Genomic DNA, 225,976 nt, shown 5'->3' with positions numbered 1-225,976 from the left:
TACTAGAACGTTTGGTTGCTGTAACTAACCTCATGCAACGCGTTACAGATAGTGAGTGCGTGAGTGAGTTAATATTTAAAGTCACAGCGGCATTGTTTCAGCCATATCGTGACTTGAGCAAGTTATGCATTTATAGCGCAGGCAGACCCAGGGTAACTATGCCCAATGAAGACTGGTACTCATCTCCGGAATCGATTCCTAGCATTGACGTCATCAGCGACGAATGCATGGAACGTCGTGTTTGACAGCGACCACATCCTCCAGTCAACCGACGTGAACAAAGAAGAATGGTGACGTATCCCACGTGACGTCATCAGACGATTGACTCTTTCTGTGCGCCGGAGAAGTTTTGCATTTCTTGTAGCAGTTGGTGGTCATACACGCTATTAATGTGACGTGCCATTGAACCTAAGCCATTTTTGATGTGTGTGTCCTTTGTCCATCACGTTCGAAACTTGTTTTTACTATACCACCTCAATCAGGGCAACTGTCATGCCAATATCGGATGCGATATGTCTGTCATTACAAATGTTGTTTTCGTCGAGAGTTTGATCTTTTCAATACATTTTACTCCATGCACCTGACCCGTGAAGATCTGAAGAATAGGTCTTCAGTAACCCATGCTTGTCTTGAAAGGCGACTCTGCTTGTCGTAAGAGGCAACTAACGGGATCGGGTGATCAGGCTCGCTGACCTAGTTGATGCATGTCATCGTAGCCCATCTGCGTAGATCGATGCTCATGATGTCAATCACTGGATTGTCTGGTCAAGACTGGATTTTTTTTTTACAAACTGTCGTCATGTAGCTGGAATAGTGCTGAGTGCGGCGTTTAACAAACAAACAAACAAACAAACAAACAAACAAACTTCATGCACCTGTAATAAAATTTAACTGCACACTAATCCTACGATCACGAAGAGACGGGGACGCCAAATATCGCCAGTACAAATTTTGCCCATGCGGGGATTCGAACCAGGGTCTTCTGCGTGAAGATTGAACACGCAGCCGACAGAGCTACCCAACCGCCTTTACTCTGTACACACATAAATTATACTGATGGAAATGAATAAGGTAACACTTAGGTTTAGACACTAGAAAATGATCATGGGTTCCCAGCCTTCAAGTCTCCCAAATACGCGTTGGAAACAATGCACACAAACACATCTCAACATTTGATTCTGACGTGTTGAATTTGTTTGCGCGCTATTTTAAAGGTACTGATAGTAGAGCTTATTTCTCTATTATTTATCATTGTTCCCTTACTCGTCTCCATCAGTATATATCGCATGCATAGTAAACATACTGATACATTATAAACTTACCAAAGAGGTGTATTTCTCTCAAAGCCTCACATAGCACCGACTGGGATCCTCTGTATTCTCAAACGCCTTGAAGTAAGTCAATTTTCGATTCAACCTTTTTGTGTTTTTAACATCCGAATTTGCCTTAAAAACATCTTGTCGCTGGGGTAAGTACCGCCTTCGAGTAAATTCATCTTTACAAGGAGGGGATATGTGGTTTAATAAATAGATGAAGACTTCTGTGTTCTTTACCTCGTCATCACGCTAAAAATTGGTTTCATACAGTTGAGTTGGATTAGAATCGCCCCAAATTTCCTTTTCCCCAAGATTGTTAACTTCATCGACAGTAATAGGTTGCGAGGTCTCTTTATTGTTTCCTGAGGTAAGGGTGTTAACTGACTATAAAAATTGCAGTTTCTACCCTTGCTGAATTAAAGCTGGAATTTCTGGTCTCGATCGTAGCGCCACCAGTGGCTATAACGAGTTGTTTGTTGGTTTGTTTAACGCCGCACTCCAGCTATATTCCAGCTATATGACGGCGGTCTGTAAATAATCGAGTCTGGACCAGACAATCCAGTGATTGATATCATGAACATCGATCCACCCAATTGGGATCGATGACATACATCAAGCAAGACCACCCGATCCCGTTAGTCGCCTCTTACGACAAGCATAGTCGCCTTTTATGGCAAACATGGGTTGCTGAAGACCTATTCTACCTCGGATCTTCACGGGTCTACGAGTTATGTACCTTCGATGTCCATCCTATTGACCAATCAGATTCCACCTCTCATATCCCTTGCATTTGCTTCAAACAAAATGGAGGTACCAGTCAATATACCCAATCTATATTGTGATAAAATGGGTCTTACTTCGCTAAGTGCATCAGATCAGGTGAGCATCTTCATTAAAAACATGAAACGACTTGGGAAATATCTGTTGACGCCGAGTTTGCGGCACGTATGCTTTCCAAATCCTACAATCGACCGAAATCTGCACGGCAGTTAACATCATGTCGATTTCGTTACGTGATTTTGATTTGACCATGCACAGACTCGTTCTCCCGCCAAAATATAACTCTATAATTCCAGCCAGGTTCGGCAAGGGTGGAAACTGGACTTTTATAGTCAGTAACTCCCTTGTATCGTTTCAGACTTTGACTCAATATCTATTATATCATTTCCAGCTTCACAAACTCTGTCGATAAACTTACTCTGAGTTCGTAAACAATTCGTAGATGCATGTCAATAGAGGTGAACGATACTACTTTTCGCCATTGTGTGACGTATCTATATTCAGAGGTTCAGGTCAATTTGTCAAAAATTAAGCGAATGGCATCTGAAGTTTACACAAACAATATGTGAAATGCTGGACTTCCTTATTGATAACATCCATGTACAATTTGGGGGTAAGACATTTAGGCAAGACGTTGGCCTCTCCATGGGCACCGATTGCGCTGTTTCTTTATGTACTAATATATGAATCAGGATTGCTGCTCGGAATAGCAAAGTCAAAACAAGGTAGTTTGGTCCAGAAGTTTGACTTAAGCTTCGGGTATGTTAATCATATGATATCGTTCAATAACCATTAAATAGTCCATTCCCTTCCACTGATTTACGGGGCGGTCGGGTAGCCTAGTGGTTAAAGCGTTCGCTCGTCACGCCGAAGACCCGGGTTCGATTCCCGACATGGGTACAATGTGTGAAGTCCATTTCTGGTGTCCTCCGCCGTGACATTGCTGGAATATTGCTAAAAGCGGCGTAAAACCATACTCACTCACTCTACTGATTTACCCACCTGAAATAGAAATAAAAGAGACCAGCGAGAGCATTTAATCTGTTTCATACTTAGATCTAATCATAAAGAGTGACAAAACACACTGTATGACAAGAGGGATGACTTCAACTTTCCAATAGTCAACTTCCCCCTTATATTCCTGCAGCTTGGTGTCTACATTTCACAACTTTTTAGGAACAGTCGAGATGCTCTGTCTTCCAAGATTTCAGAGAGCGTCAACACCTCTTGCTCAGAAGTTGTTTGATCAAGGTTACAACATTCAAGGCCTGAGTAAATCTTCCAAAAAGTTTTATGGAAGACATGTGGAGGACATTTCCAAATTTGACGCATCAGTGACACTATTGATGTCCAATCCAATTCCCTATTTTGACTTGTACCACAATAATGTTCCCGTGTCATTTTCAGGTGAACAGTTGACTTGCCCTTGCATGTGTTTGTGACGGGTGCCACCGGTGGGCCAGGATACGCTCACCTTTATCACCTGGTATCATCACCTTTTGATAAATATTCATAAACACTTGCTCATGATATGGTCAGAATCGTACAATCAACTCTTTTTTCGCAGATATTTCTGATGAATATGAAAAGGGTTTGTCGTTTATATTTCGTAAACTCAACAAACATAAAAAAATCACGAATATACATAAACAGCCTCAGTTATCAGATGCATACACTTTTTTCTTCTTCGACAACATTGTTTAGGTTGCCAAATAAATACCAAAGGGCACACCTAAACTTCAATGCCCTGTGTCACACTTGAGACAAATCAGCTACATGTCTAGCCCTGTACTGGAACCAATCATGTGTTTGCTGTTGCTCAGCCCTAGTGGCAGAACAGTCTCATTTTCATGACTGCATTTGCACATGTGTTAACTGCACAGTGCATTAATCAAATGTTATTGGCCCAGGCAAGAAACTTCATTGGACACAGTCATATATATAAGTATTTCAGTGAAATCTTGTCAATTTCAGTTGTTTTTTACAATAAGTACATTAAGTTGTCAAAATAATATGCTGTCTGTGATTTTGTGTTTGTCTGATGTTTAATGTTGCATTCAGCAATATTCCAGCTTTAAGGTGGCGGTCTGGACCAGCCAATCCAGTGATTGACACCATAAGCATCGATATACGCATTTGGGATACGATGAGATGCATCAACCAAGTCAGCGAGCCTGACCTCCCGATCCCGTTAGTCGCCTCATACGACAAGCATGGGTTACTGATGACCAATTCTTTCCTGTATCTTCACGAGGAATGTTCTGTGTGAGGGCATGTCATGCAGCTGATGGACACGACCTGAAAATAATTGTACCCCGCATTGTGCATATATGTAGAAACCGGTGCATGATAGGGTAAAGAGAGAATTTACGGTATATTTGAAACTTTCTCTCGCTAATTCCAACAAGCTTGTTGATCCATATGCCACACACATACGACGCTGCTGTGGTGTATGGTAAACGAGAATATCAAAGCTTCAGAATGTTGTGAATAACATATTCCGAAATAGACAAATTGCCTCGTTAAGTTGACAGCTGCATATATAGTAGTCTGTGAAACTAGCGGTGGTCAATAATCGACTTATTCAAATATCTGATATGTGTCTTTACAATTACAAAACTCCCTGGGTACTCCGTCTGTCTGTTAGCTGACCTTTGGAAGTATTGAAAGACGAGAGATGTATCTGTTTGATGTGTAGTTCTTCATACCGTCACATACATACACCTACTAACACATTCTAAACCAAAAACAATCTAAATCAAGATGACACAATATTTGATGTCGAAACTAACGAAAAAATACAAGCCGATTGTTGGTTTGTATCTATCAATACTTCGTATGACCTACACCTTTTTCGATTTAAAAAGAATTGAGAATAAATTCAATTTTATATTTAATAGGACTTCGGACGGATGCCTCTCACTTGTGATACAACATAATATAATTAACGTCTAAACTATGTCTTCTTCAATAGAAATAGTTCTTGAAATGAAATCGGGTGTGCCAGTCTGGTGACACAGTCGTCACGCATTGGGTTAAATAACCCAGTAATGAAAGCGTTCAATTTTCACGCTAGAGACTCGTGTTCGATTCCGGAAATGGGTTATATGTGTATTATTGTTGGTGTCCCCTATCGTGATATGGCTGGAATATACTTGCGGGGGAAAACATTCTCATGCTCAGCTGACATTTGTTTACTCGGCCATCTCCGTTACCCACATAATACCCCGGGTTGCAATTGAACAGTGATGGGGCATGATTTCACTGTAAACCAACTGCACAACGCCCGATCTTTCGAGCATGACGGTCAATTTTAAGATTTTCTTTTAACATTACATTAATAGGCATTATGCATACAATTTGAACATTACCATAAGGGTTTCGATTCCCACCAGATCGTTTATAATAATAATTATGATAGTCATATGAACGAGTGAAACTGGAAGACCAAGTTCCAAAATGGATTCCCCCAATGCTGGCTACTGAGTAAGGAGCACATTGATCGAATGCTATCACACTTCCATCGGGAGGAATGTCTCAGAACCCCTGCCCTCACTTGATTGTCTGTCACAATTTAAAGGCAAGGCAGGATAAAGGTCTTTTTCTGTCCACAGAATCTACATTTCTTTTAGAAACTAGCAAATTATTTAGAAATATCAATGTGCTCATATGAATGAGAATTTAAGTCTGTTTTTCTTTTCAACACTAAGTCTTGCATGATTGCGTTTTATAACAGCACAAATGTGGAGATGTGGAGTTCGCGTGAACAAAGCCAAATCTTTTGACACAAACTGTTTAGTATAGGTAAAGGTAGTACATCATATGGTACTATAAGATGCTCATGCTAGTATATTTCGACATTTCGAGACGCTCGCTCTCACACTCATTCACTTAAACATTCACCAACACATTCACTCTCTAAAACACTTACCCACACATGATCTCATTTACTAAGATACTCACCCACACATTCACTCATTCACTAAAACACCCACCCACATATTCACTCTCACATTCACTCACGCTTTCACTCACTAAAACACTCACCCATACATTCACTCACACATTCACTAACTTAACACCCACACATTCATTCACACACTTTCTCACACATTCACTCTCACACTCAACCACACATTCACTCAGTAAAACACTCACCCACACATTCACTCACACATTCACTAACTTAACACCCACACATTCATTCACACACTTTCTCACACATTCACTCTCACACTCAACCACACATTCACTCTCTAAAACACTCACCCACACATTCACTCACTAAATCACTCACCCACACATTCACTCACACCCTCACTCACTCACCCACACATTCACTCACTAAAACACTCACCAACACATTCACCCACACACTCACTCACACGCTCGCTCACTCACTCACTCACTCACTCACTCACTAAAACACTCACTAAAACACTCATCCACTCACTCACTCACTAAAACACTCACTCACTAAAACACTCACCCACTCATTCACTCACTAAAACACTCACTAACACATTCACTAAAACACTCACTCACCCACTAAAACACTCTCTAAAACACTCACTAAAACACTCACCCACTCATTCACTCACTGTCTAAAACGCTCACACATTATCTCGCCGCTTAGGATTTTGCCTGTCATCTATCTCGTTCAACTCGAAAGAGACGTTTAGCGTTTAGCGTTATAACGACGTCGAACAACAAACATGTCAACACCCTTTTCTGTTGTTTGCTTTACATTTCTTTGCCAGTATTCTTCTGAATATCGGTCTCCATTCAACATTACACTACAAATGTAGATGGGTTTCACTTCATCAGGATATAACTTGAATTGTCTGGACATGCATACACATGGACTCCATAACCATGAGGAGTACCGCCAGTTGGAAGTAATAATCTGTCAATTACTTCATTATTTAAACACATTATTGTTTTTCGGATTTCAATCTTGTCTTGGTGCAAACCACGTCCAATAAAGTAAGTACTTCACGCTCAAGTCCCGCGAGATCTGGTCTCTCCGAGATGTGAATTACGATATGATTGACGAGTCATGTTAATATTAGTCGCCTTACCAGGCTCTGAGATGTTGCAAAGAGATAAAGATGGGAAAGGCTGCGCCTGTCATCCACAAGTCCGCCCTCTGAGGGTCCTATCAGCAGCATGAGCAAGATAGTAGGCCTTTGGGGCACTGGTTTTCTACGTCAAGAAATGCACATGGAGAATTTGACCTATGGATCAGGAATAGTTGTAAAACTTACATTATCTTCTCCTGTGTATTGTGAAAAGTGACGTAGTTAATCCCGAAACCACAGTTTCGGACAATGACTTTTGGAACGCTTACACATGAAAAGCAAGTTATAACTCCGTGCCCATAATTCGGGAATCCCGACCTTCGCTAATCCGGCCGCGTCTGCTAGGGAACGCCACCATCACTCCCTGCACTGTCACGTCACGTCTCTTCATCGTACACACATTTGCCAGCCTTTTGTGAGTAATATGTGGTGACAAATGGGTGATGACAGGTCGGAAGTGACAAATGGGTGATGACACGTCGGAGGTGACAAACTGGTGAAGACAGGTCAGAGGTGACAAATATGTGGTGACGAATGGGTGAAGACTGGTCGGAGGTGACACGTATGTGTTGACACATGGGTGATGACAGGCCGGAGGTGACAAATATGTGGTGGCAAATGGGTGATGACAGGTTGGAGGTGATAAATAATTGATGACAAATGGGTGATGACAGGTCGGAGATGTGAATATGTGGTGACAAATGGGTGATGACAGGTCGGAGGTGACAAATTGGTGATGACAGGTCGGAGGTGACAAACGGGTGAAGACAGGTCAGAGATGACAAATATGTGATGAAAAATGTGTGATGACAGGTCGGAGGTGACAAATATGTGGTGCCAAATGTGTGATGACAGGTCGGAGGTGACAAATATGTGGTGCCAAATGTGTGATGACAGGTAGGAGGGGACAAATATGTGGTGCCAAATGTGTGATGACAGGTCGGAGGTGACAAATATGTGATGGAAAATGGGTGATGACAGATCAGAGGTGACAAATTGGTGATGATAGGTCGGAGGTGACAAATATGTGGGGACAAAAAATTATGGGTGATGACAGGTCAGAGGTGACAAATGGGTGATGACAAGTGGGTAGTGACAAATAGGTTGTGAGGAGTGTGTAGTTTTAGTTTACCTGTCATTGGTACTAGATTGGGAAATATCGAGATTTGCAAACATGGACAAACAGTCCGGCCCCCGTTAATCCAGAAACCCGCCTTCCGGACAAGTCCCTTATTAACATCTACATATATACGAAGATCATTACTGATTCGTTAATAAGGACATTTGTTAACCCGGACTTTCACTGGAAACGATACCGTCCGCATTAACGGGTGTTTCCCTCTCTATAATCATGGGACTTCAGGTTGTTTAAGGGGAGCACGGGTGGCCCAGTCGTCTAAGGCGCCAGGATTCGCTGTGCAGAGTTGCGTCCCTTGGGAACCCTAGAAACCTATGATTGTTGGTTCGAATCCCGGTTCGCCCCGATTATGTTTCTAGGTTTGTCAGCATCATACCCGTGCTCGTGGGTTTCACCGAAGTGGTAAACGTCTGAGACCTGCATCACTTCGGGCTTTCCTCACACATTAAGCTGACACGCCGTGATATAACTGGAATACCGTTAAAAGCGGCGTTAAACCCAACTCACTCACTCACTCAGGTTGTTTAATATTTGTCGGGCTATCGCTTTACAAGCTTAAGGCATCTGGAATCAGTTAAAGAACGAAGAAAATAAAATTACAAAATGTGTGTTGGTGTTATACTGCAAGCATGTACTCGGAAAATGCCATTAATGAAAGCAAAAGAGTTGCCAGCGCACCCAAACAATTGATTTTAACGCTCTACAATGCTTTCCTTACTCATAAGTATTACTTGAGGTGAAACCTCCGAAGAAATAAAGACAGCAACATCTAAGACAATGCAGACTGCAATCATCAATTATTTGTAAGTGAATACATGTACATGCGTGGGTGCTTCTTAGAAGTCTGCTTGAAGCACTACACATTACTATATATAATGCATAAGTACTTTCTAGAAAAGCACCCAAAAGCTCACAGGCCCTTCTTCGCTTGGCTGTAATATTTCCTTCGTCAGTCAACTGGTATCTACAATATCCATGGGGCGCTGAGTCTCTGCCATCGTACAGCGCTGAATGCCTGCCATCGTAGGGCGCTGAATCCCTTGTATCATGGAGATAGGGCACCGAATGCCTGCCATCGTAGGGCGCTGACTCCTTGCCACCGTAGGGCTCTGAATCCCTGCTGTCATGGAGATAGGGCGACGAATGTCTGCATCGTAGGGCGCTGACTCCCTGCCACCGTAGGGCTCTGAATCCCTGCTGTCATGGAGATAGGGCGTCGAATGTCTGCATCGTAGGGCGCTAACTCCCTGCCATCGTAGGGCTCTGAATCCCTGCTATCATGGAGATAGGGCGTCGAATGTCAAAGGGCGCAGAATCCCTGCCATTAAAGAGCGTAGAATCCCTGCCATCAAAGGGCGCAGAATCCCTGTCATCAAAGAGCGTAGAATCCCTGTCATCGTAGGGCGCAGAATCCCTGTCATCGTAGGGCGCAGAATCCCTGTCATCAAAGGGCGCAGAATCCCTGTCATCGTAGGGCGCTGAATCCCCGCCATCAAAGGGCGCAGAATCCCTGTCATCGTAGCGCGCTGAATCCCTGTCATCAAAGGGCGCAGAATCCCTGCCAAAAGATTACTGATAAATTCATGATGGAAACTAGGTCTTTTTCAGTTTTGAAGCCATGTATGAGGATTTCAACTTCACCGTCCACTGAATCCCGAATACCATGTAGTCGTATTGTCCATCCGAGCCCCGAATGCTGTTTAACACAGATCTTAAAAGCATTGAGAAAAGGGTGAGAGTTGAAGTTACTGAAATTACTGAAAACATATCGAATTTTTTTTAAATAAATAAAATATAGTGAATGAAGGAATGTTTTACGTGCACCATCAATTTATTAGAAATGTTGAATCTGCGTACCAAATACCATTCTATTTGCGTGTCGGCTAACACACTGCCGAGTCCTGAATACCTTCCAAATGCACCTCCGAATCGCGCGTACAAAAAGGGATACGTTGCTGATGGCGGCTTAAAACAACACTCACTCAATCCTGCTAAACATACAAATAAGGGTTGATAACGAAATAAAAAAAACGAGGTGCCTCTATTCCGAAATGACGACATGTTTGTTTTTTGTTTCACTCATCAATATTCCTACCTGTAAATAACCGAGTCTGGACCAGACACATAAGTGATTGATATTATGAGCAATGATCCACGCATATGACGTCATCTATTATAATGGCGTCCTTGCATTCCAATTTGACGTCATTTAAGGCTCACACTTAGAAGGGGAGTGTTCCAAGCGTTAATGAGTATTTAACTTCAGTTCCAATACAAACTTGAAAAGAAACAATTCTCAGAAGTGTTTTGAATCCCACGACCGGACTCATTTTATGGTCTATATTTTTGCGCCCAATGTTGGTTCTGAGCTGGTTCATATTAAAGGGGCACTAGGCTCTGGCTTCTACCTGGCTTTCTAACCCTGCCGCTGGGGTTCATTAGCTGCAGTGTGCAGATTTGCTGGCCTAACGCAACTGAGCGTGACAAGAGACTGGGCTACTGTCTGTAAGGACAGCGGAAATATACTTTGAGGCAACACTGATCGGTTACCCGAGATCTATGAACATTGAGATATGACAGAGGGCACATGTTGATTAATTTCTACCTAAGCAAATAGACAAAAAGAACGGTGGAAGCTCATCGGATGCCGTTATTTGAAAATACCCCTGATGGTTATAGTTTGATAAGAACAGGTATCCATGGAGGGAAAGCATTTTCGGATTTCGGATTGCGCGGATGATAACATGACTGATGTTGATTTGGATCCCATTTCTGCGTTTCAAAGCTTGATATTTAATCGTGTAATAATGTCGTGTTAATACCGAGACCTATAATACAAAAATGATTTATTTGCGGATGTAAATGAAAGCCCAGTTTGCCATTGCATGATTATTCTATGCTTTGGGCTATCGGATGTAAACTGAACAGAGAATAAAGTCATCAGTGTCCCTAATTGCTGCTCCCTTGTCATTCGTCTTTCGTGGTTAGGGGCGGTCGGGTAGCCTAGTGGTTAAAGTGTTCGCTCGTCACGCCGAAGACCCGGGTTCGATTCCCGACATGGGTACAATGTGTGAAGCCCATTTCTGGTGTCCCCCGCCGTGATATTGCTGGAATATTGCTAAAAGCGGCGTAAAATTATATTCACTCACTCACTCACTCACTTTTGTGGTTATCTCCCACTAGTTACACGTCCCAGTTGTCACACCTGTATAGTCCCAGTTGTCACACCTGTATAGTCCCAGTTGTCACACCTCTGTATTCTCAGTGGTCACACCTCTATAGTCCCAGTTGTCACACCTGTATAGTCCCAGTTGTCACACCTCTAGAGTCCCAGTTGTCACACCTGTATAGTCCCAGTTGTCACACCTCTATAGTCGAAGTTGTCACACTTCTATAGTCCCAGTTGTTACACAGCCAGGGTAGGGACCAGGACGGGATTAATTAAGACAACACCTACCGAGTAATTGACAACACCTACCGAGTAATGGACCAGCCCTAACAAGAGTACAGTAAACTACGTTTATAACCAACACGCTTATAACGAACTGACGGATATAACGAACCTACTTTTTTGTCCCGACTATTTGCTGTCGTTATGCTGTTTATATGCTTATAACGAACTACGGTCATATCGAACTAAAATTAGTGGTCCCCTTGAGTTCGTTTTAACCGTAGTTTACTGTACATAGGATTACCACAGAGACCAAGGTATACATACTGATTGTCCAGCTGGAGTTTTAGCACAAATGTTATTATGAAATGTATTGATATGACTAAAAGGCAACTAATCTGTATTGAATGTATGATATGTCTATCTTACAATAATGCAGTGAACTACGTTTATAACGAACACGCTTATAACGAAATGACCGATATAAGGAACTTATTTTTTAGTCCCGACCATTTGTTGTATAAATGCTGTATGTATGCCTATAACGAACTACGATTATTACGAACTGAAATTAGTGGTCCCTTCGAGTTCGTTATAACCGTAGTTTACTGTATATATGAAACAAAAAGGAGTGTGCTAAATGGGACGGGTAACTAATGGGAGGACACCTGTTTCATGGTATAACCCTACACCTGTGTATTTGTCGTCATTCACCTGAAGGGGGCACGGGTGGCCCAGTCGTCTAAGGCGCCGCGATTCGCTGTGCAGAGTTGCGTCCCTTGGGAACCCCAGAAACCTATGATTGTGGGTTCGAATCCCGGTTGGCCCTGATTATGTTTCTAGGTTTGTCAGCACCATACCCGTGCTCGTGGGTTTCACCAAAGTGGTAAACGTCTGAGACCTGCATCACTTCGGGCTTTCCTCCCAGTTTAAGCTGACACGCCGTGATATTACTGGAATACTGTTAAAAGCGGCGTTAAACCAGACTCACTCACTCACTCACCCGATGCTCTGTTAACAGATTTAATGCAGGTAATTAATGGTAATTAGTGGTAGCACCTCTCATATTACCTGACAAAGGTTCCTATATGTTTTTTTTATGTGTGGGGTAATTATTCAAAATAAGATTTGGTTATAAATAGAGGTCTGATGTGGTGAATGGGTTCCACGTTATGTTATATACACGTGGCAGCGCAACAAGTAGCAGTAAAACTCATATTAGGTCACGAGTGTGAAAATTGTTAACGTATTCATCAGTTAAAGCAACATTGGCAAATGTGTCTTAATCGAATCGCTTTATAAAGAGATCACCCCCTTATGTTTCCAGTAGTTATTATAACGTCTTGACCAGGATTAAGGCTATCTTGACGCTAATACTTTAAATTATACTAACGCCAGTCGCAGCGCTAAGATCACTTTGTGAAACGGGTCCCTAGCTTTGAAATATGAACGATAAGAGCAGAGTCTTATGCTCCGTATATCTACGGTTGCTACAATTTCTAAGATCGTTATATCTAATTGCTTCTTATATTTACCTTACTTTCCCCCCATTAAAGCTGGTATTGCTAATTGGAACTGCCAGCTGTAATATAATTATTGACATGATCTTACAACATCTCGATACACGTTACAAAACAAAATAAATTCCAATAATTAATTTATTGTGGCCTAAGAATTTGCTTGTGCTTACAGTACTATTCCGGAAGGAAATATATGTAATATACAGATGGTCATAATCCGTATTATAATCAACTCTAATAATTCGGTTTCTAGTGAACGTTTTCTCATTCATCAAGCAATTAGAGTATAGTACAGCCCAAGGCATTCTCTCCCAAGTCGACTACCCTCATTTATACAGCTGCCCGTCTCCGGGACTCGCACAAACCAATTACATGGGCGTCATGGGAAAACAATGCAATATAGTAACCTCAGCTGATTGATATATTTTCTTAAATCGTATTCCGTTGGAAAGAATGACATCTAAATCTCGTTTCATGGATGTTGAATTAACCACAACCCCATTAGCCAGATGTCAGATAGTGCTTCCTCTTGTCACTGTTATAACCTTCTTCATTGAAACCATAACAGCAGCTTATATTCAACCTTATGTCCGCGTTCCTGCCTGTAAATAACCGAGTCTGGACCAGACACATAAGTGATTGATATTATGAGCAATGATCCACGCATGTGACGTCATCTATTATAATGGCGTCCTTGCATTCCAATTTGACGTCATTTAAGGCTCACACTTAGAAGGGGAGTGTTCCAAGCGTTAATGAGTATTTAACTTCAGTTCCAATACAAACTTGAAAAGAAACAATTCTCAGAAGTGTTTTGAATCCCACGACCGGACTCATTTTATGGTCTATATTTTTGCGCCCAATGTTGGTTCTGAGCTAGTTCATATTAAAGGGGCACTAGGCTCTGGCTTCTACCTGGCTTTCTAACCCTGCCGCTGGGGTTCATTAACTGCAGTGTGCAGATTTGCTGGCCTAACGCAATTGAGCGTGACAAGAGACTGGACTACTGTCTGTAAGGACAGCGGAAATATACTTTTAGGCAACACTGATCGGTTACTCGAGATCTACGAACATTGAGATATGACAGAGGGGACATGTTAATTTCTACCTAAGCAAATAGACAAAAAGAACGGCGGAATCTCATCGGATGCCGTTATTTGAAAATACCCCTGATGGTTATAGTTTGATAAGAACAGGTATCCATTGAGGGAAAGCATTTTCGGATTTCGGATTGCGCGGATGATAACATGACTGATGTTGATTTGGATCCCATTTCTGCGTTTCAGAGCTTGATATTTAATCGTGTAATTATGTCATGTTAATACCGAGACCTATAATACAAAAATGATTTATTTGCGGATGTAAATGAAAGCCCAGTTTGCCATTGCATGATTATTTCCATGCTTTGGGCTATCGGATGTAAACTGAACAGATAATAAAGTCATCAGTGTCCCTAATTGCTGCTCCCTTGTCATTCGTCTTTCGTGGTTAGGGGCGGTCGGGTAGCCTAGTGGTTAAAGCGTTCGGTCGTCACGCCGAAGATCCGGGTTCGATTCCCGACATGGGTACAATGTGTGAAGCCCATTTCTGGTGTCCCCCGCCGTGATATTGCGGGAATATTGCTAAAAGCGGCGTAAAATTATATTCACTCACTCACTCACTTTCGTGGTTATCTCCCATTAGTTACACGTCCCAGTTGTCACACCTCTATAGTCCCAGTTGTCACACCTCTATATTCCCAGTTGTCACACCTCTATAGTCCCAGTTGTCACACCTCTATACTCCCAGTTGTTACATCTCTATAGTCCCAGTTGTCACACCTCTATATTCCCAGTTGTCACACCTCTATAGTCCCAGTTGTCACACCTCTTTACCCCCAGTTGTTACACCTCTATATTCCCAGTTGTCACACCTCTATAGTCCCAGTTGTCACACCTCTTTACTCCCAGTTGTCACACCTCTATATTCCTAGTTGTCACACCTCTATATTCCCAGTTGTCACACCTCTATAATCCCAGTTGTTACACCTCTATAGTCCCAGTTGTTACACCTCTATAGTCCCAGTTGTCACACCTCTATAGTCCCAGTTGTCACACCTCTATAGTCCCAGTTGTCACACCTCTATATTCCCAGTTGTCACACCTCTATAGTCCCAGTTGTCACACCACTATATTCCCAGTTGTCACACCTCTATATTCCCAGTTGTCACACCTCTATAGTCCCAGTTGTCACACCTCTATAGTCCCAGTTGTCACACCTCTATATTCCCAATTGTCACACCTCTATAGTCCTAGTTGTCACACCTCTATAGTCCCAGTTGTCACACCTCTATAGTCCCTGTTGTCACACCTCTATATTCCCAGTTGTTACACCTCTATAGTCCCAGTTGTCACACCTCTATATTCCCAGTTGTCACACCTCTATATTCCCAGTTGTCACACCACTATATTCCCAGCTGTCACACCTATATATTCCCAGTTGTCACACCTCTATAGTCCCAGTTGTCACACCACTATATTCCCAGTTGTCACACCTCTATATTCCCAGTTGTCACACCTCTATATTCCCAGTTGTCACACCTCTATATTCCCAGTTGTCACACCTCTATATTCCCAGTTGTTACACCTCTATATTCCCAGTTGTCACACCTCTATATTCCCAGTTGTCACACCTCTATAGTCCCAGTTGTCACACCTCTATGTTTCCAGTTGTCACACCTCTATAGTCCCAGTTGTCACACCTCTATATTCCCAGTTGTCACACCTCTATATTCCCAGTTGTCACACCTCTATATTCCCAGTTGTCACACCTCTATAGTCCCAATTGTCACACCTCTATAGTCCCAGTTGTTACACCTCTATAGTCCCAGTTGTCACACCTCTATATTCCCAGTTGTCACACCTCTATAGTCCCAGTTGTCACACCTCTATAGTCTCAGTTGTCACACCTCTATAGTCCCAAATGTCACACCTCTATAGTCCCAGTTGTTACACCTCTATAGTCCCAGTTGTCACACCTCTATATTCCCAGTTGTTACACCTCTATAGTCCCAGTTGTTACACAGCCAGGGTAGGGGCCAGGACGGGATTAATTAAGACAACACCTACCGAGTAATTGACAACACCTACCGAGTAATGGACCAGCCCTAACAGGAGTACAGTAAACTACGTTTATAACCAACACGCTTATAACGAACTGACGGATATAACGAACCTACTTTTTTGTCCCGACTATTTGCTGTCGTTATGCTGTATATATGCTTATAACGAACTACGGTCATATCGAACTAAAATTAGTGGTCCCTTTGAGTTCGTTTTAACCGTAGTTTACTGTACATAGGATTACCACAGAGACCAAGGTATACATACTGATTGTCAAGCTGGAGTTTTAGCACAAATGTTATTATGAAATGTATTGATATGACTAAAAGGCAACTAATCTGTATTGAATGTATGATATGTCTATCTTACAAAAATGCAGTAAACTACGTTTATAACGAACACGCTTATAACGAACTGACCGATATAAGGAACTTATTTTTTAGTCCCGACCATTTGTTGTATAAATGCTGTATGTATGCCTATAACGAACTACGATTATTACGAACTGAAATTAGTGGTCCCTTCGAGTTCGTTATAACCGTAGTTTACTGTATATATGAAACAAAAAGGAGTGTGCTAAATGGGACGGGTAACTAATGGGAGGACACCTGTTTCATGGTATAACCCTACACCTGTGTATTTGTCGTCATTCACCTGAAGGGGGCACGGGTGGCCCAGTCGTCTAAGGCGCCGCGATTCGCTGTGCAGAGTTGCGTCCCTTGGGAACCCCAGAAACCTATGATTGTGGGTTCGAATCCCGGTTCGCCCTGATTATGTTTCTAGGTTTGTCAGCATCATACCCGTGCTCGTGGGTTTCACCGAAGTGGTAAACGTCTGAGACCTGCATCACTTCGGGCTTTCCTCCCAGTTTAAGCTGACACGCCGTGATATGACTGGAATACTGTTAAAAGCGGCGTTAAACCAGACTCACTCACTCACTCACTCATTCACCCGATGCTCTGTTAACAGATTTAATGCAGGTAATTAATGGTAATTAGTGGTAGCACCTCTCATATTACCTGACAAAAGTTCCTAAATGTTTTTTTATGTGTGGGGTAATTATTCAAAATAAGATTTGGTTATAAATAGAGGTCTGATGTGGTGAAGGGGTTCCACGTTATGTTATATGCACGTGGCAGCGCGGTTGCTACAATTTCTAAGATCGTTATATCTAATTGCTTCTTATATTTACCTTACTTTCCCCCCATTAAAGCTGGTATTGCTAATTGGAACTGCCAGCTGTAATATAATTATTGACATGATCTTACAACATCTTGATACACGTTACAAAACAAAATAAATTCCAATAATTAATTTATTGTGGCCTAGGAATTTGCTTGTGCTTACAGAACTAGTCCGTATGGAAATATATGTAATATACAGATGGTCATAATCCGTATTATAATCAACTCTAATAATTCGGTTTCTAGTGAACGTTTGCTCATTCATCAAGCAATTAGAGTATAGTACAGCCCAAGGCATTCTCTCCCAAGTCGACTACCCTCATTTATACAGCTGCCCGTCTCCGGGACTCGCACATACCAATTACATGGGCGTCATGGGAAAACAATGCAATATAGTAACCTCAGCTGATTGATATATTTTCTTAAATCGTATTTCGTTGGAAAGAATGACATCTAAATCTCGTTTCATGGATGTTGAATTAACCACAACCCCATTAGCCAGATGTCAGATAGTGCTTCCTCTTGTCACTGTTATAACCTTCTTCATTGAAACCATAACAGCAGCTTTTATTCAACCTTATGGCCGCGTTCCCCTTCTCCCAGAATGCCCCGGGGTGCAGTTATGACGTCACTGGTGCTCTAACTTTGTCTGCACAGATCCATTTAGAAATAAGTATTGTCTTACCTGTTTTTTTGTATTCAGTTGCATCCGATATATGTTTTAACAAACGTCCTATGGGAAACCCTAAATGCGTAAATACATATATAAGTATTACAAAACTTGAAACACCATTTCTTACGTCAATTAAGATCCTTACAGAGACACAGTGTCAAGCGTTGTGATGGAGCTCGGCCCGTGTTATCCAAGTACCTGAGGCTGTTTCTGAAAGTAAATTTATCAGATCGAACGCTGGAATTTTAGCGTTCTCTTTGAAAAAACATTACCCATCTTCATGAGGCAAGGGAGTTATCTGACTGTTCAGTTTCCAACCTTGCCGAACTGGGCTGCAATTATGGAGTTATATTTTGGCTGAACTAACGAATATATGCCTAGTCCAACCAAAATCGCGTGCCGAAATCGACATCCCGTTTGTAACAACGTTGATTTCAACGTACAGATTTCCGTCGATTGCAGGATTTGCAAAGAATGTGTACCGTCAATTGTGCGTCGACAGATAAATCTTTTCATGGTTTTTATCAAGGTGCTCACGTGATCTGATGTACTTCGCGATATTAGACCCCAATATTACAATATATATCTTGATCATCGATCAGATCGTTTTGACGGCGCCACCATTTTCTTTGAAGCAAATGCAAGTGATATGAGAGGTGGAATCTGATTGGTCAATAGGAGGGACATAGTGGTGGCGCTACGATCGAATCTAGAAATTCCAGCCTTGTTCGGCAAGGGTGGAAATTGGACTTTTATAGTTAACTCCCTTGCCTCGGGAAGATGACCATTACCTCGTAGAGAATTCCTTGAGATCATAACCTCTATGTGAATTCCGGGGAAGAAATTATAGGCCCCGAGTATTCTAAGTATCTTTTCCATTAGCGACAGACTATTCTTTCATTTAGCGATTCAAAACATATTCTTTTTGAACGAAAGTTTTGTCTCAAAACTACATTATTTTTGCAACACATCCAACTGGCCATGCGAACTATTCATTATAATGCGTAATACCTGGCACCATTTTTTAGGATTTTTTTTAAACATTATTTTTTCAAAAGAAAGAGAGAGAATTAACAAATGGCCAGCCCCTAAAGGCTAAAAGTATGCCGACTGATCACGTGTCCCCAAACCCCGATGGCGAGGAATATTCGCTCACCCAACTGAGGCCGGTTAATTAGATAAACCATATTAAGGAAGAAAAAGTAATAACGACCCCTTTTTAAGTAAGATATGACTTCCTAAAGGCATAGTTATAAGTTTGTAGCACCCTGGGCCAGTCGCTTACATAACTTTGTGAATTGACGTCACAATCTCCTCTCGAAGGAGTAACTCTTGCTCGTAGGTATAATTTGATTGGACAGCTATTTTTAGCACCGTGTCATTCAAATCGGATTCACGTGAAAGCAGCAAGATGTACACGACATAATCGAGGATGGAATTGGACATACCAGTGTCACAAAAGCATCTAGTTTGTGATTTTCCGTCCATTCCCGTCCTATGACGGATATTTGGACGATCAGATATCCATGCGTTCTATACCGGGTGATCAGGCATCCTTGTTCAAGGACGGCCTCCATGGTCTAGTGGATGGAGCGTCTGGCGGGACTGAACATACCAAAGTTTTGTAGTGAGTGAGTGAGTATGGTTTTACGCCGCTTTTAGCAATATTCCAGCAATATCACGGCGGGGGACACCAGAAATGGGCTTCACACATTGTACCCATGTCGGGAATCGAACCCGGGTCTTCGGCATGACGAGCTAACGCTTTAACCACTAGGCTACCCGACCGCCCCCCAATTTTTTGTAAAGCATTTCAAATGTAAATCACTTCAACGTATAAGATTTGTAGTTTGTGATTTAACGTTCCTTCCCAGCCTTAGACGGATATTTGTACGTTCAGAGAATATTCCATCCTCATTGGTTCTAACTCCTGTGCGGGCTCGAGAGCAGAAGGGTTTCCAGGTCTGTCTGCTCGTCTTAAGAGTAATATAATGTGGTGGTTGCATTGTGCGATCTTCCCCGACAGCGCCAATCTCTGCTCACGCTATCAACCACTAGTTATCCTGGATAAACTTCATGATTTTCAAGAATATATATGATACATCTTGAACGTTACTGGCTGTTGCGTGAAACATCCCATCCTCCGTGCATCAGTGCATCAGAGGCATGGGCAGTTGCAGTAACAGAGTTATCTGCCGCTAAATGCTATTTTGTCCTTTTTATATCCAGTGATAATCGTTTCTCTCAAAACAGTCATTTCTGACCCTTGGTGGAGCACAGTTCATATTCGCGTGTGTTACTTTCATTACACATAAGGGTCAACTTGCACAAAGCCATCTTAGTGCTACGACTATTGTAAGTCTATGTTATAGTATGGGAGTTACAATCATCTTAGCGCTAAAATCGCTTTGTGCAAGCGGGCCCTGGTAGATGTAAATACATAAATATGTGGGTTGATTTCTAACTCACCTGGTTCAAGGCCAAGATGACATTTATCATGGCCTGTTTGTCCTTCGTAAATAACGTTTTTGTTGAAACTACTGCACCGATTAAGCTGATATGTAATCAACTTTACATGCCAGTACCCGCCAATGATGACACCATGTACGTTCAAAAGGTTCTGGTCAGATGACTGCAATATTGAAAAAACAAACTGTCTTGGTCCATTAGTCCGCCATTTTTGTTCATCCTGTAATGAAATTGGATGTATGTACTTCGTAGTCGGACCCTCTGTTGTCGCAGGAGAGATTGTAGTACAGTAAACTACGGTTATAACGAACAGGCTTATAACGAACTGCCGATATAACGAACTTACTTTTTCGGTCCCGACTATTTGCTGTTGTTATACTCTATATATGCTTATAACGAACTACGGTTATAACGAACTAAAATTAGTAGTCCCTTTGAGTTCGTTATAACCGTACTTTACTGTAAGTGTATTTGTAGTAATTGTCACCGGCAGCAAATGTTGGAAGTGCTAGCAAACCGTCGTGGGGTGTCCTTGTCAGATATTAACGGTAGGCAGCTAGTAATTTAGAGTTATCCACCTTTGTGAAAGCATGAAAATGACAGGCTTGATAGTTTGAGAAGTTTCGAGATGGAAGCGTCAAGAGGACGTTTGGGGTCTTTAACGACTTGTATACTCAAAAGCAAAAGTATCTGTCATCATGTTTTTAGTTATCATTTGGGGAATTTATTAAAGATTGAAAAACCTTAAAACATCCTTTTACGGAATTTTATTGTAGTGGTGTTTAATCAGTCCGATGATTAGGTAGTAGACCCCATTGCCTTTCTACAGATCGGAATGGTTTTTTGTACCAACGTCGGCATAAATCTGTGTTTTGTTAACACTATCAACACGTTGAGCCACGTATTTCCATGATAACTACAAACAATTTTGGTTATCAATAAAGATAAACTACCGGCGAAAAGAAAGTATACTCCATGTTCAATGACTTCTAAAAATGAAACAAACATGAAATGGTTATTCAATAGTGATGTATTTGAAACGAGTATCATAGTTGTGTTTTGGACATTAAGTTTGCAATGTTTGAGCGACTGTATTTAGCCTAGTAACATTATGATGATGTCAGCGACTGTATTTAGCCTAGTAACATTATGATGATGTTTGTAATGTTTGGTCAAATCAAATTTTCAAGTATATACTTTCTTCTGCCCGGCTGTTTCAATGTTTAGAGGTACATTTGATGATACATGTATATCACTGTGATACTTCAGGCGGAAGAAACAAATATATAACTGGCAACAATCACTTTATTCCACAACAAAATATATTAGGAAGAATACAACATTCGTTATTTTTAGTTATACTACATAAAGAATCTGTTCGTGAACATGTTTATATATATTGAGCAAACCAGTGCAGATGGTGCGACGCCCGCATTAATTCATGTGTTGAAATAATCTGTTGTAATTGAATCATAGCCATGTATCGTGTGTGAATCATTATCAAGTACTCCCCATGGGTACTTGTTAAAATGATTGGAATATATCTTATATGTTTATCAAATATAGAGCAAGAATTCATGCCTCGAAATTCCGGTAAACTTAAGCCCCTAGCAAAGATTGTTTAAAGGCTGTCCCTAAGGACGTTAAACCCTCAGTTCTGTCATTACACACTTTAGTTTCCTCCGTGAGAAAGGGTTGTCCCTGGACCCTGCCCATATAGTTCTGAATCCAACAAACAGTCATTCACGCTGTGTAATATAACAATTCCAATATCATAGCGGTTTGGTTGCCTCGCTGTTTGTTTTGTCTCAAATAAACAAAATAATACCGTGCGTGAAGAGCTTCGAGTGTTAACATATTGTTGTCAAAGAATCAAGGCAGTTTCCAATATCGCCAACATTATCATTGGTATAAATTTGTACAGCTTATGGAATATGGCGATTTACAATCCCAGCAGATATTAACAACACCCCATTAACGTAAAATCTCCGTTTGTCGTGAAGTACTTCAGCGTTCCACAGCAGTTTAATTGGTTGAATTCACAATCGTTACGGAATAACGTTTACGGAAACGGAATTGGGGTCGGGGGATTTAGCGCAGAGTTTGTTCTTTGTAAACGGTATGAATCTCAATGGGACGATTGCAAACAGAACCAAATGAATTATGTTGCTGCATAAACAGAGTGGTGAAGATGCGCAAGGGCAAGGTGTCGAACAGGGAGCAGATTGCAAGTCGTCGTCTTGTTAAGCTAGGTCTAATAACACCTCCAACGGCCTGTTAAGGTTGATGAAACATTCACTTATTAAAAATGGTAATCTGTATTTTTGAAAAAAAATATCGGTGTAACTTTAACTGTTAAAGTTTACTAGCAACACAAGCGAAGGGCATTTGGGCATATGGCTTGGTAGAAAAGCACAATAATTACTACAAGATATGAGTTTTGTATCTGTCTCAATTTCTGCAAATAAAAAAACACAGGCCAGGACAACATTGCATTACAAGAACTAATGCCAATGTATTTGTCAGTACTAAAATGTGGACCATCTATTATTCATGCTCTGTTTGAGCGGCTGCAATACGGAACAGAATCGTCTCTGTTTATAACACAAACAATAGTGTTCACGTATATTGTCAGATCCGACCTCGTGAAAATATGTCGAACAATCCTTTACTTGAGGTTATCATTATCACAATAAAATTGAATTCAAAACCATCCATATTAATAATTTTGTTGACTTATCCCTTGCAACTGAACCGTAAGTTCACTGTCATCATTTCAAAACTATTTGAAAGTCATATTCCAACCAGTACATGTTTACACTCTGTTGCCCTTAAGCACGATATTTCGTTGGGAAGTGTTAGATTGTCACTAGAAGTCTTTTAAGACCGAACAAATTTGAATCCATGAATTTGCGTCTCTTTGCTCAACGTTTTCCTGCCACCAGGAGGCGTTGTCGAAGCCGAAGCGCCGCGGCGTGGTCTCTGCGTTGACCCTCCGCCGAAAGCATATTCGCCAAGGAAGATAATGCGCCATTTATAGACAGGCCTCGTTTCTGGTTCTGCGTTATAAATTTCCCGTCATTCATTGCTCGCTCTGCGTCAAATGAAGGCATCCCAGGTTGATTCCGCTTGATTTTTGCCCAGACACTTTGGGGAGCTATATACCGCCTTTCGTTCTTTGCCTTGCCAGGCAAGTTCGGGTACTGCCCGGAAGAGCCGAATGTTTCCTGTGTTTTTCCTATTCTGTTGAGGATCTTTGTCCACAGAGAGGTGCCAGAAGACCGGTTCTCCCTTTCGGCAATACGTCCTACATTTCCCTTGCCATCCTCGTCCAAAGCTTGTATCTCGTCTTCATACACCCCGTTCCCGGTCGGCCATTTTAGTTCTCCTGGAGAGAAATAGTTCTCTTCTGTTTTTGACTTGCTTTTCAATTCCTCCGCCGATATAAGATTCACGGACACACATGTATAGACTAGGAGAGCCAGGCACACATACAGGCGGGGCATGGCCGATCTGAAAACAAAAGGCTAGATTAGAATGGTCGTCATAGGGCGATATGCATAATGACTGATGATTATGCGTGGCCTCATCATTGAAAAGGGACTATATTCCACGGTGTGGTGCCCCTTTTAGGTTTAGACGTTGTAACTAGTATGACTGAGCTCAATCTTAAAAAAAGTACTAAAGGTAATAAAAAAAATGAAGCACCCATAAGGGTGGTTTGTAAGCACCACGACCTTTCTCGTGGGTGATCATCATGTGTGTTTTTGTTATCAAAGTCCACTTATTTGGTATTTTCATCAATATTACATGATTGTTTTCATTACTGTATCCAGACTATTAATCCTTCTGCAGCCGGGATAACCGACAGGTAGAGTGCTTCATGTGGCCCCGTAGCAAGCGAACATATCTGAACATGCCCCGAATGTGTTTGAAGAATAATAACATTGATTCGTTCATCTCAATTTCTGTATCGAATCTCGAATCTCAGCACAAAACAACACATACAAACATAGTTGGAACGTTGTTAAGTTTTATCCCTATGCGCTGTCATAATTTGCCTGATTATTTACCCATCTTTACAAAGATGCCATCAGTCGTGCGCCCGGCGACACATAACCTTTGAAGATTCCCTTCCGACGCATTCCTTAATAAACGCACGTCATTCGTATGGATTCCCCCGCTCGTGTTAATCTAATACTGAAATTAATTGTCACCAGACAGAGGCTACATGACTACCTGGCGTCCACTGGCATGGCTGAACTGGGTTGACAACATTTCTCATTTTGACTAAAGTCGGTTGAACTTTAAGCGAAATCAATGAAATGTCTTTGCTACTTCAGTTGCTGTTCCAGATACAAGAGAGACATTAGAGTTTTCAAATTCCAGCTATAAATTTAGAGTTTTGATAAGCGATAAAGTGTGGACATTTGCATTCTTTGCCTGACGATGAAAGACAGTATTTAAACCTTTCCAAAAAGATCCACTGAGAACCAACACTTTCAATCTGAATGTTTTCACAAATATTACTGTGTAATAAAAATGACAAAGCCCTTTCAAAGCAATCATAGCTCGTGGTAATCTGCAACATCACAGATACATCATAGCTACATCGTGGTAGTCAGCAATATAACAGCTACATCTTGGTAGTCGTTATAATCATAGCTACATCGTGGTAGTCAGCAATATAACAGCTACATCTTGGTAGTCGTTATAATCATAGCTAGATCGTGGTAGTCAGCAATATAACAGCTACATCTTGGTAGTCGTTATAATCAGAACTACATCGTGGTAGTCAGCAACATCAAAGATACATCATAGCTACATCGTGGTAGTCAGCAACATCACAGCTACATCTTGGTAGTCGTTAGAATCAGAACTACATCGTGGTAGTCAGCAACATCACAGATACATCATAGCTACATCGAGGTAGTCAGCAATATAATAGCTACATCTTGGTAGTCAGCAACATCAAAGATACATCATAGCTACATCGTGGTAGTCGGCAACATCACAGCTACATCTTGGTAGTCGGTATAATCAGAGCTACATCGTGGTGGTCAGTATAATCAGAAACTACAATGTGGTAGTCAGCAACATCACAGCTACATCGTGGTTGTCAGTATAATTAGAAGCTACATCGTGGTAGTCATCGTGGTAGTCAGCAACATCACAGCTACATCGTGGTAGTCAGTATAATTTAGAGCTACATCGTGGCAGTCAGTATAATCAGAGCTACATCGTGGTAGTCAGCAACATCACAGCTACATCGTGGTAGACAGCAACATCACAGCTACATCGTGGTAGACAGCAACATCACAGCTACATCGTGGTAGTCAGCAACATCACGGCTACATCGTGTTAGTCAGCAACATCACGGCTACATCGTGGTAGACAGCAACATCACTGCTACGTGGTAGGCAGTATACTTAGAGCTATATCGTGGTAGTCAGCATCATCACAGCTACATCGTGGTAGACAACACATCAAAGCTACATCGTGGTAGTCAGCAACATCACAGCTACATCTTGATACCCAGCAACATTACAGCTACATCGAGATAGTCAGCAACATCACAGCTACATCGTGGTAGTCAGCAACATCACATCTACATCGTGGTAGACAGCAACATCACATCTATATCGTGGTAGACAGCAACATCACAGCTACATCGTGGTAGACATCAACATCACGGCTACATCGTGGTAGACAGCAACATCACTGCTACGTGGTAGGCAGTATACTTAGAGCTATATCTTGGTAGTCAGCATCATCACAGCTACATCGTGGTAGACAGCAACACCACATCTATATCGTGGTAGACCGCAACATCACAGCTACATCGTGGTAGTCAGCAACATCACAGCTACATTGTGGTAGACAGCAACATCACAGCCTCATTGTGGTAGACAATATAATCAGAGCTACATCGTGGTAGACAGTATAATCATAGCTACATCGTGGTTGTCAGCAACATCACAGCTGCATTGTGGTAGACAGCAACATCGCGTTGCTTTGACCTTAGGGTTAAAGTTAGTGACTATTTCACACACGCAGAGAAGTATAAACTTTTAAAATCTGTTTGAACACCTATGCACGTGCGCATGAATGCCTGGGCACGTGCAAATTCTACTGAAAGACATGTGATTCACAGATATAAACAGCTGGTGTGTAATTATTGTTATTCTGCTTGGGCTCGGCACTAAGGGAGTGAGTAAAACAAGAACTGGTCGGCTCGGAGTCAGCATCCTGTGTCTGAGTGGTGTATCCATGTTAAACTGCATCATTGTATCTCAGTGGCCTAGTACTATATAAAGGGGCTAAGTCTGGATAACTACTTTGTGTGGACACACACAAATCCACGCATGCGCTCCAGGTAAGTGAAATATTCTTGAACGCAACGTCAAACCCCATAACGCCTCAGCCCGATCTCATTGACTTACCGTAACAGGCGACTAACGGGATCGGGTGGTTAGGTCTGGTTGATGTATGTCATCGTATCCCAATTGCGTAAATCGGTGTTCATGATGTCAATCACTAGATTGTCTGGTTCAGACTTGATTATTTACAGACAGCCATTATATAGCTGGAATATTGCTGAGCGCTGCGTTTACCATCAAACAACCACATTGGCTTACGCTATTGTAAAACGTTACAAGTGATGGGCGTGTAAACGAGTGTCAACATTTAAGCGTTTTCGACGAACGACAACAACTACTACTACTACCACCACTACTACTACCACTACTACTGCTGCTGCTACTACTACTATTGCTGCTGTTACTATTACTACAACTACTAATACTGCTGTTACTACTACTGCTGCTGCTGCTACAAATACTACTGCTGCTGCTGCTGCTTTTACTACAACTACTACTACTGCTGCTGTTACTACTACTGCTACCACTGCAACTGCTGCTACAACTACTACTGCTGCTGCTACTACTAGTACTGCTGCTACTACTACTACTACTGCTACTACTACTACTACTACGCTGCTATTACGACTACTACTACTACTGCTTCTACTTACTACTACTACTACTGCTGCTACTACTACTACTGCTACTACTACTACTACTACTACTGCTGCTGCTGCTACTACTACTACTACTACTATTACTGCTGCTACACTTTTAAATTGATTCAACCGCCACACCATTATTACTACAGCAGTCACCAGGACACCTCTCCTTTCTCCAAAATGGACAATCGCTGAAGCCCCTTTTGATGTCCAGCATATGATTCTAACTTATATAACTTCAATCAAGCCTTTCTCAGGCCTCTGCCCTACGGATTGTGTGACATCAGTGCTTGCTGGGTATGTATGGTCTCTGAAAAAGACTGTCCATGGGTATTGCGATACTCAAAAAACTCACCGCATTCAAACTGCATATTTTACATAACGTTATCATCATGCTAAAATTAACATTTTCAACCAATGAACCATTATGATGACGTCACGCTATTGTAACAGTTGATTCTGAGCCAGGAATGTACTGGCTTTTCTGAAAGTGCACTAAATCACGTAAGAATGACGCAGCCATAGGTCATTATGTCAAAATTATACAGAAATTATATATCAACCGTAACATGTTTTAATTCCGAGAAATCCCCCGAATCTTTAGATTCCGGAAGTAGAATCAACTCGCATCTAGTCGGTTCTCTCAAACTACTTCCGGAACCAACGGATTCGAGTGATTTCACAATTACAGACGAGTTCTAAAACGTGATTCCAGAAATGCATCTGTCTAACACACGGCCAACACGGCCAGTGTTGAGAAACTATGATTGCGGTAATCGATGACCGTTTGAATGGCGGTTTAGACTATAACTTTACAGGGCACCGTTCCTGGCCTGTTGGCGACGCACTCACAACCGCCCCCACGACAAACATCTCTACTCCAGTGTTTAGATCCAAAGGAAACAATCAACGGTTCCAATCAATCAGAAGTGCTGTTACATGTCAGATGTGGTGTCGCTCGGACGGCCAACAACAATAAGTGACACATCGAGGGTTATGTATCACAAAATGAGAAGATACCCGACGTTTTCTGATTGACTGAACTTTTTCTCCTTCGCTGTATCAAGAGAGCGAGAAAAGAGCGTTATTTGACGGTTGGAATTTTGCTTCCGGAATCATGGAGCATTGAGTGAAGGATCCTGGGTTTGAATGTGTCAAAGATAGAGTTATACGACGCGTATAACACTGTTCCTTTTTGCACTGACATTTCCGATTGTAACCTTCTTGGAATCGCTTCCAATTTGCTCTCAGTCAATCGGAACTGTCCCTAGCGTAAACCGTGATGGAGCGCACTGCAAATAAACCGATTTCAAATCATGAATTTGTGAGTTATGAAGTATGCTCAGATAACCGGCCCTCTTTCAATTCACAAGGAATAGTTTGAAAGAACATTTCCTCTGAGTAGAATCCTTCTGATAAAATTGACGTCGGATTGTAATCGTTATCGTTATGGTGGACTGATGAACAACTATCGTTATGCTGGACCAGTACACCACTATCGTTATGCTGGACCAGTACACCACTATCGTTATGCTGACCGGTACACCACTATCGTTATGTTGGACCGGTACACCACTATCGTTATGCTGGACTGGTACACCACTATCGTTATGTTGGACTGGTACACCGCTATCGTTATGCTGGACCGGTACACCACTATCGTTATGGTGGACAGGTACACCGCTATCGTTATGGTGGACCGGTACACTACTATCGTTATGCTGGACCAGTACACCGCTATCGTTATGCTGACCGGTACACCACTATCGTTATGGTGGACAGGTACACCGCTATCGTTATGCTGGACCGGTACACCACTATCGTTATGCTGGACCAGTACACCGCTATCGTTATGCTGACCGGTACACCACTATCGTTATGGTGGACAGGTACACCGCTATCACTATGCTGGACCCCGGTACACCACTATCGTTATGTTCGACTGGTACACCACTATCGTTATGTTCGACCGGTACACCGCTATCGTTATGCTGGACTGGTACACCACTATCGTTATGTTGGACTGGTACACCGCTATCGTTATGCTGGACCGGTACACCGCTATCGTTATGTTAGACTGGTACACCACTATCGTTATGTTGGACCGGTACACCGCTATCGTTATGTTAGACTGGTACACCGCTATCGTTATGTTAGACCGGTACACCACTATCGTTATGCTGGACTGGTACACCACTATCGTTATGTTGGACTGGGTCACCACTCATTATGTTGGACTGGTACACCACTATCGTTATGCTGGACCGGTACACCACTATCGTTATGCTGGACTGGTACACCACTATCGTTATGCTGGACCGGTACACCACTATCGTTATGTTGGACTGGTACACCACTATCGTTATGCTGGACCGGTACACCACTATCGTTATGCTGGACCGGTACACCACTATCGATATGCTGGACCGGTACATCACTATCGTTATCGACACATGGGGACGAGGATGTGTGATATCGTGCCCAAACGTCTTGGATCATTGCTCATTCCATCAGCAATTGGTTTGCTCGTCGCAGATTATGTATTTACAGACCACCGACATACGGCTGGAATATTTCTCATTACACAGAGACCTGTAAATAAGTGAAGCAGCAAACCAGTGAGCGATAGCATGAGACACGATCCATGCAGTCAGGGCAGGGTGACACGCCATCAGCAAAGTGACACAGAGTAACCACGTGATCACCTACCGGTACAAAAGCGTGTGTCGCAAGAGGCATGACGTGTGATGTGTTACTACGTGCATACAAGTCTCGGACACCTGTGGAACGAGAGAAACAGTTCGACTTATCTTGAGTTCGACTCATCCGACTCTACCTTATTACTGTCTGACCTGGCAGGGATCGAAGTATGAGTTCCGCGGATTTGACACATCCGATTTCGAAACAAAGGGGTCCGACATATTTGCGCCAAATCAGGCAGTGACCAAGTTAATTGTTAGAAAGTAAGACGATGACAGTCAATCAAGTAATGTTGTATGTCGGTAGCACTGAGCAATGGTAAACAACGCCTACTTTGATCTGTACTACCAGGTCACAATAAATAAAACAGACCATGGTCGCACCATCAGATACGAATTTTGTATTCATACGCCACCCTAATACCAGCGTTGAAGTTAGATAATGTGCAAAGTTTAAGTGATTAATAAATATTATACTATAGTCGTCCCCTTTAGATGCGGCATTATTACAATTCGTGATTTCTCTCGTTAGATACGTTTGGAAATACATTCATAATAAAACACGGTATCTTATATGATATATATATATTAAGTCATCTATATATTTCTGCCACGGTAAATGATGATACCTCAAAAGTAATTCGATTTCGATGTAGCCATTACTTATTGAATACCTCTGAATAATACATTCAAAACATCACGAGTTTAATTAAAAGATATCAAATCTACGACAATCAAACCACAGAAACTTATCTCCTGATAAACGTCTTTAAACTTAAACAGTTAAAATCAATAATTACTATTTTAGATACACATGGACGTAATGATTTAATGGTAATCGCCGTTCTGTAATTTCGTTTATCTTCAACACTGGTAGTTTAAGCTTGATATTTTTATGTCGCTTTCGTGATTCCAAAACCATCGTTTACGTCAAGGTGTAAATATATATATATATATATATATCACATATACAAAACACTTCTCATATACAGTCGAGGGATCAATTTGAAATTTCAAAACAAAATATGATAACAGTCTGAAACTGATTTGGTGCCGAATTTCCAAATTTCATCGCAAATAATCCATAACAATGTCAGTAATTCTTTGTCACACTCAATGTATTCAATTTCAATTGACTTTTTAAAGTAAAAATGCATGAAGACATTTACCAAATTGTTTGAAACCCGTATAATTATCACGTACCTGCTCTAAAACCAAACTCCGCAAAAGACCGAGTGCAAGAACGCAGCGCCACCTTCTGGCTGTCTGACATGCGCAGTGTCTAGCTGCAGGGGACGGTGTCGCGAGGCTCCAGAAGGTGATCTCAGCAGCCACGTCATATTTTTTTTAAGATTGACTCGTGCATTGTGTAGAGGTCTAAATATTTGTCCATCCGCAAACCATAACTTTAATATATATGTGAAAACAACTTTATGGTTTAGCCAGCTCTGTACCCCCGCCTTGTAAACTCCAATGTTATGTACTATTTATATCAGTTTTACAGTTAATGGTTAGCACATCTAGTGAGAGACAATACCTCACACACATGACATTATTTACAGCATCCAGAGTAGTCAAAGGCAACGCCGCTTTTAACATTATTTCAGTGTCAGCTTAATGTGGGAGAAAAGCCCGAAGTGATGCAGGTCTCAGACGTTTACCACTTCGGTGAAACCCACGAGCACGGGTATGGTGCTGACAAACCTAGAAACATAATTGGGGCGAACCGGGATTCGTACCCACAATCATAGGTTTCTGGCGTGCAACTCTGGGACGCAACTCTGGACAGCGAATCGCGGCGCCTTAGACGACTGGGCCAACCGTGCCCCCAGACAAAGGCAACAGATCATTGTCACTCTTTAATAGTATTGTGAAATGAACGATACTGCAGAAAGTCTGCTTTAGCGAAAGTCACATTAACCTTATGGTTCACCTACATAGAGTGATGCTACACGGTAACAGGAGCTACACCAGCTGGGTAAGTCTCGACCACACAATACAATGGTCAAAAGAATAAAGGTCAAACCGTGCCATCCGTGTACAAGGTCAAAGGGGTGTTGTTCCAATATGTAACCAAGATGTTCATTCACAGCATACAATTACAGTAAACTACGTTTATAACGAACACGCTTATAACGAACTACGGTTATAACGAACTAAAATTAGTGGTTCCTTTGAGTTCGTTATAACCGTAGTTTACTGTATATCATCCGATCCCCTACTTTAAACGTGATTTTCCAAATGACTAAGAAGTCTTCTGTCCTGAGTGAGTGAGTGTGTATGTTTTTACGCCGCTTTTAACAATACAACAGCAATTCAAAAAAAGTGCTTCAAATAATGTACATGCGGGGAATCGATCCCGGGCCTTCGCATGGCGAGCGAACGTTTTAACCACACCATCCAACATCAGGAAAGTCAAAGGGGAACGTCATAGTTTATCCGTGTGATGTCGCAATTAACGTGTATTTGTTGCAACAATACGGCATGGTGATAGGCACATGATGACGCTTATTGCGCCCCGGAGAACAGTCGACGCGTGCCTGCTGTGACAGACACGCATATGTTGGCATTGCTGGCAACAGCAGTAAAAGTAGACGTGTTACCATGCAGTGCTTCAAGGAAAGATGGGTGCGTGCAGAAGCACCATACCAGACGAAATACATGAAAACGCTATAAAATATAACTGAATGCTTTTAAACGTGACGAACTGAAATAGCACCATTAACATTAATGTTTAGGCAAATGCAAGATATTGAAAGCTATGGCTGTTTGTTAAGATGTGTGTTCTGGTATTAGTTTGTGTACATTTCATTAATTATAGAGAATGCACTTAAGGCATTTGGGCGTACCTATATCGTGGCAAAATCGACGCTTGGCCTTCGGTGTGACAGAAGAGAACAGAATGGAACAGAAGAGAACAGAAGAGAAGAGAAGAGAACAGAATAGAACAGAAGAGAACAGAAGAGAAGAGAAGAGAACAGAACAGAACAGAAGAGAAGAGATGAGAACAGAACAGAACAGAAGAGAAGAAAACAGAAGAGAACAGAAGAGAACAGAAGAGAACAGAAGAGAAGAGAAGAGAAGAGAACAGAACAGAACAGAACAGAACAGAACAGAACAGAACAGAACAGAACAGAACAGAACTTTAGTTACGCTCAGGCCGGGATCCTCGGCATATAAGGTACAAATTTGCAGACAGTAAATACATCAGATTGCAGGATGGTTTATATGGAAGATTTTACAGTTTTCATACTGACATTACAGAATGTACAGAGATTCTTTTTTTACAATTAAAAAGTTCTTTGAATTTAAACATATTTGGGTTTTTAGCATATGAAATTGGAACATATATTTTCCGTTCGGGTTTGAAAAAAGGACAAACAAAAATATAATGGAATTCATCACCAACGTCGCTCATGTCGCAGAGTTTTACACGTTCGTTCATTGACAGGGATGTTGTGCCACCGACCTAGTTCAATAGGGAAGTGGTGGCATGGGGTTCTAAACAGAAGGAATTTTACAGCCAACGAGAAAGGGATAACTAATAAATACTTTTCAAGGACGAGTTCAGTTTTAAATATGCGATATGTGATACCTTTAGAAGAACGGTTTAACTACAAAGCTACGCCACCGTTCTAGATCTTATATTTTCTGGTCGTAAATGTCTATTATCGATGTTTGCTAAATTAAGGGTCAATAACCCACTGACAGCACTGGACATAGGCAGCTTCACTTAATATCCTGGCTGGCACCAAATACAGTAAACTACGGTTATAACGAACTCAAAGGGACTACTAATTTTAGTTCGTTATAACCGTAGTTCGTTATAAGCATAATTACAGCAAAGCTACAGCAAATAGTCGGGACCAAAAAGTAAGTTCGTTATATCCGTCAGTTCGTTATATGCGTGTTCGTTTTAACCGTAGTCTACTGTACATCGCTTTTAATCTTGTCAAATGCAAATGGAGACAGGCATACTGTAGGCGTAGAGCTAGGTTACCTGCGATTACCTGCGGTTACCTGCGATTACCTGCGGTTACCTGCGCCGAATATAACATGACATGTGAAACTTCACGCTGCATGTTCGGTTCCAAGTTCTATACACTATAGTGTAAAATCTACACGTGACCAAGATTATCTCATAACTATGAAACTATCCCCAACATTAAATTGTCAAGATACATATCTCTGCTTGGTCCATTATTATCAAGTGCTTGATATTACAATACTGTAATGGTGAGGCTTATACTACCATTTAAGTTGAGTCTGCTTCTGCTTGGTCACACATATTTGCATTGATCCGTACGGTTTGCCTTGTCTTACACGGACGCCCCGTCATTATTTATTAAACAATGGCTCCAGGGCCGGGAGGGCTCCGATGGAGCCTCACTGAAGGAGCCTCGTTTACCCAGGAAATCTGTTGTTAGACCGTGTAGGTGATTCTAGATGCTCATTTGCAGCCTCGCCCCAGGGCCGAGAGCGCGAGGGTCACAAAAGGTGATTCTCCAGGCTACTGCAGCCCCGGGTCTTGACGGACCATTTACGTCATCATAACAAAAAATGGCAAATTTAAACTAGGGCTTTTAAAAAATATTACATTTCCTTGCTGTATTTTGTTTTTAATGTATTAACCTGAATTATTGCAATTATTCGTTATTAGATTTTTTTTTTATTAACTGAACATTTGTCTTCTAAGCTACATAATAATGAACTTCTTCTTGCGCAGTAGTCTAAGGCCACGAAAATCGCTGTACAGAGACGCGTCCCTTAGTCGTGCCAGAATCCAGTGTATCGTGGGTTCGAATTCGCCCAGACAACGACCCATACTTTATCAGCTGACACGTGTGATATAACTGAACATACTGTTGAAAGCGGCGTCAAAGCAGACTCACGCATACGTCTCTTTGCAGGGTCATGTACCGACGTCACAAACATTTAATATATTTATTTCTCGAAACTGAATATATGAAGCGTCAAGTACATTTGTTTTTATGTTTTTAATAATATTTCTTAATATCATTTTTTACCATCATGAGCGGATAACTATTTTTCTTGTCAAATGAAAACGCGCTAAAGCTAAACCAGTCGCCATCAAGTAACGGAGGTATGGCGATAACCAGTCGCTAGCCTGTAAGCTTTAAATCTTACTTATCTATCATTAGACAATAAATAGAGAAGCTCAGCCGAGTGTCTTTTGATATCAAATATACCAACACGAGTTGAAAAAGTGGAAATAAATAAAAAGTTTTTCTCACTCTCATCAATGAGTGTTGATATATTGATATCTAAAGACACTTTTCTGTATCATCCAACATCATTCTTCCAGCTTTTTCAGTTTGCAGACAGTAATAAACAGTGTCTTAAGTATAAAAAGTACTGCTGTAGCAGAGCCATTAGTGATGTCATTTGATTGAGACGTCATGGTAACCAATGACGTTACAATGGTCTGGTAAGCATTGTGATGCAATTTAATTGAAGCCAGTGGGAGCCAGTTTTGGATGATAATAAAAATTATAATATTGCGCTAATCTATACTTTTTTAACGACTGCAGCTCAGACAGTTATAAGTTGTACCAGGCGGTCTGTCGATGTCAATGCCTTGATACCCAGGTGTTTCAGTCCCACGCTTATGAAATATATTGTCTGTACTGATAAGGAAAAGAAAAGAAAACAACATTAACCTCATTTTTAACTACTGGTTGCAGATGCTACTTAAGGTTGATCAGTCTCGTAACTCGCCCCTTTAAACAAGTTTGTTGTAAGACAAAGAGGCTATTAACTTTGAAGAGTATTTTAAAATAGAATTGATCGCCAACAAATAGTGGAAGCCGTTAGTGTCTCGCATTGTGTTCATGTCCTCAAACTTTATATGTCCATGTCCAACTTGAAATTAATATTAGCCTAGGGCTGAACTGATACATTAATATTCGGGTTTGATACTATTTGGAAGATATTCAAGTTTTATCAGATGAAAGAATATGAAAATTTATGTGCAACAAGATCATAATTTCGATTTTTCGTTTTTTTTGCATCTGAAAATAATTATTTTGGGCGCACGTACGTCAGCACGATCACCACCCTGTCACCGCACGAACACAATTCTAGTCCTCAGTTTCCAACATATACCCCCTTTAAATTGTTTGATAGGCATTACTTAGAAGTTGACGGATGACAAGATAGACACAATTTTTTATGGATAACAACTTCTTTAATACTGTAAAAGGCGACGTTTCGGTATAGATCCTTATACCGTTGTCAAGCTTGACAACGGTATAAGGATCTATACCGAAACGTCGCCTTTTACAGTATTAAAGAAGTTGTTATCCATAAAAAATTGTGTCTATCTTATACCGCCTTTGCTATCGCTGGCGATACAAATCATCACTGAGTTTTAATTACCGATCACCTGACTGCCGATTGTAAAGAATTGATCCAAACTCAATGATTATGTTTATCGCAAGCTATGTGGATATTTCTTGAAAAGCGCACTTTGCATTTTTTGTCAATACCGTAGGTAATATTCCTTATCGCCGGAATGGCTTGTTTGCACTTTTTCAATTAGTATTAACACACATGCAGCTATCTCCATCAAATAATCATAGTGATTCTATTTTAAGTGGCGAGGCCTACAGCAGTGAATGCTTACAATCGTAAAAATCCTCCCCGTTTACTTACCAACAGTAATTATGTTATTACTTCTCTATTATTATCATGAGGATCTTATCTCCAAATGTTACTGTTATTAATGGACTTTTTTTTATTTACTTACTGTTGCTGGACATGTGTTATTATTGTTATACATTTACAATGAATTTTGATAGCGCACTTTCCAATTAATAACTGCTGAAATGCGCTTAGAACATGGTATACATGTATCTTATTATTAAGACGATCACTGGATCAGAGTGCGCTTGATGTTCATTCACAGCTCCAAGGGTACCATATATTTTGAAATCAATGAAAACAATAAAAATAAAACATATTCAATATAGTCATTTGCTTTTGTTATTTACCTCTATTTTAATGTAAGATGTGGAGAAAAGTCCATGTGGAAATTGTCTGTGCGTGTCTGTTCTGTGAGGAATTGTCCTGCGGGGAATTATCCATGTGGGAAATTGTCCTTCACTCGCGTGGCTGAAGTATCGCTGTTGGAATATTGTTAATAGCGGCATAAACCAAACTCCCTCACTCATTTATCAATGGTACCAGGACTGGTTAAAAATCGATCATTCAACTACCCCAAAACTCCAGAACACCCCTACCCCAGAACAGATGTAACCCAGGAACATGAGACTCGCATGTTTTGGTTGAACGTTTAGGGAAACCGGCTGCAGTGCTGACACTTATCCAATACTAACCTTTCCACGACGCAGAGAGTTGAAACCCGGCCTTGTACTGTCTTGCTACTTTAACTAATCACAATACAATGGTGTCACGGAACAGAAGTAAGTAATTACAATACAACCATGCCCCCGCTGACACTGACCCGCTGTTGTTTGATAAATGAAGAAGTAAATTGCTTGGGGAACCTTTGGGAAGCAACTTGGCATCGCCTCGTCCCGCTCCCCCATCCGCAGCCCCCCCCCCCCCCCCCCCCCCCCCAAATTGCACGAGACAAGCTAATGACAACGTCCAACGTCCGCCAGCCGGCTCCAGAAAGGTCACGTGACTTTACACCAGCTCGCACCAGTTTATAAGGTGTGTCACTGATTTAATTTGAACGTGGCTAGATGTTTCTTCCTTAACGATACTTTCGAAGCTGTTAAACTTAACCTAGTAATTCGAAAACATTGCGCTTGAGTGACACGTTTAGTTGCACCAAAGTCTTTGTTGACTATATAGCTGTCGTCACATTGCTGGAATATTGCATAATCGGTGTAAAACTCTAAGTAAAAAGACGTAAAGATGTCAGTCAAGAAAGCTTTGACTTTGTACTTCAATTTCATAAAAAATGAAATGATGCCATTTTATCTGTATTCATCTGTATATTTTTTTTCTTTTTCGTAAAGATATCAAGGAGTTACTGGTCCCCAGAAATCCATAATATATGAGATAACATCTTCAGAAAATCACGAAATCAAGTATCAGTTGTTGTAGCGTAATCTGTAATCTTTCCCTTAGCAACGGGTCATTATGAGCTGATGAGTGAATGTTTGTTTACACCAGCCTGCAGTCTGACATATAACAGCGATATCACGTCGACGTGTAAATAGTTGAGTCTGGGCCAGCAAACCAGTGAGTGATAGCATGAGACACGATCCATGCAGTTATGGCCAGCATCAGCCAAGTGACACAGTGATTATCACTCAGTAGGTTCCTGCGCCCAGCATGGGTTATGGTGGCCAACTCTGCCCCGAATGCCCTCTGCATTCAAGACAAGGGTGAAGAAAGAAACGCAATGTGTTTCACCATTACTATTGTGTTGTTGATTACATCTGAAGGCTTCAAAGTCCGGACAATTGTAATTGAAGCTGAAACGTCCAGATGAACGGGGATCGTGTCGAGCGATGAGATATGGCAAGGGATCACATGGGATGACAAGATGTGACAATGATAATAAAAGCCCCGAACACAGGTGATGTTATAAAGTCAAGGAACATGTCATTCTTCAGAAGACAAACAAACTAGATCTATGCTTTACAAGAAAATCTGGAAAAGCAAGGTTAATTCCGAAATACCCGCCGCTATGGTACCTATGAATCGTACAACTGCTACCTAATACACTACGACATCAGAGGGGAGATACTAACGGCTTGACTGTTACATGTCGAACTGGTCATACGACTAATCTCATTAATGTCATACCCAATAACGAAAACTGACAACCCGAAAATCTACTGCTTAAAAACAGCACCAATTTCTAGTTAACTGCGTCTTTGAGTCATTTTGATGTTTTTGTCGTGACGTTACTAGTCACTGGCAATTCAGATATAATTATACATATGCTGACTTCTTTAAGAGTATAATATTCTGGTGGTGGAGGGAATTTTGGTTGGAGAAGGGATACTTTTTCGGTAACTGTTCTGTCAAAGGAGGAGAAAAGCAATTTGTTTTTCGCGACACATTTTTTCGAGGAAGTCGAGAATGTCAAGTGGACACAATATTTTGGTTCCATTTTTTCTTGAATAATAAATTTTACAAAAACATCCCAGCAACAGGTTTGTCTTGCATGTAAGCATGTGTGGAGTTATGTCACAGTGGGTCTGCGTCATGTGAGAGGAAAGCCTGAAGTGATATGCAGGACTTAGACGTGTACCACATTGGTGAAACCAAGAGCACGGGTATTGTACTAACATAATCAAGGTGATCCGAGCTTGTCCAAAACGGCAACTGAAATGTATGTACAATCCTGGATAATTTACATCCTGTATTACCGATTCATAATCACTGATCCAAATAAGTACTGTAAACAGGGATTTTTTTGCGACCGTTTTATTATTGCGAGTTTTGCGAACGAGTCTCAATCGCAAAAAATAAAAACGCAAAAATAAGTATAAATAATACATACATACTTTATTCATTGCAACACGTCATCAAATGTTGAAATCATCAACCAGAACCACAAGTTACTCAATAAGTAAATCATTACAATGTGGGTCGGAGCGCTGTTGGTGTCGCCGGCACAAGTACTGTACCTTTGAATCTATGTACCCAGTGTTTTTTTATACAAATAAATAGACTATAGTCTCGTTGTGTCTCGGGTTAACACCCCCTTATAGTTAGGGTTAGCTATCTCAACTCATTTAGCGAATTTCCCATGAGGAAATCAAATCATGTGATTCAGTATTATTGGCGAGTTTTCGTCTCATGAGGACCGCGGGTTCAACCATGTCGTCCAGTGTACGATACTTGTCCAGAGTCAGCTGCTTGTAAAACACATTTGTGTGGGTAAATAATTTGTATATAATTGTTTTAACATTCCTGTAGCACTTCTGCCGACGACTAATCCACTGATCGAGCGTGTACGTCATTTATAGCAATGCCTCTGAGAAGGAATGATGAATTTTATGTCGGTAAGAAAGTGGAACGGTAGTGTTTGGTGCTGATGTCCTCGAGCTAATTAAATATTTGTGTATTCTTTCTTAACATAGCATCTCTTTGCGGGTGACGAGAAGAAATTGTGTTCTCGTTTTTGTTTCATTCCCGCCGAGATTCTATCAACTGAACACCAAGTGTTAATCTCGTACAGTCTCTTTCCCGGCAGGCAATCAATGCAGCGTTAAAGTGAATAGCCCTAAAAATATACCAGCAAGAATGGGCTGAACGTGTCATACTTCGAGCAATATTTCAGCAGCTTCTGCCTTTGGTGTTAACTCTACACTCCTCCTGACGTACCACCGAGCGTGTCCTTTCCATAAAGATTTCAAAGAGCGTCATACGACTCAAAAGTTGTTTCATCAGGGTGACAACATTCAAGGCAATAGTAAAAGTTTAAGTTACGCATCAGTGACAAAAATGATGTCCGATGCAATTCCCTACTGCAAGCATATCATGAACATTTTGATGTAGCTTGAACCAATGGCATTTACTTGTGGACATAAATCAAATAGTGCTTCAAACTCATGTTTAATCATAATGACTATGATTATGATGATAATTACCTTTATGCTTAATTATTGTTGGTGTATTTTCCGTCAAAAAGTACAGATTGTGATGATATATAGTGATGATGCCAGGATCCGCTGATCGCTCCGATTACGACCCTTGGTTTGTCAGCATCAACGTTGCCCTTTGGTGTGACCAACGTTTTAAACTTTACGATCTCCGGCAGTTTTAGCTTTCCACCCTGTTGACCACATAATTGAAAAAAATAAAAAAAACGGCGTCTCCACTCATCTTCTCGAGACAACTCGATTACGTCATCCAATCAATACGAATTACGTTGTTGCTGTTCAGTAAATTAGTAAATAACGTAGTCAATATTCTCAGACTGCGTACTCAGCAAAATTTCAGCACCATTACGACGGACTGTTTGATAGTCTGGGTCTGACAGACAGATGGAATCGTCAACGATCCACGGGGTACCAAACGCGATCTTCCATGTCACGCATTGTAACTATCAGGGGTCCGTTTTACAAAGCTATCGTTACGCTAAGGTGATAGTAACTCCCATACTTTAACATCGACTTACAACAATCGTTGTGCTTCAATCGATGTGTGGAACAGGGCCCTGGCTCCCATTAGTCTGCTCTTGAGACAAACTGGCGAGCATAATGTGCTCTTGATTCCAATATTGAACTAGCCGTGTACCCTTATCACACGCCAAATAAAAATAAATTTGGCAGAAATTCTGCAAAGTACACCTTGTAAGAAAATACTAGTCCACATGCTATTACCATGAAAGAAAAAAATAAACTCGTTTCACAACACTTTTTTGCGTATTGTTTGTAACGACGTTTCAGGCTACTGATGATTGCCTGTAGCATAGTTGAGATAATGCTGGGTAGGTAGGTTGATGCCTTGATCCCTGTGTCTGTGGATTTCTAGGTTTCTTGCCAGGACATATCGTGGTTGGGATTGTTGATGAGGAGTGCAGAGCGGACTAATTTTCATATCTGAGGTTGTTGTACTTTGACCTTGGTGGTTGTACGACACACACCCAGACACACCTAGACACACACACACACACCTAGACACACACATACCTAGACACACACACACAGACAGACACAGACAGACACACACACACAGACAGACACAGACAGACACACACACACACCCACCCACACACACACACCTACCTAGACACACACACACACACACACCTAGACACACAGACACACACACACACCTAGACACACACACACACACACCTACACACACACACACACACACACACCTAGACACACAGACACCTAGACACACACACAGACACACACACACCTAGACACACAGACACAGACACACACCTAGACACACAGACACAGACACACACACACCTAGACACACACACAGAGACACACCTAGACACACGCGCATTTCTTGTGTCCTCCCCCGTGATATTGCTGGAATATTTCTAAAAGCGGCGTAAAACCATACTCACTAATTCTTACCCTAAACTTCATGTTTTGTCTGGTGTGCCTTGTCCAGATTTGATATGAACCCATTCCACCCCAATCTCTATTGGAATATGTGAGGTCTTGCCAGCTACAACTACACATTTTTCATGTAGTGCAGCCACACGATAAGATGATGCCTGACTGGGACAGAATGGGTTTGATCCAACTCTGTTCCTCCTTTTCAACTTATGCATTCTAACACGACAACGTCGACTGACTCAGCCCACTGTGAAAGACATTAAACAGCTTCCTCTTATCATTTTGCCCGTTTTTGGTATAAGCTTTGAATATAATGATTTTAAAGTTGTGATCCCAATTCGTAAGAGGCGCTTACGATATTTTGGCCCTTATTTGAATAACTGACGAAGGGTTAATATTGTCAACAACAGAGAAGTCACCTTGGATTATGTGACTAACAGGTTGGCTTCAGTATGCTGAGTCTTGACGGCCACAAGTAGTGGAATTTACACCATAAGCTGCCAAGTCCCTGTTCTGCAACACGTTCCTGTATTTGAACAACTTCTGTGAAATGGTGTTCGTAGAGGAAAACAATTTTGTGGGACATTTTGGGAAAAGGATTCTTATCTGAGAGTGTTGCTTAAATTTCTGGCATCATTCCCTTGTTTGAAAAATGTGGCCTGTGTCTGATTAAGTGGAGTCTGTTTCTGGTTTGGCCAAACGTTTCAAAGCCATATCAATTACAATGCTCTCTAGTCGATCTTGTTGGCTCTTACTCCTTGTAAACCCATCCACCAGCAAATATTGTTGGAGTCGTTTGGTTTCCTTCAATGACACAGAGTATAGTCTTGTTCTTACTTTGTGCAGTCTCAATGGTTCCTGAAGGAGAGGCAAAGCATCCTCCAAATGAATGGTATCATTTGGTCTCCGTCCTTTCTGGAGACCATGGCTACGTCGACCTGTTTGGGATGCCGGAAACAGCCTTAAATTGACGTTGGTAGTTCGTTGGTTAACTTAGAAAGACTGCCAACGTCTTTTATTTTGCCATTGCTTCCATGTGGCATCGCTTTGAATCCAACGCTTTTTCTTGACATCCTGTACGGTCGACTGCATTTAAAGCTATTATATCTTGAAAGCATATAGAAATCCATTTTCGACCAGGATTCACTACTTCCACTCATTGACGTGACTATTACCTTCTTGCAGACATTGTGACGGTTATATATACATGAATGTCGCCCGATATCAGATTGTCTTCCTAATTCCTGTTAACCCCAGGTTTTCTTAAAAATCGGTCATTGTGATAACCATGTTGTACGAAATTTATGCGGAGGGATATGTCGGTATGTCGTTTACAGTGAAATCATATAGGTTAGGTGAAATGGGGTTTAACGTCGCGTCCAAGATTATTGCACTTATATAGCGACGTGCATGCACGTGTATGTGTGTGTATATGGCTGCTTGTACTAGTCCGGACTGATGCCAATTTATAGTGCTAGCTCACCGAGATACCATGCCGCAGTGTAACATGAATACCCCACTCAGACACAGTATACTGACTCCGAGCCGACCAGTCCTTGTTTTAGCCCCTTAATGCCGAGCGCCAGACAGAGTAACAACAAGTACCATCTTTTAACGTCTTATGGTATGACGCGGCCGGGGATCGAACCTCGGACCTTCCGCTCTTCGGACGGACGCTCTATTAGACCACGGAGGCGGTCTAGTGAAATCATATAACATCACACAACTTCACCGCTGCCCGAGGTATTATGGTAGCAACGAAATAAGCCGAGTGTCCCAGAATGACTCGATCCTCGCGGTTTTACTCACATAATATTATCTTGAAGGAATAATGTTGGCAAGGTAAACACAATTTACCACTTTCTGATAATACTGTAAAAGCGACGTTTCGGAATAGATCCTGATAACTTGTCAAGCAAAACTAAAGTTAGGATGAAATAACAGTACAGTAATGTCTTCCTTGTTCCTGCTTAAGTCTACAAAAATGGGATGAAAAAAGAAGCGGACAAGAATAAACAGTTATAACGGTAAAGTCTCAAGAAAACGTTTTATTTTCAATGTCTTCTGAATTCGTCAAGGGAAGTTGCTGACCGAAGTGCCATGGGGAGAATGTTTTTCAGTTGATTCTTTCACAGAATATTCTTTTGCACAGCAGCGACGGGTATTGATCAAACTAAATTAGCCGGGTAATGTATTTTCAATAATGTGTTTTGATGTTTTGTCAAAAAGAAAGCAAATGCCAGCTGCAATTTTCTGAGAAAGCCGTGTGTGAAATGCTGGGCCTCCTCATTGGTAACATCTATGTAGAAAAATGGGGGTAAGACATTTAGGGAAGACATAGGCGGTTCAACAGGCACCAACTGTGCGATAACAATCAAATAGCCATCCACTGATTTACCCACCTGAACTAGAAATAAAGGAGACCGCTTCATTTGTTTCATATTTAGATCTATGCATAAAGATTGAGAGTAACAAAACACTCTCCACAAAAGTGTAAGCAAGAGGGCTGACTTCCACTTCCAGCAGTCACATTTCCCTTTATGTCGAGCATTATTCCAGCAACTCCCGCTTTTAGGGCCTACATAACTGTTGAAGGAGAACCGGGCATGCTCTTTCTACGAAGATTTCAAAGAGCGTCATGCAAATCTTGCTAAAAAGTTGTTTGAGTGAGTGAGTGAGTGTGTGAGTTGGGATTAACGCCGCTTTTAACAGTATTCCAGTGTCACACGGCGTGTCAGCTTAATGTGGGAGGAAAGCCCGAAGTGATGCAGGTTTTAGACGTTCACCATTTCGATGGTGCTGACAAACCTAGAAACATAATCGAGGCGAACCGGGATTCGAACCCACAATCATAGGTTTCTGACGTGCCCAAGGGCCTCAACTCTGCACAGCGAATCGCGGCGCCTTAGACGACTGGGCCACCCGTGCCCCCAAAAGTTGTTTGATCAGGGTTACAACATTCAAGGTCTCCGTAAACCTTTAAATATGTTTTATAATTGACATTTGGGTGGCATTTCCAAATTTGACGCATCGAATTATTATATCCGATGCAAGTCCCTATTTTGACTTATACTATATGTTCCGATTAGTCAGGTGAACAATTGACTTGCCTTTGCATGTGTTTGTGACGGGTTCCGTCGGTGGGACAGTATACGCTCGCCTTTTCGCGAACACCGGGTATCATCACTATTTGATAGTGTTTCACAAACACATGCTCATGATACTGTTGAAATCGTACAATCGACTGTTCTTTCAGCGGAGATATATTGTTGCTATGGAATGGGTTTGTCGCTTTTCTTTAATTTACATTCTTGGACTAAAATGGCGCCGTAAAAATCATTCCATCATTTTTTTAACCGTTTCGTTCTACAATTTATGATCGAACGAATGTCTAGGTACATATTTTCCGTATACTCACTTATTCATGTGAGTGAGTGAGTGAGTGTGTGAGGTTATACTCCACCTTTAGCAATATTCCAGCAATATAACGGCGAGGTCACCAGAAATGGCATTCACACATTGGACCAATGTTGGGAATCGAACGCAGGCTTTCGGCGCATCTCGAACAAACGCTGTAACCATGAGGTTCCCCATCGCCGTTTGTCTCGTAGAATTATTCGAACTGTCATGAATTACATCATATTTCTGATCTGAATCGATTTCTGAACCGGGAAGTTTGTGGTATCTTCAACGAGCAATAGTGACGTTTTAATTTTTGTTTGAGAACGGCAGAAGAACAGTGTTCGTGTCAAGATCCCACCTCACAATCATGTCAGTTCAATGTTGATGCCTCAACATGTCAATAATGAAGTCCTCTCTTGCAGATTTACACGTGCAATAATCTCGACATATCTGACAAAACACACAAAATGTGGCATATCTTTATGGCTTGGTTTTTTCACCATCAATTTGAAAATGTCACTCACTATTCCCCAAGTGAGAAACCTGCGTCACCAGGGCAGGGCGTCCATCAGTGAGGTGGGAGGCAGATCAAAGAAGGATCAACATCCAGCTTGAGGACAGATATAACAAAAAATGAAACCTCGTTTGGATACCTGAAATCATCTGTCCGGAAAAAATGATCCCAGAAACCTCATTACTTAGAAGCCTCAACCTCAAAAGACCGCCTCCGTGGTCTAGTGGTAGTGCGTCCGCCCGCTCGGCATTAAGGGGCTAAAACAAGGACTGGTCGGCTCGGAGTCAGTATACTGTGTCTGAGTGGGGTAATTGTGTTAAACTGCGGCATGGTATCTCAGTGTGCTAGCACTATAAATCGGCATCAGTCCAAGCAGCCACACACACACATACACGTGCATGCACGTCGCTATATAAGTGCAATAATCTTGGACGCGACGTTAAAGCCCATTTCACCTCACCTCATCTCACCTCTAACCTCAACACACGGTTGATCCGAATCCCCTTATCTAGCTGGAAACCGTTTAGTCCGAATGCCCTTATCCAGGAAACCGTTATTTCGAATGCCCTTATCCAAGAAACCTGTTTACTTCGAACCTTCTTATTGCGGAAACCGTATTATTCAAAGCCCTTATATCTCGAAAAGTCCGTAAGTCTGGATCCGTTTATGTCGACTTTTTTTTACGTCGAACCGTTTCATTCAGGAAACTTTTTTGCTACAATCCTCCTATCGCGGAAACATTGTTAGTTCAAATTCTTTTATCTCGAAAACTCGTGTGTCCTAAGACACTGTCACTCTGAACCTTATTATTTCAGAACCCGAAACCTGGTTAGTCCGAATTCCCTTAATTCGGAAATTGAATTTGTCCAGATCCCCTATTTCCGGAATTCGTTACCCGGGACCCTTGTACTGATGGAACCCCTGATGTCTTGAAATGTTCATCATGGAATCATCGTTAACCCGGATACCCATGATTCAGAAATCTAGTTTGTCCCGACCTAGTATCCCGGAAATTTAGTGTCGACCCCTTTCCCCGGTAATTTAAGTGCTCTGGACAACCTTACACCAGCAACCACCAAAAGACTCGTTGATCGGGACTCCCTTAATGCGTTAGCCTGAATCCTGATAATGCGGACTATGTTGATGTAATATTATATCTATGGGACGGATTACGCTGCTTATAGATATACGCGTGTAGGGTCACGTGTATTTTGGAGCTAGACCAAGGTTATTGAGGGTTATATTTTATTGTGGTATGTTATTAGGTATTATGTTTTGTAGCTGTATCACGAGGGGTACATGTGGTTTTATGCGTTCCGCGTTGGGTTTATAAGAAGAGCCGGTGGTTTTATGCGTCTTGCGTTATGTTTATAACAGGAGCCGGTGTTTTATGCGTCCTGCGTTGGGTTTTTAACAAGAGCCGGTGGTTTTATGCGTCTTGCGTTGGGTTTATAACAAGAGCCGGTGGTTTTATGCGTCTTGCGTTAGGTTTATAACAAGAGCCGGTGGTTTTATGCGTCCTGCGTTAGGTTTATAACAAGAGCCGGTGGTTTTATGCGTCTTGCGTTGGGTTTATAACAAGAGCCGGTGTTTTACGCGTCCTGCGTTGGGTTTATAACAAGAGCCGGTGGTTTTATGCGTCTTGCGTTGGGTTTATAACAAGAGCCGGTGGTTTTATGCGTCTTGCGTTAGGTTTAAAAGAGCCGGTGGTTTTATGCGTCCTGCGTTAGGTTTACAAGAGCCGGTGGTTTTATGCGTCTTGCGTTATGTTTATAACAAGAGCCGGTGGTTTTATGCGTCCCGCGTTAAGTTTATAACAAGAGCCGGTGGTTTTATGCGTCCTGCGTTAGGTTTATAACAAGAGCCGATGGTTTTATGCGTCTTGCGTTGGGTTTATAACAAGAGCCGGTGGTTTTATGCGTCTTGCGTTAGGTTTATAACAAGAGCCGGTGGTTTTATGCGTCCTGCGTTGGGTTTATAACAAGAGCCGGTGGTTTTATGCGTCTTGCGTTAGGTTTATAACAAGAGCCGGTGGTTTTATGCGTCCTGCGTTGGGTTTATAACAAGAGCCGGTGGTTTTATGCGTCTTGCGTTAGGTTTATAACAAGAGCCGGTGGTTTTATGCGTCTTGCGTTAGGTTTATAACAAGAGCCGGTGGTTCTATGCGTCCTGCTTTGGGTTTTTAACAAGAGTCGGTGGTTTTATGCGTCTTGCGTTGGGTTTATAACAAGGGCCGGTGGTTTTATGCGTCTTGTGTTAGGTTTATAACAAGAGTCGGTGGTTTTATGCGTCCCGCGTTAAGTTTATAACAAGAGCCGGTGGTTTTATGCGTCCCGCGTTAGGTTTTATACTCATAAAACAACATGTACCCTCAGTGATACTGCTACAACGAATTAATCTTACCCACATGTTTAAATATGATATTGCAAAAGAAGTAAAACAAATTCACAATTGATAGAAAACAGCTGTTCGATTGAGCTGAGATTAACCTGTGCTTTATCATCATTAATATTCATCACTGGCAATAAAAGGTGATTAACAGACTTTGGTGTTGTCCGGTAAAACAAAATTATAAAATACTAAGCAAATATCCTCCGTGTTTATGCGAAAGAGTCACCTGATCATTTTGGGGCGGTCGGGTAGCCTAGTGGTTAAAGCCTTCGCTCGTCACGCCGAAGACCCGGGTTTGATTCCTGACATGGGTACATGTGTGAAGCCCATTTCTGTTATATTGCTGGAATATTGCTAATAGCGGCGTTAAGCCATAGTCACTCACTTTCTTGAAATAAGAAATACTGATTTATTTCTTGGCTTAATTGTCCTAAAACGTGATCTGGGATCGATATACATATTCAACACGCAACATCTTCCATGCCAGGGTATGCACAGAGATCACTGTCACCAGTAACAGCTGAGGTATAGTCTCATATGTCTGGCCATGTCCAGATGGGGTGGTTCTGTTTGCTGGGGCTTTTCAAGTCTTGTAGCCTGGCCACACGAAAAGACCAGTTGGATCACTCAGACCGTTCTGTCTAACAACGTTTCTTATTATTAATTACATTCAACTCTCGCCTACTATCTGGTACTTTCAATATCGTACGAAATTTGAGAACGAGCAATTGTCGATGAGGCAAACATCTTAAAAAACTGTTCGGATTTAGCTACTTTTCTTTGAACGCCTATGAAACGATACGGCTAAGATGAAAGGCAAGCCACGCCTTTGTGATCAAAGCACCTCCTGTTTGTCCTATCAATAGAAGCGTAGGCTCTGGCAGTGAACAGGTTTCAACACCAACCTACTGTAAATATGCTTTCCTTTAAATTGGAATCTTTTGTAGTGAAAATACCATCTTGTTGACTCACTTTGAAATCCAGTTGAGTTTCTTATGTACAATTATTTTTCTTTTATGATATTATCATCTTATATATCAGATTCAAGCGCGTGGCGCATAAAACTTGCGACAACGCGTCGATGTTTACATGATTTAAAAGATCACAGAAACCAAATTTTAATGAACTTCGAAAATGTGAAAGAATTGGTTAAAAGACGTTTCTGGTTATTGTTCTTGCAATTCTGGCATGATAATGTCCAGTGAAGTTTGTTCGATCATACCGAAATTATTTCCGCTGAATGATTATCCTATGTATAGAGAGGTTTCAATGTTGCTGTGAACCATCATGGAAGGGATGTTTGAAACAACGCCCAAGTATGCCAATATCTTTCTACTCTTCCTGGCAGGATACATTCGCCATTTCGTGAACATCTGGCCTCATCAGTATATGACAGTGATTGATAAACAAGCTTATGATTCAGTCGTTATCATACAATGGACTCAATGGACAATGGATTTCAGCAGATATTTCATATACAGTAAAGTACGTTTATAACGAACACGCTTATAACGAACTGACGGATATAACGAACCGATTTTTTTCTCCCGACTATTTGCAATAGTTATGCTGTATATATGGTTATAACGAACTACGGTTATAACAAACTAAAGTTAGTGGTCCCTTTGAGTTCGTTATAACCGTAGTTTATTGTAACTATTGATAGTGTTTTGTCTCGTATAGTTGGTCGCTACGACAGTAATGGTTTAGAGGGAGTGTACTCTGACCACCAGTCCCCATCGGCAGAGTTGGATACATACCCTGTAGACAGTATAATGATCAGATTAATACACGAGAACGTGTACACTACACAGTGGTCCAATATCACCCTGCCACAGTCTCTGTCCACGTGGTGCAACTGTAATATTACTGAGCGCGGCGTTAAATAACCCCGACCTACTCATTTGGCACATCGATAAGTGAAAGCTAAAATGCGAAACTGTTATACAATCAATTAAAGTTATGGAAATATCTTGATGAGATGAAGAAATGATTCACACTAATTCCGATTTTCATGAGCCTAAATTTTGAAACAAAGGGTCGAAATTATGCATGTGTTAAATATCTGTAGCACGATGAACTGCCAAAGTCTATAAAGAAACACGTGACCTGGTGGCGCCCCCTGACTCTAACCAGTGACATCTTGGACTCGGGGGACACCCCTGACTGCGACAGGGGGTTGAACAGGGCATCAAGGAGGGCCGACCAGGAGGGCAATGTCAAACATGTGTTTTCCATCAAGTTATTAATTTGTCACGAACGAAAACAGCATTTTCCAGAAAGCAATTGAAATAACCAGTTTGTGAACATCAGACGGCGTTATCTACAGGTACACATTCTGCAGAGTGGGATGGACAAAGTTTTGTACGATTGCACCCAGCCTTCAGATTAAGTGATAAAGGGAAGCCTTTGCTGCAAATCTGTTACATCATGTGATGTGTGGTAAAACGACAACTTGTTTTTTCAGCAATTTTGGTTCAGCTTCTTTGTTAAGCACTGACGCCTCTACAATTTTGAATAGTGTAAAACAGAAATAGACGGTTATCCGTAATTAATTATATCAGTTATTCACCTGTATATCTGCAAAGCCCGCAGGGATATTTTACTATTTTCACTGTACGGATCATGTACACCAGCCCCTTGGAGGCAGTGGTCAGTAGATGACGGTTTCCCACAAGCTCCTTCCCAGGGCGACACGCCTTCGTTTCCCTCACCGTATAACCGGTGCCACCAGTGCGCAAGCGGCCATTACAAGAAGCTTTAATCAAACCCCAAATGTGGTGACATTTATATCTTTGTGTATACTTGGGGAAATCCAGTATAGTGAATTGGGGAAAGGTTTACGACTAACTCCCAGATGAATTTAGTTTTTATGTTCAATCAGATTTATTCGAGATTTCAGACTAACGGAAAAGCACCCATCTTACCCCTTCTGCACAGCAAATTGCAGTGCCTTCGATGACTTGGCTACCCGTCCCCCGGGGATATAAAAGGAGAGATGAGGTGAAATGGCGCTTAACGTCGCCTTAAAAATTATTGTAGTTTTACAGTTACCTGCATGCAGATATGTCTTTGGAAACGAGTGAGTATGCCATTTCAACGTCGTCTTTCATCCCTATCACACCCGTGTCAGCCTGAAGGACACCATCGAGTGAGTGAGTGAGTTGGGTTTAACGCCGCTTTTAACATTATTCCAGTTATATCATGACGTGTCAGCTTAATGAGGAAAGCCCGAAGTGATGCAGGTCTCAGACGTTTACCACTTCGGTGAAACCTACGAGCACGGGTATGGTGCTGACAAACCTGGCAACATAATCGGGGCGAACCGGCGAACCCACAATCATAGGTTTCTGGCGTGCCAAAGGGACGCAACTCTGCACAGCGAAACCCCAAAGCTGAAAGCCCTATAGTAACTCGTTGCCCAAGTACGTCATAATGAAATTCCGTTGTACACACCAGTGTTACAACTGACAAGACTCCTGGAAAAATTAATAGTAGTATGATAAATAAATGTAGTTTTCCGCATGGGATAAGCAACGCTGGGAATGAGAACTTGAAAGCTACTTTTAATGTGGGAGGAAAGTCAGCAGGTTATCGGCGTGTCTTACTTTAATTGCAACCCAAGGTCACACACGCGACAAAGCGAGTTACAGGTCTCTGGATCACCTGTTTGAATGTCAATACCAGAGAGCAAATGTCAGTAAAGCCATACAACTACACATGGGTGGACATTAGAACATCACATGACCCGTATAGGTTTAGTCAAGTAAGAATTTATCGACCAATCATCGTCGGCAGTTTGCTTTGATGGAAGCTATAAAAATATAAGTAATGATAAATATTGATGATTGTCAGATCAAGATCCAAAAAACTGGAATTGTAAAAATGCGAAAAAATACCAGCAAATTAAGCATATAGTAATTTACCTTAACGATCATATAATTGCGTCAACAGACATTATAACATTATATTTAAAACAAAAATACGAAAGTATGGTCGATCCCTAATAATGCGTGCACAGTTGAACCCTGTTAATCCAGATATTACAGTTCCAATGTTAACCGTCTGTTTGAACAAGCTTATGGATAAACGAATCATGGGTACAAAGTAATGCCACTTCACTTTTAAAAGTAATCGTTCCTTTAAGGCGAGGTTTCCGTGCAGACGGGGTCTGGATTAACGAGGTTTACTGTGTATCTTTCTTTATCAAACAGGACCGCATTGTCAACTCTCACTAACAATTGAAGCTTTATGATGGCCACCATGAAACAAAATGATCTCAACGTTTGTATTACAAGCAATTATTTCAACTACGTGTACAAAATATAACCTTCCCATGGAGTACATAAAGCAAGTGGGTCTAAATCCCATTGTCTAATAAAACCTAGTCTAACCAACCCTATCCATCACTGATTCTCATTACACCCTCGGGGAACCGTATAACGAGATCTATTGCCAGACAATCAGGAACAAACACAAGAAACGTCTCGTGTTACAGAACCATTGATTTTTAGGCTGCGGTAACTGTAGAGCCTAATAAAGATACTGAAGAAAACATGTCTAGTTTAAAATTCACCGAAGAAAAATGTTGAATGAAATTTCGGATTGATATTTTAGGTATTAGTGAACATATCGAATTAAGGTGTAATGAGAGCTGAATCAGTATGTTTGATTTGGTTTCCAAAATAGAAAACAGACAGAGACGTGTACACATGTAATCGTATGTGTAATGTATCTTGTGGGAATCTGAGTATTTGTCAACTGATTCAGGAATGCTGTGCTCATTAGTGTACAAAGTTAAACTAATTCACTGAAGGTAACAAATCTCTTCCTCAAATCAATAACTATTCACTATTGGCTTTTTCTTGGTGGCGGTCCACCTTTTGAGACACTAACATGATTACATCTGCGTAATCTCATCACGTTCGATTTACGCGAGACTTTAGACGTTGTCGAAAGAAATGTGATGAGAGAATGAGAGAGCTGACATGTTTATGTGTTTGTGAGTGTCTGATTGCAAGTGGACTCTAGCTCATCACCTCGAACGCCAATATCCACTTATTCGTATTGACGATATACACAAAATTCGGCTCCAGATTAACATAGTACAGGAAGAGTACCTCTTGAAGCAATCAGCCCGAACGTTGTGAAAAGGCACCAATTGGAGCTACCGTCGCCTGGCGGAGGAATACAATGATCCGATGCTTGTAGCTAAGTGTTCGTGACATTCTTTCTGTTCAAATAATCTTGATAGACTATCATCCGATTTCAGAGGAGAAGACAATGACTCCACTAGCATCAACCCGTAAATGTTCCTGGTGTCGGGCTTCAGGACAAACACAGACACAAACAGACGCCTTCAGGATCACGGAAAAGAAGCTTACTACACACATGTTGTATATCTTTTATTATAAATGTAGAATTTAGATGGAAATATCTCTTTTAGTTCGTTAACCATGTTCAAATGACTTCACGCGGGGTTAATTACCGTTCGTTTTTTAAGTCTGACAAAGAGTTTTCTGAAAGTGAAATGTCAGTGCCATTCTGACGTTATCCTATATGACATCAAAGGCTAACTATGTTTTATAATCGGTCGAGGTAACTAGTTATGACAAGTCACGCATCTTGTGCTACGTTCATTTTGAATAATTTCATGTGCTGATGTTTATAAGCGAAAAACTGTTTAAGATTTGAATTTCTTTCCGATTTACGATTTCTTTTAATTCTTTTCAGACGTTGAGTTACGTCAAACCTTATCTCTAGTTAATCGTATTTGGGCGTGTTAAGCGTTACATGTGATCATGACGGAATGTGATGCTCGGATTTTAGTGAAGAATTATAAGGAAAAAACTTAATGTAAATGTTTTCGGTGTTTTTTTTCATCCCTTTCAATATTGTTTGCATGTCAAAATTCGACAAAGAAATCTGTATCGAATATTATATGCATTTTTCCGTGGTACAGGGAGTGAGTAAATGAATTTTGTTCAACGCCGCTATAGTTGTCCACATATATCCCATGGCCACATACGAATCGAATTCGCTTCTTTCAATTGTGATATGAAATGTGCTTCGACTTGTGTCAAATTTGAAATAATCTTTATTCCCTTGAGACTTACATTTTTTTTGTACCCCCGTCCATTCATGTATATTTTCCGGTTATTAACTTAACTATCTTACATACAGTCAGACCATCATTTTTTTACTCCCTCCTTTCTTCGTTGATAGAATGTAGTTCGCATTGTCCAACACCCTTGGGATTCCGGGTTATGATTAATCTATGGTTAACGAAATGGACTGGTGGTCCCCCCTTGCTGACTAGGTTGATTTCATGATGTCAATTACTGGATTGTCTTGTCCCCGACTCGATTATGTACAGATTGCCGTCATACAGGCGGAATATTTCTCAGAGCGGCTTTAAACAACAACCAAAGAGTATCCAATGTAATACAATCACAGTTGTAATAAATACGCAACAGTCAGCAATTATCGCCGTGTACAGTGTTCAGGAAGCAGGATAAACTTTACTTGTGTCCATTATGAGGATTTTACAAAGGACAACAAATATTGTTTTTCGCTGAAGTCAATAATACTCCAGGTATACATACCACAGTTGCCTGTAAATTATGGAATCTGTGACAAGCAAATCGGTTGTCGGGAGCGCTAAGATAAATGTACGCATCGTGATGGCCCGCACGCCTTTTCACACATAGTAATTCATAGATCCTCATTAAACATCTCAAATGGCAAACATGGGGTTGCAGTGGATGTTTTCAATTGGCGTTGGCAGATAATTACATGTTATCTTCTTCGGACTCCCAAGGGGGTTGGCTTTATACCAACCGAAGAGGTTGGCGTAATACCATGTTGATTCTCAAAAACTCCTTGGACTTGCTTGACTTTGTACAATCTTAGAGTGAGTGAGTATGCTTTTAGCAATATTCCAGCAATATCATGGCGGGGGACACTCGAAATGGGCTTCACACATTGTACCCATGTCGGGAATGGAACCCGGGTCTTCGGCGTGACGAGCGAACGCTTTAACAACCAGGCTACCCGACCGCCCCTGTACAATCTTAAAAAAGAACCAGGTTCAAATGTGTCAAAACATTTGATTTTTTTAACTTCGTCTACACTATCCCACATGACAAACGTAAAGAAAAAACTTCATTCCTTGACCCATAAGGGCTTTTGTTACAAAACTTGGTGACCATAGATATATTTACATATCTATCTTCAGAGGTTCAGGTCAATTTGGCAAAAGTGAAAGCAAATGTCATCTGAGGTTTACTGAGAAAACAATATGTGAAATGCTGGACTTCCTCATTGATAACATCTAGGTAACATTTGAGGGTAAGACATTTAGGAAGATAGGCATCCCCCATGCCACAGTTTAACATGAATACCCCACTCAGACACAGTATACTGACTCCGAGCCGACCAGTCCTTGTTTTAGCCCCTTAATGCCGAGCGCCAGACAGGGTAAGAACAAGTACCATCTTTGAACGTCTTTTGGTATTACGCGCCGGGGATCGAACCCCGGACCTTCCCCTCTCCGGGCGGACGCTCTACCACTAGACCACAGAGGCGGTACTTAAGCACTAACACACTCTGCATTAATAAGGATGTAATGTGGTACTATGAAGGTATCACCATTCAAATCTGCTTGTAACGGCAAACATTCGCCTAAATACCTTCATCGGGGACATCTGAAGTATCACATGGCTTTCGACCAAGAGGCATACGGTCCTTTAGGGGAAATGTAGCATTCAGCAGCAGTAATGAAATAGTCCTCAACTGATGAGAAATATGAGCTGCGCCACTTGAATGATAATCTTCCTTGTTACATGAACATCTTTGCTTTAGTATGACCATTCAAACCAACTAAACATGCTGTGTAATACATGTCACAGTTTTGTATCCAGATCATGTGTAGATTAGTCTGCTGAAATGCCTTTATTCAGGTATCTCGGCCATTTAGGAGTTTTTCTGCAAATCAAACGTACCATAGCTCGGAAACAGGAATCGTCTGAATGGGCATTACTGCAGTGTGCTGATTGTAACGCTTGGTGCATATTTATATAAGGGAGTTGTGTAACAAATTGTACTGTGAAACAATCTCTCACGACCACTTGTCACTGATCGCTGTGGTACACTATGGGATTATGGCCATTCAGAATTCTGAAATAAACAAAGCTTTTCTTACCAAATCTCCGAGTACTGATTCACGCTGCTTTCAGCAATAAAAATGAGTGAGTTAGTTAAGTTCAACCCGCATTAAATAGACATGAGTAGTCCAATTATTTCCCGACATGTCAGCTTTATGTGGGAGGAAAGCCCCAGCTGGTGCAGGTCTTAGACGTTTACCAATTTGGTGCAGCCCACGAGCACAGGTATGGTGCTCGCAAACCTAAAAATATAATCGGGGAAAATCGGGGTTCGAACCCACAATAGTAGGATTCTGGGGTGGCCAGGGGGCGCAACTCTGCTAAAGCGAATTACGGCGCCTTAGAGGGCTGGGCCACCCGTGTCCCCACAAAAAGTAGTACAATGTAAGTGTTTAGGGTATGAGCACGCGTTGTGTGAAATTAGCACTATGCAAATAAACTGCCGGACAAATCAAAGTATACACCCATGTTTGATGCTGGATAAAAATGAAACAACAAGAAATGGTAAAATTAAATGCATTTGATATCCTAATTGTGTTTTGGAGTGTGTACGTTCTTCTGTCCGGCTGTTTTTATATGATATATATTATTATCATCAGCCTTGAAGTCATGTCATGTAATGTTAGTTGAGCCTGTATGCACAGTAAACAGGTGAAACCCAATCCAACTGAGATGACACTTTGCTGGGTAAGGTTAGACCACATCTAGGTGATATTACCGAATCTGTGGATAAATTACCCCTCTCCCTCTTGACGGTTGTAGACAACAACCGTCAAGAGGGAGTCGGGTAATTATAACCGTCTCGCGTCCTCCAACAAATGTAGTTCAAGTCACAGGAACAGACGCTGCCCATTGCTTAACGTCAAGATCGATTACAAACAACACATTGTGACATTAAGGATGCTTTAGAGCCAAGTCTGACATTTCAAATGGCCGCCATTGATGGGCTAACTGTATATTCATACATTGGCTCTTCTGAAAAAAACCATTCGTTCACCTTTTGTCATGTTGGTTTCCATAGTTCAATAATTATGAGTAGACATCGGAATCTGATGGTTGAAATATCATACCACTAACCGTTTCTGGTATTGATATTTGCAAATAAAGGAACCACTTGTTGCGTGTGTTACTGGTTGGGAAATGCTTACCCTTTTCGCGGACACGTGGTGTCATCACTGGTTTTAAGTGATCCATTCTTATAATTTTCAACGCTCATTTGCCTCCTCCGCCCAATGGAGTTTATTTCTACGAATAATCGACACAGGTTATTCTCTGACGTTGAGGTTTTATATTTTGTGAGCTAGCGAATATTGGTTTTACGCAATTTTAGCACGATCAGAAAAACCCAAATAAAGCAGTCGCTGTCGTATGTGCAGGAGTAGACTTTGTACAAATATAGCGTATCAAAGTAATTATAACCCGTTTGTTATACGTAGAAAGATTAAGTGTTTGTTGTGTACGTTAATCCTTCTATAAGAAAGCGGATTAACCACAAAGCTTCGGGAACAGATACAAGTTTATGGAAAGAGTGTTTTGAGGCCTCGTGGTCTGTAATATTGATTCCTGCTACTCAAGCTACCATCAAACTTATCTTGACCTTTCGCATTTCTTTTCATATTTTCCTGACAGCTCGAGGCAAGCCTGAACGGGGGTGTTATAAGCACGATGACGTTAAACCGGAAATTGCCACACTCACACATGCTTACTTGATATGCTACAAGTTTTGACTTGGGTTAGTGCAGCGATGTATATATTTCTGAGACATCAAAAAGGTAATCGACGGAGGTTCACGACACAATGTGTCATGGCGGGGGCACGGACCGAAAAAGAATACACTGTCCAGAGACATATTTATCTCTCGCAAATGACATATAAATGATGTGGTGTTGCTTTGAACAAAGAAGACCGGACGGACCTTCCATACATCGCACTGTGAGTGAGTGAGTGAGCAAGCGAATCGGGTTTAACAGTATTCCAGTCATATCGCGGCGTGTCAGCTTAATGTGGGTGGAAAGCCCGAAGTGATGCAGGTTTCAGACGTTTACCACTTCGGTGAAACCCACGAGCACGTGTATTGTGCTGACAAACCTAGAAACATAATCGGGGCGAACCGGGATTCGAACCCACAATCATAGGTTTCTGGAGTGCCCAAGGGACGCAACTCTGCACAGCGAATCGCGACGCCTTAGATGAGTGGGCCACCCGTGCCCCCACATCGCACTGTGACTCGCAGACCTTTATTTCATTAGCGTTTAGTTCTACCCGATTAGGTACTGTACCCACTCATCTCACACTGCATCAATAAGGGGCGGTCGGGTAGCCTAGTGGTTAAAGCGTTCGCTCGTCACGCCGAAGACCCGGGTTCCTTTCCCGACATGGGTACAATGTGTGAAGCCCATTTTTGGTGTCCCCCGCCGTTGCTGGAATATTGCTAAAAGCGGCGTAAAGCCATACTCACCCACTGCATCTACCGGCATTTCTATCACATTCAGCGGACGCGCAGCGATATAACTACAATACTGTTAAGTTAAATCCAGCTAACTCACTCACTCCATCCCACTGGTCACCTCCGTTGGCTTGGAACTATCACATTACATAGCACAATATGTATATCAATGTAGATTGATATCAAATTGTTAACCACAAAGAACGCTTTTAGAATCTATTATCACGTTGTGAATAAAAGACCCGTGAAGATCCGGGGTAGAATAGATCTTCAGCAACCCATGCTTGCCGTAAAAGGTGAGTATGCTTGTCGTAAGAGGCGACTAACGGGATCGGGTGGTCAAGCTCGCTGACTTGGTTGAGGGATGTCATCGTATCTCAATTACGTGGATCGATGCTCATGATGTCAATCACTGGATTGTCTGGTCCAGATTCAATTATTTACAGATCGCCGTCATATAGCTGGGATATTGCTGAGTTAAACAACAAACAAACAAATAAACAATTGTAAATAAAAGCGAAAACCCTTCCATAATCTGTTCTATGAATGGACCGATTTTTAATGAAATCGCCTGTTTTCACTACTCCATCGTCCGAGATATTATGCAGGTAACGGAAAAAGCCGAAAGAATCCGAATGGTACGATACCGGAAGTTGTAAATTGCTAACATCTGTAAAACACGGATCTAAACATGTTAATCGTCAAATCCAAGCACCAATTGACGTTAAGTATAAGTTCCTTATACGGAGCATGACTTTTAAATGTCAGTTTTTTTGCTCCAGTAGTGGGATTACAGTTTATGTCTGTGCAGCAGAGTATTCGTCAAATCCTTTTTTGTTAGATGGAGAAGAGTTTTGAATAACCAAATTAGCGAGGAAAAGCTTAATCATTTTGTCCAACAGTCTATTTGATTATCTGTAGATGATACAGAATAACACGTTCCTCTATAACTAAAGGGGCGCTGCGGTCCACGTTTAAATGCTCATTTCAAACCTATGCCCAGACATTATACATAGAACCACGTACGAAATTGACATTGTCTTGTTGAAATTAAGGCAATCATTAAGTGCTTGTTTGGCATACGTTATTGGGGATAATGTTAGTAGACGAACAAAGTGGGTTTGTAGCGCTTGCATCTATCGTGCATGGACTGCGCCTAGACCCAATCCCATATCCCTTTAAGAAACCATCTTCGACATTGTGACATGTGACTTAACCATGGCATCGTGTAACGTCATGGATCGCCTTCACGTGCACGACCTAACGTGCACAGCAAAGGAGCGACGGGATAACGGAATGGTGACCGCCATTCGTTGTTGTTGTTGTTGTTTGTTGTTTAACGCCGCACTCAGCAATATTCAAGCTATATGACGGCTGTCTGTAAATGATCGAGTCTGGACCAGACAATCAGACGCGTTTGGGATACGATAGCGTGCATCAAAACAAGTCAGCGAGCCTGACCACCCGATCCCGTTAGTCACCTCTTACGACAAGTAGCGGTTGCTGTAGATCTTCACTGGTCTGACCGGTACCGCTATTCGATTTCCCAGACGTGTATGATGTGTGAAGCCCAATTCGGGCCCGTCGGATTATTGCAGGAATACTGCAACAACAAAAAATGCGTAAAACAATACTCATTCACCCCACTATTGCCCCAAAGTCTTAAAAACACTACTACTACTACTACTACTACTACTACTACTACTACTACTACTGCTGCTGCTGGTGCTGCTACTGCTGCTGCTACTACTACTACTACTACTACTACTACAGAACTACTACTACTACCACTACTACTGCCACTACTACTACTACTAACACTACTGCTGCTGATGCTACTGCTGCTGCTACTACTACTACTTCTACTACTACTACTACTACTACTACTTCTACTACTACTACTTCTACTACTACTACCACTACTACTACCACTACTACTACTACTAATACTACTGCTGCTACTGCTGCTGCTACTACTACTACTACTACTTCTACTACTACTACTACTACTACTAATACTACTGCTGCTGCTGCTGCTACTGCTGCTACTACTACTACTACTTCTACTACTACTACTACTACTACTGCTGCTGCTGCTACTACTACTACTACTACTACTGCTGCTGCTGCTGCTACAATTCATCTTGAAATGAAAACAGTAAACGTGCATTCTTTGACGACCGTACGACATTACAGATATAAGACTGATTATGTCGAGAACCGTTTTCCGTACATTAACGTCGTTGATGACAACTCGCGGCGATTTAGAAGGGGATAAAAGGACTCACAGATAGTGATTATAAGATTAAAGGAAGCAATGTAGACAGTAGAACCAGAAGAATGGGTATTGCGTCCACAATGTACGAGTGCCTGGCAGACAGAGCGTTCGTCACAGTCACACTGGATGGATGATTTTGAGACTCGAGTAATTGAGTGAATTGTCGTTTATGTGGTATAAGCAGAAATGGCAACGCCGCAGCGACGGAAATGTGGACACGAACATGAAATAAACCAATGTATCAGTGCACAGTGCCACAAGCCACTGATCAACCTGAGTGTTCAGGAAGCACGGGTTAACCTTAACGTGTGTCGTTATATTGACGAGGGTAAATTGTACCAAAAATAACTGAATACTGTTTTACGCCGCCGTAGCAATTTTAGGTGTCGCTTCCTCCGACCAAGGCAAATCATGCAGCTGGGAAAATGATATTTTCCCCCGACAGTGTGTCTAGCACTGTGTATGTAAATACAAAACAAAAATCGTTAATATTCTGATAAACTTGAATACAAAACACGGCATGAAGACACTCTGAAATTTCAAAGATGGTAAATTATATTTCGAAATACCAACTGCTAAATGTGAAATAATCTTTTATCTAACAGAACCGCAAGATACATAAGAGATTATTCTGAATCGATAATAATCACTTTGTCATATGTTTTCATTCTTAAAATAATGGATGTTCATTACGTAATTTCACTCAATGAAGAAACTTTAGAAATAGCCGTCGCTCATTATATGAAACAGTTTTTTTTGTCGAGACTCGCCTATTAACATGCATCTGTGGTATAACTGGACTATTGCTGAAAGTGGTACACAACAAATAAACAAACAGACAATCCCATGAGGATAACATTTCTTTCAAAGAATGCATTCCATTCATCCTGGAGATTTGTAGAAATCAATCAGTTCGCTGTATGTAACAGAAATTATTGCAGTCAGACTCGGGTATCGGTTCTGAAGTTTTGTTTTATGTTATTTCACGAATCATTATTCAAGTAATTAATGTTTTTATTGACTTTTTAACATTTTGTGTTTCTGTTTAAAAAAGAAAACTGTAATTGATTTTAAATGGGGAAGTGCGTGACGTTTTCTTAATCTCGTTTTGATGGAAACTTCAAAGGAATTAAAATCTATATAACCACGCTGCTTGTTCGAAATATTTACAAGAACATCAAACCAAACTTTGTGGTTAATGTTTATAGCCAGTCGCTACCACAGCACTGTGCATGGCTGGTTTATAGGCTGTTTTTTAATAATGAATTATGCAACAGGTTTGCCTAGGAACAGTAAAAGTGATTTTCAGATGAACAATACCACCCCCAATCCCACTAGCCAAAGCCGGAGTTTACCGAAGGTGACAAATTGCATGTCGAGGGTTGCCGGCGTTTGCCGATCATGGCACCTCTGATGTGTCGGGCACTTACCCTGTTTGTCGAACATGTCACCATTGAGCGTCAATCAGATAAATCAAAGAAGAGCTAATATCAGTAACAAATAGCAACGTAATGGCGCGAAGTGTATTCGATTCTGTTTCGCGGTATCTATTTCCAATCTATCCTGGAAGAAATGTGTTAATGCTGGTGAAGCGATTCCCGTGAGGGCGTTATGATACCCGGACCTGTCACCTTTCACTCGGGAGAAGCCACACCGACAACTTTCAAAATGGCGGATGCTTTTGGGGCAAAATGCGGTTTTCCTGAGAACTAATGCATGTCCTCTCAGACCAAGCCCCAGCCGCCACAACAAATCAGCATGATTTGCCACTTGTACCTTCAGGACAAACCCATCTAGGGTATACGTAACTATATTTTTTTGTGTGTGTAAAAATGTCTTATTTTGTAAATTATAGATAATTTGATGTGCGTGATTAATCTTGTTTTTCGAACCCAAAGGAAAGATGCATCATCCAATTACAATATTTAATTACTCAGGTGACAACTAGTATTACGCATTTCGCAAATAATGTCCTTTAGGCTGGTGCATGTATGGTGTGAAATGACATATTGTCTTCCAGGCCAACAGGACTAAGGTATAAAACAGCTGTCGTCTGTTTTGAATAGATTGCCAAACAAAGGGAATACACTCATATGATGGCGTTAGGGGAAGATGTAAAAACAACATACGTTGTTCAAAGGGTTAACCGATAATACGTTGAATGATTGCTCATTGTTATCTTTTTTGGAACCGTGGACGTTATGAAAATAGTTGTCACGTGGGCTTTCTCAGCCGACCTTTGAGATTTGACACCTTTGTGAAACGCCTGAAACAATCTAAGTGATCAGATGAGAAACGAACACGGGTAATAATATCCCTAAACGATATATATATTTTAAAATATTTGATTGTTTGATTTATTGTTCGAATAAGTTTCTTTGTACAGCCGCAGACGTGTGGGGTATTGTTCCTTTGTGTGGGTAATCATGGATACATTCTTCGAACAAGGAAGCTGCCTAAAATTTTACACATAAATTTGGTAGGTTGTAATTATGATATTTGCATTTTGTCTTCCTTCATTTTCTGTAGCATTGGACAGATTCATTCTTGATCCTCTACGTCTTGGTTGGGAAATTGTTTACTTTTCCTTTGTAAGCGTGTATATATTACAGCTAATTTGTAAAATGTGATTCTCTCAGGCAGTTTATAAAATGTGTAAATATTTCAGTCATTTTGACTTAAAAATCTGTCCATTTCTTTAACAGATTGACTAAAATTGATTAAGACGATCAAAAGGGCCTAGAAACATCACAGTAGATTATTATGTAGGATTAGAAGCGAAAGAATATAGAAATGTACTTTTCATTGTAACATGTTCAGTCTCTTGGTGATGATATTAAACATAAAAATGTCGTTGTCTTGTGTTCACCTATGGTATAGGTTACAGCGTTTAAGGTATGACACATCGTTGTCTTGTGTTCACTTATGGTATAGATTACCGCGTTTAAGGTATGAAACATCGTTGTCTTGTGTTCACTTATGGTATAGATTACCGCGTTTAAGGTATGAAACATCGTTGTCTTGTGTTCACTTATGGTATAGACTGCGGCGTTTAATGTATGAAACATCGTTGTCTTGTGTTCACTTATGGTATAGGTTACAGCGTTTAAAGTATGAAACATCGTTGTCTTGTGTTCACTTATGGTATAGATTACCGCGTTTAAGGTATGAAACATCGTTGTCTTGTGTTCACTTATGGTATAGACTGCGGCGTTTAATGTATGAAACATCGTTGTCTTGTGTTCACTTATGGTATAGATTACCGCGTTTGAGGTATGATACACGCTATCTTCCATTCATTTATGTATAGACTTTAAGTATGAAGACTGCCTCCATGGCCTAGTGGTAGAGCGTCATACCAAAAAGACGTTAAAAGATGGTACTCGTTGTTACCATGCCTGGCACTCAGCATTAAGGGGCTAAAACAAGGCCTGGTCAGCTCGGAGTCAGTATACTGTCACACACACATACCATACACACATACTATATAAGTGCAATACTCTTGAACGCGACGCTAAACCCCATTTCACCTCACCTTAAAGTATGAAAAATCGCTGTCATGTGTTCACATATTGTACATTTTATCACTTATTGTATAGACTGCTGCGTTGAAAGTGTGAAACACCGCTGTCTTCTGTTCATTTATTGTATATTGCCGCGTTTAAAGTATGCAACGTCACTGTTTTCTGTTTATTTAATAATACTTTAATTCAATGAATTAAATTTAATTTAATTTAATTCAATAATGGTCAGATAGCCAATTCCCTTCCACCGATTTAAACTCCTGAGCTAGAAATAGAAAAAAACCGGTGTAAAGGTCTCAGCTTTCTCATAGTGCATCCTTGCATATAAAAACCACGTCTCAATGATAAACTATGTCACAATTGATAGGGCACACGTTACATGCCAGTTTGTTGATATTTTGTACTTTTAAATAATTCAATTCTACTGATGTTCATTGTGACTAGTTTGGTTGTGTTGACACATTCATTTCATTCATATTCATGTCACCATTTTATATTTAGATATATGCATAAAGATTCAGAGTGACATACAGCACTCCACAAGATTTTATAACGAGACAGATCTCTTCAACTTCCCAATTGTCAGTTTCCCCCTATTTTGAGCAATATTCTAGCAGTTTCAGTCTTCAATGGCATTCTCTTTCCATGATTTCAAAGAGCTTCATCCAACTCTTGTTCAAAAGTTACTACATTCTAGGCTTTAGTAAAGATTTCTAAAAGTTGTATGGCCGACACATAGAGGACATTCGAAGCTTCAGTGACAAAAGTTGTGCCCGATGCAATTCCCCATTTTGACTTGTATCATTATACTTCAATTTGTTTTTCCCAAGAGCAACTGACTTGCCTTTGCATGTGTTTTTGAAGGGTGCCACCGGTGTGGCAGGATACACTTCCCTTTTCGCGGATACCTGGTTTCATCACTTTTCTGCTGATACTGTGATCAAAGAATACATGTTCGAAATCGTACAATGGGTTAAAAAACAGTCGACCATCGTTTACAGTCTTGTGTCAAAAGACACGAAAGGATATTTCGAGCCCAAACCTAATATTTATAGATAAGCTGATAAAGAGTTGAACTTTTTCGAAGGGACAAATAACAGTCATGCTTATCGATCATATGATATTTTTCAAAATCAAGAGACATTTCAAAAGTTTTGTGTGTCTGACATGGGTAGATTTTCAATTGATAATTAATTAATGCAGGCATTACCCGTCTTGTAATTCTCTATAAAACAAAATTCTCTATAGAACAGAAAAACTCCAACACATATAAATAGTTAATAAGTCAATATATAATTACAACTGCAAAATCCTACTTTCAATAACACACAGTAAGATGATGTCGGTTTCCAAATATGATTTGACAGATAGGTCTAGACGCGATGATGATCTCCGAACCCCCCCCCACCCCCCCCCCCCCTTCCGACATGATATGAACAATATGATACAACTGTCAAACGTAAAGTGAGAACCACGTGTAAAGTAGGACATGATATGTCCCACGAGGTCGCTGTGTACACACGTCATTTAGCATCCAGCAATATGTCTGTGGTGAATTTGAACCATGGGACTAGTATTATCACACAGTAGTTCCTTCTTATCGTTCAAGACAAAGTTTACGATTGTTCAAAGAGATATTCCTTTAAAAAATGAATATTGAATGTCACATATCAAATTTAAACATCTAAATATTTTTTTCTTATTCTTTTTCCTGATACAACAAAAATAATATCCTAATGGGCAATGTCGTGCTTCAACGTTGAAAGGACATCGACTTTTGGTTGGATTTGAAAGTTGTGATGATGTTAAAATGTCAACGTTGAATCCACATTTGATATCAAACAATGTCGTGCTTCAACGTTGAAAGGACATCGACTTTTGGTTGGATTTGAAAGTTGTGATGATGTTAAAATGTCAACGTTGAATCCACATCAGATATCAAACAATGTCGCGATTTAACGTTGAAAGGACATTGACTTTTGGTTTTGGTTGGATTTGAAAATTGAAAGGGCGGCGTTGAATCCACATCAGATATCAAACAATGTCGTCCTTCAACGTTGAAATGACAATGACTTTTGGTTGGATTTGAAAGTTGTGATGATGTTAAAATGTCAACGTTGAATCCACATCAGATATCAAACAATGTCGCGATTTAACGTTGAAAGGACATTGACTTTTGGTTTTGGTTGGATTTGAAAATTGAAAGGGCGGCGTTGAATCCACATCAGATATCAAACAATGTCGTCCTTCAACGTTGAAATGACATTGACTTTTGGTTGGATTTGGAAATTGAAAGGACGGCGTTGAATCCACATCAGATATGAATGTTAAATACCGGTGAGGTGTTGGTAGAATATTTGTTGCATTGGTGCTTTCAGCTCTATGTATAAAATATCGCAAGGCCAATGGTCAATCACTGTTGAAAAAAATGTTACATTTCAGTATATTTTCAATAGCGAAAGGCCAATGTTGAAACAGTTGATGCAACTACTAAATTCTCTGAAATGTGATCGTCGATGGCAATTTACAAATAGACATATTCCATAACAGATACAGGTCATTATCGCCAATCGGTCGTATGTAGTCATGGGTGATGGAGGAATATAGTGTACACCAAACGTTCAGTTCCGACGATGACGATAAATCGCTGATGATATCTGTTTTACGGATAGACTGCGACTTTGGTATTTCAGTTATGTAAAGACGTATCGGCTTAATGTGGAAGGGGAGCCTAAAGGTTTAGAAAACTTTTAGAAAACCCCAGAATACGGGATTCCATCCAATGATAATAAAATACTGACATGACCAATGGGTGCAACTCAGCACAGCGAATTTCGGCACATTAGACGAATGGGATACAAATGCGCCAGTTCACTTAGTGATAACGAACTAAACATAGGTTAGTGACCGGGACACTCAAGGGCACTCTCCTTTAAATCACATCTTAGTTCGCGCTACTGCTAAATAATGATCTGAGGACATCACATTTCGGGTCACATCACAACGACCTTCACCTGACCAATTAGAGCGTAGCTTACCAGATCGGGAAAGTGACAATCGAACGACAGACATTCCAATCATTTCTCTTTTTCAGTTTTCAAATTCTGAATCGAGAACAAAATGTGTTTCAAAGGGTAGTCTGGAATGGAAATCGCCAGTTTGAAAATAGTGCCCCGAAGCTTCAGACAGCTGCTTTCCGATTGGCTAATGTCGACTTCATGGCAGTCATTTCATTGGTCGGTCAAAGTTCGCGAAAGGTTGTTTTAACGTGACCTGTAATGAGATAATTTTGGTGTAGCGGTAGCGAGCAGTAAGATCTGATTTTAATGAGATTGCAACTCAGGATCTCTTCTTAGGCACGGCCTTGTCGTTTGTCGACAATGACAAAAGTAATATCATTTCACTTACTGAGGGCTCCTGGTTAAAGGAAAATGTACAATTTCAAAGTCAATTTCAAATTGTACAAAGTGTTTTTCCAGGAAAGTTAAAACTTTCGTCTTGGAAGTAGTTTGAAGTAATTCAAAAGCATTCAAAGAGACGAAAACGGAACGAACACTCTCGATTTTATGGACCAAATCTTTTGCCTGGCAATAACATTTCTAGTTATATTTGGAATAAGTAATTTTCAGAAAATTGAATGTGTTATCCTTAAATTTGCAGTTAAATAATTTTGAACGCGTAGCAAAATAACATTACATGGTACTTGAGCACTTCTTCTAAAAAAGGTTGGGAAAATGATTGATATATTCAAAATGTAAGTCCGATTGCGCGCATGTTCTTTGCGAAGATAAAACATTTTAAGAATGGCTCTGGCTCGGAATATGAATACCAAAGTGGATCAGATATGGAGATGCAAACCTCTCAACGAATCAACATAAAAAGTCACATCCACCAATATGTTACATTTGACATTTAAACTTATATAGGGCAAAGTGCTTTGGGCATAAAATAAAAATATATGTTAATTTGTCATCAAATCTCTTTATTTGCACGGTAGCCACAAAACATAAGTAGCCATAAAAGAAACCTGATAAGCATGTTTTAAGGATACAAGTTTAAAAAAACATAGTTTCGATTTACAAATTATTGACCTTTCATCTCGTAGTGTGGAAAACAGCTTTGGAGGGACCAGTTTTATTATGTTCACGAATCGCACCAGTTTCTGAAGGAAATCATATCAGTGCCTTTAGTTTGGTCAAAGCCATGAGTTCACTGGTCCTCGTATTGGTAGTTAATGCCATTTAGAGGAACTGGTCCTAAATAATTTACTTTTCTTTGAAGCTTTTGTCTTCAGTGGCACAGTTTCGGCAGACTGAGACGGTCTCATCCTTCACGAAATGACAGTAAATGCTTGCGTGCCGCGTGCTGCACGAGAATGTCTAAACTGTCACCTATCATTGTCGCCGACTTTAACTGTTTCACAGTAATGCAAGCTGTTGGGAAGAGGTTGGAACACATGTGCTTTTCCCCCTTAAAGAGAGCGCAAAAAAGATGGCCACTTCTGTGAAAATTGTGCGTGATTCTTTCAATGTGATTATGTCGCTTAAGAACTTTTTGATATGTATGCGCGTGACCATTGATGGTACTTTAATGGAACTTTAATATCAATTTTTCGCCAGTTCTGTACAACTTGATAATTGCACATTTCATGTTCAAAGAAATTGTCAATCTAGATATTCGCTCCTGACCAAGTCATTGAAAAAAGATTAACTTAAGGTGAAGTGATTGTCAAAATAAATAGTGAAATGAAATGTCATTTCAGCTAAAGATGTAATTTACTACTGACTTAATGTACGTTGCCATGGCTACAGAGTCGGGGATTAGTTGTTTCTTTTAGACTTGGAGTAAATCATTTGCCATGATGATAAACGGAGGTGGTGAAAATTGGGCGGATATTTCCATTGCAAGGGAATATTATAAGTTCATTTCCTCATTTTCAGATAACGATGTGTTACAAATTCTATTAAATGTGTACACATTTGTGCACCTGTTTCGTTTCTCAGACAAAATGTTCAAAAATCTTGCTTAAAAAACTTAATAAGTGATAAGAGTTTGTTTCTTGAATTGTGATATTTCGTTTTCTCGTTCCGCTAAAACAAAAATCTATCGAAATAACCTCTCAGGTTTGAGAGTGACAAATCTTGTTTCACTACTGGAAAGTTTGGACGTGTCGCCATAATGGGGGTTCCATAAGATCCTTTACGGCTCATACCAAGATGTCGTTAAAATGAAATCGTCACTATATTACTGATGGAACATGTTAGAATATGCCCATGGAGGTGGATTACCCTGAAATAACGCCGTTACATTCTTAAGCCCAGAATTTACTAAAGAAACAAATCAGTGTTATCATCGATCGAGAAGTGTTAAACGATACCATCCTTTTCCATGGTCATTTGCAGCGTACTTCTGCCGATAAAATCTAGCAGCACTGAGGTCATTACCTCTCGTTTAAGGTCCATGCTTAGTATGCGCTTCTTTCCGCGTAAACATCTTGTTGATGATTAAATTTTGATAATAGTTTTCTTTAAACTTTAAGGAAAAACTATGTGGTGTTTTATCTATTCTACAGAGCAGTCATCGTTGCCTAAACAGTTCGCACTGTGGTAAATACGAAATAAGTTAACAGTTTTTTTCGGAATAGATGAGGTTTTGCTCGAAAGCATGGCACTCGGGCCTGAGTGGAGCCGCTTGGGATAAAATCACAGCAGCAACTTATAAATCAAAAGATTCGTGGCGCTTATAAATTACTTGAAACTTTCATCGTCAAATACAGATAATGTACATCATGTGAGTGGGTTAATGTGAATAATGATGCCTAAATATTAATATCTGATGGCGTTCAATAAGCTAATGATCCAACCCACGCTCCATATTGAGAGCCCACGTGACCGTCACTCCTGAATGTACGTCTCGTGAGAGACCCAGCTACTGGTCGGCATCAAGCCGACACACACTGGATGATCAAATAATAAGGGGACTATACTAGAATTCTCAAGAATTCCGAGAAATGTTAGCGTAGAATTGACATCTATAGTTTTTACAGAGAAACCGAGTCGGCAATAGTTTGACCATACAACGACGACAGAAATCGAAAGTTACTTTTCTCGATCACTGCCAGTGAAAATTTCCTATATTTGCCGATGCTCCAAATTCCGTGATTCATTGCCCAGAAGGTTCCTCAGAGCACATCTCATCGGATATACTGTATAGAAAACCCATCTTAATTCAAAGTAGCAAGGCGTGAGATAATGACGGGTGTCGGGTTTAGATATGTTTTCGGCATCTTACCATTTGTTACCCACCTAAAACAATACAAGAAATACTTAAACGTGCATTCTTTCATTTTTAAGATTCATTCAATCGTGCAACCCAATCTGTCTTTCGCAGGAATTTCTTATGATTACGGAATTAATTTTGTCGCTTTTATTTGACAAGACCAGGTTTCTCGACATTGATCAAAACAGAAATCTTGTATAGAGGTATCTGTAAGTTAATCCTGGTATGTTAAACGTCCATTTGTATAATATATTTAACACATATCATTTACAGTAATCTTTTACTTATTATGGAGGAGAGGAACAATCCGGTACATAATATAAAAAACATGTCGTTATGTTGCTGATTTTTCACATAACGGTATCACCTGGCTCGAATAGTACCATATACTCTGCTGGGATGCTGCATCATAAATGTGACCAGATTGTTTGAACCTGTAACATCTGCATTGAAATGTGACCAGATTGTTTGAACCTGTAACATCTGCATCATAAATGTGACCGGATTGTTTGAACCTGTAACATCTGCATTGAAATGTGACCAGATTGTTTGAACCTGTAACATCTGCATCATAAATGTGACCGGATTGTTTGAACCTGTAACATCTGCATCATAAATGTGACCAGATTGTTTGAACCAGTAACTTCTGCATTGAAATGTAACCGGATTGTTTGAACCTGTAACATCTGCATCATAAATGTGACCAGATTGTTTGAACCTGTAAGATCTGCATCATAAATGTGACCGGATTGTTTGAGCCTGTAACATCTGCATTAAGATGTGACAAGACTGTTTGAACCAGTAACACCTGCATTAAAATGTGACCAGATTGTTTGAACCAGTATCATCTGCATTAAAATGTGACCAGATTGTTTGAACCTTTAACATCTGCATTAAAATGTGACCAGATTGTTTGAACCAGTAACTTCTGCATTGAAATGTGACCAGATGGTTTGAACCAGTAACACCTGCATTAAAATGTGACCAGATTGTTTGAACCAGTATCATCTGCATTAAAATGTGACCAGATTGTCTGAACAAGTAACTTCTGCATTAAAATGTGACCCGATTGTTTGAACCAGTAACATCTGCATTAAAATGTGACCAGATTGTTTGAACCAGTATCATCTGCATTAAAATGTGACCAGATTGTTTGAACCAGTAACTTCTGAATTGAAATGTGACCGGATTGTTTGAACCTGTAATATCTGCATCATAAATGTGACCGGATTGTTTGAACCAGTAACTTCTGCATTGAATAAGTCTTCAGCAACCAATGCTTGGCGTAAAAGGCGATTATACTTTAAGAGGCAACTAACGGGATCGGATAGTCAGGCTCGCTGACTTGTTGGTGCATGTCATCGTATCCCAATTGCGGGAATCGATGCTCATGATGTCAATCACTGCGTGGCGTTAAACAAACAAACAAACAAACGAACAAACAAACAAACTGGTTATCACTATGTGGTACTGGTAGAATATAAATGCCAATAGTGTTGTTTCCACATTTGGCCTCAAGAATCATTTTTTTAAATTATTTGAAAACTCAAGCATGACTCACGTAGCAGAGTTGCTTCCAGCCAAGAGTAAACCGGAAACTTACATGAAGTAAGTGGGTGTTGTGTGACCTGGCTTTAGTGTCTGTTTTAACGAAGACACATATATGTATGTAGTTTTTTCGAAGTTTTGATACCAATAGCTTGTTCATTTGAAACCTCATGCTAACGTTTGGTGTCAAATTTGTTTAAGATCAACCGAATTTACTTGGAAACTCTTTTGACTTGGAATTACAGTATCCCTAAGCCTGTGGGGACTTCCCAGTTCTAATTTCGGAAAAGCGACGGACACGATGGGGAAGTTACACGGTGTAATTGTGACTGATTGTGTATCATCGAGCCACGATGGCGTGGTTCGTTCCTCGCGCTGTCAACCACTGGTTTGTCAGACCCAGGCTCGATTATCTCTTAGCCGTTTATAACTGTAACATTACAAAGCTAAAGGTTTTCTGAAACACGGTCTCCTTCGTTGGTTATTCGGGGTTAGAATAGCTCCTTAGAACCAATACATGTGGTCCGATGAGACTTAATGGACCGGGTTGTAAATTTAATGACTGTAGGATGTTGCTCATAAATTCAGTCATTGGTATTGTCTTCTTCACTCTCGATTAAACACAGGCCTCCCATTTATATATATATATATATATATATATATATATATATATATATATATATATATATATATATATATATATATATATATATTACACACACACACACACACACACATATATATATATATAAGTTAAAGAACGTCCGATTTATCATATCATAGGGTTAGATTAGACCCGACATGCAAATGATCTTTATGTAAATAGGATCAGTGATATGTAAATAGGATCAGTGATATGTAAATAGGATCCCCTGTGATTTCTTTCAACTATTACACTGTAAATTTATTGTAGCTTCCTGTGTCCATTGTGTCATCTCTGTTGTTACATATATTTCTAATAACCTTTTCTTGTCGGAACAATGGCTCTAAAGATCTCTACGTTATTGTGCTGCCTGTAGTAACCGACGTTAAACAATTTCTTGTATCTTGTATCACCGATTGTGGCGTTAAAGGTTAATCAGTGGCTTGTGAGCCCTGTGCACGGATACATTAGTGTATATCATGTTGTTATCCACATTTCCGCCACTGCTTAAAACATAGTAGATTTATCGCCAACATCACGTTCTCTCTTTCTACACCACTCAACACACCTCCAGCAACTGACGCCACACAAGGTGTTCTTCTGCTACTGTACAATGTATATGTAAGCTCAGGATGTCCCCTATCAGCTGGCAGGTGTTTAATGCGTGCCCATATATGGCAAAATGACACCTGCCACTCAGTTCACGCACACATTTCATAGAAAGAAAATATCACTCTTAACAACAAAGGATTTTATCTTTCATCTTCAACGAACATATTTTCAGGCTAATGGTGGGCTTCAATTTACCACTTAAGCATGTTCTGTTCATTAACATGGTTTCCCCCGGTCCATTACATCGACGTATTTTGATGTTACATCTGGTACAACATGACGATGATGGAACGCAAATGTGTGAATAATGCAAAACTAATTCCTTGGCAATTGCTTGGTGAAACTGTTACAAAACGAATACCTTGTTTGTCGATATCTTATACATTCCCTAAAACACACATGCCATTGTTTGACCTAATCTCCTATGTTCATACCGAACACTAGCTTTTTCACTTCTTTTCCAAGAGACTTTGAAAATCGAAATAAAAGTTTTACACACTAATTTTTTAAGATATACGTTGCTTAATTTCAAATGTTTGATTTACGATGACGTCGTTCTTGTGATTCATCACTGAATTTCTGTTAATTGTAGATATTTGCACACTTTGCAGCTATGGCAGTCAATTGATGTTTCTCGGGCGCTTCAGTAGAGACTAACATAACAGTAAACATAACCAACTCATTTCAGTAAGAGATGACCCCATGGGTATAAGCATGCGTTTTAAAACATTATTTCTGTGTAAGGATACCCTTCAGTCCCTTGATTTTTCAACTTTCTTTCCCCACACATTACATGTTTTTATTCGTAGATATGAGGAATCGTATGGTTTTGTAAATCAGAGCGGAAATTAAACATTTCATCACATTTATCAGCTCACACTCTAAATTTGAAAAAAATGTTAACATAGTTGTCTTGTGTTTAGTTTGATTTTTTGTCAAGACGGACAACTAATTGCAACCCTCAACCAATTTCCGGAGTTTAATAATCTCACCTTCAAGACCCCAGCATCTGCGATATGTTTGATGTAAGGACCTTGTTTTAACTTAATCGATCAAGTAAAACGGAATTGGAGTACCGACAATTTTTCGGTGCTATGGGTTTAACATATCAAACAATTTGTTTAAATGCGAATCTCAATTTCCACTTTCGACAAAAATTGGATAAAACAAAATTACCTTTTCCCCGGTGAAAAACAGAGCAACACACGTGAGTATTCCTTGGGATCGAACTCGGGAATGTGGTAATTGTTGAAAGTTGCCCGATTAAGATGTTCAGCAAGTGTGTCCTCTCTCTTGCAAAGCCAGTCTGCGGTGTTCAATACTCGTCAGTCCCTGCAGCAACCGAGAGGACTTATTTACAAGTGCGCACAGTGGCCGTCAGTCCGATCTTCTCATTTCTTAATAATACCACTGTCAAACTTGCTCTTGTCGCCGACGCGCTGGTCATGTGACATGTGTAATCACGTGACGTGTCGCCGCATTCGCGCTTCCGGTAACGTCCACGGATGCCACCTCAAAGCTTCTTTGCATGAGGTAAAACCATCCTCAGTCAGTCAGTCTTTGCATCAGGCATGTTTGCCAGGATTTCAAAATGTCATTAACCGGGAACTTTAATGTATTTGATAGAAGGGGATTTGTACCGATTTATAATTGTTTAAGGTTGTTTGAGACAATGCTTACCCTTTTCGCGAACACCTTGTGTCATCACTGAGTGATTCACATACTTTTCACCGCTATTTTGCCTTTTACGCCCAACGGAATCTGTTTGGGCGGATAGTCAAGACTGTTTTTTTCTCTGCGTTTTATATAACATATGTTTTATATAAATATACTGATTAAAAAAGTATAGGATCGAGACATGAAGATGGTGTTACCAAGTTTTAGAACAAAGATAAGTATTGACGACAAACATCCTGACCCGTGTAGATTCGCGTTAGAATTTGTCCTCAGCAACCCATACTTGCCGTAAAAAGCGACTATGCTTGTCGTAAGAGGCGACTAACGGGATCGGGTGGTGAGGCTCGCTGACTTGGTTGATGCATGTCATCGTTTCCCAATTGCGTTGATCGATGCTCATGATGTCAGTCATTGGATTATCTGGTCCAGACTCGATTATTTACAGACCGCCGTCATATAATTGGAATATGGCTGAGTGCCTCGTTAAATCACAAAAAAAGACAAAAAGACAAGCATCCTATACAAAAACGTTTTGATGTCTGTAAAACTCAACACCTCACGCAGTGGTGCCACACACATGCGAAGGGTGTCATTCCCGATTTTGATACTCTCGGGAAGTTCGAATAATCTCAGTCAACCTTATTGATTCGTCTCATCATAGAGTGCTTCACTTGATTTCATTCATTGTTTTCGCTCGTCACACCGAAGACCCGGGTTCGATTCCCGACATGGGTACAATGTGTGAAGCCCATTTCTGGTGACCCCCGCCGTGATATTGCTGGAATATTGCTAAAAGCGGCGTAAAACCATACTCGCTCACTCATTCATTGTTTGTGTGTGAATTACCGATACACCGTCTCCAACCCGCAGAGCGTCTACGGGCTTTTGGCATTCTGGAAACCAATAGAAGTCAGCGTGCAGTGCCCAAAACGTTCATTGTTCTACAGTATGTGATGAGCAGACGACAGAACGGGCACCAGCAAACCGCAAAAAATGACGATCGAACCCATTCAGGGCGTCCAAGGTCAAAGACAAGTGTACAGAATCGATTGATCCGAAACAAGGCTCTACGAAATCGATCTCAATCGGAGAATCAAATAGCTGAAAACTTCCATCAGGCTTCCCTTGTGCTGACCCTCACAAATCGCCATATTGCCAACAGACGGATAATCGAGACTTGTCATCTTCTGGCCTTTACGTTTGACAGTTACACCACGATGGCCTGTGAAACGAGGGCACCCAACTCTCTTGGCATCCTCTTAATTTGTATTGGCATCCGGCTAGCCAAAACAGAGTTGGCACATTCGAAATCAGCCAGACTGTACTCACACCTCACTTCATTCGACGATTACGACAAGGATGTGTGCTGTGTGGCTGTGTTTGCTGTGGCGCCTCATCCATTCATCGGTTATCCTCGTCTGCTCTTCATGTCATTTCTAGGGGCTACGGATCAAATCCTTAGAACAGTCGGCCATTGTACGCAGTGGGATTCACAACGCACTTCCACATCTGACCCGTGAAGATCCGGGTTAGGAAAGGTCTTCACCAACCCATGCTTGCTGTAAAAGGCGACTATGCTTGTGGTAAGAGGCGACTAACGGGATCGGGTGTCCAGGCTCGCTACTTGGTTGATGCATGTCATCGTATCCCAATTGTGTGGATCGATGCTCATGAGGTCAATCTCTGGATTGTCTTGTTCAGACTAGATTATTTACATACCGCCGTCATATAGCTACAATATTGTTGGGTGCGGCTTTTAACAACAAGCAAATAAATAGTAGTATCGACTCGATCCGTGTCTAGGCTGACAGTGACCGTCTCCAGCAATCTACGAATTTACCTGAGTGTCTACTTGACGCATCTTTAATCACATTTAAATGATCGGCCAGTTGATCAATGATGACTAACACATGTAACCGCCACAAGTTCATTAACAACTTCGGAAATCTATCCCGTCACGTTTATCGTGTCGGCCATTTTGACGTCTTGTACTTGATGTAAATGTATTACGACGCTCTGTTATTGTGACTGACTTACTGAGGTAGTTCTTTAAAGACCTTTCTCATCTAATGGTGATATTATTTGAACACATGTATTGTGTAAGATATTTCTGAAGAACTCTCTTTTTGAGGAACTATTTTATTCCAGGAAGACCTATTCTAACCCGGGGACACGGGTGGCCCAGTCGTTTAAGGCGCCGCAATTCGCTGTGCAGAGTTGCGTCCCTTGGGCACGCCGGAAACCTATGATTGTGGGTTCGAATCCCGGTTCGCCCCGATTATGTTTCTAGGTTTGTCAGCACCATACCCGTGCTCGTGGGTTTCACCGAAGTGGTAAACGTCTAAAACCTGCATCACTTGGGGCTTTCCTCCCACATTAAGCTGACACGCCGCGATATGACTGGAATACTGTTAAAAGCGGCGTTAAAAACCCAACTCACTCACTCACTATTCTCACCCGGATCTTTACGAGTCGCTTATCGTAAGAGGCGATAACTTGTATCGGGTGGCCAGGGAACTTAGTTGATGATAGTTATCGTACTCCAATATTATCAACCACACCAACATTGCAGCTCTATCAGCAGGAACATAGACAAAGCCGTTGTCAGCTGGAACAACAACCCAACCGGTAGATTTCAATGGCACACAATACGAAACTAAAATATTGACTGGAAAAGGCAAATTCGTTTGGTAATATTGAAAGAACAAAAAGGACTTTTAACGGAGCACATATATGTGTATTGGGCAAAGGTGTTTCAGACTGATGATCTGCATGTGCGTGTAACGTGTTTAAAATATTTAAATATAGTATCTAGTAAATAAAAATGGAGCTCAGAACAATAGACTGTCTACCAGAACATGGAGAATAGATTAAAATTGAATCGATTGCTTCAGCTCTTAGACCAGAATTGAAGCATTGTCCTGGGCCCCATTTAGATTTTATTTTGTATTTTGTAGATATTTACAGAAGGTAATTTTATTTCTAGGCCTATATGTTGGTCTAATCCTGGAGCTGAGGCAATCTGGATTCCAATGTATTTTCTTCTTTAGAGTCTGGGATATAGACAGTCTGTCAAGGTATGTATGTTTGTGCGTGTATCTATTAGAGTGTGCCTTGGCCTGTCAGTATGAGTGTGCCTTCATTTGGTTTATTATTTTATATTTTATTCATTAATAAAAGCGACAAAACCCTTTCCATATCTAATAGAAATCTATGCATAAAGCAGAGTGGATTGTAGGATTCCGACTATATCATGAGCATGTGTTTATGAATCACTATCAAGTAGTAATGATACCAGGTGTTCGCGAAAATGTGAGCGTATCTTGCACCATCGGTGGCACCCGTCACAAACACATGCAAAAGCAAGTCAATTGTTCACCTGAGAAAATACGGGAACATATGGTACAAGTCAATATAGGGAATTGCATCGGACATCATTTTTGTTGCTGATGCATCAAATTTGGAAATGTCCTCCACATGTCTACAATAGAACGTTTTAAAAGCTTTACTAAGACCTTGAATGTTGTAACCTTGATCAAACAACTTCTGAGCAAGAGTCGTATGACTCTCTTTAAACTCTTGGTAGAAAGAGCATGCTCGATTGTATCTCAAAAGTTGTGAATGAGTGAGTGAGTAAGTTTGGTTTTACGCCGCTTTTAGCAATATTATAACAATATCACCAGAAATGGACTTCACACATTGTACCCATGTCGGGATTCGAACCCGGGTCTTCGGCGTGACGAGCCAACGCTTTAACTACTACCCGCCCTCCCCCAAAAGTTGTAAAACACCAAAGGCTGGAGCTGCTGAAAGCCATGTAAAATCCTTCATTCATCATGATCACAGTGTATCACTTTTAAGTGAGTGAGTGAGTGAGTGAGTGAGTGAGTGAGTGAGTGAGTGAGTGAATGAGTGAGTGAGTGAATGAGCGAGCGAGCGAGTTTGATTTAACGCTGCCTTGAACAGTATTTGATATGACGGCGCGTAAGTGATTCGGGTCTAAGTAATTCGGGTCTAGAAACAATATCAATGCGAATATGGAATTCGAACCCACGATCATCGGTTTCTGGTACGCCTGAGGGACGCGACTGTGGATAGCGAATTGCAGCGTCTTAAACGACAGGGGCACCCGTGTGACAGAAGTCATATATAATACTTGCATCAATATGTGTGTGCTGGAGACGATGATAATCCCCAGCGTGACAATAAAGGTATCGTGGGGTAGCCTACATTGAAAACGTGTTTTCGTAATGCCGCTAAAACTGGGTTCGAGTCCCCACGCTAACACAGTTGATCAATTCTATCCATCGTACCCACGCTAGACATTGCATACTGTTGGCGAGATCATTCAATCAGTAGTACTTCACGAAACTGTTATTATCTTGTCGCGTTGCAATGCCAAATGTCGTGGTCTGTGGGGCCTCTTCTACCCATCACAAGCAGGTGAGGTATCAGTATCGTGACTCTCATGAACATAGACGGGGAAGCACATGCACAATTTCCTCCTCATTCAGAGACGCAGAGGAGTGAATTTGATGGCATATTCATCACTGTACGACTTCAACAATTCTAAATTGTTTTACAGTGCCCACAGTGTCTCATTACAATGATGTCATATAACTGTAGTGTTATTTTCAATATTTCTTCGTGAAAATCGTTTTCTTGGATTATCGCAGTCCAGATTAACGGAACCAAGAATAACGTTGAACAGGTTATCGGGGCCCACACTAATAACGGAGTCCAGAGGAAGTGGGCCCCGAGGTCCAATCTAATTGGTTCTAAATTAACGGGGCCTAGATTAACGGCGTCCAGATCAACATGGTCCTGCGAGACGAGCCACCCCAAGAATATAGAACTGATGTTACAGCGTTCGTTAGGCCCTCCTGTATTATTTTTCACGAATGCACGAACGCACAAACACAACCAACTGCACATATGTCGAAAAGAAAAAGGCGGTTGCACGTGCGGTTTGAGATGTCGTTACAAAACTTGATATCCCTGGTGAACGAATCACTCTGAGATGCGCTATTACAACGGAAAAGTTCATGTTGATAGGAGCTTTCAGCTATTTGGCCGAAATTGTTCGTGGAAATTAGACCATAAAGAGGACTAGGTTTCTGGCACGGCAAAGGGACGCAACTCGGGATAGTGAATTGCTTTCGGCCCCCATCCTTCCCCTGTGAATGACATATTGTTTGTTTGTTGTTTAACGCAGCATTCAGGAATATTCCAGATATATGACGGAAGTCTGTAAATAATTGAGTCTAGACCAGACAATCCAGTGATTGCTATCATGAACATCGATCCACGCATTCGATGACATGCATCAATCAAGTCAGCGAGCCTGATCACCCGATCCCGTTAGTCGCCTCTTACGACAAGCATAGTCGCCTTTTACGGCAAGACCTTTTCTACTCCGGATCATCACGTGTCTGAATGACATGTGAGTGAATGTGAAGGTGTGGCAGACGGATGCTCCAGCTTCTTGATGACGCATTTATTTTTGCAAGTCACATGTGTTTTTCACAATTTAAAGAGATTAGAACTGTTGTTTTAACACATACATACATACATACACGTCTTAGAAGCAGATGCACTCGACTCCGTCATGAACTACGTCACACTTGATGGGGCACGCGTTACAAACCCATTTTGTTTTTCCATTTGCGAATTTGTGCTTCGACGTGAGGTACTTTTAGATAATTTCATCCTAAAAATATTCATCGTGTATAGTTGTTTTCTAACATGACTTTTTATAAACATGTCACCACCTCACCTTTTTCATAATTAGAATAACAAACTCTCCACAACACTGTATGACAAGACGGATCTCTTCAATTTTCCATGGGGCACGGGTGGCCCAGTCGTCTAAGGCGCTGTGCAGAGTTGCGTCCACCTATGATTGTGGGTTCGAATCCCGGTTCACCCCGATTATGTTTCTAGTTTTTTTAGCACCATACCTCTGCTCGTGGGTTTCACCGAAGTGGTAAACGTCTGAAACCTGCATTACTTCGGACTTTCCTCCCACATTAAACCGACACGCCGTGATATAACTGGAATACTGTTAAAAGCGGCGTTAAACCCAACTCACTCACTCACTCACTCACTCAAGTTTCCAATAATCAACTTTCCTTATCTGTGGGACAATATTCCAGTAGCTCCAGGATTGGGTGTCTTCATTTCACAACATGATGGGTACAATCGAAGATGATCATCCATGGAAGATTTGAAAGAGCCGCCGTACGACTGTTGCTCAAGGCCTTGCTGACTAGGTGACTAGTTGACATGCCTTTGCATTTGTTTGTGACGGTTGCAAGGATACACTCACATTTTCGATATCACTATTTGATAATGATTTCTGAACATATGCTCATGATATGGTCTGAGTCGTACAGTAGACTCTTCTTTGGTAGAGATTTCATATCATTATGGAAATGTTTTATGTCACTTTCTGTTCCATACTTTCATTCAGTCATCCACTCTATCATCAGACTTCCTTCCTTTAAGCTTTTCTCAAAGAAATATTCTGAATTATTGGGTTGCTGTTCGGTCAGCACTATTACAATTGAAGCATATTAGGGTGACCTATAGCTAGTCAAATTTAGACTAGACAAACCAATGGCGCACGATCTATGTCGTCGGGACATGATGACAAACAGTCAGTCCCGTACTGTAACGTGTCGATCCTCATTAGACGGCTCTGACGACAAGCACATGGTGCTGGGAACCGGCGTAAAAGTACTCCTAATCCGTAGAACAATTGTCGGGAATTGAGTATACTGAGTAAAGTCAACTGAGTATAGGATCAAGTTACTTGATTGATAAATGGTAGTGCGGTTTAACCAGACTGTGATTACCAGAGCGTCTCTCACGGCATAATTGTATGAGATGCCAGAAGCCGTCTGTTAAGAACAGAATACCCAAGAAAGCCCACGAGATCCGGTGATCAGCTTATTCGTCGTGATTTGAAGTTTACGAGCCGCCGACAGTTGGACATATACGATAGAATCAAATACTCGACCCGATTGTAAGATCTCATCGTTCACTAAAACAGTACAGATGTAGGTGATTTTAAAACAGTACATCGAAAATAGCAGTATAATAAATCAGTTTTATATGCTAAAACACAACTTTGTACACCACCATGTATGTGTATGAAGAGCCATGTCAGCAGTTGTCTTCAAATTGGCCGAAAACTGGTCAACTCGACATGTTTGTACTCACAACTGCTCGAGGAATGTACTTTTCAGTTAGTGATTTTGTGGATGATGGACATACATAGAATTACTTTTGATGTAAACTGACGTAGGAACGGTATCAAACTGAAATTTGGACACCTAGACGTGGCAGACCTCCTGTCACCACCACCCAGGAAACGTTGCATGCTTATCCTCCACCTGAGCAACGATATTATCCCTGTGACGTCATCAGCTAAGTCATCCCGTTAGTCGCTGGACTGATTCGACACAATATCAGAACGTTCAGACCACTACGAGACGTACCCCTGACAATACAAGTATGCTTATGTTGTATTTCTTCCAAGTAAGGACAAGTGATGCACATAAGTCAACAACTGTTTCAGTCATATCACAGCGGGACAAGTGGAGTCAATATTCTTGCCCATGGATACGAAACAGTGTCTTGCATGATATGGCATCTAAAATGGAAGATTTGAAATGATTATTTTTAGATAAGAGCATTAAATACATGTCAACTCCTCAGAGTGCACTATCTATTCAACGTTCGTAGTTAGGCTGAAAACTTTTCAGTCCCCCTCAAGGTTCGTTTTTTTTCCACAATCGTCAGATTCAGAGTGAGTGGGTGTTCAGTTGTTTTGAACAATACGTTGTTTCACAATATCAGTGCGTGCAAGCTCATCCAATCGAACGACAGAAAGGTCACACAGATTAGAGAATTTAATATAAACCTGTTAGCATGCGTCGTGCTTACACCAATATTCGTAATCGAGTCGATACTGATCAGCAGATCTTGTCACAGCTAAGGGCCAAACTTTTCAGAGCGAATTGGGGAGTTGTTGACCAAAGATGGTATATGGTAATTTTAATCTGTGAAGAGTCCCTTTGAACCAAAGCGATCCAATAATTGTGAACCTTTGTTCCTGTACCAAACTGAAAGTATACACTATTGTTTGTTGGTGACTGAAAATGAAACAAACAAGAAAAGATTATTCGATGGTAATGTATTGATAGGATATCACGTGCTTTGAAACTTCAGGTTGCAGTGTTTCACCGACTGCTTTCAGCCTGTAATTATTGGATAAAATCCAATTTCCAAGTGTGTACCTTATTTTGCCGGGTGTTTACTCTGCTATTAAAGCCATCGTTGATAATTTAACCTTTCGTTTTCTGGAACGATTATTATTTTACTTTGTATTATTCTTGAAAAAATATTATTCAGAAGCAAAACTAAGAAAGATTAGAAAATACCATTTAAAAGTTATGTGTCATTCGTTCGCGTACAAGGCAGGGCTTGACTCTGGCGCACTCCATTTTAATGCACTAAAAAGGTTTCACTTTTTAAATATCAGAGGAATTCCAAGCATATTGAGCCATTCCGATGGAAGTTATCCATGTGATTGACAAATCACGCCAAGTATTACTATGTAACAAACGACGAACAAGCATACACGACCTTTTCAGGAACAAACATTGTATACACTTATATTCCTACATGATATTTTACTTTGTATTATTCTTGAAAAAATATTATTCAGAAGCAAAACTAAGAAAGATTAGAAAATACCATTTATAAGTTATATGTCATTCGTTCGCGTACAGGAACAAACATTGTATACACTTATATTCCTACATGATATTCATGTCCTAAATGACACTGTCATAATCTGGAACATTACAGATACATTACACAATATTCTGGTTTCAGATCATCGTGTAGTGTGTCAATTAGCCAAGAACTCATTACGTTTTCTCCTCGGGGTAGAAGAACCACCTTCAATTGTTTCCTGTTCTGGAAGGATCCGCTGATGAATATAGCACTTATTATTACCAATTACACATGTGTTTCGGTACTTTAGGGCACTTCCCAATTTCCATGTAAATGAGCGTAAGAGGTTTTTCATTCTGTGAATGCATTTACTTGTGGTGCAATTAGAAAACCATCTCGTTTGATTTATTGAACACAAACAATTTACGATTTCTTCCGCGTTTGTTGTAACTGTATAACAGACACGGAAAATAATGAAAACTGTTATAGACAGAAGGATTACAAAAAACACTATTTGATATCTCCATTTTCGAGTAGGTTTTTCTCCAGATCCGTGCTTTGGAAGTTTAAGAATTGAAAAGCTATCAATTGTGTTACGGCAGTTACTGCTAGAATGTAAATAATCAACCAATTGCATGCAGGTTTCTGGTTTACGTATTTGTTTTTGGTTGAGATAAATATGATTAACTTTTTCTGTCCAAGAACTACACATGAATAATCTTTATACGCAAGGTTATACACGACTAGCCGGCAAGTCATCGATAACAAGCACAATGTTTCAAGGATTCAAAGTCCCCACATTGGTATTATGTGTGAAGCCCGTCTCTTGTGTCCCCTCCTGTGATATTGCTGGACTATTGCTAAAAACGGCGTAAAACCAACTCACTCACTCACCATTTAGGTGGAGCCAACCACCACGGGTATGATGACGAGAAACCAAGAATCATGATCAGAGCATATCCGGGATTGGAACTCCTGGTTTGTCTGGGGTATAGAAATGTGCACAGCCAATTGCGGCGGTTCATCTAATCTACAGAATGCAGATCCATTAATTCTATTCTATTCCACATATTCAAAATTAGTAAGAACAAACTTAGCTTCTCCTATCTAATATTTTAGTGTTTCTGAATTCATATACTTGTAATTGCAGTAAATCCAAAAAATTAACAAAAAAGGCCTCTTTTAATTCTCTAGCTATATATTTTCAAGCAAGGGAATCCTGATTAAAATTGTATATTTAATATGGCATAGGTGATCAGACGTTCGTGGGTGGGTCCCGGCGGTCTACCTTACCTACTCAAAGCTGCATCGTGCCACTGTTGTCACCAATATTTTTCAGGGGATTTCGACATTCCACCATCATCTGGGAATACATGCGTATGCTTTGCAGTGTAGTCGCTATTTTTAACCAACATATACCCACAGCCTGGACCCATGTACTGTTTAATCAATGAGCGCTGAGGGACCGACCATGTGATATTATACTGGGGGGTAGGGAGTGATGGTTTGAGATTAGATGTTTACTGCTACAGCTACAAAACCAGATATTTACTTTGAGCCTGCGTCTTAAAAGCAAAAATAATGTAATTCTTGTGGCAGGCATTTTTTCAACATACTGAAGCATAATTATTTTTTTCTAGAATTTTCAGGAACAATTTATTTCTTTCGATATATATAATGGTCGGTACCTTATATTAAATTGTACAAACGGCTATATTTTCTCGTGCTACATATGCTACAAGCTTGTAGCCATCAACTCTACGCATTACTTCAATATCAGACAACGATATGGATCGCAAACACGTCATGCGTGGAAAAAGGCTTTTTTTACTTTTGACGCGAATTGTACACGACCTCATTTAATTGCTTGACTTAAAATAGACATACGTCACTTCTATACCTCATTATTCACGAGTGGGGTGAGGTGAGGTGAGGTGAGGTGAGGTGAGGTGAGGTGAGGTGAGGAATGCCGAGCGCCAGACAGGGTAACAAGTACCATCTTTTAACGTCTTTTGGTATGACGCGGCCGGGGATCGAACCCCGGACCTCCCGCTCTCCACGGAGGCGGTCTTCACGAGTGGGGGAACGAAGAGTATGTATGCCAAACCGAGGAAACGATGTGTCATTGTTAGCCTGGACGTAGGTTTCAACCTACAGAAGAGATGGATTTCACTCAAATGATTTCAGTTTTAGTATTGATTTAAAGATGTAATGAATATGTTTTATATATTTCCAAGACGTCTTCAGGCCAAATTTTGTTTTGATTTACAGATCCCCCCCACCCCCCCACCCCCAAAAAAAAATTAATTTAAAACATTTTTACAAATTTCCTCTCGGAAATTCGTGTGGGCTTCTTGGCTTGGTTATCTTCAGATCTGCTGTTTTTACACCGCATTGCCTTAAGCCGCACACATGCAGTAGGATTTTACTTTGCTGTTGGAAATATAGGGCATAACAATCCTTTTCACAATACGAAAATGACCTTGACCAACGAGTCACCCTGGCTTACGCTACCCTGTCCGTGAACCCACCTGCTCCGATGGGTTTCTTCGAAGAGAAAGTTAATTGCTCTCTGATGTTCACAGAGATTTGTGTCTGAAATAACTGTTGACATTACCAAGGTGGTGTATGTGAGTGAGTAAATATTGGTTTATGTCGCAATATCACATTAGCGCAGGGGTGTCCACATTAAATGAATAAATGTTATAAATTCAATTATTTACGACGACTTGTACATTTGGTTATTTAAGGTTTATATTTGCACTCACCAAAAAGCATATTAGGGCTAACCTTGAAACGGGGCGTGTGGGTAGTGTTGTGGGTAAAGTGTTTGCTCGTCACGCTGAATGCTCGTGTTCAATTCCCCACTTAAACACAATCGCAGTTTTGGATTAATGGAACCTACGTTAGTGTAACGCCACACCAACAGAGGAACCGACTCGTAATTGTCAAACAAAGGATTACTCGCGTGACGTGAAGAAAAACAAACGAACAGACCGAAGTATTATTAAAACGGCTTTAAACTTTACTCACTCACTCACTCACTCGTTTCGTTACACTAGGAATGTTGACGCCAATAGGGGTATATTGTTTGACCACGTTCTATGTTGGTTTGTTGGTTTGATGTTTAACGCCACAATCAGCAATATTCCAGCTATATGACGGCGGTCTGTAAGTAATCGAGTCTGGACCAGACAATCCAGTGATTAATATCATGAGCATCGATCCACGCTATTAGGATCGATGTCATTCATCAACCAAATCAGAGAGCCTGATCACCCGATCCCGTTAGTCGCCTCTTACGACAAGCATAGTCGCCTTTTACGGCAAGCATTGGTTGCTGAAAACCTATTCTATCCCGGATCGTCACGGGTCGACCACGTTCAAGGATCTAGAGCGCTCAATGTCTTCTCAGTCTACATCTCCCATATTTCATTTGTGAGTTCATTCAACAAAAGTTATAGCTCTCGAAGGGACACGGGAGAGAATGGATCCCCAGCTTGTGCTGTTCGTAAGAGGCGACTTCATTCGGTCGGTAGTGCGGCTAGGTGACTTTGTTCATAGCATGCCATCCTACCCTAACAACACGAGAGTTGCTCAAACGCTGAACTATCTGGTCCGGACTCTATTAGATGCAGGTCTAGACACTGCTGTCCGCTGAGTGTGGCGTAAAATAACAAACAACCAGTCGTGTTATTAACTCATATTCGGAGATTTTATTAGATATGTTAAAACATTGTTCTCGGATGCGGATAAGTTGAATATACCACGCGAACGATTTTCTTCTTAGGGACATTGGTATTTGGTTCTGTGCGAAAAAAGTTTTAATAACAGTTCTTTGAATATCACTAGGCCGGTGTACTTGTCTGGTCTCTGTAATTAGTGTTATGTGCAAGTGTGACAATGTCTGTACGGAATTAGGCTAATCATTTACTGCCAGATCGAATCTAATAATAAACGTTTGTTAAAATGAGCATTGTCACTACCATTTTAAAGGGAGAAGAAACTTTCGGTTCTGATGTGAAAAACAATGAACGCTGAGGCAGGTTGAAAAGACGTCAGAACTTATTGAATACACTCGTTTTACGCCTCTTTTAGCAATTCTCCTCAATATCATTGCTCGTCACACCAACGGACGGAATCGAACCCGGTATGTGGTTGACGCTTCACAACTGCGCTATTCCACCTGTCCTTACGTCTACAGCACGACGTTACTGTTGCAACTATGTGGATTTTAGTAAGTTGGTACGTTGAGTGTAATGGCGCTTGCGTAACAGAAGATCAGTTTCCCCCAACCATGTTAGGTGAGGAGAGGTGAAATGGGGTTTAACGTCGCGTCCAAGATTATTGCACTTATAAAGCGACGTGCATGTACGTGTGTGTGTTTATGTGGCTGCTTGTACTAGTCCGGACTGAAGCCGATTTATAGTGCTAGCTCACTGAGATACCATGCCGCAGTTTAACATGAATACCCCACTCAGACACAGTTTACTGACTCCGAGCCGACCAGTCCTTGTTTTAGCCCCTTAATGCCGAGCGCCAGACAGGGTAACAACAAGTACCATCTTTTAACGTCTTTTGGTATGACGCGGCCGGGGATTGAACCCCGGACCTTCCGCTCTCCGGGCGGACGCCCCTACAATGTTAGAACAATGTGGAAGGAACGCCCAATGTCGAACAGGATGTAGGCGTTTACTTTACTTTGATAAACCGTGGGAACTGACAATAGGAGGATCATAATGGAAACGTTATCAGGATTCGAATACATAATCATTGGGCTCTAGGATCAAAATATACACTGTAAACAATGTGTTTGGATTGTAAACACAGACAAGACATGTTTAGATCTAAACATATTTAGGAATGTGTTTAAATCCTAAAAGGAATACACATTTGGTATGTATGTAGACATGTTGATGGTCTAAATCAAAGCGAAAACACCCTTTCCATATTCATAAGAAATATCATGAGCATGTGTCTGTGAATCACTTTGAGATACAGATGATACCAGGTGTTCGCGAAAAGGGTGAGCGTACCCTGAACTACTTGTGGCACCGTAAACAAACACACGCAAAGCCAAGTAAATTATTCGCATGAAAAAACACAGGAACATATGATACAAGTCAAAATAGGGAAACACGTGAGATGAGCTTTCGTCAGCCTAAACACCACCTAACCACAATATCCTTCTAATCTAAGCATATTTAGAATTGTAACATGTTTAAAAAATAAATATGTCATTATCCTAATAATCTAAACATATTGAAATAAAGTGCATATCATTATGCATTGAGTCAAATATGGATAAAATGCATAATTTTTTGAAATTAGATGTGCAAGTCAGTTTCACGGGCAATTGCATAACGCATATACCACCAGGACGTACAACGAACGTGGTACAATATCAACATAAAAATGTACAAATAAAACATTAAATTAATAGAAAATTGACATTCGTGAAGGCAACAGGGTCCATCGCACAGGTGGTAGAATGAAGGACTTCAAATGAAGAGTTTGCAGGTTGAAAGTGTTGTGTTCATAAATGTGTTGTTGCTGTATGACTATTAGTAGTCTCCCTTGCCTGAAACCGAAGCTGACAATGGAAGTATATCTGTTGACGACGAGAGACCTTAAACGTTTTTGAGTCACCCCTTCCCCTCTTCTGTATCCCCATTAAACGTTACAAACCCATAGAAAGCTCACCTTTTTAAAATTACATCCAATAAATTTCAAGTGGGTATTTCTTTCCCAAATTTAGACCCTAAACACGTTTATGTGTTAAAACACAATCCTAAACATGTTTAGACCGAAAAATGTCAAAATTATGGGACGTTTAGGTTTTTGTTTAGGCCCTGATCACTTTCAATTACAGTTCAAAGCGAGTTGTTTGATAGTCTTGTTTGTGCTTATTGTCAATGTGAAACGTAACTTTATTATTATCAAGTTATCCCTGTTTAGTATTCAGCATGCGATTGACAAACTGGGGATCTTCAACTGTTAGGGATTTAAAGCTAAATTGAATTGCAACATTTAGTTATGTGTGTGGCATTCCATTCCCATGTTGTTCAATCATTGTCAAATCTGTGATAACATTTTCCTAAATAAGAATTGATATGTTCGTTATCTTTTAAAGCCATTTTCATTCCCGTCACTAGAAAGCCACCCGACACTCTAAGGATAAAAAACCAAAGCTTAGTGGAATTGAAACGGCAGAGACAAGTCAGAAACAAACCAGTGATCCTCAAATCGTCACAGGACAATGAGCATCAGTCAAGGAAACACCGCCACACTCGAGTGCACAGGCAGCGAGACAACCAGATGAACATGTTTGGTTCTACCCAACCCCTTTAAAATCAGATCTTGGTTCTCGCTACCACTGAACAAAGATCTAAGGACATTCCATTAGGGGTCACGTCAGAACGACCTTCCATTAGACCAATCAGAGCGTCGCTTACCAGATCATGAAAGTGACAGTTGGAATGTGATTTCTAATCATGCAACTTTAATACGGGGTATTCCGAATGATAGTTACGGGCTTAACGACTGAATCCATACATTCTAGACCATCTATTAGCCATTCCAGAATGTTCTTTTGTTCAGGTTTCAAATTTTTAATTGGGAATTTGTTAAAATATGTTTCGAAGCGTAGTCACCAATTTAAAATTAGTGTCGTAAAGCACGAGAAAGCTGCCTTCTGAATGGCTAATGTCGACTTCTTGTCTGTCATTTCATTGGTCGGTCAAAGTTCGCGCAAGGTCGGTCTGACGTGACCCATAATGGGGTGTCCTAAGATCTTTGTTTAGCGGTAGAGAGAACTAAGATCTGATTTAACTGAGATTAGTTTCTACCGAGAGTTCCCGTCACATGTGTAAGAAACGTTTTAAAAACACCTTGGTTATTGGTTTCAGGTGTGAGCTGGTGGCGATGGAAATCTCATATAAATGCATAATGGCCTTTAGTGGTCTTTGAAGAAACGCGGTTTAAACATGACATTTACGCAAGTTTTCTAAACCAGACAAGACATGGCCGAGACTGTTACTATAAGTAACGGTGAAATGTCTCCACCTTCGGGGTAGACCTTATGTACACTACTGATCAAAACAAAGTCCACTCAAACACGACCTCGTTTCGGAAATGCACACTACTGCACAATGAACTGTAGTATACATGTGAAACAGTCCTTATTTGGACTTTATTGAAACATGTTTATATTCTAAACATTTTTAACCATGTTTAAAATCGAAACACGTTTAAACGTGTTTAAATTCTAAACATGTTTAGATTATGGGAAATTCAATGATAGCTCGTTTCATGAGTTTAGACCTAAATGCGTTTAGTTAGAACACACCAAATGAGTATTCCGTTTAAACACATTCCTAATTATGTTTAGATCTAAACATTTCTTGTATGTGTTTACATTCTAAACACTTTTTCACAGTGGCGGGATCCTTATGGAGACTAGATATATGGTTACAGTTGCAGAACCCTGTGTTTTATTAATAAAAAATTGTGCGCCTAAATATCATGTTTACATCAAGATCTTTCAACAATGTATATTGTGTGGCAGAAAATGCATTTCTTTAAAATTCCGAAGCATAATTATAGTTTTCAAACGTTTCCTGCAAGGATGGCGAAAAGATACATTTGACGTTACAGAACGTGACTGAGTAGTGCCCAAGGTGTAGCTGTGTTACTCAATATCTTCTTTTAGACGTGGACGGTGAGGTAGTCTAGTGGTTAAAGAGTTCGCTCGTCACACCGAAGGCCCGTGTTCGATTCCTAGCAAGGATACAATGTTTGATGGCCATTTCTTGTGTCCCCGACCCTAATATTGGTGGAATATTGCTAAAATCAATAAAACCATACCCACTCACTCACTCTTTTCGACGACGTTCGTCGGGCTTTCTGCCTCAAATATGCAGTCTTACATCACACTTAAATAAACTGTGCGAGTGATATTGCCTACCGGCCATGTTTGTGAAAGAAGAGCGTTCAAATAATATTTGCATTCGCTCTGATGTTATATGCCGCTTACAGATCGGAATGCTAAATTCTGAACTGTCATGGTAGAATTATCACTGGGAATGGACCTGGACAATTTGACAAGATGAAAGTGAATCGGTGATTTAATAAACACACATCCGTGTACCGCTGGGGTCCCTATCGGATATCGATGTGGCAGACCAGTGAGATAGCTTCATAAAGCTGTCTCGCTTATTGCCGTGTCCTACTCGCATCAGTCACAGCACTGATCTGTAGTTCAGCCTTCTAAAACAACATCTGCTTAGCAATCTAGATCCAGTTGCGGCATCATCGATGACTATGATGTGCAACAATTGTTAGTTTTCCAAAATAATTAATTTTGACCCACTGGATTCGAGATGAAGCAGAGGCCGAGCTTGGTGATCAAAGTATCGCCTAGTATTTAATGGATAATATGTGGCCTTGAGACTATATGTGGCCTTGAGGATATATGAAAGCATGGTGCTTGAAGGGTAAAGTAGTGGTCGAAGGATAGCCTAGTGGTTGAAAGGAAGCCATGTGGGAAAAAGATAGCCTAGTGTTTAAAGGATAGCCTAGTGGTTGAAAGGAAGCCATGTGGGTAAAGGATAGCCTAGTGTTTAAAGGATAGCCTAGTGGTTGAAGGGAAACCATGAGGGTAAAGGATAAACAAGTGTTTAAAGGATAGCCTAGTGTTTAACGGATATCCTAGTGGTTGAAAAGAAGCCATGTAGGTAAAGGGTAGCCTAGTGTATAAAGGATAGCCTAGTGGTTGAAGAGAAGCCATGTGGGTAAAGGATAGCCTAGTGTTTGAAGGATAGCCTAGTGGTTGAAGAGAAGCCATGTGGGTGAAGGATAGCCTAGTGTTTGAAGGGAAGCCATGCAGGTAAAGGATAACCAAGTGTTTAAAGAATAGCCTAGTGTTTAACTGATAGCCTAGTGGTTGAAAGGAAGCCATATGGGTAAAGGATAACCAAGTGTTTAAAGGGGAGCATAGTGTTTAAGGGGAGAACCTAGTGTTTAAAGGATAGCCTAGCAGTTGAAAGGAAACCATTTGGGTAAAGGATAACCAAGTGTTTAAAGGATAACCAAGTATTTAAAGGATATCCTAGTGGATAAAGGATAACCAAGGTGTTACAGGATAGCTTAGTGGATAAAGGATAACCAAGTGTTTTAAGGATATCCTAGTGGTTAAAGGATAACCAAGTGTTTAATGAATATCCCGGTGGATAAAGGATAACCAGGTGCTTACAGGATACTGAGGATGGCCTAGTGGATAAAGGATAACCAAGGGATAAAGGATATTCTAGTGGATAAGGGATTACCAAGTGCTAACATGATACTGAATGTTGTGGTTGAAGGGAAGTCTTGTGGTTAAAGGGAAATCTTGTTGCTTAAGGGGAATCGTGCGGTTAAAGGTAACCTAGTGGTTTAAGGATAGCTTTGTGGTTACCAGGAAAATCTTGTGACGAAATGGAAATTGTGTGGTTAAAGGGAAGCCTAGTGGTTAAAGGGAAACCCTTTGGTTAAAGGGAACTATTGTGTTGACAAGGTAGCCTAGTGGTTAAAGGGAAATACTTTGGTTAAAGGGAACTATTGTGTTGATAAGGTAGCCTAGTGGTTAAAGGGAAATCCTTTGGTTAAAGGGAACTATTGTGTTGACAAGGTAGCCTAGTGGTTAAAGGGAAATTTTGTGGTTAAAGGGAAACCTTGTGTTTACAGGGTGGCCTGGTGGTTAAAGGGAACCTTGTGGTCAAAGTGAAATCTTGGGTTTAAAGGTAACCTGGTGGTTCAAAGATAGCTAGTGGTCAGATTGTCATCCAGTTGTTTAAGCGCTTTGGGTTAGATTTTGATTTGTAAAGGGCATGTCCAAATTTGACGCAAGTGATGCAGGTCTTAGACGTTTACCATATTGGAGACACCCACGAGCACGGACTGATGGACCAAGAATAAAGCTTCGGGTGGGGGGAACCTGGAATTCAAACCCACGATCGTGGGGTCCCGTCAGGTCCCGGAGATGCAACTCTACATCGAACTGTCGCGGCTTTTACGACTCAGCACCCTACTCAAAGCGGGTTTAAACGCAATTAAATCACTATGTGTTCAGGAATAAATTTGCATCTACGTCCGAGGTATTAATATATTAATAGGTCATTGGGACTGGGAACCGGTAAAAAAAATCAACCGGCATAATAGTGAATAGCTGAAGTACGTTTTGACAGTACATCTTACTCGATTCCTGACCTTCGGAATGAACTAGTTTACTTGTAATCACAATAACATCCGTGAGAAAGTACAGACCATGATTGATTGTTTTTCTTCTGAAGTTCACTCTGATCTTGAAGATGAGACGAAGCCCATCACAAAAACCGAGTTTATTCTTAAAACAGGGACACATCTAAGTTCCTATGCGTTTTTATGCGCAAACCCATTGCCAAAGGTTTATTGTCGTACTCAAAACTGTGATGTTTTGCATAATGTCAGCTGCTGTTTGTAAAATAATTGATTCGCGTCTTCATGTAGTCCGTCCTTCGCGGCGAATCCTGCCGTCTGAAACACATTGAACACACGTGGAAAATACTGGAACCTCATATGTGGTGGCCGACGAGGTAAACAGGCTCCTTTTAGACATGGATTAATTTGCACTTCAATCAAAAAATTGTTTGCAATTAATGACAATGAATGTTCGTTCAAACCAACTACAGGTCCATTTCAATTTCCGGGGTGTATTGTTACGCTGATTTCAAAGAAACTAAATCTATTTATAAGGTCACTTAAGACAGCGTCCGTGGATTAAGAAGTGGTGCGCATTCCACCTTTTTCAGAGAATAACATTTGTACATAAGGAAGAGCAATTGGCAATCGGGCAAACAAAAAGTACGATTACAGCATCATACCATATAGTGAAAAAATGTTCAACAAAACTATACAATTACTAATCGAGAATTGTCAATTCACTGCACCCATCCTTTTCCAAAAATATGTATCCCCGCTTGCTGTGATATCCCTATTTATCATCCAAAACTGCCTCCCACAGGAGATATCGCTTGGATGACATCAAGCGATATCTACACTGTAGATATCGCTGCAATGAAATTACATCACAATGCTTTGCAGACCATTGTGACGTCACTGGTTACCATGGTGTCACAATCAAATGACATCACTAATTAATGGCTCTGCTACTGAAGCTGTTAGCAGTACTTTTTTCACTAAAGACACTGCTAATTACTGTCTACAAATTGAAAAAAGTTGGAAGAATGATGTTGGATGATAAATAAAATCTCACCCTCGTGTCTTTTGATATCAAATATATCAACACGAGTTGATAAAAGTGGCAAAAATCCTCGACAAGCCTCGGACTTTTTCCACTTTTATCAACTTGTGTTGATATATTTGATAATAAAAGACACTTGGGTGAGATGCTCTATATGTAGATGAAGGTTGAAATTATTTGATTCTTCACGAACACCTGGTGACATCGCTCATTTTCTGTGTTCCAATTCATAAAATGTTCACTACTATTTTGCCTTTTACGCCAAATGGAATCTGTTTCGTCAGATAATCGAGACGAAGAATCTTTGGCCTTGAGATTATGTATATATACGTATATATATATGTATATATATATATATATATATATAGGTATATATCGTATATATGCATATATCGTATATATATATATTATATTTCAACATTTTCCTGATCGACATAAGGGTGACAAAGTAGACACAGTTTGTGGATAACAACTTCTTTAATACTGTAAAGGCGACGTTTCGGTATAGATCCTTATCCTTATAAGACTGAATGAGGAACATTGTACAGAATATATATAGTAGGTGGAGGGTTCACAGTAACTACAATGTGAGGGTCGAAGGCAGTTAGCCTGTTGGTGGGATAAGTTAACCTGGTCATAAGCTATGTTAACCCTGTAGTGGGTTAGCTTCGTTCCAGTCCCTACACTGATGCAGTGTTTGAAACCCAGAGACCGGTGTCGATGCTTGTGTTAAGATATTCTCAGTGACCACGTAGTAAAGACTTTACAAACACCACTGAAGACGCGTATAGCTGCTGGTAGACATCCCATGCAAGAGATCAATACATGCCCCGTCTCAACCCCTCCAGACAGTTTTCACGCCCTTGAATACACGATTAATTTGCAGATTACCTGACATACCGATTCAAAGCATACGAGACGGGGGCGTGAGACAAAAGATTAAACACGGAACAGTAACGGAATTGCTTTAACTGCACATACAATAACCATATTGGCATTTGTAAACGCATTATTCTAAACTTCTAACAATAGGTTTTTAAAACATCAAAAAAGCATATTTGGAGACCTAGTAATAAAATAAATTTGTGTCTTTTAGAAATGAAGTTAATTTAGATGAAAAGCTTATTGACATATTCATTGATTATACTTCCTTAAGCTTATAAGAAAACGACGATAAAAACAGTTTTTTTCATAAGCACTCAAATTTGAGGTATTGTCCGACTCTATAAACAGATTTCGCCTCACGCGACAACAATTTAATTCGAGAAGTCGTGACGTGCTGGCGTACTTTCTTAATTACTCCGGGAATTGTGACACTAATTTTAACCCTTGTTTGTGGGCGGGTATCCGGAGAAATCGACATTCTGGTATCTTGCAAAATAATTATAATACAGGAATGTTATTTCAAAAACGTGGCAAGTGATTTGTAAATTGGGTATGCTAATGTTGCATATGAACCGAAAGGACTTTAAAAATAAAGCCTTTTTGATAATTGTAATCATACATGTGTAAAACATGCAGCAACATTATGTAAAAAGGTTAGGCTATTCAGTGGGGTTTGTGAGTTATTGTCTATAATAAAGTAAGTATACCAGGGTAAATCAGAATGTGGGATGTGTGAGTTATTGTCTATAATAAAGTCAGTATATCAGGGTAAATCGGATTGTGGGGTGTGCGAGTTATTGTCTATAATAAAGTAAGTATACCAAGGTAAATCGGATTGTGGGGTGTGCGAGTTATTGTCTATAATAAAGTAAGTATACCAGGGTAAATCGGAATGTGGGGTGAGTGAGTTATTGTCTATGATAAAGTAAGTATACCAGGGTAAATCGGAATGTGGGGTGAGTGAGTTATTGTCTATGATAAAGTAAGTATACCGGGGTAAATCGGAATGTGGGATGTGTGAGTTATTGTCTATAATAAAGTCAGTATATCAGGGTAAATCGGATTGTGGGGTGTGCGAGTTATTGTCTATAATAAAGTAAGTATACCAGGGTAAATCGGAATGTGGGGTGTGTGAGTTATTGTCTATAATAAAGTAAGTATACCAGGGTAAATCGGAATGTGGGGTGAGTGAGTTATTGTCTATAATAAAGTAAGTATACCAGGGTAAATCGGAATGTGGGGTGTGTGAGTTATTGTCTATAATAAAGTCAGTATATCAGGGTAAATCGGATTGTTGGGTGTGTGAGTTATTGTCTATAATATAGTAAGTATACCAAGGTAAATCGGAATGTGGGGTGTGTGAGTTATTGTCTATAATAAAGTAAGTATACCAGGGTAAATCGGAATGTGGGGTGAGTGAGTTATTGTCTATAATAAAGTAAGTATACCGGGGTAAATCGGAATGGGGGTGTGTGAGTTGTCTATGATAAAGTAAGTATACCAGGGTAAATCGGAATGGGGGTGTGTGAGTTGTCTATAATAAAGTAAGTATACCAGGGTAAATCGGAATGGGGGTGAGTGAGTTATTGTCTATGATAAAGTAAGTATACCGGGGTAAATCGGAATGGGTGTGTGTGAGTTGTCTATGATAAAGTAAGTATACCAGGGTAAATCGGAATGTGGGGTGTGTGAGTTATTGTCTATAATAAAGTAAGTATACCAGGGTAAATCGGATTGTTGGGTGTGTGAGTTATTGTCTATAATATAGTAAGTATACCAAGGTAAATCGGAATGTGGGGTGTGTGAGTTATTGTCTATAATAAAGTAAGTATACCAAGGTAAATCGGAATTGACTTATAGATAGTGCTTTGTGAAAAGTTTCTTTGTAACACGAGTTTGAGGATTGTTATCTCTTGGATTGTTGTTGTTGGTTTGTTGTTTGACGCCGCACTCAGCAATATTACAGCTATATGACAGCGGTATGTAAATAATCGAGTCTGGACCAGACAATCAAGTGACTGATATCATGAGCATCGATCCACGCAATTGGGATGGATGACATGCATCAACCAAGTCAGCGAGCCTGACCACCCGATGCCGTTAGTCGCCTTTTACGACAAGCATACTCACCTTTTACGGCAAGCATGGGTTACTGAAAACCAATTCTACCCCGGATCTTAACGGATCGTTATCTCTTGGAAGACATAACACGAAAGGGCATGGCACCGAAGGGAATACACAAAGATATGTAAAGGATGCTTGCCATTCAGGTTCAACTGTGCTGGATTAAAGCGATCAGCAGTAGCACAGGATATGATATAAGTTGGATCGAACTTAAAATGCCACGTTTGAAACTCAAACGGAGGATGTCCATCGCATATAGCTGACTTACTTTACAATTCAGCATATCACCGATACTTGTTTTGGGTTATCACTGTCCACCTTAACTGACGCATTTCACACGAGCAAGCTGCTCGGAAGGTTTGTTGTTTTGTTTGTTTTTTAACGCCGCACTCAGCAATATTCCAGCTATATGACGGCAATCTGTAAATAATCGAGTCTGGATCAGACAATCCAGTGATTGACAACACGAGAATCGATCCACGCAATTGGGATCGATGACATGCATCAACCAAGTCAGCGAGCCTGACCACCCGATCCCGTTAGTCGCCTTTTACGACAAGCATAGTGGCCCTTTACGGCAAGCATGGGTTGCTGAAGACCTGTTCTACCCCGGATCTTCATGGGGGGAGACCAGCATGGGTTGCTGAAGACCTAATCAACCCCGGATCTTCACGGGCCCGTTCGGAAGGTGGTACACAGAATGTTGACACCAGGTCAGAAGCTGAGACGACTGGACATATAGAGGGACAATAGGCAAGTTAGCGGTAGAATCCTGATAAAGTTGTGATGCGAACTGTAACCCAGTATGATCACTGTTTATCCAGAATAAAAACTTCTGAGGAGCAACCAGTGGAAACAGTTGGTCTCACGCTCAGCACTAAAGTACAAGCGAGTGGAGGCAATTGGCAAAATCATGGCTACGGTTTATAATCAATTTTGGGGATCGGGATAATCGTGATTGACCAGAACCGAGGTCAGACTCTCAGCGGACAATACTTTATCAGAGAACTACGCCGTTTGAAGGAAACTATCAGGGCAAATCTTTGAGGGAAGCTCCTTCCCGGTGTGAATCTGCATCAGGACGACGCACACGTCACAAGTGGCATAGGTAGCAGCGGGTGGGGAGACCAAGATGAAGAATCTGTAGGCTAGGGAAAACAAAGCTACAGCATCGCTTGGCAAAGTGTAAGGACGTCAAAGATGATTATATTAAAACAAATTCTGTGAACAATTCTGTCTCTGAACTTTTCAATTTACACTCGAATGTTCCAAAATAAGATATGCCATAAATGTCCCCCTCTGTTGCCCAAGTATCATGGTTGATCATAACATATTTCAAATGAAAAGGTCACAATCAAATATGTGTGTCTGGTACCATATTCTTTTACATGAATAAAATATGTTTAACTCAAATCTGCATTGACATTTCTGGAATGAGACGTTAAGTCCGTTCTGCTGACAGTGTCGGCGCTTCCTTGAAAACAATCTGCAGCTAACTGTCACGTATGAGATCGCAAAGAGCAATACATTCCACTAAAATGAAACTACAAAATATGGTCGGACTTATATGCTGTAAAAATAATTATTCATCCCGCTCCAATACATCTTATTTGCTTTCTTATTTTGTATGCTTTAATTACATCAACATGAAAATCAGCCAATCATAAGATACACGACATTCACTGCCGCCCCCAGTGAGCAACATCCGGTTGTATGAATGCATATTGGTTAATAGACTATGTCACTCACGCAAGAGCGTCCATTAGTTGACCCACGTGTTGATGAATTTGTCCCAATGTGAAGGGTGCTTACTTAATCTCCTCGCAGTTTGACTGTCAGGGAATCTTATAATCAAATAATCGAAAAGGAAATAATTGATGAAAGAGGCTGATATGGGAATAGGCATGCACTTTTATCAGGGGAGACGAATCAAAGTCCTCGAGGTCTAGGGGCCGGTCATTTTGTCTTGACGTTTTGGATTTTCGTCAAAGAAAAATATTTTTTCACACGTGCTCTTTTGCCAGTTGGGAGGGGACACGGGTGGCCCAGTCGTCTAAGGCGCCGCGATTCGCTGTGCAGAGTTGCGTCCCTTGGGCATGCCAGAAACCTATGATTGTGGGTTCGAATCCCGGTTCTCCCCGATTATGTTTCTAGTTTTGTCAGCACTATACCCGTGCTCGTGGGTTTCACCGAAGTGGTAAACGTCCGAGACCTGCATCAGTTCGGGCTTTCCTCCGACATGACACGCCGTGATATAACTGGAATACTGTTAAAAGCGGCGTTAAACCCAACTCACTCACTCACTTTGCCAGGTGGGAGGGACAACTCACAATCAATAACTAATCAACAGATTACTTTTCACGTGAAAATCAATAGTGTTACATATTCGTGAACATGATGCCTCGATGTGTTATTCGTGATAATTGGAAACAAAGCACCTAATCATCATGTTAATAATAAAACAAGACCGTGCATGCATTTATGAGTGAGTGAGTAGGTTGGGTTTAACGTCGCTTTAAACAATATTCCAGTTGTATCACTGCGTATCAGTTTAAAATGTAGGAAGAAAGCCCGAAGTGATGCAGATCTCAGACGTTTACCACTTTGGTGAAACCCACGAGCACAGGTATGGCGCTGACACGCCTAGAAATGTGAGTGGGCGAGTCGGGATTCGAACCCACACTTATAGCATGCCCAATGGACGCAAGTCTGCACAGAGGTGCCTTAGAAGACTGGGTTACCCGTAATCGTTTGGAATAACAAAACACTACCTACATTTGTCATGTATTCAACAAACCTGTTGTGTAAGAAATGTCCTATGTGTGAACAAACCACAGAGCTTCATAATATTTTCTGCAGACAATACATGAAATTGTGACCGTTAAGACTTAACTTGTGATGTATCATCAATACGTAGAATAGGCCTATAGATTGACACACCGATATCAACACGGTCCTTGGGCAAGGGTCTCTGACAGGTCACAACACAAAGGACGGAGTTGAGATGTCAAATGGTTGAACCAGGGCTTCGTTACACACAGCGATCAAAGCGTTAAGACGATTGTATCTCTACTCAACCACAAATGTTCCTGTGACACCAATATTTTAGTGTATTTTTCAAACAAGTAAAGTTTGGTTTTCAATATTGTAGTACATGTATAAATCAAGTCACAAAAACGCAACTGCTACAGAAAAACATGCATTCCATGCAAAAGTTGACTTTTATGCATGCCCCATGCATTTCACGACCCAAGAATGGGTATAAAAAGATATGTGTTAACGGGATTCCATATACATTGTTTAGCATCGTGCTGACAACAACCACTCAGAAAAAAAAATTACGCAACTATTCAACATTACGAAATGCCACGCCTGTCCGAAAATGAGCGTCTGAGAGCCATTGGTATGCTTGAAGCAGGATCGAGTCAAGATGATGATGCAAGACAATTTAACGTCCACAGAAACACCATTTGGTGTTTATGGCAACGTTGACAACAGACAAATGCAGTCAGAGACCATCCTCGGAGTGGCAGGCCACGCGTAGGCAATAATCGACAAGACAAGTGGATTCGAACAACACACCTACGAAATCGATTCCAGCCAGCAACAGTGACTGCAAGAAGCATCCCTGGCCTTCGACGAATATCTTCACAAACTGTACGTTGCCGCCTCGGATGTGCCCTTTTGACAGGAAACCACCGTCAAGCACAGCGTCTACGCTGGACGGCCATGCAGTGGGGACAAGTTCTATTCACTGACGAGTCTCCTTTTCACCTCAGCCATAGCGATGGACGGACGTCGAGGTGAACGTTACGTCAGTCATTGTGTCATGGATGAAGATCGGTTCCGGTCCGGCAGCGTTATGGTATGGGGTGGGATTACAGCAAGACAGAGGACCTGTTTCATAGTGGTAGAGGGAAATATCAATGGACAGTGCTACCGCGACGAGATCATTGGCCCAGGCATCACCTTTCAACATGACAACGCCCGGCCTCATATTGCTCGACTTGTTCAAGATTCTCTTCAACAAAACAACGTGAATGTCATCCCCTGGCCGGCTCGCTCCCCTGATCTCTCACCAACCGAGCACATGTGGGATGAGATGGATCGGCGCCTTCGACGTCAACCACGTGTTCCACAGACACTCCAGGAGCTTCGAAACATGCTCCGGCAGATATGGACAGATATCCCACAGGACTTTGTGCGACGCCTGGTCCATTCCATGAGACGAAGATGTGTTGCTTGCATCGCAACCAGAGGTGGACACACACGCTATTGATTTGTAAATTGATATTTTGGCATGTTCATGTTTTTTTAACTAAGAAATCAGGCATTTTCTGAAGTCAGTATGGCAAATTAAACAATTTGAACACTTACAGGAGTCTTTTGTCTGTTGCAAACCGAAATTGTTTCATATTTGGTAAAAAACATAACTTTGCATTAAATCTTATTCAATGTCAAAGGAAATTTGGTTGTTCAGTGTATATTCTTTGACCTACACTTACAAATATCGTAGCTTATTATTTAACAGACTTACGAGTGTCGCATCGCATTCTTTAACATATACTTACGAGAGTCGAAGCACAATCGTTAACATAGACTTACGAGCCCATGGTTTTACCAGGACAAGGCCATGGATGATTAATTCTCTGTTCCATGACAGGTCAGTATTACCCCTACGTTTATTACGAGCAGAACAAAATTGTGACTGGTTGGCTACAAATGCTGATATCCACAAAATGTGGATTAATGACAACAAGAAATGAGTTTCTATGAACTGCCGCCGACTTAAGCAGGGACATGTTTGGACATTTAATATGGAGTATGCCGAATGTCTTCCAAAGATACGCCACATTTTATGTTGATAATATTTTTCATTGTTATATTTAATAATGAATAGGCACACGCGATAGCAATTGTCCATAACCACAAAAAATGGTAATAATAATATTAATAATAATAATAATAATAATTCATCGTCATATTTAATAATAAATGGGCGCACGCTATAGCATTCGTCCATAACCACAAGAAATAATAATAATAATTCATCGTCATATTTAATAAGAAATAGTAACATGCAATATGATTCATAGCCACAAGAAATATTAATAGTTCATGGTCATTAAAATATAACCACTTGCAATATCAACAAATTGAACCTAACTTTCGATATATGAAATGCCATTTTCATATGCAATATTGATAAGTCATATGAAATATAAATAACATATAACCACATGAACATCTTATATTCCATACACAGGTATAAATCATTTATATCCATGTGTAATATCAGTAGTCTTTTGAAACAGGCAAAATGAGACATTCAAAATAACATGCGACATACATGATTAATGGACACGTGAAACATCAATAAAACATCCCAGAATGGCATATCAATAGCCCATGGCAACATGCAGCGGCATGAATCAACAGCCATATGAAATAACAATAATTCATAACCACATGCAATGCCAATTAATCGTAACCAAATTATTGGTTCATATTCGCGGAGTCGATACATTGCGACGTGCATGTCATTATCTCTTAACTATGTGCGCTATTTCTATATAAATAACTAATTGTCACAAGTAATCGGCTTGGGCACCTACAGTACTAACATCAGCACGCCGACACGATGATTTAATAATATACAAAATAATTGGGTTTACCTGACAATCGAGTTTCAGACTGATATTGCCACGCATATTTCTAAGCTTCAGTAGTATCGGAGAAGGCAAATTGTTCCTGGTATACATGTTCGGGGCGGTTTCGAGCATGGTAACAGCAAATGCACAACGGGGCACTTTCAGAAGAATGGTTATACATCTGAACATTACGAAATATGAAATAAGACCCCAGGGGTTATGACTTGTTGACGGTAGACTGAGCCGATGACTGATGGATCAAGACGTTCCCATCACGCCTCGATGCAGCTTTATCCAATTCGATCTAGAACAACATTTGTCTAACAGCTGCTTTGATTCTGTCGCGTATTTTACAATTAATCTTAACACGATCTGAAAGTAGACAAACAATTTTGTGATCCTCGGCGTTAGGGAATGTCATAAAAACCTTGCGGGAGGAGAATTGTCATAAATCGAATATGACAGATGAACGAAAAACAGATTTCTTCTCCAGGACGTAAAGACTTCCACGAATGGTGTGACTTTCTGAAACCCCTATTTATATTGTGTGTCGTCATTTGCATACGTCACATTACTTACAGTACGTAGGCGATATTGATCTTGGGCCATGCACCACACATACAGTACCCTTTTTGAGTAAATCAACTTACTACTCTCAGAAAATATATGTGGTCATGATGTCATTTTGTGACAACTCAAAATTATACACTCATGAAAGAAAGTATACACACTGAAGCACTATAACAACACATGTGGCGTCACCTTGGGCAAGTGACTTTGTTCGAAATGTACCTGTGTTCACCCAGCAGTGAATGGGTACCCGGTAGGATGAGAGGGCAATGTGGTTCTAGCGCCTAGTAACAGGCAGTTTGGGGTGAGTGCACAATGATCCAATGACCGGGGTAATAATAATAGCGCTTTGAGCATACCCCCAAGTGCAGTATAAATAGCCTATTATTATCATTATTATTATCATCATTATCATTATCATTATCATTATCATCATTATCATTATTATTTACAGATTAAAGTTAAAAGCATGCAGCGGGGAGGGTTTGGGTGATCCTGGCACAGGCAGACTGGTTAGGCTCAATATCAGCTCAGGGAACTTGCCCCCTCTACACGCAGCCCAGACAGAGAATGGTACTTATACCAGGAAGCGCTGCCTCGTCAATCCCACCCAAAACTTTTCGGAGAATTTGAAGACTCCCGAACACTGCAGCCTTTTGCATTACCCAGAGTGTCAGAAGGGCTGTATTCCTGGAAGTAAACCTGGGTACTTTCCCAATATCAGTCAACAGATTGGGAGGTACCAAACCTAAGGCACCGAGAACAATGGTGAGTCGGACAACTTGGTACCTGGGATGCAAGCGTGACACTTCGAAAGCGAGGTCCGCATATTTGCCATGTTTTTCCTGAATCTTGTCCATCACATTAGTGTCAAAAGGGACAGAAAATTCACTGATAAAAATGATTTCATTGGATTTATCAAAAAGGACAAGATCAGGTTTGTTGGCCTGGATACGTCTGAGGCTGTAAACGGGCCTATTCCAAAGAATTTTGTATTTATCATTTTCCATGACGCCCTCTACATATTCTGGGTCGTACCATGGATGGACCACTGCGTCAACACCACAAGCATGGCGAAGACGGTAATAAAATGATCGAGCTACACCATCATGTCGCTTAAGATACTGTGTTTGTGCCAAATCTGGGCATCCACTGACAATGTGTTGGACAGTCTCATTAAATTCATTGCTTAATCTAATTTCATATTTACTTTTTGATGCAGAATCACACATTGATGGTTTCGAGTGACTGGTGACTGGTCCTGAGCAACAAAGAGAAAGCCTTCTGTTTCACTTTTTAGGCCAGCCGACTTCATCCAAGCGAAGGACTCTGCGGGGTTGCTGATCCACACACTGCACATAAATAACATCGCCCAGAAAGCCTCTCCTTGAAAAACTGAGTCTGGGCCGACTTGATTTGGCACTTCGCTTGGTTGACACTCATTTCTGTACCGTCCAGCAGTACAGAACCATCAACATAATCAACGCTGACATTGAGATTATATCCAACATCCTTGGCTCGTATTAGAAAACTGTGGAATGCCTTGTTATCATCATGATAAATAATAATAATAATTATTATTATTGTTGTTATTATTATCATTGATGATGGCTAAAATGAAACAAGAGATGTTTTTTGATGGTGAAGTATTTGATACGGGTATCATGGTTGTGTTTTTGGACCTGGAGGTTGCTGTGTTTCGGCGACTGTTTTCAGCCCAGTGACGTTTTGAGGGTCAACTTTATTTTGCCTGGGAGTTTACTTGACGGCGGCCTGCTAATCGAGCCTGGACCAGACTATCAGTGTTTGATATCACAAGCAACGCCCGAAGCCGTCGGGTACTTTGCCACGCAATCAACCATCGAACCTGGCCATCCGATCCATTTGGTCTCCCCGTACGACAAGAACAGCTTATGAGGGAGTTATTGTAACTCGGAATCCCTTAATGGGTAATTCAAATTAGCGCATATACAGTATAAGGTCAAGGGCGGAAAACGCTGACTACTCCGGTCTGTGGATACTCGTTCACAGAAGAACCGGCCCCATGGATATTACAAGCCATGTAATCGAATTATGTAATTGCTAATGCGTTGTCTATCCTCTGTGCCAATCAATCACCTGCGTGAAGTTGTCAAGTCGGACTCTTAACAATGAAATTATCATGAATATATATATCCTCAGCACTTCAAACATATAAATATTAATATTTCCATGGATTTCAAATCAAATCAGTGCTAATTAGATCGATTATAGTTGTTCTACATCAAATTATAGCCATCACTATACATCACTGGGAGACAGTACCGAGAGCATTGGTAACTTGACGGCGCGGAGAAATCCCAATCGTCGTTACTGTTTGAATTTGATCGAAATTACAATATATGTGCGTGTAATTACATTAGAACATGAACGGTAATACCCTACTGTGATCAAACATTTCATTTATTCTGCTTTTCCACCGCAGTAGTCAAGTTGTGTATTCAGGGCAAACTGAGAGGCCACAGAACCATAAGTCAACATAATTACAACTTATATGTGTTTCTCCACCTGTGAAGATCAGGGGTCTTCAGCAACCCATGTTTGCCGTAAAAGGCGACTATGCTTGTCGTAAGACGCGACTAACAGGATCGGGTGGTCAGGCTCGCTGATTGGTTGATGCATGTCATCGATCCCAATTGCGTATATCGATGCTCATGATATTAATCACTGCATTGTCTGGTCCATACTCGATTATTTACAGACTGCCGTCATATAGCTGGGATATTGCTGAGTGCGGCGTTAAACAACAAACAAACCAACCTTATCTAACTGACAATGCATGATGTATTGACAATGCACTATTTTGTAATAATGAAACATTTGAGGTTGATATGAGTTTGTACAACATGTAAACCTCCTTGGAATGTATTAGTTTCTTAACTGAAAAAAAAGGAGTTTACAAACAAGCATAAATTAATTCTTATTTTCTACAACATTAAGGTTACAAGATGTACGAATATTGTTAGACTTTTGAAACATACCTTTATAGATCATATCATACTCACCTGCTCTGAATTGAGCTGGCGAGTTTTCAGTTCAGTGGGAGGACAGAGTAATTCAAGTTGAGTGAGGGTATGAGCCCTGTTGACTGTAATGTCCTCGTAAAATAGAACTGCGTGGGCAACTCACCATAACAGCTTGGGTGAAATGGTGTTTTTAATTTGCTAAATGTCATCTTTCAAATAACCGTAATTGGTTTTGTATTAGCTAGTTTGATCAAATAGAGATCAAACATTCGGTTGACGAAGTAAACCTCGCTTGTTCTGGGTTCTTATTTTAACCTATTACATAGTCCTCAAGTAACGTGACAGCGTGTCACAAGAAGCGAAAACTTTGATCGAGTAAGTTGGGTTTAACGCCGCTTTGAACAGTATTCCAGTAACACCACGGCGTGTCAGCTTCATGTGGGAGGAAAGCCTGACGTAATGCCGGTTTTAGACGTTTACCCACTCGGGTGAAACCCACAACCTTGAAATATAATAAACGCGGACTGGTCCAGATTTGAAAATGACATTTCATGCTTATAATTATGACAATCAATACTTTCTAGAAGATGAAGTCATTAAATAATTATAATAGCATCAGACATCTGCAGGCCAATAAACCCGATCTTGTCCTGTTTGACAAATCCAATGAAATCATTTATGTCATTGAATTCTCTGTCCCTTTTGACACTAATGTGACTGACAAGCTGCAGGAGACACATGGTAAATATGCAGACCTCGCTTTCGTAATGTCACGCTTGCATCGATCCCACATACCAAGGTGTCCGACTCCCCTTTGTTGTCGGTGCCTTAGGTTTGGTACCTCCCAATTTCTTGACTGACATTGGGAGAGCACCGGGTTTGCTGTCAGGAGTAGAACCCTTCAGACAATCTGGGTAATGCAGAAGGCTGCCACTTTGGAGAGTCGTCACATTCTCCGAAAGTTCTCGGTGGTTTCGACTTGGCAGCGCTTCCTGGGAGAAGTCCGATTCACTGTCTGGGCTGTGTGTAGAAGGGGCAAGGGCCCTTATCTGACGATGAGTCTAACCAGCCTAACTGTGCCAGGATCACCCAAAGTCTTTTTTCTGCATGCTTTTAATTTCAATCTGTATATCATAATAATATTCCACGTGTAACGCGCCGGAACTCCACAAAAACGTGCACATGGTGCCTTGGCAAAACCTAAAAGAGATTATATTTGAAAGATAGCATGATGTCTTAAACTGAGTGTACTTAGCATTGTCCCAAAGCCTCAAGTAGTCAGGCAGAGAATTTCGTAGCTGCTGCTACACTGAAAGACGATGACCAAAAGTTTTGATTTTATAAGTGGGGACAACTGGCAATTTTGAACGCGCACTTAATCAAGTAAAACTGACTCTAGGTTAATTATGCAAAATTAAGGAGAAATTATTTATCAACCATACCTTGGTTTAAGTAGGAGACATCTGTTGATTCCTGGAGTAGAATCAAAGGTGTCATCCCATCAGTCAGACATCCCACTTGTCAGACAGTTGTAGAAATGGTTGACTAATTACAACAGGTAATCCCCCTTTTCTGTTTTAGCAAAGTGTCTAACTGTGTGACTAAGACATGGTTTAAATTGAATGCTATCTTGCTTTTTAAAAATTTGTTGTTCTGAAAAAGAGAACAATACTGACATACTCGTCTTACACAATTCATTTGTATGCATCGTTGATTTAAAATCAATAGATAATTGAATGTACTTGGCATAACCATGAACATCTTGTTAGTGATAATCACCTCTAGATTAGATCAGGTGTACATGTAGGGAATTATTAAACAGGAATGCATCCACTTCAGACGTCAGATCGTTACAGTCATTTGATGTTCGCCATGATCTGAATATGTCTGACGGCAGAGGAAACCAGCAAAACCTTCATATTGTGGCATGGCGATAGGGCAGAAAAGGTAGTGCTGATTTCAGTCTGCTTATGTTTCCCATTTGAGATATCTTTAGCGAATGAGTAGGGTTTGTTACAATGTGGGGAATAGATCCCTGGCCTTCAGCATGACGGGTATACGATTTGACCAATAGGATCTGTTAGAAAAATATTGACCTGCCCTTGATTCGCATGTGATAAGCGGTAGATTTTTAGGCGATTACAGCTTCCGGTGCGTACACGCTCCACTCGCTACCCCACCGTCCCCCTAACCAGAGTCGATTGGACGATTCCGACTATATCGTTAGCATGTTTTATGAATCACTATCAAATAGTGAATATACCCTGTGTTCGCGAAGAGTTGAGTGTATCCTACCCCATCGTTGGCACCCATCACAAACACATGCAAATGCAAGTCAATTGTTCACCTGAAAAAGCACGTAAACATTGGGAAACATTTTGAAAAAAATACGGAATTCCAGATGCGTCAAATTTGGAAATGTCCACATATTTACCATAAAACCTTTGGGACCCGTGAAGATCCGGGTCTTCAGCAACCTGTGCTTGTCGTAAGAGGCGACTAACGGGATCGGGTGGTCAGGCTCGCCGACCTGGTTGATGTATATCATCGTATCCCTATCGCGTGGACCGATGCTCATGATATCAATCACTGGAACGTCTGGTCCAGACTCGATCATTTACAGACCGCCGTCAAAAAGCTGGAATGTTGCTGAGTGCGGCGTTAAACAAACCAACAAGCAACATCAAACGTTTCGAAAGCTTTACTGATGCATTGAATGTTGTAACATTGATGAGTGAGTGAGTGAGTATGGTTTTACGCCGCTTTTAGCAATATTCCAGCAATATCACGGGGGGGGGGGGGGGGGGGGGGGGACACCAGAAATGGGCTTCACACATTGTACCCATGTCGGGAATCGAACCCGGGTCTTCGGCGTGACGAGCGAACGCTTTAACCACCACCAGGCTACCCGACCGCCCCGTAACATTGATGAAACAACTGATGTGCCGTCGTCCCAAGACAAGAGAGTTAACTGACTATAAAAGTCCAGTTTCCACCCGTGCCGACCTAGGCTGGAGGAGTTATGGGCTTGATCGTACCGCCACCAGTGACTATTACGAGTTATGTCCCATCTATGTCGAATATTGCTTGACAAAAAGGGAAAGTTGACTATTGGAAAGTTGAAGTCATCCCCCTTGTCATAAAGTCTTGTGGAGTGTGTTTTGTCACTCTAAATATTTTTTGCATAGATCAAAATATGAAACTCATGAAGCAGTCTCTCTGGTCTCGCTCAGGCGGGTAAATCAGTGGAAGTGAATTGACTATTTGTGGGTTATTGAACGAGATCAGATCATAGATATAGCTGAAGTTAAAGTTAAACCTTCTTGGCCAAAATTACCATGTTTTGACTTTGACAATCCGAGTAGAAATTCTGATTTATATACAGAAGACGTTTCGAATTTAAACATGTTTCTATAAAATCAGGCAATACGTCAAGTATGGATAAGATGTATGAATATATATTTAAATTAGATGCGCAAATTCACTGGCATTTGCACAACACAAACTTACAACGAATGTACAATTAAACAAAACTCAGGTAATGATGACCAGGTAAATTGACACTTGTGACGATAACAGTCTCCGTAGCACATATGGTTGCATGAAAGACTACAAATGTAGAATTTGCAGGTTCATATCCTGCTAAGGGTTTAAAAATCTATTTGTCATAAATGTGTTGTTTCTGTGTGACTAATATTTTCTTTTATCAACCAGGAAGCTGTTAATAATTAACCCCCCCCCCCCCCCCCCCCCCCCCAAGTAGTCAATTTATTCTGATCTATATAGCTTATAGTGAAATAGTGTTTTGTTGTTTTGAAATCTGAAATATACATCACTATGGCAACATTGCCAATTTTCACACCTCCAAGAACTCTGTAAAAGGTACTTTTATATGAAATATTATATTATTATATTAAATATATATATATAATTATATCCTTGTTAATGTGAAAACTGTGAATGACTATGGCTTCCTCTTTGTAAGGGGGCGGTCGGGTAGCCGAGTGGTTATAGCGTTCGCTCGTCACGCCGATTCCCACCTGGGTACATGTGTTAAAGCCAATTTCTGGTGTCCCCGGCCGTGATATTGCTGGAACAATTACTAAAAGCGGCGTATAATCATACCCACTCACTCACTCCTCTTTGTAAAACGTACTTTTTACGTTGTGCTTTTTGTGTGGGAGAATTGTCAATGTTGCCACGGTGACGGCAAAGGAGTGTGTGAGTGAGTTGACTGACTATCCTTCTAACAACATTGAAGCAGCATCACGGGAGGTCCCCAGCATCACGTGATGCGTAAGAGGGCGACTAACGGGATCAGGGGTTTCAGTCTCGCTGACTTGGTTGAGGCATGTCATCGTATCCCACTTTCATAGATCGAGGCTCCATCACTGACCCAAACATGATTATTAACAGACCGCCGTCCTAGAGCTATAAGTTATAGACTAAAACTAAAACAGTTTATATTTCGGTTATTTACAAATAACGATATGCCGTCGCAATACACGAAATTTCAGTCCCGGAAGTGAATCTACGGCTGTAAACCAAACCTAAGGGAATAGACTCTATTTCATTAACTGCCTGGGGTATGCCACTAAACAAAAACTTAGCGCAACAGCTGACGACATTCGATGGGTCTTTGATTAGCTACCACCAAAAATCATTAGAAATAAAGTTTGATATATAATTCCACAAAACAGCATGACTTGACTTTTCTTAAAAGGCAGTTTAACAATAAGGTTAGTAAATATTCTGAAATTCATTTATCTAGACAAAAATACCTGTTGTTCTAGAGGACGCTTGGTGTAAGAACACGTACGGGTATTATTCATACGTATCTCACAATACCGGAATATGAATACCTATGACACGAATCACCTCTGATAATAAGTTTTCAAATATGAAGCTTATTTTCAAAATGTTCAGGTGTCCAGAATGTTTTCCTTCAACAGGCAGATAAGTCTTAAACAAACATGACAGTATAATATAGGCAAGGAAAGATAAAATCCGGTCAATATTGATTTCATTATATATCAATACCATAACCGGATTTCTTTTACCGGATAAAACCAGGACATATGCTAGTATCTAAAACTGCCGTATTGATGAACCGCGAAACACATACGCTCCGCGAATGAGCCTGTTACCACATCAATCCCCACAGCCTTACATGCACCATACCGTTTGTTCTAGACACACGAAAACGCCAGCACCCTTTCACGAATTCCTTGACGTTGTATGGACTATTTGTCGTGCTATAATGTTTGCGACTAGAAGAGCGGAATGTCTCACCACCGGAGTCCATTTCCGGCGCGCCACTCAGAAATCAATACGCGAGCGTTTGCCACTGTGACAGCTCTCTGGGACGTAGGATTTCAAGCAACAAACTTCCCTTTCCTTTTATTAAAGGGTTCTTGAGAAACCACAGTCCTTCAGAAGGATTTTAGGAATCAGAACGTGGTCGGCCTCTATTGAAGCAGGGTGAAAATTACTTTGACAGACAGAAATTGTAGTGTAGTAATTCATTCTCCGATCCACTAGAGGGCGCCGTGAAAGACGTGCTGCTCCGTTTTCAACTCCTATCGAACTTCATGCGGTGTTTGTTGGGTAGTTGTTTTCTTTGTTTTAAGGGGATTGAATCTGAATTTTAAAATCTTGCCGGATAAAACACGCGCCTGTTTGACAGGTTGTTCATTGCTGTATAGTTTGAGTTTCCCCTGTCTTTTATGTCAGTGTAATTTGGAAATCAGGATGATAGGTCGCTTTTTAAATTTGTTGCCAAATGTCAGTTTGACGAGAACGATTAAACTTTTTGATCACCTTTTGTTAAGGCATTTGAAGAAAATTGAAATCCAAAGGCAATAGTTATGCTCGAAAAGTAACATCGCCCATCGTACTGCCCAGACTTCTTGTTGCAATGATAAAAATATTTGAAGAATTAGACCCCATCTACTGATAATTAGTGAGTGAGTTGGTTCGACGCCGTTTTTGCAGTAATCCAGCATAACCACGTCGGTAGACGCCAAGAAAGGTCTACTTTCACACATTATTGCTCTGCTGGAATCGAACTCGAGACTCTGGCGTGACGAGCGAGCGTTGATTTTTATTTAAACATATTTATTCACTAGGAGTGAACGGGATTGGGGGACAAGTTCTTCCAACTTAGAATGCCCTCTCCCTGGTATTTACAAAATATTCACAATTTCAAATTGAGAGAGAGAGAGAGAGAGAGAGAGAGAGAGAGAGAGAGAGAGAGAGAGAGAGAGAGAGAGAGAGAGAGACATTGTTGAATGAACAGTTCTTTACACAAATCTTTTAGTTGTACATATATAGTGTTGTACTGCCTTAAATATAGCTTCATTTTCTGTAACAACGTGATCTGCATTGCCGTGTAACAGTAAGTGTACATCAATAGGTATGTTATGAACAATATTTTTAAGGCTGTTTCACATAATTTCACGCTGATGACTGAACAATGGACATTCCATGAGATAATGATATGCATTTTCACATGTATTCGAACATGTACAGTTCGGATGATCTTTTATACCAATTCTATATAAATCATAATTCAACTGACTGCACATGTATCTCAGTTTTGTGTGTAAGATATTATATTTTCTTTTTCCATAAGCGAAGTACGCAGGTGACGTGGGGTGGTGCTTTTGTAGCGAATTTTTAAAGCAAGAAATCGTAGAATTTCGATCTGATAACGGAATAGAGTTCCACAATCGGATAGACGATGGGTAAAAGGATTCACACGAATGTCTTAGTCTTGTGAGAGGAACACTGATGTTTTAAGAGTTTCTGAGACTGTATGAGTTTTTTGCAGCAACGGTTTTGGGTAGAATATCTGTTAGATAGGAAGGGGCCATGTTATGATTAATTTTGAAGAAAAGACAAAGTTTGCGTTTCTTTCTACGCTCAACTAAGGGTTCCCAACCGGTTTCGTAATATAATGAATGCCGGGGGGCATATTTAGGTAGACCAGTTACAATGCGTGCAGCTTCTAATTGTAATTGTTCTAATTTCTCACTTTGTCCTTCGGTGCAACCATCCCAAACCTCATATGCGTATTCAAAGTGTGGTCTTATGAACATTTTATATATATTGTTAATAGTATTTCTGTGAAGTAGATGTTTGAGTTTTGTCATTGAGTAAATCATCTTGGAAGTTGTTTTAATTATGGTATCTATATGACAAGGCCATTTGCCACTGGCTTCAAGTATAACACCCAGGTGCTTATGACTGTTTACAGAGCTGATTTCTTTTCCGTTGAAATACAGTTTTAGACCTCCGTTGTGGTCTTTGCGAGAGAATATAACCGACTTGGTCTTATCGGGATTGTAAGTTATGAGCCAAAGTTTCGCCCATTCACTTAAGATTGCTAAATTTGTGCTAAAGGAACGTTCCAGTACACTGTTATCATTGGATGACATGCCAACCGATGTATCGTCGGCAAACAGTCTTGTCATACAGTCTAATTTATCAGCAATGTCATTTACATAAACAATAAAGAGTAAAGGACCAAGCACAGACCCCTGTGGCACGCCAGCCTTCGTGTATCTTGGTTTGGATATTTCCCCATTCACAAATACGCTTTGGCTACGATTACTTATGTAACTGGTAATCCATTTTAACAATTGGCCTTTTATACCATACCTCTCTAATGTATACATAAGCCCACTGTGCCATACACGATCAAAGGCTTTTGATACATCACAGAATACAATACAATAGTTTTCTTTGTTATCTAACGCTGTACAAATTTGGTGGTAAAGTTCTATTAGTTGATGGACAGTTGAGTGACCAGCCTGAAACCCAGATTGGTACTTATACAACAATTTGTTCTCATGAAAAGCAAACGTTTTAACCACCAGGCTGATCCTTCCCCTTACTATTTTTTTAATTAAAGGATGTAACCTGACTGTTATATTTACTATTCCAAAGAAGTTAAAGAACATTAGATTCTTTCATATTACCATAGTTATTCTTTATACATACTAACGCTTGTACTCCGGGGTCCCTTTTTGTCCCAGCAGCCGAGTAGTATTGGGCTTGTGGACACAATATGTGACATGGTTGACTGTGTCAATCAAAGGCTCAGACTCGATTATTCATCATGTCTTCGTGATATAACTCACTATCTTACGGGGGCACGGGTGGCCCAGTCGTCAAAGGCGCCGCGATTCGCTGTGCAGAGTTGCGTCCCTTGGGCAGGCCAGAAACCTATGATTGTGGGTTCGAATCCCGGTTCTCCCCGATTATGTTTCTAGGTTTGTCAGCAGCATACCCGTGCTCGTGGGTTTCACCTAAGTGGTAAACGTCTGAGACCTGCATCACTTCGGGCTTTCCTCCCACATTAAGCTGACACGCCGTGATATAACTGGAATACTGTTAAAAGCGGCGCTAAAACCAGCTCACTCACTCACTCACTATCTTACACACCGTGTTCTGTGACGACACCTAAGTACACCGTAAAATGAGTTTAGGTCGTTAACACGCGCCACCCTAAAATGTACATGATTGTGTTTTATTGTTCACGTTTAGGATCTATGCAATGAGCTCAGGTACGTCACTGCAGAGTCACAACATACCGACATCTTCGCGTTTCTTTGCTGGTGGCCCAGTCGTATAAGTCCGCTCGAAGCTCGAACTTATTCACTCATTCTTAAAATGTTTAGCATTGTGGTTAACTATTAATACGTTAGCAACAACGTGGTGATTATACCTTACAGTCAGTGACTGTGACATTTCATAGTTGCCTCCTTTTCAGGAGTCACAGCGGATCAGTCGGTTTATAAAATTACTGAAGAGCATTGAGTTAGTTTGAGCTGTTTTTAAGTTAAGATGAGCACTTGGGGAATTTCATCATCGGAGATAAATTATCATTAGACGTGTATATTATTATGTCATATCATATAAGTCTTAAGTGATTAATCACATTCATATTTTCATAATATTCTCCAGTCTAGATATGATACACGTTACAACTTATGATACATTACAGGCGTCTAGTTTAATTTGGAAGTCCTTGGTGTTTACACTTCCCTATTGCAATGCTTCTCTTGACGATTTGCCTCTAGGCCATCACAGAGCTTCAAAACCAGTTTACAATCTTGACCAAACTGTCAGACGAACCAATCATGAATCTAACCATCTTGAACATGGTTAGATAGATTTTTGTTTTTGTTTAGGCTTGTATTGTATTGTGTTCTAACAGTGAAAGTTCGCCCTTAATGTTTAAAGGTTTGTCAGCACCATACCCGTGCTCGTGGGTTTCACCAAAGAGTTAACGTCAAACATCACTTAGGGTTTTTCTACCACATCAAGCTGACATACTGTTAGAGGTGTTATAATCAACTCACTCACTCGGTGGAAGTACTCTGATTTAACTCGGTTAATTGTTTGGTACTCTATGTCTTGATCAGTATTGTCAAACAAGCATCTCTCGTGTGCCTGTACATTCGATACGTCTGTTATATTCTTAGTTTGGAAATAGAAATATATGCGTGAAGGTCAATACGTCAACGTATCTCAGCCATCCCCAGATATTATCAAGAAAGGTTTCTTATTGGCCATGATGGATGACCCTATGTCTACAACTGATATCTCACCTGTCATCTTTCAGTGAATAAATAGCGATAACCTCGTTATGACATGTATACGCGCAATTTACACATAGACATTCACGAGAGAAGTAAACCCGTAAGGACTTCTTTAATCACATGCAAATTTGGCCTGATATGACAGCGGTTTGCTGACATCAACGTTTGAGTGAGTGCGTGAGTGAGTGCGTGAGTGAGTGAGTGAGTGAGTGAGTGAGTGAGTGGGTTGCTTTTCTACTCGCTTTCAACAGTTTCAGTTTTATGTTGGAGGAAAGCCATATATAATGCAGGTCGCAGAAGTTTACATCTTTGGTGAAACCTACATGTAGGACGCTGGCATCATAATGCTGACGTTGGAATCATAATCATGGAGACAATAGAATTTGAACCGACGATCATCGGATCCTGTAACGAATGAAGAAAACAACAACTGGGCCTTAGGTCATTTGGAGTTCATCAAGGCAGTTCACCTGGTGGACGTTTGACATTGTCGGGGTTCGACGCACACGACGTTAGCCAGTAGGTCCTTACAGGCACATCATCTTCCCATTGATCAGAAGAACTAGAGGCTTGTATGACATGGACCGCTTACAAACATTGTCTTTCGGAGGCCGACACTTCTTCATGACGGTTACTTGAGATTAAAGGAAGAAGAATACTTTCAAAATATTCTAACCTCATGCGCAGGAACTTGTTCTGCATCATTTAGTTAGTTCAGCAGTTTGCATGTATATCTAGAATGTACAAAAATCTATGACAGTCTCCAATAATGGTTCGTTGAAAACATTTTGTATGTTTGTATTGACGAACTTCAAAGAATCTGTAGAAATGCAGTCTTTATTTAAGTAGTTGACGGGATGAGTCAAATGGCATTCAAAGAAAAAGATCCACATCATGCTTTATCTACAAAATGGACATTTCCTTACCCTATCCCACCTACATATGTGCATTAACACTAAACGAAAACTTAAGCTGAGTATATACTGTGACAGTTTTCTCAGAATATAACAACAGTGACGGAAACTGGACATATTTTGAAGGTGAAAGAACAGTTTCTGTCAAGCAGTGTTTAAGGTAAAACGTAAAGAATGTACAAGTCATGTAAAGAACGAACCTCAGATGAACCTAAACCTTCTGTGACCCCAGCCGTGTCATTTACAAACCCTGTGTTGCACCAATCCATTAAGGCACTATCGATACTGAGGAGTGCAGGGATTAACACAGTTCCATACTCACTGTACCATTACCTCGCAGAGAATAAATGTACGTAGACTTTTGTTTCGGATACAAACATCAACTTAATAGATCAGATTTCCAAAATTTCTGTAGACAGACATGACAGATGGAAGTTAAACGAAGTTCTTGAAGGGAGTCATCGAGTGTAACAGAAACACAGAACACTATACAATGTGTACTCAAATAATTGTATGTTATGCGAAGTATATTTTATCAAGACGTTGTGGAGTCGACGTGTGCAGAAAGAGAATTCCACTGTTACGTATTTAGGCCACGTGCTACTTTCGGTCTTTCAGCCTTTTAGTGTCACTCGATGACGATCTTTAAGCCTGACAGTTGTCGGCAGCACTTCTTTAACACGGAAGACAAATTCCACTCATGCTTTCATTCCCAGTTCAAGTTAATTTTCCCCAACGTAACCACTGATGGGAAAACAACCTGTTCAGTGCTTTCTATGACCGGATGTGATGTCACGTTTCCCGAGTTTGCGCAGTCTAGAGCGTATTTCTTCTTCTTGTCTGATCTCATCTCTCGAATGCAGCATCTGCGCCAACACCTCTAGTTCTTGACTAATCGACAGAACACCGCGTCGTCTTGGTGACCAACCACTACGCCGCTCTCGCATAACGACGGCACTTTCGCCGGCTACTTTTGGCTTCGTTTCGTCATTTTCGGTGTAACTCCGCGTCTCCGCTATCGCACATGAGATGCATAACCACAGGACGAATATCGATGTCATGGCTGAAAAAGATATAGCAATATAAAATGTCGGGTTTGAATGTCGTCCGCACTCAAATGGGCGATGAGGTGTGGCAAATGCTTCCACTGATTTTATGAACGGTTCCAACTAGTACTGATTTCGCACTCGGAAGACCTTGTAATAACAAATAAATGATTATGTATGAATTAATTAAAAGCACACCTTGATCCATTGGTCGGAATTATGATATAGCATGCGACTGAGCACGGAGCACTTTCTTGTCCCATATATTTAAATATTTTAAGGCTCTAAACACACCACACACCACACACAAAAAGGGGACGCTGTCGTTATGTTTGTAAACGTGTAACGGGCGATACAGAACTATTAGGATAACTTTAAAACTTAAGGGTCTATTTGTAGTCCTTCACGTAACTACCTGTGCTACGGAGACTGTTGTCACAAATGTCAATTTTCCTAATCACCATTGATTATGCCATGCATGTGCCAGGGAATCTGATTTGCACATCTTGTTTAAACATATATTATGCGACCTATCCATATTTGAGTTAATACCCAATGATATGCATTTTATTTAAACATATTTAGATTATTAGGATAGTACACACCGATAGGCATTTTGTCGTAAACATGTATAAATTCTAAACATACTAAATTTTACTGATCTTCAAACACGAAAGATGTTCAAACTCTAAACATGTTTACAAATTAAACATGTTATATACATGTATGTTGTGCTAAAGCTGGGATACGATAGCTCATTTAATATGTTTAGACCCAAAGAAACGAAACATTCCTAAAAATGTTTAGATCTATACATTTGTTGTATACGTTTACAATCTAAACACATTATTTTACAGTGTACCCACAATTATCCATAAAAAGTATATAGAAGTGGGTGCGTCTAGCAAAAATCGACGTATGAGACACACAGTTCAGTATGTAAATAACAACAAACAAGAAAACAAGTAAGCAAGCAAATAAAAAAAATAAACAACCAATAATTCAACAATATATTACAATTCACTAGTCAACGAAAAAGAGTTGAAAGACATATATACATGGCAGAGGACAAATGATATTAAGGTTAATCTGAATGGGACAAGATCATGTTTCCATATGCTGTTTGAGACAGGGATTTACTTATTATAGGTGTAAAAAAACCGTCATATTAGGGAAGACGGTGCTTTCAGATCAGTCTTGTAAATGTTGCAGAAAATTGAAAAAAGTAGCAATTACTGTAAATTAAAGTAAATAATGTTCTTATTTTTCCTTAGAAAAGATGCACATATTTGAAGTGTAGGATTTTAGAGACAAATAGCCATTATTTGTTTAAAGCAGAATACGTTTGCCTTGTCCATTACATGATATAATTCTGACTGATTCGTATGTCCGTCAAAACCGGACCACATTTACGACCCCGAAGTTATATATACTGGGCATGACAGATTAACTATAGTTTTTTGAAAAAAATGGGTGTTCTTTCACTTCTTTTGGGTATTACAAAAATGAAAAAAGCATATTTGAACATGCGATTTCATACAACCTGACACTCGCCATCTATTATTATTTCTTCACTCATTGCCTCATCTCTTGGTACATTTGTGTGGTCACTTCAATCTTTCAGTCGTTGTCCATTTCGAAGGTTCTCTATCGATGAACTGGGGTCATTATGTACCATATTACAAGTTGTGGGAATTCCATGTTTATCAGCGCGCACACGATTGTAGAACTCATATAAAGCTATGTATGTAAGAGGTGTTCGAAATGAAACCTTTTGATAAAACCACACATTTCCATGAGACGCATGTGCAATTCCGCTTCTCTCCACTGATGTACTCAAATATGCATGAGTTCTTTCTATATATCTCTTTTAACGATTAAATTAGTGAAAATAGCAATAAACTGTTCCCATCGCATCAGCTGTGACGTGCACAACCGCTCCTTACTTCCGTTGATTCTGAACAAGATCGGAACTCACTCTGTGCAAGAAATTAGATCATTTGATTTTTTTTCCTAAGCGATAAAACACAACTTTTGTTTCCCAAACTCGTAAATCCGCTGTCGATCGACATCAGCTAATTATAGAACAAACACGCTAATAACAAAGCTTTCTATCAAATCACCCAGATACGAGGCCTCCTTGCGAACAGGACGACATCAATGAAAGCCATCCTCTAATGATATCGCCACCACATAACTTAGTGTAGGAGCATCTTTGGAGACTCGTTTATAAGAGACGATTTGGAGTTATTACCATCATTTCCCTTCGACTGCAATCGAGTTGTGGGGAAGGGAAACAATTTCCTGAACTTATTCCTCGAAATCTTTAATTTGGTGGTTTTCGTTTTTAAGTGGAGTAAAAGTAATATAATAAAAATTCAATCCGCACTATCCACTTTAAGAAGACAGAAACGTGAGACACGCCAGCGTCATTGCCGTGAACAACCACACCACAATAAGGACAGATGTTGTTTTTCACCGATTTTGATTTGCTCGTTGGTCGAAAATAATTCATTGTACAGGATTTGTTTTTTCATCGTAAAGTTTGATTTGGTTAGATAGGTAATAAACCATAATGATAAGGATTTTTTTTAGTCACTTAAAAATTCCTTTGATTATGTTTATTGTCAAAGCGATCTTTACCGTCGGCAGTGTCAACAAAGTTGTCATTCTGATTCATTTCTTCTTAATTTACCATTTTGAAGTCGGCAGATCCGAAAACCAAACACAAAATGTAAGGCTTAAACGGCATGCAGAACAGATCACTTAATTAAATAAAAAAAGAATAAGCGACCGACCTTTGGATATTTTGAAAAAAACAATTGTTCCCAAAAAGATAAATTTGGCTCAGGTTTTACATGAAAGAAAATGTTCGCTGGACATTTTGGATTTCCTGATAAAATGAAAAATTGTGCTGTGCGAGTATCTTTATGCCATCTCAGATACAGTCACCCTCCGGCCACGCCAGACGATGTTTGTGTGGTTATAAATATATATTGCATCAGCGTAGATACGTCCCATATGACATATAACGCTCCGCCGTCTCTCGGCTATGCACGGGTATTGGTGAACTAACACATTGTGAATCACATCACACATGACTAGAATATGGCATGCGTAAATAGTGGACAAATGAAACTTTTAAGTTGTTTGACAAAAAGTGATTTAAATTCCGTACTTTGTTTCGTTTTTGTATCTATTATCTAAAGAAAACATCTACCATCTTTTTCCTTTGAAACAATGCATTATCCAATAAATAAAATCCACAAAGCCCTTTCCATATTCATAAAAACAAATCTGTGCTCAAAACATCAATGGATGATTTTACAATGGCTATATTTATCAACGTGCTAAGTTGTGAAAGAAATGAAGTAAATCACATTCAGAACCGAACCGAAAAAGATTTTGTGACTAACCTTCAATCTTGCAGAAACTTCAGCGATAATCCCACGACAAACTTGACAAGATCAGCTTGTCTGTTCCTCTGTTACAAGCACCGTTCCGCCTGAAACGTTACCCTGGTAAAGTCCACAGTTTTATACCTGATACAAACTTGTTGACGCCTCTTCACTTACCGGTAGTCCGCTATTGATCTGGCCTGACGGTTTCAAAGGCTGTAGACGCAGGTGTCCTGGAGAACGACGATTGGTGTCAACAGCTTGGGCGTTTGCCCGTCTCCGGGGATTGTTCGTATTCAATCAATTTAGATACAGCTATGCGCACGTGGGCATGAATGTATGAATATCAAGTGTGATTTGTATTGGGAGTTCGTTGAAGATAAAATACTTGTTATCATGAAATAAAGTGCCCATTGATCTCATCTGTTGTGATAAAACTGATGTTGCTTTAACCAACATAATGAGAACAATGAAGGCTCCATATAAACAAAAAAAACAAAAAAGCCCAACAAAAAACCAAAAAACCAAATAGGACTTCAGAGACGGTTAAACAACTGTCACATTGCAAACAATGATGTATTCTTAAAATGCTTTCTTCGATTAAGAAGTGAAAAACAGATTTGGACAAATAACTAATTAACAAATTTATGAATATATTTCACTTAAAGCTAATTTTCATTCGCTCGTTCGTTTTTCAATTGCCATTACCTAATTAGTTGATTAGTTTCCTTGTGTGTTGCTTTAAACATGATATATTACAAGCAGTATGTATCACACGCGATATCTTTTAAAGATGTAAAGTGGGTACGCCATCCATTACTTGAGATACTTATCAATGTCAATTGGCTTGCTTGTTACTAATTAAGATGCGGTTCAATGAAGCTCGAGATTGAATTGGGACGTTATTAAAACCCCCCTGTGCCAGTTAACCAACGTTTTTGTAAATATTGCCTGGATGTGTAGAAGATGAAACTCACTTTCTCCTCCACTGCTCACTTTATGACGATATCCGTGTTACCCACCTTCCACAAGTATTTAACCCCACAAATGGCAACTTAAATAACTATACTGAGCTCGTATATATTTTAAATGATTATAATATTATTTCAACACCAGGTAGTATGTGCTACAAAATGGCTGTCCGAAGAAAATCTCACTACCAATAACACCATATATATTTATACTGCTTTTTATATGTTTTTACTCAATTTGTTTTACTATCTATTATGTATGGTCTCTTATAACCCACATCGTGGGTGGCAGAGATACTTTATAGTGTACTTTTATAATAATGTATGTGCCTATAACCTGTATCTCCGATGAGACAAAAATAAACAATTTGTCATTGTCATTGTCACTAATTTCCACCTGCCGCTCGTATTGCATAATTCGGGCACGTTGGGCACTACGTCTAATAGGCCACACCTCCTTTTGCTTCCACATTAATGGGGGGCACGGGTGGCCGCGTATCGCTGTGCAGACTTGCGTCCCTTGGGCACGCCAGAAACCTTTGATTGTAGGTTCGATTCATGGTCCGCCCCGATAATGTTTCTAGGTTTGTCAGCACCATACCCGTGCTCGTGGGTTTCACCCAAGTGGTAAACGTCTGAGACCTGCATCACTTCGGGCTTTCCTCACACATTAAGCTGACAAGCCGTGATATAGCTGAAATAATATTAAAAGCGGCGTTAAACTCAACGTACTCCACATTTCTGTTTGTCACAAGTCTTATGTCTACCAGTACAGTGTCACACCAGCGATGAGGGTAGGTGAGTGAGTTGGGTTTAACGCCGCTTTTAACAGTATTCCAGTTATATCACGGCGTGTCAGCTTAATGTGGGAGGAAAGCCCGGAGTGATGCAGGTCTGAGACGTTTGCCACTTCGGTGAAACCCACGAGCACGGGTATGGTGCTGACAAACCTAGAAACATAATCGGGGTCAAACCATACCGTTTGTCGCCTCTTCCGACAAGCATGCGTTGCTGAAACCAATTCTCACCCATAACCTCTAGGTTCAAATGTACTGAGGAGAGCCGTTGATAACTAGTATCACATGTCTATACACACGTTATCGCCGATGTCTTACATGTGATCACACAACCCGTGATTCGGAATCCGTCTCCTGGCAGTAGTACTCACCCGGGGATTCTGATTCTAATCAGGTCTGGGTGTCAAGGCGCATGCCATTAACTCCCAAGCTGATTGTATAACAGCTACCCATTACACGAATCAATAGTACTGGTACGATTTTTAACAGCCTCCAGCAGAAAGTTTGTGTTATGCAATACGATGATATATCAATGCCCACACACTGTACACGAATGGCAACTATTCTCATATCTTGGTTCACGATACTAAACATAATAACAGGTGCACAGGGTCAGGCCCAAGGGCTTCAATACACACGAGGTAACTCTGGTGAAATAATTCGATATTAATAGCGTCTTGGATGGTAAGTGGTTTCCTTAGGGCTTAGATGTGAAGGTATATTTGTTAAACTTTATATAATAGTGAGTCGGTGGGACATGTGAAGTGTATTGGATAATCTTTTGTGGAGGTACTTTTGATAAATGTTCATATTGGAAAGGTAGTGGGGGATGTGAAAATATATTGATAAACGTTTTGTAGTATAAAGTCAGTGGGAGATGTAAAAAAATATTGATAAACTTTTTGTATATAAAGTCAGTAAGGGGATGTGAAAATATATTGATAAACTTTTTGTATTATGAAGTTAGTGGATGATAAACATTTTGTATTATAAAGTCAGTGGGGTGTGTGCAAATATATTGATAAACTTTTTGTATATAAAGTCAGTGGGAGATGTGAAAATATCTTGATAAACTTTTTGTATTATGAAGTCAGTGGGGGGATGTGAAAATATATTGATATTTTTTTTGTATTGTAAAGTTAGTGGGGGATGTGAATATATATTGATAAACTTTTTGTATGATAAAGTCAGTGGGGGATGTGCAAATATATTGATAAACGTTTTGTATTATAAAGTCAGTGGGAGATGTAAAAAAATATTGATAAACATTTTGTATATAAAGTCAGTAAGGGGATGTGAAAATATATTGATAAACTTTTTGTATTATGAAGTTAGTGGATGATAAACATTTTGTATTATAAAGTCAGTGGGGTGTGTGAAAATATATTGATAAACTTTTTGTATATAAAGTCAGTGGGAGATGTGAAAATATCTTGATAAACTTTTTGTATTATGAAGTCAGTGGGGGGATGTGAAAATATATTGATATTTTTTTTGTATCATAAAGTTAGTGGGGGATGTGAATATATATTGATAAACTTTTTGTATATAAAGTTAGTGGGAGATGTGCAAATATATTGATAAACCTTTTGTATTATAAAGTTAGTGGGAGATGTGAAAATATATTGATAAACTTTTTGTATTATAAAGTTAGTGGGAGATGTGAAAATATATTGATAAACTTTTTGTATTATAAAGTCAGTGGGGGATGTGAAAATATATTGATAAACTTTTTGTATAATAAAGTTAGTGGGGGATGTGAAAATATATTAATAAACTTTTTGTATTATAAAGTTAGTGCAGGATTTGAAAATATATTGATAAACATTTTGTATTATAAAGTTAGTGGGGGATGTGAAAATATATTGATAAACATTTTGTATCATAAAGTTAGTGGGGGATGTGAAAATATATTGATAAACTTTTTGTATTATAAAGTCAGTGGGGGATGTGAAAATATATTGATAAACTTTTTGTATAATAAAGTTAGTGGGGGATGTGAAAATATATTAATAAACTTTTTGTATTATAAAGTTAGTGCAGGATTTGAAAATATATTGATACACGTTTTGTATTATAAAGTTAGTGGGGGATGTGAAAATATATTGATAAACATTTTGTATTATAAAGTTAGTGGGGGATGTGAAAATATATTGATAAACATTTTGTATTATAAAGTTAGTGGGGGATGTGAAAATATATTGATAAACTTTTTGTATTATAAAGTTAGTGGGGGATGTGAAAATATATTGATAAACATTTTGTATTATAAAGTCAGTGCGGGATGTGAAAATATATTGATAAACTTTTTGTATTATAAAGTTAGTGGGAGATGTGAAAATATATTGATGAACCTTTTGTATTATAAAGTCAGTGGGGGATGTGAAAATATATTGATAATTTTTTTGTATTATAAAGTCAGTTGGGGATGTGAAAATATATTGATAAACATTTTGTATTATAAAGTTAGTTGGGTGTGTGAAAATATCTTGATAAACTTTTTGTATTATAAAGTCAGTGGGGGATGTGAAAATATCTTGATAAACTTTTTGTATTATAAAGTCAGTGGGGGATGTGCAAATATATTGATAAACATTTTGTATTATAAAGTTAGTGGGGTGTGTGAAAATATCTTGATAAACTTTTTGTATTATAAAGTCAGTGGGGGATGTGAAAATATATTGATAAACTTTTTGTATTATAAAGTCAGTGGGAGATGTGAAAATATATTGATGAACCTTTTGTATTATAAAGTCAGTGGGGGATGTGAAAATATCTTGATAAACTTTTTGTATTATAAAGTCAGTGGGGGATGTGCAAATATATTGATAAACATTTTGTATTATAAAGTTAGTGGGGTGTGTGAAAATATCTTGATACACATTTTGTATTATAAAGTCAGTGGGAGATGTGAAAATATCTTGATAAACTTTTTGTGATATACAGTCAGTGAAAATATATTGATAAACTTTTTGTATTATAAAGTCAGTGGGGGATGTGAAAATATATTGAAAAACTTTTTGTATTATAACGTCAGTGGGGGATGTGAAAATATATTGATAAACATTTTGTATTATAAAGTCAGTGGGAGATTTGAAAATATCTTGATAAACTTTTTGTGATATAAAGTCAGTGGGAGATGTGAAAATATATTGATAAACGTTTTATATTATATAGTCAGTGAGAGATCTGAAGGTATAGTCGATAAACTCTTTATATAAAAAGTCAGTGACACATGTGAACGTCAGTTGGAGACGTGAAGTTATAATTGACTTATTTATTCTAACAGAAAGTCAGTGAGAGAGCTGAAGATATATGGTAAACGTTTCATAATAGAAAGTCAATGGGAGATGTGAAGATGTAACTAAAAAATGTTAAGGGTCTATCGGAGTTATCAGATATACCTAATTATTGTCAGCTTTCGATTTTTGTACGAGAGAAATCACAGAGCAACACATTTATTCAAATCGCACAACCCTTGTTCAAATCGACGGAATACGAACCTGCAATCTCTTGGTCTGTAGTCATTCGCGCTACAACCTGAGCTACAGAGTCTTGTAGTCACGGACGTCAATTTTCCTAGTCATCATTAACCGGGCTTTGTTTATTTGTACATTTTAATGTTGATATTATACCACGTTCGTTGCCAGTCCTGGTGGTATTTGTTTTTTGCAAGCGCCTGTGAATCTGATTTGCACATCTCATTTCAATATATTATAGTCTACATTTGATCCATATTGGACGTATTGCCTAATGATATGCACTTTTTTATGTTTTGATTATGGGGATGTTGTGTTTTTGTGTGTGAAGAACAAATTACATATTCAACTTTCATTTAATTTAAAACATACATTTCATCTACTTTATCTACATTTCTTTTTTACTCTTTTCTTTTTTATCGATAATTCTTTCCCCGTCTATTTAGAATGGCTGCTCGTTCCCAAACTTGTCCCAAGACTAACCATCGGGCGTCTTAGTTTAAACTGTAATTAACTCGCTTCGAGGAACGACGGCTGACATATGATTAGTTGTGCAACCAACAGCATGTGACAAACAAAACCAGGCATCTCAGATGCGTTTTAATGTCAGTGATATTCGTACGTAACTGTCACCCTTCCACGATGAGAATTCATACAGATGTCTTGACAGCTAATTAAAACCTGGGGATAAACATTCACGGTCTTCAGTTGAAAATGTTGAGGGTTGTCCACTTGTTGCTTGCTGAGGGTGGATTAATGCGCCAAGATATCGTTAGCGGCGCTTGATTCCATGGATATTTTACTGTTGGCAATAATTAGAGTTAATTAAAGGTGATGCGGGTTTGCGGGCTGGGATTGTAAGATTTCCGTCTCATGGCAATCCGCTATGATAGACCATGATGTAGTGAAATGAACCACTTTTAGTCAGCAGTGGTCAGGGATATGTCATCTCATGGGATCACGGCCCATGCAAACGGAACTTCTCGGGTCTTTCCGTCACATCATATTTCCGAGGCCTGGTTGATCCATATCGGTTAATGTAGCCGATAAAGAGCGGCGGCTAAAGGTTTTGACTAAAAACGTGCCGATCGCGACCATTGGTAGTATTAACTTTATACGGCCATCACGTGTAAAACGTTTACCAAATAGCCTTGGGGTAAGGTAGATAAGTGACGGTCACACTTTGTAGCTGAACTATCACATATACCACCTTTGCTCCTTTGTCACAATTCAGCAGTTATTGTTTGGGAGCACCTAAAGCTATTTTGTTTAACTATTTTATAGACAACTACCTTTTGACCTCGTACATGAAAATACAGTATTGATAATATTTGCTTTTTTTCAGTACAGATTTTAGCCTTTGTTTCATTTTTCGAAGAACAGGTTAGGTTTTCGAACAACATAATCCAAAGACCTCAAACCCAGTCCTGTTGCCACTCTGAAAAGTGCATCTTCCCGCGGCAAAGGTGTTAACTGACTTTATAAGAAAATCCAAGGTGGAAACTGGACTTTCTTATAAAGTCAGTTAACACCTTTGCCGCGGGAATGCGGAACAGTGTTGCACATGAAAGAAGTTTTGGAAGGCATTCTTCATGTTTTAACACGAGCAAGTAATTGACCCGAAATGATAGTAGATGTGTTTGAATTAACAACGTCACTACCGACAGCACTAAACCCCCGCCGCCATATTTGGTGCAATATATATTGATTTGTTGATTGATGCACAAAACAATACCACATAATCACATCGCCTTCTTTAACCCACGTCCGATATGCTCATCCCCGATATGAATCTTTTCTCATTAGCAATACGTTTTATGTAATGTAACACGTCCATTTTTATTATGTCAACCCATTTGTCCAGGAACTCTCCGCGCCCTGGCCGGTGTCGGGCAAAGGTAGTGACAAAGTTGAACATGCTGTTTCATGGGTAGGAATGGCAACTATTATTTCAGTAAGGAAAAGCGAAACTAATTGTTTCGAAAACGCGTCCATAGGCAAGACTCTTTTCCTTTGTGCAAAACTTATAAAAACATAAAGTTGCCTCTAAAAGTATCATGGCACATGATGCAACTCATTTCTAACTTAATTCAACTCATTTATAGCGATGTAAACATATTTCGCCTAGGGCGAGCATACTTCCCTTTGCGCAAAACTTATAAAAACATAAAGTTGCCTCTACAAGTATCATGGCACATGATGCAACTCATTTCTAACTTAATTCAACTCATTTATAGCGATGTAAACATATTTCGCCTAGGGCGAGAATTCTTTCATTTACTCAAAACTCATGTGTATTTTGAAGCAAATATACACTCTGTATATTGATATGTTAATAACGTCGTTCCCGCGCGTGATATACTTGCCTTAAACTTAATGGTTCTCTAAAAACAAAAACACCACCACCACCACCACCACCACCAACAACAACAACAACAACAACAACAACAACAACAACAACAACAACAACAACAACAACAACCGTTAGGCGGATATATCAAAGCAGTAAAGTAAACCGGGTCGGTGCATGCATCTCGTGTTCATGTTTAACGAAGGAATGTGCCAGAGACCCATTCATATACTTTTCACGGCTGTTTTCACTTTAACGCCCAATGGAATCTGTTTCGTGGGATAAGCGAGACTGGTTATTTGCTGGTGTTGACGTTGACGTTTTTTATTTGGGAACATTTGCATGTGTTTAACATTGATCAATATACACACATGCTAGCTGGTTCATATCGCAACCGCGCGTCTCGCTCGGAAGTGATTATGTACCACACGTGTACAATCAGGAGACAGACACACTGTGTAAATGTAAACACAGTATGTTTATCTCCATTCTACTATGACTCAATAAAATGGTGTTAGCAAATATACCGAGTGAAGAGTCCAGTGTTTTGAGTGGGTTATCGATCTGAATTACGGAATCACCGAACAAAATATGGCGCTTTATATACTCAAGCAGTTTGTTTACACCGTAATACTTCACTCGAACATATGACAGGTATTGAAAGCGTATAAGCACATCAACTTGATAAGCTAACACAAGGTAGGCATCCCTAAAGAAAACAAAGCAAACTTTGCAAGGCTTTCGCTCTACATCGCACGTCACCATTTTGACGTCATATCGCTCATTGTGACGCAAAAGGTATGACGTCACAGTCGTTTATAGAAAAGCGCCTAAATTCCAAGCTCTCGGTTGTCTCCAAAACGTAAATACATTCCCTTTGTACATTTCTATCGTGGTCTGCACGAAATGTATTGCCACACATCCTTTGAATATTGTAGTAACCGCATCTGTGCATTTTGTAACCTGTAATTGTAGATATAATTATTTGAATATGCCTACCGACAATGACTGAAAGTAGTACCATTCTGTGAATGTTAGCTTCCGCGGTGATGGGGCCGTCAAACTGTTTCAATCATAGGGGGTTTAATGTGATTTAATAGCCTCCGATTGACCAATAAGAATCGAGTAAATTCCAAATTCATGGTAGAATTTAATACAATCATATTACATTACAATTTTCTTATCTTACTTGCGTTTCCATTTAACACAACAGTGCATTGCGCAGACACGGCTTTTTGCTTGCTACACAATAGTCAAGCCAGGTCATTTATATATTATATAATACGAGGACGGGGCAATACCACTGCCTCTTCCGTATTGATCTTACGAATGACTATTAAACGATGTGATCTGAGATAAAACTAAGTGTCATGGTTTTAGATTCCTGGGTCAGATACAAGAAAAGCAGCTCTTCTTTGTATCGTACATCCGGGAAAGCTTTTCAGTTTGTATTCACAAACTTCGATATGTGCGGTTTTAGAACTGCCTTCCCCTATTAGAGATTTACGGATATTTGAAAGAGAAATACATAATAAGATAATTCTTCCTTTTTGTCCCCGATATCCATTTAAACGGCATCAAATAACCTCGAGTGTCTTGACAAATAGTGTTACACAATTAGAGGTGACACGTCGCGTCCAAGATTATTGCACTTATATAGCGACGTGCATGTACGTGTGTGTGTTTGTGTGGCTGCTTGTACTAGTCCGGACTGATGCCGATTTATAGTGCTAGCTCGCTGAGATACCATGACGCAGTTGAACATGAATACCCCACTCAGACACATTATACTGACTCCGAGCCGACCAGTCCTTGTTTTAGCCCCTTAATGTCGAGCGCCAGACAGGGTAACAACAAGTACCATCTTTTAACGACTTTTGGTATGACGCGGTCGGGGATCGAACCCCGGACCTTCCGCTCTCCGGGCGGACGCTCTACCAATAGACCACGGAGGCGATCCTACACAATTAGAAGGTCTAGACCGATCAATCTACGAAGTCCGATAATGCTTATCCTCGTAAGCCATATCTATATTCAGCTGTAGATGGTTTATATGCTCAGTGTTACGTTTGCCTTATATTATGGTAGATTTGATTGTGTCAATTACCGTTTTGATTATTTAACATAAATATTAATACATAATTATATTTTGCTGCAAACGCTGCTATTCAGACTCATTGATCGTAATGTTATGCGACGAAAATGCCCTTCATATGCTCATGGTTATTTAGTATGAAAACATGATGGCAAATGAGCCAAACGACCCAGACTATGCTTTTTCACCATGTGAGTGGGGACACTTGTGCACTAAATAATCAATAAAGAGTTTATGCAGGGATCACAAAACAAATATAGAATATGCGATGCGGAAACTCAATGTTGATAAAATGGTTGAGAACTAATTTTACTGTGCTGATCTGATCTCTTCTGACATGGGAAAACCTGCTTCTTTATCACTTCCGGCGACAACAGGAAGTCAGCTAAAAGCCGGAGCAGGGGGTCCAGACAAAACCAACGGACCGGAAGGTGTGAGGCGGGAGCCTTTGTAATGTGGAATGGTGTTGTTCAACTTCAACTTCAACTTCAATGACATTCTTGTCTCTCCCCCTATCCTTCCCCTTACCAAACGTTATCTTAATATGTAAGGGGAACTCTCAGTTGTGACGTCTTATTTCGGTTTTGAGGCAGGAACAATATGTCGTCGTCTATTGTTTGTCATGAATTGAAGACCGACTGAAAACTTGTCCAGGACACACTCTTTCTCTCCAGTGTTTGACCAGTTCTATTTAAGCATTCGCGAAACAATATAATTTGAAAATAATGCGGAGACCTTTTTCTTTTCAATTTGTTAAACCAAAATTGATATCCAATTGTTTTAAGAGGCATACCAAGCAACTCTTTATATGAGCCTGTAGTTGTGAAAAAGTTTAAGTAGGGCGTCAAATATTAAAGTAGACTGCCAAAATTTAAGAATAGACAGAGCGGTAAAAGTTCAGTAGTTTGTGGACACTGCGCTCCTCCATCACCCATGAATACGAACGACCGCCATGTGGTGTAGTCTAATAAGTGTACGGTCTGGTTCCAGCGAGAGGAAACCCACGAGTTTTCAGACCAATGAGCACGCTGTTTACACGGGAAAAGGGCAATAGTTTGACATTGTGTGTAGGATGTGGCATAGCCTAGCGGTATCTTCTCTACACATTGCCACAATGTCAGGCAATTGTGGGGTTCGCACAAAGCTCGTTCACCGAGTAGGGCTGACTTGACTTACGTGAATCATACACGGCCTCAAACTAACTGATTTTCAGTGACCCTTCCACATAATTTTCATCTCTATTTACACCCAGTGGCACCCGTTTCGGCACATAATCGAGACGATTCTCTGCTGTTGACATTATATATTTAGTTAACATAAACACATGTCACAAATACACAGCATGAAGGTGTGATAAGAACGTACCTAGTCAATTTCATTTTTTCAGGGTTGTGTAGTACTATTCTTTGTGTAGAAGACAAGAACATGTACGCACGCAAAAGAAAATGTATGCTTCAGGTACTTTTTTTATCACTAACTTCCGTTTGAAATTATCTGATGTTCGTCTATAAAAAAGAAGTATATCATATAATTCACTTGTTACAAATACGAACAAATGCAATTACATACAAAGTGTGTTCAGGTTTAAATTGCGAGACAAATTTTACTCTATCAAAACGTATTCAGGAGTGTGTTTAGATTCTATACGGAACAAAGTTTTATCTAAACACATTTAGGATTCTTAAGATATTCATCCCCATAATCTACACGTTTAGAGACCTATACATATCTTTATCCTTAATTTCATGAGTGTTGTTGTTTTTTAAATCTAAACAAGTTACTTTTTAAGGTAATGATTTCAAACATATCTTAACCTCATACGAACTTTAACTTTTCCACGAAATCTGGTGGCTAGAGCGTGTATGTATATGTGCGTGCGTGCGTACGTGCATGCATGCGTAGTGTGCTTCATAGTGGTATTCCATTGTTATTTCCAGGAGGTTACCTACAACATGTACGTATCTATAATTACAGCAGCTCGAATGTCGTATCAAATTTACGAGAAACCCTGAGCTTGGGGTGAGTAAGTGAGTTGATCAGTTAAGAAATACCTTAAGGGTATTTGATCATAGGAATATGTCATCTTGTCAGGACAGATCTGGTGTGTGATCATTGTGTGATAACAATGTCACATCTTTAAGGGATGAATTACATAAATCATATTATAATAATATCTTCATTTTCCTGTTAAATTTAGATTTTAAACGTAAACCTAAACACACGTCTGATTAGTGTTTAAAATCGAATTGATTCTTATTGATTCTTAAGAAGTTCACAATATGAATATATCTTGATCCATGTATAGCAGGTTACACAGTATTGCCAAGCTGTTTACATTGTATAGGTGCTCAGTGACGGTGTGAAGGAAAATAGTGAATAGAAGTAGTACAGCAAGACAGCAGGACCACCACGGACTTCTAAATTAGTCAGTAAATTCAAGTAAATATCTCTTTGCAATCCACGACTCTTACATGCTTCTGTATTTTTCAAACGATATGAAAACAAAAATATTCAGAGAATTCGATATTTACTGAACAAATACATTTAATAAAGGCTTATTAATTGTGTTGTATATGAAATTACATATTTACCCTTTTTGCAAACACTTGCACTGATTTTCAGTGACCCATCCATACAATATTCGCCACTATTTTGAATTGTACGACAAATGGAATCTGTTTCGTCAGATAATAAAAACTGGTTATTCTCTAACTTCTTTGATAGGCATTTAGAAGTTGGAGTACTAAGTAAGGATAAGAATTTATGGATGAACAACTTCTTTATTACAATTAAGAGCGACGTTTCACAAGGATTAGTAAACGTCGCTCTTAATTGTAATAAAGAAGTTGTTCATCCATAAATTCTTATCCTTACTTGGTTATTCTCTGGCTGTGACGTTTCATATTTACAGGCAAATTAAATGCAATGTTTGTTTAGTGTAACGTAAAACAACATACATTCTCTCACTTACCATCATAAGATATTTGAAGAATGAATCAAATATTAATTCATCTGAAAGGATGGTCATCGATACTAAACTCAACATAACCGATGACAGGGTGTGTGAAGGACCAACTACATTATTACATTTGTGTCGGCGTGTCAGCGTAGATTGTAACACCGTGATCAAACAAGAGAGAATCTGGTACTAACACATAAATAAGTAAATCCTGTTTAAATCCTTACGAACGAGTTACCATATAACACTTAAAGATTTTATAATAACAATCTTATACACTGATTAAGTCTTTAGGCATTTTATCTCATGTACATGAATGCAAGAAAAAGGACTTCCATAAAATAAAGACGTAATTGAATACATTTAGCATTTTTTAACTACATGTACTTCAATTCACAATCCAATTCACCGAGCCAGAACAACCGAACTGTTCAGTCGCCGCTAACAAGCAGAGTTTGTTTGGGACCTGTTCTAACCCCATTCCGCCTTACAAATTAAGTAAACTTTTAGTATTAGAAAATATAAAAAATAACGCAATCAAATATATACACTTTCAAACTTTAAGGTTGGGCTTCTTGCTAGTGATGGCATTCCCTTTAGTCTTATGAAGGATAGACTCACGATCATTGTAAACGAAGGCAACAAGATGCCCTGGATTATTATCGTGTTTCATTGAATGTTTTGGAACTAATCAGCATGAACATTTAAATTTACTTTAAAACTCATTCCAGAATAAAATAAACAAATTAGCAATAGGAATCGGTGATATGAACAAACGTCAATGTGGTGTATTTTTCTTTGCATGAAACCTACACAGAGATAGGTGAGGAAATGCCACACGTAACTATCAACATGTTGTTGAGCGTGTAGGGGACAACTTGGAAATATCACAAACAAGCCGTTGGCTGGCTGCTGCCCGTGTGCTGTATCGAGTGTGTGGGTCCACTTCCCGTACTCTCTTCAAGAAATGCATCACGTTTTTTTAAAGGTGTCTATTGGATATGGAAAGGGTTTTGTCGCTTTATTTACGATACTGCCATTCAACACAGCATACCCTAGTTCTGGCCCACACAGAAAGAAACCGGCTATCCATTTGAGGAGAATCACCGTTTTCTCTTAACATAATGTATTCCCCGCCAGGACCTAAAAGCAAATAATAAAAAATGCAAACTAGTTTCATCATATACATAACAATGCGCAAAGATAAAATATAAACAATATTAGTCCTTTCAGAAAATTATCAGAAAATGGTACCAATAATGTTTAAACATTCATTTTCAGAGAAATAAGTCCCTACAACTTGAGGTGAAACACTTTAAAGAACCAGGCGATCCAAAAGTTTTCCAAAATCAATACACTTAGCGAAATTACATTTTAATCATTATCAGTTTACTATCAGAATTATGAAGACCGAAATATTAATTTCATATACGTCTTTGTACACATGGATTAATTCAGGTTCTACTCGCATTATGATTTCGTTCAAAACTTTAAAAGCAAAATGTATGTTTCCTCAAACCCCGCAAGGTTACCACAGACGTTCGGGTATCCCTTTAGCCTGTAACACAACTCTGTTTGCCAACTATAACTGAAAAAGTATTAACACGTCTGAGAAATACTAATAAAGAAATATCAAAAGAAATATCTTTGGCAATAAACACGTACTGTTATACAAATTGCTACAAGTTGGGCAGGACATGCTTACCCTTTTCGCAAACACCTGGTGTCTTCACTGATTCTCTGTGATCAATTCATATATTTTTCGCCAATATGTTTCTTTGGCACCAATTGCAGACGGTGGGTAGTCGAGAGTGATTATTCTCTGGCGTTGACGTTTTTTTATAGCACCAGAAGCTGAAAACACAGTTTACAGAAGAAAAATTTCAGAAAGTTGAAATTGTATCAGTTTCTGTAATTTAAGATAACTGCAATCAGACACATTAGTTCGCATCAGTATTGATTACAGGATTGTTAAGACACATAATGAAATCTTAAATTACAAATTTAAATCCATTATGTTCCTATGTATTTTAGATCACTTCGTGTGGGGCCTTGAATTTAAATCATTTTGTATTATATTTTTTTGTTGTCACGGAGAAATGCATAAACAAATTAATATACTGTATATTTATATTTTTTTCAACAAAATGTAGCAGCACAAAGTCAGCCGGTAATATATTACACAAAACATACAACTTTATGGATAACATCTTCGGTGTTATTGCATTGAGCGACGTTTCGATGTAGATTCTTACACAGAAATTGTTGTGAGTGAGTGAATATGGTTTTACGTCGCTTTTAGCAATATTCCAGCAATATCACGGCGGGGGACACCAGAAATGGGCTTCACACATTGTACCCATGTCGGGAATCGAAACCGGGTCTTCGGCGTGACGAACGAACGCTTTAACCACTAGGCTACCCGACCGCCCCAGGAATTGTTGTGATGAGCAGCAGATTAACAATAACAACTACAGGTAATGGATAACAATTAGCACACGGATAATTGGATGAAGCCAGATGTACACTAAGATGACGCGGATAACGGTGTAAGAATCTACATAGAAACGTCGTCCAATGAACAAACCAGAAGTTGTTATCAATAAAGTTGTATGTGTTCTTATTTACTCACCCACTTCTATAATACCAATCAAATAGTTAGTCACCGCCCCATTCGTCTGCCATCCTCTCTATGCATAGTGTAGACTAGGTGGGTGACTAGGTATGGCTGTGAAAAAAGCATTAGGGAAGTACTTGTGCACATGAAATGTGACGACACGTTTGCTTCCTGCGCCAACCTTTTCAGAAAGTGAAGTTAGCTTTGAATAAAACATGTTTTGATGGCGTAAAAGGATATCGAGTGTGTTGAAATATTTTGTTACCAGGATATGAAAAACTGCCAAAGCCATAAAAGTGTGCAATACCATTCTAAGTGCAACTGAAGCACTGAATAGTGACAATCAATTCTTGGCATTAATACTCCGTGTTGATTACACTGACCGCACATCTTTCTCTCGGTTGATTCCAGGTCCTCAACAATGTATGTGGGTCACAAGAAGCGATTTGATGGATCGGGTGGTCATGTTCGTTGACTTGCTTGATTGTGTGTCGTCGTACCCTTACGGCGTGATCGTAGCTCATAATACCAATCACTGAATTGTATGGCCAAGATTGTACAGGCCAACGTCATGCAACTGGAATATTGCTGTATATGGCGTTAAACAACACACAAGCACACACAACTGTCGTTTATAAGTAAATCCACCAATAAATGCATAATACACTCACTCAAAAGGAAACAAAACCCTTTGTATAATCATAAGAAAGTGTCCACTGTATGATTCCTGCTATATCATAAGCGTGTGTTTATGAATCACTATCATATCTTGATGGTACTATATTTTCGCGAAGAGGTGAGCATATAGTGCCCCATCGGTTGCACCCGTCACAAACACACGAAAAGACAAGTCAACTGTTCACCTGAAAAACAAACACGGGAACCTATGATACAAAACAAACTCGAGAAAAAGTCATCATTTTTGTCACTGAAGCGTCAAATTGTGGAATTGACCTCCACATATTTACACTTTGGGAAAGCTTTACTGAGGACCTGGATGTTGTAACCCTGATCGAACATCTTTTGAGCAAGATGCTCGTGACGCTCTTTGAGATTTTTCAAGAAACTTTCCGAGGCTGCTGTTCAGATACATGATACTCCGATTGTTTTTTCCCCTAGTAAACTACAACTACAGTGGTCATAAAATACCTGTGGCGCCGTGCTTGTCACAGTAGAGGACAGCTCAAATGACATTCAGTGCGCGGAGATCCACGGAACATGTCCAAAAATATATGGATGCGGATGATAGTGTATATATATTGAAAATCTATCTGGCATACGTGCAAAAGAATGCATTGTCGGTATCCGGTATGCCGATTATTAAACACTCTTACGTTATGTCTCCATGCAATCGGATTACTACTTTGAGACGTATTAGCCTTGCAGCAACGCTTCCCATCACTCCATCTGATATAATGAATGTTCTGAGGGAAAATGTATATATCGTAGGTATATTCCAGCTGTAACAGCCTGTAATTAATGAGTCTGAATCATGTACACCAGTGAAAGCATGCACGACGGACGACGTCATCGGTGTTGCTGACATGCGGCTGCCACACGTCTACGTTAAGGATGGTGATTACGTATACGGCTGTCGTGGTATTAACATTGATGATTCGAACAGGGCCGCGGGACATATCCTTCCTCGGAATCCCCACGTGGAGTTTACATGAAAACTTACGTCGTCATTGGCGGGCGTTCGGACATAGACCCAGCACGAGGACATCAGAAAGGGGTACTCTCATGTTAACACAGAGGGTATTTTAACTTACTTGTGTGTTACAAGAAATACATATGCTGTACTAGGCACTGTTCACGTTATGGAACATTTGCAGTAGTCGGGTCCATGTTTGTAATGAAGATTGGAATGATTGCAGCTGCTCAAACCGTGTGATGAATTCCAGAGTCAAGTGATTTGTAGTTCGCTTCGCTCGGTTTCTGGCACTTTGTACCGTACTCTTATATTCTCATATAGTCGATCTCAGCTGCAAAGTTCGAGAATAAATTGAAAAAAGAATCCAACTCAAGTGTAGATTTGACAAGTCGATATTGCCTCAGCTCTAGGCAAAAATTAAACATTGTCCTGGACTTAATATATCGAGTCGTCGGGGCTTGTGTTGTATTTTTGCCCGAACGATGACGTATCGCTGCCTATATTTTTCAGTTAATTCTTAAAAATGGAGCCTGTGAAATTATTACAGTCATTTATTCCTAAGATCTGATTCAATATACTTTAACGTTTATGGAGTTATAGACGTAAAAACTGGTGTACACACTTTGCGAAAATCCGCTAATCCATAAAGTCAGTATTTAAATTAGTACATATCTCACACATTTCATGATTTCTACAAAATACTCACCCTACAAGCCGGATGGAGAATTACTCCTTTTACAGTGCGTTACTGATTATATAGTTAATGAAGGTCACCGATTAACTTGTTATGGATGCTGTTTGTGTACAAATGACTGCTTGATCCATTCTTTAGAAAAATATCGTCAGTTGTCACTGTGGCGTGATGGAACATATATACTTTACGCTTACACACTCTTCTGATGTCCGAAAAGGGGTCATTGCTTTGTCGCCCAAGCCAGCCACACGCATGATACAGAGAGATATTGCACCAAGGTGGTTACAGATTGATCGAAACCCACGTAAAATATATAATATGATCGCTGTCCAATCGTGATATAACTGTTCTTATTTTCCAGCGGCAGTTGATGATATTTGAGTGAGTGAGGGAGTAATCTGAGTTGTACGGTAGTTCAGTCATGGCGTTGATCTGAAAGCGCACTTGTGTGTGCATGCGGTTAATTCTAACAAATGCGGACCTTTGTCCATATATCTTATTGTATTTCTTGTTTGGTTGTTGTGTTACTCAGCAATATCCCAGCTACATGACGACGTCCTACACATGCTCGGGCTTGTACCAGCCAGGCAGCCCAGTGATCGCTATTATGATCAACGATCCGACGCCGTAGAGGCTCGATGACACGAAATCAAGCAAGTCACCGAGCCTGACCACCCAATCTATGTGGTCGCCTCTTACGACCACATAGGTTGCTGAGGACCAATTCTCACTCCCCCCAAAAACAAACACACAAAAAAAAAACACAACAAAAACAAACACACAAACAAACAAAACAAAACAACAACAAAAAACCCTAACAAAACAACAACTAACAAACAAAAAAACAAAGCATCTATTTCCGATTCAATTACCCATGAGTCTAATGCACTAATAGGATTCAAAAAGCAAACCGTGAGCAATCATGAGCCCGAGACTATAAAGGATAGTCGCAGATTTGGATAACTTGCTGAAGACCTCAATCTAATCAACATCTGCAGTACAAGCCCAGACCACAATAGAATCTACCATTGAGACCTTGGTGAAACAACTGCTAGCAGAGAAACCCCGGGCATGCAAGCAGAATCACAGCCTTGACAGCCACAGATCCAATCCTTTAACCAGCAACACCATCCGTACCAGCAACGATACCAATGCAACAACCAACAGCCGTACCAACACAACAACCAACAGCAGTGGCCCTACCAACAACGCCGGCAACATTCCAGACAATGCCAACAGTAACCCTCACAGCAATGGCAGAAATGCCAAGATCTACAGAGATGCTTAGGGTGTAAAGGTTGATGTCCTTCTCGTAGTTTGTGCCCATACAAAATTCATACTTGTACAGACTGTATTTGGGATGGGTACCCTGGCCATTCTAATGAGGCTTGCAAACATAGTCAAAGATGGGATGAGGCACCTGTGTCTTCTCGTAAGGCTTAGGTACCCACACAAAAAACAACGTTTAAAGCCATTTTAAAATCAGCAAAACTTATCAATTCTTAGTCTGGTTTTGCCATTTAAACAGAACAAGAATCTGTTTCTAATTAATTGATTCACCAATCCCTGAAATCATCAGCCTGCGTGTCCCTTTGAGCAAAAACACAATAAATGTCAGTGTCAGCAAAGCCAAACAATTTCCTTCAGTTTATACAGGTGCAGGTATATCATGTGCCGCCAAGAAGGTTCTCCAAAATGTAGGCAATTCTACTACCAAACTCCAACAAGTCTGCATATAGTCAGATAACAGGTGCAGGTGGTGATCATGTCCTGTTCAAGGCTGTATCAAATTACCAATCACTGTAGGTCTCATCACACATTTCATGTCTTTACACATTTGCACCATTCACTAATCCTTGGTATGGACTTCATCAAGGCCACAAAGTCATCATCGACGTGATCGTCGTTTAGTTCAAGTTTATGAGGGTAAAATTCATGGTAGTTTAGTTGAAAGTCAGGTGTTGTAAGGAACACTAAGTATCAGGTAATTCAACCCCCATTTGGCCATATTCCTATAACGCTCTCATGCGTCATGGACAATCAAGTGCTGTTGTTGGAACCAGTATCCCCCTCTCCAAGATCAACTTTCTTGGCGCCAAGCGCCTTTTACCAACCAAAGGTACCAAGTCAACCTTGAGGATCTTCAAATGTACAGATCAACCTCTCTATCCCTCTGAGAATTTGCTAGCTACTGCATTCTGGAAACAAGGATACTCACTGCCATATCCCTCTCAACTTCTGACCCCACTGCAGTTCGAGACGCAAGTGACAATTCTGATCTATCATTTGATCTTCCCCTGAATCGGATTTATATTCAGAGCAAAAGGATCAACCACAGTGTTACCTCAAGTCACAACATTCCGTTTTTGCTAAAGATTAGCCTTGGCTTGCCAAGTCAGTTTTGCATCATCATAAAATTGATACTGGTGCTGCCCCTCCAGTTGTATGCCATTCTACAGACTATCTGTGCAAGTCCACGACGAGACAGCCAAGCCGGTTTAGGAGATGCTGGATGCCGGATTCACTGAACCAAGCAAGTCTGACTTGAGATCACCTGGAGTTATGGTAAGGAAGAAGGACATCACTTTAAGATTTGCCATAGATTTTCCGATTCCACGCTTCTATGATGTTGTTGATACCGTAGCTCACGCCAAGGTAAGATTTTTGTCAGTGCTAGATTGTGCCAGTGCTTTTGGGCAAAAACCACTGGATTCCACAACAAAACATAAATCTGCTTTTCTTTTGCATGAAGGTATATTTGAGTGGAATAGGCTCCTTTTGGACTTAAAGAATGCTCCAATGGCAGTCCAAGCCACCATTGCAAAAGCCTTAGCAACAACTAAATTGGAAAATAGTGGAGAGGAAGTTATTTGTTTAGGCCATATGCTTACAGGGAAGGTATAAAACAGACCCTCTCAAAATTGATGTAATTATGTCATTTCTTCAGCCAAAATCACAATGCTAGCCAATCCCTGGGTCTCGCAGATTATTATCGTACATTCATAAAAATATTCCCCAGAATTGCTGCATCATTCATTGGACACTTGCAAAAAGATTCAAATTTTGATGGACTTCTTAGTGTCAAAGTTCATTTAATACCCTAAAAGATGACTCAGCATGTGTCCTCGTGGATGAAACTTTTGAGAAGTCATTCATCTGAAGCCATAGGATACATCTTAGGTCAACTTGGGCGTGACCATGTCATATCGTATGCAGGACGATCTTTACATCTATTTGAAAAAAAATGGTCAATCACCGATCAGGAAGGTCTTGCACTCTTCGGGAGCATAAGAACATTTTACGTTTACCTGGAACATTGCAAATTCAAAATCTACACAGAACATAAGGCATTACCATTGCACATTGAGCAGAAAAGAAGACTGAAAATGCAGATGCTCTGTCCAGATGTTCTTATCCGACACCTACACAACTGCCAGAGACTGATGACATGCCCGCCAACAACTCTGCCATGCCAGTCGTTTTTCCTCCAACAAAAGACAGCATTGAACCAAGTCATTCATTACAGGTCACATTCAACTATTCCAAAGACACACCTTTACTCGCTCCCATTGATGTACCACAAATGACACAAGTAAGTGATTGTCAAAGGCAATGCAGAGACTTTGTAGATATCTTCAACTACAAGGAAAACCAAGAAATTCAAGCAACCTACACAGAGCCACAGATCAGAGGAATCATAGGCAGAGCAATGGATTATGACATCAGAGGAAGAACTCTCTACCACTTCTACAAGATGAAGTTCATGGGTTCCAAAACCAATCGTCACCCAGTCATCACGCAGCTTGCAGTCCCAAAGGTTGACAGGCCTGCTCTGTTGAGAGCCTATCACGACTCCAAAGCAGGAGGATGCCATTTTGGTAGAGATGTCATGTTAGAAGCCCTTCACCGCAAATGCAAATTGACAGGTATGTATGAAGATATCAACAAGTATATACAGACATGTGAGGTATGCATCTCAAACCAGTCCAAATGGTACCAATGCAAACCTAGGACACCTTTGAAAGACTTCACGTGGACATCCTGGGACCTCTTCAAAAATCAGAACTGGGAAACAAGTATGCCTGATAGACTCCACGACGAATGGAGTATGTGGAAGACTTCTGGATTTTCACCTCATTATCCTATCTTTGGTCGTGACACACATTTGCACCAATGCCAACCCAACCCACACTCAGATCCAATCCCACAGCACCCAAGTGCACCACTACCTAGGATCAACAATCCTCTACAAGCGCCACCAAGACCAAGCCAAAACAAGACAGCACTGCCGTCATCTCGTCAAATCGGGTCACAGTCATCCTCGAACCTGGATCTACACAAGGATGACACCCTATATCCAGTAGAGAAAATAATGGAGAAATGGTATGGAAGTTTGTAAATGTCAAAATGATAGGTTCATCCTCAACTACATGGGAATGTGCTGAAAACATCCCAAAACACACGTTGGTTAGATTTCTTGCAACCACGACTGCCTCAGAACATGAGAAGACGCCATTAATTCATACCCAGTCCCAATTAACACAACTTCAAAACAAGCCACACTGCAGATAGACTTGGTGCCACATGCAGCACTCTCTACTGGTGAGAAATATTTCACATTCTTATCGGACACACTCCTAACACTTTGGTATGGTCACAAAACATGTCACTGTCCATTTAAGCTAAAATTCGTTGCTATGTCTAAACCATCTTGTGAAGTTGCCATCTTTAATAATGACAACACTGACATAGATTTCTACCAGATCACCAAACTCCCATGCTAATCCCGTTAACATCTCAATCTATACTTGTTTTTGGTACAACATTCCTCACACTTAATTGCCCTGATGGCTCCAATTATGTAAAAGGTTGTATATGTGTGTAGTTACTATACCATGCCTTTGTACAGTGAAAACTTAGAATCTTCTTATAACATCACATATTCGTACAAAATTGACTCCAAGGTAACATATTCCAATAGAGTCAATTTGGAATTAATTCAAACTTTCTTTGAGGATGATTCGTTAAATAACATTCTTGGCGACACGTCATTTGCCAAGCCTCGGCTGTCAAAGTTGATATTCCTGATTTCAAAATCTACAATCGTCAATTTAACAAGATTATTGCTAAAGATCAGCATGATTGCCTAAGGTTGACTGTAAAGCGACAAACCCCTTTCCATATCCAATATAAATCTCTGCATAAAGAATTGTACGATTCCGACCACATGCATAGAGCTAAATATGAAACAGATGAGGCGGTCTCACTGGTCTCCTTTATTTCTAGTTCAGATGGGTAGATCAGTTGAAGGGAATTGGCTATTTCATGGTTATTGAACGATATCAGATCATCAATATACCTGAAGTTAAACTTCTTGGTCACATTTCCTTGTTTTGACTTTGTCAAGAATGGTTACGAGTGTAAAAAGTGATGAAAATGTATATAAATCTTTAACTGATTCATTGCTTGCTGGAGAAGTAAGTGTCCCACAATCAACATTTGATTTCAGCTTTTGGTTTACTCTTGATCATACTGCATGTCAAATGTATTATCAACAGCACTTGTTTGACTCTACTTCAAGTATAGAGCAATAGCTCCTACACTTTGTTTAGTTTCACAACCTTCTCTGGTTAAATCGGAACAACCATCATTTGAGTATCACAATCCCCCCCCCCCCCCCCCCCCACACACACACACACACTCTGCAATTAGTCTGTCAGCGGTAACATCCACACTGATTGACAATTTTAGGATTTAAGGAAGCACAGTGTACTTTAATTGCACTTGAGTTACGGTTACAGATCCATCCAATTGGGATGCTACCTTGCTAACAACTAGATATGATGTATATGTAGATGGTCATATCTTCCCAATAGTTCATATGCAATGGCCTGGTCTTAAAATTTATAATTCATAAAAACTATCAATATCCCAAGCAATTTCCGTGTGAACTGCACAAAAACTAAAGCATTCGTGCAATCTTAAAACATCCTCAGAAGTTGGCGGATGACAAAGTTGACACAATAGCTTATGGATAACAACTTCTTTATTTACTGTAAAGGCGACGTTTCGGTGTAGATACTTATACCGTTGTCAACCAAGACTGATGAACATGGTACAGAATATATGTAGAAGGGTGGAGGATCAACAGTAACAACAATTACAGCAACAACAATTGCATACAAGAGAGTGATTAACATGAGTAGGTGAAGTAATGACAACAGAAGGATAATATTGTAACGAAAGATTTGCAATATAGTTCATTTATTTCATTCTATACAGTTACTAATAATTAATTATCCTTCATTCCAAAGGTAAAGCATAAATAGCTCACTTAACAAAGCTATTTAGTACCAGACACTTATTTCATGTACTTCTGTTTATACATTTACAACTTTCATTACCATCATGGCACGGCAAAGCTGACTATAGCTTACCTAGCAAAGCTAATTAACATCAACTATATGCTATCGGAAGTGTCTACTTAAAATCCAATCTTTTTTTCTTTATGTGTAAATTACTTAATGGCCATTGTATAGACATCCAGACTATGGAATTATCCTAATATCTATAGTGTCACGGTCGCCTGACATTCACTTTACCTGTCAATTACTTAATGGCCATTGTATAGACATCAATACAGAAGCTGTAAAACAAACTAACTATCATCGTGTCACGGTACTCCTTCAAAAAATCAATCAAATTGCTATTAGTGAATTACCTTATCTATTTTAACCCATCAAAACTGTAATTAAGGATACGTTATATGTTTTAGTCAATCAAGAGAATTCTGACGTCGATCAGTGGTGTTTCCAGTTCTTTTAGACCTTAACAAGAGGTCCGGTATGTGATATCAACACATTTAAATTCACAATACATACTGGAACATCTCTTTAGACATCCTCGCCCGCTTAGAACAAGACATCAAAACGGGCCATCTGAACCGACAATACACAGAAGGCATATTTCTAAGATTTCTCCAAAGCTTTCGATATGGTATGGCATAACGGGCTAAGAAAACCCTAAAAATCAGGACTTAAAGGCCAAATAATAAACTATAACCAAGACTTCCTCACTAATCTCAAAATAACTGTGGGTGTTGACCAGTATCCCTTAAAAAATGGCACACTCCAAGGCAGCATTCTATGCCCGACACGTTTCAACATTATGATTAATGACCTATTCGAGGGAATATCCAAAATTACTGCAGAATGCATTAAATAAAATTCAAACATGGCAAATAGTTGGGTTTTCTCACTAAATGGCAAAAAAACTACAGTGATAGTATTCAAACACTGAAATATGCGCGCAAACACCCCCAGACTACAACTAAAGAAAACCCCATAACATTCCAATAAGAAACCCAATTTTCTAGGACTCATCTGGTGTGCTCACATTAAACACCTAACAAATAGATGCAATAAAGACCTAAACACACTACGCTGCCTGACAGGTTCGCCGTACGTGGAGGGCCTCCAAGGAGACCCTACTATCACTTTACAAATCACTAATTAGATCAAAAATAGACTATGGATGTGACATATACAACACCTTAAACTCCTCATTAAGCGATAGACTAAACTCAGTTATCAATATCAAGCACTAAAGATAATTACACGCACTCAGCAGGGCACACCGCGCATATCACTGCAGGCACAAACAGGCGAACCCCTCTGGATCTACGCCGAGAACACCTAACAATATAATTACAGGGCTTCAACCCAACGAAACCCACAAATCCAACAAATCCTTAAAACCAATAGACTCCAAGCTCGCAAAAACCCTCAGTTAATACCAATCTCTCAACGCATAATAAATTACCTGAATAGATACAACCTGAATAATTTAAAAGTGAACACAGCACCAAATAACACCTTCATACCCTAACTCCAAACCCCCCAAATCGACACATCTCACTGCACCAAAACTAAATAAAGAAACTGACCCAAATAACGCTAAATCCTACACACTAGCATACACTAAAAAAAGAAATGCACAGGTAGATTTTTAGTAAATTTATTGTACCTAATAAAGTCGATATATGTAATTTAATATCATAGATACAAATATAAAATTTTGGAGCTCGATTGTCACATGTTGTTGTACAAAGGCGTTGAAAACTGGTCATTGTCATGTCACATAAGGCCACAAGGTTGCGCTGAACTCAGTATCTCGTGTGAGCGCCCCGAGCAGCAATCACGGCTCCTCGGCACTAACTGAATAAGTGTACGAATTCTGTCCAGCGGAATTCTCCGCCATTCTGCTTGTAACGCGTTGGCCTGTTGTGGGAGTGTCTGCGGCGTATTCTGACGTTGACGTACACGTCGATAGAGATCGTCCCAGAGATGTTCGATTGGGTTGAGATCTGCAGATCTCGACGGCCAGGGCAAGGCGCTGATGTTGGCATTATGAAGGTAGCCTCCTGAGACACGAGGTGTTTGCGGTGGAGCGTTGTGCTGTTGAAACAGCTCCCTCTGGCGAATGGTGCTGTGGTGAACGTTGAACTAGCGTGCCACAGAAGACTGCAATCCCCCTCTTTTGATACGTCCTATGGCGATGTTCCCATCGGCAGCGCTCGGCATTTTCGAACTTGAAAATGGTGACAATTGAATGACAAATTATTGGCTTATGCTTGCCTTTTTACAGCAACTACCACGAGTTACGAATGCCATAACTTGCGCGTACATTTTGCTTTACTGTTTTCCTCCATGACATTTTTGAACAAGTGTGAAAGACATTGCAAATGGACAATGGCTGCGTTTTGGATGTCTGTCTAATCAGGTTCAATAAACTGCATAATACCTGTGCATTTCTTTTTTTGAAGAGACGGGTCCATATCAACACACCAAAAAATGAAACAAAATCCTATAGGCTAATAAATAATCCATCAATTTTCACAGACGAATTAATGGGGATAGTAACAGCCCTGAACAGCGCTCAAATAAAAAGACACAAAAAAAACCTAATCCTTTCAGACTCATTAAGTGGGCTCCAGGCCAGAAAAACAAAACACAAAAACCGCCCAAAACTAATACTACAGATACCTAAAAGCACAAATAATCTACGTAAACTGGGTAAAGACATAGCAACAGTTTGGATCCCTGCCCTCGTTTGAGTGTTTGGCAACGAACACGCCGACAAAGCAGCCAAATCAGCACTAAAATTAGAAGAAGTAAGCATCAACCTACCATTATAAAAAAACAACGAAATTAAAGTATCACAAAGGAGAAAATCTTCCAAAAGTGGCAAAATAACTTTAAAAAATCTGACTGCAAACTAAAACACCTTCTACAAAAGCCTCTAAAAAAACAAAATTCCATCATAAAACAAAAAAACTAACCAAACTACAAACAGGCCACACTAAGTTAAACTCCCACCTACAGCAAATTAAACAACACCAAACCGGTAAATAACCCCACTGAAACTTAAAAGAAACGCCTCAACACATAATACTAGATTGCACACATTACCAGCAACACAGAAAAACCCTCCAATCCACACTAAACTGCAATAATCAAATGACACTAGCAACGCTACTAAACCCCCTTAATGACTTACAAACCTATAAAGCACTAGGCATCTATCTAATCAAAACAGACCACTCGGCCGCATCTAAAGTACCACAACAAACAACACACACACCTTCTGCATGGCAAATTTCAAAATTCCAAATGTGTTCTGCAAAATTAAGTAAGCAATCCGAAAAGTCGAACATACCCTTTTCGACCAATCACTAAATGGCCTGGCGGGCCCGTGTGCGAAATACGCATCTGTCAGAAAGCGCACTTTAAATTCCCAATTTAAGTATGTAAGTTGACTGACAGCTGACTTAAGGAAGTCTCCCTTCTACTTTGAGGATAAGATTACTTGTTATCACATTAGTAACAGGACAACAATACTATGTGGAGTGTAAGCTTTATTCGAAATGGTTAAAGGCTTCATTTTGAGCAAATACATCTACTAATAATAAGCATAATCAGGTTAATTGTATAATAAGGTAATGTGTATAATGAGGGAATATGTATGAACAGGGAATATGTATAAGCAGGTACGTAACATGTACAGTCAGGCAATATGTATAAGCAGGAGTTGGAAAAACAGGGAATGTGTATACATAAGGAATATGCACAATCAGGTAATATGTATAAGCAGGGAATATGTATAAACAGGGAATGTGTATACATAAGGAATATGCACAATCAGGTAATATGTATAAGCAGGGAATATTATAAACAGGGAATGTGTATACATAAGGAATATGCACAATCAGGTAGCATGTATAAGCAGGGAATATGTATAAACAGGGAATGTGTATACATAAAGAATATGCACAATCAGGTAATATGTATAAGCAGGGAATATTATAAACAGGGAATGTGTATACATAAAGAATATGCACAATCAGGTAATATGTATAAGCAGGGAATATGTATAAACAGGGAATGTGTATACATAAGGAATATGCACAATTAGGTAATATGTATAAGCAGGGAATGTGTATAAACAGGTAATATGTACAATCAGGTTGGAGCATCTTCAAGAATGTGTGCAATCCTTGACAAAGCCAGGGATCATGTGCAATTCCAAATTTACTCAGGGAATAGAAACAATCACTGAAATGTTCACGGATTATACGAATCTCCTTAAATATATATGCATATCACTAGTACCTGATTATATTACATGTATTACCTGATTATACTTTTTGCTTAATTATACATATTATCTATAACACATCGAAGATTCATAAGAGAGACTCGGATATTGCTCCAGGTTTATCTACTCGAGATGAAATCGATAGCTTTTTCGAATGAAGCTTACACTTACCACAGTATTGCCATAGCGTTATAGTGAAACTATCTTGCATTTATACGTTTACTATATTTGTCCGCTACTCTTCCACTTTGTAAAGTAATAATTATTGAATTACAAGAAAGTAGCTTGCGAAATATAGCATGTTACCACATAAAACAGGCTCGGGCGTCTTCACGAACAAACTAAGGCAAACTAAACATAACTTGATACACAAATACAAAAATGCACAAAGTGTTTGTGACATGTTTGATATTTATATCCTGTATTACATATGTATAACGGCTTAAAGGGAAATACATTTCAACGGCCAATTTTGGCACCGTGCATGGATACAGGTTTAGATCAGCGAAGAAGGGTTCTTTCTTTGAAGGTAATCAGGCATTTGTCTACGGAGAAACCCGAACTCATATATAATGAACATACGGCGTTCGATCTCACTACTCCGCCTTAACGATGGGGACTTGGATAAGAGCGTTGTGGATCCTGTGTCGGGTGGTTTCCTGTGTCGGGCTAGGGGTGGAGATGTTCGGGTCCCCCCCATCCGATAGCAGTGTGATGTTTGCCACTATGATTGTGAACAATTTTCATCAGTGCTTTCGACTTTGTGTGGTCACTGGTGGGTGCCAGGCCCGGAAATATGACGCCGAGTTCCGCGAGTGCCATCTGTACACGGCGCCAGAACAGATCACCACCAGGGTCCCTGATGGTGACAACCTATCCCAGGAGGACACTGCAGATAAGGTGACGAGATACTGTCATGTTTCACTTGTATGCATGTAACAGATTTCTTGGTGTATAAATCGACACATTTAGGGCGATGTTTTATGGCAAATGTGACAGATTTCCTGTATACATTCACAGATATTAGTTATAAATTACAAGCTAAATCTCCTCAAAATGAATTCATCGAGTTACCCTGAGAACAATTACAGTATCATGATTATTATACAATACGAATAGAAAGTATAACTGGGTAACTGATGTGAAAAAATGTTATGCAATAGTGGTTTGGTAAATGTCGGGTATGAATGGTCTGCAATATATATTTTCTGCAATACAAACATTGTGTGCAACACCTCTGTGGTGTGTACTAGACCTGTGGCATCTTAAGTGCTTGAAAATAGATTGATTGATATAGAGGTGTTTATGATATTTAGATGCATTATTTTACAACAGCTGTTAACACTGGTCGTTATGATAAGGTAGAGTATTACCACGTCTTCCCAACCATTGTGAATCTAAAGGCTTATTTTTTCATGTTGAAATTGAAATGCATGTTTTCCTTGTCTGTGAAGATTACTCTGACATTACTACAAAGCATATGTCCAGTCACGTTATAGGGCCATGCACATTTAATAAACGTATACACCTTTCACAAAACAATACCAAATATATTATATGTAACACTGCCTTATATTTATATCAAGTAAGCAAATTGTTGAAAACAAGAAACCATTAATGTAAACTATGCACTATAAAAGTATGTATGTTGGATCGGAGGCCTTGTAGTGAATGATATACTGTGTGTATTTCATTGATACGATTCTAAAGATCGTTTATTATATTTAATACTTGAGAGATAAAATATCTCTTGGCAGCCAGAAATATATTACTATGACATCCAAACATATGTTCACCAGTTAATACTATTAGGATGATGGCTTCATTAAACCAGTTGTTTATCGAGAAGAATAAGTCACCCAGGTATGTCACAAGACGTAATGAGGTGAATCCAGTCCTCGGTTCAGAATTACATAAGTTACACGTAGTTGAGTCTATTATAGTCATCTAAAAGGTGGATGTTTGAATATGCTATTTGATAGATTTGTCTGTATTGCACCCCATTTCTGCGTTTCCTGAAATGTGCGTATATAACGCTGCGTGATGAGGTTAGCTCTATAGAGTTTACTATATGTAGATGATAAAGTTTACGACTATGATTATTTAGAACTCGTGACAATCTGTACTGTTGAAGAGAAATTATTCCGTTGCATTATGAATGTCCACGATACAAGAAGATATATACTGGGGAGATTATAGGGGTTATACTATATGAGTATATACTATGAACATATAACACGTCCCATTTTAATTCTGGAAACCCAAAAGTCCAGAAACTCTACGCTCTTTGCCCAGTCTCGGTTAAAGGTATTTACAAAATTAAACATGCCGTTTTCATGGGAACATACCAAGGAAGAAAAAATGAAAAAAAAAAATGTTCAAAAACTCAATATTTAGACTATGTCGCCCATGGGCCTGCCCATGGGCGAAGTGTGGCCCATGGGCCTGCCCATGGGCGAAGTCTGGCCCATGGGTAGGCCCATGGGCAGGCCCATGGGCGAGAATATGTTCCTTTACTTAAAACTCATGTTTTTGTTTCGCAAATACATTTAATGTATTCATTCAAGTATCATGACACAAAATTTAACTCATTTTAACTTAATTCAACGATTTAATAGCGATATTGAAATATTTCGCCCATGGGCGAGAAAAAGGTTTGGCCCATGGGCGAGAATATGTTCCTGTATTTAAAACTCATGATTTTGTTTCGCAAATACATTAAATGTATTTATTGAAGTATCATGACACAAAATTTAACTCATTTTAACTTAAATCAACGATTTTATAGCGATATTGAAATATTTCGCCCATGGGCGAGAAAAAGGTTTGGCCCATGGGCAGGCCCATGGGCGAGAACATGTTCCTTTACTCAAAACTCATGTTTTTGTTTCGCAAATACATTAAATGTATTTATTGAAATATCATGACACAAAATTTAACTCATTTTAACTTAATTCAACGATTTTATAGCGATATTGAAATATTTCGCCCATGGGCGAGAAAAAGGTTTGGCAGGCCCATGGGCGAGAATATGTTCCTTTACTCAAAACTCATGTTTTTGTTTCGCAAATACATTAAATGTATTTATTTAAGTATCATGACACAAAATTTAACTAATTTTTACTTAATTCAAGGATTTTATAGCGATATTGAAATATTTCGCCCATGGGCGAGAAAAGGTTTTGCCTTCGAAATCCTTGATTATTATATCATGTCAGAGTTCTGAAATTCAGTGACAATGTCACAACTCTGAGCTGAAAAAGTTTGGTCCTAACCGCACCCAACATCTTTAATGAACCCGGCCTTATCTCTCAAAACGTTTTGGCAATTTATCATACGAATTCATGTGCGTGTACAACATTAAATTTTAGTTAGTTTCTATTTCATTTCTCATTTTATGTCCCGTTGATACATCACACTGGGCAATTACGTGACAGGTACGCGTGCGCGTATTTTAATGGAAAGAAACTATTCGTCTTTTATTGCATAACGTTTGGCTGAATATCTTACATTCTAACGAAATCTCGAAATAATTATTTAATTACAAGCAGTGTCGAACTGACCAGTAGGAATTATGTTTCAATGCGATTGAGGAAAACGTGAGTGAATATTGTGGCACTAAAGCAACTTTTAACTGTATTGTCACTTTTGGTATGAAAATGGTAATAGTTAAGAAAAACGTATCAGCCTTCTTATGATAATTCTCATATTCTCATTAGTACGTTGTGTCTAATTACAGTGTCGGCCTTATTTACAGGTGATTCTACAATACTTGTTGTCTGTCAATTACAATCTGCCACACCACGCGTGAATAAACAGTTATGCAGGTGTTGCTGTGGGCAAATACCTAGCCTGTACATGTATATTTTTGTGGATACATGTATTACATTTTTTCGTTGATATGTGGATATATTAAGCACCAAGACACAAAAAGTTTATGAAAGATGAATTTGTGCCTTGATATATATATTCAACGCGAAAGAAGCTTGTTTTTTCTCCGCGATCCTGATGTGTATCACCGTTTAATTGGTCATTAATTAAAAGTATGTTGTGAGGCGATATCAAAGGAGCCGCTCAATTTACACAGTGTCGTCCGTTTCGCGTGAACTACCACCCTACCCTGTCAATAAGAGTTATGTAATCGGTACACAAATATATTTGGTGCGATGTCAGTGTGGAAGGAGTTTGAATTACGTCCGCCAGTGGCCACAGAAATCCTCAAAGTATAGTACCAATCAACAAGGCCAATGCCGTACTAATAACCTAGTGACTCGGTTAACAACGGCTGTCAATATGTCTGCTACATCTACCATACCATCATCCCTGTCACAACTGGCGTATTAACGGCTTATTCAAAATATTAATTGTAGAAATATCGTTACCAGACTAACGTACGTCGTATTCAGTCCTCAACTGGATGTTACATTCCTTATATCAGTTAACAGCCCTGTTTGTGAAAGTATTTACTAGACATAAGATTTAAAGACTAATAAAATCAATTGTAAGACCGCATAGACCATAAAACCGAATAAAATATGTCTTGGTATCATATCTTGTGTATTAGATGATGGCAATGACCGGAAATGTTATAACGTTAGATTAAGAAGGAGAAACATTAAAGTGTTTTACAATACTTGGAAACATGAGCAATAAGATGTAGTAACATAAACATGCATGGAATAGGGAAAAAGGATGAAAACAAATTGAAAAGGATTTTAATACAAAATTATCGAACTAAATAACTTGCCTGAACAGAAGGGGTACCCAAACTTGTTTGACAGTTATTCGTGTGTTGTAGACTGTCGAATGGGACTCATGTGTGTACGTAGGGTGCGCATATCTATTGCAAGTTTTAGTACTCATACACTTTCTCTTTTTGTGTTTTGTTTGTTTGTTAGTTGTATAACGCCACACTTAGCAATATTTCAGCTGTATGACGGCGGTCTGTAAATAATCGAGTCTGGACCAGACAATCCAGTGATTGACATCATGTGCATCGATCCACGCAATTGGGATACGATGACATGCATCAACCAAGTCAGCGAGCCTGACCACCCGATCCCGGTAGTCGCCTCTTACGACAAGCGCTGTCGCCCTTTTACGCCAAGAATGGTTTGTTGAAAATCTTCACGGGTCTATTGAATGCAGGGATTTGTGTAAAGTCATTCAGACAGCATACAATGCCAACTAAAAAATTAAACTCAGTGTCTCCGCAAAGTAATATAGTACGGTACTTAGAGTACATGTGAGATTATACTCAGATAAAGGAGATGTTTAATCCATATAACGTGTTATTATTCTACCTAACAATGTATTTAATGAAATGAATGCAAAACAAACTCAACGGCTAAAAGGTTTCATTGAAAAAACTACCCCTAGTCTCGACTAATAAAACAACTGCAACCCGACACAGATTAAACGCAACTTACAAACACAATCATAATCTGGTTAGTCTGTATCACTCAACGAGGCCGCTTACTCTGCCCACAGTATGACAGTATTGGGCAGTTCAGTAATTAGGAGCCAAAACCAGGCAGGTACGCTGGTCACACTTGACTGGTCTGACTGATGATTAGGTCGTCTGACAATTGGGAGTGAACCATAGCAAAAAGTATCTGCGAAACTATTTGCTCCTTTTATGGGACCGATTAGTTTTATGACCATGGGCCTCGGCACAAGCGTGGTGTTGGAAGACAAGTTATACATGTACATCCGATATGGTGAATGTTTTTCGCTATTCATATTCCAAATACATTCATAATACCACAACATTTTAGTACTCCTTGAAACTTTACAATCACTTCAATATGTACAATAGATTGAACGAGAACACTTGATATATTGCAGATTATTTAATCATTGTCTCTATTATCAGCCGCTACGTTTGTATCGTTTGCATTGTACAAAGAAATATTTTATCTGTCCTTTTGCAGATTTAGCCTCAGAATGTGCTCATTCGAATTAGGAACGAAAATAATTGCTTATCATGAGTATATATGATACAGTTAAAAGTTACTTGTACACTGTAGACGTATTCACTTTAAAGTCGCATACGACCTTCGCGAGCGAGTTGAATTGGATCCAGGTTAATTGGAACGAAGTCTAGAAAGGGTTATAAAGTTTTGTATTTAGTAATGTGTAGGTTTGTTAAATATAATTTTTTAAATTCCTTTTATTTCAATATGTAAAAACATAACTATGCGCTTAAAAACAGAGCTGACTTGATGGGAGATACCCACCTCAGATTGTCTATTGGACACGGTTTAACCTTACTGTGTCCTCACCCTGGTTGTTGTTACCGTTGTTATAAGGGATTAAGAGCTACGGCTCATTGCATTTTTGGTTACAGTCTGTATCACTAGAGTGGACATGTGCAGGTGAACTCTGTTTCAATTAGTATATGACATGCCCCAAAATGTGAACTCCAGACAATAATAACCTGAGGGTAAATCCACGTGCGTCTGCCTTTCCCCTCGTTCACCTTCGAAATCCTTGATTATTATATCATGCCAGAGTTCTGAAATTCAGTGACAATGTTGCTGAACAGTAGAATCTGATGGACGTTTTGTGCAGAACCTGTTTGACACTATGGGTTCCAGGACCACTAACACTCTGAGTTGAAAAAGTTTGGTCCTAACCGCACCCAACATCTACAAGTTTGTAAGCTTGTAGACATCATTAAGAAGTAATTAACAGTCCCATGCTGAGACCTTTCTCAAAATTCAGACCGGTGGCAGGCTGCCAACAAAGAGAAGAAAATATCGCAACCCCGACACGAGTGTGCTCAGTCAAACAATGAACTTACGACCGGCAGAAAACAACTCCAGTTGAGTATGCCGATGCTGTATCTCAGCCGTGTTGGCCTGAAAATTTAAACATGCTAATTAAACCCAAAATCGTATAATTATTTTTAATAGAAACCGTATCTTAATTTGTTCTTGCACTGCATCATATCGTGTATTTCATCTGTATATGTGTAATGTGTATATGTATGAATGACTACACTTATACCGCATATTCTGCAACAGACTATAATTAATCACCTTATTATTGTCTCTCCATTTACCATGGCTGACTGCACTAATACCCTTTTAACAGTGGACACCGATATCAGTATACATGTAGGCTTTTTGTTCAAAAAGGAATATGCAGGAAATTATATGTAACAATTAACTGTGTACTAATTACATGTTTGAATTTTATCAGTTTTACGTTCTGAGATACAGTGATGTAAGCATCTTCTAAAATCTTCTAAAAATATAATAAAATACAAAACTCTCTGCCGTATTTTTTTGTGGAAATCATTCGATCAAGTAAAAATGACTGCGTGACAAGACGAATCAACTATTTATACCCGACAAAAGAAACTGCCGTATTTTAGGAACAGTGCTATAACAAGACATTTGAAATTTCTAACAAGCAGATACATTAGAGACAGTGACTAGACTACAGGTACGTAATCCGTATCAATCAAAGGTGTAAAAAAACTGAAAATCATATCTGTCGGAGACCTACCAAATTACCAAGTTTTATCATTACTATATTTATTACAATGCAAATACTTTAGTGATACATTTTTCAGAGGAGAGGGCATATACACAAGTATATTGCTTCCGTGTGTGAATGCAGGTTGTACTTGGCATCTCAGTTCTCAGTTTCATACCGGTTGTATAACTGAATTTGTATATGGAACCATGCGTACAGCATGACAATTACTTGCTATTCGTCAGTTTACAACACACATTACACGGTCAAACAATTTTGGGCACCGCTTTTGCAATTTTTTTAGTACAATAATGTTTTATTAAAATCTTTTTCAATTTCTTTTCACCATTTTCCCTATTGACAGTCGTTGTTACGTGCGTCACTAGGTAATTAGTACGGATTGACCTTGTTTATTGTTTCTATACTTTGAGGATTTCTGTGGCAAGTGGCGGACGTAATTCAAACTCCTTCCGCACTGACACCGCATCAAATATATTTGTGTACCGATTACATAACTCTAATGGACAGGGTGGGGTGGTAGTTCACCGGACGACACTGTGTATATTGGGCGGCTCCTTTGATATCTCCTCCAAACACACGTTTATTGAATGACCCCATTAAACGATGATACACATCTCGATGAATATATAAAGGCACTAATTCATCTTTCATAAACATTTTTTTGTCTTTGTGCTTAATATATCCACATATCAACGAACATTTGTAAAACATGTATCCTAAAAAAATAAACATTTTCAGGCTAGGTATTTGCCCACAGCAACACCTGCATAACTGTTTATTCACGCGTGGTGTGGTAGATCGTAATTGACCGAGAGAGCAGGTATTGTAGAATCACCTGTAAATAAGGCCGACACTGTAATTAGATACAACGTACTAATGAGAATTATCATAAGAAGGCTGTTGTTTTTACTGAACTGTTACCATTTTCATACCAAAAGTGAAAATGCAGTTAAAAGTTGCTTTAGTGTCACAATATTCACTCACGTTTTCCTCAATCGCATTGAAACATAATTCCCACTGGTCAGTTCGAAACCGCATGTAATTAAATAATTATTTCGAGATTTCGTTAGAATGTAAGATATTCAGCCAAACGTTATGCAATAAAAGACGAATAGTTTTTTTCATTAAAATACGCGCACGCGTACCTGTATATTGCATACCTAGTGTCACGTAATTGCCCAGTGTGATGTATCAACGGGACATAAAATGGGAAATGAAATAGAAACTAACTAAAATTTAATGTTGTGGAAAATAACTCCAATGAATTGGAGTACACGCACATGAATTCGTATGATAAACTGTCAAAACGTTTTGAGAGGTAAGGCCGGGTTCATTAAAGATCGCTACAATATGTAAAACAGGTGAAATTTGTAGAACTAAAGGAAACATCCAACCAAATGCCCTTTTTAGATAGTAATGTAATGATATAATATAAAGTATATATTTCACATGATACAATATACTTTGCAAACAGTTAGTTGATGCTTGAAAGGGACTGACGAAAATATGGGCGAAATATTTTAATAACGCCGTAAAATAGTTGAATTAAGTAAAAATTAGTTAAATTTTGTGTCATGATACTTGAATAAATACATTTAATGTATTTGCAAAACAAAAACATGAGTTTTGAGTAAAGGAACATGTTCTCGCCCATGGGCCTGCCAAACCTTTTTCTCGCCCATGGGCGAAATATTTCAATATCGCTATAAAATCGTTGAATTAAGTTAAAATGAGTTAAATTTTGTGTCATGATATTTCAATAAATACATTTAATGTATTTGCGAAACAAAAACATGAGTTTTGAGTAAAGGAACATGTTCTCGCCCATGGGCCTGCCCATGGGCCAAACCTTTTTCTCGCCCATGGGCGAAATATTTCAATATCGCTATAAAATCGTTGAATTAAGTTAAAATGAGTTAAATTTTGTGTCATGATACTTCAATAAATACATTTAATGTATTTGCGAAACAAAAACATGAGTTTTGAGTAAAGGAACATGTTCTCGCCCATGGGCCTGCCCATGGGCCAAACCTTTTTCTCGCCCATGGGCGAAATATTTCAATATCGCTATAAAATCGTTGAATTAAGTTAAAATGAGTTAAATTCTGTGTCATGATACTTGAATGAATACATTAAATGTATTTGCGAAACAAAAACATGAGGTTTAAGTAAAGGAACATATTCTCGCCCATGGGCCTGCCCATGGGCCTACCCATGGGCCAGACTTCGCCCATGGGCAGGCCCATGGGCCACACTTTGCCCATGGGCAGGCCCATGGGCGACATAGTCTAAATATTGAGTTTTTGAAAAAAAAATTTTCATTTTTTCTTCCTTGGTATGTTCCCATGAAAACGGCATGTTTAATTTTGTAAATACCTTTAACCGAGACTGGGCAAAGAGCGTAGAGTTTCTGGACTTTTGGGTTTCCAGAATTAAAATGGGACGTGTTTTATATATTTGCTTCTTCTAGAGACAGATCTGTATCAGAATTTGTACCCGATCATCTATAAGACCCTGTGTAAATACCCGTATCAGACACTGCATCAGACGCTCCATAATACGCGCATAAGACCTTGTATCAGACGATGTATGGATACCCGTATGAGACCTTGTATCATATGTTGTATGAATACACGTATGAGATCTTGCATCAGACTCTATGTGCTTACCCGGATCAAACCTTGTATGAGAGCCTGTAAATATACCCGCGTGGTATCATCACAAGAATACCTGGATGATCAGATTCCTGCTATATTAGGGTTATACAGAGAAATATTGGATTAAGGGACACGGATGTGTAGACCTAATGTGGTTGTGATGGATATTCTTACTGGACCAAGTACAATATAGGAGAGTGGTATCTATATAGGTCTTACACAAGGTTAAATTCAAGAGGCTAATAAGACCATATTTAGCTTATTAGTAAACGAATCCTTGGCGAATCTCTTCTTCCAGGTGTCACCGAGCCCTTGTCGAGTTCGCCCTTGCAGAAAGGATCAGATCTGTGTTGTTGCTGCGTCGGGGGATGGCCACGTGTGCTTGTCAGGTAAGGTCGTAGTCTTACACACTGGAGGACACCTCAAACACACGCCAAAAGACTATCAATTGCGTTGGATCGCAACATTTCCACATTTCAGTCTCATCAATCTTAAATATAGAAAATATTATTTTTATGAAGAAAATGTTGATGTTTTGTAAAACCCTGATTCAACCTGATGGTTTAATGTCGAAATGGGTGTTCCACTGGGTGGGTTTTACCGTTGTAAAACTGGTGATGCTACCCACGTTGTGTAAGATATCCGTGAACTAGACTGCCGTTACACGATTTTGCCATGAAAACAGTTTTGGTCTTGGCATTTTTTGTGACTTTTTAAACGAGGTGCCGGAATTTCAAATACCTATGTCAAGTTTTTCTGTTTGTAAGTTGGTGACATAATAATATATAAACGGAGGCATGTACTATAACTATGGTACCGTGCTCAGGATCCGATTGCGACCAAACCCCGCTGCGACCTACACTGGTTATGACAGAGACAGGATGGAACGAAAGCCACTTGGGGGCATGGAGCGTGTACACGTGCGAGCTGGGTCACAACAAGACAGGGGGCAGCGGGGTCACTGTTTGTCAGGACAGTGGGCAGTGGTCACCTCCGACACTACAGTGTACAGGTATACATACTACGATGTACAGGTAAACATCAATACAGTGTACAAATAAACATCCCAGCAATGTACAGGTTAACATCACTGCAGTGTACAGGTTAACATCACTGCAGTGTACAGGTTAACATCACTGCAGTGTGCAGGTAAACATCACTGCAGTGTGCAGGTTAACATCACTGCAGTGTGCAGGTTAACATCACCGCAATGTACAGGTTAACATCACTGCAGTGTGCAGGTTAACATCACCGCAATGTACAGGTTAACATCACTGCAGTGTGCAGGTTAACATCACTGCAATGTGCAGGTTAACATCACTACAGTGTACAGGTAAACATCACTGCAGTGTGCAGTTAAACATCACTGCAGTGTGCAGGTTAACATCACTGCAGTGTGCAGGTTAACATCACCGCAATGTACAGGTTAACATCACTGCAGTGTGCAGGTAAACATCACTGCAGTGTGCAGGTTATCATCACTACAGTGTACAGGTAAACATCACTGCAATGTACAGGTAAACATTACTACAGTGTACAGGTAAACATCACTACAGTGTACAGGTAAACATCACTACAGTGTACAGTAAACATTACTACGATGTACAGGTAAACATTACTACAGTGTACAGGTAAACATTACTACAGTGTACAGGTAAACATCACTACAGTGTACAGGTAAACATTACTACAGTGTACAGGTGAACATTACTACAGTGTACAGGTGAACATTACTACAGTGTACAGGTGAACATTACCACTGTTTGTATGTGAACATTGCTGTTATATACAGTTAAACATAACTACTGTGTACAGGTAAACATCAGTACAGTGTCCGGGTAAACAGCACTACATGACATGCATCTGCTATTGCCACGGAGTTGTGCTCCAATAAAGTGATAAAGAAAACGTGGTAAAAGGTTCACGGGTATCAAATAACTACTAATTGTACTAATAGTTGACAATTACAAATAAATCCACTCTGCTCTCACACAGATCACAAATTAATTCTATCAGCGCAAATATACAACCACGTTTTAGCTAAACAACTGTATTACAGCTATAAAAAGGAAGGTAGCTAAAACAACAATGTGACAAGCTATGGACCGGGAGAGTCGACTGCCAATTGTCGGTTGCGACAAGTTAACACCTGAGTCAAAGAACTCCACACTGTAATGAGTGAATAAACTCGGCTCAGTAAACAAAGGTGAAATATACACCAAGAAATTATCCCAAAAATGAGTCACTTCGACTACAAAAATCGACTACAGTTTCTGTCACTTTGACTGAACAAAGAAGCACTAAAGTTCCAAAATTGTTAGTTAATCAAGAGAAAGTTGGTCATCTATGGATTACTAGAATACCTGAGCACTATTAACACTAGTTACTAAGAGTTTAGAAATCACGGGAAAGTTGGTTATCCACGGATGCTATAAAAACAGAGTATTACAAGCCCTAATAACTACGTTTAGTTCAGTGTAACCAGACTAAGTCAGAATATAGATCGACAAAGCCCGTACCCTCTTCCGACCGTGACCACTCCAGTAGCGAGAGAATCGTGAACGATTTAACGAAGCCTGGAGGTTGAAGATACGAGATCAAGAAAGTCTAAATATTCGGCGCACGCGGACGTCGGAGGCGACATCCTGTCGAGGAACGCCGGAGAATACAACTGACTGAGGCGGCAAGCCAACGTGTGTTTCTAAACACGGGAAAAACGCAAATAGCAAATTAACTACTATATCTACACTGGAGATGTAAGTTTCAAAATAAAGCGCTGAACAGAAGATATCCAACGGTATCATCAAACATTCACGACAAGATATGTAAAATTATTGACGAGGCAAAAAAAATTACAGAAAAACATTTTCAGTAGAAGAATATGGTAGCGAACAAATGAGAACAAATAGTTGGGCCACTAATTCTCTAACACCAAATGACAACAAACTGTACAATGACAGCCGCCGGAATTTACCGAGCAGTGTTGGTACTTACGTCGGGGAACATAGAACATAGAACTGGACCGTGATTTGGGTAAAATTGATCCACGGTGACACTATGGTGGTGGGTTTCTAAACCTGTGAAGTAATAGATACTGGTTATACTGATATATTGCCACGACGCTTAGCTTTCTCTTCGTTATCACCCTTAGCTTTATCGCCTTCATCTTTATTATCTTTATCATCTCTATATTTAATCAACTGATGTATTACAACTACGGTACGATCACAACATCTAACTTGTTTTAGCGGTGGATTGTGGGATTCCTGCCGCAAGAAACAACACAGAGCCCAGCGTCCAGATGACCACCACATTCAACACGACGGTGACCTTCACGTGTTCTGCTGGCTACAGGAACCATGGCGGGGACGACACCATCACCTGTCAGGCGAACGGACAGTGGTCATCAACATCGTTGGACTGCCAAGGTACATTTTCCATATAGTGATGTCATTGCAAACCTCCAGTTCACTTGAAGGATTGCATAAAATGAGGGTACAATTGAAACAAACAACACCTATCTTTTCTAACTCATTTTAGCAGGCGGAAAAGTTATCCAGAATTATCTCTTTATAGGAATTCATCATCTTTATCTTTAAGATATTTACCTGATCATTTTATATTTATCATCTTCATCTTCCTCAGCCTCTTGATCTTTATCTACATCGTTTTTATCTTCACCATCCTTAGCTTTATCTTCGTTATCCACCATCCTTAGCTTTATCTTCTTTATCTTCATCATCCCTAGTTTTATCTTTTTTATCTTCATCATCCTTAGCTTTAACTTTTTTATCTTCATCATCCCTAGCTTGATCTTAGTTATCTTTATCATCTTGATCTTTGATGCCTACATCTTTTTTATCTGTAAAATCATTTCATCTTTATCTTCATCATCCTCAGCCTCTTGATCTTTATCTACATCGTTTTTATCTTCACCATCCTTAGCTTTATCTTCGATATCCACCATCCTTAGCTTTATCTTCTTTATCTGCATCATCCTTAGCTTTTTCTTCTTTATCTGCATCATCCTTAGCGTTATCTTTATTTTTATCATCCTTAGCTTTCTCTTCTTTGTCTTTACCATCCTTAGCGATATCTTTTTTATCTTTATCTTCTTTAGCTTTCTCTTATTTGTCTTTATCATTCTTAGCATTATCTTCTTATCTTTATCATCCTTTGGTTTATCTTTTTGATCTGATCACCCTTAGCTTTATCTTCTTTATTTTTATCACCCTTAGCTTTATATTCTTTATCTTCATCATCTTTAGCTTTATCTCCTTTATCTTTATCATCTTTATCTTTATCTTCTTTATCTTTTTCATCCATAGCTTTATCTTCTTTATTTTTACGATCATTAGCTTCATCTTCTTAATCTTTATCACCCTTAGCTTTATCTTCTTAATCTGATCACCCTTAGCTTTATCTTTTTTTTATCATCCTTAGCTTTATATTCTTTATCTTTATCTTCTTTATCTTTATCATCTTCAGCTTTACCTTCTTTATCTTTTTCATCCTTAGCTTTATCTTTTTTATTTTTATGATCATTAGCTTCATCTTCTTTGTCTTTATCATCCTTAGCATTATCTTCTTTATCTTTATCATCCTTAGCTTTATCTTCTTTATCTTATCACCCTTAGCATTATCTTCTTAATCATATCACCCTTAGCTTTATCTTCTTTATTTTTATCATCCTTAGCGTTATCTTCTTTATCTTATCATCCTTAGCATTATCTTCTTAATCATATCACCCTTAGCTTTATCTTCTTTATTTTTATCATCCTTAGCGTTATCTTCTTATCTTTATCATCATTAGCTTTATCTTCTTTATCTCATCACCCTTAGTTTTATCTTTTTATTTTAATCATCATTAGCTTTATCTTCTTTATCTTTATCATCCTAGCGTCATCTTCTTTATCTTTGTCATCTTTATCTTTTATGCCTATAACTTCTTCATCTGTAAAATCATTTCATCTTTATCTTTATGATCTCTATTTTTATCATTTTATCTTATTTATTTGTCATCTTTGTCTTTATCCCCCTCCGCTTTATTTTCTGAATCTTTATCACCCTTAACTTTATCGTCTTTATTTTTATCATCTCTATCTTTAACCATACTGATGTATTACAACTTCGGTACGATCAAAAGATTAAACTTGTTTTAGACTAGACCTGTGAAGTAATAGATACTGGTTATACTGATATATTGCGACGGCGCTTAGCTTTTTCTTCGTTCTCACCCTTAGCTTTATCGCCTTCATCCTTTATTATCTTTATCATCTCTATATTTAATCAACTGATGTATTACAACTACGGTACGATCACAACATCTAACTTGTTTTAGCGGTGGATTGTGGGATTCCTGCCGCAAGAAACAACACAGAGCCCAGCGTCCAGATGACCACCACATTCAACACGACGGTGACCTTCACGTGTTCTGCTGGCTACAGGAACCATGGCGGGGACGACACCATCACCTGTCAGGCGAACGGACAGTGGTCATCAACATCGTTGGACTGCCAAGGTACATTTTCCATATAGTGATGTCATTGCAAACCTCCAGTTCACTTGAAGGATTGCATAAAATGAGGGTACAATTGAAACAAACAACACCTATCTTTTCTAACTCATTTTAGCAGGCGGAAAAGTTATCCAGAATTATCTCTTCGTCTCACTTCTTCGTCTATTTTTTATCATCTTTATCTTCAATATCTTTATCTATAACATCTTTATCTTTATCATTTTTATCTTTATCATCCGTCTTCAACTTCTTTATCTTCAACATCTTTATCTTTATCACCTTTATCTTCTTTATTTGTATCACCTTTATCGGTTTTATCTTTATCTGTATCATATTTAGGGCGCTTAAATACCTGACACCGATGATCGGACCCTAAAGTCGTGTCATTAACAGTATACCAAGGTTTAGTTCTAACGCCTCGACCTGTCATATATGTGTTAGTTTCATGCACTCAACAATATTCCAGCTGTATGGCGGCAGTCTGTATATCGAGTCTGGTCTAGGTAATCCAGTGATTGATATCATAGCATGACCGCCTCATCATGTCCATGGCCACCTTATCCCGTGCCTCTATAGCCTCTGACAACAATCATAGACTAATTCTTACCCGGATCTTCACGGGGATCGACGTCATAATTAACTACATGCACAGGGCCAATGAGTGTTCTTGCGTCATCAACACACCTATCGCTGACAGTATCTGTGAATGACCTATCTTTGGTTGCAGTCATCCGCAATTGGATCACGACGAAGACGCTGTCTGCTGGTCCGGCGAAGTTGACGTGTACTGACAGGATGTCCCCGGCCGGCAGTCTGATGTCAGTGTCCTGTGAGGTTGATGAGATGCTGATAGGCTGCTCCTCAAAATCTGCGGTACTACCGTGTGTTTTACGTCGTTATTACTACTGCTTTTATTTCTGGCCAAAATCGACATTCTGACAAAGACCGTTCCCACATCGAGCTGACATGCCTTGGTGTTATAGCTGACTTTTTTCATCAACATCACTCGAAGGCTCACTTAAGAGGATCGAAATAGTTAGTTTGACTAAAACGACTTCATACTTGTATACATCTTACACGCAAGCACGCAAACAGAGCATCATGTCATGCAAGCGGGTTCACCTCGTCAACACTGCTTTATTTACAGTCTTCAAGTGGCAAAAACAACGGCGTTAAAATAGTCATGGTCAAGGACACTCCTTTCTGCCAAATTGACACAACGAGCACAAGTAAGTCTTAAATGTGGCAGGTTTCGAATACTGATGATAAAACCATATGAACTATTAAAGTTACTTATGTACAAATTGTAACATCGGAGTTGTTTGAGATGAGTGTCCTGTCATATTCATTTGTGACAAGTACACACTACTAAAAACGAAATATTCACCTCCTACCAAGATAACTAATAACCAGTCATTGGTGAATATGTTAAACACTACAAAGAGTGAGAACATAAAGTTTGTTTCTGTGTTTCTTAAACATGTCTTAATATAAGATCACATTCCACAGATGAGTGCAATATCATTTTACGTTAAAGTGAGTAAAAAGCTTGTCTTGCCCATTTCGATGTTCCCAGTATGATGTTCCCACGTTAATTTTTAAAACATTTTTTTATGAGAAATGTCAAAATGGTAATAACACCAGCCTGTCTAGTTTAAGTTTTCCATTCTATGGTAGCATTTGTATGTTTATGTCTGAATAGCTGGCGCCTCAGCACAGTACGCCTCTGCTAGATGCTGTAAACAGGAAGGACTACACTGTGAATACCTCACTGATGGACCATCTAGGAACATCAATGATGCACATGTTCAGTCGGAATGTTTCAAGTCCTTTCAAGTCATGGGTAAGATGTATGGAAGTATATTTCCGATCCATTGAAAAACTTACTTCAATATTTATTTGCGTTGATTGAAGTGTAATACCTCCGTTAACACAATGCGATATTTAAGTTAAATCTAATAAATAAATACGTCAGCAATAATTACTTTTTCAGACTCCTTACTTAATCATTAACACAGACCGCAGACAACGAAGCGAAACCAGTGACATTGTTCAGTGCAGTAACGCAAAACAAGCCCCTCCCACACAATGTTCAGCCAATAAGGAAACAGTAGTTCGCCAGTGGGCGTGGCCTATTTTAGATCAGATTTATGGAAACATAACCGGAAGGGAAAATTTCATTTGCGCTTTGGTTGGGAGTTACGCACTACACACATTAACCCTTCAACAACACTAAACGTGACATTGATCACAAGGGCTGTGTCTACTATCTGGAGGACGATTGTGTATTCCGCACCATATCCACCACACACTCAAACCCTCTCATGTCAACCTGGTTTCCTAATTAAGTATGCGTTTACTATGTCCACTACGCTAAAGAACTATCCACCATGCCTGCTTTTATCAGGATGTGGTGTGCATCAGCCTAATGGTTATCTGGATGGCGTGGAGATCAACCCTAGTTACTGCCGTGCATACGCCGGGGCATTCTCTGTTACAGGTAAAAAAGCAACACGCGTGTTTCTAAGTGTGTGCGTGTTTCCGTCCGTGCGTGTGTGCGTGCGTGTTTGTTTAACGCCGCAATCGTCGATATTCGTGCTATATGACGACAGCATTTACGTAATCGACAATACGATCCATTAAGCACAGGCTGCTTGGGACCAGAAATCACAAGTTCACAACTTAGTCGCCTCTTGCGACTGTGGACCCGAGAAGATCCGGGGTAGAATAGGTCTTCAGCAGCCCATGCTTGAAGTAAGGGTGGCTCGCTGACTTGGTTGATGCATGTCATTGTATCCCAGTTGCATGGATCGATGTTCATGATGTCAATCAGTAGGATTGTCTGGTCCAGGCTCGATTATTTACAGACGGCCGTCATGTAGCTGGAATATTGCTGAGTGCGGCGTTAAATTGATTGTGGTGCTGTGGGCATATACTACAACGAATCCCCACGGGCCATATGATAAAGAGAACAAGTGACTAGTAATGTCACACGGAATCACAAACATTGTGTCAATAAATTAGCTTTCATTTGTATTTGGAGCAGCTGGTACGTCACGATGGTAGAAATATATACATTCCCTATGAGTGTTTTCTTATTGCAGGCGTGTATTCCTATGCCACCTGCTGCCGAGCTCCGGGTCTCTCGTGTAGTGTACACTCGGCAAAGCCTCAACCTGTGAGCGGACTGCTGAAGGCGACGTGTCCTTACGGCTTCACCCTCACTGGTTGTGGAGGACGCAATCCATGGAAAGAAGCACGAGGCTCATATATAGCAGGTACTGAGAAAAAAAATGAACGCAGTCAGTTGATACTTTCAGTCGCATCTTCAATAGCGAATAAGAGGATAACAGCGAGAAGGCAATGTCAGCCATACTGTATAACAGGAGGGGTAAGAACTGACAGTTGGTAATGATACTCGCTTCTGGAAGCCTCCACTTGCTCTAACTTAAGTACTACTTTTTACTTTTAATACTTTCAGACGACGGGGGTACCCCGACATGCCACGTGGAGAGTAAGACTGACAGGCCGGACCGAACTACCGTATTCTACGTATGTTGTTGATGGGCGGACAGCATCAGCTTTATATTTCAAGGAGTAGTAGTGCTTAAAGAAACACCGATATATCGACGAATTTTCGGATTATCTTTCTGAATATTCTATATATGTAAAATATTCTTTTGTGAAATACAAATTAAATTTGAATTGTTAAAGATTAAATTATATCTGGATAAAAAAACACGCACAAGAAGGGAAATAAAATCCTCTCTACTTCAGTGACTATCGTGATAACATCTGCTGATGTTGAATCTATAGCAAGACACTTTAGACAGAATAAGTTTTAGCAGTATCACGAGGGCTACATGTGGGTTTATGCGTAGGTTTTATGAAAACGAGCCGGGCGCATAAAAACACATGTACCCCGACTGATACTGCTTCAACGAATTTCTATTACCGACGTGTTTTAATATGACGTTGTAAGAGAGTTAAAACAGATTCGGAATTAATAGAAAACAGTTGTTTGAGTGAGCTGATATGTCACGTGTCATTGACTAGGAAAAAGCATGCGGCTAATTGCTTCGAAGCGGGGTATAAAGGATTTATTCTCCCGCTGAGAAAGTCCAGGTGCAACCTGTTTTCTTCGTGGCGGAGTATAAGGGATACATTCCCCCGGTGAGAATTATATTTCTCTCCAAGCTTGGAGACATCGTATTTTAGATCATGTGAACCAATCAGATCTCATCATTCAGACATGGCGGTATGATAAAGAGATGTTGTGCATTCTTGGTGTTAAAATGAGGATTTAAGATTTCTCACTGACCCAGTAACAAAAACCCAACGTAGCAACAATCTTTGAGCTTACATTTTGCAATAAGTTAAGAAAACTATTCTGACTTGAATTTCACAATGGCCTGACATATTTACCTCGCGTATTTGCAGAGAAACAAAATGCATTGTCTCTAAATGGAAAATAAAGAGCTTATAACGACCTAGGTGTTACTGTATTGCATATTATTGATATTGTTTTACAAATGCAGCTAACTGACATTTTCCAAAATTTAACGGAATATAGCTCAATAGCTCCTATCTATACATATTCAGCAAGAGGAGGAGATATGTCGCATTTGAGATCATGTGAACCTATCAGATCTCATCATTCAGACATGGTGGTATGATAAAGAGATGTTGTGCATTCTTGGTGTTAAAATGGGGATTTAAGATGCCCCACTGACCCAGTAACAAAGAAACCAACTTAGCAACAATCTTTGAGCTTACATTTTGCAATAAGTTACGAAAACTACAGTCAGAGTTTGAATGTGTATTCGTTTTTTCTGACTTGAATTTCACATTGGCCTGACATATGTACCTCACGTATGTGCAGTGTAGCAAAAACATTGTCTCTAAATCGAAATAAAGAACTGATAACGACCGATGTGTTATTGTATTGTATATTGATGATATTGTTAATGCATCTAACTGACATTTTCCAAAATTTAATGGAATATTCTCTACATATTCAGAAAGAGGAGGGTGCTCCTTTACGTCTATGTTTCCTTCAGTAAATATACCACATAAAACAAAGAAGGAAAAATGAATTCCAGTCCAATACTGTTCATAACGTTTTAAATGATTTTGTTGAATTTCTTTGGTCGAAAGGAAATGTTACTCTTTGTCTTGACGCTCAGAGAACAGCATTCATTGTTGTTGATTAGCTTCGTTTATATGTGTGGTTTCATCTCGCTCCATACACTATCTAAAAATGAGTTTGTACTTTCATTTGATAAATATAAAATGTCAATACAAGAGAGTAAACAGTCTTGTTTGTCACTGAGTAAAAACAAGTAGTCGCTCGGGAAGGGCAATGCATTCCATTGACTTCAAAATCCGTTCGTGAGGTACAGAATCATAAGCTTTTCTGTCGTCTATCCAACACATTGAGAGGATACGGTGGTAAGTTTTGGCCTCAAGAGATGGGGTGGATGTAGAGAGGGAGTTGGTGTACAGATGGAATGGTGTACAGATGGAGTGGGTGTAGAGATAGGGGGGGTTTTGAGATGGTTTGGGCGTAGAGATGGGGTGGGTGTAGAGATGGTTGGGTGTAGAGATGATTAGGGTGTAAAGATGAAGTGGTGTAGATATTGGGTGGGTGTATAGATGGAGTGGTGTATAGATGGAGTGGTGTAGATATTGGGTGGGTGTATAGATGGAGTGGTGTTTAGATGGAGTGGTGTATAGATGGGGTGGTGTATAGATGGAGTGGTGTATAGATGGGGTGGGTGTATAGATGGAGTGGTCTAGAGATGGGGTGGGTGTATAGATGGAGTGGTATAGAGATGTGATGGGTGTATATATAGAGTGGTGTAGAGATGGGTTAGGTGTATAGATGATGTGGTGTAGAAATGGGCTGGTGTATAGATGGAGTGGTGTAGAGATTGGGTGGGTGTATAGATAGAGCGATGTAGAGATGGGGTGGGTGTAGAGATGGGATGTGTGTAAAGATTGAGTGGTGTCGAGATTGGGTGGGTGTATAGATGATGTGGTGTAGAGATGGGGTGGGAGTATAGATGGAGTGGTGTAGAGATGGGTTAGATGTATAGATGATGTGGTGTAGAGATTGGGTGGGTGTATAGATGGAGTGGTATAGAGATGGGGTGGGTGTATAGTTGGAGTGGTGTATAGATGGAGTGGTGTAGAGATGGGGTGGTGTATAGATGGAGTGGTATAGAGATGGGGTGGGTGTATAGATGGAGTGGTGTAGAGATTGGGTGGGTGTATAGATAGAGCGATGTAGAGATGGGGTGGGTGTATAGGTGGAGTGGTATAGAGATGGGGTGGGTGTATAGATGGAGTGGTGTAGAGATGGGATGGGTGTATAGATGGAATGGTGTATAGATGGAGTGGTGTATATATGGGATGGGTGTATAGATGGAGTGTATATATGGGATGGGTGTATAGATGGAGTGGTGTATATATGGGATGGGTGTATAGATGGAGTGGTGTATAGATGGAGTGGTGTATAGATGAAGTGGTGTAGATATGGGTTAGGTGTAGTAGGTATAGAGATAGAGTTGGTGTATAGATGGAGTGGTATAGAGATGGGGTGGGTGTATAGATGGAGTGGTTTATAGATGGGATGGGTGTATAGATGGAGTGGTGTAGAGATGGGGTGGTGTATATATAGAGTCGTGTAGAGATGGGTTAGGTGTATAGATGATGTGGTGTAGAGATTGGGTGGGTGTATAGATGGAGTGGTGTAGAGATTGGGTGGGTGTATAGATGGAGTGGTATAGAGATGGGGTGGTGTATAGATGGAGTGGGGTAGAGATAGAATGGTACAGAGATAGGGTGGGTGTATAGATTGAGTGGTGTAGAGATAGGTTAGGTGTATAGATGGAGTGGTGTAGAGATTGGGTGGGTGTATAGATAGAGTGGTGTAGAGATTGGGTGGTGTATAGATGGAGTGGTTTAGAGATTGCGTGGGTGTATAGATGGAGTGGTGTAGAGATAGGGTGGGTGTATAGATGGAGTGGTGTAGAGATTGGGTGGTGTATCGATGGAGTGGTTTAGAGATTGCGTGGGTGTATAGATGGAGTGGTATAGAGATGAGGTGGGTGTATAGATGGAGTGGTGTAGAGATAGGGTGGGTGTATAGATGGAGTTGTGTAGAGATTGGGTGGGTGTATAGATGGAGTGGTGTAGAGATGGGTTAGGTTTATAGATGGAGTGGTGTAGAGATTGAGTGGTATAGAGATAGGGTGGGTGTATAGATGGAGTGGTGTAGAGATGGGTTAGGTGTATAGATGGAGTGGTGTAGAAATGAGGTGGGTGTATAGATGATGTGGTGTAGAGATTGGGTGGGTGTATAGATGGAGCGGTATAGAGATAGGGTGGGTGTATAGATGGAGTGGTACAGAGATGGGGTGGTGTAGAGATTGGGTGGTGTAGAGATGGAGTGGTGTAGAGATGGAGTGGGTGTAGAGAGCGAATGTGTGTAAAGATTGAGTATCGCAAGAATTTTGAGCAAAAACGGCAGGCGCCGCAGAAGAATGAAATGTCACTTGTCTTCCAATATACCTTCAAATACATTGGGTTTACAAGATACAAATATTCTAACATTGAAAGTGATATTATCCTGGATCATGGGCAGAGGTCAATCAAACTTATACATAACTATCGAAATCCATGACAAGTGCTTAATGTATAAAATTACATTTAAACAGAACACAATCATTTAATGATTTTACATGTGCTTTATCTAATGTTATCACCGAAAGTACACACGGATGTTGAATATGGAAATAAATTTGTCCAAAGACCTGAACGTAACATTAGTGTGGTGACCCATTTGAGTAGCTGGAAAATATTCAGGTAGGTATTTACATTTACATTGGATGGTGCAATATACACTGTCAATGAGGCTGTCGCTTGGTATAAAGTGACGTACGGTTTCATATTTCTGATATATGAAGAAAGGAAAACGTAGTTACAATAATACAACACCCGGTTTAAACATGATGTTCATGCTCTCATGTATACGACTGACTGACTGGGTATGGTTTTACGCCGCTATTAGCAATATCCCAGCAATATCACGGCGGGGGACACCAGATATGGAAATTGGTTTTGATAATGGTTGACAAAAGAGTTATATGGCTTTTCTGTAAACTATTTGTCCGTTTACTGAATAACCACTTCCTGATACGTGTTTTTGTATATATGTCTTCTGTCATATGTGGCCCAGTCGTACTAAGGCGCCGCAATTTACAGTGCAGAATCGCATTCTCTTTTGGTTTCGACAGAGTGGTAACGCCCAAACCTTCATCACATCGGGCTTTCTTTCCACCTCAACTGAAAAAATATTCAAGGCTTACTCACTCACCCAGTCAGTCATTCACTCACTGTCACATGCGTCTTCTTATGTATCGGATGACATTAACTATGTAACGTTAGTATCAGACATTGTGTAAAGACCAATACGTGTTCCATTCAACTCTCAATAGGTTGTCTGTCAATATGAAGAAAACAGGGATACGCCAACTGAGGATCGCTACACAACTCATACCACAACCGTATAACATAGAGCTCTTTTTAATGAAATTATACATATCGTATATATTTCGAAATGAGAATAAAACTAATAAAAGAGAATATTTTCATTGTATTCGTCATGGCCTTAAAGACGTCTTAAATTAAAGATTGGCAGGGTGATATCCACAACCAATCAGTTTATTGAAAAATGCATGGTATTAAAATGTTGTTTTATGAATGCGAAATGTTGTTTTTCTCTCAATCTAAAACAGATCGCAGTACAGATGCTGGAAACAAAATGACACAATGTCTGAATAAAATTCGTACCAACCGTACCCCATTAATATGAATGAAATGATGAAATATATCAATCTCCTCTTACCTTAACTGAGTTATTGTAAGTCAGTACAAGACCTCAAGGTGATTTTAAGACTGAATTTGTTGAGGATACCATGTCTTGATATCGTAATATTGATTTGACTTGAACTGACTGCATGATCTCAGCCAACAAGTTAGGTGATCCCCGTTATCGTCTGTAAATTAAAACTGTCAACGCCAGAGAATAATCAGTCTCGATTATCTGCCGAAACAGATTCCATCGGGCGTAAAGGACAAAATGGTGATGAAAAGAATATGAATGGATCACCGAAAGTCAGTGATGAAACCAGGTGTTCGCTCCACCGGTATCATCCAACCCCACAGAAACTTGCGTAAAAACGTTTGTGTCTGTTCGTTGCCATACAGTGTCATCCTGTTAGCAATCGAGCCGGTAACAAAGGGTGGTATTCACACTGCAAGAACAATGAAAAGGAAAGAGGAAGGAAGGAGAAGCTACAAATATACCAGAAACTACTTTCTTTGCAAATGATTTTAGGAAAACGAGAAATTTTCCTCTGTGATGGTCTGATATCATTTGACAGTTGATCAGATGATAAGCAACTTCTAGAAATCTAACAGTGAGATTTGTATGGGATAGAAATGCCCTCTCCAAAAAATGTGTAACGATTATTGTTTCAAGGAAGAGATACCAAACTGGAAGAGGTTTACTGTCTCTACATTGTGAACGTTCGTAAGTAATATCTACTAGTATCTCTCTCTCCAACTATAATGGTCCAGTCGTCCAAGACGCCGCGATTTGTTGTGCATAGTTACGTCCCTTTGGTACGCCAGAAACCTATGATTGTGGGTTCGAATCCCGGTTCGCCCTGATCATGTTTCTAGGTTTGTCAGCACCATACCCGTGCTCGTGGGTTTCACAGAAGTGGTAAACGTCTAATACCTGCATCACTTGGTGCTTTCTTCCCATATTAAGCTGACACGCCGCGATATAACTGGAATACTGTTAAAAACGGCGTTAAACAGAACTCACTCACTCTCTCCAACTATAATATATTATTGCATATCATTGAAGCTGTGTTTGGACGTCCTCGGTCTTCTAATGTTACGTATTTGCTTGCAAACATTTCGGATTGTTGTTGTAAAACTTGAGAGCAGCCACTTGTGTTGATTTAAGGGTAAGCACAAAATATGTTTTCGTTGTTTAATTTCTCGTTAGTGTGGAAATTGATTCAAATTCAAATTGAGTTTTAATGGTTCGGGTTTTCTGCAACTATGTGTTGATTATTCGTTCTAATCGGTTATGTATGAGATGAACCATTTATATAGTTTGTTAAGGACATTCCAGACCAATTCTGACAGTTTAAACACATTTACGTTACCGATGACCCAAATATACCTTTGCTAATGTAACCACACTTGAGGTCATAGACGTAGGCAATTGCACCAACACACACACTGATCCACTGAAGTGTGTAAATTGTATAATTAAATGCTGAACTAAATGTTGTATGTATCTATTGACTTTGTGCTTCACTTGAATTCAGGCCACCATGAGCAACAACACAACCTCCGTTTCCATCCTTCACATCAGTCCCTGGGAAAGACTCCAGCTTCATCCCTCCATCGTGGTCTTTTGTGTGCTGCTAGTGGTTGTGGGGATTCCAGGGAACAGTCTCATCCTCTACATCTACACCAAGAGGATAAAAATCAACATTTTTGGCTTCTTCGTAAAAATTCTAGCTGCACTGGATCTTATCAACTCAATAGGAATAATTCCTGCCTTCTGTGTATCAAAAATCATCCGGAGTGTTAACGCGTCCCTGATGTGCAAGTACTTAACCTGGTTCCATTACTTCAACACCACGATAACAGGCACTCTGTACGTTGTCATCGCTGTTCAGAGATTCAGGAAAATATGCCGCCCACATGGTCCCCAGTTTACAGAGATCCTGGCAAAGAAGTTGACATTTGGCTGTATCATCTTCTGTGTCCTGACTGGACTTCCTATCGTGCTGATTCTGACGAACAATAAATTCCTGGTGGGGTGGGAGACACTCAACCAAACTGGATTTATTGAAGTTCCAGTTTGTGATTTTTCTAAGACAAGCAAAGAACTGAAACTTTCAATTGCATTTTCGGCCTGGATGTTTCTGTTGCTTGTAACTGTTATCACGTCACTTATCGTGTTGTATTCATTGATTGGACGCCATCTAAGGTTACATGCCATGAAACAGAGTTCTCCAAACCGTGTACCTACATCGAACATCACGTCAATGTTTTTCAGTTTGACTGTTATATATTTAATCAGTGTTATTCCAAGATTAATCCAGGCTATCTATTTTAGCCAGACACCCAAATTGCCACACCTTGTGGTTTCACAGCTTCAAATAGTTGACTTGGTGATTCAATTGCCTTATATTAACTGTATAGTCAATCCTCTCATTTACGGCTGGTCGTCCAGACAGTTTCGGCGTGAGACATTTTCTGTTTTGTGTGGTGGTGACCCTGACGAGGCCTCAACTACATCCCTACAAACTACTCGCAACAACACTGATAGTACCGATGTCGTATCGATGACTGACCGCGCCTATAATGTATCTCCCTGAGGACAAGACCTCTTTCATAGCAAGGTGTAGAGATGAGGTGAGTGTAGAGATGGGTTGGGTGGATAGATGTGGTGGCTGTGTTGATGGGGTTGGTGTATATATGGGGTTGGTGTAGAGATGGGTTGGGTGCATAGATGGGGTGGGTGTATAGATGGGGTGGGTGTAGAGATAGGTGGGTGTAGAGATGGGGTGGGTGTAGAGATGTGGTGGGTGTAGAGAAGGGCGTAGAGTTTAGGTTGGTGTAGAGATGGGGTGGGTGTAGAGATAGGGTGGGTGTAGAGATGGGGTGGGTGTAGAGATGGGCTGGGTTAAGAGGTGGTATGGGTGTAGATGTGGGGGTGTAGAGATGGGGGTAGGTGTAGAGACGGAGTGGTGTAGAGATGGGGTGGGTGTAGATGTGGGATGGGTGTAGAGATGGAGTTGGTGTAGAGATAGGGCGTGTGTAGAGATGGGGTGGGTGTAGAGATGGAGTTGCTGTTAAGATGGGTGGGTGTAGATATGGGGTCGGTGTAGAGATCGGGGTGTAGAGATAGAGTTGGTGTGGAGATAGGGTGGGTGTAGAGATTGGCTGGTATAAGAGGTGGTATGGGTGTAGATGTGAGGTGTAGAGGTGGAGTTGGTGTAGGGATGGGGTGGGTGTAGAGATAGGGCGTGTGTAGAGATGGGGTGGGTGTAGAGATGGAGTTGCTGTTGAGATGGGTGGGTGTAGATATGGGGTTGGTGTAGAGATCGGGGTGTAGAGATGGAGTGGTGTAGAGATGGGGTGGGTGTAGATGTGGGATGGGTGTAGAGATTGAGTTGTGTAGAGATGGGGTGGTGTAGAGATAGGGTGGGAGTATAGATGGGCTGGGTGTAGAGATGGGGTTGGTGTAGAGGGAGGGTCGAAGTAGAGATGGGGTGGGGGTATAGAGCTAGGGTGGGTGTAGAGATTGGGTGGGGGTATAGATGTGGTGGGGGTAGAGAAGGGTGGGATTAGATGTAGGGTGTGTGTAGAGGTGGGGTGGGTGTAGATGTGGGGTGGGTGAAGAGGTGAGGAGGGTGTAGAGATGGAGTTGTGTAGAGATGGGGTGGTGTAGAGATGGGTTGGGTGTATAGATGGGCTGGGTGTAGAGATGGGCTGGGTGTAGAGATGGGGTTTGTGTAGAGATGGGGTTGGTGTAGAGATGGGGTGGATGTAGAGATGGGGTGGATGTAGAGATGGGGTTGGTGTAGAAGTGGGGTAGGTGTAGAGATGGGGTGGATGTAGAGATGGGGTGGATGTAGAGATGGGGTGGATGTAGAGATGGGGTGGGTGTATAGATGGGGTTGGTGTAGAAGTGGGGTGGGTGTAGAGATGGGGTGGGTGTAGAGATGGGGTGGGTGTATAGATGGGCTGGGTGTAGAGATGGGCTGGGTGTAGAGATGGGGTTTGTGTAGAGATGGGGTTTGTGTAGAGATGGGGTTGGTGTAGAGATGGGGTGGATGTAGAGATGGGGTGGATGTAGATGTGGGGCTGTAGAGATGGGGTTGGATTAGAGATAGGGTGGGTGTAGAGATAGGCTGGGGTAAGAGGTGTTATAGGTGTAGATGTGGGGGTGTAGAGATGGGGTTGGTGTAGAGATGGGGTGGATGTAGAGATGGGGTGGATGTAGAGATGGGGTGGGTGTATAGATGGGCTGGGTGTAGAGATGGGCTGGGTGTAGAGATGGGGGTGTAGAGATGGGGTTTGTGTAGAGATGGGGTTGGTGTAGAGATGGGGTTGGTGTAGAGATGGGGTGGATGTAGAGATGGGGTGGATGTAGAGATGGGGGTGTAGAGATGGGGTTGGTGTAGAGATGGGGTGGGTGTATAGATGGAGTGGTATAGAGATGGGGTGGTGTAGAGATGGGATGGGTGTATAGATGGGGTGGTATAGAGATGGGGTGGTATAGAGATGGAGTGGTGTAGAGATGGGGTGGGTGTATAGATGGGGTGGTATAGAGATGGGGTGGTATAGAGATGGAGTGGTGTAGAGATGGGGTGGGTGTATAGATGGAGTGGTATAGAGATGGGGTGGGTGTATAGATGGAGTGGTATAGAGATGGGGTGGTGTAGAGATGGGATGGGTGTATAGATGGAGTGGTATAGAGATGGGGTGGGTGTATAGATGGAGTGGTGTAGAGATGGGGTGGCATAGAGATGGGGTGGTGTAGAGATGGGATGGGTGTATAGATGGAGTGGTATAGAGATGGGGTGGGTGTATAGATGGAGTGGTATAGAGACGGGGTGGTGTAGAGATGGGATGGGTGTATAGATGGAGTGGTGTAGAGATGGGGTGGCATAGAGATGGGGTGGTGTAGAGATGGGATGGGTGTATAGATGGAGTGGTATAGAGATGGAGTGGTGTAGAGATGGGATGGGTGTATAGATGGAGTGGTATAGAGATGGGGTGGGTGTATAGATGGAGTGGTGTAGAGATGGGATGGGTGTATAGATGGAGTGGTGTAGAGATGGGGTGGGTGTATAGATGGGGTGGTATAGAGATGGGGTGGGTGTATAGATGGAGTGGTATAGAGATGGGGTGGTGTAGAGATGGGATGGGTGTATAGATGGAGTGGTATAGAGATGGGGTGGGTGTATAGATGGAGTGGTGTAGAGATGGGGTGGCATAGAGATGGGGTGGGTGTATAGATGGAGTGGTATAGAGATGGGGTGGTGTAGAGATGGAGTGGTGTAGAGATGGAGTGGTGTAGAGATGGGGTGGGTGTATAGATGGAGTGGTGTAGAGATGGAGTGGTGTAGAAATGGAGTTGCGTATAGATGTGGTGGGTATAGAGATAGGTGGGTGTACAGATATGGTGGGTGAGATGGTGTTGGTGTAGAGCTAGGGTTGATGTAGAGATTGGTGGGCGTATAGATTTGGTGGGTGTAGAGAAGTGTGGGATTAGATGTAGGGTGTGTGTAGAGGTGGGGTGGGTGTAGATGTGGGGTGTGTGTAGAGATGGGGTGTGTGTAGAGGTGGGGTGGGTTTAGAGGTGGGGTGGGTGTAGATTTGGGTGGGTGTAGAGGTGGGGTAGGTATATAGATGGGTGGAATTAGAGGTGGGGTGGGTGTAGAAGTAGGGTGGGTGTAGAGATGGTGTGGGATAAGATGTTGTATGTGTGCAGATGTGGAGTTTGTGTCGAAATGGGGTGTGTGTAGAGATGGGGTGTGTGTAGAGGTGGGGTGTGTGTAGAGGTGGGGTGTGTGTAGAGATGGGGTGTGTGTAGAGGTGGGGTGTGTGTAGAGGTGGGATAGGTTTAGAGGTGGGTTGGGTGTTTAGATGGTGTGGGTATAGAGGTGGGGTGGGTGTAGATGGGGGGTTGGTGTAGAGATGGGGTGTGTGTAGAGGTGGGGTGGGTGTTACGATGGTGTGGGTGTTCAGGTGGGGTAAGTGTAGAGGTGGGGTGGGTGTAGATGTGGGGTGGGTGTAGAGATGGGGTGGGTGTTTAGATGGTGTGGGTGTAGAGTTGGGTAGGTGAAGAGATGGTGCGTTTACATGTAGGTGTAGAGGTGGGTTTGGTGTAGAGATGGGGTGGGTGTAGAGGTGGGGTGGGTGTAGAGATTGGGTGGGTGTTGAGGTGGTGTGGGTGTAGAGGTGGGGTGGGTGTAGAGTTGGGGTTGGTGAAGAGATGGTGGGTGTACATGTGGGTGTAGAGGTGGGGTTGGTGTAGAGATGGGGTGGGTGTAGAGGTGGGGTGGGTGTAGAGATGTGGTTGGTGTAGAGGTAGAGTGGGTTTGGAGATGGGGTGGGTGTAGAGGTGGAATGGGTGTAGAGATGGGGTGGGTGTAGAGGTGGGGTGGGTGTAGAGATGGGGTGGGTGTTGATGTGGGGTGGGTGTTTAGATGGTGTGGGTGTAGAGGTGGGGTGGATGTAGAGATGGGGTGGGTGTAAAGATGGTGTGGGTGTAGAGGTGGGGTGGGTGTAGAGATGGGGTGGGTGTAGAGATGGTGTGGGTGTAGAGGTGGGGTGGGTGTGCAGATGAGATTGGTGTATAAATGGGGTAGGTGTAGGGTTGGGGTTGGTTGCAATATTTGAGGGCATAGGACGGGGAGGGTCAAGTTGTGTTATGTTAAGGAAGCTGAAGGAGAAGTGCACAGAATAAACTGTTAAAGTTCTCGTATAGTTCACACGAAATCTCTGATTAAACAGGAAGCTTTTATTTGTAATTGAATATCATAATGATGACGCATTAACGGAAATATTTACCACATATTTTAAATGAAATTAGAGCGCATAGTTTCACATCTGTGTGACGTTATCAGTCACCACGTGTTCACGGAAGTATTCTAGTATACGTTTGACCATATCGATTTCACTGTATTGACAGAAAAAATATCCTATTTTTATAATACAACTCATACCCTACAGTCCAGCATCCGGAATGGACCAAGAGTTCAGCAGGAAATAATCAGACATGCATATGCATATTTGAAAAAGAGGGCATCTCATTACATATAGGGAAGCGTTGACGTCGAAAAACATCTAAAACGGATATTTCAATATTAGTTTATTTGACTATAACGTTACGTGACAAGCTCAGTGACGCCTTGACGACTCTGTTGAATATCCGCCTCATCAATGACAGTAAGTACATTGTGGTGCTACAAATTATAGGGTTTGAAATCATGTAAATATTGTTGATCACAGTTCAATTCACGATTTCAATCACATCTGATATCCAGTCAACTTGAATATGAGAGTCAGAACGGCGTCAGGCAGTGTAAGAGTCCGTGGTATGGGAATTCACACAGAAAGCCTTCCTTCTTTGTTTTCCATGTATTAGATGCCAGCGAGTCATGATTGGTTATGTGAATGAGTTGGGTTTAACACCGAGTTGCTGTTTAATGCGTATTTTCATATATTCTCAGTACCAGGGAACACATAGGGGTTTCTTGCAGTGGTGTGGAGAATGTCATAATGGTTGGAAGTGTAACGCTAGTGTCAGCAATAATCCAGCTGAATATAGGCGACCCAAAACAACCCCGTCTTTCGAAGGCCAACCAGTGGTCAATCGAATGAGCAGCAACTGGTGAGGTGAAATAGGGTTTAACGTCACGTCGAAGATTATTGCACTTATATAGCGAAGTGCACGCACACGTGTGTGGGTGTGGGGGGGCTGCTTGTACTAGTCCGGACTGATGCCGATTTATTGTGCTAGCCCACTGAGATACCATGCCGCAGTTTAACATGAATACCCCACTCAGACACAGAATACTGACTCCGAACCGACCAGTCCTTTATCTATCCCCTTAATGCCGAGCGTCATGATCAGACAGGGTAACAACAAGTACCATCTTTTAGCGTCTTTTGGTATGACGCGGCCGGTGATCGAACCCCGGACATTCCGCTCTCCGGGCGGACGCTCTACCACTAGACCACGGAGGCGGTCAGAGCAGCAACTGAGTAAATATGAATCAGGTCTTTGGGCCCATAAGAAATTGATTGGCTGCTAAATTTTAAAATAAAAGTAGTGTTTGCCTTCAGGCCGTGACAGAAAGCGTATTCTTTAAGTCAGTCCAAGGGAATTTTAGAATATCAACTGGTTGGGCCCTGCTATTCCATACCACCCAATTTACTCTCTCCTTTCCCCTTCCTTCCAGACACTAAACATGACTGACACTTCGGACTTGGCTCTCACACACGCTGCCCTCATTTCCCTGTGTGTTGTGATCGCCCTCCTCGGCAGCACAGGAAACATCCTCATCCTCCACATCTACACCCACAAGATCAGACTACCCGTCTTCGGCTTCTTCGTAAGAGCTCTGGCTACGCTTGACTTGGCTAACTCCTTATACACCATACCATCAGTTATTATTTTCAAAGTAGTTACTTTAAACGAGGATAATCAAAACGCTCTGTGCAAATTTGTCAGCTTCACCAACCACCACAGTATGTTAACGACAGGAATGTTGTATATCGGGATTGCAGTCCAACGATTCCAGAAGATCAACCGGCCACATGGTCCCCAGATGACGGCGAACAAGGCCAGAAGGATTGTTGCCATATGCATGACGTTTTCCTTACTTGTCAGCATCCCAATAATATTATTGGTGGAGCGGTTCCCAATGACGACTGATTCGAGAAATATAACAGCGTGTAATTTTAATAATATAACATTTAAGTTCATTGGGGATCAGAAAGCGTCCCTGCTGCTGTCTGTGTGGGTGAGCCTTGAGCTCGTGGTCATCACTGGAGTGTTGGTAGTGATGTATTGTTTGATATCGAAAGCACTAAGAGGATATACAAACTTATCCGTAACGTGTGGAGAGAATCTCTTGAAACCTACGACAGCGTTTTCCATTTTGACGGTGATCTATTTCTGCTGTGGAATCCCTATAACGCTTCTGTGCTTTTATTGCAGCATGAAGAAGGCAGATAAGGACATTGAGCCGTGGAAGCTGAATCTGGTTGATCTAGCTTTGCACTTGCCATTTATTAACTGTGTAGTCAATCCTTTCGTCTACAGCTTCTCGTCTGGACGGTTCAGGTCAGAGTGCAAATCTGTTCTATGTGGACGGAAGGCTCGTCCTGTGGAATAAGGAGAAGATATGACGCCTTCATTTAGTCCACACATCAGAAGCTTCAAATTAATGATAACTTGCCTCTTACCTCGGTTGCATAGCACGTGGATGTTGATGTTTTAGCTTGCAAATACATACTGAAACATTGCATCCCACAACGTGCGAGTGAATTGGTTGTAACGTTGCTATGGATTGTAAGTGGATGACATTCGTATCCAGGCGTGTCTGTTTAATGTGGAAGGGAAGCTTATCACGAAGGCGTTGTTTGTTTACAAATTTGGTGAAACTATGCATGGTTTTGGAGCTGACCGACCATAACTCACTCATTATCTAGGACTCGAACCCAAGATCAATGAATCCTTGCATGACCCAGCACTTCTAATTGCGGCGCCTTCGACGACTGGGCCACCCGTAACCACATTCACAGTTTCACACAGTTTCTCTACATAGTCAGACCCGTGAAGATCCGGGTTAGAATAGGTCTTCAGTAACCTATGCTTGCCGTAAAAGGCGACAATGCTTGTCGCAAGAGGTGACTAACGGGATCGGGTGGTCAGGCTCGCTGACTTAGTTGAAGCATGCCATCAATCCCAATTGCGTGGATCGATGCTCATGAAGTCAATCACTGGATTGTCGGGTCCAGTCTCGATTATTTACAGACCGCCGTCACATAGCTGGAATAACAAACAAACAAACAAAACCATATGGTCAAGTAGCCTGGAATGAAACAGTGCAAAAGGTTGTGAACGTTCTGGACATCAATGGTAACGTATCTATAGAGATATGGCTAATATCAACGAAGGTGTCAGAAGATTCCGACGCAAATCAGGACGAGATACTCCATAATACCCGGATATTTTGAACCGTGTACAGTTAACATATATTCAATCAATCCATCTTTATTTCGTACTCAAGAGGCCACAGGCCTTTAGTACATAATACAATTCAACTTAATTAATCATAACAATAGAACATCAAATCGAATTAAATTATCTCCCACATATATAATGCTCATTTTATTCTGGCATAGATAGTATTTAATTAACAGTTAACAATTTCATTTCTATGGGCAAAAGCATGGTAAATAAACATCGATAAATTCTTTACAACCTCTGTTCTCTCACATTTTAATAAACTTATAAATTTACATATGTTTGGTTCACTGTAATAGTATTTTGGTAAGTATTTTATTCTTAGTTCTAAATATAATGGACATCTGATAAGGAAGTGATACTCTTCTTCTATTTCATTTAAGTTACACATGTTACATTTTCTTTGTTCTCGTGGGGTATTTATATATCTGCCTGTTTTAATATGTAGATCATGCGACATGCAACGAAACCCTGCCAATGCTTTTCTATAGTTTGGTATGGTAATATCAACGAGATAACATTCTCTATAAATGTAAGATTTATAAAGTTTATAGTAAAAGAGTCAGAGTCAAATGCTTTAGAAAAATCTACAAAAACTACATAAAACTTTCCACCCTTATTATTAAGGTATCTTTGTATTAAACAATGTAATATAAATATGTTGTCCACGGTACTATATCCTTCTCTGAATCCAGCTTGTGACTCATCAATTTTGTTCATTGTACTAGCCCAATACATTAATCTTTTATTAATAATAAAAGTAAATATCTTGCTAAAAATGCTCAAAAGAGTTATACCCCTATAATTATCAGTGTTGTTTATATATTGCAAATAACAGTTTATATTTAAAACTATACCACGTGTTATCATTCTAATTTTCGCTTTCAGTCACTTTTCTCAGATTTTGGATCTACATTTGCACTTGGACTTTATTTTGTTACTCAAATATCTGTTTTTAAATAATTTTGTAAATCAATTGTAAATAAAATGTTTTTGAACTGTATATAGAATTCAACTCGGTTGTCATGAACGCCTCTATGTGAGAGTCATCCTCATGACACTGCGGCCACAAGGATGTCACGTGACCGGACATTTCCTTTGTAAACAAATGCGCTAACACTGAAATCATATCAATTCGTTCTCATGCAAGTCCTTCAGTGTGATTTAAAGATTGTTTTACATAATTATTAAAATCCGCTATTCCAACAGCGAGAGTTAGCTGGTTACCGGCTCTTTTTGCGCGTCGTCAGATTTTGTAGTGATATCAAGGGGCTGGGCCCAGCTTACAGCGACACTGATGATTTTGACAATATATCTTTAAACGTCATTTGACCGTATCGCTATATCTATGGAGCTTTGACGTCTGCACGTGGAGCCGTGCAATCATTGTAAACAAAGGATGAATACCCAAATGGAAATAGTGTTTAACCTTTTTAGATATCTTTTCAATGAAAGATAATCATTTCACGGCGTAGGTTAATATAAATGTGTAAACAAGTGAAAAAGACGATAAAAAACGTAATTTGTTAATGGAGCGTGTAATGTGTGTGAGTGAGTGAGTGAGTTGGGTTTAACGAAGCGTTTAACATTATTGCAGTTATATCACCGCGTGTCAGCTTTATGTGGGAGGAAAGACCGAAGTGATGTAGGTCTCAGATGTTTACCACTTCGGTGAAACCCACAAGCACGGGTATGGTGCTGACAAACCTAGAAACATAATCGGGGCGAACCGGGATTCGAACCCACAATCATAGGTTTCTGGTGTGCCCAAGGGATGCAACTCTGCAGAGCGAATCACGAGTGTGTAATGTGGCAGAGGAAAGTTGACCCCAAGGAACTTTGGGTAGGGGTCAACAAACGCGGGATTCAGGGTGCCTACTCAGCTGCTGATAGTCGATGTCAGATTTGTTTGTTTGTTTGTTGTTTGACGCTGCACTCAGCAATATTCCAGATCCACGATGGGGGTCTGTCAATAACGTCATTATCTGAAGCCATGAGGTCTCCCGTCTGATCAGAGGCAACCAACGCCACTTTTCCCCACATTATCAGCTTCGGAAACAACAGTAGGTACTGTAGTTCATCGGGTAAGGCATTCAACAGTTTAACAGGACACTCGCTTTAGAAAATTAGCTGTCAGCAGTGCTATTCAAATGTTTCGCATAAATACTGACGACTAAAACTTCTGAACAAATCCACCTTCTGAACTGATCTACCTTCTGAACAGGTCTGTTTTTTAACTGGTCTTTTCTTCTGAACAGGTCTACCTTCTGAAAAGGTCTACCTTCTAAACAGATCTACATTCTGAACTTGTCTGTCTCCTAAACGGGTCTACTTTCAAGGCGAATCGCACTGCCATATCTCCCTAATCACAGGTCAGGTATTTGTATGAAACTGACTTCATAACCAATAAAAGCGACAAAACCTTTCCATATCCACAATATATATCTGTTCAAAGCATACTGACAGCACGATTCCGACTAAAGTTGACCAAGTCCTGTGTCACACTGGTATATCTTCAATACACCCCTAATTGCAGGGTAACTGGTTTGTCCATGATAAGTAAGCCCCAAGGTAAGTTTCTTTGCTTGTTTGTTTTTTGTTTGACGCCGCACTCAGCAATATTCCAGCTGCATGGCGGCGGTCTGTAAATAATCGATCCTGGACCAGACAATCCAGTGATTGACATCATGAGCATCGATCCACGCAATTCAGATACGATGACATGCATCAACAAAGTCAGCGAGCCTGACCAACCGTTCCCATTAGTCACCTCTTACGACAAGCATAGTCGCCTTTTAAGGCAAGCATGGGTTGCTGAAGACCTATTCTACCCCTGATCTTCACGGGTCTCCCAAAGGTATGGCAATGACGGTAAAATATTCATCATGTTTGTAAATACAGTCATCACTCACAATTGTTATGACAACTTAGGGTCCAAAACAAGACTACACGTCACCAACAAAATACACGTTTGGCTATGTCACCTTCTGGGAGAAGATGTATCCCTAAATGCAGAAAGTGAAGGGTAGGTGTCGGCCCGGGAGTGCCAAATTTGATATTTAGGAGGGAAAATCCTCTTGGCGTTCCCGGGACCGGTAGGGACTCAGACACGGTTCAATGACACAGAATGTGGCACTTCCGGTACAAGGCATTGTGGGCGGACAATCGAAATCAGGTTGAACAACCTGTGGAGAGAAGTCGAAGTTAAGGTCATGTGCCTCCTCACGCAAATATCCGAATACCCGCACATATGTAGCTTCTGTTTTATCGGGTAAGAGTCCATACACTAAGGTTTAATCTTCTAAAACAAGCGTATCTGTAAACACACCCGAATGGTGAGTAGACTCATTGCAACTGTAAACACAGTCAATAACTCTTTAATAATTTTGATCTTCTTAAGCTTTATCTGTAAACACAACAACATCGTCAGTAGACTCACTAGCTGCATCTGTAAACACAGTCAATAACTCTGAACAACTCGTTTATATCATAAAGTCTATTTCTACAATTGTATTTCGGTATGCCTCGTTTATAACATAAAACGGTACGCTTTCACGGTTCACCGCACTCACGGGTATTCCGTCGATTTGGCACTCCCGGTACGAAAAGCAGAATCTCTCAATTTATCCCGGGACTATCTGAAATTCAGATTTGGCGTGCCTGGCCCGTAACCCCTAAATGCAGCAAGTGAAGGGTAGACTTTGGGAAGTCTGTCAAGGACGAATACTCCCGTTAATTGCAGGACTTGTTATCACAACACATTAACACCTGACAAGCAGGGAGCGGGTAACCCCTTTTGAATATCAAACAAATATATTCATGTCGAGTATTTCGAGGTTGTGTTTAAGTTACAGTTATTCATTGATTCATGGCATAGTATGTAAGAAATTAATAACAGTTTCTAAGTGATCCTGTAGCGATATGACAGTGATGCAGACAATATGCTGCTTCCCTACCAGCTCTATGTGCACTCTTCCTGACACAAACGATTTTGCCAGTAAAATATTATGACTTGTCATTTTTACCATTTTGTTCCTCAAATAAATGACACTCTTTTATGGAGAGCAACTTCTTTTATTCTTTGTATGACGTTTCAGAGGTACTTCTTGCACCTTTATCATGCTTAGTGTATTTTATCCATCAGACACCTGTGCAGACTGGCAAATAAAGATACATTATTTTTTTTATGGATGATCGATCTGTCCCATTGCAAGGATTCCTAATCTCCTGTCACCAGACAGACACTTGACCAAATGCTACCACCCACGTTCCTGTCTCTACATCAGATGTTATCACTATAAATAGTTCACAGAGCCAAATGTGCATTTTGAGAGAATATAATGCACAGTCAAAACACGAACATCAAAATAGTTTTAATATTTTAAATACTGTTTCGTTTCAGTGGAAATAAATCAATTTTGAGAGAAAATAAGAAAGCGTACAAAATGAAAGTAAAAAATTAATTTGTTCAAAAACTCTTCAACATCTTATTTGGAAACAATTGAATGCATGTATCTTCATTGTAATTAATCACATATTTGTAAATATTTTCATCATTAAGAAGTATTTTAGCATTGTCTAATTTATAACTACTACCACCACACATTCTCTGCATTCCATGGCAGCCATCATGGCCATCAGGTCCATGTTGAAATTTGAAGTGGAGTGATTTGACCAACTGTCTTCATATGTATAGGTTCAATGGTGTTTTAGGCGTTGTGAAAACTCTGAAGAATTAATGGATAGAAAGATGTACAGATGATGGACCACAGGCCATTACAATAGCTTAGCTGGTTGCAACCATTTGAGTGGTTCACTATCAGCAATGGAAACCACAGTCTCTAAAATTCTCAATAGTTTATCTTAAATCTGGATGTAAGTACCAATCGTCTCCACATTTTACATGAATCCCCACAGAACAGAACTTACATTCACACCATGAGGGATGTAACAGGAGGAAAGAAAGAGAAAAGAATACTACACAAACTATTTGTTCATGAAAGTTTATTTGATATTCACATATGTCAACACACCATTATAAAAGAAAATATTTGGAAACTTTAGTTCATTAAATTAAAGGGAATTTTCCTCTGCCTTTTCTCTTTTAATATTCTGAAATCTATATAAAACAGATGAGGTACATTTTCATCTTCTTACAACATCATGCTCTTGAACAGGCATTTGCATATGATGTTACATAGGAACTACTAAAATGGGATTATGTGATAATATTTCTGTCAACAAACATTCATTTTCATCATAACTATCTGTAGAAGCAGACTTGCCCTAGCATAGAACTGAAAGTCTAAAATAACAAGCACTGATATTGCACAGTACTAACAGATTCAGCCTTGGGAATTTGTTGATAAGACTAGTCCAGAGGACTAATGTACACCTCATTTGTCTAGGCCTCAAAGTTTCTTAAAGTTTGTATCTAGTCGTGTTTGAACAAGACAAAAAGCTTACTATGTCTTATTCAGTTGCAATTTGTATCAAAATGGAAGCATTGAGAACTGGTTCAGAATTATAGCCCTCAAATGTTTTACTTGTCCTCTGCACAATTTAATAGTCTTGGGCTAGCAGACCAGAGTGAATTTTGAACTAGCTTGACCCTGGAGATTCAACCTCACAAGGAGTCTTTGTTTTATTCTTGTCTTACTCCTGAATATTGCACAATTGAAATATATCACAAATGTCACTCAACATCCACCGTCAGTATACAGTCTAATACAATGTTGATTTATGTCTGTGTAATTGTTGAGTGTTAACAGGACTAACCATGCTAACACACACTTTCATTTGACATAAAGGAATTCCATCAAGAAGAATATTCCATAATATTGAGGTTCAACTTTACATGATAAACTCCCTACATTGAGCCTCATGGAAAGCAAAAATTGCGTCTCTTGTAAAGTTTCTTACAGATCATGTGAATGAACATTGTTTTATGCAGCAATGATCAGCAATATTACAGTGGAATGTATACAATATAACCAATCATTTGTAGCATGAACAACAATTACTCATTCAGGTTACCTGTTGTGACCACCCATTCTTAGCCAGCTCTTCTGACAAATCCCGTGTTGTGGACCTATTCAAGTCTGGAATTAATACTGAGTCTTTGTTTGGATTTACCCCTAAGGTCAGCAATATTTCAGCTTTATCGCAGTGGCCTGTACATAATGTAGTCTGGATCAGAGCAGCCAGTGATTGACATTATGAGCATACCATGCTATCAGAATAAGATGACAGGCAATCAACCATCTCACCAAAGGCTGATCACCGATCGATTTTAGTTGCTTCTTATGACAAGTACTGGGTAATGGGGACCAATTCAAACATGGAATCCTCAGAGGTAAAATCTTACAAGAACTTCACACTGTACAAAACAAGAAATCAGCATGAGAACATGGGAGATAACAATGTATACAATTCTTACACCGCTCAAACAGACCCAGTAGAGACTAGCTGTGAAGGTCCCCATCAACTTCAGTTGCTTCATTGACATCATCAATATGTTAACTGTGAAAGAACCAGAGAGGCTAGCTGTAAATGTCCTCATCAGCCTCAGTTGCTACATCAATGTCCTCGGTATGACAGTTCACCATCACTGACTGGACACCTCCGGGACCAGCAGCAACTCCTGGAGGAACTCCTGCAGGGGACTCCGGAACAGGAACAGGATTTGGCAAATTGGGATCAGTAGGGTTTGGTCTTGTGGCAGCATCTGTTGGTGGGGCTCTTACAGGTGGGGCTGAAGCAGGGAGAGATGTAGGCAAAGTGGCATTTGTACAGTCAGAGGGTGTAGGTGAACTTGAGGTTGTTGCCGACAATGTGGTACTTGATGCAGAAGGCTGACTTCCATCCTGAGGAATTGAAGCCCTGGAAAAGAATATCAGGGTTGTGAAATGATATTAATATGTGAGAAAGACATCCATTCTACATACACTTCTCATTGAGTCACTCCAACAATGACCAGTATAATATCAAAAAAGAAAATGTTCAAAACTTAACTTTCTCATAAGAATTTGTCAGCCAAATTCTTGTCCTGCAGGCTAATTCAACAAATTTGCATTTGATAGGATTAAACTTCAGAACATTTCATTTTACCAGAAAAACACATTTATCAGACGAATATTTTAACCTTACTCTGAACTTATGTATCCCTATCATGTCATATCAGGGTTGTTGCAAAAAGCCACCAAACTTACCAACTTCACACAAAGGATACATGCATTTGGAAACAAATTTACAATAACACGCACGCACGCACGCACGCACGCACAGACACACACACACTGTAGGCGTGGTGTGCATAACAGAAGTACAAAATGCAATCTAAATATGTTAAAAAACTAATTGCATTAAAGCATTAAAAGGAGTTTACAGTGTAAAGAGTGACAAAACAATGGAGGCTTTTCTATTCATGCTATTCAACTATCTATTTTATAAAATGTATTTGTCAGATGAAAGTGTCCAAGGCCCTATGAGGACAAGGAATTCTGGATTAACTGTCCCGAGTGAACGAATAAGGTAAGTCCCAAACCTTGGTGAGTTGACCAATCAACTATGAGAATCACTAAAATGCACAGGTGCAAATACTAGAAAATTGTTACGCTCGATCTTTCTACCCTTACGCATATTATCCTGTTTTCCTGTCTTGCAAACCATCACCTGTTGAAATTGGTCGAATTTGTTTCCTATTCTCAATTACCAATGTGTGGTTAAGCCATCATCAGCCCCAATTCACCATGTCTTGTAAACCATTATCTTAAGAAGGAGTTTCCTTCATCCTGGAAACCATTGCCTGGTCCCTAAACCTAGTTTCCACTCCAGTGACTGGAGAAGACGTCCTAAACCCCAAATATGGTGACAAAGGCCTGAACTCTTGTTAGCCATTTTAGGTAAATGTGAAGGCCCAAACCTTAGTTTTCATCCTATTGTAAACCATATCCAGACAAAGGGAGTGAGTGAGTTATGTTTGACACCACTTTGAACAGTATTCCAGTTATATCACAGCATGTGCACTTAAAGTGGGAGGAAAGCCAGACAAAGAAGCCATACTGACACGAGGATGCGCTTTTTTGTGAAATTACTGTTCAATCCAAAGTGGTTACCCTGCCAATCTGTATAATAGTTTGGTGATGGCACTGAGCACCTTAAAATGTAACTTGATTTTGGTTATCCAGTTGTGCATCATTGCATGTGAAGGTATCATACGCTTCACAACAACCTACAATTTGTTACATATTTTCAAAAAGTATCTAAAGCTTAACCTTGTATATCCTCTGGTGAAGATGGTTCCCCTGTTCTTGAAAACCACTTGTTGACAAGGTGAATCATGACTGTGTCAGCAATATTTCAGATATATCACAGCAGCCTGCAGATAATCAATTCCAGGCCAGGCAAAACAGTGGCTGATTGCAGGATCAATGTTTTTTGTTTGTTGTTTAACGCCGCTCTCAGCAATATTCCAGCTATATGACGGCGGTCTGTAATTAATCAAGTCTGGACCAGCCAATCCAGTGACTGACATCATGGGCATCGACCACGCAATTGGGATTGATGACATGCATTAACCAAGTCAGCGAGCCTGACCACCTGATCCTGTTTGTCACCTCTTACGACAAGCATAGTCGCCTTTTAAGGCAAGCATGGGTTGCTGAAGATCTTTTCTACCCCAGACCTTCACTGGTCACATGATCAATGCAGCTGGGGTACTATGACACACAATAAGCCAGTCACTCACTGTAACCTCCTGATCATCAATCGTCACAAGAATACATCAATGATGATATACACTAACAGTGAATGTCCACGGGCTTATTGTTTTGACAACAGACATCATCTGAACAAGCATATAACTGCAAATGTTAAAATATGTGGTAAAAAAAACCTAAAAAAAACTAAAAGAAATTCTAAATAGAATGTACGTACAACATATATACTACTCAAAACAAGTCAAAGAACACCCACAATGGGTAGGTTGTGTGTTGCAATACCCACCAGCCATAACAGAGTAACTAGAGTCATATGAAAATAATTACATGTTTTTTTAAACTTTTTTGAGTGGTATAGAACAACAAGGCAACACAACTATGTCTATTCATTAGTCTTGTTAATCAGGGTTGAACAATACAAAAAATAAATGTTTTAAACATTTGCTTCTCTAAATCGTGTATGGGTCAGCTGAAGGACAACAAAGATAACATGATAACACAGAAGACACAGGCACACAAGACTGTTTGCAAGCAGTGACTGAAAAGTAAGGTTTGTGTTACAAACACATAAACATACACATGCTTTCTGCTACACACAATCTGTACCCATGTACATCTAACACACAGACTATATTTGAATTCTCTAACACACAGACAATATCATCTTCCCGGGGCAAGGGAGTTAACTGACCATAAAAGTCCAATTTCCACCCTTGCCGAACAAGGCAGGAATTATGGAGATATATTTTGGCTGGACAAACAAGTGAGTCTATGCATAATCCAATTAAAATCGCGTAATGAAATCAAAATCCGGTCTGTAAACTACTGTGCAGATATCGGCCGATTGCAGGGTTTGAAATGCATGTATACCGCAAACTTGGCTTCAACATATATTTTCCAAATATTTTCACGTTTTTAATTAAAGTGCTCACGTGATTTGATGCATTTTGCAAGTAAGACCTGTTTTGTTACAATATAAATTTTGATTATTGATCAGATCATCTTGACCAGGCGCCACCATTTTGTTCGAGGCAAATGCAAGTGATATAAGAGGTGGAATCTGATTGGTCAATAGGAGGGGCATAGAAAGGACATACGTCGTAATAACCACTGGTGATGCTACGATCGACCCAGAAATTGCAGCCTAGTTCGGCAAGGGTGGAAACTGGACTTTTTCAGTCAGTCAACACCCTTGCCTAGGGAAGATGAGACAATATTTGCATTCTCTTCACACACAGACAATATTTGCATTCTCTAACACACAGACAATATTTGCATTCTCTAACACAGACTATATTAGCATTGTCTAACGCACAGACCATATTTGCATTCTCTAAAACACAGACTATATTTGCTTTTTCAAATTGAAAGGACACACAAAGGAATATGTGCATGCTCTTGCTGGGAGACAACACTCATCTTACTATTTGCCACAGTTTTTAGCGATGATCCCAAGTGGCTTTTTGTTGGGTGAGCATGGACAGACAGCTGGTAGCAGGTCACTGACAATGCAGCCAGGAGAAGCAGGCAGTAAGTTAGAATTTCATCAAAATTTGTTTCATGATCCCAAAATGGGTCGATGACATATCATTGTGTTGTGAAAGCATTTCGCTAATGTATTTAAACCTAACCTTCTTATACACAAGAGGGAAGGAGACCAGAAGACATGACATATTATTCTAATTAAACATGATACATGTATATTAATCATAATACCGTATTCGGCGTAATAAGCGCCCAGGGTGCTCTCAAAATTAGGAATAGGGGGCTCATAGTAGAATATAAATTTGATGTAAAAAAAAACAGAGTTGAAAGATCGTAAATTTCTACATTTGTGTACCGAAATGATACAAAAGAAAAGTCTGTGCGTATTATACACAACAGATATATTTTTCCAGACTTCAATTGCCCATAATTAAGGGTGCATATAACACATGAGTGTGTAGTATACATGAATAAATAAGTCTTGTGTACATTGATCAATCAGAAGAGGTGCTAATTGGGATTGTTCACTAGCCAATATATTAGCAAATATCACCGTGGTATTAGAGCGGGGCGCTATTACGTCGAATATGGTAATGCAAATGTGCTATTCTAGTTTCTGTTTTGGTAGTAGGTAGTTTATTTAGAAGATTTCCCTCTGTTTTAGTGATTTTTAAAACTAAATAATGAATGTACAAATAAAGCTCCTGTATTTGCTGTATCAATCACCCTGGCGCTTAGAAAATGATTAAGGAGGGCACATCTTAAAACCACATGTGACAATGTCAGAGATCGAGTGGGAGAGAACCAACTGCCTTCAAATGTTGATAAAACAAAAGCTTTTGCAATAATAGCTTACAAGACAAGGTTAATGACCATCGTAATAGTATCTCACATCACCATTTTAAATGCTGTATACAATATTGTTATGATTTTCTTGTTATATAGGTGGTTGATAACCTGAAAATATCAAATCACATTAACACATGTTTGACCGATGCTTCCATGCACTATTGTACCCAACATCATTACTTCGATGATTGTTAAGTGCAAAGATCAAACTAAATTAATCTGCAACAATTATCTTACCACAAATAAAACTGACTTTTCTTAAGTGTTTATCCAAAACAAATACATCGTTCGTTTTTTATTTGGGTAGTTTTTATCATGTATCGAATAGTTTGAACGGGCCACCATGTCAAACAGCCCAATGTGTCACTGCATAATTGTATCACCTCCAAAGCCACTGTTTGACAATTTAGAGAACCCTGACTCAGTTATGTACTTTGGCAAATAAAGTACTCATTCTGACAACAAAGGTTCGTTTCAAGCCCCAAAGATTTTAATCTGGTCAGTGTTCCTTCCCGAGGCAAGGGAGTTAACTGACTATAAAAGTGCAGTTTCCACCCTTGCCGAAATAGGCTGCAATTATGGAGTTACATAACGACTAACGAGTCTATGCATAGTCCAATCAAAATTGCGTCATGAGCAGTTCGTAAACAGCATGGATTTCAACGTGCAGATTTCAGTCGACTGCAGGATTTGCAAAGCATGTGTGCCGCCAACTGGGAGTCGACATATTTTGCAAATTCTTTCATGCTTTTAATCAAGCTGCTCACGTGATTTGATGCAATTCGCGGGATAAGACCTGTTTTATTACAATATAGCTATTGATTATTGAGGAGATTGTCTTGACTGGGCACCGCCATTTTGTTTGAAGCCAATGCAAATGTTATATGAGAGATGGAATCTTATTGGTCAATAGGAGGAGTGAGTGAGTATGTTTTACGCCGCTTTTAGCAATATTCCAGCAATATCACGGCGGGGGACACCAGAAATGTCAATAGGAGGAACATAGAAGGGACATAACTCGTAATAGCCACTGGTGGCGCTACGATTGAGCCTGGAAATTCCAGCCTAGTTCGGCAAGGGTGTAAACTGGATTTTTATAGTCAGTTATCGCCCTTGACTTGGGAAGATGGTGTTCCTGTAAATAACAGTCAGTTGGTGTTATCATGGTTATCTATCTGCCCATTGGTTCCAATATTATTTTACACAAAAAAGGAAATTCTCTTTGTTGAATAAACTGTTGAATAATATGACAGCGGTAATGAAATTGATCATAAATATGAAAACATAGACACACTGCTCATGATAAGTACAGGATTGTATCATGAACATGGCACATCTCAAAACAGATTTCTTGACATGCTATTTCTTGAGATAAGATGTCTGCAGTAATGATTTTGATTTTGAAAACCCTAATGTTTTCTTAAATAATATGCTGCCCCTTCTACACAGCTGTATTTTCAGTGAATTAATGGAAGAAAAAATGGACTGTCACATGAACTTTCAGACTTTGTAATGGGTGCTTATGAAGATTACTTACAGGGATGTCACGTTAAATCGAAATCTTGACTTATTGCTATTGGTAAGCACTTAAAGTCAATAAAATGATTGTTAAATCAATTTCAAATCAATAGTGTCGATTTCAGTTAGGAATATCGATAGTTTCGATTGTATTTACCATAACAATAAAATACATGCAATGCTGGTCAAATTTGTTTTTCTTTTGATCATGAGTGGTAGTAATTTACACATGGTAATGTGGAAGTTTCTTTTTCTTAAATCATTAGGGTAAAGAAAAAACAAATCAGTCATATCTCAAACTTAACTTTTTATTTGTTGTTATGGTTATCACATTCAAAGGAAACTTCAGTCCCAAGGTTTAATTCAACTCTAAAATCCATCTAAAATGATACACTGAAAACTATCAATATTTATTGCATTAGTAGCTTGCAAAATCAATAGTTATCGCAATAGTTTCTTTCAATATCAATAGTGATTGCAATAGTGATTTCCAGACCAATAGTCGCCCCTTATTATTTATGAAGATTGGTAAATAGTTGGTTGGGTGCATGCACTTATTGAAGCAGGGGGCTTAATACAGCAAATACAGTACGACCAGACTTTTTCTTTATCTTGGTTTAAGGATAATTGAATGAATTCTGGTTGCTCAGTGGGCAGAAATAAATTATAAAAGACTTAAAGATTTTTTGTGTGTTTTCCACTTAACATTTGCTGAACTACTTCTAAAAAATGATCTGAAAATGTTGCCATTTGGGCAGCAGTTAACATGGCTTTATCATGTTCATCACTTGACCAACTGTGTACTCTTGTTTTGCAGTTTAACCAAGTGAATGCAAAATTTTGCTTTACAGATAATATTTTTCCACTTTAGGGTCACACAATATCCATGAACCAAATAAAAGAAGTCTTGCCTTATACAGAAGTTGATGGGCTCAGAGTTTAAGTAGGTTTCCTCAGGATTTATCAGGTTTGATCGAAAACAAAACTAAAACCAGGAAAGAATATCAAGTCATCATAACTGAGTGGATATTCAGGATGTAAATTATATATTTTGCACAAATCAAGGAAAATTAAGCATTCATGTTTCTATGAAACTAAACATTCTGAAATAACACAAACATTCATGTAGATATCAAAATCCCTAAATACAATATATATCTGCCATACTGTCTGATAAAGCCTGTCCCACGATATATAAGCCCTACTATCTGATACTCTGTCCAGCCACTAAGTGAATACGATATATCTGCCCTACTGTCTGATTCTCTGTCTAGCCACTAAGTGAATACAATATACCTGCCCTACTGTCTAACATAGCCTGTCCCGCCACTAAGTGAATACGATATATCTGCCCTACTGTCTGACATAGCCTGTCCAGCCACTAAGTGTAAACAATATATATATGCCCTACTATCTGATACTCTGTCCAGCCACTAAGTGAATACAATATATATGCCCTACTGTCTGACATAGCCTGTCCATCCACTAAGTGAATACAATATATATGCCCTACTGTCTGACATAACCTGTCCAGCCACTAAGTGTAAACAATATATGTGCCCTACTGTCTAACATAGCCTGTCCAGCCACAAAGTAAACACAATATACAATATACACAATATGACCGCGTATAAGCCGAATTTTGAGGACCAGAAAAAAGATTCTGTAGAAAGGGGTCGGCTTATCCACGGGATACACTTTCATGAGAGTATTTTTCTGATCGTGATCTGTCAGAAACATCGCCTGAATGACGGTCCGATAGATTACAACTTCCCGAAAGTTTGGAAGTTGCCACAACTAGAGTCATTATTGTTATAAATTATCAATAAAGTTATTATTATACACCAATGTTGTCATTATTAAAAAAATGTTATGCATGTTACTACTTCCGATAATAAGTTTTCAATTGAATGTTCAAAGTTTATCGTTCTTCATAAACTCCACAATCTTTACATGTAACAATATATGTAATTCACAGCTATAATATATAATCCCCAGATGAAATCGCCAATAGCTATTACGTACGTTTTGCAAAGTTCATAAATTGATAGTGAACAAGTGTCTACCTTTATTGAAAGAGGCAAATATACAACTGTAACAGCGAGTTATTCCGTTCGCCATTTGCAAAAACATGTGATCAGCTGTTTCCTGTGACGTCACAAACGGTGACCACTGTGATTGCTTCCTGTTGTTTAAAAAGCAACACGGTACACAAGGAAATGAGCACTGATAATAATGGGCTGATTGGTATTGTCATGTTGTTTACACAAACATTTTCAAGTTGTGGGTGCTTAGCGATCGTGTTGGGAGTAGGGGCTTAATTCCTTTTGTTTTCTAGAGATTAGTTTAATAAACTGGAGAAGCCTGTGAGTAAGTGATGGTCTTTCAATGTGTTCTTAGTTTATTTAATTCAGTTGAATTAACATACAATAGTGGTATAAAGGGGGTTATAAAAGTTGGTATATTTTTACTGACTGACATTCTCATCATGAGTTTAAAACGAAAACGCCCTGCTTATGATGCCAAATTCAAACTGCGAGTCTTCGCTCTAGCTGATATATTTTCTGACGGGTTCATAATTCTATATACACCGATTCACAAAATGGCGCTTTGTTGTTGATGGCAACATATAACGATCATTAAAAAATCAAGAGAAACAGCCTCCCACATTATGAAAGTGGATGACTGGTTTGTTAAATCTTTATTAGAAATAAAAATGACTTTTTCAATTTAATTACGTTTTTCATCTTATATTTTTGAATGTCTTGCAGTCCGACTTCGCAGTGTTTTTTGCCTTTCACTTCCTGGCTGGCTTATCTGCGGGTCATATCATTTTCTTTCGTATTTCAATGGTCAAGTTAACACCTCGGCTTATCTACGGGGTCGGCTTATCCGCGGTCATATACGGTATATGCCCTACTGTCTGACATAGCCTGTCCAGCCACTAAGTGTAAACAATATATCTGCCCTACTGTCTCACATAGCCTGTCCCGCCACTTAGTGAATACGATATATATGCCCTACTGTCTGATGTAACCTGTCCACCCAATGAGTGAATAAAATAAAGATGCCCTATTGTCTGACTTAGCCTGTCCTGCCTTACAGAATATAACATCTCTGCCCAACTGTCTGACATAGCCTGTCCAGCCACTAAGGGTATAACATATATCTGCCTAACTATCTGATTTTCTGTCCAGCCACCAGCTCAATACAACATATCTGCCTCACTGTCTGACAAAGCCTGTCCAGCTACTAAGTGTATAAAATATATATGGCCTTCTATCTGTTAGTCTGTCCAGCCACTAACTGAATACAACATATATTCCCTACTGTCTGACATAGCCTGTCCAGCTACTAAGTGTATAAAATATATATGGCCTACTATCTGATACTCTGTCCAGGCACTTACTGAATACAACATATCTGCCCTAGTGCCTACCATAACCTGTCCACCACTTACTCTGAGGTCTGTCCATGTCCACTGTGGGCGAGAGAGCTATCGCTACTTAGAGTGCTCTCGGACATGTTGGGCGCTGCCCCACCTGGTGCCGCCCCGCTGTGGTTGTACATGCTGGGGTTGGAAGATTCCTGCTTCCTGTAATGGTATACTGATGCTAACACTGACCTATTCTCCTCAGTGTACAATGTATTGTTGACCATGTGCTGACAAATACCAGCTGTGTCCTACATATTACATCTTTGGTGAAACCCATCAACACTGGTACGTTGCTAACAAACCAAGGATCATAATAAGTACAAATCTTGGATTCAAACCCTTGATTAGATCATCCTGAAGAAACTAAGGGATACAACTCTTCACTGTGAATCACGGGGCCTTACATCACTGGTTATGTGTGTTAACAGGAGCATTATCATTTTTAAAGTTATTTGATGGGTTACCTGTGTTAAAATGAATACTACCAGATAAAATCACTATTTCAATAGTGTTATCACCATAGCAGTACATTAGGGCTGGGACTAGTCCAAATCTAATACCCGGGTACCCATCCCCCTACTACCTGACACTACCCGGGTACCCGCTATAGATCTCAAGAGATAGGTCCAAATGTCGGATTGGGAATAGTGTGACTGTAGCCCTGGCAAAATGTATTTTGAAACTTGTATAAAATGATCTGGTCATGCATACACTGAAGTTGAGTGGAGTTTTATCCTTATTCAAACATATAAAGTCAGAAGGAATGTGTGGATAGTGAGAAAGAAATGCGAACATCAGTAACTTGTTGTGTAACAATGGAGTTCCAGACAATTTTGCCATTAAACAATATATCATGTGACTAACCACAGGTCTGGGTAGTCCTGTGGGTACCCGGGTTCTACTCAGTACCCATCCAACCCGAGTACCGAAGTTACCCGTCCCAGCTCTACAGTACATGCATTTTGATGATGCGAAACATATGCCTCCTTGAAATACAGATGTCCTGGCTATATTCATGTTATTCACAGCATGTCCAAACCTTTGTACCTACCAGCTTGAATTTGTCTTTTTGTATCATTTTTGTATATAGTTAGCTGTTCTTAGTAGGGATGGGTATTGGAGGTTTAAAATGTATCACAATATTTTGCAATGCACGAGGCCGTAAAGCGATACGTATCACAATATATTGTATAACAAAGTTTGAATTCAGAAGCAATCTGATACATTAAGGTATGAACTGAAGTTCATAAATGGAACAAAACATCATGCTGATACAACATGATGTTTACTCAGTCAATGAATACTCAGTCAATAAATACGCAGCCATCTTGGGGCCCCGAATTCATGTTCCGGGGCAGCGAAGGCATTTGACAAGTATATAACATGAAACACATGACAAAAATCGTTATTTGAAATCACCCAATATATCGATCGAGCATGAAAAAGTGATATTGTGATACGTATCGTGGAAAGAATTAACCTCAATTTACCAAAATACTGATAATACCACACACCCTTACTGGGCTGAAGGAATGTTGACGAGACTCGGGCTATGGACTAGTGGCTAAACAATGCTAAAACCAATATCTTCAGCAGGCATGGTGTGAAGGTTTGAGTATAAGATTAAAGACTATTTATCAATATTCCTGGCTTAGCAAATTATTAACATCATCAAGTGACTGAGCAAGTGGTGTGGAATGAGGTGAGGTGAGGTGAAATAGGGTTTAATGTCGTGCCCAAGATTATTGCACTTATATAGTGACATTTTATGTGTCAAACATACTTTCCATGAACCTTAGGAAGCAGACATAAAATATCTCTTGTGAGCGTATATGTACTTGAAAAAGAGATTATAAAAAGTATTTTGGTTGATCAGTGCCTCTGTCGCCGATTGGATCAATCACTAAGCTACAGATACGAAGGTGGTATGTTTGAAGAGACTTGTCCATACATTAGGGAGTGAGTGAGTGGGTTAGGTGAAACGCCGCTTTTAACAGTATTCCAGTCATATCACGGCGTGTCAACTTAATGTGGGAGGAAAGCCCGAGTGATGCAGGTCTCAGACATTAACCAGTTCGGTGAAACCCACGAGCACGGGTATGGTGCTGACAAACCTAGAAACATAATTGGGGCAAACCGGGATTAAAACCAACAATCATAGGTTTCTGGCGTGCCTAAGGGACGCAACTCTGCACAGCGAATCGCAGCGCCTTAGACGACTGGGCCACCTATGTCCCCCATACATTAGGGAAGAGAATTTATTGATGTCAACTTATGAGGGACACAACGTTTCGGAGGATATATTTACTCCTTCATCAGGTGAATTGATGCTGTGAAGCAGAAAACATATGTATGTACCTGTAAGAACAACAAAAGTTATAAGACAACAAAGGTAGAAACTTAACAGTCCTGGCTTCCAGTTCTCCATCACTAACACCTATCAGTGCTAATTAACTCTTAAGTGTTGGCTTCCAATTGTCCGTTGCTAATCACATATCAGAGCCATTAACTATTAAGTTTCCAAGTTTGTTATATTATTACTTTTGTTGTTCTTGCAGGTACATATATATCAGAGATACAATGTCTTCAGTCTTCCTATTACTGTACTGAAATTTCTGATATTGGTTATGATCTTAAGTATTTTTTAAATTAAATCACCCACAGATCAGGTAGAAAATGAGCAGCTGATTTCTTTTTCAGTCTTATTTTACGAAACAAATACACACAATCTTAATCACTGGTTATGAAACATTATCCATCATACAGTACACAAATACCATTGAATTTGTAAATCATCATGTGAAGTGATGTTTTATCGTAAATTTTATGTTTTCATTGACTAAATTTGCAAACGGCAAAACAAGCACACCAATTCCTATATTGCAGCCATGACCACAACACGAGATGCGCAGTAAAGCAGTGAGCACGTAAAGGGAAGTAACTGCACTCTATACTGACTTGGGTTGTTTTTTTGTATTGCAGCATTTCACTGCCTGGGTCTTGTGTTTGAAACCCAGAATATTTTAGGCTTTTTTAATTTAAAAAAAATGGAAATAAAAACGAAATGTCTGGTGGACTTTGTCATGATGCGGTGCCTGAAAACCAAGACTACTTTTTTTCAGCCGAATCATGATAATATATTCTGTACAGTTCAATTGTTCATCATATGCAGATGTTGTTGTTGTTGTTGTTTGTAGTTTAACGTCCCACTCAGCGATATTCCAGCCATATGACAGTGGTCTGTAAAAAAATCGAGTCTGGACCAGACAATCCAGTGATTGACATCATGAGCATTGATCCACGCAACTGGACTTCGATGACATGCATCAACCAAGTCAGCAAGCCTGACCACCCGATCCTGTTAGTTGAATCTTATGACAAGCAGAGTTGCCTTTTACGGCAAGCATGGGTTGCTGAAGACCTATAGATGTAAAGAATCTAGCAATTAGAACACATGAACGATTAGTGGTGATGGTTGTCACTACTTATAGTAATGGACATTTTGTACGTTTGCTGGCTTTTTCACTCTTCTGCTCATTCAACTCTCTGGTTGTAGAAATCCATGTTTTTCATTGGACAATTTGGTGGCCATCTTGGATTTCAAAATGACCAACTTTTCAATTATATTCTATCAAAAAATGTCTTCTATTTCACTTAGATCAAACAATCAAGCATCGTTATGTTTGAATTATGCATAGTGATGGCTTGAATTGTGATATTAAAATAAAGTATGTTTTGAAAGAAGTCGGGATATAATTAGTAAAGACCCAAGAAGGCTGTCAAACAAAATAATACCAAAGGATTTCTTACCTTGTATAGAGAATAGAATGAGCACAAAAAAAAAACGTGGTGCCAATATTTCCATAAACCTAAAACATGTGATATTTAGGTCTACATTATCAGGTGTGAGGACTGACACAGTACCTTCTACTTTCTTCATATCCTATCTGTTGTTTCATGAACATGGCATTCTTCAGCAGTTCCTGGATGTTCTGGAAGTGGAATTCACTTTGGTACATTGTCTTCACAGCGCTGAGAAGAAAGGATAGAAAGATCATACATAACAAATCACTTGGTAAGAAGTTAAAACTCAGGGTAGAAAGATTTGATATCAAAGATTTGAACAGGGATCTAGAGCGACTTATGGGCCAACATTTGGCCCCAAATCTGCAGCAAATGTCAGTAAAAATGCCTATATTGGAATTAAAGAATTCATGTTTCATGTTTTATTACTATGACCAAGTCTATAGTGCCCCTTATTTCACTGATCAATAACAACAACAGCCTTCAATGAAAAGGTTTACATTGTTGCATTGAATACAGAGTATAAATACCTCTAAACTTAGGAAAATAAGAATTTTCACCCAAAAAATCACTTTTGTCCAAAATAACAATTTCTTCCCAAACTGGTGAACATGGTCAACAATGGTCAAGGGCACATAGTTTGAAATCAGAGATAATCACTGTTGAAACTGATATACTGCATTTATCATACTACAAGGGAGACCAGCCATTTTGCTTACAATCAGCATATCCTAATCATGCTAATAGCTGTGATGCCTACAAAACATTTATTATTAGATATTAATCTAAAACCTTCCAAAATGTGAGGCAGGAGGAATTCTATTTTGTATTCATATTTTTTCTTGAGCTGTTTAACACGTTAAAGTCATATGTCGTCATCAGCTGTCAACAGATGTGATTTCCATACAGCATAAACGTTTGGTAGGACAATGTATATGGTAAATTTCACCAACTACAGCAAGAGTGAGTGAGTGAGTGAGTGAGTGAGTGAGTGAGTGAGTGAGTGAGTGAGTGAGTGAGTGAGTGAGTGAGTGAGTGAGTGAGTGAGTGAGTGAGTGAGTGAGTGAGTTGGGTTTAACGCCGCTTTTAACGGTATTCCAGTTATATGACGGTGTGTCAGCTTAATGTGGGAGGAAAGCCCGAAGTGATGCAGGTCTCAGATGCTTACCACTTCGGTGAAACCCACGAGCACGGGTATGGTGCTGACAAACCTAGAAACATAATCGGGGTGAACAGGGATTCGAACCCACAATTATAGGTTTCTGGCGTACCCAAGGGACGCAACTCTGCACAGCGAATCGCGGCGCCTTAGCAACTGGGCCCCCCCGTGCCCCCAACTACAGCAAGAGGGGAACACACAGGGACATTCTTCATCTGTTGGTACTTGAGGACAATGAAAGGATGTGAGGTGGGGTATTTGGTTGTGCGGAATGCTGAGATGATATTAATTCATATCAGGTAATTAAATAATACAAATTATTACTGCTTAATAACGACTTTAACATTCTAAATATGCTTATGCAGGAATTTACCTTGACCTACAAAACTAGGGGTCCAGGGGACCCCCAATAATTATTTTCAAGGGTCCTTTAGGAGTGAGTGAGTGCACTGGGTTTTACGCCATGTTTTGCAATATTCAAGCAACATCATGGTGGGGGAAACCAGGGTCCTTGCCTCCCGGGGGCAAGAGAGTTAACTGACTATAAAAGTCCAGTTTCCAGCCTTGCCGAACTAGGCAGGTATTATGGAGTGACATTTTGGTTTGACTAACAAATGAATGTAACGAATGGAAGTCGCCAATTTGAAACTAGTGCCGCAATGCTTAAGAAAGCTGCTTTCTTAACGGCTAATGTCCACTTCCTGTTGGTAATTTCATTCCTCGGGAAGCAATATACAGTCAAGTCCCGTTAATCCGACATTATTGGTTGCATATGATTATGTCGGATTAACGAGTATGTAGGGTAAACAAAATTAGGTAATATCAATGTTCGTGATCGAAAATTGGGCAACTACACGATAGATAACGATCATGCAACCTCTAAAGTTTAACACAAAACTACTGTTAAGGACTGTATGAGTGATTCAAATTACTTTTTAAAGCATAGTCTGGAATGGAAGTCGCCAATTTGAAACTAGTGCCGCAATGCTTAAGAAAACTGCTTTCTTAGTGGCTAATGTGGACTTCCTGTTGGTAATTTCATTGGTCGGTAAAAGCTAGCGGAAGGTCGTTTTGACATGACTTGTAATGGGATGTCCTCAGCGGTAACTTGTACTCGATTTTAATAAAACTGAGGTAATCTGGGCATGTGATCAATCCCTCTTTGTTTATTTAAAGCAGTAATTGTTTATTGTTAAGTTAGTTTATCTCTGCAGCCGTTGAAATATGCAGCTACTCACCGACTCATCTCACATCAAAACACGGGGCTGTGTACTAGCGGGCAGATGACCACGGAGTACGCTGATCACTGTGTCGGATTAACGGGACTGATTAATGAGTGATTTCAGCAATTCCTTGCAAATTAGGTGTGTCAGAGTCGGAGTGCGAGACTGTCGGATTAACAGGTCTAAATAGCACTGATTAAATCGATTCCCATCATTTGTGTCAGATTAACAAGTGTCGGATTAACGAGACTTGACTGTATATTTATCCTGCGTCCATTCTAGACTTTTGTGCGTACTGGATGCAGATTTCTGTGTGGTGTAAAACCCTGTTAATGGATTTTCTATGCTATACCATCTTGGGGTGTCTATACTAGTCTCACTATTTAAACAACCAAAAGAAAAGACTCACTTTGTGGCATATTCTGTATCGAAACATGCCCCTTGAACCTGCTGTTGTATGCTCTGCACTTCATGCTGAAAATACAAGTACCGTGTTAGGTGATAAGTACATTGACGGTGGAAGACAGTGCCTAGACTATAGACTAGTTGATAACAGACACAACATTCCCATAAAAATATTCCAGTCCTCATTTCATTTAAAACATTACAACTTTTAAAGTTATTTCCATGTTATAATTGAAAACAGAGCACAAATTTGAAGTGGTGGAATATATCATTGCCTGTGAAGATTTGCTGTTGCTGTTGTTAGCCATACACTAAGAATGCTGATGCAAGTGAGTGAGTGAGTTGGGTTTGAACATTATCACAGTGTCAGCATCATGCGGGACGAAAGCCTTAAGTGATGAAAATCTTGGACTTTTACAACCTTGATGAAACCCATGAACACAGGAATGGTGCTGATAAAGCAAGAAAACAAATAAAGGAGATTGGTGATTTGCACTCTTGACTTTAAAATCCTGGCATGTCAAAGGGATATAACACTGCAGAATGCAGTGCCTCAGATGACTGGCCTTCCTGTGCCCCTCCACTAAACAAGAATCTTAGACTTCTGATAGAAGAATGGCTGAGATCAGTTTGGTTTCTGGGCAGCAGGCCTTCATGAAACCAGAGACTGACAACATCAATTAGAATTAAATACAACGACACATGTTTCAGTCATTGTAGGGAAACCCACGACCCACAGATTTCAATGTGCAAAATCGTCGACTGCAGGATTTGCTAAGCATATGTACTGCCAATGTGGTGTCGACAGATGTTATCCAATTCTTTTCATGTCTTAATCAAGGATCTTAAATGATTTGATGCAATTCGGGAGGAAAGACCTGTTTTATTACAATATAGATCTTGATTATCGATCAGATCATCTTGAGTGGGTGCCGCCATTTTGTTTGAAGCAAATGCAAGTGATATCTGGAATCTGATTGGTCAATAGGACCAATCAAGCCATGAAATTGCAGTGTAGTTCGGCAAGAGTGGAAACTGGACTTTTGTAGTCAGTAAACACCCTTGCCTTGGGAAGATGCACCTAAACTGACATTCTACAATGAATTTAGAAAAGAAGTGATTCTGATTGGTTAATGAGATGTTTTAAATCAAAATAAAAAACCCTGACTGAAACAGTTAAAGTGATGACCCATCAATCACTGCAGCAGCTAATCATGCTAATGTCTACATGAAGTAGTACTCCTGTCTCAGTCTTGGTTGGGATGCAGTTTCATTCAATGATGCCAGCAAACCTAGGCCACCAAGTGCAGAGTTGTGGTGCCTACATTATTCAAAAATGCAGCCACGAGGCTCTGTAGCTCACCTGACATATGAAGTCAGTGTTCCACACTCACACTGGTCTGCTGTTCCGAGTCTAGTATGTTTTCTTGAGGACCAGTTAAATTAAATACATGGTGGTCCAGTGGTCTTTCATTTTTTCATTCTTTTTATGACTGATAGATGTGAACAGTTGACCTGTTACTAACAAATAAACCTCTGAAGGTTAATTTTTCTATTATTACTGTCATTTGGCAGACATTAAGGGTGTAGAAAATTAAACTGAAGTAACACCATCTAAAACTTCTTTTGGTCAGCACCACTGAGTCGAAAGTAGAGATCCAACAGGACCAGTAGATTTTTCAATGTGATGGTCCTTTGGACCACAGACAAATTTCGGTCAGCATCAAACACTGGAAGTAATAATTTGATGGTATTTTCAACCTTATTTTCATACAGATATCTACATGATCTACAGCGAGAAAAATTGTGCAAAACATTGTGAGAAAAATAAAATATACTTATGGTGCTTTTTTCTTCTATTTCGGTAACCTACCATTACTCAAAACTGAGACACATAACACGAAAACCCTGGGGAATGTATGTTGTCCTGTGTTTACATTGTAGACAGTTGCTGCCAGGAGATATGATGGTGCTAACGTGAGCGAGCACAATATCTGAGATCAGAGTCAGATCAGAATCCCCACATAGACACAATGTGTGACAACAATTGTCGGAATAAAGTTGAAAGTGGAATAAAACCCAATTTACTCACTCACACAAATATCTGCACACACCATCTGCCAAAACCCAACAGTAATCTGTGTTAGAAACTAAATTGTATTTTAAGCTAGGGATCTCAAAAACCCATCTTGCAACATTAGTAGTTTGACAAGTATCCTTGACTTTTGTTTTTAATCTCAAACACTGATAATGACATAAAAATTCTCTAAAAAGTCTCACTTTCTGTTCCACCAGCTGTGGCAATGTCTTCCTCACATGCTCCTGGATACGGAAGAAAGCCAGCGATGGTTCATTAGCAACTGTGTTTATATTCTCTGAGAATTTGTCTGAAACTGATAAAACACAATATGCATGATTGGGTCCATAATAATGATACTTCCAATTACTACTAGTAGTACTACCACTACCAGTACTAGTAGTACTAATGTGTATATTTATAATGCGCCAAATCCACAAACTAAGCATGATCTGAGAGCCACATTTTTACCCCAGTTAATGGACCATTGTGGACTTGATTTTCATTCTCAGCTCCCGGGGGAGTATACAAAATTACAACCCAAGATTCAAGTGAGCCGAGGTGCTCATCCTACAAGGTACCTGGGAGAACAGAGACATATTTCGAACAAAGTCACTTGCCCAAGGAAACCCACATGTGCTTCATGTGCCTGAGTGTAGGGCAGGACTGAAGGCCCTTGGAACTCTCAGGGTGAGTGAGTGAGTTCAAATTTAACGTTGCATCAGCATCATTTCAACCATATAACGACAGAAACTCTCAGGAGTCAAGCTGCCAACGACTCGGCATGACTGACGATGCTTACGGCTGAAAAAAATAATAGTCTTGGTTCTCAGGCACCACCCGCATCACCAAAGAGTCTGCTGCACATTTTTATTTCCATTTTAATTTTTTAAAATAAAAATCCCAATACTTTAAAACAATGCGATCCTATATAACATGCAGTTACTTCCCTTTACATGCACACTGTTTTACTGCGGCAATAAGAGTTTGTATGCTTGTTTATGTAGGGAGACCCTCTCCCATGAAGATGGTACACAACTGTTTATTTGGTTACTTAAAAGTTTGAACAAGCAAAAAAACACACAAAACATTGCAGCCCGCCCGCACTATATTTCCAAAAGTCATTGCCTGAAAACCAATTCTTTTATTTTACTTCACCTGAATTGTGACCATGTGCCTCTACATAAAGTTTACTTCTGTCATGTCTGTATACGTACCTGTAATGAGTACTTAAATCTAGGGACACACGAAATGTTCAACTCTAAGCACCAAGGTAAATGACAGGCAACCCTTTACGTTCCTGCCTAATTTCAATGACGGTTATCAACAGCCAAATATAGATATGGATAAGGCTAATATAAATAATAGTCTTGGTTCTCAGGCACTGCCCGCATCATCATCATAACATTCCCAGCATGTTTCCTTTTTATTTTAAAAATAAAATATTTAAAAAATCCATAAATAATCCAAGCTCAGCCTTAGTCAAATACTGTATTCCAGAATTATACTCATCAAGGAATACATTTGTGTAGGAAGGCCCTTTCCCAGGTTGATTGTACACAACTGTTTATTTGCTTACACAACCTTTTTTTGGTTACATACTAGTATGAATATAAAAAAACCCCGCCTGCCCGCACTAAATTTTCAGAAGCCTTTGCCTGAGAACCAATTCTTTTATTTTTTTAAGTCTAACACCACTACGTTTTGTAAATTCATACCTCTCCTTGTCTTATGGTCCAGCTCAGGGTCAACAGATTCACGGAAAATCTGGTTGCTGCTCATACGACTGTATAAACCGTCTCCACCTGTTGACATAACATACCACTGTCAGTGTGTCAGAAATATCTGAGAATGTCCCTACCCCAAAAAGGTGCCATGTATCCTATGGGTAAACAGGAGCCTTGAGGGGGATTGTGACAATCAAGACAAGACCCTACCTCACGACTGTTGAACTCCATCATGGCTCTTTGCTAGACTGAGGGCTGCCACTATTTGGGATGTATCTAATCTCATTGTAGCAGTTTACTACAGATGGTCTTTACTTTCTAATCACTATTCTGACAAAATATGTTCAGTTTCTAAAGTTGACAAGAAATGTGACCCGTCTAGACCTTTCACCAGAAAATTTAGGTGGAGGAAACAATTACCACATTCTCCATCACACTATATACTATAATACTCTTATAATGTTAACCATGTTGACAAGTGTTGGACTGACAGTGATGTGACAAAGGCCATGAAGTTTGCTGGCATTTATCTAGGCCAGCTCTGAGGCTGATAGTCAACCCCAAGTCTTTCACAAATGTCAGTAAATATTCCCAAATGGGAATTTCAAATTTCACAATTCATGTTAAATATTACTGTTATGTCTTTGTATTGGTGACTTGTATTTCACTGACCATTTTCAGCAAAGTGACTTTTTATTCACCAAAATTGCTTGCCAATGGCACTTAGTTCGGATTCCTGGATAAATCCCATGTTTGTTATGACACTGAAATCTGACATAAAAGATGTATTCGATGGGCTAATCATATGATCTGACAATAGGGTGCAATGCTTTAAGGGTAACACACAGGCGTATTTTTCTCTACCGTGTATCCTTATATATTCTACATTTGGACTATGTGACTCTGATAATTGATTTATCCTCGTTATACAAGTGTTCACGCGCAAGAACAAGGCAGACGACCCTCAAGGTTTTATCACTGTTAGTGAAATATCAGTGTTAATGAATGAGAATTATGTCACCGCCTCACCCTGCATGTTCGGCTGATGCTGGAACCACAAGTAGTTCATTCCATTTTCCATCCAAAAGAACTTTGACCGCACTCAGTTGACGTTTTGTATCTATCGCAATGATATAAATAAGCAGATGCAGAAACTGAAACCCGGAAACGCAAAGACAGGCTCCTTCCCATCGCATGATACCTTTCTTACCTCCCTGTCGCTGTGAGGAGCTTGGGCAAAGCCAAGCTCCTCACAGCGATATCCTATTCGCGGAGCTCTCTATCGCGAGTCAAAGCTCCCCACTGTTAGCTAGGTCACCACATCCATAATTGGACTTGAACTCGTGACTGACTGAGCGTTATGTAAAATATATTTACAAGCAAGTGATTGCTGTCTGACGCCAAATTTGTGGGTTTTTTTTCAATTTGATTTTCTATTTCATTGCAATCATCATGTAATTGGTACAGTAAAAATGTAAGCGGGAAGTTTGTTAATTATTTTCAGTTTGTCTGCAATCTCGAACCAATCGACAGGAACTCGTTATTGGTCAGTAAATAAACATATATATATACGTAAAAATATATAAGTTCTCTACTTAAGTATAGGGGTATATATTTTTATTTACTGACCAATATTCAATTCCTGTGAACCAATCTGACAAAAAAGAAAGAGAGGTAAATTCAAACGTTTTTAAAATTAACTATGATGACATTCCCAAAGACATAAACAAATGTATATAAACGTTACTACATTTGGGGTTGGAGAGCAAATTTCCAGATGTGATGGTCGCGCCCACACTGGTGTCAGCGATGTTACCGAGAGTGTGACGAAGGTGTCACGCGCTGCCTCACAGCAATAAGCTAGGCCCCGTCTCTCATATCGCAATTATGAGCTTGGCGCAAGTTTACGACGCGCATATGGAGCATACACAAGATTCAATAAGCATACTTTCCATTTTTAGGCAGTTGGCATGTATTTAAATAAGCTTTGCTGTTTTCAGTGTTAATCAGCCATTTCGACTTGTTCAATTTCTGTGTTTGTAGTTTATTGTCGCTCGGGTTGTTGCAGCTTATTGTTGTTATGATCGACCTTGTAAGCCAATTGATATGTACAATCTTTCTCAGATCGCCCTCCTTTTCAGAAAGAGGACAATGGTAATTCTAGTTAAATCGGTTTCACAACCGGGGTTGGACTTGTTAGCACTGCGTGGTAGAGTAGATTTCTGTATACTGAGTTCTACGTAGATTTATGTATGGCCTCATATACTACAAAGACCCCTTTAGCCTTAATTAATGGCAGCGATAATATCGGAACATTCGTGACCAACTCATGTCATTCCAGGGCAAGCTGAATGACGACTCGTGCACCTCTAGAAAGATTTCACATTGGCGTATGAACGCCAGAACTATACGTGTTAACGTGCCCCGTGGCGGCGAATAGCGATAACCTTGTTTTCGTTTCAAATGACATTGAAACTTCTTGATTCTGAGTGGTCAAATTTTCCAACTGACATCTCTAAATTGAACCTTTCACACAAAAACTGTGTGTCTGAATACATCGATCTACACATAAGCTACATAAATCGATGCATATAACAATGGCTGCCGATAACCCAACAGAACTACATTCGTTCGATATCGAAACATTATCGGATATTTTATACGACGATTTTGACGTAAAGGCCTTAACCTTGGCTGGTTTGAAGGAGAAACGAAGGTGTATCGTTTGCACACAAATGATTACGTTTACACAACTTTTATGGACAGATTCGGTAATTTTCTCATTGAAACAAACGAAAATATAATTAAACCATAAAACATTAGAAAGGTACCAAACATCTCTCAAGCGCTCGGGCCCCAATTAGAATACTACGTATAGAATCTGCAGTGACTGGCTGTGTTTGTAAAACCATAACTTTGTCAGCAATCAATTAGCGAAACACATATATGCCACATAAAACCATTTATGTATGACATGTGATGACGAGTTTATGATACATAAGTCGGTCTCGGTAATTTTAGTTACCAGCTACATTGTTTTTGAATCAATGGGCTACTTGCACATATCACCATTTGAATAACGCTTGCCAGACAGTTCTTTCTTGAAGTTTGGTAAGAGGTGAAAATCTTAGATGCTCTCTCTTCTCTGAACTCCACCAGCCAATAGTGGCAAAGAAAGGAGCAACTTCCCATAAACTTGACACATAAATAGCAATTGGCAGCGATACCATTCAACTGGACGGACCAGGATTTTCGTTTTACCCGAATTGTCGGAAAGACGGCCTACCAATTCGAATTTCAGCAAAATGCAAGTGATGTATCGGTTGGGATACGGGATGTGTTGTCATCAAGGCCCACGTGTCGTAAGTAGGACCATTGGGACAAACCCACGTATGTGTTCACTCTGTTATATCTCCACGATGTGTTGACGTTTCTGGACACTGTGTTGTGACTTATTGAGAGCATACCTGCTGACGAACCTACATTTATTCCAGACTACCGTTTGAATAGTATGGAGTTTATTTCCTGTCATTAGATTGCACCTATTCTGCCACTGAGTAACTATACTCTGGTTAATAGTAAGCCTAAAATCAGAGAAGGGTCGCTCGCAATCCGAAACTGTATGATCAAGGGCAGCCTCAGCTCTGGTGTTAACTAATATACCTACATGACTTGGCAACCAGGAAAATGTATCATGATTATGTGGAGCTAAACAGCTTTGAAAGTTGTCACAAATTGTCACAAATTAAAGGATGGTCAAATTTAATGTGGTTAAGAGCTTATTATGGCTTCTTTAATATTTGAATTGTCAATGTGGTTTAATGCTGAGAGTCTTTGCTTCAACTCTAAATATCGATCTATTATTGTCGAACAGAGCGTATGTAATGTCCTGTTACTGATGTTTTGATATCATTGAATCATGTTCTATTTTGTCATCATAGCGTCAGTAAATTAACATTTAAAACACTTAATTTATCAGTTTAATAGATATCTTAATTTCAATTACAATTTGCACCACTGCCATCATTTTCACAATTGCCTATCGCCTCGCTTGAGTAACTGCAATCATACACGTCTTGTTGTCGATCAGTACGTATTGAATGGTTGTCCTTAAAGTGATTGTTCGTAATCACCGCTCCATGTTAATCCGGCGATTGCCATGCTGATAGAATTCTGATAAATTTCAAAAACAAAGTGTACGACTATACGTGAATTATAGAGTCGTCATCTCATGTTACCATTTGTTAGCAGCTGTTGAAATAATGTTCATATTATCATTGCATTAACATTCGTTTTCTACCTGGACTTGAGCTTGCACCATAGCTTGTTGTGTGAGTATTTTCTTCCCCAAACAATCATAGTATTCTGTCAAAAGTATATTATATATTATATATTGTTTGTCCAAATCCTTAACGGTTTCATTATTACAGCTTACTAGTCACTTAATGTGTAGGCCACATACCAACAGGCAGTTCCCAATACATAAATTTTATATGATATTATATAGGAGATAAATCGGGGATTTTTAACAGTTCGTTGTATCCGTTTGTTCGCTATATCCGTGTTCGTTATATCCGTGTTCGTTATATCCGTGTTCTACTGTACTTGTTATGGATCACAGACCAAGTGGAACCAAACACTTCTGATGTAGACACTAAGTGGATTGTCTATAGGGAAAAAGGGGTTTGTTTAATGAACGCGTGTGCCTTAAATGTGCGGTATTGTGACACTATTCAGTAATATCAAAGTCGATGTTTATAAAATCATGTTGACCACCTTGGCGAGGGGGAACCAAACCAGCCACGTTGAGTGTAAAATTGGTGAGCAATGACAAGGACTTTCTTTCAAACACACTATATGTGGTCATTATAGTTATAAAGAACAATATATATTGTTCTTGATAACGGCAACGTATAGTTGCCATTATACGTTATGCCTTATAAGTTGCCACACACTAAACGTTGCCATTATAAATAACAATATATATTGTTCTTTATAATGGCAACGTAAAGTGTATTTAAAACAGTCCTTTTCACCGCTCACCACTCACTATAGTAAATATATGTACTAACAATATATTACGCATAAGCATTTTGGTTAAAGCACACCCACGAAGGGATCAGTTATAGCAGACAACGGATCTAATGTCAAATTCATCATGAACATTCATCAATAAGTGGAGTAAACACGTACACGTGTGCTGTTCTGGACAAAGTCTGGATATAAAATCTCTTTACCGAAATAAATCTACTTAAATTCTTTACTCCAATTAAGTCTACTTAAATTCTTTGAAGTAATAATAGAAAAAACAACGTTTCCTCGAATTATCGACTCAAATATATTCCCCAGTGACAACAGTATGGATTCTAAAAGGATTATTGCCTATTGTTTAACGCCGCACTCACCAATACTCCATCAGTAGGTCGGCAGTATGTAAATGACAATCCACTGATTGAGATGAGCATCGATCTTCACAACTGAGATCCGATGACATGCATCGACCAAGTCAGGGAATCTGACCACTCGATTCCGGATCCGAGTGTTTACAGATTGTCATGATGTAGCTTGAAAAGGAGATATCCGGGCTTTGAATCCCATTTAATCACGCTTTTCAACCAATCAGATTACAGTACAGACTCAGATGAGACTCCACAGTTAACCAAAAAAAACCAAACACAATAATTGACATGCAACGTTGCGTTTAGACAGTGTATTTTTAACTTTCCCTGAGGACATGTTCATGTTGCAGGTAAGTAAGTAAGTAAGTAAGTAAGTAAGTAAGTAAGTAAGTAAGTAAGTAAGTAATCGGGTACATGATTTCAGCGGACGTTACCAGCCAACTGTGGACGGTTCTGTGAAAGTGAGAACAGGATGATGAATCTAACGTCATTCAATACAACCGACACGGGGAACGTGACTTCCACTGGGGAGACCACTCCGCTGAAAGTAGCAACAACAGGTACAGAGGCAATATGGACACTGCTTTGACACACACATGCCCCTCCTTATCTTTGCAATGAAAACAGGGTTTTATAAGGAAAACATCCATTATCGCATACTCTCTCTATCCTAACAGGAGACGATGTCAAATGAGCTGCTAAATATCCTATTAAAACAAATAGTGTGCCTTGTTAGCATAATATTTTAATCCTTTTTACATCATTGTTCAATGTGTCGCAATAAGGTCTTACCAGTATGTTAAAGCAATGAAAGGAAGCCAATATGTGAAGTCAAAATTGTGAAAACCATCTTCTTTTGATTCCTCAGGATTACACTATTCAAACACATTGAGAAGAAGGTTAACATGGTTAAGAAACTTGCATGCTTTGAAATTTGAGATACATGAAACTTTGAAGGGTTATATAGTAGATTTAGGCATTTTGATTTTGAAGATGTTGAAAATTGTTCATCTCAAACTGAATCATTTTGTCGTAACCACCTCATGTACTTTGACACCCTTACCTTTTATCTAACGGAGAACAGCATTCGGCTTTGATAGTCGACTGTGGGATGGGGCCAGGGATAAGGTATTTGCGTACCATGTTATGAATTCTAGATGTGCAAGAAAAGATAATCGTATGAATATATGCATAGATCATAGCAACATCAGATCAGAGTTTACGATTTCAATTACTGAAGGTTATGTATTCTCTATGTCCCGGTTTGTGTATGATATACAATATAACATGAAACAAACTGTTTTCTAAATTACAGTTGAGAAACCTTGTTGGCGGCCATCTTGAATAAATGTGATCGGCCCCTCATCTAGAACTACTTTGTAAAGCACTACTTGTCACCATGTTAAGTTTCATTCTTTAATAAAGAAGTGCACAATTAATACTAATGCCCAATTTGGCATATCATATGTAAATAAATGCGACAAAACCCGTACCGTAATAATAAAAAATGTCTGCTTAAAGAAGCCCTTTGATGTATATCTAACCAGCCGCACTGACATTTTGCCTTATCTGCATAATGTTGGGCGTCGGAGCCTGCATCCAGCTCAAAGAATTATGGGCTCATCTGAGACGGCCATACGGCATCCTCATCGGGGCGGCGGCACAGTTCATCCTGCTGCCTCTGGCGGCGTTCGGTCTGGCTCATGCTCTGCAGCTGCCTCCACGGCAGGCGATAGGGATGCTGATCATGAGTTGTTGCCCGGGTGGATCCACCTCTAACATGTTCACGTTGTGGGTGGATGGAGACGTGCCCCTCAGGTCAGTGGGAGACAGTATAGGACGTTGAATGTATATATTGTTGAGTAGCCATGTTCCTTCGTCTACATGCAGTTTTACCACAATGTGGAATGTTACATACCCATTCACCAACTCGCACCATGTAAGTTAAGGTTGGAAGATGATAACATTTCGATATGTGGGAACCTGTCAAAATCCACAGAAAAGCACACCCATGCCAAATATACCGTATTCGACGTAATAAGCGCCCCACTCTAAGCGCCCACGGCGATATTTGCAGATATATAGACTGGTGAACAATCCCAATTAGCACCCCTTCCGATTGATCAATGCACACAAGGCTTAATTATTCGGGTATAATACACTCGTGTGTTATATGCACCCTTAATTATGGGCAATTAAATTCTGGGAAAATATATCTGTCGTACATATTTATCTTCCAACTCTGTTTTTTTCACCAAAATAATATTCTAATAAGAGCCCCGAATTTCTAATTTTGAGAGCGCCCTGGGCGCTTATTAAGTCGAATACGGTAACCGAAAATATACTTTCTAGGTGGACCCCTCCCCCATCTCTTGTTTAAAAATGCTGGATCCTCCCTTCCATACTTAATCACGTAGTGATGATACAACGACAATCACTTTCTGAGAATTGAAAGACATTTATGAAAGCTGAAGGGCGTTGATCCCAAACCGAAAACAATACCAACTAACCTCACACTGATACAAATCTGTGTTTCTCTTCAAATGTTATTTCCGTCTTTAGTTCAACGCAAACACAGTGCTTACCTATCATAAGGGACGAGAACTGATTCATCCATATATTTTGTTTGGTTCCGATAAGACGATCTCCACCTCGCTCAGGTTTGCGGACTCCTGGTAAACAACGTGTCACCAGCATGATTTAATAATGAATGCCTTTTTTACAGCCTTGCAATGACCACAGTGAACACGGTATTGTCGACCGGATTTCTGCCCCTCAATCTTCTTATCTGTAGCCGCTCTTGGTCAGACAAGAAAGCGGTTATACCTTATGTCAGTCTAGCACAGGGAATAGCCCTGATGCTGATACCGACAGTCATAGGTATCGCAGTGCGTCACAAGAGGCCGAAGGTTGCCCTGTACATGATAAAGGTGAGTATGGTGTCTAACAGTCAGCAATGTTTTAAGTCATAGTCAGCACTAATACAACTAAGCACGAAAGCAGCTTGATATTACGAAGTCTTATACTGGTATAAAACTTGGGAAAACATGCCCAAACTTTGACACAGACTGCCCTTTGCCTGTAGTTACCTTAATGACAAAGTTATAAGCACTTCCGTTTTAAAACAGCCGGACTGAGAAAAGACATGCCAAATGCATTGCAACATCAAAACAGAACGTCCCATATCCCTAGCTGCAACAAAATAAGCTAACATGCACACATATCCTGGGTTTGGACGAAAACATGTTTTAAAGCAAGGCATTTTTTAAACAAACTTCCATGCCTCCAGCTACCTTAATAAGAAAGATATATGTGCGAGAGTAAATATGTTTCCCCTGAACATATGTTCTGTGGAACTGATATACCAGGAGTTTTGTTCCTGTGATATTTTATTCCCAGGTATAGTGTTCCACAGGAACTAGACTCCTGGTATATCGCTTCCACAAGAAAAACTATTCAGGGGAAACATTACCCTCACATATGCATTTCCAGTTTGCCTTATCCACCCACATGCTTGATTATGTGGAAAAACCATGCTCGAAAACATGGGCGTTTGCTCTTACATAAAAACACAGACGCCGCGATATAGCTGGAATACTGTTAAAAGCGGCGTTAAACCCAACTCATTCACTAAAAACACATTCGGTTGGTTCAGAACACAACGAAACAGCAATCTTGCAAAATATATTCCTGTAACTCGACCTTTAAAAGGGTACCCTAAAGCTGGCTAAGTGTATGGCCTGGAGAGGGAAATTGACCGTCAGTATCAGTGACCTGGGCATCAGTCATATGAACCAAAAATGTGTCCTTTGGTGGAATTAAACCTGACAAAAAAAATTAAAAAATTGCAAATACTATTCAGAAAAGTAGGCCACCTACGACTAATGTCATACGATCGATTGTCATTATATGTTATATATATGTATTCAAACCCCAAGGATGTCGTGTACCAAATGCCATACTGTAAATGCTCTATTTACGGTAAAATTCAGACAAAGCAAATATTAAAGCACCGCCATTTACACTGGGCAGCTGATAAAGGACCTGTGCCCCGGATGTTCCCCCGAAACATTCGTCAGTAATTCACCTGGGATAAAGAATAACAAAGTATAACACCTCCATTCTTATAACGAAGGAGGTGGAGCGCATGTCTTTTCATGGCAAACTGTGCAATTGACCAACCGTCACTCCATAGAGAAGCGCTGATAAAAGATGAAGGGCGGTTCCTAGATCTGACCTGCCTGACTGTGCGTTAATGGTAACCCCCGAAATGAATCTTCCTTCAAGCAGTCAACAACTGAATTGCCTAGCCCAGACACGACCATAACTTTAAAGCGGCGTAAAACAAAACCGACTCACCTCTACACTATTGTGAAATACCTGATTGCCAAAAATATAGTTCATTTTCATGAAAAAAGTGTTTCAGGTATTTCGACCGCCTCCATGGTCTAGTGAATAAGGCAATCTGCTAGAGACAGAAAAAACGTTCAAAGAGCATGGTACTTATTCTTATCCTGCCCGGCGCTCGACTGTAAGGGATAAAACAAGGATGCAAGTAAATGTCCAGAATACTCCCATAAAAGACATATCTTTATACCTTCTTCACCTGTAATCTATATTATTATTTTTTGCAGATGGGCAGCATTGCAGGAGTATTATCGGTGGTAGTAGTCACTGTACTTACCAGCCTCCTCTACCCTTTCATGTACAACTCCTCCTGGAGGATATACTTTGCAGTTGTTATCCTACCATTCTTAAGTTTTGGGTTCGGATACACCACCGCCTTCATCGCGAGGATGCCACATTACAAGTGCAGAACAGTTGCTTTGGAGACAGGGATACAAAACTTCCCTTTTTGCATGACCCTACTGACCTTGACATTCAACAAATCAGAAATGGGTGAATTGTCTTTGTATCCTCTGTTATTTGGTGTGTTTGTAATTGCAGAGTCAGTAATCTTGACTGCAGCATATAAGGCTGGCTTATTCATATACAGTAGGATGTCAAAGCCAGATGGGTTTATTTCTGTACCCAAAGACAATGCTGTACATCAGATGGAAGAGATGAAACAGACTTGTTAACATTTAGGTTAGTGTGACACGTTTGCATTTTATCTTCTGGTTTTACGAATGATTCTATTTTATCAGAACAACGACACTTTACATAAGTTCTCTAGAGACGTATGTTTTGAACGAAGAGACAAATGTCAGACTGGGATAAATTCAGGAGAAAAACAGACCGCATTACCCCAAAACTGATGATGCATTGGAGGACCAACCGAATGTGGGGGTAGTACAAATTTGATACTGGGTACACTATAGACATTAATCGCTGCCTGTCATTGCCTTCCCATGTATGCAATGAGAGCACGTATTATGTTCTGTGGACTGATCTGCCACTGCTGCAGAGCAGGAAACAAGTCAGTATATTTGACATGTTATGTGTAAGACGTCTTTGGATGGCAATGTCAACTTTCTACTGAATTTCTGTTGAGGAATTCTTGGGCACACTCTGACTATTTGTTGCCTGTCAATAGTATAATGTTCGGTTCATGAACGTCACAAGTTGGGGTTGTAAAATTTTAGTTCTATACCGCACGTTAGTCAATGCACCCGCGACATGCATCATCGAAACGGCCAGTCTGCTGTACATGGAGTTATGGGGCGTAGTGTTCGATATGCCGTATATACACCCTTGCTTGTGTCTGCCGTATGCAGAAAGTAACAGGTTCTTCTCCTCCAGGGTAATGTCCTAACAATTATAGTTGATTACAATAGTGTATAAGTACAGATTTGTGGCGTGTTACATCTGCCAGGTTTAGGTGCACGAATCACAGCTTGCCTCAGACAGTTGCGGTCAGACTGAAGATGCAGAGCATGCCAGTAATGCGAATGGAGGTAGTTGGGAAGTTATCACGAATGTAGAGGTCCTGTTAGACTAACATTTAGTCTCTGAAATCTTATATTACACAATATCCTTCTTGACTCTAAAAATAAAAAAAATCCCTATGCTGATATGATAAGAAAGGGACTTAATTACCGTTCGCTATTTCGACCAGTCCTCTCCCCAAAATGACATGACTGTGGAATAGAGCTAGCTTGAGCTGGCTAGACTTGCTTTTGTATGCATTTCTAGATTATTATTTTTTCATAAAATAAATATATTCCACGGTCATGGTGCAGGACTAAGGTCCTGTGTACGGGTCGTCATCCTTGGCCTTGGTGTATGGGCATATCAGAGACACACCCGGTAGTGGTGTATCGCATCGACATCCTATTGATGGTCGCCCTGAACATATTCGTGGGCAAAGCTACATCCTGCATATTTAACCCTGCGTCCAGTCGTCCAATGACATGTTGTAAAGGTTCGTTTTGAGTGAGTGAGTTAAGATTTGTAGTCACATCGGCAGTATTTCAGCCATATCGTGACTACAACATCAAGACGAAATATGTTGTAGACTTTTTAAAAACCTGCCAGTAAAGGACAGTAGAATAACTAGAGCATCATATAAATATTTAAACCTAGTTTAGAATCATAAAACGACATCACTATATATAACAAAACATGATAAATACAAGCTAGAGATCGCCAGCATCCAAAGTTAGACCACATTACGAGGAACCGTGGGGACTTACGATACTTCTGATTCCTGCACGGTACCCCAGCAGGATTTACGCCATCTCTTCACTCGCCGATTAAAGTCAATTGATACTAACAAATATACTACGATTAAAAGTGAGGTAGGCCTAAATGTACTTTGAATGATGTGAAACTTGTGTACCCTCTCAAGGGGGACAGTAATTTTACAGTTCTTTAACCCCCTTCAAGAATACAACAACTAACAATCTCAGTTGCAAATTTAATCTACCAATTTTAAAACGACAATTTTACAAAACATATTAATCAAAATTTTTCAAACAATTCAATTTCCTTTAAAACGCAGTAATTATATGAGAACTAATACTATTGAAAAGATCCTTGATAGATGATGATTTTAAGTAGTTATCTTTCATCACAAGGGATACAAAATGGAGGATACTCACCTTTCAATAAATATTCATGTGTATAGATGCTATGGCCAAATGCGACATCGTCGCATTATGACCTCTTAAAATCTGGACTAACAACCCAATAAGTGTAACCGATAGTTGGTTTTATTTCGTGTAATTATTTATAGCTACTTGGGTGTCCCACTTCTCTCTGATGTAACATCTAATAACAGGTTTATAATCACTGTATGGGATTGAAAGGAGTGGCAACATATCCTATTTATTATATATTTTTTGTGTAGGTGTCTACAGGGACAGTTCACCACCCCTTGTGTTTGCGACATGAAAAGTAGTTTCGTGTTTGCAAAATCTTAACCAATATAAACAAAAGTATAAAAAAATATTAAGGGTCACGAAAATTCATTATCATATATTTAGATATGATTATATACAAAATCAACTTTAACAAAAAATATTCTTCAAAACTTGGAGACCGCTGTTGGAAGCGAAAGAATACACGCTGGTCAAGTAACAAAAATGGCGCTTTGCGAAACGAACAGTCTCGATTGACGAGTTAAATGAGAAATTTATTAATATATTAAGATAATAATGATATTAACTCAACACATGACCACCAGTCATTATTTTGCCTTGTCAATGTGGAACTAAGTTAACGAAAAAAGGAAGTCCAAAGTTTGTGTACGGGCTAGACACTTATGATAGAGAGACAATTTAAGGGGAGAGGCTGTTGTATGACAATAGTTCCGTCAAAGTGGTATGTTCACTGCAGTGAAATATCAAGTGTTATGTTCACAGCAACTACACTTCTCAGCTTCCGAAAACTCAGTCTTTCACACTGAAATGTATAATAAATGACATATTTTTAATAGCCCGAAAACACGAAAGAGAGTCTGAAAATATTATGAACTGCTTATGCTTAGATTAGATTAGATTAGATTATGCCAATTGATACTGCCCTGAAAATTGAACCGACATGAGGTAACCTCGATGTGATGGTTCTGGATCCTATGATGGTAGCACTGGCAACTGCGTCACCATCCTTGGATCGATCTATCAGTAAATATAAATTTGTATGTGTCATATATATTTCTCAGTTGATTGTATTCTTGTTGATAAATGAGTTTATCAGTTTGTGATTTCTTTAGTTTTGTTTATGTCTACCTCCGGCTTTACCAGTTGCCAAGGAGGCGAAGACAGCAAGTGGTAAGAAGTTATTTGCTGCAGAA

General features: G+C 39.9%; 5 protein-coding genes across 14 annotated transcripts; 3 read left to right on the top strand and 2 right to left on the bottom strand.

Moving 5' to 3' along the window:
* Nucleotides 1-22,504: 22,504 nt before the first annotated feature.
* LOC139466001 (uncharacterized) lies at nt 22,505-123,314 on the bottom strand. Of its 7 annotated transcripts, none has more exons than XM_071248046.1 (2): nt 123,295-123,314; nt 22,505-24,166 (listed from the first exon to the last, which is right to left on the bottom strand). In XM_071248046.1, exon 2 carries the CDS (start codon nt 24,157-24,159, stop codon nt 23,578-23,580), a length of 582 nt encoding a protein of 193 aa, XP_071104147.1. In that variant the 5' UTR covers nt 24,160-24,166; nt 123,295-123,314; the 3' UTR covers nt 22,505-23,577. The 7 variants fall into 7 exon arrangements, 6 of the variants coding, with proteins under 6 accessions (XP_071104147.1, XP_071104133.1, XP_071104120.1 ...); XM_071248032.1 differs by lacking the exon at nt 123,295-123,314 and adding an exon at nt 123,136-123,225; XM_071248019.1 differs by lacking the exon at nt 123,295-123,314 and adding an exon at nt 75,393-75,635.
* A 28,756-nt stretch (nt 123,315-152,070) lies between these two features.
* LOC139456404 (E-selectin-like) lies at nt 152,071-170,634 on the top strand. Its single transcript, XM_071238106.1, has 11 exons — nt 152,071-152,289; nt 161,851-161,941; nt 162,379-162,564; nt 164,801-164,980; nt 166,894-167,073; nt 167,798-167,943; nt 168,218-168,299; nt 168,773-168,913; nt 169,478-169,570; nt 170,175-170,348; nt 170,552-170,634. Exons 1-11 carry the CDS (start codon nt 152,071-152,073, stop codon nt 170,632-170,634), a joined length of 1,575 nt encoding a protein of 524 aa, XP_071094207.1.
* Nucleotides 170,635-176,586: 5,952 nt separating this feature from the next.
* On the top strand, nt 176,587-186,279 carry LOC139465977 (RYamide receptor-like). 3 transcript variants are annotated; one of them, XM_071247997.1, is made up of 3 exons: nt 176,587-176,668; nt 177,483-178,581; nt 184,146-184,226. In XM_071247997.1, exon 2 carries the CDS (start codon nt 177,489-177,491, stop codon nt 178,542-178,544), a length of 1,056 nt encoding a protein of 351 aa, XP_071104098.1. In that variant the 5' UTR covers nt 176,587-176,668; nt 177,483-177,488; the 3' UTR covers nt 178,545-178,581; nt 184,146-184,226. The 3 variants fall into 3 exon arrangements, with proteins under 3 accessions (XP_071104098.1, XP_071104103.1, XP_071104110.1); XM_071248002.1 differs by lacking the exon at nt 176,587-176,668 and having other exon boundaries at nt 178,447-178,581; nt 184,146-186,279; XM_071248009.1 differs by lacking the exons at nt 176,587-176,668; nt 177,483-178,581 and adding an exon at nt 183,058-183,129 and having other exon boundaries at nt 184,146-186,279.
* Nucleotides 186,280-190,940: 4,661 nt separating this feature from the next.
* Nucleotides 190,941-213,537, bottom strand: LOC139465960 (BLOC-1-related complex subunit 8-like). 2 transcript variants are annotated; one of them, XM_071247989.1, is made up of 8 exons: nt 213,371-213,537; nt 212,333-212,419; nt 210,818-210,930; nt 208,542-208,606; nt 205,871-205,978; nt 201,971-202,105; nt 196,083-196,160; nt 192,731-192,820 (listed from the first exon to the last, which is right to left on the bottom strand). In XM_071247989.1, coding segments are annotated over exons 1-8 (639 nt in total). In that variant the 5' UTR covers nt 213,423-213,537; the 3' UTR covers nt 192,731-192,819. The 2 variants fall into 2 exon arrangements, with proteins under 2 accessions (XP_071104086.1, XP_071104090.1); XM_071247985.1 differs by lacking the exons at nt 196,083-196,160; nt 201,971-202,105 and having other exon boundaries at nt 190,941-192,820.
* Nucleotides 213,538-218,212: 4,675 nt separating this feature from the next.
* On the top strand, nt 218,213-222,858 carry LOC139456397 (ileal sodium/bile acid cotransporter-like). Its single transcript, XM_071238094.1, has 4 exons — nt 218,213-218,300; nt 219,288-219,558; nt 220,466-220,670; nt 222,375-222,858. The coding sequence occupies exons 1-4, from the start codon at nt 218,213-218,215 to the stop codon at nt 222,819-222,821; spliced, it is 1,011 nt and encodes a 336-aa protein (XP_071094195.1). The 3' UTR covers nt 222,822-222,858.
* Nucleotides 222,859-225,976: the final 3,118 nt, after the last annotated feature.

Source organism: Haliotis cracherodii, unplaced genomic scaffold, assembly GCF_022045235.1.
Source record: "Haliotis cracherodii isolate W230 unplaced genomic scaffold, xgHalCrac1.p SCAF_1, whole genome shotgun sequence".
Taxonomy (NCBI): Eukaryota; Metazoa; Mollusca; class Gastropoda; order Lepetellida; family Haliotidae; genus Haliotis; species Haliotis cracherodii.
The sequence above is the reverse complement of the archived record's forward strand: the minus strand, read 5'-3'. Positions and strand labels throughout refer to the sequence as shown.

Excerpts from the sequence above, each read along its gene's own strand:
- LOC139466001 (XM_071248046.1), bottom strand. The coding sequence starts at position 24,159 with ATGCCCCGCCTGTATGTGTGCCTGGCTCTCCTAGTCTATACATGTGTG.
- LOC139456397 (XM_071238094.1), top strand. The coding sequence starts at position 218,213 with ATGATGAATCTAACGTCATTCAATACAACCGACACGGGGAACGTGACT. Across the intron at positions 218,301-219,287 it reads GCTGAAAGTAGCAACAACAG|CCGCACTGACATTTTGCCTT; the intron begins GTACAGAGGCAA and ends ATATCTAACCAG. Across the intron at positions 219,559-220,465 it reads GATGGAGACGTGCCCCTCAG|CCTTGCAATGACCACAGTGA; the intron begins GTCAGTGGGAGA and ends CCTTTTTTACAG.
- LOC139456404 (XM_071238106.1), top strand. The coding sequence starts at position 152,071 with ATGTTCGGGTCCCCCCCATCCGATAGCAGTGTGATGTTTGCCACTATG. Across the intron at positions 161,942-162,378 it reads TGGCCACGTGTGCTTGTCAG|GATCCGATTGCGACCAAACC; the intron begins GTAAGGTCGTAG and ends TACCGTGCTCAG. Across the intron at positions 168,300-168,772 it reads AATTGACACAACGAGCACAA|CTGGCGCCTCAGCACAGTAC; the intron begins GTAAGTCTTAAA and ends ATGTCTGAATAG.
- LOC139465960 (XM_071247985.1), bottom strand. The coding sequence starts at position 213,422 with ATGGAAAATGGAATGAACTACTTGTGGTTCCAGCATCAGCCGAACATG. Across the intron at positions 210,931-212,332 it reads GGACCATAAGACAAGGAGAG|TTTCAGACAAATTCTCAGAG; the intron begins GTATGAATTTAC and ends GTGTTTTATCAG. Across the intron at positions 208,607-210,817 it reads CACAGCTGGTGGAACAGAAA|CATGAAGTGCAGAGCATACA; the intron begins GTGAGACTTTTT and ends TTGTATTTTCAG.
- LOC139465977 (XM_071247997.1), top strand. The coding sequence starts at position 177,489 with ATGAGCAACAACACAACCTCCGTTTCCATCCTTCACATCAGTCCCTGG.